The sequence below is a fragment of the Paramormyrops kingsleyae genome, chromosome 16 (genome assembly GCF_048594095.1).
Source record: "Paramormyrops kingsleyae isolate MSU_618 chromosome 16, PKINGS_0.4, whole genome shotgun sequence".
NCBI classification, from domain to species: Eukaryota; Metazoa; Chordata; class Actinopteri; order Osteoglossiformes; family Mormyridae; genus Paramormyrops; species Paramormyrops kingsleyae.
Genome location: NC_132812.1, coordinates 16,099,416 through 16,312,586, shown reverse-complemented (window position 1 = coordinate 16,312,586; position 213,171 = coordinate 16,099,416). Strand labels below are relative to the sequence as shown.

The 213,171-nt window shown below is 42.7% G+C and overlaps 7 protein-coding genes and 2 long non-coding RNA genes across 32 annotated transcripts in view; 8 read left to right on the top strand and 1 right to left on the bottom strand.

Annotated features, from left to right (window-relative positions):
* The window catches only part of olig2 (oligodendrocyte lineage transcription factor 2), a 2,226-nt gene extending 1,336 nt beyond the window's left edge, over nucleotides 1-890 (top strand). Inside the window, exon 2 of the mRNA XM_023828865.2 lies at nucleotides 1-890. This exon is cut by the window's left edge and continues 915 nt beyond it. The gene's annotated coding sequence lies outside the window, so the exon portion shown is untranslated.
* Nucleotides 891-15,634: 14,744 nt separating this feature from the next.
* Nucleotides 15,635-17,882, top strand: olig1 (oligodendrocyte transcription factor 1). Of its 2 annotated transcripts, XM_023828922.2 has the most exons (3): nucleotides 15,635-15,915; nucleotides 16,332-16,434; nucleotides 16,511-17,882. In XM_023828922.2, the coding sequence occupies exon 3, from the start codon at nucleotides 16,566-16,568 to the stop codon at nucleotides 17,301-17,303; it is 738 nt and encodes a 245-aa protein (XP_023684690.1). In that variant the 5' UTR covers nucleotides 15,635-15,915; nucleotides 16,332-16,434; nucleotides 16,511-16,565; the 3' UTR covers nucleotides 17,304-17,882. The 2 variants fall into 2 exon arrangements, with proteins under 2 accessions (XP_023684690.1, XP_023684689.1); XM_023828921.2 differs by having other exon boundaries at nucleotides 16,332-17,882.
* A 20,774-nt stretch (nucleotides 17,883-38,656) lies between these two features.
* Nucleotides 38,657-50,628, top strand: LOC111852716 (granzyme B-like). Of its 3 annotated transcripts, XM_072700589.1 has the most exons (6): nucleotides 38,657-38,815; nucleotides 38,981-39,131; nucleotides 40,275-40,416; nucleotides 40,596-40,850; nucleotides 40,948-41,049; nucleotides 50,538-50,628. In XM_072700589.1, exons 1-6 carry the CDS (start codon nucleotides 38,755-38,757, stop codon nucleotides 50,583-50,585), a joined length of 759 nt encoding a protein of 252 aa, XP_072556690.1. In that variant the 5' UTR covers nucleotides 38,657-38,754; the 3' UTR covers nucleotides 50,586-50,628. The 3 variants fall into 3 exon arrangements, with proteins under 3 accessions (XP_072556690.1, XP_072556688.1, XP_072556689.1); XM_072700587.1 differs by lacking the exon at nucleotides 50,538-50,628 and having other exon boundaries at nucleotides 40,948-41,516; XM_072700588.1 differs by lacking the exons at nucleotides 38,657-38,815; nucleotides 38,981-39,131; nucleotides 40,275-40,416; nucleotides 40,596-40,850; nucleotides 40,948-41,049 and adding exons at nucleotides 47,995-49,133; nucleotides 49,299-49,449; nucleotides 49,763-49,904; nucleotides 50,084-50,338 and having other exon boundaries at nucleotides 50,436-50,628.
* A 6,335-nt stretch (nucleotides 50,629-56,963) lies between these two features.
* LOC111852681 (mast cell protease 1A-like) lies at nucleotides 56,964-59,818 on the top strand. The gene is made up of 5 exons (XM_023828851.2): nucleotides 56,964-57,068; nucleotides 57,233-57,383; nucleotides 57,627-57,774; nucleotides 58,206-58,463; nucleotides 58,625-59,818. Exons 1-5 carry the CDS (start codon nucleotides 57,011-57,013, stop codon nucleotides 58,772-58,774), a joined length of 765 nt encoding a protein of 254 aa, XP_023684619.1. The 5' UTR covers nucleotides 56,964-57,010; the 3' UTR covers nucleotides 58,775-59,818.
* Nucleotides 59,819-67,642: 7,824 nt separating this feature from the next.
* Nucleotides 67,643-69,594, top strand: LOC111852685 (uncharacterized). Its single transcript, XR_002840292.2, has 2 exons — nucleotides 67,643-68,006; nucleotides 69,283-69,594. It is a non-coding gene; the product is annotated as an uncharacterized lncRNA (long non-coding RNA).
* A 15,412-nt stretch (nucleotides 69,595-85,006) lies between these two features.
* On the top strand, nucleotides 85,007-200,858 carry LOC111852700 (syntaxin-binding protein 5-like). Of its 17 annotated transcripts, XM_023828899.2 has the most exons (32): nucleotides 85,007-86,142; nucleotides 98,732-98,829; nucleotides 140,816-140,897; nucleotides 148,670-148,770; nucleotides 153,457-153,591; nucleotides 159,184-159,247; nucleotides 160,679-160,762; nucleotides 164,220-164,343; nucleotides 166,096-166,174; nucleotides 166,535-166,689; nucleotides 167,113-167,185; nucleotides 169,742-169,889; nucleotides 170,411-170,478; nucleotides 171,168-171,208; nucleotides 172,306-172,520; nucleotides 172,663-172,829; nucleotides 173,543-173,668; nucleotides 174,363-174,514; nucleotides 175,224-175,295; nucleotides 176,739-176,810; nucleotides 178,092-178,157; nucleotides 178,278-178,310; nucleotides 182,665-182,769; nucleotides 184,662-184,715; nucleotides 187,085-187,237; nucleotides 191,465-191,563; nucleotides 194,201-194,440; nucleotides 194,691-195,054; nucleotides 195,851-196,016; nucleotides 197,102-197,210; nucleotides 197,915-198,135; nucleotides 198,291-200,858. In XM_023828899.2, exons 1-32 carry the CDS (start codon nucleotides 85,975-85,977, stop codon nucleotides 198,330-198,332), a joined length of 3,876 nt encoding a protein of 1,291 aa, XP_023684667.1. In that variant the 5' UTR covers nucleotides 85,007-85,974; the 3' UTR covers nucleotides 198,333-200,858. The 17 variants fall into 17 exon arrangements, with proteins under 17 accessions (XP_023684667.1, XP_072556347.1, XP_023684668.1 ...); XM_072700246.1 differs by lacking the exon at nucleotides 175,224-175,295; XM_023828900.2 differs by lacking the exon at nucleotides 178,278-178,310.
* On the bottom strand, nucleotides 131,568-145,360 carry LOC140578633 (uncharacterized). Its single transcript, XR_011982901.1, has 3 exons — nucleotides 145,258-145,360; nucleotides 141,436-141,488; nucleotides 131,568-131,622 (listed from the first exon to the last, which is right to left on the bottom strand). It is a non-coding gene; the product is annotated as an uncharacterized lncRNA (long non-coding RNA).
* LOC140578863 (uncharacterized) lies at nucleotides 134,113-136,812 on the top strand. Its single transcript, XM_072700912.1, has 2 exons — nucleotides 134,113-135,639; nucleotides 135,739-136,812. The coding sequence occupies exons 1-2, from the start codon at nucleotides 134,867-134,869 to the stop codon at nucleotides 136,202-136,204; spliced, it is 1,239 nt and encodes a 412-aa protein (XP_072557013.1). The 5' UTR covers nucleotides 134,113-134,866; the 3' UTR covers nucleotides 136,205-136,812.
* Nucleotides 200,859-201,290: 432 nt separating the features above from the next.
* Nucleotides 201,291-211,171, top strand: LOC111852682 (interleukin-18 receptor accessory protein-like). Of its 5 annotated transcripts, XM_023828856.2 has the most exons (12): nucleotides 203,066-203,117; nucleotides 203,425-203,455; nucleotides 203,554-203,641; nucleotides 203,749-204,010; nucleotides 204,210-204,378; nucleotides 204,572-204,737; nucleotides 204,998-205,066; nucleotides 205,322-205,445; nucleotides 205,890-206,044; nucleotides 206,240-206,380; nucleotides 209,392-209,562; nucleotides 210,190-211,171. In XM_023828856.2, the coding sequence occupies exons 3-12, from the start codon at nucleotides 203,587-203,589 to the stop codon at nucleotides 210,534-210,536; spliced, it is 1,659 nt and encodes a 552-aa protein (XP_023684624.1). In that variant the 5' UTR covers nucleotides 203,066-203,117; nucleotides 203,425-203,455; nucleotides 203,554-203,586; the 3' UTR covers nucleotides 210,537-211,171. The 5 variants fall into 5 exon arrangements, with proteins under 5 accessions (XP_023684622.1, XP_072556723.1, XP_023684624.1 ...); XM_023828854.2 differs by lacking the exons at nucleotides 203,066-203,117; nucleotides 203,425-203,455 and adding an exon at nucleotides 201,291-201,503; XM_072700623.1 differs by lacking the exon at nucleotides 203,425-203,455 and having other exon boundaries at nucleotides 203,091-203,117.
* The last annotated feature ends 2,000 nt before the right edge of the window (nucleotides 211,172-213,171 follow it).

The following is a 213,171-nucleotide window of genomic DNA, read 5'->3' as shown; positions in this document are numbered from 1 at the left end:
GTGTCTCAGTTTACTTCAATACACTGATTGAATGATCCGTTGTAAAGTGACTATAAGTCAACAAAAATGAATGGTGAGCTAGATCAAATAATGGTTAATTTAGTTTTGTAATAAACCTTCACTGGGCGTTTTTAAGAAAATCAAAGATGTAGAATGCTTAAAATATCCATGCTACTTCTATCGCATCACCGCAAAAATCAGACATTGGGTGGATTTAAAGAAAACAAAAAAAATGATTAGACAATACGAACTATTGGTAAAACACTATTGTAGATTACAGTTCAAATACCATTTTAACATGGCGTAATTCATGTTTTAAAACGTAAGCTCTAACGTAGCCGTCATCTTATAACTTTCATGTTAGTATCCCTCATGCGCATCTCTTTGATAATTTCATTTCACTCCGAAGCACAGAAAATGTCATTTACATGTAAATATGTAGATCTCTAATTTTGTTTATATAGTACGAAAGATTTTATATTAGACTTTGTCAATGTGTTTGGGGTGACCTCCGGGCTCTGACGTCCTTACTCTGCTTGAAACACGCTATTGTTATCTTAAGCATTACAGTACTGGTGACAACATTTACTCTTATCTGCCTTTTCATCTTCCTGTAACTGGTCCGGTCCCATTTAGTCTCTCACAGAACCCAGGGTCGGGATGAAGTTAATCCAGTATTTTACTCGTTGGTGTTTTCTTTTTCTTTTTCTTTCTTTCTTTTTTTGCCAAACATGTCACTGTCACTGCCAGACATAAAGAATTATCATCTCTTTATTTTTGTATGAAAACTGCTAAATGATATTTATTTACTTATTTTACTGGGATTTGAAATGAACGAGTGATACTATGTTGGCATTTTAAATGTTAATAAAGAGGTTTAATTGAAATAATTTGTTTCCTCCTCGTTTTTTCCCACCCCATGCTTAGCCATGAATAGTAAATACAAAAGTGTCATGTGAATAGCAGAAAACCGTATATTAACACTTAATTAAAACACACGCAAACGAAAACCATAATCAAATAAATACACAGACGTTTTAATAAAAAGCACAATAATCTAAAGGAAAATGATTAGGCTCTATAAATTAGCTCTATATGAATTAACAAGTGATTACATAAACTATATGAAACTTCAGCAATTATGTATAATATGAAATGTTATTTTTACAAATGTTTTTAAATGAAGTTTACTTTCATCAGTGTAACAATAATTTCAACTAATTTGATATTTTATGTGGTTACGTTTGAACTTCTTTCACCAAAAAACAAAGATTGAAAGTTGGATTTGGTAGTTTTTTAAACTATAAAATAATGAGCATATAATAATGTAAGGATAATGTTAATGTCTTTTAAGACATTTAGCTGTATAATTACAACCGCTAGGTGAGAGGTTAATTTAAAGTGGTACTATATCCAACTCATTGCGTTACACACACATACACACAGATATATACATATGGTGGAAAGGTAACGCGGTATTATTTCCCTTATGTGGGTCTAAATGCTTAATCGAATTAGAAAAAAACGTGACCAATTTAATAACAGTAATAATGTTTTAAAAAATATTTTTTTGATTTTCAAGGAAATGATTTTTTCCATTTTTTTAATTTAACGGCGTTATGTATAAGCAGCGTTGAATAAAAAATCCCTTCTTCAAAGTGATGCATTGATTCAAGATACAATTACAACGACAGGAATGAGTTGAAGTTACTTATTGTCAAATAAGCTTTAGCAGTTACTTTTAACGACACGTCGCAATCCTGTTTGCGGGCAGAAATACAGTTAATGTAACGCAAAAGGACAGTGTCTTCCATGGTGTGTTCAAAGTTTAGTTACAACAGCCGTGACGTTTTTATGTTAGTTGTAGGTTTGCAGTGATGGCTATGATAACTATACACCTTGCAGGATGTTATTCTTAAAAAGTAAAGGCAGGAAAAACGTATTATTATTATTATTATTATTATTATTATTATTATTATTATTATTATTTACTTCACACTTACTACAGACTAAACATAAAGTGTAACTGAAAGAATCATTAATAAGTAATTTAATGCTGAACTAAAAAAATACCAACAACAATATTAACAAAACGTGTATCTTTTGGGATTTTTTCTTTAAAAAATAGCTATTCACATTCTCTAGAGTGGTAATTCGTCCATACATTATTATTATTATTATTATTATTATGTTTTTGTTATTTCTGTGATAATAATAAAGTTGTCTGCCGATTTCCCCTAATACGGGATCACCGTGTAATAAAATCTAATTAATACTGAAATGAATAATGCTCTAACATTAACGCCGACATTGTTATTGTGCTTATTGGAACTTATTTCAGGAACACTGATCATAATAATACGAAAGATAAAGCTGTCAAAATTATTTTTTTTGCTTCACGAAAAATGTTTAAAATAAAAAGAAAAATGAAAAATGTGTGTAGTGTATATCGATGTCGGTTTATGCAATATCTTACCCTATACATACACCCATGTAACATATAGACCTATTATTATTATTATTATTATTATTGTTATTATTATTATTATTGTTGTTGTTGTCGGTGGTGGTGGTGATGTTTCAATCGCTGTGTTTAAAAGTTGTCTGACAATACGTTAGTCGGGTCCGTTAGGTGAGCTCTCTGCTCTATAGTTTGCGCATGTTTTTCATTTGCGACAGGCTGTACACCGCCTGTTTCAGAGTAGATAACGAAAATGGTTCACAAAGCGTAAACTGAGATGTGTGCTTATGTGTGTGCCAGAGGAAAAGACCGATGGAGAGAGAGAAAATGAGTGAAATCTTTTGATAATTTCAGCTTGATATAATGCCTTTATAACCTAATATATACTATATATTCCCGATTAAATGATAACACATTTCCCCGCAACCTCATCGTTTGGAAGACGAAGTGGAAGAAACTTTGTTTTTGTTACAAATATATCGCCTCTTAAAATGTAGGCTACTCTGCCATGATCGTTAATTTCCCCACAATTGTAGCCTAATTTATAGTGTTAAAAGTGAAAGAATGTCATGCATAATTAGTTGCTTTCTTGCTGGCAGTTCGATTCGATTTCTTTGCATTTTGAGTTCATTCAGCCTCTTACACTAAAGTAATCATATCTTGGAAGGTACAAAGGAAAACATTTATGGGTTTTACAAAATACTTTGATATCATGGACGTCAATATAACTTAGAAACAACTGACTGCTCGAGTTTGCGCTTACTTTCATGCTTAATAAAACTCAGCAAATACACACTAAGGACACCAAGTAAATCCGTTTTTATTATCGCGGCAACTATATACAGTTTACTAATTTTAAGCACACCGTTTATTCTAGAATTAATTCAAGAATTTTGTTAGTGCTAGGAGACGAGACGAATTTAAACCATTGTACAGACATAAAAAATCTAAGGCAAAGCAACAGTGAAAAATAAATAATTTTAAAATTTGTGTTTTCATCTCATTGCACCTCAGACCATAAAATACAGTTAAAGTGCGTGGAGAAATGCGACCCTTTTATTTCACGTGATCCATATACTGATGTGCATCATTTAACACTATACGCCATTACGATGGATATTATGTATAATTTAATAACCAAGTCGACCACCTCCCTTTCTGCCTTGCTGTTACCGTCGTTGATACAGACACAGTATGCAATTAACTGTTGCCTTCAGCACACTCACACAAATCCCCTTTAAAGCGAAGAACCTGCAAAGAGTTTGAATTACAAACATTTAAAATCTCAATATAGAGGTATTAGCTGTTAGGCAACAGTTGTCGAAGTATTAATTTCAGCGACGTCTGAGAAATTCTGCATGACCCATACTAGTTTAATAATTTACTTGACGCAATGAACGGCTCCATTGCGCAATTATACTTAAGCACTACGTAGCAAGAAAACAAACTTTCTCGCGCAATGCTGTATCTGGTAGATTGGTTAGTGTCCCTTCTGTTGCTAACGCAAGGTTTTTTTTATATATGGTTTTATATACAGGAATGTATAACAACAACAACAACAACAATAATAATAATAATAATAATAATAATAATAATAATAATGATAATAATGATAATAATGTTCTTAGTGTGTGACTGTATGTGTGAGCTTGGGCATATATGTGTCATTTAATCGGCATCCAGGACGTCTAATGCTTTGTGCCCTACAGGTCTCAGTTCAATACTGCCACCCCAAGCTCAATATGTGTTTGAAAGTTAAATGGATGGATGGATGGATGGAAGTTTTTTAAACTGATGTGAAGTGATGTATAGACTGTAGAGTCAATCGTACTCTGACTTCGGTTCGTGCACCGTTTGTAAATGGAATACCTTGGAAGAGTCAGGAGAGCACTGGTGACAAACAGGATATGATGCAATTCATACTAAAGAAGTCAAGTAGAGTGACAGAAGTCAGATGGGGCCGCTTCTCTCGGCCGACTTCTTCTTTGCCTTCTTTGCTTTAGAGGTATTACTCACTGACATCCCTTATCTGTCAGAAAAGGTGGGCAGTGTCTGGAGGCATGCTCCTGGCTGGGGAGACGCAGCAAATGGGCACGGGGAGGGGTCTATGCTACACATTTTCCCAGGTTACTATCTTGCAACATCAAGTCTGTAACCTGTCCACCCCTGCCCCCAGAAGCCAACCCCCACCACTAAAATTGCCCTTTGCTTCTTTGTTCCCATATTTGCTCCCCCTGGGAGAGGAATTCAGTCACAGTAACAGGTGGGAGAGAAGAAAGGGGCGGGGCTCAGAGGTGGGAAGAGAATGCTGTAATCCCATTGTGCTGGAGAGTGATTGGAAAGCAGTGGTAAAAACCTCAGTCTATCTATCTATCTATCTATCTATCTATCTATCTATCTATCTATCTATCTATCTATCTATCTAGCTATCTATCTATCTATCTATCTATCTATCTATCTATCAGTAGTTCAGTTTGTCTTTAAATGATTTGCTGAACCTCATCTAAAATAAGTTTCCACCAACCACCACATACACCGTATCATATTGTAGAATTAATTACTCCTCTAGTGCTCCAGCAATCTCTTCGCTCACACCTGATTTGCTCAGATCAGTGCTTGAACTGGGAAAAAAGAACACAAAACAAGTGCCAGTATTATTCAGTGCTTGAAGATTATGGGAGGTGCATTGGACTGGACTAAAATAATGCATGAACACCTTATATTGGATGGCCAATTCGATGGTTAAATTGGACCAATGTCAACTGCAAGAGCATGTAAAAATATGTAAATATCTTTAATACACTTGGGCTGTGGTGATTTGTGTCAGAGTATTTATATCATTTACAAACTTTTTTTGTATGACAACCTCCATTTCTTTGCCTTATAATCTTGTTAATATGAGGTTAAGTTTCCTCGTAACAATCACTAACTAGTGACAGCGGATTGCATCATTTTCGCGGAAGAGCAGCTGGCTCAAAAGAAAATCGTTCAAACTGAGCCACCACCAACTCAGGCTCTGTGCAGTTGAATATTCATAGCATGTCACTGTGAGGTGGGGAATCCAGGCTAACACCAACTTACACTGGAATTAAGCATCACGGAGAACGGCGCAGATGTGCAGGCTTTTCAAGGAAATGCATCTTATTTTGTTGGCTGAAGGGATTATGCCCAAAGATTCAAGGAGATGCATCGATGACAGAGGCAAACAGAAACAAGGAAACAGAGGGAGTGGAAAAAAAATAAATAAAACTGTTGGGTTTGTAGCAGACCCAGGAAAATGGGGTATTAACTATAGAGAGCTGAGAAGCCTGATTGTTGTTAAGACCATTGAATATCTTTTATATCGTATACCGGTCCTTGGGGAGCCACAGACAGTCCATGTTTTTGCTCCCTTACAGGGAGCAAAAATGTGAACTGTCTGACAGGGAGCCGGGAGGAAACAAAAACGTGGACCATCTGTGGCTCCCAGAGGACCGGATTGAGAAACACTGTCCTGTAGATTCTTCTCTTAAGGCACTTTGATGATAGCGACCTCCCTATTATGGAAGGATTTACAAAAGGTCTTTCGCTTGTGAAACTGTTACAGAAGATGAAGGCATTTATGATAGTTATTGGGTCACAATCAGCTCTTCCCACTTGTCATCAGCAATGGCTTCATAATGACACACTGTCATTTTTTTTATATGGGCATAAAACAGCGATATGCTCAGTCATATACTTGGTATTAGCTGTAGGTGTTTATGTAACAGTTTCTGCATTTTAATAAACAAACAGGGAAAAAAAAACTTAACGTTACTCACACTTTTAAAAATTTTGAAATGAACGTCATAAAACTGGATTATTTTCTATTATACAATAACCAGGCAGAATAATACCTGCATTTATGCAAATTTTAATGTTACTGTATAGGCTAAGCATTCCTTATTACATTTCAGGTAATATTGCATTTACCAATAACCACTTTGAAAATGCCTTTTTCTCTCTTTCCAGTGTTTCTAGCTTTCAGGAAAAGAAAATACTGCTGGTTCTTCAAAAACATCTCCCAGGAAAATTACTGTCACCCTTTTCCAAAATCAACTTCATTTTAATATTAATTATATATCACTTGTGTGTTTATCTTCATCTCAGACTTTGATATGTATCTGCAGAAGTCTGCACTGTCAAATTAGTAAATTACACCTGACGAATAACATTCTCTATTTTTGTCATTTAGGATAGAAAAATAACACTTGCTCCATAAATAAGCAACACAGGTAATAACAATATTGGTACTTATACAGTGTGTTACAAGGAGATGCTTTTCTAGTTGAAAGTAATTTCTTATGAGTCTTGAAGAAGACCAAATCTTTCATGCACTGTATTCACTGACGGCCAAATGTCCTGCAGTGACAGACCCTTATCACATAGTTCTTTTTCTGAACTTACAATTTGCTCCCACGTGATTTTAAGAGAACTTTACCTGAATTACTGAAAAGCTGGAGCAGGGGGCCAGTTCATCCTGGCACAGTTTGGGGTGTTTTCCTGCTTGCAGCATGCAGTGCATTGTGATATTTTTTTTTCGAGACTCAACAGATTTATTTGCCTTGTGTACACGCATAGACAATACATGTACTTTACAGGTATTTTTGTGCGAAGCTTTTACAGTCAGCAGTAAAGAAGTGAAATAAATAAAAGCCAGGACAGGTGATAAGGGCACAGGAAAAGTAGCAGGAAGACATTGTAGAATACAATAAAATACGCACCTTAAGAAACATCTTAAGTGGAAAAATAGGTAATAGTGAAACACTGCAAAGTGCAGTGAAATACACATTATTAAGGGTCACTCTGTAAAGACACAAAGTTAAAAAAGAAAAAAGTAAAGTGACACAATAGAACACAGACTTTCATTTAAAAGAAATGCAGATAGAGAATATTGCACCATAATGCAATTATTATTTACTAATTATTTTTTACCAAGATGAATAGAAGGTTGAACCTTCACTTCTGGCCCACAGTGGTGTTCCTCCTTATATTCAACCTCTAATGAATAAAAACAATGCAAAGTAATTCTGACATGAATGATGTACTCAATTATCATGTAAAAAACCTGACGTATAACTGCAAAATTTTATGTACATTTTTTGGATAGGTGCTGCTGTGGTGACTATCCATTTAATAGTGCTATTAATTTAAGAATTAATAGTGCATTTCAGCAGTTTTTTGGCACTATATCACGGTGCATATTTTGTTATGAAAGTACAAGTTTTAATTTAAACAGTTTCTGTTGTGTTGTAATTTTTGGACATTAGTATATAATTAAGAAGACAAGACACAAGGGGCTTGGTTTAAAGGGTTAAGGATTTTTACAGTTTACCAGTTATAATGAATTGTTGAGAGTTTCTGTACTATTACAATAATCCCTGCTCACAGACAAGAACACAATACTTTAAACTGATCATGATTCCATTTGTTTGGAAGGCCTCTGTGAGGTTTCATAGTGTATCCCTTCAGAACAGAGCTACCGTCTTTGAGTGAATGAAGAGGGATTTAACAAGGGTGGAATCAGTATCCAACAACAGGCCTGGGGAACAATTCCATGCCATAAGAAGTGACCTAAGAGACAGGGTGCATCAATGTATTTACTGAAGGGATGGAGAGAAAGGGTGTATGGGCGAGGTTTTGTTACAGGAGTCCTCCTGCTGGTCAAAGCAATTTTCAATGGGGGGGGGTGTAATCCTGTAAAGTAAGCGGACCTTTGGATATTCATGGCGTAAGGAGCAGCGAGCGTCTGACAGAATGGGAGGTGAAAATGGGATTTAACTTCAAAGTGAATGCGGGAGTACATCAACTGGACATTAATTGCATGCCTAAGAGAGACAACGGCATGGCTGGAGCATGGAACACGGTTCAGACTTGGTCAAGCCTGTCCCGGATAGGGTGGGGCGGGGGGCAGGTTTGGTTGAAGATCCTGTGTGTCCTGCTTGTTGTGCACCGTCAAAGAAAGGGAGGGCCTGGGTGGGGTTATTGTGAGAGATCCATCTGCTTCTATTAAGGAGAAGTGATCAGATGAGGTCCCCTCCAAGTAAGCCTGAGGTGGTTCTCGAGTGGACGGCCGTGTGAACCGCACGCAAGATAATCTACTGCAATCGAAACAGAAAAGAATATTTTAACTCAGATCGCGACCTCACTGAACCAGAATATCATCCTGAAACGCTAGCTCATTACGGAAATTTTCCTTACCTCTTTATTTTTCCATGTTTTGAGTTGGGATGTATGCATCGATACTGAAATAGGGATTCCTTCAATCTGAATATTTGAATTTTGAGAATCAATTCTAAAATTAAAGGAACGATTTTTACCTGACAATTTAAATGCTTTTATTATAAGGAGCAGGACATGGACCATCAGCAGACAGGGATGCACATAAAGGGAGAAGCTTTATCAGCAGCACCCAGGCAAATTATGTCACCAAATATCTGTAGGGGTATATTGGGGTCAGAGGCATGATGCCGATTCTGTAGTCACATTGTATACAGTTTTTTTTTCGTAACTAATTGCTGTTATAGCTACAATATAAAGGTGAAATTTATCTTTCCGATTCACCGTTATTCATCTTCGCTAATATGGCAGTTTAAGTGTGTTAAGTCCAACAATATGAACACTGAATTTGTGGGAATTATTAAAATTTTGCACAATTTGCGAGACTCCCCCAAGAATGTCAGGTCATTCGTTGTGGATAAATGACCTCAGCTCAGGGTCCACTGTGACGCCCCTGTCACTCTCCTGCCCCCTGTCTCTCTCACAAACACATCCTAACTTTCCGGAAAGAAAGACAACACACATAAAATAGCGACTAGAAGATCTTCTCCTAGAGACCCATAGAAGTAAATACTGGAGATTTACTGAATCTCTTCTTAGTAATAAATGCCAACACTATTTATGAATTGAATGATTCTGAGTTTCTGGTAATTGAGTAACTTACGTTACGGTGTCTTCAAAATAAATGCCGGATGTGGCCTCGTTTTTTTGATGGGCTTCTTACGTCCTAACAGCAAACACAGTGGGATGAGAATTGTGCGTGAATTGATAATAAACCATGTTAACGGAGGGTAGAGGTTCCCTAAGTAAAAACAGTAAGAAAAAAACTTGTATTAATCATGTGTTTTTCATAAACCAAACATTGTATGTAATATTATTGAGGGGAATGATCCCCCCCCCCCGTTTCACCATTGGTCCCCCTGCCCCCCCTAAATCTACACCTATGATGGGAGTTTTAGCTCACATTTCATCAGATCATTTGTGCAGTTACATCTGATTGCTATATTTAATGATTTTCACTGGGGGCCCATGTGCTCTGCGGTCTCCCACTTTTCTGGGTGAAATCTGGCCTGCATGCTAAGCCGACACCCACTTCCACACCCCACAGGTTTGTTGTTCAGCAGATGCTGCTACTTCGAGTCTGTTAGCGGTGTTGAGTTGCACTGGCGTACCTTTCAGTTTATTATTAAATGTGATTATGGCTCTGCTCTCAGTCTTGCGTCTGCCTCCCGCTTGCCCCACTCTGGCCCCGTGTCGCACCCCCCAGATGCCCAGCGGCCGGATGGGGTCCGTTTACTGCCGGCCCTGATTCAATTGTTGTGTAAGGGGGCACACGTTTTGAGCCTATCAGATGTCACAGTGGGATGCTGCACCATATGGTAACTCCCAACAATATTACCCATGTTTGGCATGACTTACACATAAAAAAATTCTAATTTTCTGCAAATGTTGAAGATGACCCACATTCCACTAAAAAAAAAACATGCTGTGTTTAATTTTATTATTGTTACGTGTTAGGTGGGCAGCTTAATTTAAGTTAATAATATTGAATAATAATTCAAAAATTAACACTAAATCATTTATATTTCCTAATCCTAAATTCCTATATTAAATTTTTTTTATTTGGATTTCCAATATATGCATTTTGTTCAAACAAACACATAGAGACACAGACATGATCATACACAGGAGTTTCAGATTGGGTGAATCACAGTGATGGATGGGTGGGTGTGGCCCTAGTGTCTTACTGCCCCTGTCACTGTCCCCGTGTCCTTTCACAGCCTTGTTTAGCTCTGTTCCACAATTTATCTTCATTTGTTTAACGTGTCCTGACACTCTCATGAAAATCAATTCTGCATCAGCTTGGACTTGGACTTGTCAGGTTCCAATGGAACTAGCTTGTTAACACAAGACACCCTACCAGACTCCACACACACACACACACACACACACACACACACACATGCACATGTAGGGTAAACATATCCTTATGGGGACCGCTCATTCATTTCAATGGGAAAAATGCTAACGCTAACTATGACAACCTTAACCCCTACCCTGCCCTAACCATAACCATAAGTAACCTAACAAAATACAAGAGTTTTTGCATTTTTAGTTTTTTCATAGCAGTCAACGATTTTTATAAAATAGAGTTTTCCCTTATGGGGACCAGGAAACCAGTCCCCATAATGGAAAAAAAAACCGGATATTTATCACGTTATGGGGACATTGTGTCCCCATAAGGATAGGTAAACCCGCTCGCACACACATACACACACACACACACACACACACAACAAGTCCAGATTACCATGATACTGACCATAACTAGAGATTGGATGGATGGATGGATGGATTATTATCTTTAGCAATAGATTCACAATAAAATAATTCTAAAGATTTTTACTGCACTGATATTAAGACAAAATTTGTCAAAATATTGTCTCAGACTCCATGACTGTATATTTGTTTCTTAATATTTGTTTAAGCCACTTTGAAGATTAGACCAAAACATTTCCAATTCTGAATTTTTTTTTTTTAATCAGACAGGACACCCATGCTCTGTTCCTCAATAGACCTCTAACATAATGATTGTCGGGGGGGGTTGTGTTCCACATTTCATTGGAGATGTCATATAAGATTAACTTGCTTTTCTCTCTAACTCTCCTTTCCTCTTTCATAGTAAGAATCTGCCGCCCCCGCCCCTCTTTGGGGTGTGTGCGTCCTCATCCATCATATCCCATATGCCTTAACCTTCTATGCCCCCCCCCCCGCCACCCCCTTCACCAGGAAAAAAAGGCAGATTCAGATGCCATAAAGACAACTGTGAGCTGCAGTTTCCAGCTGATTCTGATGGGCGACAGTAGATCCATCACTGTCGGTCGCTGGAAAAAGGGGCTGATGGCATATTTAAGACTGACTGTCATAGCCTGATCCTCTGTTTGTACCTAGAGTAAAGGACAGCCTTGCTTCTGCATATCATGCTTTTTTAAAAACAGAATGGTTAGATCTTCGAAGGACTAAATCAATTAACTGTTCAGTGTAATTGTGTATTAGTTATATATTTATAAGGAAATTCCTTTGCATGACAAACTTACTGTGGACAGAATTAACACACTGTATTTTTTACTTGTACCATTTTATGTCAACTTTGCTTAAACGGATCCTTAAATGATAAAAATACGTAATTTCCTTAATTATACTAACAAAAAAATTCTATTATTTCTGAATTTCATTGTCTTATATTACTATTTAAAAAAATCTAAACAATATTCATTTTTTGCACCTGTTTTGTTGCCTGGATGACTGATTAAACTTTAATGCTTTTATTCTCTTGAGGGATCTAAACAGTTTGAGGCAACTGAGCAGAAAATGTATCTTTTCCACCACGTGCTGATAGATTACAGGTGGACCTTTATGTGACTTTGTGTCAAGCTACTGTATTTGTTGTTTTGGTTTTTGCTTGTTTTGTTGTTTTGACTTCCCAGTCAATTACTGTCTGTAAATTTGTCTGTCTGTCTGTCTGTCTGTCTGTAAGTCACATGCTCTTTCTTTGCTTGTGTGTGTGTCCCAATATACACGTATTGAAATCAGACAATAGATCCGACAATATTATTTTTGGCTGTTTTATTTCTGTTAAAATAACATCATGTTTAAGCCAATTTTAGTACACTGTATTAATTTTTTGCTAAAAATGGGCATATATTGTCCATGCTATACAATGTATATGAAAGCGAGCTTTATGTAAGGCATTCTCATGCTAGACAAACCGGCGGCTCAGTCTCTCAGTGTCAGTAAGCCGGCGTCAAACCGCACGCCACCCCGGCAGCGCGTATGTATACATCTCGTGCGTTAAATAGCCGCGGTGACAGAGAGCGGATCATCAATGGCCTTTGAAGGAGCACCCGCTGGGTCACCCCTCCCCAGCCTGCATGGGACCAAATGCTCTGTCTCTCAGGCAAACGCTCCCAGAGGATGCTGGGAGGCACAATGGCCAGCCTTCAGCGATTGGTTCCACCTTATTAACAGCTTGTAATCTTCTCATCTCCTTGTAGGGGTCTGGCTGCCACACTCTCCATGGCCGAATTAGGAGCTGAAGGGACAAAATACTGCCTGCGTGACTCACTTTTGATGCATTAACCCTTTGCATTTTTGAAAGACGTGCCTGTTATATCAGTATTGTTGTCCGTGCACCTGTTCCCTCAGGAGGGAGGCGAATATAGACGTTTGCATCTGTTAATTTCTCATTAGCTTGTGGGCGCACATTTCAAACGGAAAATGTCTTTCGGTAATATTGCCTCAAGGTGTTGGGCCCAGCGTAAGCAGTTGGTCGTATATTACTCCAATTGCAGATGAGACAAATGTACCGCGTTTGCCCCGTGTATGAATATTAATGATGGTATCACAACCTGGCAGTGTACAGTTTGCATTTGACCTTCTAAGTACACTTTTTTTTTTACATTTACAAACCAAATTCTTAGAAATTTGAATTATTGCTCTGGAATGAGGTCTGTTATTTTCTGCTTTGATTAAAGAGTAAAGATGCAACTTTCACATGCAATGTATGGAACTGATGTTGTAAGAAGAATTTCCCCTCGAATCTTATGCTAATAAGTTGAAACAATCACACAAATAATTAAAAAAAATTGTCACCAGTGCTCGTGTTCCAGTCCATGACAAAAGGCCTGTAAACCTCTTCAATCTGTCTACTACACATCTCCCTCAGTTTTTCTAGGACGCGATAACAGATTTATCGGAATTTGCGAATTGAGCAAAATGAGCAAAGCGGTGATTGAGAAACCATGACCTTATTTGCGGCCAATTGACATTCAGCCCGTGCCGGGGGCATTTGTCTCAATGGCAAGCTGTTCGCGCCGCGAGCCGCGCTGGTATTCATGGAGGCCGGATAGCTCCCACAAGCCTCTCAGGAAATTAGGTGAAATAAAAGGCATTTAGATCACAGGTGCAGCTTTGGGAGACGAGTTCTGTTGGCAGATCAGCAGACCGGGCTGGGAAAGCTGAAGGACAGGACACAAGCAGGCATCTGAGACCGGCACCGGTATCCGAGGCGGACGGGACGCCCCTAGCCCCAGCATCACCACCGCAGACAGATGGTCTCCCCCGGATGGACCCAGCTAAAGCCCCCACAAAGCCACCCCCCCACCCATTTAACACACACACACACGCCCTGTGAGAGGGTAAGGCCTGTTCCTGCTTCAAGACCATGAAAAGGGGTCTGGGAGCTGGGGCGCCTTTTTCCGTGTGAAAAAGGATGCATTAGTGCCTGACATTGAGCTCCGAAATCAATTCCATGTTTTTTGCTGGGGAGGGGGGCAGGGCATGGGCGGGGGGGGTGCAGGGGAGGGAAGTGGGGGGGCTTTTCTTTGACACTTTCATGGCCCTGGCTCCATTTTTAACTTCTGTCTGCGCTCGTTTGTGTGCATCACTGTCCGGGCAGGTGTCCCTTTCGGGTTTGCACGCGCACATTGTGGGGGGGGGGGGGGCGACATTGTAGCCCTTTTCAGAGGAGAAAACTTTCTCCCCTCTCGTTTTTTTCCCCCCTCTTCTTCTTTCCATCTCTCCCATCCGAGCTGGTCCTCCCTAATCCATCAGTGGCAGCTCTATTCAGCGGCCGCCGGGGCAGGAGCTGGAAGCTCAGCCGCTCACACGCATCCTGGCGCTGCTGCTGCCGCTGCCCGCCGCTCTGTGTCCCCGCAGCTGCCCGCCACCCCGGCCCTCGCCTTTCATCCCGGCCCTTTCCTGTTCATCTGCGCCGCTCCCTTTCAGCCGTGGGGGGCAGGGGGGGACGGCACCAGCCGGGCAGCACCGGTGCCTGGCAGGAAAGTACCTCGGCACATGTCTTTGTGTTTCGGACGGAGAAAAGAGGGAAGAAAGGAAGGTCTCTTCTTCACGTCCTTTTGCATCCTCCAGTCATCGGCCCCTGTCTCCCTGCCTTCATTGTTTGTTTATAGAAGAGACGCGGCAGCATAGAGGTTCATTTCAAGGTGTCTTTTTTCCTGTTGTCATTTTTTTTTCTGAAAAAAAAAAAACCCCACAACAGTGGTGTTTCAGTTGCCTCTCCCTCCTGTCTGACCTATTTATGTTCGCCTTCTTAAAATGCGATCTGTAAACGCCTTTGTTGCATTCAGTGTGCTGGTGCCTAATTAGCTTGGATGCTCATTTCTGTAAAAAGCCAGTGGGTAGGATGAGCCATGCTACAGCGTTAAGACGAACAGGACGATGCTGATCACATATGAACCCTGGCTTAGTAACGGTGGTGAGAAGGTTCACTTGAAAAGTGATCATCAGGTTAAAAGCACAGCAAAGTGGGTGTTAGAAAATTATCGATGCATTCTATCACAAAAAATAGTGTGTAGTGTATTTGCACTAATGTATGGTCAAGAATTGACAGATTTCTTATAGACCTGTAAGGTTCTTATACGTAAATTTATATGTTAATGAATGAGTTTTTCCTTTCAGTTTCTAGGTTAAAATTATGCAGAAGGAAATATATTTTTTCAATTGTTATTGAAAGCAAAAATCAAGCAATAAATGACAGAGAAATTCCACATTATGCAAAGTTAAAGTTCAAATGATCAAATATGCTTGTGAGTATATACATCTGATGCTTCCACATAAACAACTAAATGGTTATATAAAAAAAAAAGTACCAGAACGATAATTATAATTCATTAGTACAATTTACTCATGTGTGAAATACTGATATATATATATATAGTAATTTTGCAGTTTGTGATTAAGAAAAAAAATCTCAGCCAATTAGAAAACTCGGCTGCTGACGGGCGACACCTAATTGGCTATCGCTGTATGTGTGTTCGATCTTGAACTCGGGAATGATGCCACTCTCCACTCCCACCCATTCTCACTGCTTCAATCTACTCCCAGAGAAGCCCTCACCCTCTGACTAGATGTTTTCTCACACACTCTCAAGCCCGATTCCGGATCAGAAGCATTTTTCACCCACTGTTCCGAGACGAAGCTCTCAGCCACCAGTGAAAGCTGCCATCATCTTCCTGATCTACAACTGAGAACGTCGGTGTCACTTTACAGAGAGAATCCTGGCTTCTCTGCATGCCTCCTCAATTGCTTGCTCCTCTACGTTTTGGACCGAGGTCTGGATTGTCTGGATGTAACAGGTAGTTTATCTGGGCAGATATCTGGAAGGGAGAGTCTGGATGTTCAGATGAAAGCAGGCATGGACACAGATGGACCACCATAAAGATAAAAACGCTTAGCAAGAAGGCAAAAATATTATGTTTGCATGTTTCACTATGTGGGCACATATGTATTTTTGAACACATATTATTGTTTTGCAGCTGGTAGGTGGGGAAAACATTGTTCTGGGGACGAACTTTGAGTGACAGGAGAAACACGATTTATGTTCTGTATTTTTCAGCTGTCTAAAGCTAAGCTTCTGATCTGTACAAATTGTGTGTTCATATCCAAGAAATTAAGTAATGTTAAGCAGAAAATTGTTGCTAGTGAAAAAACATGGCAATAGAAAAACTGATTTATTTGCCTTAACATTACAATCTTGTACAATCTCTTAAAGCAATTTTCCAGCCCATCAAAGAGAAGGACGACTTACCTGAAGCGTCTTATGGGAGGGCTTGACGACAGAATCAAGAAGCCTTAAGCAGATGTGGAAACTGGAGGTGACTTGTAAACTACTTCTCCCACAATCCTCTGTTTTAACTCTAGGAGGAAAGGACATTGAAATTTCTCTTACAGCCTTGTTGCTCTCGGCCTGGCCAGACCAGCACAGCTAGGGCCTCAGGCACTAGAGATGAACACCAGCACCTCTAACAGCCCAAGCAGCAGGGACTCTGGCTTCATCACTCCTCTGGGTGGCAGAGCTTCTCAACAGGCCCTGCCCAGAGATGTCAGCTCACTGGGGATGGGGCTTCTTCCTGGACCCGCGGTGAACGCCATGGGGGCTGGAAGGGGGCCACAGAGGCCTGCAAAGCTCCCCAGGGAGCTGAACCCCGAGGAGCAGCAGGAGCTGAGGCGAAGGATCAACAGTAGGGAAAGAAAGCGAATGCAGGATCTGAACATGGCCATGGACGCCCTGAGAGAAGTGATGATGCCATACTCATCGCCTGCTGCCCAAGACCACCCCCACCATAGCCGCAGGCTCTCCAAAATCTCCACCCTCATCCTGGCGCGGAACTACATCCTGCTCCTGGGGTCATCCCTGCAGGAGATGAGAAGGCTGTTAGGTGAGGTGAGTGTGGGAATGGGTGTGGGGGTCGGCAGGGGCGTAGGCCTGGGGGGAGTCACCCCACGGCTTCTCCTGGCGGGGAATTGGCCCTTCCTCACCACCCCCGGTCAGCTTCTCTTCACTTCCGACTCTCTGCTGACCTCCACCAAGAGCTCCGTCCCACTCCAGCCAACAGAGGAACCTACTCTCGCCCAAGCCCAGTGGTCTACAGGAGAGGGACCTGGGGGCCAGCTTTGCTCCTGTGGAGCATGTAAGCTTCCGCACGTCATCCATACCAGCCCTGGAACAAGGTACCCCAAATGACTGAGAAATTCCACTTCCCTTCTGTTTCATCACTGCAGCTACCTGTTCTGGCAGATAAACTTTACCCCATCTAACCAGAATGTACCTGTTATTACTACTACTACTTACTTTTTTAGTATGCCAAGAATAACATGTTATGTTATATCATGTTTTCGTCTAGTTTTCAAGAAGAACCGATGCCCACTTTTAAAGGGATTTCAGGAGACACACATGAATAAGCATAGGTTAACATGATGCATGCATTTACACCTAACACACCTTTATTTAAAAGTAGTTTGCTTAGAGTCTAAAACACTGCACTCATTCCTGCACACGTTAGATCGCTGCCTATTGAATGAACTGTTGTAGAAATAGATCCACAGTTATTTTGTTTTTTACTCTTCATTCATTCTTTAGATCTTAATTAATTTTGAGGCTTTTCTTTATAGGTATTAAAATTGTTTCAAGATGGAAAATGTTTATTTAAAATTTTAACACGGTCAAAGTTAACTGGTTTCGTTTCACTGGTGCTATTGGAAAAAGTGATATAAAATGGTAGTAGATGATACATGTGTTGTGTGCTGCAATCCGTTTCACATTGTTCGCATAGAAATAAATGCTATTTTTGAACAGTCTGGTGTTAAGGATGTTGGCAGTGTTTCCAGCTGATGACTCTGCACTGTGCTTTTCACCATCATGCACTGTGCTTTTCACCATCATACAGTGACAATACGCCCCACTGGCTCAACTTTTGCTTTCGGTGTAGCTGTTCTCTTCCAGACAGCTGTGTGTGGCAGTAATTCAACCTGAGGGCTGGTCTATACAGACTGGGGATATAACTCTATTTTAATGAAAGGCCTAGACTCTAGGGGATCCCAAATAGTGAAACAGTGCCTTTTCATTTTGCATATTACCCCTGATCCCTGCTCCAATCATCCACCAACGTGGACAAGATCAAAACCCACTGACACAATTATTTCCTGACCTAAAATAAGGACCTTTTAAAATGATTTTTCTTCTCTTCTCCTCCATCTTTAATGGAATTCTTGATGCTTTCCTCTGTGTTGGAGGGCTTGTCCGGGCGTTTCAGCGACACACCCTACCTGCACTTCACAATATGTTCAAACACCCAGAAAATGTGTTTCCATCAAAGGGTTGGGGGGGGGGGGGGTATGTTTTCACTGCAAAAACTCGAACCTTTTGGAGGAAAAAAAATGCAGGCAGGCTATTTAAACTGCAGATAAGACATGAGAGAGTGAGGCAATCAGCCCCTTGGACAGAATAGACATGAATAATAGCAATAATAATAACAAAATACTCCAAATAATTGCTATCTCGGAATAAGGGGATTACAGCCGCGGATGTGTGAATGGCAAGTGCTGCGTGTAAAGCAGAGAATATGTTGCCCATTGGGGATCACAAAAGGAGAGGTGCGTGCTATTAAGGGAGGGTTCCCTTTAAAAGGCCTAGATTTCCTTACAAGAAACAGGAGGAGGGATGGGAGGGGGGTGTTGGATTCAGACCGCAAGATCAAAGTAGGGGGTACAACAAAAATCCTATTGCTGTCATTTACATATAGCTGTTTTATGTCTCGAAACATCTCAAAGGGATTACCTTTTTAATTTTTATTTATTTTTTCTTCTGTTACCTATCCCCACGCCTCCCCCTCTGACCCCCCTCCCTCCCTCCCTCGCCCGGACTCCCCCGTTCACCCGCCTTTGTATCGGCCATACTTAAACCCCTCTCTCCTCGTCCCCCTCGCTCCAGCGGCCGGTGGCAGCTTTGTTGGCTCCGTGTGGGGGCTCCGCTTGGTCCGGCCGGCAGCCGGCCCTCTCCTCCAACCGCTGGCTCCAGCTCTTGTTTCTTACATCCCGGCCACTCAGTGACTTGGGGGTGACAGCCGTGTCAGATATGATGAAAACACAAATGGCCATAAGAGGAATCAGAGAAGTTATAGCCTGAAAACCCCAACTTCTGGGCACATAATTGACTTAATAACCGATCTTAAAAACCCGTAATATGCACCAATAAAGGGTCGACACCCAGAGTCCTGACAGTCAGGAGCTCAGCTAGAGATTTTGGACCCAATGAAAGCATATGGTATGGAGACCCTGACCCAGATCAATCCAATTATGTTACAAATTTGCTTCAGACTTGTTCTAACTTCCCCCTCTTTACGGTACCCCTGCTGACGGTAATTAAAAATTAACCATTAAATGTGGAAAAGTGTACTTGCTATATACGTCAGTGAGTAATTATATTAATATTTTTTATAATACATATGAAGTTCCCCACCCCACATAAATGAACCATTTAAATGAGCAGTCGCAGTTGCATCCCAGAATGACCATGACCCGGTTTCTTATACCTTTCTGATGACTGAAACTTCCCTGCTTGTGAAACAAACCCCTGTTATCCGCTGGTTCAGCATTGGGGCACCAGCAGGGGGCACCGTCCATGGCAGCCGTTTAGCTCCCTACATTTAGCTTATGCGTTTCCTGAAAGCCACGTACAATCAAGAACACAGGGTCAGCCAGCCCCTCGAGCATTGGGGCGTAAGAGGCTGAAAGAGCCCAACTGTGAAATCAGCCCATCGACCGCTAGATTTGAACCAGCGACCTTCCGATCACTAGCACATCAGCCCAAGCCAGGGGTGCAGTAGGGGCACGGATATTGTTGCAGATTCAGGTGGCCAAACACTTTAAAGGTGTCCTTGAGCATGTTGAATTATATGCAAAATTGAGCAGGGGGGGCCCCAAGGAGACATTTTGACAGGGGTCCAGAATTCTTAGTTCCACCCCTGTCCCATATATCTGAGCCACACACCCCCCCCCCCCCCCCGTTAAGCTCAGCTGGGCAGGTAGAACGAGGTGCCGATTCTCACTCATGAAGATCTCTGTCTCGTGGGATCCTTCCTCCCACTCTGTGGTCACTCGCCGCCGAATACAACGGGTTACAAATTCCCCCCGCGCCCCCCGTTTTTTGTTACATTGTCCCAGAGCATGTGTTATTGCCTGGCCTCATTCACAGCCAGGGGAAGTTAAATTGCCCACCATTAAAGACTGATTGAGGACCATCTATCCTTCCCTATAAGTGAATGGAAAACTGTGAGAAGAGCCTGGCTTGTCTTTTCATTCCTGCGCAAGTCTGGAGATTTATCTTCTCTGCCTTTATGCCCCCCCCCCTCCCCCCCTCCCCAGGGGGAGCCAGCCTCACTGTGAGTTATTTAGGGTGCACGGGCATATGAGTGTGTGCATGTGTGGTTCTGAAGGTGAAAGGTAAAGCTTCTTCCTGCTGCCCCCTTTACGTGCTCTGTACCCTCTCTCATATGGCACAGGCATCTGGGATCTGATGCTTTGCACTGCCACCAAACGTTTTTTTTTCTTTTTTTTGGGTGGGGGGGGAAGTCTTATCCTCAAGGGCCCGGTTCACCTTTGCCTTCCCAGCAACCATGCCCTATTCTCAACGTGGGGAGTCCTGAGAGTAGGAAGTGTTGAGCCATAAATATCCCCCAATGAATGGGGCAGAGGAGCGGTCAAGACCCCCCATTTCAATTAGCTTGCAAACCCCCCCCCCCCCCCCCCCACCCCTTACCCTGGTTATCTTTCTCCTAAAGCGTTAACAGTGGGACCTGTCCCTCTCTGCCATCACCCTTTCATTCTCACACTACTATAAAATTCCCATGAAGGTCTGTGTTTCACATGCTACCAAAGCGGAGAGAATCTTCTACACATCTTGTACATCTGATTTCAAGGATTTCACTGCAAACACTAATGGTGTGGATTTCGTCCCACTGCATCACACAACCAAACTGATCGTTGCTCTATGCACAGGAAACTGCCCACACATTCACATTTACATTCACTCACAGGCAAGTGGCTCGACAGCACAGCACACATTTGTACATTATCTGCTTAATATCTCCATGTGATATTTTAACGGCAGTCCATTATGAGATTTTCTAAAGACAGCCAATACCTCAGCATTCTGCGGCTGTCAGAACATGGTGACCTTGAAGGGGCAGCTCTTTTCCTCCTGCCAGCGTGCCATCGGCTGTCAGGCAGACCGCGGAGCGTGGCAAACTTGTGGGTTAACCTCGCCGGCTTTGCGTGGAGTAGAGAGCTAACAGACCTCAATGTGTGCCGGCGACGGCCCGCTTCATGTGAAGAGCAGAGCAAACACAAACCGCTTTCCGCTGCTATAGCGTCCAGCTGGACTCATCAATTGGGGCAGGGGGGGGGTTGCGGTGGGACTGGGGCGCACCAAGTGGCAATGACCCCCTGGCCTTCTGTTTGCCCTTTGGACAGTTCGGAATGCCAGTTAACACGACATGGCCTTTTCCCTCCCATTCCCCCGTAATTCCGCCTGGCTCATTCCGGCACCGTGAAAGTCCCGCCTGACAGCCTCCAGCCCTCTCTTTCCTTCTGTTTGGGTCTTCCTTTCTTCCCCTTCTTTTTTGGTTAATTGAGTTGTTTGGCAGGCGGGCTTGTCAAACAGGAGCGCCGACGTGGGGAGTCCCCACGGCGGGACAAAGGGACGGGGGTGTCTCTGACACAGAGAGAGAGATGCCCCCATTGTGTCCCCTTGGACGGGTTAGTTTTTCTCTGTTAGTGCTGCCTGACTGGAAGTTGCACCGAGAGAATAATTAGAACTTGCCGGAACAGTGCTGCAGGACCGGCTACCCATAAGCACCCGCATGACTTTTAAGTTTGCATGGTCATCGCATGGTCTTGGGTTTCAGTGTGGAAAGAAATTCTTTTCTTGAAACATAGTGATGAAGACTGCAGATATTTTGTTTAAACACACCGTATATGATTTCATGATTAAAAACTAAAGACAGCAGCTCCCTTCTCGGTGAAAGCTGATCCTCAGAGCCCTGAGCCCAAGGACGAATAGCCATCTGAACAGCCTCTTTCTGCAGGTTATTTCCCTCCTATAAGGATCCACACGCTGCTTCATATCCATTCACCCACTTTACAAGTTTTTACCCTTATAATCCTTTTAAGCTCGTTTGCACCCTACATTTGACTGTCTAACTTTATTTATATTTCTACATTTTTTATTATTTTTATCTCAATTTCTTTTAGTTTTTAATATTTTTTTTGTTTTGATCACGTGTAATTTTATGTTTATTTACGTCATGCCCTGTCTTGATTATGTGTTTAATTGTATGTTAAATTGTTTATGTCATGCCGCCAATACTTTTTTGTACTTGGCAAAAAAAGGTTCAGATTCCAAAGGCAGGGCAACCCCCTACCGACATTAGCAAGCATTCGGGCTGCACAGACGGTCAGCGTTGGTATCACTTTTAATGCCCGGCGTTAGAGTACAGCAGCCCGGCACGGAGACCTGCAGCACTGGCGACCGTGAACTTGTGCCCCCTGCTTCTCCTGATTGAGCTGTTGAGACAGCACTCAGCTCAAAGTGCTCAGCAAATACTATAAAACTCTTTGTGGTTCCCTGCGCTGGACCCTCACCAGGGCTGAGCAAACACTCCCGGTCTGTGCATCCAGCCTGTGACTTTCAGGGCCATGCGGCCATCGTGTCGGTGCACTGATGACATAGAAGCATCGGCCGGGGATTTTGGGGCTGACGAGTGTTATAACTCTGCCAAATGCTAATTAATATGTACATGCTATCTTATAATATCTTATTATATGTAATATATAATATGTATATTATATAGGATTATGATAAATAATAAAGGAAGCTTATTTAAAAATAACATAAAAAACAGATTTAGTCTGAATGGCTACAAGAAAAAAATGTGAATGATGACTGTTAAAAGTTTTCCATTTACAATGACATTGTTGCCTTTACCGAGTGACCAAGCACTCCCTGGATATCTTTTTGTTATTATTATTATTACTACTATTATTATAATTATTTCCATTAGTGACAGCCCTTTATTGAATTCACATTTACACCTTCAGAACATTAGAAATGACTGAGCTTCAATTGTCTTTAAATTATTTGTCACCTATGTTGTCACATTCTAAAAAACACCGGCAAATACATTTGTGTGTATGTGACTCTTTGGCTTCACAGACAGGTATAAATTTGCCTTTTAAATAAAAGATATAAGATTTACATATTTCGACACCCAGAGAACGTTTGCTTTATCTGCATAATACCTTTGTGTGATATTTTACATGCCAGCCCATTATGACACGTTCTAAAAACAGACATTATAAAATTCCAGAACGCTTCACCATTCTGCTCCAGCTGTCCAAAATGACCCCCCAAATGATTCCGCTACACACTCTCAGTGGAGGATGATGACCCCGCGTGCAGCACTCCCTCACCGGTGTACCTGTCAGTCTGGCCTCACGTGTCCCGCACTGAGCAGACAGTGAAGGGTGAAGGGCATACAGAAGAGACCATACAAGGTCTGGACTGGAGCCACCTGACTTCTTCGGCACCCCCCCCCCCCGCCCCCCTCCCCACTCCCCGCACCCCTCCCTGAGCCATCATCCTTCCGCGTCAGCCTGACAGTGGTGCGCCGGACCGCCAGACAGCCGTTTTGCTGACCGCCGCAAGCCCTAGGCGCGTGGGCCCAAGGGCAGATGAGGGCGAGGGGGGCGCGGAGACGTCCCCCTCCTCCAAGCTGCCCGTGTGCCACAACCAGCAGGCAGGTCACCGAGAGAGCGCATCACCGAGAGCCGGAGAGGAGAGGGAGCATCTTGCATTTTTAATACACGTTACCGGAACAAACGACTTCGCCCTTGCCCTCTCTGGCGCAGCGGTAAATAAGTAGATTATTAAAGCTTTGCAGGTGTTATGTACAAAGGTATACGGTTACAAAATAGGAGCTGGATCACTACTAGGCATCACCTGACAGTAATAAGTATTACTGCATTTATTTCTATACCGTTGGGATTGTTTTGCTCTGTGAATCGCTATATTGCCAGAAGGTGTGAAAATGTACCAGGTTGTATTAAACTCTCTCAAAGCAGAGCACACAGCACTGGAAGTGGATGATTAACAAATCTGCCTCACTTGGGTGCAAATTGGTATGAAAGGGTGATGCCTCAAATGGCCAGTGATCTTGTTCTGAATGATCTAAGAGCTGGACAACAAATTCAGGGTAAAGATCAGAATGTGTGTGTGTGTGTGTGTGTGTGTGTGTGTGTGTGTGTGTGCGTGTGCATGCGCGTGCGCGTGTGCTCGTGCGTTGCGAGTTGGCGTGGTCACTGCTCCAGTCTGCAGGTGCCGCCTGGCTGGACTCCTGTTTTGCATACATTTGCATATTGTCAGAGGGACCCGTGCGCTGACAGCTTCCAGAGCAGTGCCCTGGACCCAGCCCAATGCTGTCGGCTTCGGCTTGGGGCCTGTCAGAGATGGTCTTGGGGTCCGGACTTCACCGGGCACAAAAGTCCTCCAAATGTTAAAGAACAAGGAGCAGGAAAAAGAAAAAAGAAAAACACTGTAACGTCATACTGCAATGTGTCCCCGAGTTTACCCCTCTCCCCCTGTCTGTGTGAAGCAAAACCACCGTACTCAGCTCAGTTTTAACTCACCATTTTGTCTTTTTCTCTGTCTGCTTCTAACAGGTGCAATAAGGCTGCAGCTCTGTTTAACCTCTGCAGCCAAAGCTGACCTGAGATCAACCCGGCACTCCCCCACCCCCAACCCCCTACACCAGTGAAGACACTTTCTATTTGTCCTCCCCCACTGGGAATAAAATAAAATATTTACCAAAGTCAGCCTGGAAGTCATCTAGGGTAGCCCCTCTCTCAGCACCCCTGAGATCTTTTGTAGGCTGCAAGGTTCCCGTACTATTACTTGACGAACTGCACGGGTGAAGACTAATTAATACAAGAAAAGGTACTCGTTAATTAAGACACAAGTAAAGGGTACATGAAGAAAATTTTGTTCTCCAGTTTCATCAACATATGCAATTATTAAGTTTTAATGGGAGAAAAAGATGTGAAGTACATTAGAAAGGTGAAAGAGGCAAAATAATATCTAATATAATTAGATGTAGATGAGATTTGCATGTAAAATATAAAGTTTCAGACTGTTTAGACTTTCATTTATTTGAACTAGATTACTTGGCAGAATTTATATGGAATCTAATACATGAGGTTTTATTAAGAAAGGGCATAAACACAGACAAAGTGGGTAAGACATACTGCTATGAATATAAAGTATATTCAAATATCAACAAATGCATAATGGAATGCATGACTACACAGCAGAACAAGTCAAGACAATAGTACTTTTTGAGAATTCTTGCTTAAGTTCTGCATTATATAGTTACCTATAAAGCAGTTTCACCTTAGTTGTCATGGGCAGTAAGAAAACATGCGACTTCACTGTGCAGGAAAGAATCATTTCAGTTTACTTAAAGGAACTGCAACTTAAAGCATTTATGAACATGCTGTCAACCAAAAGAAAAGGAAACTTTAAAATGTAGCTAAAAAGATCAAGGAATCAGTATCAAATTATATTAACCAAATTGAACCATAAGTATCGTTTATTATACCAATTTAGGCAAGGGGCTCTTTATTGTGTCACTGAAAATAAAGTTCTGAAAATAATTTTGCATGTGTTACTATGTGTTATTATGTAGTGAATTTTGCAAAGCAATAAGTGTGTGTTGAATCAGAAACATAAAAAAAACATATCACTGATCATTATTAACCGCGTGCAAAAGAAGAAATGCAGGCCCTGTGTCTTTCCACAAGGCAATGGAGCACAGCAGTTTACATCTACTGCGAAATATTGCGGCAGAGCCAGTCTCTATCCCGCCTCAGAAAGAGCTCCTTTGAGCAGCGGAGACAAAGACGGCATTAAAACAACAATCCTGGCCGTTCTGCCGGGGAACCAGTCTGACTCAACGCACATCCTGCAGCTCTTGTCTTTGTTTTAGCCAACTGATGTTTCGAGGCTTACGTCGACGAGTGGGAGAAATGCCAGCGTGAAATAATGACATGTCCCCGAAAGGAGGAGGGAGGGGGGGGAGAGTGTTGACAGGCATGTGAGAGTGACAGATTCATAGATACTACAGTGTAATGGGCACTGGACAATTCGTTCTCTTTATCCATGGACAAAGCTCACTCTGTTTGTCTGCGGCCTACAAGTGGCCAGGCCATCTGTCTATATCCCCCCACAGTAAAAACATTGTGGTATTACCCCCCACCCCCAAGAAAACAAACCTCATCCCTACACTCCCCCTCCAAAATACCCAACACATCCAAAGCATTACATCGCAGCCGACCAAGCCAGAGGCAAAGCACAATGAAAGCTCCCTTCTCTGGGCAGTGATATCATAGAGACCAGCCGTGTCTCTCAGTCTCTGCACGCTGGCACACGGATGCACCACACCTCCTCTGCTACCTAGGGCCAGGATGCACGTGGGTGTGTGTGTGTGTGTGTGCGTGTGTGTGTGTGCGTGTGCGTGTGTGTGTGTGTGCGCACACGGCTGCGCACGTGTGTGTGTGTGTGAGAGCATCCAGGGTTCGGACAAGGACAATAAGATCTGGTCACCATACAGCACTAGTGACAGAAGACTATTGAAATGCTATTGGACTGATCCAAAGAAAAGGGAGCCTCTGTATCCCCCAGGAACAGAGCGAGCCGGAGGAGTGGCAACAGGAGAGAGTGAGAGAGAGAGAGAGAGAGAGAGAGACCTTCAGAGAGAGAGAGTTCCTTCAGACCTGATTCTCATGGAAACATCTTTCTGTAAGACGTTCTTTCTCTGCCCTTCCTCCAATCTTCCTCGCGGGGAGCTGGAGACAGAGACGGCCTGTATTGTCCGTCGGCTAGGGCTACCCCCAGGCCGTCATACTGTGGTGCTTGTCTTGAGCCTCCGTTGAGGCCTGGGAGGCCTGTGGGAGTCTTTCTCCTGCCAGCGTTGGACGCTGGACGTCGCTGCCACCTGCACCCTGCTCTTGGGACACAGAGAGGTAGTCAGTGAGACGGCCATAGAGACACCTGCAGCCCAGCGCAGTGACAGAACCCCCTTATTTACCATCTGACAGCCATGGCTGTAGACTTTTTTTCTGTCTTTCCTTGCTCTTCGCACACAGTACACACACTGTTTGCAGGACTATCACTGGCCAGTCAGTCGTCTGCTTCTTAATCTCATGCAGGACGCTCCGGCTTGGATTGGAACCACACTTTTCTCCCCTCGAATATCCGAGCCGAGAGGGAAATACACCATAAACCTGATGCTGTGCCATTCTGAGCAGAATGAGCCATTTGTGCGATGGCGGCATTCAGATAATAAACGGCGTGTGTTTGCGTGTCGACTCTTCAATATGTATCTGCTCTTCTAGCTTTCACTTGGAAAGACAACCTCTCTCGTTTAATTCTCTCCAGACACAGGCAGTAGACGACCTACAGTCCATTTCACACATTCCGCCATCTTGCTGAGCAGAGGGACGGTGACCAGACGTCGCGAAAGAGTTTGAGCTGCAGTCCAAGCATGGGCATCGTTATAGCCCCAAATATTATAAGTCTAGCCCTGAGTATTTTACCCCCGATGCCAGTCTTCCTTCAGAAAAAGAAAAATGTCAAGCCCCGGGTAAACTTGACTTAGCCCTTGATTTTTTTGCAATAGCAAAAGACGAGAAGAGATTTACCCTCTAAAAATTCCAGGAAGGATTTTTGAATTTTCACAGTGATGCACCAATGCTGAAAACGCTTGTAGCAACTTGGGAGCAAAATTAACCAGGAACGAGGGAAGGATTATCAGTAGCCTCAGTACTGTGGTTCATGGAGTCAGATGTTCACACACGGCCAGTGACCAGCCCGTCCAAAGAAGACTGCTTCAGTTCCAGTTTACTAAGGGCACAGTGCTGCTCTCCAGGGTCCTGAAGCCTGAATCAAACACTGCTATTCTAAAATAAAGTAACATGTACACCACAGTGGTATTGGGCCTTATTTGCGTACCTGTATCAGCACAGTGTCCTGTCTGTATACAAACTGTTCTCAGTCTTAAGAATGGCATTATTCATCTGTCTGCATCTATCCATCCATCCATTGATCCTCATTCTACTCATTGTGGCGAGGGTTGTTCTGTCTGATCTGTCTGTTCCATGGATTTGTAAAACAATCCAACCAGAAAGTATCTCTGTTAAATAAGAGACTGTATACTCAAACCAGTGATGGCATTTATTTAATGAATATTTATGTACTATCACATCACAGAATTGGACCTGGAACTTACAGAACTTGCTACCAGGATTGGTAGGTTTTTGGAGAAAAAGGGTCAGCTCTAATGTTAGAAACCATAATAACCATCTACATTCCATGCAGCTGTTTGTGTGTGCAAACTTCCTATATTCATGTATATTTACTAAGATATTTCATATGACCTGTGTTACTTCAACAGTCTCAGAAGAGAGAAAGAGGGAAAAAAATGGTGAAATGGCAGGACCTCTGCGGGATGCTCTGTGCCTTCCTAATTTCCCAGTGGAGTTTCCTCTTCTTTAAGCCCATAGCTAACCTTTCATAGCCCCCCCCCCCCCAATACCTCCTAAGCCCCCACCTCCTGAGAAAAGAGGCAACAATGATTCATCTCATAAATAAATGTTGACTACTGTGTTGTCTCCTTAATGTTGAAAATCTCCAATTACACACCCTAATTAACAGCCATGAGTCAGAGCGGAAGGCAGACACTAGAAGACAATCAGAGGTTCACTCGCTGTGACATTTATGGTCAATTAGAGCACAGATAAAGGCTGGTGGGTGATGGGGGGGGGGGGTCACACCTGTGTGGGACGATATGGCGGGGTTTTGGGGGAGGGAGATGGGGGGCACCAGGATTCACAGTGGGGTGCGAGTGGTGGCTGACCGGAAGCCAGGATGTTCAGCAGTGCTCCTGCGGAGTGAGCTGGTAACACAGCCGAACGTTCACGGGTGAGTGGGGAAGCAGGTGTGAAAGCAGCACTGGGGCTCAGGTCAGAGGAAAACATTGTGTATACATTCTTTGGGGGGGGGGGGTGTCAAGCTGGGGTAGATAGATAGATAGATAGATAGATGATAGATAGATAGATAGATAGATAGATAAATAGATAGATAGATAGATAGATAGATGATAGATAGATAAATAGATAGATAGATAGATAGATGATAGATAGATAGATAGATAGATAGATAGATAGATAGATAGACAGACAGACAGACTGTACACTGTAGGTGTAACTGAAGTCCAATCTATCCACTCTTGTGACACTGCAGGTGGAGTAAAGTATTCCAAAAATCAGGAAAACAACAAAAACTTTGCAGATTTGCTTAATGACCATTGTTCTCCTTCAGTTTGCTACAGGCACAACAAGCTAAAAACACACAAAAAAAAGCACGGCTCTCCACGGCACCAGAAGTATATTTAATATTTAAATAAGTAAGATATGAACATCACGGTTACTTTAGTTCCTTCAGTCACTAATGTCCCTCACCGTACGCTGTCTTAATCTGCTGGCCTTTCATCTGCTCCATGTACATGGTTTTTACCAGTAAGTCATAAAGAAGACAGGTGATTCTCTGCCGCTGCTGCCCAGTCACCTATCATCCTTCCGGCATACTCTGGGAAATCAAACTTTGAACGACACAAGTGAAACGATAGCTATACAACGGCGGCAAAAGGAGCCACTTTCGCGAAGAGGCTGAAAAGCTGATCCACTGACTGGTATTTTTAATATGGCAGAAGTCATCACACCGGGATTTTCAGGTAAAACTATTTCATGGCATCTTACATACCGCCCAGTGTTCATTAGCATTCAGCGGCATTTTATGTTTTAGCGGGCTTGTTTTCCTGATGCTTTCATAAGTCACCTTGTTCGCCGTCTCGTCCATCCATCCTTTCCCAGGCACCTTCTTGCCTGCCTTCCTCCCCGCCCTTCCCTCCATGTTGCTCTCCTGAGCTTTGGCCATCCTCATTACCGAGTACTTTCTGCATGTTTCTTAATTGTGTCCCTTTTCCTTGCCACCTGCCTCCTGCCTCCCCTCCCCCCCATTAGCAGGTCTCATCTGTGCTCTCTAACAGCTCCTAATTGTCATCATAAGGCACCCCTCCCTGTCACAACTGGAGAACAGGCCTCCGACCGACAGCGCGCAGCCTGGCCGGGAAGGACTCCCGAGACTGTGGCGGGCCTCGGCGCGCTGCTCCTGGGACACAGAGCAAGGCCTCTGGCAGAGAAACAGGGCCCCACGGTGTACCTGACAAGGGCAAACGGAGCTGGGGCTCTAACAAGACAACGATGTACAGCGGTGTCGCTAACGACACTAAATTGGGCCTGCGCCCTGTAGGCAAACAATGTACAATAGTTTACTGTAACAGAGGCGCAATGGGGCAAAAAATGATTGCGAAGACACTGCAGGATAATTGCAGAATTAATAGCACAGTGTTAAAAACATCTAATGAGATAGTTCTGAAAGTAAACATAGAAGTGGAAGAATAATAACTCGTAAGTAAGCGTAAGTAAGTTACGCTGCTTGCAGATACATGCTTTCTACTTAAGCTTGTAGTTAATTTTTTAAAGGTTTAAAATGAAAATAAGTTTACTTGTTATGAGAAGGATATCATATCGACCAATCAACAACACGATTACACAAATTAATACATGAAAGAAAGAAAAGCTGCTCTGTAAGTTCAGACCTCCTAAAACCTCGTTGTGTAAATATAGACGTCTTAAAAAGTCTCTGCTAGAAGTCCAAGCCTCTTATGAACAGAAGAGTATAATTCCAGACCTCCTAAAACAGAATTGTTTAACTCTAGACTACTTTAAAACATTTCTGGTAGAAATCTAGGCCTAAGAACTGTACTGTGTCATTGCAGACCTCCTGAAACACTGTTGCATAAATTTAGACCTCTTAAAAAGTCTCTGGTGGAAATCCAGACCTCCTAAGAACTATACTATATAAGTCTAGACCTCTTTAGAAAGTCTCTAGTGTCCAGACCTAAAAAGTGTGGTGTAAGCAAGCAGCAGCCTCGTCCTTGGCCCAAAGATGTGGCTGATTGGTACGAACACCTCTGCAGTGGCGGGATTTGGCGATAGGGTGACGGTGAGGGGGCAGCGCGTGCGAGGCGGGGGACCCCGGTTTGGGGCATCTGTCCCCCCAGCGTGGGGCCACGCGGGCCTGCAGCCGGGCAGCTGGAGGCTCAATCTGTTGTGCGGGTTGCTGTGGGGCGGTGGGGCAGGGGGGGGGGCGGAGGAGAGCTCACAGCGGGCCGGCCGTTGGCGCGCTGGCTGGGACGAGCCGCTTGGCAGGCCTCAGCTGGGGGCTGACAGCTCAACACAGCTCGCACACCGGGGGGGGGCAAGCGGGGAGGGGGACAGGGGGGCAGGCGGGGGGGGGGGGGGGGTCGCGGTAACAGAAGCACAGAGACTGACAGTCAGGCAGCCGTCCAATTGCAGGCTTTCAGCCAACGCCGCACCATGGACAGGGACAAGGAGAGCAGGGACACAGCAACGCAGTAAACAACTAAAACGTGACTTAATGCTATTTTGATCTGGCAGCCCATATTCCAAAGGGCATGATGTGCGTTTCAGAGGCACAGAGAGAGAGTGAGAGAAAGACCTCCTTGAGAGGGGAGCATTTATTTTAACTTCCTGGTTCGGATCTTCTTTAATTTTCAAAATCTTCACAGTGTATAAAAATTTTAACATGCCGAACATGTTTTTTCTGTTTACAAAAAAGAAGCACTAATTGTCATTTTTGTTTCAGTGTCGCCAACTGCTGGGTGGCCATGCACCATTGCGACCCTGCCGCTACCTTAAGCGTCACGCTGTGTGTCCTTGTCACATCCTTCCCGGGTGCGTATCCAGAGCTGATAAGTGCTCAGCCTACAGCGATTCCTGCTGCCGCTTTATATAAATACCAGAGATACACTTTACCCAAGAACGATGTAACTTCCTTTTAAATAACGAAAGCGGTTTTCATGATGTCTCAGAGAATCACAAGTTTATTCGTACAGCACACTTTCTTACACAATGGTTACTCAAAGTACTTTATGGAAAAGAGCTAAGAAATAATGCACAAAGTAAAAGTAAGCATAAGTAAAAGAATAAAAGAGAATTGCGCATGAAAATTTAAAATTAAAGGAACACAGTATAAAATGATATAAAACATTTAAAAACAAGATATTACAAGTGGCAAGGTGCCCGTCACATAATCAAGGTAAATGGCATCAATTATGTAAAAGTAGTAAAGAAAAAAACTGCTTTCATGAGACACAAATCCAGGTTAATTTCATATATTAATTAGCAGACAAATGTTGTAGACAGAAGAATGCGCTTGAAGGTTTGATGTGAATTTGGGTGGAGCTCATTTGGTAAGAGTGTGTCCATGAGGATTACCCAGAATCCCGCTGGGCGTGGACCCGCTCTGACAGGCTTGAGTGACAGGCTGAGAGGTCCTGCCAGGGGTTTGGCTTCGGCGCTCGCAGGCGTGCCTTCAGAGCCGAGCTGGCACCATCTGCCTTGGGGCCCGCCGCTTTTTTGGCACCGCCTCGCTGGTGCCCCCCCCCACGGGGTCAAGGGCCCAGCACACAGCCCGCAAGCAGATGTCCCGCAAAACTCCATCCGGATCGTTAATTAAACGGCCAATGGAGCCGCGTTTAGGGGCCGGGGACCGCACCGGGTCCGGGGCTCGTGCAGGCCAGCCACCCTGCTGGAGGGTTTAAATCGATGGTTAGGGGGCACGACCACTTGTGGTGGGGAGGGGGGTTTCTCAGTAATGAGAGGGACAAGGCCACAATAGTATACATGATTAACAGTGTCTGTGACTTTGTGTGTTTGTGCATGTCCGGCCCACTCAAGCGACCCCCTACTCCCCCCCTTGCCCCCGGCCCCCATCCTCCTGTCCATCCACCCCCTCAACACCCCGCCCCCCATCCAAGTCCCCTGCAATTCATACCCAGCATCTGCTGCCGCATGCAGTTATCATCCCTGGTGTCCATGCTGGGGAGGGCCTGTGTGCAATAAGTGGCAGAGCTAACATGTAACTGACAGGCGACAGAAAGAAGACACCCCCCCCCCCCCCAATGGGCGAGGCTATGTGTGCACAACGAGGGGGGGGGTCTGCACAGCCTTTCATCCCGGGGCGGCTGCTGGGTATCCCTGTTAACTTGTTAGCACGTGCGTAAAGTGATCAAAGCACTCCAGCTCAGACTCCGAGCTCACGCCTGGGTTAAGTGAACCGGAGGCGTCACAGGACTGGAGTCTGCCCTCGAGTCACGGCCCGTACGGCGGGAACGCGGGAGAAGGTTCCGGGAAAGCCGACACGCCTCAGATTCAGCAGAATGTAGGAGAGAAAAAAAATCTGCCATGCCAGTCTAATAATATTCAGCATCCCCAAAACGCTCCCATAATATCACCAAGCAGTTTTAATTAAGAATATTTTACACCATGTTTAAAAACCGCTCATTCCTCAAAACATTTCCGGCACACAGGCTTGCATCTTAAACATTGCCTTGTAGGAAATCACAGTTAAACTTTCAAGAAATGTCCACTTAGTCCCAATGCATAGAGATTTTTTATCATCCAAAACATTTTCTTTATCATGCACGAACTTTTAAACATCTGTTGTGCTCTTTTTGATTCCTGCATGCAACAGGGAAATGCCCCATGCTAAAAAAAAAATAAGATGATGGGATAAGATAAGATAAGATAAGATAAGATAGGATAAGATAAGATAAGATACGATAAGATAAGATAAGATAGGATAAGATAAATGTTATGAAGATTTCAGGCACATGCAGAGGAGCAGCTACCTCAGTGGGGTAGGAGACACCCAGGTGACACCTGACTGTGACAGATAGATGGCCATTTCCCGAGGGTGGCACTGGACCGTGTCGCCCCAAGAGGTTGCCAACTGCGATCCCGAGGTATTTCGTCACCTGATGGGTTCCACAGCTATACCAGTGCAAGTCCCCCAACCTGACCTGACCTGGCAAATAAAACCACACAAATAGCAAATCAGCGGGTGCTAACAAAAATGCAAGAGTCTCAAGGCCTGGGTTTTAATCTTAGGCTAAGAAACTAAACTCAGCTGACCTGTGAGAGGAGCTGAATGTCTTACATTAGTTACATCAGCCTAATGTCCATTTCACCACATTTATTCTGACTCGCTCTCAATAACCTACAGTTGAATGTTAGTCAGTCAGAAAACCAAGATTCTCCACCCACCAGCAAGTTAATGTTACTTTTTAGCAGTCAAGTATTTTGCCTGTTACATTTACTGCTGAATATGAAACTTCTTTAAATATCAACATGAAATAAATGTATATCAGTTCAGCTTTTTATTTATTCATTTTTACAATGCATTCAATATTTACGTACTGTATTTGTTTATTTTCATATACTTGTCTTCCCATCTGACAGGCCAGGTACATGGGGGGGCTTGAGGTCATCTTGTGGCTGGCTGTGTGCTTCGTTGTGGTGAATGAAGACACACCGACCGCTCTGCCGATTTAAACAAACAAATACGAAAGAGAAGAAAACATGAATTTTATGTGGATAGTAGCGATCAACCTTAGCTTACATTTACCGATCACATGATCCAATGAACAAAGCGGTTAGAGAGGAAAGGAAAGATTCCTGTACGATATAGCTGTGTGAGAGAGTACCTTACATTCAACTAAGCAAATGCTTTTATTCAAAGTGGCGCATATTTTCAAGAAATCAGGGCCAGACAGCCCCCGGAGCAGTTGGGGTTAAAGGACTGGCTCAAGGGTCCGATGGTGAAACTGATCTACTGGCCGCAGAGTTTAAACCATCGACCTTTCGATCGCTGACACCATTTATAACCCGCAAAGCTACACACTGCCCCTATAGTTTACTGCTATAATAAGAGGGTATGATCATTTATAGAGTAGAAGTAAACAGCACAAAACATAACTAATTAATACCAGCATTTCGGACTCGTAAATTATCTGGATATGACAACAGGCACGGTTTAAAAATCAATATCAATCATTTCATTTAGTTTAGTTACAGTAATAGGCCTAGTGCTTTATAAAAAAAATATATATTTAAAAAACACTAGCAGAAAAGCAAAGCTAATTAATACAAAATTTGATCCCCCGAGGTGGCATGGAAATATATCTCAGCTGTATCAAGGCCAACCGCAAAGTCGACGGAGAAGATAGTAAGATGTTCACCGACTTGGCGATTGCCACCCCCTACGGCGCCCAGTCTGCGGTTTCTGCAATGACACATACACTGATAAGACAGCCCCAGAGCTCCACGCTTCATTATTCCCATGCAAAGGTTACAGTAATCGTGTCATTGGCGAGCTCGCCGCGCAGTAGTTAAGACAGGGAGTCGGGAGAGAGGGGGAGCACCGGCGCACCTGTTACCACCCGGACACCGGGGAATTCTCACGGCTCGGCTCGCTTTGTTTCTCCGTGTGAGCTCTGCGGGAGAAGAGGTGAACTCTGGATATAATACAGCCAGCGAACACTGGTGCGATCGCCGTGTTTTTATTATAATCAATCATAAAACTAGTGAAAATTCATATACATGGCTCCGAGACGCCATCTTCAGGCAGGGAGAAGTGTAACAGCGCACGCTCGATTAACAATATAAAAAGCAAATGCACTTTTTTGATTCTGGAAGTTTCGGATTTGTTACTTATTTATATAGTATAGTAATATAATATGAGTAGTGAACTTAGCGAGAACGGCCTTAGAAGTGAAACTAATCATGAAAAGAAAACCATAGCGCTACAAGGATACAGCATTGTTTTGTTTTGTGCTAAAATGACTATGGTGTGTTGTAATCAATTGTATTTCCAGCCCAACAAGTAACCTGAAGCAGAATCCTTGCAGGATCCAGTCAGTTGGGAAGTCATACTGTACATTCATTCCAGTCACCCATATAAAAAAACAGACTGATTTTTATACAGACATGGAGCTGATTGAGGTTGAAAGCAAGTGTGTGGGTGAGAGAGAGAAAAAATTGTTTGGAGGGGAAAGAGTTTGTGGTTATTGCACTGTGCCTGAAATAGATGTAACAGTGATAGGAGGTTGTGATGTTTTACATTATGCAAACCGCAGCCTAATAGAAAATAAACTACCTGCTCTGAACTCGAGTTTGGTCTTCACACTCCTGCAAACTTCACCTAAAAAGTTCTTATCTCCTTTCCTGAATAGTAAGAGCACACTATCATTCTTCTCCAGGCGCCTGGTGAGACAAAGCTGGCCCATTTTATCAGAAGCTCCAAGGTTCTCAGTTAGCTTTCCCACCCGTCTTGTTATGCGTCACTTACTGCAGGGAATAGGGGTGGGGGTCTGAGGTGTGAAACGGATGTCTTAGCTTTAACTGGAACAGTCCGGCTGTTTATGGCCAACTTAACTCAAGAAGGACAACAAGTCCAGAATGACAAGCAGAGGGAAAACACCACAATGCACGAACAAGGAACAGAACAGAAGCTGGCTCATAAATACAGCTGGACAGTGAAATACAGTGAAAATCATAACTCAATTAACCAATCAAGAGGACTCGGGTCGACAAAGAACAGGTGGGGTGGATTACAGTTAGACAGCACTAGAAACTAGGGAGTGTTAGCAAATACAGAGGACTAACAGCACTGAGAAAAAACGAGGAACATATATAAGCTGGACATAGTTAAACAAGCAGGGAAAACCAAAAACAGGAACAGAAAGCGAAGATATAGAAAACCATACCAAACACTAAAGAAAAATAAAACCAAATATGAATTAACCAAAAAGGTTAGACTGGCCTCAAACACATGACCAAAGGGACTCAGCCTGAGAGTTGCACACTCAACGTCTTATGTAGCAGTTCAGCAAGTAGGGAAGCACACTAGGAACTTAGGGTTACAAGACATTAACAGAAAAGGGCCTTCCCCAAACTGTTGCCACAAAATCGGGTGCATTAAGAGTTCCCTTCACTGGAACTACGTTTCCTAGCCCAACCCCTGAAAACAACCCCATAGCTTTATTCCTCCTCCACCAAGCTTTACAGTTGGCACAAAGCAGTCAGGCAGGTAACGTTCTCCTGCCATTCACCAAACCCAGACTCGTTCCTCAGACTGTCAGGCAGAGAAGCATGATTCGTTACTCTACAGAACGTTTTCACTGCTCCAGCGTCCAGTGGCGGCGTACTTTACACCACTCCATCTGACGCTAGGCATTGCGCTTGGTGATACGAGGCTTGCATGCAGCTGCTCAGCCATGGAAGCTCATTCCATGAAGCTCCTGGCAGAGTTTTTGTGCTGTAGTTAATGCCAGAGAAAGTTTACACCTCTGCAGGTATTGGTCACTTTTATGGACTATGCACCTCAGCACTCGGCAACCCCACTCTGTAAATTTACACGGCCCGCCACTTCGTGGCTGAGTTTCTGTTGTTCCTAATTGCTTTCGTTTTGCAATAATACCACTTACAGTTCACCGTGCAATATTCAGGAGGGAAGAAATTTCACAAACTGACTCATAGCAAAGGTGGCATCCTATGACAGTACCATGCTAGTACCTGATCTATACTTTCATGTTGTTTATCATCTGAATGTCACAACAGAAATCAAAACTCATCTGATCAGGCAACGTTTTTCCAATCTTCCATTGTCTAATTTTGGTGAGCCCTTCCCTGTTGTAGGCTCAGTTTCTTGTTCTTAGTTGATAGGAATGGCACCCGGTGTGGTCTTTTGCTGCTGTAGCCCATGTGCATCGAGGTGTTCTGCATACCTTGGCTGTAACGAGTGGTTATTTGAGTTATTGTCGTCTTTCTATCAGCTTTAACCAGCCTGGCCATTCTTCTCTGACCTCTGCCATCAACAAGTCATCTTCATCCAGCGAACCGTCGCTCACTGGATGTTTTTCCTTATTCACCCCATTCTCTGTAAACCCTAGAGATGGTTGGGCGTCAAAATCCCAGTAGATCAGCAGTTGGTGAAATACTCATACCAGCCCGTCTGGCACTAATAACCCTGCCACTCTCAAAGTCACTTAAATCACCTTTCTCTCCCATTCTGATGTTTGATGTGAACATTACCTGAAACCCCATGGCCTATATCTGCACAATTTTATACATTTTGCTGCTGATATAGATTAGATATTTGCTTCATCGAGCAGTTGAACAGGTGTACCTAATAAAGTGGCCAGTGAGTGTACATCCATACATACAGTACATCTCCCATAATCATTTGATTGTGGTGATGGATTTACTAATGTTTGTAAATCTGCCAACCATTGTTCACCAAAGACCAATCAAATTTGTTCTCATCTGTAACTTTGTTGTTCTCCTGCAGGTTATTTTTTAGAGCTTAACCATTGGATTTTATCTTTATCTTTATTTTATCTTTGGTTTTTGTCCTTATAGTTACCCGTTCAAATCTTTGTAACTCTGGACCACATTTCTTGTTTTTTGCACTTTGTTCTGGTTATTTCTATCTTCCTGTGAAACCCAGCACTGATCTACTTTTAGATAAGTATATCTTCACCCACTTCCGGTTGAGTGATCTGTATAAAAGAGACCCCTGTACTCTGTCTGTCTGTCTCATGATGCTCCTACAGCTGTCCCTGTTGTGTCTCCTTCTCCAGGAGCGTCTCCCTCCTACAGGTAGGGTCACCACTTTGCCTTTCCATTATATGCTGCATGTAGCTGGACATTTTATCTGAGAGCGAGTCCAGAAGTAAAAAGGAAAATCATATCATCACACTGGTTGAAACTGGTTCACACTGCTGTGCTACCCAGTACCTGGATTCTGCTGTTTATGTTACGTAGGAGCGTCTGAGAGCGGCATCCTGGGAGGGAAGACAGCCAAACCTCACTCCCGGCCCTACATGGCCTCACTGCAGGTCCGTGGCGCTCACACATGTGGGGGTTTCCTCATTCGGGAGGACTTCATCCTGACTGCAGCACACTGTATATATGGGTGAGTTCATCTGTTTTTCATTCTCTTTTTCATTTGTTTAATCCTTCATCTCTGTTATTCTCTACTAATATTGTGTGGTGTTACCTACGGTTTGCCTTTTTGTTTTACGAGGACCAGTTAACGTGGTACTAAAATTTCACAGAACGATAAAAATAAAATCAAGGGGAGGGAAATATGTACAAAAAATGGCCCAAGTCACATCCCATGTTGACTCAAAATGGGTCATAGCATTTTATTTTTTAATTCAAGATGATCCTGAAATCTGCGAAACTTCTCGATCAGTGGGAGAAATGTTTAACAGTTTACATTTTTTGAGACATGATCAGAATGTATGAAAGTAAGAGGTTGTAAAAAGCCAGTGGAATACTGGCTGTGGGGTTGGATTTGGGGACCACTGGTCTAACACCAGTCACTGTGCCCTAAGCTGCCTGGAATAAGCTGAAGAGCCTCCTTTGTGACCCTTAGCGGGACAAGCAGCTGGAAGATGGATGGATAGATACAAGACAATCGTTATAATATGTAGCATTTTCATAGTTGTGTTTCTAATTTTTTTGGCTTCACCAGTCCCTGAAGCTTTTCAGATTTGTATTGTACAAGCTCTATTTCAATGGTAATTCGGTAATGCTTTACATTAAGTCCACCGTCATAATACATTCATAATGCATTCATAGAACAGTCATAAGCAGCATGCAAGTACACCTTAACATCCTAACATTCCTTAGCAGATTTAATATACATTAATAACAAACATTACATGATTATACAACTATAGTGTTTGTTATTATTATATAATGTTTGTTATTAATGTATAATGTTTGTTATTAATGTATAATGTTTGTTATTAATGTATAATGTTTGTTATTAATGTATATTACAGCTGTTAAGGGATGTTAGGATGTTAAGGTATACATACATGATGTTCATGAATGTTTTACGAATACTTAATGAATATATTATGAAGGTGCACTGATCATTTATTAATGAATTTTATAAAAGCATTATGAAGGTGCAGTACCATTACCGTTAATTCTATTGAAGGTGTGCAGGTTATCCAATCTGGACTTTGGTTGTTTGGGATACTGTTGTTGTTGTTGATCTCAACACAGTTTTGGACCGACAGTAAAAATGTCCCTTTTTTTACAGATGCAAAGAAATCACAGTGGTTCTTGGAGGTCATGATATCTCCAAAAAGGAAGATTCCCAGCAGAGGATAGCAGCAGAGAAGTGCCATCGATATAGTCTACATACATTAGATATAAATGATTTTGACATTGCACTCATAAAGGTGAACTCATATTAAGTGAACTTGACCAGGTTATCTTCCTTTTGAGTTCTGTTATATTAAAGCGTAATGCAAGAATCTCCTGAAAAAAGTAAATCTCAAATGCAATACTTTTAACATTAATATTCACTGGTGTTACATTCCTCATTTTTTCTAACTCAATCCAATTGTTTGCATAACAGCTCAGGAAGAATGCCAGTTTAGATGAGAGAGTGAAGAACATAAACCTACCATCAGAGGGGGAAAACATCTCAAGTCATACCCAGTGTCTGATTCCTGGGTGGGGAAGAAGAAAACCTGGTGGGGTAGCGGAGAAGATCCTTCGAGAAGTCTCCGTTTCCATCAAGACTGATAAAGAGTGCAAGAAGTGGTGGCAGAAGTACTACCAGCCCAAACGAATGCTGTGCACCTTTGATAGTAAGAAGGGGATCTGTCAGGCAAGTGCACTTTGATTATGAATCATAAGGCGGAGCTGTAGAATGTTTGGTTGTTCGGATCAAACGATGGTGGTCATTCTCCATTCTTTTTTCCCAGGGTGACTCTGGTGGACCCCTTGTTTGCAAGGACACGGCCTATGGAATTGCAGCATTAACAGCCCCCAATTGCAATCTGTCATATCCCAGCATTTACACGAAAGTTTCCTCTTTCATCGCCTGGATAAATGAAATAATGAATGAGAAATATTAAATAAAATGCTCAAAGAAAAAAAAAAAACGGTAACACCTAAGGCCATATTTTTAGCAAGTTATAAACAGGCATAACACATTACAGCCCTGTTTATTATGCTGTATAACTGCCTTATGAAGCTCTCATCTATAGGGCACTATAGATACCCTTAACACTCATACCAACCAGTATACTGCACTATAATGCTATCTGTAGTGCATTATAGATGATAGCTTCATAAAGCATTCATAATGCATAATACATGGCTATAATGTGTTATGCCTATTGTTGAATATTTATAGCCATGTTTATAATGCTCTGTTAATGCATTATTATTATTTGTTACGAATGTGTTTATAAATTATAAAAAACATGGCCTTAAGTTTTACAAAAAAAACCCCATTATATTAACATATAATGTAACATATAACCTATAATCTCCTATTTGAAATGTTTGCATATATCCTTAAAGGTTTTTTTTTTTTGAATGCTTGTATGAAGCGTTTATATTTCATTCACCTTTCTAGCACTGCTTTGTTGATTATCTAAAATGACATATTGTGATACTGTTATAGTGTACCCAGCCACAATAAAAATCCATTTTTAAAATAAATGCATATATAAATGTTTACATTTCTATTATTAACAAGAAAATGGTTTAAGAAAGCACTCTGAGAAAGCATCAAGACAGTAAGTCGCTACAGCCTGCAGAAGCATGTAACACTGAGGCTGAGCTGGGAATTATGAGGTTTCCAGGGGTGGGGAGTGGAAGGTTCATTCTTTGGATTTAATGGGAGGGGTTCAAGAATGGGATCAATACTAAACTAAACACAAAAAGTAAACATCGATTAAAGACGCCAGTTTGGCAGGTGAGAAATGCGCAAGAGCTCAAACTAAGAAACTCAGGTTCTTGCACAGTAATGACAACATTAGTGCATTTGCAGACATAGTTATTAGGTTTGCTGTCAAGCTGGGGGAGGAGATCATGCCTAAAGTTAACATCAAGATCTTTCCTAACAAAAAGCTGTGGTTTTACAATGCAATTTGTGACACGCTGAATACACACACTACGGTGTCTAACGTGGCTGCATGTCCAAATTCAAAACTGCCTCATACAAACTGCTATTTGCGGTGAAGGAAGCAAAAACCAGTTCAAACAATACGACTAGAGTGGAGACTGTGACCTTACAAAAGCTCTCCTGGGTGAATGGCCAAAATTTCCCATAAACACACCCCTAAACCTTGTGGACAGCCGTCCCAGAAGAGTTGAAGCTGTTATAGCTGCAAAGGGTGACCAACTCCATATTAAAGCCCATGTATTAACAATTGAATGTCATTAAAGTTCATGTGTGTGTAAAGGCCACAGAGGTGGCTGACTCGAAAGCTACCGTGCCCTGGAATGGAGAGAGCACAAATGCAGAGATGTAGGCTGCAGTGCACTGGGGTTAGGGTTAGGGTTAGGGTTAGCCAGGCACTAAGCCAAAAACGATCTCAGCATCTATCACTGGAGTGACAAAGCTGGAGGGAAAAGCAACATGCAGCCTGGGAGTTTGCCTGATTTACAACCACCGCTCGAGCTCAGTAGCAGGTGTCACCCCATGGATACAATCACACAGAGAACCCTTCTCATCAGGGACTCAATGCTCAGGGATGTGAGTAAGCAATCTTTTTAATAAATTCTGCTTCCCTGGTGCCATAGTCAGTGACATAATGGAGAAAATGTTTGCTCTGGTTAGATGGATGTGCTGCTGTGCTGGTCCCTGTGTTACTCCATGATTTTGGTTATTTTCTACCTGCGTGTGTTGCTTTCAATGTGTCAGGAATAGTGTTGTTGTTTCGATACATTTAACAGCGACATCTGGTGGATGGAAGACGTTATAGCATGCAGTCTGGCTGAGGGGCACCAACACCACATTGGATTACAATAAGATTTTGCAAACACTATTACAAATGTAAGTTACTAAGACTTTCAACGTTAAACAAAACTAAGCTAACAATGTCATTGTGTCTATGTGCAATGTATGCTTTACAAATTTTCATTTGTGACACTATGTGGGAAGTATTTGAAATAAGTTTGTCTGTGGTGTGTTTTTTTTCTGATTTAGCTTGCACTTTTATCTAGATCAACTTGCTCTAACAAGAGAGCTTATAATTTGGTCAAGCTCTCTGGGATTGGAGCCCTTGAGATTTGCATCATTAGCATAATATTCAACTAGTTGAGCTACTAGCAAGGAGAATGTTTGTGTGGTGATTCTTGGGGAAATAAACATGCTTGTTTGATTTATGATTTTTATTCAGAAACACCATTATGTCCGACACTTAAATACACTGATAAGCGTACCATAATTTAAGGACCCCTCAAATGAAATGTTATACATGTTAAAATGAAAACACTAAGAATGCAGGATAATAAAGCAATGCAAAAAATCTGGGTATGGTGACAAATATTTACTGCACGCTGCACAATACTGAAATGCAACGACTAGTGAAACTCTCTCAACTCAGCAGCGACGCAGGAAGGCACCTGGAAGCTTCACTTCAGATTGTCATCTCAGTTGAATTGGTCGCGTCACACTCCTTGAAACAATAAGCGCATCATTACGGGTGTTTGACGGGCGTCGTCCTCTGCACCCAACACAGACTTCGATACGTCGGTATTGAAAGGACCATCACTTCTTTAGCCCCCTCGTGCTCTCATTTGTTTTGTTTTACTCTCTCGTCTTGTCTGACCTGACTAGTAAAACCCCTCTTCTGGAGAGCTGCTTTGTGTATTGTCTTTCTGCCATCCCATGTTGCTGAAACAGGTGTGTACCACAAATGTCACTTGTAATGTTACCGTTGAGGCTGGAATTTTGGCTCTAAATGCTGTTGCTGCACGGTAAGTCAGGCTTAACCAGTGATGAAGTGGTGATGCGTAAACTGCTGGGGAGTGACATCAGGACTGGTGTACCAGAAATCTATCAGTACGGACCCTCACCTCCCGAGCGTGAACCAGATAAAACGGAGTGAATGCACTGGATGAATGAGTTGATGTGTTGTAGATTAGTGCTAGCTGAGGTAAACGAGGCTGAAATAAAAATGCACGTCACCCAACAATATAACCATCATGTTGGACCAAGGGCAGACAGGTAACATGGAGCAGCCAGAGGATGCTGGCATTGGGGAAGACCAGACCCAAACTTCCTGAACTTCCTGATGGCCAGTCCATGCCTGTGCTGGATGCTTCTTAGCATTTAAAATAAGATTCAAAAACATGCAGCACGCCATTATCGGCTACCTTCATTGAACAGCAAAACCACTGGGTATTTACTTATCAATGGAAATATATTTTTTAATGATATTACTTACCACCAGCCAAAGCTTCCATGCAAATGCAGCATAGATTCACAAGTGTGGAAAAATAAGCTGAGATAAACCTGCGATTGTGTCATGCACAGGCACAGAACCACTTGCATGCATATTTGATAAGTAGCATGTTTCGATAGAGCGCTGGGGGATTAGTTGTTCCATCTCGCAATATCCTGGGCGCCCACATGATTTTTCCCAGGTTCTTGGAACCAGGTATTTTTGGTTTTCACAATCAGGTATTTTTGGTTTTCACAATCAACCTTCTTTCCACCACCCCCCCCCCACCCCCCCAAATAACTATCAAATAACTAACAATAACTAAGAAATTAACTTCTTTATTCTCCATTGTAGAGGCCATGTCATTTCTTTACCTATGAAGTGTGAATTCTAACCTATACATTTTTTGCATCTCCCATGCTTATTTAGCCTCAAGGTCACATTTCCTGTCGTGTGGTGGAAAACTGGTACACGAAAGTGACCAGGAACAATAAAAGTACTGGCTCAGAACCAGGAACCAAGTTCCTGAAGCAGTCTTTAACTTCTAGTGTAGGAAAATAGATAGATAGATAGATAGATAGATAGATAGATAGATAGATAGATAGATAGATAGATTCTCTGGATTATTAATGCACATTACACTCTGGATCATTAGATATGACATTCTGGGTTATTGCACATGATGTTCAGGGTTATTGCACAAGACATTCGGGGTTATTGTCCATGATACCCTGGATTATTGCACATACTGCTCTGGATTATTGGCCATAATAACACTCTGAATATGAATTATTGCACATGATGTACTGGATTGTGAGTCCAGTGTAAAACTGGATTCTGCTTCTTCACTGGTTTTGGTGTTGCCTAATTGTCCTCAGTGCAAGGTATTGTTGTCCCAGTGCACAATCACAAGCGTTCTTCTTGCTCCCTACTTTTCTCTGACTGCCTGATTCTACTTGTTTGTGATTCTGTGCGAGGCTCCAGGACTTTGAGATCATGTATTGGCTACCATGCCCTGGATGAGGTAACTACTAAGTTCAGTTTCCCTCTTCCCCTGATCCCAGCTGCTTTGAAATGGGTTCGTTTAGTTCAGTTTTTTTATGACCTGTTCTATATCCAAGAGGGAGATGGGCTTTAAACTGTGTTCATAACCACCCACGGCCATTATGAGTATTTGGTTATGCCTTTCAGACTCACTAACACTGTCTCTCTGTTCCAATCATTCATGAACAATATCTTTCAGGATCTCATTGACCAGTGTTTCATTGTGTATTATTGACGACCTTTTTGATTTACTCCTTGTCTTTTATTGACCATGTAAATGTCTTTTAGGTACTACAGTGTCTCTGCAAAGTATTGCTGTTTGCGAATCTCATGCCCAGAGCTTAACCATTTTTGGGTCACATCCTCTTTCCAGGGACTGTGCATATGGCTCCGGCCAAGACTGCTGCCGTGTCCAACTAACCAGAACCACAATCAAAAAAGAGGTGCAGCAGTTCCTTGGATTCGCTAATTTTTACGTGTGGTTTATCTGTAATTTTAGCTCCTTTCCCACACGCCTCACCACCGTAACCTGCATACCGCATCAGATAATAAGTTGGAATCTTCGAAGCACAAGTCACCTTGTAATGACTGAAGCAGGCATTCTTCCAGGCACCCATTTTCTGTCAGCTAATCCCCGATTGACTACTTGTTGTGGAGGTAGACACATCCGATATAAGCATCGGAGATGCGCTATCCCATTGCAGTGGCACACCGTCTAAACTGCATCACTGAGCAGTTTAATCTCAAATTTTCTAAAGCTGAGTGTAATTATGATTCAGGTAACCAGGAAAAAGGAGACACTGGCTGGAGGGAGCCAAACATACATCCCAGGCTCTAAAGATCACAAGAATTTGGAGTATGTGAGAAACACTAAAAGGCTGAACCCTCAACTGGCTATTTTTGCACATGATTCAGATTCACGGTGACCAACCGGCCGGGGGGGAGAAGCACCAAAGCGGACGGCCTCTCCAGATGGTTTTACCAGGATCAAGGATCCATACTCATGGATACCATCCTGCCACAGTGCTGGTTCATTGCACTTATAATGTAGGACCTATTTGATTACATCAGTCGTGATTTCTAGGGTGACCCAGCCCCACCGCGACAGATCCAGTAGGCGCATAATACACTGAGCTCAGGACATCCAGCAATTCAAGAGAACAACTAAGCTGGTTGGGGACCCAAATTTACGGCCAGATTTTGGAAGGCACCCTGTCACTGGATGGTGATAAAATTGAGCCGGTCATCAGCCCCAGTCTAATGGTAGTTCAAACACTTCAACCAAGGTATAGTGTGATTCTTGCTTTCTTAATGTTCCCATAGACTGATTAGGCCATGCTGCCAGTCTGCCCTTGGTCCAACATGATAGTTAAATTGTTGGATGACGTGCATATTTTTTTTTAATTTTAGCCTGATTTACCACAGCTAGCATTAATTTACACATGAAGTCATTCATTCACTGGTTCTATTTGACCGGTTCCCGGCTCGGGAGGCGAAGGTAGGGTTTCCTCCTTTGATTGTCAGAAACCAGGACAGACAGACGTTTTTAATTATTTTTTATTTTATTTTTTTTTTTTTTTTGGGGGGGGGGAGGGGGGATTAAACTGTTTTTGCAAATATACCATGCAAATATAATAGCGGAGGTGGAAATTTCAGGCCCAGAAAGTATAAATCCAGTCCAAGATTTTGTTTCAACCAAGCAGCTGAGTACTCTGTGACCGTGACTCTTTATGCTCAAATGGTTGGTTTTAACTAAATCTTGGACTGGATTTTTACGTTCTGGACCTGAAATTTCCACCTCTGGTTAATAGCGGCTCGAGCAATAGCACTGCATTAACTGGAACGGGTAAATACAATTTTCTGACTTGTAATACGCACAAAATGTTTGACTACATAAAGTATATATGTCATACGAATGCAATACGATATCCCGGACATTTCTTGCAATTTTGATATATATCCCAATTTTATATATAATACAATTCCGATTGTATTATATTTTTATAATAATGCTAATTGCTAAATTGCTAAAGTATGCTTTTGTGTCTTTCATTTACCAAACCATTATACTGTATCCTCTTGCCACCTGGAGGATACAGCTAGTTATCAATCTCACTTAAAATAAGCTACCTCCTGCTGACGGAAGACAGGGGGGCTTCTGTCGTTTCAAAAAAAAAAAAAAAAAAAAAGCTAAATTTTTTCTCTGCATCTTGACCTGGATTTAACAAATAAAATTTAGTGTTTTCCTTACGTGCCCCCTCAGCTTCAATGGGCATGGCGCCACTGTTTGTAATCGGCAAAATAAAACGAGAATAAAATTATATACATTAAATGATTCTTACATGCCATCTGCAGGCAGTTGGACAGCATGGCATTGCCGAAGTTAAACACCTGGGTTTTAACTACGGAGGTTCCGGATTTGGTCCTACGAAACTAATTCAATGAAAGTCATAAAGTCATGGGATCAGCTCTAAATGAAAGACGCAATGTGAAAGTGAAACCATTTAAGGAAAAGGGGGCTGTACTTTGTATAGCGGTTACAGGGATGCCGCATTATTTGTACGATTCTTGCTAAAATTGCTGTGTTCGACTGGAATCAGGAGTATTTCTACACTGCATGCAACCAGACAAATAATCAAACAGTTTCCTCCGGGATAATAATAGAATTCTGATTTCTGATTGTCAGTTGGGATGTCATGCATTCAGTTATATTAAATGCATGCAGTCACCCATAAAAAAATACATAAAATTTAAAAACCAGCCAGATTATGTTTTACACAGACATAGGGCTGATTGATGTTCATAGTCCGTGTGTCAATGACAAAGTGAAAGATATTTTGGTAAGAGTGTGTGGATTAGTGCACTGTGTAGATATGTGTTAGTGAAGATAGGTTGTGAGTCTTGCTCTCTGCAAACCACCGCTAAAGGTGTGAAAACAACTGCATCCGTTTCTCAGTTGGGCACATTCATCTCTCATATCTCAGAAATAAAACCACCTGCTCTGAACTCGAGTTTGGTCTTCACACTCCTGCAAATTTTACCTAAAAAGTTCTTATCTCCTTTCCTGAATAGTAAGAGCACACTATCATTCTTCTCCGGGCGTCTCTGGGTTTGGCACCTGGTGAGACAAAGCTGGCCCATTTTATCAGAAGCTCCAAGGTTCTCAGTTAGCTTTCCCACCCGTCTTGTTATGCGTCACTTACTGCAGGGAATAGGGGTGGGGGTCTGAGGTGTGAAACGGATGTCTTACGGTCTCACCTCTCACTTTGTTCATCTCTGCATCAAATTTTTTAGAGCTTAACCGTTGTGTTTTAGGATTAATGTTTTTCTGCTTATTGTTACTTCCTGTCATCATCCCTTTCCTAAATTTGGGGTTTCCTTACACCACTCTTCACTCTCATACGTGATACTGTACGTATAGCACTTTGTATGGACTGTGCATTTCTTTGTAATTCTGGACCACGTTTCTTGTCTTGTTTTTTTTTTTTTTTGTCTTTTTCCTGTGAAACCCAGCACTGATCTACTTTTAGATAAGTATATCTTCACCCACTTCCGGTTGAGTGATCTGTATAAAAGAGACCCCTGTACTCTGTCTGTCTGTCTCATGATGCTCCTACAGCTGTCCCTGTTGTGTCTCCTTCTCCAGGAGCGTCTCCCTCCTACAGGTAGGGTCACCACTTTGCCTTTCCATTATATGCTGCATGTAGCTGGACATTTTATCTGAGAGCGAGTCCAGAAGTAAAAAGGAAAATCATATCATCACACTGGTTGAAACTGGTTCACACTGCTGTGCTACCCAGTACCTGGATTCTGCTGTTTATGTTACGTAGGAGCGTCTGAGAGCGGCATCCTGGGAGGGAAGACAGCCAAACCTCACTCCCGGCCCTACATGGCCTCACTGCAGGTCCGTGGCGCTCACACATGTGGGGGTTTCCTCATTCGGGAGGACTTCATCCTGACTGCAGCACACTGTATATATGGGTGAGTTCATCTGTTTTTCTTTTCTCATTTTTTAACCCTTCATCTGGGAGGATGGATGCAAGACGATTGTGACAGTTTATAACACTGTTCATAACTGTTGATATACCTGTATGATTGCTTGGCCCCAACACTCACACGAGTGTGAAGGCTTGTGCAAGTGAGTTTTTTTGAAATATAAGTTTAACTTACATTTTTTTTTTTAATTTGAAAATGGCTAAATATAATCTTGGACTTTGGTTGTTTGGGATACTGTTGTTGTTGTTGATCTCAACACAGTTGTGGACCGACAGTAAAAATGTCCCTTATTTTACAGATGCAAAGAAATCACAGTGGTTCTTGGAGGTCATGATATCTCCAAAAAGGAAGATTCCCAGCAGAGGATAGCAGCAGAGAAGTGCCATCGATATAGTCTACATACATTAGATAGAAATGATTTTGACATTGCACTCATAAAGGTGAACTCATATTAAGTGAATTTGACCAGGTTATCTTCCTTTTGAGTTCTGTTATATTAAAGCGTAATGCAAGAATCTCCTGAAAAAAGTAAATCTCAAATGCAATACTTTTAACATTAATATTCACTGGTGTTACATTCCTCATTTTTTCTAACTCAATCCAATTGTTTGCATAACAGCTCAGGAAGAATGCCAGTTTGAATGAGAGCGTGAAGACCATAAAGCTACCATCCATCAAGGAAAACATCTCAAGTCATACCCAGTGTCTGATTCCTGGGTGGGGAAGGAGAAAACCTGGTGGGGTAGCGGAGAAGATCCTTCGAGAAGTCTCCGTTTCCATCAAGACTGATAAAGAGTGCAAGAAGCAGTGGCAGAATTACTACCAGCCCAAACGAATGCTGTGCACCTTTGATAGTAAGAAGGGGATCTGTCAGGCAAGTGCACTTTGATTATGAATCATAAGGCGGAGCTGTAGAATGTTTGGTTGTTCGGATCAAACGATGATGGTCTTTCTCCATTCTTTTTTTCCAGGGTGACTCAGGTGGACCCCTTGTTTGCAAGAACAAAGCACACGGAATAGCGTCATTGATACCCGTTCCATGCACTGAACCATATCCCAACATTTACACGAAGGTTTCCTCTTTCATCGCCTGGATAAACGAAATAATGAAGCAGAAATAGTGCTCAAAGAAATGCTCAAGGAAAATAAAATGAGATTAACATATTTGCATATATCCTTAAAGTCTTTTTTTTGGAATGCTTGTGAGAAGTCTTTATATTGTATTTAACTGTCTAGCACTGTTCTTCATTTTATTTTCTTACCTATTATTATTGAGTATTTATAAAGCAGTGTCTTTATATTTTTACACCATAAAAGGTTTTTCTTGATTACTTTGGAGCCTTTCTCAAATGACAATTAACATTTGCAAGTGTAATCCCTACACCATAATGTCACTTCTGCACTCATTATCATTTCTCATTGCATCACACAAATTTACAAATGTTTTAGTACATAAATGCAAATTGTTTATCATTTAGCACAATTTTCATGTGCTTTAGTCTTGTTGGTCAAAATAGATTATGTAGTTTCCCTTTTATAGTAACTTTACACTGAAAACTATATATGTATGTGACCAGTGTATTAGCTACCAAATGCAAAACAGTTAACCAAGCTGCCAAAATGATTTTAAAAAATCCATTGATTACAGTGACGTAGGCTTTGTTGTGTTTCATTCAGAATTGTTGGAGTTCAGGAGCATACTTACACTGATATTTCGACAATATACCTAAGCATTTTGACTCATGGTTTAAACAATGCTCTTTTACTTGTGAGAATGTAAAATATGTTTCGTGAAATGTGCCAAAGCAATTGAGAAACAATGTAACAAGAAAATGCCCCTCCCCCCTTTTTTGGTGCACCTGCTTTGAGAAAGCATCAAGTCAGTACAGCAAGCAGAACCACGTGGTTGAGCAGGGAATTAAAGACTTTTGGGGGTGGGGGTGGGGGGGAGTCACACACTAACTAAAACTAAACATTAAGATTAAAGATGTAAGTTAACCAGGTGAGAAACAACTAAAAGACCCGACTATGAAAGTCATGGCCTTATGGTCCTGAAACAGGTGACAGTGACCTAGCAGTGATACTGGTCAGAAAATTAAGGGTTAAAACAAGATTCAGCACTTTATATATTTTATATATTTATATGAATTAAGGTGTCGGTCTTATAGTTTTTCTCAGCTGCTAAGACACATTTTATCTTTCTCAAACCTCTGATAGCATCTCCCAAGGCTGTAGACAGTTATCTCAACACTATAGCACAAAAGAACCAAACATGCCAAAAAAATTACAACGTAAAAAAGACGCAAAATGAGTCATAAGTTAAATATTGCCCCCATACAGAAAGCACAGCTGACCGATGCATAGATTATTACACAAAGAATTAAATGTACTTGAATCAAAACAAGGCGCACAATTTATTTTCTAGTCACAGGTATAAAATAAAATTCAAAAACAACTTTCAATGACAAAATTAGTTTTTACAACAGAAAAAAAATGTGATTATGAAATACATTACACAGCTAACATTTCAAGCCAGCTCAGCATTCAGCCTGTCTTCTCTGTGAGGCCACAACACTTCATCAACATCACATCTGAGGTCTTGTCTTCCAAGACAGAGGGGGAAGAACCTTCTTGAACGCCACATCCACCCTCGGCATGCTTCCACAGTGATGTCCTCACAGGCAGCATCCAGAACCCCCAGTGGAGACACCTGGTCATAGGGCTGATGGTCATATACATGCCACCTCCTGTGGTAGAAAAATCCATGATTATGCGCATATAATGTAATTACCAGTAATTACCAATGAAATTCATAATGACACTGTTGATTTAACTACAATGATTACAAATGATTCATTTCTGATTTGGAATAGTTATTATACTAAACATGTAATGCAATAATGCAAGCTTGCTTCAGTAATAAGTTTTCACTTTTCAATAAGAAACGTTTTATAAGGAACTTACATGTGACGGTTTATTCTGCAGGAGGACCGGATAAAGGTGCGGACCTGATCCGAGAAGTTAAGCTGCTGCAGAAACCAATATTAGTAATTTCTGTACTGATGTCATAGGTCAAGGATAAGTGGACAATCGCAAAAGGGAATATAGGGGAAATAAGATGAAGAAAGTAACTGAAAACATAGGGTAGTGAAAACATAAGGACAATAAGCAGAAGTCGTTGGTGTCCACAGATATCCGACCCCTCCTTAAACAGTTTGTAAACTGTCACACTTTTTGCTATAAAAGATGTATGCACTAATGAAATTAGGCCTAACTTGCAATTGGTTGCACTACTTGCTGCAAATCTAACTCTCAATCACTCACAAGTTGCTAATAGGGTATAAAACTAGTAAGAATGAGGTGTCATTTTTAACACACAATGGAACACGGCCGGAGAGGATGTGGACGTAGGTGTGGAGGAAATGATGGGCAACGTCAGAGACAACCAAGAACAGTGGTCAGCCATGAAATTAGAGCCACCGTCATTGACCATGTCAGTTATTTCCAATCATTTTCACACTTGTCTCAATAGCATGTCCATTTTTTGATATGCACCTGAGCATATCAGTTAACTAGTGCAAAATGCACTAAAACCACCAAAACACTTCACACTTCACCCAAAAGTGACACATGCTGCCGAACCTATAGCACGCACACTCTCTCACAAGACGACTTTGTCACACAAAGTACAATGGATGAAAAAACAACTTGAAATGCTGCAAAATGCATATATATGATGTGTTGTTGTATCCTATATTTTCACACAATGTTTATTGCAAATTAAAAGAAAAATGTATGATATTTCTTACATTAAACACTGTAATACAAACAAATAATAGAAATAAATTCAGCTGCACAATACACTGGAAAATAAAAATACATTACAACCACCTACTTTAAGTACATTACATTCAATACAAAAAAAAAGCAAGAATCGCCAAATAGCAAAGTTTCACTGTATACAGTCAAGTATACTGTTGACCTGGCCTAATCCATTCGGTCCTTTGCACTTGACCATAATTTTTCATCTAGATCACACCGAATATTTTCTCTTGCAATTCACCGAGGAAAAAATCTCTTTGAGTGCCTTATCCAGCTGTGGATGTCCTTCACGTGGATGTCCATACACGCAGCAGCCATTGCATCTAAAAGCGACATCTGATCATGTGGCCGATGGTCATATACCTTCCATCCCCATGCAGAAAAAAATTCTTCAAAGGGGTTGAGGAATGGAATGGTGGTAAGAATAATGACATCATCCGGGGATGGGCAATAAACCATTCTGTGACTTGGCGAGAATGATGAAAGGGCACATTGTCCCACACAATCTCAAATACTGTTAAATTCTTCCTCTCCCTCCTCTGGGAGGTAAATGCTAAATCCTAGAGCAGTGGGTTATAGTAAAGACAAACATGTACCGATGCATCAGTTATTTTTCCCAGAGACTTTCCTCAAATCACACAACTACAGTAATATACACATCAATCAAATGCCTTCAGTCAGAATGCTCTAAATAGTGTATAGTACCTGTTGCCATCCATCCATCCATTACCTACCGCTTGTCCGGGGTTCGGGTCGCGGGGGTAGCAGCTTCAGGAGAGATACCCAGACCTCCCTCTCCCCAGCTACCTCTACCAGCTCCTCGGGGAGGACGCCGAGGCGTTTCCAGGCCAACCGAGAGATATAATCCCTCCAGCGTGTCCTGGGTCTGCCCGGGGCCTCCAACAGAACACCACTCGGGTTCAGATCAGGGAGGCCGTTCCTCCCAATCACCACCCTCCAGGTCACACTGTCATTGCCCACGTGAGCGTTTAAGTCCCCCAGCAAAACGATGGAAGTCCCTCGTGGTGCACTAACCAGCATACCACTAAGGGAATCCAAGAAGACCGGGTAATCTGAACCGTCATTCGGCGCATAAGCGCAGATGACAGTCAGAGACCTATCCCTATCCCTGACTCCACAATGCACCGAACCCCTGACATTCCCCTTGCGGGTGGTGGTCCCACCTGGGGACAGTCCCGCGTGCCTCTTTCGGGCCAAGGCCCGGCCACCAGGCACTCGCCAACGGGCCCCTCTCCAGGCCTGGCTCCAGGATGGGGCCCCGGTGACCCTAGTCCGGACGAGGGAAATGAGACCTTGCTAGAATACATTATCATAGGGTTCTTTTGGATTGCTCTTTGTCTGGCCCCTCCCCTGTGACCTTATTGCCTTGGGAGACCCTACCAGGGGCTATTGCCCCCGACAACATAGCCCCCAGGGTCACTGAGGCACGTAAACCCCTCCACTACGATAAGGTGGCAATCCAAGGAGGGGTAGTACCTGTTGCTTTGCCTGAAAATCCTGGCAGTTGATGTCACTGTGGATCTAGGCAGGTGGGGCTGAACTCTTAGACCCGCTTCCCTCAGGGACAGACCATGATTTCCAACATGGTCAATTACTGTGGCTCTGATTTCATCAGTAACCATGGATCTTCCTCTTCCTCTCCGTTCATGTCTTCTTGCTCTTCCTCTGCCTCTTGCTGCATCCATTTTTCACTAGCTAAAGAAAAATGGCAATGGAAAATGCCAATCCAAAGGTGGCCCCTTTTGTACATATGGCAAATTAGCACTAACCACACAAATTCCTAGATAGGTGCTTAGCTGAAATTACAGGCAGGTATGTGTCTTCATTCAGATTTCCAGCTTCAAGCATTGTAAAATGCTTGGTGGTGATCTAGGGGGATGGTGGTGTTCTAGTAGTTAGGGATCTGACTGGGCTCCAGAACACCGGAAGATTGTGAGTTCACTCCCAGGGGGTACCACCATTGTGACCCTGAGCAAGGCGCTTGACCCCAACTTACTACAGGAGGACTGTCTCTGTAGATACAGTAGATACAGCACTTCACTGCAAGTCGCTTTGGATAAAAGTGCCTGCTAAATGAATAAATGTAAATGTCTTACTGTAATATATGTGTTGCCATACCCACTGTTTTTGCACAGAATACATTGTGTTGCGATACAAAAAGGAAAGAGACACTCCATGGCCACTCCAAAACTGCAAATCCCCACTGCCAAGCAGTCTTTAAATCCAGGCTGACCCCTGCCTGTGCTCCGTGCTTCTTATGAGATGGTGGTGCAGGAGGTAATGCTACCGTTCGGCAACCGGAGGGTTGCAGGTTCGAGCCCCGGGTTCTCCTGACCCATCGACCCCAAATTGCTCCCGGTGAGCTGGTTGGCACCTTGCATGGCAGCCTCTGCCACCGGCGTGTGAATGTGTGTATGGATGGGTGAATGTGAGGCATACATTGTAAAGCGCTTTGGTGAAAAGCGCTATATAAATGCAGTCCATTTACCATTTATGGTCCAGGTTCAACATGATAAGAGGTTATGGAATCTTTATTAATTAACTGAGGACTCTCAACAGGATAAGCAGCTGGAATACAGACGGAAGGATAAACAGGGAAAAACCCAGGACAGGACACGAAACCATGGAAGGGCTCACTACACCATTCACACCTATGGGCTATTTGATAACTCCAATTCATCTCAGCATGTTTTTAGAATGTGGGTGGAAAAAAACATGGGGAGAACATGCAAAAAAAAAAAAAAGCACCGGAAACTAGTCACAATTAATTATAAAGGTTGTTAATCTACGGATTAATCTTTCCTGATGCCAGAAAGGCCCTGAGGTGTTTTCTGGTCTAAAGTGGAAACAATTGTTCAAAATTACTCTCTCAAAATTATTCTCTCCAGTGATTCATGTTTTCTGTGAAGTTTCTCTGCACGGAGCTGTGAAACCTCAGGGAGGTGCTGCATACCCCCCAGCTCTGCTTTGCAGGGCTCTCTTCGCCTTTTCTGCATGCCAGTCTTTACCGGCACCTCTGGCCACAAGGACCTGTGAAGCGACTGCTTCCGTACTGTGAAGTGATTAAATGTTCAGGTTACACAGAAAGTATGCAGGACAAACCCTACTGCGTCAGTTATGAGCATCCTTTGGGAGAACTTCTTTATTTCTTTATTAAAGCACAGATCATCTGTGATTGTCTAGGACTGCACTTTGACACCCTCCAGTGTTCATAAGAAATATCTCACTTGTAGCACAAGGTTTGCCTATTCATGTTTAGAGGCACCTAAGGTTCTGTATGATGGTTTAATGAATGTCCCATTGTGACCATGCAAATCAGGTTCCGCTGATGTAATATCATAGTCGATGCCTGTTCATTTGAATTATGAGTTTTGATTGATTTACAGCAATGTCACTGATATAAATGAAGAGAAATGTCAAGCTGAGGCATGTAAATATTCAAAAGCGTTAAAAGATAGGTGCATCATCAATGATCATTAAGTTTATCTGCTAGCATCTTCAAATGGACAGCTTGGCTACATTTTTCAATTTGTTTCATTTTTAAACTACTTTGGGGCTGTTTGGATAAAAAAAAACTACGAAACGAAAAATTACAAAATATCTTCCATGTCACTGTTGCCCACTTCCTGTCAAGTGCATATAAAGCAACGCCTGCACTCTGTCTTTCTGTCAGTCGGTCGGTTTTTAACTTTCAGAACTCATCATGCTCCTGCATCTGTCTCTATTCTGTCTCTTTCTCCAGGAGCTTCTCTCTCTAACAGGTAGGGTCACCACCTTCCTTTCACATTATACGATATATCATATGTAGCCAAGAAGGCAGCAGGAGAAATACAACTGGAGGGAAAAATCCTATTATATGATGGTTGAGGCTAATTCACCAAGCTGTGCTACCCAGTACCTGGATTCTGCTGTTTATGTTACGTAGGAGCGTCTGAGAGCGGCATCCTGGGAGGGGAGACAGCCAAACCTCACTCCCGGCCCTACATGGCCTCACTGCAGGTCCGTGGTGCTCACAAATGTGGGGGTTTCCTCATTCGGAAGGACTTCATCCTGACTGCAGCACACTGTACAAAAGAGTGAGTTCATCTGCGTTTCTTTTCTCATTTTGTAACCCTTCATCTGGGAGGATGGATGCAAGACGATTGTGACAGTTTATAACACTGTTCATAACTGTTGATATATGATTGCTTGGCCCCAACACTCACACGAGTGTGAAGCCTTGTGCAAGTGAGTTTTCTTGAAATATAAGTTTAACTTTAAATTTTGTATTTTTTTTTTAAAATGGCTAAATATAATCTGTCCTCGTCTTTATTCTGTAGCTTCAGATCACTCACTGTTGTGCTTGGAAATAACAACATTAAGAAAAAAAAGTGGCTCAGGCAGAAAAGTGGAATAAAAGTAAAATGGTGCTGCAGCCATCCAAATAATTCAAAAAATCAATATGACTTTGATATTGCGCTCTGCAAGGTATGACTTTTAATCAAGGAAAGCACACTTTGGTGACTTTTTCACATTCATTTGGAATCATTCATGTGTTACACCATATGCCTATATATAGATATACCATGTAATATTTGAATATTAAATAATGAAAATTAATTCCTATATATAGATATACCATGTAATATTTGAATATTAAATAATGAAAATTAATAATAATAATTAATAACAAGTATCTATATTAATGTTCATGCAAAAGTTTCTATTACATTTGATTATCCTTATGACCCATTAATGCCTAAACAGCTAGAAGATGGATGGATGGATGGACATTTTATTGTCATTAATATGTGGATGCAATATTAATATGTGTTAGCGCAAGGAGAAAGTTAAGTTGAATCAACATTGACATCTGCCAGTGTTGTAGTCTTAACTCTGTCCATTTTTTTGTGTACCAGCTTGTGAAAAGTGTTACTCTGAATAAAAAAGTGAATGTCATAGAGCTGCCAAAGCAAGGAGAGATTGTCCAAGATCCGACCAGGTGTCTGATTCTTGGATGGGGGAAGACTAAACCTAATGGGGCTGCAGAGGACAACCTTCGAGAAGTCACTGTCCCCATCCAGAGCAATGGAGAATGCAAAAAAACCTGGCGTGAACACTTCAATGAGAAAACAATGCTGTGCACTAAGTTTGACGGTAAAAGGGGTTTTTGTCAGGTAAATATGGTGCTCATCAACTTTTCCTGATGTTTTGGCTTGTGGTTGTGCGTGTTGATAATCATTTTTTAAAAGAGTGCTATTTATATTATTGGTTAATATGTCTCTGGACTATACACAGAGCCAACAGGAAGTAACATGAATACACTGTTGCTTTGCAGGGAGACTCAGGGGGGCCTCTTGTTTGTAACAAAAAGGCATATGGGATAGCGTCATTCACTGCAGACCCCTGTACTACGCCCCATCCCAATGTTTACGTCAAGATTTCCAATTTCATTCCCTGGATAACTAAAACGATGAAGAAAAACTAGAATGTGGGTAGTGACGAGCAAAGGTGGCAGGAAGTCTTTATAGTTTAAGCTTTAATTTCCTTTTAGGATGCTAGTGTAGCGCTTTACACATTTTTAATGTTGCACTCATTTATTCATAGTTCTTTTACATTTTGCTTTTTGTTGTAACATTTGATCTGTGCTTTAGCTGATATTTTATAATATACAAAGATCCATAGTGTGAGCTTGAAATGCATCCAGCCACAATTACATTATTATTAATTAAATATTTCATCTAATCATCCCCTTTAAATACTTGGAAAATGATACTTCTCCCAAGCATTAAGCTGTTAAAATCCATACCGACAGACATCCCTATGTTTACAGATATGAACCAATGGATATAAACAAATTATGTATAATTTATGCAGTTATTGGATGTCTGCACATTGCCACCACATGCTTGTCTGAACCAGTGTGGATCTATGGGTGGGTGGGGCCTGTGTGAGTTTCTTGCTGCTCGTGCAAGATTTAATCCAGACCCATCCATCAATCACTTTCTGTAACCTCCAATGGTCTGGATGTTGCTTCTAAAGGCTCTACTGAATGTGTCTGAGTTGTCATCATCATCATCATCATCATCATCATCGTCATCGTCATCATCCTTTTCTTGGCTGCAATATTTGTAACCTAGACCCAATGGCATAGATTCTAGGCCAGGTTCTTCAGCTCCAGTCTTGGGGGGCCGAAGCCCTACACATTGTTGTGTTCCTCCTGATTTAACACACCTGATTCAACTCCTTGTGCTAAATACCACACAGCTCTTGAGTGGAATCATTTGTGGAGGAACAGGGAGAGAACTAAGCTACACAGGGCTCCGACCCCCCATGTCTGGAGTGAAACCCCTGTTTCCAGGTCTTTTATATTTTCAGAGTAACATTTCTGACTGGTAATTTTTTTATTTTGTTTTTGAAATTTCATTATACGCATGCTTTTTGTTTTGCTGTTGTCTATTGACGCTGGCATGAACACATTAAACAATGCATCGCCAAAAAAATAAAATAAAAATCATTCTTCTGACTGCCATTGTTTGTTTTATTACCTAGCAAAACCAGCTCACCTGGTCAAAGACGAAGGTTCTGATCCTGCAAAACTTGTCAGTGAGGGGTAAAACAAGACTCAAACTTAACTACGGTAGACAGTGCAGGTAAACACCGCAGTTGATTTACAGCAGGCGTGGCGAATCTTATCTGCAAAGGGCCGGTGTGTATGCGGGTTTTTGCAGCAACTCCCTAATTATATTACTAATTAGAGGACTGTTTAGCTGAAGAGTCCTCACACCTGGGTTTGAACAACTGACCTACAGGTTATCCCAAAAACCTGCATGCACACTGGCCATTGCAGATAAGATTGGCGACTCCTGATTTACTGGCTCTGAGTTTATAAAATTTTAATACACTAGGTGGCAGTATAGCACTATAGAACTACTGCAAATGGATTTTTTACTAGCACTGCAAATGGATTCATGGAAAAAAACGAACATCACTGCATAAGACTAACTGTACTTGCAGATTATATGCTCGCATTGAAACTGTTGATCCAATCCCTGAATATACTCACTGGAAGCTATAACTAGATTAAGATATGGAAGCGTAAAAATAAATGTGAATTAAAATAGCACAGAAAGGTAAATAATAATAGCAACTGTAGCAATGCAATCAGTAATTAAGACTCAAAACTTAACTACGGTAGACGGTGCAGATAAACAACGCAGTTGATTTACAGGCTCTGAGTTTATAAAAATTTAATACACTAGGTGGCAGTATAGCACTATAGAACTACTGCAAATGGATTAATGGAAAAAAACCGATCATCTCAGGGCACGTCATGTGTTGAGATTGTACATTTATACTCTTACAGTTTTTCTTGATTGCTTTGGCACATTTCTCTAATGACAATGAACATTTGCAAAACAACAAGTGCAATCCCCACGCCATATAATGTCACTTCTGCACAGCAGAACGTCAATTTTCGTTGCTTCACATACATTTCCAGATGTTTTAGTACATATATGCAAATAGTTTTGTACAATTCTCATAATTTTGCATAAATTTCAGTTGCTTTAGTCTTGTTGTTCAAAATAGATTGTTTGTAGTTCCCCATTGTGAAAATTTTACACCCCAAAACTATATATGTATGTGACCATTGTGTTCGCCAGCACATGCAAAACCATTAACCAGGTTTTTAAAATGATTGAAAACTATATTCCATTAATTGCAGTGATATGGCATTGCTGTGTTTTTGGTTCCCACAGTCAGGGGCACCAGGGGGAGGAAAATTAGGACTCCAGGGGGCCACAAAAAATTTGGATCATAATTGGATTGAGAAATGCTCTTGTAGTCTTGAGAATGTTAAGCATGTTTCATGAAATGTGCCAAAGCAATGAAGAGAAACCGTAATGTGTTTTATTGGTACTTTAGAAAATGTAATAAAATGAAAAATAAATGATAGATAAAATAACTATGTAATAGCTAAGGCAGGCAGCACATTGGCCCAGTGGGTAGTGCTACAGATTCACATCACCAGGTGGTTGTGGGTTTTACTTCTGTGCCCAGTTCTCAGTGTGTGGTATCATTGTTATTACTGTGTTTGTACGGACGCTGAATGAATCGGTGTTCCTAAAGGATCGTTAGCGGATAATCGTATGAGTTCATGTCTCGCAGTGAACAATGGTAGGGGACCCAGGGTAACTGCTTATGGAAGACGGATAGGTGAAGTACCGATGGATAAGTTAAACAACATGATTATAACTATACAAGCCACAAAAAACTTCTTTCTTTATGAAAAGTCCACCTTGCATAGCCATATAGCAACAGTCACCCTTGATGTCGGAGCATTAAAACCACGCGCGTCTAGTGGGCAACAGAGCAGCATCTCTATACATAAAAGATCTTTCTTCAAGGTCATCCAAGGTAACAGCACATTCTCAGCACTCCTCTGCCCGACCATTATCACCAGGCCCTGTTTGACAGCTGGAGCGTCTCCTCAGCTTTGGGACCTGAAGAAACCCACTTGCTCGTCTGCAGAAGACTTGAAACTCAACCTTTTTGGACTGTGCATCGGCTCTGAACTTCTCAGCACATCCTAATCACATTCAAGAAGCCTCTTCTTTGCTTCTGAGGAAATTCACTCTTCAGGTGCGTTTTTACCTTTGATACGCTTATTTTCAGAACCTAAAGGCCTGAAGATTTTGCCCTCATGTGTACCTTTAGATACTGATTTTGGCTGTATCACAAGGTTATTATTTGTGAATCTATCTATATAGCAAGTCCCTGCATCTTAAACAGGCATGCTGTGTTTTTATATTGCATTATACTGTGAGTTTTAAGGCTGATTTTTACTATGACGCACAGGTTATAGCACTGCATAAGACTAACTGTACTTGCAGATTATATGCTTGCATTGAAACTCTTGATCCTATCCCTGAATATACTCACTGGAAGCTATAACTAGATTAAGATATGGAAGCGTAAAAATAAATGTGAATTAAAATAGCACAAAAAGGTGAATCATAATAGCAACTGTACAATCAGTAATTAAGTGGTAGGATAAGCAGCTGGAAGATAAACAGATGGATTGTGATGTTGATGTTAATGATGATGATGATGATGATGATGATGATGAGGATAACGGTGATTCTTATTGATGTTTCAGTCATGTTAACATGGAGATAAATCAGAACAACAGAGTGACAGAGAATGTGGAGAGTCTGTGCTGTACATCCATCATAATGGTTCCCAGAACTGTATGTACAGATCACAGCAATGTCCAGTGAGAGTCTGCAGAAAATTTAAGCAGCATAAACTGCTGCCAGTTTCTACTTCCCCACACACTCACAGGCCTCAACACTCACTCTGTTATCTTCTGTAGCAGATCAGCGATGCTTAACAGGAGACATGGAATGGGAGGGACTCAAAAGACAATGTGCAGTCAAAACAAGCGTATCAACAAGGATCTGAAAGGCTTCTTTTCTTATTTGACTAACATTATATTGCAGTAGATTGCATCCCATTGAATGAGTGCCTTTCTTTTTTGGTCTCACCAGCTATACAGTGACTAAAAGAACTTAGCAGGGCTACAGAAAAGGTGAAAGGTCCATACACTTTTTTGCTGTGTTGAACCATGACCGAACCAAGTATTATATATTTGTGATCCATTGTTGATGTTGAAAGGCACAATAATACAGGATCTGAACAAGCACTGTCAGTGTGTAGCTCAGCAGGTTCACATGCTGTGTTGATGCAGTGATCAGAAGATAGCTGGTCCAGATTCCAAGGTCAAGTAAGACCTCCAATCGTTCCGGGTACTGTCTGACACTGCTTCCTTTAAAAAAAATGTACATCAAGGATCTGCTAAATAAATTATATGTAAACCCACTTGAATGTCACCATGTGACTTTGCAGAGTTTCTATTCTGCAAAGAATGTTGGTCCCTGTGTTTACCCAAATCTTTAGGGTTTCTCCTGCCACCTTTACTCGCACTGTCACATCTCCCCCAAACGTTCTGCTGCAGAGTGACACCATCTACTTTACAGCCAGGCAATGATCCTCTCACACGTTCCACGCAGAATAACCATAGTCGACACAAACAGCAAATTGTCATCCAGGCAATTCCTCTTGCAGCGGACTTGACTGATTTAATTTAGAATAGACCATTCCTGAAAATGCACAGGCCTCTCGTGAATAAATGTCCATTAAGGGCTAGACAGACAGCATTGCACCCTAATTCTCTTGTCCGACATCGTCCCCAAGTGACGGGTTTTCCCCGGGTTTGGGTATACGAAGGCGATGGGTGTGTGGACCCTTTCTCCGGCGAGAGTCCCTGCTGCGGTAAACCCATCAGACTGGTTGCCAGGAGGCGGCCGTCTGCTGAGTGCTGAGTCATGTATAATTCATCTCACCTTCACCTTCTTTCTCTGCTTTTCTCGTTATTATTTACTGAACTCCGAGAACGTGAAGGGCGTAAGTCATCTACTTGACTTCTTGTCATAGTAAAAAATTCAAAGGTCAGACGGCATTTTTACCGGTTTCTGTCCCTTAATTTTAAAATTACCCAGCAGCCTGTTGGTGTTCTTACTGTACGTGTGGCCAGGATCACTGCTATTCCATTTACTGTTTTTCAGTCACAGAGTTATACAACAGAGCAACATAGTAAAATTACAAGTTTGGAGACCCCAGGAAATCTACCAAAGGGGATCTATCGGTAGAGTTGCCGTACCTCACACAACAGGCCTGTCATTCAAAGAAGCTCAGAGATATCACACCAGAATGAGTGGACTGAGGGTCTTCGTCCATCTCCCGTCCCACTTACAGTATCCAGTACGGGGTCATACTGACCCCGGAGCCCATCTCAGGAAGCACAGCGCACCAGGCGGAGGACGCCCTGGATGGATTGCCAGTCCATTGCAGGGTACACTATCCTGCCAGTTCATCTAAATGCATGCTTTTGCTCTGTGGGAGGAAGCCCACACGAACACCAGGGAGGGCATGCAAACTCCACACACGCACAGAGCCGGCGGCAGGGAAAAAAAAAACCCAGCCCCTTAGCCGAGAGGCCACAGTGGTATGCACTGAGTCACCATTCTCCCTGCTGTGTGCCATGTCTACTAATTAAACTAATTAGGGGTTCATTGTCTAAAAGTGTTCACTGCATACAATGTTTCAGCTTACATTTGTATCGTCTTCCTCATTTTCACTGTTCCCCTTTTCACCATTATAGCAGTGCTAGCAGACAGGTCTATGTCCAAAATATCCTTATTATTATGCCTGAGTTATTGGTATTATGACTGAGCTCTTTCCTCAGCGACAGCTCGCATCAGTAATAATAAAATGGAAGGTGAGTCGTGGAATCATTTTCCCAAGCAACATAAATTTCCGACCATTGCAGAACGGCATAATTAATTTTCCCTCTCCGGTGAGCCTATCTCAGCAGGGTGTTTCTGCCTATAGCGTGAAGGATCTCCTCTTAAGCCCCCTGCCTTTTCCTCCTCATGCCGCCATTCCTGCATGGAGCCCTCTGATAGTGTAAAAGAGTGCAATTCCTGTTAAGCCATCTGCTGTGACCAGGTTGTATTAATGATAATGAAATTACCCAAGACCAAAGGAACCGAAGTATGGGGCTAATTCACGTACCCGAGCTTGACCGAGGACTGGGGCGCTGGCAGCGACTATAAGCAAAAACTATGATGAAATTTCCTTTGGATTTTCACTCAAAGTTGAAGGGGGAGGGGTCCCTCTTGTAAATGTGTCAGCACCCAGAATGCCTTGCTGAAATGTGACCTGTCACATGTGGTGAAAGGTGTGTGCTGGTTTGTGTGTGTGTTTGTGTGTGTGTGTGGCGGTTAGATATACATTACATTGTGGAGACATTTGGTGGGGACCATTTTATTTTGATGTCGTGGGGACCTGTTTTTTGTTTTGTTCCCACAAGGGGAAATTCAATTTTATAAAAATCTACGACGGCAATCAAAAAACTAAAAAGACTTGTATTTTTTTTTTGATTACTTATGGTTAAGGTTAGGGCTGGGTAGGGGTTAAGGTTATCATAGTTGGGATTAGGGTTTTACCCATAGAAATGAATGGACAGTCCCCACAAAGATATGAGTACAAGTCTGTGTGTGTGCGAATGGTACGAGGGGTGATAAGGGCCAGTCGTCTTTTCATGCACGGAGGCTTCCATCTTTTCCATCTTATTTGCTGTGATTTGTTGTTTTCCAGATCGGCATGGGCTGAAATCTGCAAAATCTCCATTCATTCTCCGTGTGTAAAAAAGAATGAGCCCCTGATGGTATAATGGTCAGTGCAACAAGGAAAAAAATCTGAAATGTTGAAACTCCAAATCTGAGGTCATACATTTTTTTTTTGTCTCCAGTAAGATTTATGTTATCAAGTCCCACTACAAGTGATACTGATTGAATTCTGCCACATGTTCGTTTTAAAAGGAGAATTTCAGACTCATTTATTAAAAACAATGATAATAATGATGATATGGATGCTAACAAATCTACAGGCTATTTTTATAGTTGTGGGTTCCAGCTTGCTTAGACGGAGTTTCCATATTTTCCCCTGCTTGTCTGGGTTTTCTTCAGGCCCCTGTCCTCGTGGCTTTGCTGATCTTTGATTTATACATGATACCCACAGTGTGATGGCAGATATGCCCTGTGATAGATACACTTCGCAAAGCAATGGAACACCATAAGCATATCTATAGCAGGAATGTATTTAAGAAATATAATAACTGTAAAATTTAAGCTAGCTTGAAGGGTGTCTGGGATCCACTGCGTCTTGAGGCAAGTCATCATCTACACTGATAGATGTAGGCCGACAGCCGACAGCAATGTGACTATTGGCACTACTGACTATTGGCACTACTGACTGTTGGCACTATTGACTATTGGTTCTGCTGTTCTGAAAGCTGATATTGCTTACTTGTTTAGTTCTTGGGATATAATGGGGGATAAGGAAACCTGGGAAAAACTATATCGAGCATCAATTACTGATGCGCATCCAAAGGGGGGTGTAGGGGGAGCGTCTTTCGACAAATCAGTCCGAATGAGGCCCTTTGATTCGCTGCCACACCCTCGGGAATTTCTGAAGGTTTTTCTCACTGATCTTACTACAAGTAATTATGAGCTGTGGTTGGGTTGTACGTAGCTATTAATCCTTTGTTCCATTCCTGGCTTTTTCCTTCAGAAGAATGGTGGTACAATTAAAGTGTTATTCTTCAATCGCCCATTGACAATGAGGTATTAATTCATAAAAGCGATGTTTCCTCTTTATGGCGTCTGGCTGAAATTTAATCATCATTCTCTTTACCGTCTCCTATGTTTTTTCCTTTGTATGTTAGTACGCTAACTAAAGCTTCTCTAAAGAGTGCCGATAATGGGTGGATGTTGAGAGTGTTTGTGGGATTATATTTTAACTCTCCGTGGCTTAGTCAGCGGTGCCTGCTTTTCTGTTCATGTAGAAGCAGCAGGTGTCTGCACAGCCGCTTGCATGCAGGTTCCTACTTTATACCAAGCGCCCGTGTCTAATCACTGTATTAAATCTGCAATGTTTAGAGGTTCTCAGCAGGTGTATCTCTCACACACAAGGCGATGTCTTCTCAGGCTGGACTTACACAGGCCCCCAAAGAGCTCCAAGTGTCCAAGCTATTCCTGTCATCTCGAAAGTCTCACAGGGAAGCGTAAAGCCAGCTGAACCCCCATCGTGGCTCCCAGCTCTCCCAGTCCCCCGGATGCCCGATTTGGCAGCCGTAGGTGCTCTGTGGAGAGCCTGGCACATTTTTGCCAATACCAAACAAACCACGTCCTGGGCTGGATCAGCAGGCCTTGCTCAATTTTTTTTGTTACTGCATTGCAGTGCTCTTAGCTGAATGTTAAATTGGGACGATACCAGCTGATGGTTTCCACCGCAGAGGTAATAAGTGTTGTGAACATGTCAAGACTAGACAAAAGGCTCATTGTAAAATCTTTTTTGGCAGGTCATATGGGCTGTCAAAATTCTTACAGGGGTGACAAGAAATTAATGTTCTTATCTAGCAGTTTTCCATGGCAACTATTTCCCCTTCAGTCTTTTGTCTTTGTTTGATAGAATAAGTGGTGTCTGCTTTGAAAATATTACAGATATCATACAGTGCCTCCCACCAGCCAGCATCGTATTTGTTCTTTTACTTTATGATTTTCTTACTTTCCCTTTAAGGAGGTGAAGTTGATGAATTATCCGTTTAATATCAGGGGAGGAAGCAGCGTCGTCTGGGTCCTGGGAAAGAACTGAGTTGTCCTCGTCTCCTCCTGTGCTTTTTTTTTTTTTTTTAATTAATGGGCTTCATAAGGTACTTTAATGTGCTTGGTCAGAACAGGCTGACAGTCTGGAATCGCTGCGGCCATACAGTATGCCACAAGTTGCCATCTCTTTCTGGTTCGGCTTAGATATTATACAAACGTATTTCTATCGCCATAGATGTCTGCATCGGTCGCTTGCACCCTCTGGGGAGAGGCGGTGTTCCCGGGGACTCTGAGGATGCCCAGCACATACCCCGATCGCTGCGATTAGGAAGCAGCAGGACCCGCTTTCTAACGACAAGGCGCAGCCCCGTCTGCCAGGCGGGCGCCGCGCGTGACGACTGACGTCATGCTGTCTCGCGACTCGGCGGAAAAAGAAGCACGCGCTGACAGTCACCGCCGAAGGGAGGGCGGGGGGATGCGACTCGCGAGGTAATTTAATATCACCGCTCGCGAATATCCAGGATTCCAAATTGGGGTTCAGCCACATTCCTGTCCTGCTTCTATCAGTATTCACTCAACATTTACCCTATCGACCGACATATCCGTACGTATTCCCACACTGCTTTCAAGTGTGTACGAAATCATTATTTATTTCGGTTTTCTTTCAAACTCGTACACGGCCAAATACACTTTGCTTTGTGGCACTTTCCAGACACTGTGGTGTGCATTTTTCTGAGACTGGTAAATGATCCATGCATATTTAAACCTGATATTTTATTCAAAGCCTGAGTGGAACCTAAAGCCTTCTAAACATAACTTACAGTTATGTCAGCAGAAACTAAAGTGAAATTATTGACATGTTCTGATTGTATTACGATTCTGATCCATGAAGTCAATATTTGCAGCCAGAATGCTCCTTGCACCAACTGTGAAGAATCATTAACTGTTCCTTATCAGCATAAGTTAACCAGTTTAAATGAATTTTGCTGGTTTATATTGATTTTTGTGTGTGAATGTGTGTCTAAATTATTCCAATATTGCATCATTCAATTTAGGTAACATAGACTGTTGTCAAGTCTGCCTTTTTAAGTGTTTGCCAATAGTGCTCAAGTCTGGACATTAACATTTACTTATCCTTGAACTACAAGAGTGTACCTTTGTCCATTTAGGTAATTAGCTTTGGATCACTGTCCCACTGTACAGCAAGCTTTTGCCCTTGCATAAAGTTCCACGCCTCCCTCTGCTCCTAAGGGATTGGGTAAAGTTTGCTAGATCAAATGTATATGGGCCTCTGTGAGCTTGTCATTGTCTAAGTAAAATATTCTGCAGTATAACTGCATAAACTTCAATGACTATTTTTATCCTGAAGTCCTAACCTCATACAGTAATAATAAAGGCTAAAAGTGTTTTTTTTTTCTGGAATCATTGCACTTGTGTCTTTTATAGTTGATTTACTGTTGCCAGGTAGATAGCCTGATTCTAACTGTAATATTGCATAAACTTATAGTATGTGAAACAATTGTCTATTTTAACCAGCTTTGCCTATAGGCTGGTAAGAGTCAGGCTGCTGTATTGTAAGTATCGGCGTTTGCATAATTGACCTGGTGCTCTATTTTACTAATTAGCCCAATTTAAGAAGATGACTCCTGCATGTGATGAGACCTTTTGGACCTAACATGGCGGCACGTCACAGCCTGGCAGGGTGCGACCTGTGGGACACGGAGAGGCAGCCTGGCGGTTCACGTCTTTCACTTTCTCTTTCAAGGTCACCGGCACGGGACGCCAGCAGAGGAGCTTCCGGCCCGGCTCAGGGTGAGACTGAAATCCCGAGCCCATATTGGCTGCCTGCTTAAGGAGGGGAGGATGCCTTTGTGAGCATCATCGAACATCCTTGTGTGATCCAGCTTATCTAGAGAGAGTCCATCACACCCTACTGACATAATGATAAGGCTGATTGGATCCTGGGGAGACTTTTTCACCAGAGGGCCGCTGTGACCTTGTTTCCAACATGCTGCCTAATATATTGATTCTTCTCTCACTCGACATCCTTGATATTAATAAAATATAAGTTTGTATACATGTGTCTACCTGATTTGTCTAATTTAATCTTTAATCCATCCATCTTCCAAACGCGTATCCAGTACAGGGCTTTGTACTTTATGTCTGTTGTGGGAATATTTTACTGATCAAATTTAGCATCCAAAGTAACAGCTGATACTTTTCGGTTTCCATTTTCGTTATTACCACGCACATCGCTGTGGAATCGAAATGTGTCACTTTATCTGCCCCCCCCACCCCCCCCTTTTCACTCTCCTCCTTTTGTCGCACACTTCACTGACAATCCACTGGGGCTTTGAGCATTTCAAGGAGTGACCCACCCGGTAACTGGCGGCATTTGCTAAGCTGTTCCTCCCTGCTGGGTTTCTGTCAGATGCCGTTGATACTGAGGCAGGGACCGCACTGTGTTATCAGGGCCTTACAACAACATGGATAATCGCCAGAGCCTCTAGGATTAAACACTGTTCCCAGAGGCCCAATGGCAGACTGTTTCTCCTGAGATGTGACCCAATCATATCCTTATTTCTTTTTGTTGGCTTGTGGTCAGTTGAGGAGCGATTGATCGAGCTCCTTCCAGCTGACAGCGGGATAAAAAAGCACAGCGAGCTCTTGTATGTCTTCTTCTCGGAATCTTAGTTTATAATCTATACCTCTTCCCCATGTCTTCTGTTAATTTTGTTCCTGGGCTCATTAACATCTGCCAGCTGGGCATCCGGGTTCAAAATCTGACACGTAAAGCTCATTCTGTTCCCATTATTGATCCGATTGCCCTTTCAACTCCCCAAATGGCAGGGGGGAGGGGGGAGGGGCCAACGGGATTACGGAGCATTTGTTAAGATCTGCGCGCTCTTCTGGTAGCTTTCCAGTGGGGGCAGCGTGGTTGCCTGATTGTGTCTTGTTTTGTGCGAGTTACAGGTGGAGGGGCTATTTCTGGTGCTGTGCACCTGTTATCATCAATTATGACTTACACACACAACATCTGTCCTCGTTTAAAAGCCATTAACCTTCTTCTGGCGCATGCTCGCTCCCATGATTACTGCAGCAAATCTGTCGTCCATTATCTGACGGGGGGAGTCATCCTAGTACATCTCGCGTGAACTCCGCGCCTTTTTTATCTTCAAATGAGCAGTTTGTAACCATTTTGCAATAATCTGGATTTTTCTTAAAATTGTGATCTGGTGTTCATCTACATTCACAATATCAAATAAAGAGTCTCATTACTGAAGTGGCACACACAAAGGGTTCACAAACTTTTCCCCAGAATTGTACCTTAGGTGTGTATTTTGTTGTAGTCACCCGTAGATTATGTGAGGGTTGGTATGGAGACATCTTTGTGTTTTGATAGCTCCTATTGATGTAATTTTCCACTGCTTCATGTTGTTTGAGTACCTGAATGTATTCTTGTCAGAATATATCAGTTTGGAGACTTTTATTAATGATGTGATCATTTATATAGAACTACATCCACCAGTCTTATATAACCTCTTATGCAATACAGCAGGGTTCTTCAACTCTGGACCTCGATTCCAAATCCAGGCCTTGTTTTCAGTTCTCCCAGGTAGTTGTTTAATAATTACTGATTCTGATTGGTCAGAGGCTTCACACCTGACTGACAGGTAAAGGAAGGCTGGAAAACCAGCAGTACTCAGACCTCGAGGACCGTGAGTTGAATAACCCTGCAATACAGGATCACCTTCAGAAAGCATCACAAGGCTACAGGAGGAACCCAGAGTACACAGGAAACCAGTTTTACAATGTATGCGTGGAATATACATGTGGGGACCACTGGAGTTGTGATGACCATGCTTACTGAATATGGATGGATGGATGGAAAAGTGTGCAAGAAGATCAAAGCCATGAAACATCACGAAGAGCCAAACCTATGAGTACCACTTAGAATAGCGCAGCTACGATGGTCCTCTTCTTTCATCCGAACATGCCCATGGCACGACAGGGTGTTTCAAAATTTCAGGGTAGCATTTCACTAAATCATGCTGCAATGACGAAACAAGCTACCCTCTATTTGCAGGTCACCTGTGAACCCAATACATACTGGCGCTTTGAAGGAGCTCCGATGTGTTATCAGAATTAGCTTGTTGCTACAGTTCTGAAGCCAAACAGATCTTTGCTTTTTTTTTTTACCCTGGGAACATTCATGTGTTGCATTTCTGGGCACGTTCATATTCATGGGAAATGAAAGTATAATTCGGGGGAGAGAGGGGAGGGTGCCGCGGCGTGGGGCTGCCAGACCTGGTTTGGACGGAAGCTTGTTAGCTGGCAGAGGCACCGCGGGCTCCACTTGGCCCTCTCAACAGCGACCTTCATGCCGTCTGCCGGAGAGTCTCGGCATCGAGGGCTTTGTATGTCATCACACTTGTGTGGGTACCTGCCATGGTTCATGAAAAAAGCAGCAGGTATAGCCAGCTCAGCCCAGAATGACAAAAGTTGTCTCACCGAAACAACGTTTGGTACTTCTCTCCTAAACTTTTCTCCCTCGGGCTCTATGTCTCGACGTAATATCTGTCACCTCCAGCACCTTGCCCTGTACTCAGCTGATCGTGTGGCCCATCTACTTTACGAACTCTCCCTTCCTGTCTCTCTCTCCTTCCCTCTCTCATTCCTCCCTCCGTTCGCCTCTGCCAATGGCTGCATCGGCCTCCTGCCTACTCCCTTTTGGCCCGAGAGCTTCTGCGAGCTGCAACACGGTGACGTCACCCCCCGCGCTGCCGCACAGCCTCCAGGCTCTGTGTAGCTTTCAGGGTCTTGCTTTTCCTCGATACAAATCACTGGTCTGAAAATGGAGGAAAAAAAAGGAAATCGCGGTTTAGGCCTTGTTAAGTCATGGTACCGGCTGATGTCTGCAGACTAAAGTTTCTCTCTGCGCAGCTGCTGAGCTCTGCAATTTTTTTTCCAGGTGTCACATGGCTCGACAATTAGATTAGACTGCAATATTTTCAGGTTGATCTATAATTTAACCCAGTGTTTCCCAATCTGGTCCTTGGGGACAGACAGTCCACGTTTTTCTGGGTGCCAAAAGACCAGATAGGGAAATACTGGGTTAATCTGTTCCCACTCTGACTTTCACGCCTACTTTAGCTGCTTGTCCTACTCCTACCCTCCACTCCCACCACCGGCCCTGCCTCGGCTCTCACCCCCCCCCGGAGAGCCTCCTACATCCCCTGCACTGCTCCTTCGTCACGCCTCGGCTGCGGAGAGGCCGGGGCGCGGCTGCTTCAGCAGCTCCCCGTCTTCGAGTGCTGAGGAACAGACTGGAAAACGGGCTCCGACCAACGCCCCGGCCATATGGTCGCACACCGTGTCTCCAAGGAGACATGCTGGTGGCAGAAACAAAGAAGGATTATGGTAGTTACAGTGGTCATTTCCCTTATCAAGAGATCAGGCCCACAATAAGAAGCAGAAACGCTGTGTGCCTGCTGTTCTATTTTTAAAGCCATTTGCATTAAATATTGCGTGGAATGGAGAAATGCATGCATTATGGCCAAAAACCAACAGATACTGGCATTTTCTGAGCTTTAAAGATTCATGTATCTCTTCCCTATTTGCACTTAACGTGAATCGAAAACAACTGAATTAGAAATAACATTATTACAACCACAACTGCATACCGAACTGTCAGGCAGCAAACAAGTAGATGATTCGATTTTAATAATGTTGCATTAGATGTGACCTTTTTATTTATATTGCTACCAGCTGGAAATACATTTATATGTGTCCCCTTCCCTGGATTCCAGGAAACGCTTCCTTGCCGTTTGACACTGAAGCTTTATTTTTCAGCCGTTTCTCAGAATGGATGCTTGGAGGTGTCTCAGCTTGTCCAGACCCCTGTGTGCGAGACTGACTCACCACTGGTGGACGCTCATTAAGGATACCTGGAATATGCTAGTTTGTCAGTCTGGACAAAACCCCTGTGACACCGGACAGTCACATTCTGGTAGTAAAGTCCCATCTAAATTCATCCAACTGGGAACTGGCAATGGTCTTTACTGGCATTGGTCACAATAAGGCTTTTATGACATAACTAAGTTCTATATAATTCTATTTATGAGTTCTTATAACCATTTGATGCTTTTGGGAGATTCCATCCTGTTCAGTTTTGTTTCCATTTTTGTTTATTATGCTATTTAAACTACTGTTGCCCCAAACTGTGGTATGTCAGTAAGCAGCACTGTGGTTTGAGTTTTGGGGTCAAACATTTTAAGAATGGCACTATATGTGAACTGAATTGCATTGAATAGTAGTATATATTGCATTCAAATTTGCTTAACAGCTTTACCTTTGAAAATATTTATATCCTAACCACTAATCAAATAACATGGGTAAGTCCCCCATCCAAGGATATAGTACCTGAAACTTACTATCCCCAGAACATTGAAAATCCTTCATCCAGCCAAATTTCCAGTCCTTAACAGTTAAACTGCTGCCTGGTAATGATTTCTCAGATGCATTTAGATGAGTCAGGTCTTAAAATCAGTTGCATTCATTTAAAATGAAGGGAACCATTATGAATGTAAGAGCTCAATGACAACATTTCCACACTTATCCCATAACCCCAGGAAACTGACCAAAAGCTGTCATTTCATGCTTTTAGGAAAATATGCTTTTTGTTAGCTCCATTTTACTGCCATGTTTCGAATGTAATTTTTGAGTTTTAAACACAAACAATCTTGATAAAAGGTTCGGAGGGTCAGTAATGGCCCTGAAGACAAGCATGGTGTGGCAATCCTAATTGTTCCATAATTACAGGGATGACTTGCTATTTCGCTTTTCCCTTCCACTGCCCCCTGAACCCATTTAGTAATGCTGACATCAGTCAAACATTTGGTAAATGTGTTTCCAGGTCGAAGGTCAACATTATCTAAAGCTTCTTCTCTTTTGTGAATGGATTAATATTTTTATTTAATTCCTGGTTCCACTTTACAATAAGACTACCCCTGCAAAGGGTTTTTGAATGGTTTATAATCAGGTTATTAATTGGGATATAACACTTTGGAAATCATTAATAGATCATTATATACATGTTATAAAATAGTGATTTTTAAGTGGCAAATGGGAGCCCTTATTATAGGGTGGTGGCTAATCCCTAACCTCGCTGCTGTCCTGTACCTGATAAACAGCTATCAAAGATAGATAAACTCAGTTCCATAGCTGCCTGCTTTATTTATAGTGTCTTACAGTTTGACGCTGTCACGGAAGCAGATAAACTGAGAATCTCTCTTACGGTTATGACATAATGTGATGTGAAGCAGGATCGCGTCCCTGAGCAGCAGGGCACCGGCAGACATGGAGGGCGCAGGATGTTACGGTCTCTGTTGACAGACTGGGAAAGGGGGCGATGTGGAGCTCCCTGACAGAGGCTGTTGAACACCTTACATGGAGTGATGAGCGTATTTGTGCATGGGAGACTGCATGGGAAATCAAGGGAGCACAGCAACCTGGGGTAATCTCCTACCAGGCAAGCAATGGGGACCCAACCATTGAGCAGCATATTCGTTCTACAAGATGATCAGTCCTACTTTTGGCTATCTTTGACATCTCTGTTTAAGAGAGAAGGAAAACGAAAGTGAGGCATTTATATAGCTGATGTGCAGAGCATTTCTCTAAGTTCAGGCACGTTGTTGTGGACTCACGGTCTCTGATGCAGATATTTGGTTCTGATTTGGTTAACACTTCATACATTGTACTGGGAGCTAAGCAAGGATATAAAATATATCTGTTACATCCTGCCCATCATGTCCACCTGACCCTCCTCTCTTCGCCCTCATGAGCCATACCTATTGCTTATTACCCCTTGTTAGTCTTTGTATTTAAGTACCTGTTTGTCTCGTCAGCCCCAGTCTGGTCAATGATGTCACTCCTCCTGTCTACCTGTGACCTTCCCCCTATTAGCCTTCACGTTTTGACCGCTTGTGGTCTTGTTTGTGTCCCTGCCCCCATTTAGTTAAATACAATCGCTTTTTCTTTGCCAACTGGCTGCCTGTGAGTCCATCATCCCGCATGTCATGACAGAATGACTGGACTCTACCAATCGCCTAGTGGGTATTCCCAGGAGCCTCTTGCACTCCGCATCTCCGTCTGCTTGCTTTCCCGGCGCCTGACCTCCTCCTGGTGTCCGAGCCTCTCATATTGATGCTTTGTGGACAATCCCCTCATCGACCTGCTGAGTGAGAGTGACCTAGAGGGGTCAGAGGAGGAGGAGAAGCCCATGTAGGCTCCCAGTGTATGGCTCACCCACCTGTATGGATGCTATACTGTGCTCATTGCCACGATGAAGATGACTTCTCCACAGTGTGAAGCTGCTCAGCTCACTGCCTCTCTGTAGCATGAAGCCATTTGGCCCACCGGCCCCCCACAGCTCGCCACAGCTTCGCCCACCAGCTCCCCGAAGTTTGTTGCAGCTCCACCCATCATCTTTAACTGCAGGAGGAGGAAAAGGAGGAAGAGGGCTGTGCCTATGGCTGCCGCCTCACCTGACCCAGTTGCTTCCACAGCCCATCCTCATCTCTGCTGCGCCTCCAGAGCCCATCCTCGACTTCGCTACACCCCCAGAGGCCATCCTCACTTGCACTGTGCCCCCAGCGCCTGGCTTCAGGTGCCTGGCCCCCAGAAGGCCACTATGCCTGAGTCCCCGGCTCCCAGCCCAAGAGGGGCCACATCACATGATTTTGCAGCTGTGCCATCCTGCCAGGAACGCCAGTGCTCACACCAGTTGTCCCGGCTTTGTCCTGCTCACCTCCAGGTGCCCAGTTGGCTCCGTCTTTACCTCCTGCTGTCCCATCAGCTCCTGCCTCATCTCCTGCCATCCCGTTGGCACCTGCTTCATCTCCTGCCATCCCATCGGTTTCCCCCTCGTCTCCTGGTGTCCCATCGACAAGTGCCTCGTCTTCTGGTGTCCTGTTGGCGCCCGTCTGGTCTCCTGTCATCGCCTTGAAGGCCTTCTCGCAACCTCCTGGCTCCCCGCCTGCCGTCTTCTCATCCCCTACAAGTCGCACCTACAGGACGCCTGAATCCACCCTCTCTGCCAGGCCAGGTTTGGTCGCCTGGCAGATGTCCCGCCAGAGGAACAGGAGTGGAACCCTCTGGGCCTGGCCAAAAGTCCTGCTCCTTGAGCCCCTGTCTCGGGCTGACGGCCACACGCACCTAATCCTAAGTCCTGATTCAGTAAGCGGTGTCAGCGGGTGCCATGAAGAGGGGTTGGCCGTGTCTCCATCTCTCGGAGGGAGAGACAGGGGCACACTATTTGTGATGATCCCCCCCATTCTCCTTTGCCTGATGTTGTCCGCCTGGACAAGTCGTCTGCTGAGGCCAGGAGGAGAGGACCCACAACGCCCTCCTGCTCCGGCCCCATGATCCCGAAGCGCCCTCCTGCTCCTGCCCTGTGGTTCCCGAAACCCTCCTGCTCCGGCCCTGAGATCCAGAAGCGCCCTCCTGCTCCGACAATGTGATCCCAAAGCGCCCTCCAGCTTCGGCCCTGTGGTTCCCGAAGCGCCCTCCTGCTCCTGGCCTTTGGTTCCCGAAACGCCCTCCTGCTCCTGCCCTGTGGTTCCCAAAGCGCCCTCCTGCTCCGACCCTGTGATCCCGAAACGCCCTCCTGCTCCTGCCCTGTGGTTCCTAAAGCGCCCTCCTGCTCCTGGCCTGTGGTTCCCGAAACGCCCTCCTGCTCCAACCCTGTGATCCCAAAGCGCCCTCCTGCTCCGGTCCTGCGGTTCCCTCTGCGCCCTCCTACTCATGCTCTGCGACTTCCTCTGCGCCTTCCTTCTCTGGCCCTGCTGACCCCTCAGTGCCCTCCGGTCCCACTGATCCCTTTACATGCTGGTCCTGTCCTGGTGTATATCTTGTTGGGTGTCCTCTCTGCTGTCCCTAGATTTCTCTTGCATCTATGCCTGGGTTTTGTCCATCTGGTGTTCGCAGGTGTGGTGTGTTCAGTCTGTCTCGGTCTCCGTCTCTCCTGTTCCCTGGTTCCCGTGGATGTCTGGCATTTGTTCCTCTGGTCCATTTCTCCTGGTGCCTGGTTTCATCCCATGGATCATCTGTTACGTCTGTGTGACCCTGTTCAGTGCTGGTCTTTCCTGTTGTCCTTTTGGTGCCTGGTCTGGCCCCTGCCTGTTCCATGTGCCCTGTCCAGTCCTCACTGGTGGCTCAGCCCCTCTGGTTTTGTGTGGTGTCTATCCTGTGTACCCTGTTCCTGGCCCTGTGTCTCCATCCCACTTTATCCTATGTCCTTTGGGGGGGGGGGGGGGGGGGGGTTACTGTCATATCCTGCTCGTCATGCCTGCCTGACCATCCTGTCTCCCCCCTAATGTGGTCCTGTTGAGTCACACCTGTTGCTTGTTACCCCTCGTTAGTCTTTGTATTTACGTACCTGTTTGTCTCATCAACCCCTTCCCAGTCATTGATGTTCCTTCTCCTGTCTGCTCATCTCCTTCCTCATACTCACCTTCTTCTTTTGACCCCTCGCGGTCTTTTTTCCCTTGTTTCCCTGCCCCCGTTTAGGAAAGTAACACCCCTTTTTGTTTGCCAGCTGACCGCCTCCGAGTTCTTCATCTCACACACAATATCCTGTAAAAAAAAAGAATGATTGTAGGTGGGTTTTACATTTTTATGTTATATTTCTAGTACTAAACAACGATCGGTTAACTTTCTCAGATTTTTCTCAAAGAAGAAATATCCTTGAAATTTTAAGGGCAAAAAAGATCTTGGCAAGATTTTGGAAAAGTTCTGCTTTAGATTCTATCACAGTATCTTAGGACATCTTGAAACTAGCTTAGTAGAAAATCTCAAATGTTTCTTCTCCTGTCCTCCATTGATCAAATATATTCTGGCAGAATTAGTTTTTCTTGCTCTTTATACTATTTTAAAAGCCATTTCACAGACATCCTTTCTTTCATTTCTAATAATGATGACCCAAAAGTCTTTGTGAAAATGTTTGCATGGAGAGATCAGACTGTGATAAATCGGTAGCATTTATTAATGACCTCTTTATTATAGATATAATCCTTTGCATCAGTGCACATAACTGTGCAGTTCAGTTTGAGGTATTCCCTGGGCTTGGAGGTCGTATGCAGCTCAGGGGGATAGTACTGTATGCAGGTTACTGGTCCAAATCCCATGGCAGACACTGCATTTTCTCCGTTGGGCCCTTGAGCAAGGCCCCTAACCCACAATTGCTCCTAGGACTGGCTGAACCTACTATTACCATTGTGCTGTGCTTTGGATAAAATAGTTTAATAAATAGATAATAAATAAACCTTTTTTGGCTGGCTAAATCTCATCATTACATGTGACTTAAATTTCTCAATCTTTCCCGGCTAAGAGATTTTCTCCTACCCATAGAGACACACAGAGGGACAGGATGGGTCCATTTCAACTTCACACAGGGGTCACCAGAACGGCACATCTTCCTCAGGAAGGTCACTGCTGTCAACAAACCCCCCCCCCCCCCTCCCCAGTAGAGTGCAGTGTCTCTGCATTCCCTAATCACTGCTGAGCCTTCTATTGTGCTTAGATCTATTCTGCCAGGAAATGGACACTGTCCATCAGGCTTATCCCACTACACACCTTATGCAGACAATGGCAGCCTGTTTGCACTGCGGATCTGCAAAAGTGGGATTAGGGTGTAAAATGAGGCCCTGCAAGGAGAAAGGAGAGGGAGACAGGGACCCAGCGGAACTCTGTATTGTGCTAATGCACTTAGCGATTGTCACCATCTTGCTTTCGGATGTATTTAGACTGATAAAGGTACACTGACCACAGGTCCTCCACGAGATCCATCACCACACTCCTCGGCCCTCTCCAGCGAATGGGTTGACCACCACCAACACCCCACCCTCATGTGTGTGAATGTCCTCTGATCACTGATGTGTTCCAGAGTGCATGGATAAAGCGAAGGCTGAGCCAGAATGGGAGCAGCTCCTTGAAAAAGCATCCGCACAATGCCCAATACTCAAGCAGCTGGCCGAATGAATGCTGGGAGAATGAATGCACATGGCTTCTCAATCTCCTGCTCTTTGTGTAAGTGAAGAAGGGGGAAAAAACATTTTCTATGCTATTAAATGCAAGAAAACACCACTGGGAGATGGTTACTAAATATCACTCACTTTCTTTGCCCTCTGAGGAGATTTGGCAGGTACCTCTGCACGCATCCAATAATAATCGCTTCCATCAATGACAAACCCTAGGAAAGCAGTTATGCAGCACAACGTGTCTGTGTTGCTTGAGAACTCAATAGCAGCAGGGGAAAAAATCATAGAGCTGTTTATGATCAATTATCTGTCCTTTCAAGATAATTGCACAAATTGTGATAATCCTGTGCATGAATAAGTCTTGCCTCTTTAATGTTCTACACTAATAAAAAGAAATATGTTGTTAAAATGTTTTTGGGATTGCAGCTACACCAACTTCTGAGTTTAAATTCTTACTGTAGCATGATGTCTTCACAATTATTGCGTCATTAGTATCTTGTCAAATCAATGGGATCAATCAGCTAATATAAACATCTGGATTTATCCATGCTGTGGTCAAGCGCCTATGATCGGATCCAAGCTGTGTCACCATGCTGATTGGGGCAAGACGTATTAATGATGCTATTTCTGTTACCTCGCAGCTCCGCTGTGCCTCTGAAGGGTTTTATTTTTTAATGTCTGCTTTATACACTCCTGACACTCCACCCTATCCTCCCAATACAAAAATGGAATCGGTGGCTCTTTGTTTCCTTCACTGCGTAACGGTGTGAGCGTTCACTGCCCATAATGGCCTGGCTTTCCATCTAGGCACCTTAGCCCTGGACCCTTGGCCTTCCCTTATTCTCACTGCTAATTCTCACTGGATTAGCAGTTAGTACTATCCATCAATCCTTTTACTAGCCAATACGGGGGTGGGGAGACCATGGTGACAACCCGCCCCCCCCCCGCCCCCCGCAGGTGGCAGAAAACATAGCGCAGGGGGGCAATCAAAATACCTCGGAACAGTGGCAGAATGTCCTGATATCCTGGAACGTGGCCAAAACCCACATGAAGACAGGAGGAACGCCACGCTCACCAAGAGGGCCAGTCCACAACTTTTTGGAACACTGAGCAAAATCTGATTAACCTAGTTATCATCGGTCGTATTCTGTCCCAGCCTGACAAGCTGATCAGATGCGGGGGCCCCTGGTGGCCACTGGGCCCCAAGCAGCCGGTTAGTTTACTTATGCCTTGGACTGGCCCTCCTCACAAAGCTTTACACAGGAACCAAACCCACCTCCCTGGAGCAGTGACATCGCAGCACCACCCACTGAGCCACTCTAGGTAGAAATATGTCTGTTTATTTGCTCCTACTGGAATCTGGAATCCGCAACATTTGCCGTGACGGCATTTAGCGGCGCTTCTTCGTGCTGTGTGTCATGTGAGCTCAGTGAGGCTCTGATTGATATGCTCATCTTGCTCTGTCTCGGAAAAACACTTTTCAAGCTTTGCCATTCAACAGCTGATTTGTTAGGGCAATGCAATAACCCAAAGGGAAATGTATTCATTAACAGTCTTTCAGGCCATTTATGTGTAAATCAGACCCAGCATCACTCAGCTGCTGCCCCCAGTAAAGTTACCCTATTAACCAGGATAGAGAGTTCAGTTTTCTAAGGGATATTTAAGAAAATAAGCCCCTTTCCCTCATTTGACTGAGTTGTGACTATTAACGAGCATCTTTACTAGACTTCAGCTCCTCCTGACTTTGAGGTTAAATTTCAAAAATGGAACTTCCTCGTTTATCAGTTTTCCTGTGTGCTTTCTGTTACAAAACATACAGCAACGTGTATTATTTTTAGGCAGAGCACAGACCGCTGATTTCTTCCCTGCGATAAATTGAAGGTCATGTTCCCTATTTGGGGACATGGCTGGACCTGACAACCAAGGCCGCCTGATTCTCAGAGAGGCTTACGGCTGGTAGGATGGGTTCTGTCAGGAAACAAATTGTAATGTGTGCAGTGCCGGTGTGGCGCTGTCCCGGAGGGCTGGACTGTGGCACCTCGGAGCTCAGAACCCTCGTGATAAGACAGGACCAGTTAGCACTGGTGCAACGGGCCACCGCCACGAGGAAGAGCGTGTGACTCTCAAATGCAAAATAGCGCCTAAGACTGTCTTATCAAAGTGAAGCGATAATGAGCTGACGTCTTTCTCAGTCGTAGAGTGAGGAACCTTGAGATGAATCCTACACTTTTAGGTTTAAGCACTTCCAGTCCAAAGGCACCATTCCTTTCATGGCACTTAGTCCTTTGTCATGATAAAAGCTCCATAAAAGGGTTGTTTGTCATCTCTGACATGTTATAGAGCATCTTCACAAAACACTTCTGTCGGGGATCACACCCCCGATGATGAAAACGTGTACAATGGAAACCTGTTAAAGCACTCAATGTACATCTGTGACACCACAGCAAACACAAATGTTACAAAGCGGTAAACACCAATGTTATGTAACTATAGATGCATTTGTTACAGCACGGTGTACAAACTTGTCACTGCGCTGTGCACATATTTCTTACATCGCTGTGTACTAACCTGTCACTGCACTATTCACACATTTGTTATAGTGCTGTGTACAAACCTGCCAGTGCACTATCCTCACTCCTGTTAATTTTGTGTACAAACCTGTCACTGTATTGTGCACATATTTGTTACAGTCCTGTGTACAAACCTGTCACTGAACTATACACACATCTGTTACAACTCTGTACAAACTTGTCACTGCAGTGACTGCACCATATGCACATCTGTTACAGTGCTCTGTACAAACCTGTCACTGTGCTATTCACACATTTGTTACAGGACTGTGTACAAACCTGTCACTGCAATATACACACATCTGTTACAGCACTGTGTACTGTACAAACCTGTCACTGCGCAATATATACATCTGCTACAGCGCTGTGTACAAATCCGCCACTGCACCATTCACACATTTGTTACAGTGCTGTGTACAAACCTGTCACTGTACTTTTCATACATCTGTTACAATGTTATGTAAAAACCTGCTATACACACATCCTATACAGCAGTATAAAGACTCCTGTTAAAACACTATACACAAAATGTGATAGCAATATGTGCACAGCTGTTAGAGCGCTGTAAACACCAGTGTTACACGAAGTCCTTCAGTGTTGTGTAAACATGTAATAATGATTTCTATTCAAAACTGTTACATTATATATGCACCAGTTATCAAACAATGTGCACATGTGTTACAGCACTTTATATGCACCTGTCTCAGAACTATATAGGAACCTGGACGAAAGAGAGCAGAGTATTTGTAACATAAAGGGCAGCCTGATTAAGGGTTTTTCCTTACAGAACTCGTTTGGCTCGCTGTCAGTTAGGCCAGAGTCCATTACCATTAACGCCATTTTCTCTCCCTGTTTTATTGCGCCTGTGCTGTTTTACACACATAAATGTTTGTTTTGTACAAATGAGTCAACATTCAATGTGAACTACATGGGTTGATTTTATGTCTGTGTTCAAAGGTATCCAGTGGAAAACACTTGCCATGCTGCTATGGAAACACTCTACACAGTGAACATACAACAACACATTTACAAAGTTTTTCCTGTGAGCATGCATGTGTTTCCTGCATATGGAATTTCAGTATACAGAATTAATGAGCTATTATACTTTGTGAAGTCATCGTATTCTATTGTTTTAAAATGTACAGTAAATATTTGCATTAGAATAAACATTTTCTTCATTTATGTTGCATACAGTTGTTAATGTAATGGCATAGTGGACATTAAAATGAACATTAATAATCCCCTAATAATAATCTTCCGCTTTAAAGCTTTGTAATATAATACCATGTTTTTGATAAGTCAGAGAAGCTGCTGATCTCTTATAATGAGCGCATCGTGAAATTTGTGTGATCACCGTTGCAGTCACTGCTAACCAAGGCCCAGGGGACCTTTAATCGGCTCTTTATGTGCATATGATTATGTGTCTCCTTGGGCGCCGGGCGCCCAAAGCGTGTCTGCATGCCACAAGGGCGCCTGTGTGCCATCTCATGCCCTTCCCTGGGCGCCCAAAGCGTGTCTGCATGCAACAAGGGCGCTGTGTGCCATCGCATGCCCTTCCCTGGGCGCCCAAAGCGTGTCTGCATGCCACAAGGGCTTGTGTGCCATCGCATGCCCTTCCCTGGGTGGTTGCTGGTATCCCATATGCAAAAAGGGACAGACAGCACCGCATGCCATGGAGTAGATCTGTAGCCCATCTTTCTATGCCGGTGCAGAGGGGATAACAGAGACCCGTGTGGATGTGCATGGACAGGCATCTGGTTAGCTGGTGTGCTGGGTTGTAGGAGCAAGTGTTTAGCCTGTTTGATTCTTTTTTCTACACGTCCATTCAAAAGATGGGTGAGGGGTGCTTGTGACAGCTGGATGGCCATTGGTTCCTGCAGTGACGAGACTAAAATCTCTGCACCCATGCGTGGGGGAGGGGCATCTTTAGATGGGCGCTATGCCACCAGCCCTGTGTTCCCTCATTAGGAAAGATTACAGAGGCCACCTGTCTGTGCCTTGTAAAAGCATCAGAGTCCCAACTTCACTTCTTCTGGCCTTTGCTCTGTTGGTCTGAGCTGAGTTCATTATAACCTTGTGGGATGTGTGGAGGTTGTTTATAAGAGCTAATAAGGACATATCATTGTGTTACATACTTCTCAGGGACCATTAGGCTTTAATTAAAGCCCGCACTTCCTTTAAGGAGAACCTGAAGTACGATGTTTAAGCGTATATAAAGATGAAGCTTCATTCAGTCTGCACAATAAACTGGCATTGCTGAAAATCTGTGTTAGGCAAAGTTTAACGCATTCATTATATGAAATTGTTTGTAAAAATGCGACTTGTAATCTGGACTCCGATTTGTAAATGAGACCGCAAAACTATAAGTAGCAAAACGAACGTGTCGTCCATTCAGACCAGACACAGAAAAAAGAACGTTCACGCTGTCCTATAAAAAAGGCTTGTAATTATTATAATAAAAATACAAATTTACATGAGGTACTTGTCAGTGTTACTATCCTACATGTGCCTTGAAATAACGTTGAAGATTAATATTGTAGTTTGTAAGGTGACGACGAAAGTTACGCAACACTGCGTCTGGGGATATGACTAATTCACATAAAACAATTATTTTTTAAAAATAAAACTACAGATATTGTTGAATAGATGTTTAATCAACATATGCAATATCTAATTCCCGTATTTCCCCCGTAAAACACGAGATCAAACCGCAGACGACTCCTCTGCCGCTGAGACACAGTGATGAGCCCCACTTCCTCTTGCGTCGTTTAGACGGTGATTAATTACACATCTGTCAAGTACAAACAGCTGGGAAAGGGTAGAGTCGACCAATCGGCTCAGCAATCTTACCCCTACACTACAGACGCATCCATAATACGCCATTCGTGGTGTCTGTCAGTCGGGAGAAGGGTGAATACAAATACTTTCAGAGCTTCAAACGCTTCAAACGTGGAGCCGATGCAGCTCTGAAATCAATACAAATGATGATTTCATTCCTTCTTATCACTGGTCCGTAGCTGGTCTTTTCACATTGCGCCCAATCGGAGCTGGGAATGGGAGGAGAGACTTCAGAAGAGGGTTAGATGAGAGGAGGAGGCGTTAGATTTCAGTACCTCGGACAGCGACTGATACCCCACTGCAGGAAGGCTGGGCTGGAAGAGGAATTTAACGCACTGGATCTTAAACACTGCTCGAAGACACAATCAACTTCTCAAACTTCACATTTGTGCGGCTTCTGATTTTTTCCCCTTTGTCTTGAGGGTCGGAATAAGCCTCCTGGGTCTTCAGCAGCAAGCTTATGTGCCATGTTTCCTTCCTCTAATCGTTTTGATGCAAATAGAACATATCTGTCGGCACGTGGTTAATTATTAAATAAGTTACATATTCGGGAGACGTTTTCTTTTAGTTAGGTTCAGATAACCATTGCATGTCGATGTGCAATGCTTTTAGGGAGCTGCATTATCATGCTGGAAAACATGAAATTCCCTAGATTAGGCTTAACCCACCGTACATTTTAACACATCCAGTCAGTGTTTTGTTCGCATTCGGTATTCTTAGTTCACATTTCATTCTTATTTTAATTATAGATTACTTTCGTAATTACGTCACATATAGCCTAAAGTATTTGGTGGACATAAGATTTCTTATCAAGATGAAGTTCCTCTACGACTTTTTGAATTGCACTTAGAATTACAGGGGGAAGAGAGCGAGGAGCCGCAGACACGACAGCGTTCAGTTCCTGGGAGGGTTTTCCTGACTTCGCCTTCGTCTTTTTTTATCAATGCAATTTCACTTGCCCCGGAATCAAGTTTAAGCCATCATTAATATTCCCCCCACATTATCTCCAAAATGAAGAAGTTTCGAAAGGTTCTGGACGGATTGACAACATCATCTCCGGTCAATATCGGCGGCGCCCCGCTGTGTAGTAGCACGGCCGGTACCCCAACTGCGGCGCCGACTCCCAGAGAAATCGAAGTAGTGGAAACGCTTGTTTCCGAAAACTTTCAGATTTGCAAGGTATTGCTTTGATATTTTTGCATTTCACGTTTATTGTTTGTTTACTGTTGTCTTACAAACATCCCCATTCTCTCATAGCGTGATTTCTCTCGAGTTCGGGAGCCTGCGTCAATCCTGCTTATTTCGGAAATCTGAGAGGCGCTTTGGATGCTGTGATGTATACAGCTCAACTGTTAATACCGCAGGGTACACATCAAACCCCGTTGCCCAGTCAATTGAATTGTGATCACCAAAAGTTTGACAGATTATATCATTCGGGACTTGCCGTAGCCAGCGATAGCGTCACGCAATACAATTTAAAGGCTGATTGCAATGAGCCAAATTGTTCCTTTTTTTACTTTTTCCACACCAAAAAAAAAAAGCTTGGTAGCACACAGACCATGATGCACTGATGGCCCAAGCGCCATGAGTTCAGTCTGTTAAAACGCGTCTATCGACGCGCGTCGCAGCCGCAGTTTAACCTCGTCCGCATATGCGCGTTTGATCGTTTCCTCGCTGTTTGCTTTCTGTGTCGCTACAGTATATCGGCGATCACTACTATTTATACGTCTCTTAAAGGGCTTTACGTTTTCTGTTTTCTTGCCGCAGGGGGAAAAAAAAAAATATATATATATAGCAGTGGTGGAAACATTATTACGCATCGATGCGTCTTGAGGTACCATTTTTACTGGGGGAAGCGTGGGACTGAAAAAAGGCGCAGTTCATTTATTTAATACAGCTCCTGGTACCGGGATCTGTGCGGCGTTGACCTCATCCGGTTGGTGATTGTGTGTTTTCACTGATCACCATGCTTTTCACATTGACAGAACAGCTGCAATATTAGGATCCTCGTGTGTGGATATATTTTTTCTTATCAGATTTAGTTTATCCGCTATCTGGGCGGCGATGACGGGACTCCCGATCTGCGGAAACAAATTGCCTTCAATCGATGACATAACTGGCGCCCGTTTCTTATATAAAGCACCACTTAGATCCTGCGGTACTATTTCTCGGTGATGTGATATTAGCGGGTCTATTTTTAGAAGCAACGGCTCTAATTGCTGCCGGCTGAAGTATTTGAAGCTGACTACAGCGATTATTTCTCGGCATTGGAGAATGTTTTTCTTCGTTTTCTTTTATTTATATAAATCTATAGATGTCGGTTGTGGAAGAAGGGGGCGGGGGCGGGCCGGAGTTGAGAGGGAAGACGTTAAATGAAGCCAAAGGCAGCAATTCACTTTCAATGTAACTAGCGTGGCATGGCGATTAAGGTGCAAGGTGCTTGAGGAAATACTAGCCGTGATAGCCTGTGTAGCTGTGTCAGCCACATATTAAAGCTCATGAAACATCTAGACCACATACTAACTAGCTTATTAGGCTGCTTTTATTTTTAATATATCTGAGCATTTTTTTTTTAACCAAACCAGTCAGGTATCCAAACAAGATCAGTAACAGGTCCCTTCCATCACATACATCACCTCTGAGCCCCATTACACAGAGAACATTGCACAAATGACAGAAATGCTGACACAGGTATAAGACATGCGGCTCATATGACCCAGCTTGTTGTCTTGGGGAGATCATCTGACAATCCCACATACATTTCTCAGCACGCTTCTGCTGTTGCGTGGAAGGATCGTGTGTAGTGCTCTCAAAAAAGGCAGGCATACAATTTTGGGTAATGAATGATGCAGCCCCATTTATTTCATGGATTCGCTGTCTTTTGTGGCCTTGTAAACTAGAAAAAAAATCTCAGCTGAAGAATCAGATGATCCGGTGATCTAGAGATCCTTTCCTGGAATCCTGCATGCTCTCAGAATTGCACCCTGGGTTGATTTCAGGGAGCAGTTTTCCTCTGTGAGCGTGATGTGCTCAGTGGGAACGGCTGCACACGATGAATGCATCAAAAAGCAGGCGACTTACGGAACACGTTTACTAATTCTGCGATACGTAAGACTCAGATTCTCTAGCACTTTTTTTGCTAGCTATATTTTAGAGAGGAGACTCCTTTCGGGTGGCTTCCCTAAAACTCCTTTTGTTTGCTTGAAAGTAGCGTCAGCTGAATGTCAGTGATAGAGTTCCTACTACAGCAGCATAACACCGCTATGCCCCCCCTCTTTGTTGGTGCCATTCCTGGTTCACACTGCAGTCCATTCAAGAGGGGGTCATGTCAAGACCTTGCAATGAGGCTGGATGAATGTAATGGAGGACTCCCCCCCCCCATTCTGAGGCCAAAGCGGCAGCCTGTGGTTATTCCGAACCGCCCTCCAGCCCAAGTCACCCTGAAAGCAAGAGGGGGGCGATGGCCCTCCCAAGATATCATGACGTGTCGCAATAAAGGTGCCACCCCATTGATCCCCGAGTACTGCTCTTTGGAGGGCAGGAGAATGAAAGATGAGCAGATGGGTTGGCGCGTCGTCCGTTTGGCAAACACTTTGGGCTCACAGTGCCGAACGAGTCGCTACCCTGGACTAGATACTGGACCTCTGACACCTCAATTAATTTCCTTCCTAATGATAGAGACACAGTGGGCAGACTGTGTTGCCTCACACCTCCGGAGTTGGGGGTTTGAATCCTGCCCTCTTGATTGTCTTTGTGGAGTTTCCACAGTCTCCTGTGTTTGTGCAGCTTTCCTCCTGTAATCCAATGGCCTGTAGGTGAGATGGTGTCTGTGAATTGCCCATCAGGTGTGAGTATCTGGCATAAGACTATTCTGGCATATTCAGGTTCCAGTGTTGGACAAATTGCCATGAAGGAAGCATGGATGGACATCAGAGAATTTCAACAATGGACCCCAACATATTTTTTAAAATTCTAAGTATATATTCAATTGCTTATTAATTGCTAAAGTAACCCTGCCTCAGACGTGTTATAGGGTGAGGTAATCAGTGTCAACACGTGCTATGCTAATTTTAAGGGTGTTTTTCACAGAAGAGGTGTACTCTCACTTGCTAACATGTTTCATTCAGCCTCTGATTTCTTTGTTGGCTAAAGTGATCCATCAAAGTCGGGGGTTAGGGTTAGGTTTAGGAGAGGCGTGGATGCCCTGGCAGATTCAGGGGGCTCAGCGATTGGCAGGGGCCCTTGAATACATAAAAATACATGTAAAATTGAACAGGGGGGCCCAAGGTGACATTTTGTCAGGGGGCTCAGAATTTCTAGATATGCACTTTATAAAAGATTAATACATTTGTATGAAGGTAAGCCTATTTCTGTTATTGCTTAATTAACTGGTTAAACATAAGTAATTAAATGGACATTCCTACCATTTTTAAATATTTATATTTCATCGACTTGTCATTTGTTGTCCGAGCATCATTGCAATATAATAATCTCTCTTTTAACACATTACACAGCAAATATAGTTGGGCATCACCGAAAGTGGTTTCTGCCAGTTGTCTTACTTTTATCCTGTGCTGTTGCTGCCGCTGGTTCTGGTCCACAGCACAGAAGAATAGTTCAATGCCATAGATTGTACATCACTAAGCTGGCAATAGAAGAAAAGGTGGAGGAAATAACATCACCTCATTCGCTAAAGTCGGCCCATATAGAAAACATCTGATTCCATGACAGCATGACTAATGGGCAGATGAGCCAATCAGAATTGTATATAACCGGGCCTGTTTATGTGCTTATGTTATTGTAAGATTGCGAGCAGGTCCGTGCTGCCAAGAGTAAATGGAATACTTCATAAACTGCAAGTCAGGGGATTTATCAAACGAAAAAGAAGTACATCTGAAAATGAAATCAAATAAAATAAAAAAATAAAAACAATAGGAAAGTTTCAACGATAGGAAGTTTCAGCAGCTGCGGCCAGTGGGACACATCTGACCTGCTAATCATATGTGTAGGGAAAGTAATCTCTTAGTGTGCCTGTAGCAGCAACCCCCCACCACCCCACACACACACACACACACACACATACACACACAGGTTTGTAACTATATCTTTGTGGGGACTCTCCATTCACTTCTATGGGGAAAACCCTAATCCCAACATGACAACCTTAACCCCTACCCAGCCCTAACCTTAACCATAAGTAACCAAACACAATACAAAACTTTTGGCACTTTTAGTTTTTTAATCGCATTCACAGATCTTTGTGGGGCCCTGAAAAATGGTGCCCACAGCGTAAAAAAAAAGCACAGGTTTTTATTATATTGTGGGGAACATTTGGTTCCCAAAATGTAGTATAAACCTAATCCACACGGACACACGCACACAGACACACACACACATCTGGCTTTCTTAGACTGTTCTATTTACTTGAAACTTAGATATATTGATCTAATTTTCCCACAGTTCACTTGTTGTCTAGTTAGCAGTCAACTTTCTTTAAAGGAATCAGTGACTCATAAAATGCACTTTTCTGGCATGTGAATATCAGTGTGATAAAATATGTAAAATTGAAACTTTCATGAATATTCCATGAACACAATCATGCATTTGTTTTTGAATCTAATATTCTCAGTGCCAATAGTGGGCAATATTACTGCCTAACAGCATGATTAGTTGCAATTGAAATGTATTTAAATGTATATAAAAATATACAATGTTGGTTTATTAGTAAATAATAACAAAGATGGTCATTGATACACTGCTGCTTTAAAGTGTATGAACCTCTAACATAGTTCTTCAAATATTACTTTTTCATGATGAAATAGTAGTTTAATAAAAGCAGATAGGTTTTTTAAGAAAGATATTACCACGGTAGTTCTTTAATATTACTTATAAGTAAATTGCAATACACTGTATGTGTGCAAGGTTTGTTCAGTCGTGTGTGTAAAAAGTTGGATGTCAAGTTAACCAACCAAAGAGTCAATCTCCAGAACAAAGCTTTGTTGGCCTTCTCCAGTATAAAGGTAAGAAACACCAAATTACGCATTTGAGGGCCTCAGGAATCATTTTTAAAGAACTTATTAGTCATTTTTATTTGACTTGTGCAAATCATCGCAGAATAATTTGGGATTCACCGCACCACAACAGCCAAATTGTCTAAAGGGAACATTTACTGTTGGAGAACTGTGAGCTATTATCGGAGGCTAGATAGAAGGAAACGTTTGTTCTTAAAAAAAGAACATCAGCATCCATTTTAAGATTGCACAATGCCACATGGATGATCCTGTGGAGGTATGAAATGTTCTCTGGATAGCTGAGCCACTACCAAACACAAGCATTCAGAGAAAAGAAAAGACTGCTGGATGCTGTGTACCACAAAAATAACTTTATCCCAACTGGCAAGCAAGCTAGTGGGAATGTGAGGATTAGTACTGTAGTACTTGACTGCTTACAGTCATTGAGAGAATCTATTCATTCATCGTCATGCCAAAATATTCTGCCGATGACGATTCTCGGATGAGATTCCCTGTGAATGAGTTGAAATTGCACCAAAAATGGATGCTTCCAGATGATAATGATCCTAAACCTTCCCGAGAATCTACCTAAGAATAGATTGAGTTTAGACATTTTGAATTTGGAATCTGCCAAGTGAAAATCTTGTGAAGTAGACCGTTTATCAATGGTAGTTCTTTAAGTAATAATAATGGGTCCCTAAATTCTTCAAGGAAGACGTGAGAACTGATGAGTCGTTATCGGAGATGCTTGGTCATACCTGCATCTGCCTTTGATTCTCACAACAATTTTGAGTTTTTCTTACATTGGGGGTGGAGTGGTGGCTCAGAGTGCTGGGAATCGGAAGGTTGCCAGTTCAAATCCCGTGAATGCCAGGAGAGATTCTACTCTGTTGGGCCCTTAAATAAGATCCTTAACCTGCAATTGTTTCATCCTGGGTGTGACGTGAACCTACATCCAGCCCAGCAAGCAGGTCCTCCAACTTTCAGGGAAAATTTGGAGGTTGTTGGCAGGATTGGCACTGCAGCCCCTGAAAGAAACTTCACGCTGTTCCATTCCATTCAAACCAGTGAGGTGCTGAGGTTATCGCCCGCCGCACGGCTGCATTCAGGTTCTCATCCCTGAGGTGGTTTGTCGTGTGCTGGGTGCAGCACTGTACTGTACTCACTCTCACACATTGATATCTCTGGTTTAAGGAATAAAAACTATGCAAATAGAGTGCTTTATGGCCAATATTGTGTATAAAATTTCAGTTTTGTGGCATGAAAGGTTCATACTATCAGTTGGCACTGTCAATACAGGGATTTAACAGGGACACCATAATATAAAAGTATAATTCATGAAGCAAGCCTTCATCTTTAGTGTTTAGTATAGGAACATTACAACTTATAAATATTTCTTTTTTCTGACAGTTGCTTCAGGGCTGCTGTCTACCTGTCTCTAGTGGGATCAGTCAACCATCCTTTTAAAACTGATGTGACTGCTTTCTGAGTGAGCCACATTTGACCCTGTGTTTTACGCCGAGTTCATATCTAGTTTAAGTATCTGGCTATGGAGTTGATGGGGATCAGCCACACGGTCAGTTCACTTCTCATGAAATAGTAATAGCATCAGGGTCTAAGGTGAGTGTAGCGTTTGTCATGGTGCCCATGCTTGCAGCAAATACTGTACTAGTGCGTGGGATAGCTGATTCTGATGAGCGCATAGATTCTTATGGGAGAAGGGTACTCTGGATTCTTTGCAAACTTCTTCTTAGTTCTCTAAGTCAAAAGTGCCAAGCTTACTAAGTTGTTAGCAGGTGAAGCGTTGGTGAACACTGACATAACGCTGAAGGGCTAACTAGAGCGATTTACTTGATGATGAATGGGAAACCTAAATGTTCTCTATAGTGCTAAGATGAGGGAATCGAGGTAAATGGTAATTAAACAGTCCATTTCAAGACAATCCATTAAGGTGGCGGCATACTTATTGACCCAATAAACCAGAAGAAATCGTCTCCTCTCACCTGATTGGTGATCGAGATCACATTGCACCTGTACAATTTGTCCCAGAAGAATCATAATCCAGATCTCAAGTCTCCTCGAGTTTCGTGAGACACCTCAGTCAGCTGCGCCATGTTTTTTGTTCATTTTGTAGATTATTTTCCGGCAGATTTTTAACGCTATCGGAACAGGCTGGACTTCATCCGTTTCGCTCCGCTTGTCTCCCGCTTCGGCACATGGAGACAGTCGGCGCCAGCGCACTTGTAATGGGATATGGAAGGGGGCCGCTGTTTCACAGGAAGCGAATCGCTTTGTGTTTCGGAACCTCGTCTGGATAGAATGGGCCATGGGTGACTCAGCTGAAAATGGATCCTGGTGGCTTCAGGCCGTCCTGGCTGGCTTTTGTCGCAGAATCCATAAACCTGTCAGGGTTTGCGTCTCGCATCCATGTTCTGGCACAACTACTCCACCTTGTATATCAATGATTAGATACCAAGGTTAGGAATATTGGTGTGGTTCCTCTTTAAATGCATGCAAAGTTCACTTTGCAAGCAATCTGCAAGTGTTTTCAAGATGGATGCCTTGTCAAGTCATTCAAAGTGATATAAAGCAGTGTTTCCCAACCCAGGACCCTCGGATAGTCCACATTTTTGCTCCCTCTCGGCTCCCAACCATTGAAGAACACTGAAAACCTGGCACAGGTGTTTTGGGAGCTGGGAGGGAGCAAAAATGTAGACTGTCTGAGGGTCCCTGAAGACTATGTTGGCCAACACTGCTGTAGAGAATGAATGTTCAGTTATGTGGATTCCAATGTGACGCGGATAGATGGCGGTGAGCAGGCACCAAACGGCAGGCTGCCCTTTTAGTGTCTGTAATGGATCCCTGTTCTTCATTTTGATATAGAGCACAAATATGCTGGGAGGCAAATTAGAATCTAATTTTTTAACCAGCTAAAAATACTCCTCAAGTTAAAGGAAGAGAGTGAAATGTTCATACGGTGTGTAATTGAAAAAATGACAGCAATCATATTTGGCTTGAAGGAAAATCAGGGAAGAACAAAACATATAGACATATAAAAAACATACAGAAGGAGGCCTCTGGGTCCCGGGTTCAAGTCTCCGCCCTGTGTCTGAGTGTGTAATTTGCTTGTTTCCTTTAGGTTCTTTGGCTGCGCCCCACAGTTCAAAGACATGCTAAGGCTAATTGGAATTACCAAATTGCCTGTAGATATGACTGGTGTGTGTATATTGGTGCCCCATTCTGGGTTATTCCATGCCGTGTTCCTGTAGCTTCTAGGATAGGCTCCAGACCCCCACGACCCTGCATAGCAACCGCAGGTATAGAAAATTGGTGGATGGATAGATCTTTAGATATCAGCTACAGGGCCTCAGTTTTGGACTGTGCAGTGCTCCTCCAACAGTATGGGGGGGGGGCCTTCGGCGTCAGTGTGAGACGGGCCCCGGTCTGACGTACGAACGTGTGCCTTGAGATGGAGGGAGCACCTGTTCGTTTGATAGCGCTGCCTGAATGGCTGTCTTTTCTCCAGACAGCTCTTTTATCAACTCCACTGTTACATATTCAAAAAGCAGGGGAAAAAAATTCTGCCGAAGATCCACACCATAAGCCATCTTAGATGATGACGAAGGTGATGGTGATGAGATTATTATTATTATTATTATTATTATTATTATTATTATGCATGACTTCTGTGGGGCTTTTCATTAAAAAGCATATTTTTCTATCTCTCTATCATGGCCATTTTTATACAACAGATTCATAAGTTTACTTTCTTCAGTCGGCTGCTTTTTTTTTTTTGGAGTGAGGGTGGGGTCTGTGAAGGCCTCAAGGAGCCCTTTTTTGGCTCAGCTGTGACTTTTATTGGCAGACTGAGGATCTGCACCAAGCCTTAGCTCTGCTGGTTATACATCCCACTCCCTCCGGAGGAGGAGGAGAAGGAGAAGGAGGAGTGGAGCTGCTGGCGAGAGGCCAGTGAACCTGGGCAGGGAGGCTTGAAAGGGGCCTGGGGGAGGGGCAGCTGGAGCCTACTGGAGACTGATAATACAGATCTATTCTCCAGGCAGACAGAGACGCCGTGGTTGGGCCTCCCTAGGCTCTCTTCTAATATGATTACATTTGAAAAATGTAATCCACCTCTTTTTACTGGAAACGTCTACCTATTGTGTCATTTCTGCGTATGATTAGCATTCTGATTCTGTTTTTAAGCTACGTGTTATTTGCTGAAATGGAAATTCCAGTGCAGAGCAAATTTCACTTTATTCAGTGGCAGACAATTTCCTGCTACACCCCCCTCCCCCGGGAAAACAAAAAAACCCTCTGTGGTCATCGAGATGGATTTGTAAATATTTACTGCAGGCTGCGCACTTCAGATATATTGATAAAAACATTTCAGACCTTTGATAACAGCGCGTGCACATTAAGAACATGTGAATTGCCCTTTATGCTTCAGCAATGCTCAGTATGCTGAGTATTAACAGCCACACAAGGAAGGTCTGCAGGCTTCTCTGCACAGTCAGCAGAAAATAGCCCATCATGTATATTCTGCCAGTATAAATACTTATACAGCAAATCTACATTTAATTTCTTTTTTGCTCATTTGCATAATTAATGGCTAGGTTTAATATTATTTCTGAAAGAAAGATGCATATTCATTTGTGAGTTAATTCAAAGTAATCTAATGTATTAACTGAGCATACATTACTCGAATTATTAAGTGATGTATGCAATTATCCTTGCATCCGTCCTCCCATTCATCTTTTTTTACTTATTTTTACATGGGCTGTCTAATTCCATAGAAATAATATTTTAGTCAGCAAATATAGTTGCAAATGAAGTGTCTATAAACCAGTCAAAGGCACCTCTAGTTCAGACATTCTAACAAGGTGTTAATGGTTTAATTCAAGTAATTAGCATATTAGATGTCAAATTTCCATGAATTATTACTAAGGTCATAATGGGTTAGCAGGTACAATTCTCTTATAGACTCACTACATCAAGTATACTCTTATAGAATCTATCATACTGACTACGAAAAGTATATTCTTATACACTCTTATAGACCCTATACCAAGTACACCCCTATAGTCTCGTATAGACTCACTGTATCAAGTATACTCTCATACACTCTAATACTCACTATGATACTCTTATATACACTTACAATACTCTTACAGACTTTAATAAATTCAATTTATGAAGTTTACTCTTATTCACTCTAATCTAGATCTAGAATACTCTTATATACTCTAATAGACTCACTATATCAAGAATACTCTAATACACTCTAATAGACTCACTATATCAAAAATACTATTATATACTATAATAGATTCACTATACTACACATTCTATAGTCACACTAAATACTATTCATACTACATGGGAAGAGGAACTTGGGATGGAAATTTCTGACCAGACCTGGAATAGTGCATCAAGTAGAATCGATAACATCACTACCTGTGCAAGACTTAGTTTGATTCAGTTCAAAGTGCTCCAGCGTATTCACTATATCAAATCTAAGCTAGCCAAAATATATCTTAATGTTGATGAACGGTGTGAGCCAATTCACATATTTTGGACTTGTCCCAGTTTAAAGAAGTACTACTGGTCTGAAATATTCAAGACGTTATCAGAAGCACTTAATCTAGACATGCAACCCAATATTAAAATGGCTGTTTTTGTAGTTAGAACAGATGGGCTTTCAATTAACAAAAAGAAGAAAGATGCTTTTGCCTCTCTGCTGACAAGAAGACAGATTTTGTTAGACTTGGAGTGGGTATATCCGCCCAGGGCCTCAGAATGGCTTAGTGACCCATTACAATGTCTTATATTAGAAAAAATTTAATACTCTCTTAGAGGGTCTATTAATAAATTTATGCAAAATGGAACCCATTGCATTCCATCCGACTAATCTCCAAATGGTCCTATATATACTGTATATATATATATATATATATATATATATATATATTCCCCCTTTGTTAGCAGCAAATTGGGTGGGTAGAGGAATTTCTTTATAAAAAACAGAAAATGTCTTGCATTTTGGATGTTTGCACTGTATGTAGGCATTCTTATTCCTCTCAATAAAAATATTGTCAAAAAAAGAAATACTGTCGTCATACTCAGACTTTCACGGATACGGGAGGGAATAGGACGTTATTCTCATGGATGATCAGCCTGGCACAGCTAAGCAGTGATAAGGAGGGACGGGTTAGCGATTAATACTGACACGATGAACAGGGCAGCTCAACCTTCCTGTCTGTACTGCTTCAGTGAATTTAGGAGACAGGGCAGGGTTCAGCTGTCCTATAAGGAGCGAGCGCATTTGCGTGAATGCCAAGGAGGAGCAGTCTGCAGCCCCTCCCACAGAAGCAGGGCTGGGGAAGGGGGGGGGGGCTGACAGACATCTGGCTGTGTGGAGTGTGAGTGCACAGCAGGGGTGCAAAGGGCACTCGTGCCTGCATTCCCTTCCCTTTGGCCGAGGCGTGGGAGGGGGTCCCAGCCTCGTGTCAGGGACAGCTGGGGACAGGGGTGACTCGTTCGTGTGTGGAGTGCAGCGGGCATATTACCCTGTAGCCCCCCCAGAGGCTGGCCTGAGGAAGCTGTTGAGTAAATAAACAAACAAGCAAATAGTCTTTAGTCAAAATGCTAATTGGCAGGAGGTGGACTTATATCCAGCGGCGTCACTAGAGATTTTGGACCCCGTGAAAGCATATCATATTGGGACCAATCCAATCATGTTCCAAATCTTTAAGACCCCTGTTACTCAGGGGCCCTTAGAATTGTCCTAATCCCACCCCCTATACAGCGCCCTGGCTATATCTGAGGTATAAGCCCCCCCCCCAACCCCCGGTGACATTAATGCATGTCGCACAGCTGATTCCTGAGGGTTCACTCAATTATTTTCCCATCTTTGCTTCATCTTGCCCCTCTCAGAAATCATCCTCATCCACTGATTTTTTTTTCTTTTTCCTGTGCCTATTATTCTGCTGTTATCTGCTCCTCTACCTTTTGATACCCTGGCCCAGCTTTAAAATAAGGGGGGGGGGGAGAGGATGGAAATGCTGATAAAGTGGGCTGCACACAGGAGAGAAAGCCCTCCGTTGGCATGCTGAATGCAAGCGGCCTGGCCTCAGGTCAACAGGGACGGTGGGACGGCATCTTGGGGCCAGACACGGCATCTTGGGGCTCGGGGCGGCAGTCCTCGCGCTCGGGGCGGCATTCCTCGCGCTCGGGGCGGCACTCCTCGCGCTCGGGGCGGCAGTCCTCGCTCTCGGGGCGGCAGTCCTCGCGCTTGGGTTCAGCCGCCAGGCTCACCGCCTCCTCCTGTTTCCCTCCCATAGCGACTGTACTATGATTAATGATCACAAGGAAATTCTCACATGGACGGGCTTATATCACATATTAATAAACAGACTGAAGGATTATAAATATTCTATGATCCCTGGCCATTAAAACAACACTGCATTTCTGTGTTCTCGTAATCGCTCTGGGATCTGTGAAACCGAGCTGTTTTCTAGAAGATTAAAGGGCCAGCTCTAACTTCGACCTACTGAAGGAACTCTCCAGAAAAAAAAAAGTGATTAACGAACAACGCATAGTATGATTCATCTCTGTGACCCTGCATTAGATTATCACTCGCAAGATTGGTATATGATTTTACGTGCTGTGCAGGCTTACACCACTGCAGTGTCCTCCGTTACGATCACTGTGTTTGTGTACATGTGATTTACACGGCTTTTAACGTGTCTTCCTTTCAGACCGTCCGTCACGGATTCCCACATCAGCCAACAGCTCTGGCCTTCGACCCCGTTCAGAAGATCATAGCCATCGGCTCTCGGACGGGAGGAGTGCGAATGTATCCTTTTTTCCGCCGCTTTCGGCCTCATATGCATGAGCGCCGCGGTTTGATTTGCACCTGAGTCTCCGGGGGAATCCGGCGTGTCTGAAGGACTTGCCCAGCCCCAGGTAAGAGTGTCATTCTGATATCCCCAGCTGCTCTCTTCCTCCCCCCGGAGGCTGCCATGACACGTTGTGCTTTTTTATCACACAGAAATAAAAACAAACACGCCGGTGATGCTGACTAACAAAGCTTCCAGCGTAAACCTGAATGGATGCAATGATTGCACATAAGCCATTTCTCAAACAGTGCTCGCACACAGGGACACACTCAGAGTGAGATAAAACCTTTAATATTTGTGAAAATAAATGGGTCAGTTTCTGAATAGATCCGAGCGCAGACGCGGGCAGCACACTGGATAGCAATTCTCATATCCTTAAGTAAAATTTTAATTAATTAATTTAAAAATGAATTTTTAATTCAGTGCTGCTATATATACGCACATTTTGACCTACATAGTCAAAGCCTGATTTTAAAATTTTTATTTATTTCATCATTAGGATATTTATAGCTCTGATGAGTCGAGTATGTGGAGTGCTGACCAGAATTTGGGGCTAATGTCCTTCGTGCTTTTGCTTCGTTTAAAATTCTTTGCAGTCAGCACTGGTAATGAATCCTGAGAAAAATGGATAGGGACTACATAGCTTGGACTCGTTTGAGAACTTTTCATGGCTTTCCTTTCATTAAGTGACTGCGCGCTGTTTGCATATGGAGGTTATTCTCTTCAACACAATCTTCTTATCTTCAGAAGAATACTACTCAAAGGTGGAACCTCCTCTCGTATTTTGTATGAGCCGATTGTCTTTTCTGTGGCCTGCGACTATAGCATATGCTGTGTTGAACACATGCCAGATACTTTTTTCTCATCTCAGGTGTGGCTAATCTTACATATATAGATCTGCCAAGCTGTTGATTAGTTCATATCTGTGAGCTGTATAAAAATGTAGAAGATGCCTGGGCCACTAGGTGGGGCCTTAGTCAAGAACAGAGGGTGCATTCAAAACCGTATACTTGCACAGTACATACTGAATTTTGTTAGATGCCTACTACTCAACTATTAATGAAGTGCATACTATACAGTAAGTATGCTTTAAAACAGTATGCATACCCTCAGACATACTGCAGTTGCTATCTTGCATATTACCTGACTCAAAAGTTTACCAGTGACATAGCTTGACCCCCACGGATGTTTAAAACTGTAAAAAAATTATAAAAGAAATAAAACAAAATCAAAATATGTATTTGAGTCTCCTAATGTAACTGGGCTGCGATGGGTTGGCATTCCATCCCAGGTTGTTCCCTGCCTTGTGCCCTTAGCTTCTGGAATAGGACCCCTGTAACCCTAAGACCACCGGGCACAGAACATGGACGGATCGATGGGTGGATGGATGGGTAATGTAACTGGGCATTATTTTCTCCTTCAACTTCTAGAGACGGCACTTACTCTGCCATCTTGACAAAAAATTCTGTGCAAGCGACATTCATTGCTGCTCTAGTGGCGTTGTGTGATAGTGGAGTGTCCACCGGTTGAACACTTCAGAATTTCGCAGAATATAGTATGTCATCTGGGCACCATTCACTTACTACAGGGTTTCTCAACCCAGTCTTCGCGAACCCCAAGATGGACCACATTTTCGCTCTCTCCCAATTGCCAGGGATTTGGGAGAGAGCAAAAACATGGACTGTCTGGGGTTCGCTGAGGACTGGGTTGAGAAATACTGGCTTAGTATCTCATTCATACTTAGGATTCGACATACTGCTCACCTTGCATACTGCATTTCACCTACTACGTACATAGCAAACAAGTATTTGATTTCAGATGCACACAGAAAGTGTGAAAATCGCTGCCTCGCCTGAGCCAGTGTTCACATGATACATCCATTCTCACAAACAGCTTATTATGTTGCGTTTTTGCTATAAACAGTTTTCATTGTGACAACAGGATGGGAAGAGTTGAACATGAGAATAAGAAGGTTTGGGATGGCAGAGCATGTACAATAAAAGTGCCTGAAATGAATGAAGGTGTAATTAGTTCAGACTAAATTTTTTCCTCTAACATGCAGGGTCCTCAAAGCTATGAGACGAAATGTGGATATAATATGCTTCATGATAAATTTATAAAGAATAAAAAGTGCTCAATTTGGGTGGTAAAGCTGTTCTCCTGACCTACATTGAACCGAATCACGAAAGCCTTTGTTTTCAGGATGATGTTTGCATGTCTATGTGTCATGTTACAAAAACAGTAAAAAATACTATATTAATTTGCTGAAATTTTATTTTGCCGAAGAACTTTTACGAGTTGGGAGGCCAGTCTTAAACTTTGAGTTTCCGTGTGTGGTTTAAACTGCTGTTTAAACCTTGTGTGCGCACCACAATGCTTTATTGGTGAGTTCACTATTTTGGGTCTTAGACGTGCAGATTTAATAAACAGCAAGTGTGTGTAGGTGTGGACACCATCTGTCTTGGAGAAGGGGTGAGTCAGGTGACCATCTGTGTTTCGTGTCACCTGTTCCTTATGACAGTTACCTGTCTTTCCATGGCTGTGTGACGCCCCGTCCCAGTTCACAGGCTCTGCATTGTGTGCTCTTCTCCATTTCCCACGGCATGTTTCCTGTGCCATCTTCCTCGTTGGCATGTTTCCTCTGCCATCTTCCTCATTGTCCCCTTCACCTACTTACAGCTCAGGTCGTTTCCCAGATTCCTCGTATCAGATGGGTCTGTCCTGAGCTGCGCAGGCATTCCCATTTAACCGATACGAACCTTTTTGTGTGCCGATCTTCAAATGAACCTCTCACGGTGCATCCTGAATCCGTAGCCAGGCCTCTCATCAAACAGACTTTTCTTTTCACTTCGTAAGATGCATCCATCAGTCGTATGACCTCATATCCAGCACGCGGTCACTGAGAGCTTACCCTAAAGCGCAGGGAATAACCTGGATGGGACACACATTCAACACAGGAACCAAATCCCTACTTATATTGCGCTGCAGGAGGTAACCTTCCCAGCCCAAGAGATCATGCAGTCATTACACATGTAGAGCGGGGGTTGAATTTGGGCCCCCGGCCCAGGAATCCTGAGCCAACTGTGCTACCCATAAAGCAACTGTGCCGGATCAGTCTGATGTATGAAATGATGTATGGTAATTATATTATATGGCTTTTGGCACATATAAAAACCATGTATCAAGTATTGGTCAATGCAGCTAGTGATAATTAAAATAAGAATATAAGCATAATTGCTTTGTAGAATGTGATTTGTTAATTATGCTGTGTGCTTGTTGGAAGTCTGGGCTCTGCATACACCGTGCAGGTATAGCTAGTTAATAAGGGTAAAGCCATGACACTCTGCGTTTTGAGATGATTTTTATAAATAAAATTCTGTCTGGTGGTGCTGATTGTGGAAAGTTCTGGAAACGGATTAGCTGGTTGGTATGTTGTATGCTGAGAGATCCGGAAATGCACTTGTGACAGTGCTGCAGGGGAGACACTAGGTGTTTTGGGCCCCATGAAAGCAGATCATACAGTATACTGTAGGGCCTCAGACCCAGAACAATCTAATTATATTCACTCTGTATGACTATATGTCACTCAGGGCCCCTTGGTGTCATTTTAATCCCCCCCCTCCTTTATGACGCCCCTGTGGTGCTGTATGTGGAGAGTTTCAGAAATGGATTCCCTGGTTGCAGTGCTATATGCGGAAAGTTCTGGAAATGGATTCCCTGGTTGCAGTGCTGTATGCGGAGAGTTCTGGAAATGGATTCCCTTGTTGTAGTGCTTTGTGCGGAAAGTTCCGGAAATGGATTCCTGGTTGCAGTGCTATATGCGGAGAGTTCCGGAAATGGATTCCCTGGTTGCAGTGCTGTATGCGGAGAGTTCTGGAAATGGATTCCCTGGTTGCAGTGCTTTGTGCGGAAAGTTCCGGGAATTGATTCCCTGGTTGTAGATAGGCCCAAAAAAGGGAGCAGAGGTTCGTGAGAGTTCGTAAGTGGGGCGAGAGAATGGATCACATAAACGGTGTCCTTGAATCCAATTGATCAGGGGATGATGGCGTCTGACAGGGGCGGGGAAAATCTGTGGGGGCTTGGGTTAAACCCATATCATGTGGTAAGGTGAGGGGGGTTAAAATACAAGCTTCACTCCACTTTGTGCCATTATGTGACATTTAGCCTTTTTATTCCGGGTCGCTCTGAGGACCCTCCTTTGATCCTACCCCGCAGTCTGGCCCCACGTGCAGTCAGGGCCCCCCAGCGCCAGGCCGGGCCCCATACCTCTCTCACTCCTGTCAAGCAGCCGCAGCCTGACATTTCGAGCATTTCTGTGCAAGAGATTTACACGACTTATAGAGAGAGCGAAGCGGGGGGTTGGGGGCGGGGGGGGGGGGTTATAATTTTTCACACCGGGAGATGGGGAGGCTGGGCAGGTGAAGACCAAGCGGATGTAATCACTTGACTCGCGCATGAAGCTTTAGGAGGTGGTGAGTCTCCATCCTTCTCTGTCTCAGGCTCTGAATAAAAGGCAAAAATGGCCAGACTACCTCTCATTGATCACCCCCCCCCCCTCTGCATAAACACATTCCCCTCCCCAAATGCTTTCTCACCATCTCCCTCAAACTTCCCGCCTCTGACTGCCCCCGCCACCCCACATCTTGTCGCATTGCTCATGCATACTGGTCCCACCTATCGTGCCCCCCCCCGTTCCGGTCTCTCGCTTCTTCCCTTTCTCCCACTGCCCCCCCTCACTCCTGCCAAGCCCCGCTCCTGGCTATTAGCACGCGTGTCACGTGCGGGCTGTACTGCGGCTCTTCCCCCCCTCCCCAGCTCGCATCCCGCATCACGGTGCTGCTTCCGCACCTCTATTCTCTCGGCGGCTGGCTGCCGGCTCTCCGTGTCACAATTCCCTGTCCCTCTATTGTGTGACCCTGTTATAGCACCCTGCACAGAAAGTGGAATGGACATATATACTCCTGTTTTCAGTTTTTATTTCTAAATATTATCTAAATATAGCCTGTGCGTGGTGTCTGTGTGAATGAGGGGGTTTATTTATATCCTACTTTAGTGGGGGCCTTGCAGACCCCCACCAGCCCCAATCTCTCTCTCTCTCTGCGTTATGTCTCCTGCATTCTCCGTTCTGCTTTCTGACATGTGTAGCCTGTTTAGGTTTTAGATCATGCAGCAAAGCGTCAATGTCGTTTTCGCGCTCGAGGCGGGCACTCGTCGCCGGGGAGGGGGGGGGACCGCGTAGATCTTTTAGGCTGTGCATGTCCGCGCCCTGGTGCCGCCGTGCACCAGCCCCTGTGCTTGGTTCCGCTCGATAAAGACCCCCATTTTCCCCGGTCAGAGAGCCGCTCCCCACCCCCAAAGGCTGATAATTACGTCGGTGGGTTTTTAAACTGCTGTCTTCCTCGACACGCTCTCGTTTTTACAAGTCTGTCTGGACATCCGGAGCCCCCTATTAAAACAGACATTAAATTCCCGGGGTGAATCGCTACTGCCCCAGTCGCGTGACGACTAACTCTCAACTCGGAGACATATCATTAAAGTTTCCACCATGTTTCACGAGTACAATAAACTGTTTTGTTTCATCTGCGGTATAGAGGAACAATGGCATCTGATATCATCTGGGAACATGAACATTAGAAAATGTACGTGCATAATCAGAAATACATACTGAAGCTGAAAGACTTTCTCAGTGCAGGATGAAGAACACTACCCCCCCCCCCCCCCCCCACCCGTAACCCCCCATGGAACCCCACTAGGGGTGCAGTATATTTTGATCCGACTGCATGGCTTTAATTTGATTTAGTCTGATTTATCGCTGCCATTACAGATTTGATTAATGAATAGTTGATTAATAGCCACATGAGGCTTTCATGGTTCTTCACGCAACAATTGAACTGAACTCACTTCGGCATGGAGATCCAGTGCTCATAATCATTGCCTGTTTTCCAGATTAATTAGTCAAAGCTAGATGTATTGACAAATAGAATATGTTACTGTCACCCATGATAAATGTTTGGTTATGAAAGGTATTCATTCATCCATCCATCCATTCATCCATCCATCCATCCATCCATCCATCCAGTAAAGGGTTACACTGAATCAGCACAGGGCATGGAAGGTTAGTATATTTCAAGACATGAATGTGCTTGTTTTTGCATCTGATTTCCTGAAAGATTCCAAATTTCTAGGGTATGTAGAGCAATTGCAGTCCCGCTGGTTATGATTTTGTTTCACCTGCAAAAATAGTGATTGAGATCCTCAGCGATTTTGTGTTCCGTGCTGGTCTAGGCACAGGTCCAGCCTGGCACACTTCCACAGCCCTGCTGGGGGGTAGGGGGCGGGGGGAGAGGGGGGGTGATCACAGTGGTTTATGGCCTGTGTGGCATAGCAGAGCTCCCTGTGGGTGTGATATTTCCCTCCATTCATGTGTGCCCAGAATATTCCTGCCGTCTCTTTCTGAGGTCGGGCTCCCCGGTCTGGCGGAACCCAGCCTGTTTTTCGGATGGACTGCCATTGAGGTGGCCCCCTCCCTATTCAGCTACACCCAGCCTTAAGTGCCGAAAGGCTCTGCGATTTAGTGAGACGGTTTAACTCCATTGTGCTGGGATGTTTCAGTCCGTCTGGGCACTCCTCTTTCTAAATGAGCTCAATTCCTTATACGGGAAAGCCTGCGGTGAGGACGGCCTTTTAAAAAATTAAACGAAAAAGGAACATTTTAACAGCAAAGCGGATGACAAATCGGGAAAGCAGGCTAATGGCACTCGAACATTATCCTGCCCGGATGCGACCTCCTGGGACTGTGCTGTGGAGCCCCAGAGACCCCAGTGTTGCTGGGTGTATCCGAAACACTCCTTTTAACTTCAGAGGACCTCCTTGCCTACGAAGCCCCTCTGTCTCTCCTCTGCAGAGAAACCGGCAAGGGTACTCAAAGAAGGATAGCCAGCAAGAATGCAAATCGCTGCTGACCATCGGGCGTTGACTGCTAGTGAGGTTTTACGTGCTTGTCTGACACAAACCCGACAGAATAAAACATTAAATTAAATCTAGTAATTGTAATGTAATGATACCCTACTTTGCGCACTTTATATTAAGACTAGGAAAGTATCTTGATTTGAATCAAGAGCCTCCACAGCAGAAGCTTTGAAAAGAAGTGAACCGAGATGGCGCCAAATCTATATTGCGTTGAATCAAGGCGGCGAATCGAAACAGGTTACTTAAGGAAACCGAGGATATTTCAGCTCAGGGTGATGGTGCGTTCGATAGTATTGATCGCTGCCCAACACTGCCGTCGTCGCCATTGCATGGAGAAATCAACAACATTCCAGAGAAGCAGCTCCGAGGGCTCATTAATTTAAAGTAAGAGCAAGACCAACGTAAATACAGTGAGCAAGACCAACGTAAATACAGTGAGCAAGACCAATGTAAATGCATAAACACCAGCATGTTCTCTTTCTGTGTTGTCTTCAGCAGTAATAGCTATTGAGATGGCAATCCCCTTGAGATACATGGAGTGTTCTTGTGTTCATTAGCTTATTTTGGATCTCAGTTCAGTACACATACCGTTAAGTCTTCATAATGAATCTCGCTTCGAGTCATTCACTTCAGTAGCATGTCTTCGATGCCGTTCCAGGAGTGCGTTTATGCACCCACTCCAGAGAGACCTGCAACGCATCGCTGACGGAGTCGGTCGGTGACGGGGTTCCGGAAAACCAAAGCTTCCCCCTGTCATGTGGCTACATGTGCATGGGTGCCACTGGGACCAAAGTCCACCTGCAGTAAAGATCTGTAGCCTTGGATACACGTTTGTAGCTGTGATGACCATCTGGAGGAACATTGTGGTCATGGCACAGGAGAGAGTTTGATAGCGCGGGGGGACATTTAATTTAAATACAAAGCTCTTGTTTATTGGGGGGGATGACTGAATCCAAATTAAAAATATATTAAATATAGCATTAAAGTTGAGTTTTGAGTTAGGCAAACCTTATAGTCTTCTTTCAAGTGTTCATTTGTATTGGCTAATGCAGTGTTTCCCGACCCAGTCCTTGGGGATCCCCAGATAGTCCACGTTTTTGCTTCCTCCCAGGTCCAAGCACACCTGAACCAAACAATGAAGAACCCTGAATACCTGGTACAGGTGTGTTTCGAGTTGGGAGGGATCAAAGACGTGGACTGTCTGAGGGTCCGCACGGACTGGGTCGGGAAACATTAGCCTAATGTGATGGGTATCGATCAATGCTCACACTTATAATTTCTGTTGATTGAGATTTAGATTGATTGCTGTTAATGTGAAGGAGGAATAAGAGTGACTACTTTGTTAGGATCTATGAGCTCCCAGGCATAAATAATCTGAACTTTCTGAAGCATAAATAATATACATTTAATGTTCCTTTCTAGTTCATTACACGTAATAACAATTACTGTAACGTTAATGGATATAATTATTGTTATTTCATATTTCACTTTTTCTGCATCCACATATGTAATTGCTCTTTTAATTCCTCATTTTCCCCTTCGCTAATTAATGGCTTCCGTGTTTGTTTGCTTAGGTAGCTTAAGTTGTGGATGGTGAATAAAAAAAATAAACATTAACCATATCATTATGCATAATGAATAAGCAAGACTTGCAATTAAACATGCCAGGAAATTGTGTGTAGTGCTTAGTTTTGTCTTCCTATAGATGCATACTGTATACATATTGCTTTACTTTGATGTGTGATTATTTTAGTAGAAATCACAAGCTCTCGCAAGAAATCTTGTAGCATTCTGTAATATGTATAAGGAATTATATTTACAGCGTTTTATAACATATGCCATGAGATCTCTCAAACTGACTTCCTGTCCTAGGTATCTCCTGCCTTCCTGCCCCCACCCCCCCCCCCCCCCCAACCCCGACCCCGCCCCTCACCCCCCACCAGTGACCCTGACCGGGATAGAAAATCGAAAGATCGCTTGTTGGATGGATGTCGGCTATACAATGGTGTGCAGGCTGAATTGTGATGGCTTATGGAAATACATAATCTTTCGCGAAAGTGATACATAATTCACAATGAGAGGATCTTACGTAAGGCGTCATAACCAGATTTGCTAAGGAGAGACAGGGACTAGCGGAACTCTGCTTCAGGTCTCCTCATGCTTAAAAGCAGCACTAGCACAATGGAGATGCTAATTCATCCAAGCGCATGTCGTACGATCGTGGGAGGAAATCTGGGTAGCCAGAAGAAACCTGTGTGACACGGGGAGAACATGCATGCTCCACACGCAGAGAGCGGAGGTGGGACTCGAATCCCTGGCCCTAGAGCTGTGAGCCTCCATGCCACCCACATGATAAAGTCCTTCTTATGTCTCGTTCTATTGCCTTAAATATTTAAATGGTACCTTTCAGAATAAGTCAATAAATGCAATAAATGAACACTAGGTTCTTCAGAAATGTCATGTCCTCCACCAGTCACACCAGTCGTTTCTCATGTGTGGTTCCCCAAAGGTGTAATGAGCTGCCAAACCACGTCCGGTCATCAGACTCCCTCTGCACCATCAAGAAACCCCTAAAGACCCATCTGTTCCAAGAATTCCTCCTCTAGTCTGATGTCTCTCTATGTTCTCTGAATGTTCTTTTTGTTGCACCTCTCATCATTGAATTGTCTTATTAGATTCTTGCTTTGTTAGGAAGATGTTGTGTAGCTCCTGCTCTAATACCACTTACACTTGTAGCTGGGCATTCATCAGAAGCACTTAATCTAGCCTAGTTGACTCCTTGTCAGCCGTTTGTTTGTAACCCGCTATTTGCACGTCGCTTTGGACAGAATTGTCTTATAAGTGAAAATAAATGTAAATAGCTTAATTGAAATAAAGCCAATGTGTTTGTGTGTGTGTGTGTGTTTACATATTATGTCTCTGTGGCTTCTCAGTTATTTACCCAATTGGTCCAACTATTCTTTGACTCCAACAGCTACCCTACTATGCTGATGGGGTGGGCCTGGCCCGTTTCAGCCGCGAGAGCCTGGTTGTGGTGTTAAAACACAGCTGTCCTAGTTTTTGTAAGACTCTGTATGAGCAACCGTAACCCCCTTCCACAGCCGAGTGGGACGCATGAACAATTCCCTCTTAACTTCAGGGCCCTGTGTGCTATTAAAGAGAGAGTCGCTGCAATTTCAATTATAGACCCAATGGGGCATCTCTAAGGTCAAGTTTCAGTCAGAGAGGAGTGAGGGAAGAGGAGGTAACTGACAAGAGAGGGGATTAGAGAGATGCCAGGAAACCAGGTGTGATTGGAAAGACAATGTGGTAATTACCAGTAATATACTGTGCAGCAACTGGTTATTTATTTAAAAAATGGTGTTTTATTGCAATTGCTTCTTATATCTTGATCTTAAGGTACATTGAGAAAATATGCAGAGCTTCCTTGTATGAAGGAAGGTGAGATGCAGGCAGGAATCTGCAGCTGGTACATATGCTGTTTGGCTCTCTATGCTGTTCCATGGCGACCTGCTGGATCACATGCTGTAATTCCACCATTTCAAAGCTGTGGTTCCAATGACCCACTGATAAAATAAAAGGGTACAGGTAGCTTTGATCCCTTAAAGATTTCTCTATAATGCCTCCACCGTTCGGTAGTAGATGTACCCTCCTGGCACGTCTCGCGTAGTGTGGCAACCGCTGATGCTGCTGCACTGGCGCAAATTTCACCTCACAAAATGCCACATTCCAAACATGTAGGTGAAAATAAAATGCAACTTGTCATGCAATTTAACGGCAGCCAAAAAGCGTTCTCCTCAAAATATGAACAATAAGAGCAATACAGAGATTAGTATTTTTTCATTCTGGGTTGTTTATTTTTTTTGAGAAGTTGTTTTGTGATGGATAGATATTGTGAAAGAGGAAGTGAATGGATTGCTTGGCTGCATTTTGCATTTTATAGTACTTCTAGTTTGTGTTTCTCTTTATAATATGAGTAACAGTATCTTCAATTGTGTCGCTTTGTATAACGTTTGAGGGGGATAATTTTCTGTTGGCTAATTTGCTCAAGTCAAAATAAAGCCTTTCATAGAGCTTTCAGAAAGTGCAATTGCTTGATTTTTGTATCACAGTGGAGAGAATTTTTTTTTTACAGCGTGTCCCTCTCCATTTTGGAAGTATGCATACTGACTTCACAAGCTTGTGAGCATTTGACACACGGATCTGAATTGTCTTCGTGGTGTTTGTCCCTGAAGGATACAGTCATTTTGAGTTAAATGTCAACATTTCCTGCTTGAGTCTGAACCAAAAGTTACAGAATGTAAATGTATAGTTTCTGCTGTCCTAGACTCTCCTTTTGATCCTCTTCTCACATGAAATGTTCAGAAATTACAAGCATTATGATGATTGTGTTTCTTGTGACCTGGCTGCCGCTTTGCCGGCTCTTCTGCTGTTGACTTTGGAATTTTGGGAAGTCGGCCAGGATGGGATGCAGGGCAGGGGCTCAGCAGTCAGTGACGGACTGTGGATGTCAAGTCTCGGCCCAAACTCTGAGTGTGCGGAGCTGCCTGTTCCCCCCTATGTTTGTGCAGGTTCCCTGCAGATACTCTGGTTTCTCTGACTGGAGTGCGTGTCCCGCAGCCTCGCTGCCAGTGCAGTTCCAGACTCGTCTCGGCCCCTGTACTGGGTAAACGACTTGCCATTGGATGGAGACGCATTCCTCCCTGCAGTTGTTTTGCCTGCCTTGTGAGCTCATTTCATGCCACGTCGCACGCGAGCAACCAAAATAACACGCGCCTCACAATCGTGTCCTGACACCTCCCCGCCGAGCAAGATCTGCTCCCCTTCTTCCCCGTCCGGCATCAGTTAGCTGGTGAGTAGTGATAAGTTAGTTCCATGGCATCTGCTCCCCCCCCCCCCCCCACCATGCCAGCCTGCGTGAATGGAAGGCCGGTTATGGCAGGCAAAGGCCTCCGTTTCCGAATGGGCTTTGAGAAAGCAATCATCAGTGCAAACAATGCAGCAGCTGTCCCTGTTTATATTAGCTACGGTAATGATGGGTGCTGGCAGGCACAGTACGTAACCCCCCCCCCCCCCCCGCCCCCCACCGCCCTTATCTGATCGTATCGAGACAGAGAGGTTCAGAGCTCAGAGCAGCAGCCCAGAGGGATAAATGAGGGCTGTGGGAAGCGGGTCCCCTGGGTTTCGGAACGCGAGAGAGGAGCGGCCGCAGCCCACTGCCATATTTAGCATGCAAGGCGCGGGCATCCAGTTCTGTGTCTGTCCTAAAATGCTAATTTTGAGTGACAGGATGAAAGTTCTAGCGAGAGATTGCGCTTCGCGCTGCTCATTTATTTTTGTTTCACTCTAACAGATGTGAAAAAGCGCCACGTTTTTGTTTTTTTTGTTTTTCCCTGAATGTGCGGAATGCGGCGCGGTTTCCATGGTGACCACGATCAACGCGGCAGCAGCGCGCCGCGAAAACGCCGCCAGCCGAGGCTGTCGTGCCGGGACCGCGTGACACGCTGACAAGTGGGAAGGAACAGCCGATCACTCGACGGGATGCTGCGAGCAGCCAGACTTTTTCTTTTTTTTTTAACTCTGTCCCCTCCCTGGTGTTTGCTCTTGCGACGGCCGTCGCGATGGCAGAGCCCCTTCTCTCCCCCAGCTCATGTCCTGGTCCTGTTGCTTGAGAGGGTTCTCTGATGGCCTCAACATCTGAGCCATGTGACTCTCCTGACCTGTAAAATGCCAGTAGCTTATATAAAAACAGGAATAAAAGTTTAATATACAATTACAACCCTACTTAATAAAGAACAGTGATCGGAAAGGGTAAAATAACATAAAATGAAGGCTGAGCGGAGTAATCTTTATATGCAAGTTATGTAGAAGGGTCACTTGGCTGAAGTCCATTAGTGCCGATACCCTCCCTCCTCATCACATGACCAGCGGGAGGGAGCACCATTCATGGTGTGATTCCACCCACCCTGGGGCCAAAGAGTGTCCCAGTGAACTGGGGGGGCGGGGAGGGGTGGACATTAGGCTTCTTTGTTTATGATGCCTTGCCGCGCTGTGGCATTTCAATGCCGAACAGGTCTTCTGCTGTCATAGTGACCCCAATGTTTTAATTTCCCCTCCTGTTTGCTTGATTTCCCATGCTCGTCTTTTTTTTCTTTCCTACTGTTGCCGTGGCCCATTAGGGACGATTGATTTTGCGATGGGAGTACGCCCCCACCTCAACTTCCTGTCGTGAGGACAGCTCAGCTTGTTTAAGCCGGGATGTGATCGATGAGCCTCCCTTTGCAACATGGTCGTGCTGGTGTTACGAGAACCGCTAGCAACCTGAGTCACATCTGGCGTGACGGACGTCAACGAGATTTCGTTCCTGTCAGCAGACTTACGTAAGGCGTGAGTTTCGCTCACCTTGCGGGAGACCACTGGGGGTTAACCCACGCGTGTGGGTTTATGCAAATGTTGGTTAGCGCTTTAGGGAACCCAAAAAAAAATAATACATTAAACAGGCTATACTTAGTACTAAACTGCTTGTGACTCTGAGGCTTGCTCTGACGATAGTGTGTGCATGTTTATGAAAGTCCACGCTTGAGCGTTTCGAGTCGTGCATCCCCTTGCACTGAAGACCACGTCTTGCTGTGCACTTATGTCCCAGCATCTGCCCGGCTAACTCGTGACCGGATCTCACCAAAAGCTTTGACATATATCTTGGTGTAATGCTTTCAAACGATTAGGGGGAACGTCATGCGGTCAGGTTTCCCAATTTCCTTTTTCGAGGACGGATGAAGTGACATTTTCGTGCGCGCGAGCGTCATGTGTGTATGCACGCTATATATAGAACTGTCGTAAAATGTAATCACCTCTCACGCGGGGTTCCATTGCATTCAAGTTTATCGCCAGAAGGCTGACAGTTTCGGGACTGTCTGAGGAATAAATCCGATTTCCATGAAAAATATTAGACAAAAGCAAAAAGTAACTGCATTTTAGCTAAAATATAACGGCAGTAGCTCTGTCTCTCTCTTACGGCTTAAAACAACTCCTCCTTTCTCATGTTGTGCTTCCCATCTGATTCTGTCTTTCTTTTGGTTCACCTCTCTCTCTCTCTTTCTGTCTCTCCTTCTCCCCACATCCCTTCACCCATCCCTCCGCGCACACCTCACACATCTGTCAGGGAGCTGCCCCGGAGAGATGGAAACGTGTCCTAACAATCAGCAGGCCTCAGCCATAAAAAGGTAGCATGTGAGAATTGATTTTCCCTTACGGTGGGCCGAATCATGCCTGTTGGACTTTGGGGGGGGGGGGGTTGGTGAGAGGCCGCTGTCATCGCTGTGTGTGCAGTAACACAGGATTTTATTATCTGCACTTAAATCTATAGAGCAGAAAATTTAACATGGTAACATAACCATTTTGGTTAGCTGGCGGTGGAGGGTGGGAGCTGCACTGCTGGGCTCTCTGTTCAAAGACACCCGGCTCTGTTTTTATTCTCTTTACATGGTTTCCTTATGCCTGCCAGTTTTAGGGTCTTTGCAGCATCCTGTGTCCATCACTTCTCCCCTATTTTCTCCTCTCCGGGATGATATAGCATCGCGCATCTATTTAGGCATTGTAACGATGGAAGCCGGACGCGTGTGTCGGCGTCTAACGGCGGCTAATGGCTGTTGTGAGCGTATATTCATCATTTGTTGATACGTTTTCTGGGATAATTGGACAGTTTGTGAAAGCCGTCAGTGTCAGTCCCTGGAGAGGAGACATATGTAGCTCTGGGTACAGAGGAAAGGCAGCATTTGTGTGTGGTGGATCCTCTCTGCTCCCTGTGGTCCCCTGAATGGCACAAAAGGTGCAGGCCAGGGGTATACAGTATACAGGGGCGGGGCCACAGGGTCACTGGGTCCAGCCGAAAGCTGATTGGCCCCTGGAATTCCCCTTTCCCTGTCAATTACCGATTCAGAACATTGGCCAATTATAAGGTTGGCCCATCTGTGTGAATTTTCGCTCCCCTTATGCCCCACCACCTTAAAAAATCCAATAATTGCCCCTGCTGCAAGCCCAGGGCCTAAAGCCCTGAGTCCTTGTCCTGCAGGGGACCCCCTGTCCCCTTTATATGCCTATGATGCACACTGGCCTCCTGTGGTGAAGCAGAGCAGCAAGACACAGTAACTGAGCAAACTATTCCAGGGCTCATGGGAGTTTTACACAAAAAACGTTCTGAGGGCAGAATGACAAATGATTGGTTCAGAGAGATAATCAATCAGATTGTAGAAGAGGTGAATCCAAGCAACTAGAGTAGGCAAGACCAACCAATCCGATGTCTTGGTCTTGCCTCTTCTAGTTGCTTAGGCCCACCTCCTCTACAACCTGATTGGTTCAGAGAAATAGTAAATCATTTTTCATTCTGTCCTCAGAATATTTTTGTGCAAGTACTCCTACTAGCTATTTCCAGGAAGACCATGCCAGGAACCACCCTGGACAGGATGCTAGTCCATTACCTGGTACACGCTTCTACCCACTGAGCCTTTTATTTCATTGCTATTAGCATTACTACTGTTATGTCTTATAATAAATAGTATTATCTCTTAAAACAGTCAAAGGAGCACATTTTGGATATCCTTTAGAGTAGGGGCTCCCAAACATTTGATGCCTGCAAACCAGCATACATTGTGCAGAAACCTTGGCAGCGCTGGCAGTAAAGCTTTTCGACCGGCGTGGGGGGGTAGGGGTTGCTGGGCGATAAAACTTGTGGATCGATCAGCAAGCCAGATTTAGTAAGTTTGTCCGTTTCCAATTTTTTTTCAGATGCAATTAGAATGTGCGAACATCAGGGGTTATAAAATAAAGGCATGGCTTGAAAATATATAGCTTATTTATGGGAATAAACCAACCCCTCCCCCAAGCCACGGTGCTCCAGTGTGTGGGTACTGCTTGGTGCAGTGACTCTCATATCATTCCATAGGACAGGGTTTCCCAGCCCGGGCTTTGGAGACCCGCATTCAGTCCATATTTTTGCTCCCTCCCAGCTCTCTGCCATACAGTCCATATTTTTGCTCCCTCGCAGCTCCCTGCCATACAGTCCATATTTTTGCTCCCTCCCAGCTCCCAGCAAAATCGTGGATTGTCTGAAGATCCCCGAGGACCTGCTTGGGAAACTCTGCTTTAGGGTGGGAATGGTGATCTTTGGAGATCAATGAGTGCACCGTGCAATACCCACTAGACTGAAACATGATGACTGATTTATGCTGGCTGTTCATTTTTCTGCTTCTGACTGAGTGTGTTTGAATTTCAGATTCTATCTTGGCTGAATTCAGAATTTCAGTTGGCTGGTTATTCACAGTAAATGGTTTTACAAAGGGAATGTGCTCAGTACAAAAACATAATTCTGTCACGGCAATGCCAATAAAATAATGGAGAATCAAACTGAGGTCTTAGTTTAACTTTATAAAATGAAATAAAATAAATTCAGATGGTGATGTTTTTTCTGTGATCATGTCAACAAAGCAACAAAAATCACTTTTATTGGTTCCTCTTTGATTCATGCACTTTGAGTGGAGGCAGGCTGTTTGATAACAGTAAGCTTGCATCAGGATTTGGGGAGTTTGTATACCTGACAGTTTGGAGCTTACACTGAGTCTGTATACATGACAGTGTGGAGTTTACACTGAGTCTGTATACCTGACAGTGTGGAGTTTACACTGAGTCTGTATACATGACAGTGTGGAGTTTACACTGAGTCTGTATACCTGACAGTGTGGAGCTTACACTGAGTCTGTATACCTGACAGTGTGGAGCTTACACTGAGTCTGTATACATGACAGTGTGGAGTTTACACTGAGTCTGTATACATGACAGTGTGGAGTTTACACTGAGTCTGTATACATGACAGTGTGGAGTTTATACTGAGTCTGTATACCTGACAGTGTGGAGCTTACACTAAGTCTGTATACATGACAGTGTGGAGTTTACACTGAGTCTGTATAAATGACAGTGTGGAGATTACACTGAGTTTGTATAAATGACAGTGTGGAGTTTACACTGAGTCTGTATAAATGACAGTGTGGAGATTACACTGAGTCTGTGTGCTCAGCAGCGTGGAGATTACACTGCACTGGTGTGCATGACAGTGTGGAGATTACACTGAGTCTGCATGACAGTATGCAGAGTACTCTGAGTCTGTGGATCGGAGAGTGTGGAGATTACTCTGAGTCTGTACATGTCAGCCTGAAGGTCTCCATGCATAATTGTGTAGAGATTACATCGACTCTTCATGGCAATTTGGAGATTACACTGAGTCTGCACAACAGTGTAGAGATTAGTTGGGTGTAAATTGCAGAGGGATAGGGGTTGTGCATATCATGTGTGCTTGACAGTGTAGGAATTACACTGAGTCTGAGTGCTTCACAGTGTAGAGATTACACTGAGTCTGAGTGTTTGACAGTGTAGAGATTACACAGTGCTCTACAGTGTAGAGTCTATGCACATCCTAAAGTTTGCTGTGTCTATTGACTTGTCTCTACGGGTATTTGCGCTCATCTATGAATATTTATCTATCGGTTTGTCTGTTTGATTATTTCATTACTTGCTTATTAGGACCTTACTGATATGCAAAGTATCATATCAGTTTTACCTATTTGTTGTTTGCATTCAGCTGTGGGGGATATACACCTCCTGTTTGCTTTACTCTTTAAGGAACAGGAAATCAATGCTCTTCCTTTACAGAGAAAGTTAGCCTACCTGTGAAACTGAGCCATTTATTTATTTGATTGCAGCTGCTCACACAGTGAGTGTAGGGGTCTTGTACAATGTGCAGTAGGTGGACATATGCTCAGAGCACAGCAATATTTGTATGATGAATAGTAAAAAATAAGGTCAAAACAATATCACGTTAATTAAATGCGTGGTGGTTCTTTAAATTAGACTTACTTAAATGGCTCTTTATTCTTTATTTTCGCTAAAAAGTTACAACCCCGAATCCAAACATGTTGTGATGCTGTGTAAAATGTAAATAAAAACAGAATGATCAGACAAACGCATATTTAATTGAAAATAGAACGAAAACAACACATAACACGTCGAATTTTTATTATACGTTGAAACTGAGAATTTTTATTATGCTCAGTTTGAATTTGACATTTTGAAGAGGTCGGGATAGGGGCAACAGAAGACTGGAAAAGTTGTGTAATGATAAACAAAACACCTGATTCAGTATCTCACAAATAAGTAGGTTAATTGGCAACGGGTCAGTAAGATGACTGGGTATAAAAAGAGACTCCCAGAGAGGCAGAGTCTCTGTGCAGTGAAGATGGGGAGAGGTTCACCACTCTGTGCAGTGAAGATGGGGAGAGGTTCACCACTCTGTGCAGTGAAGATGGGGAGAGGTTCACCACTCTGTGCAGTGAAGATGGGGAGAGGTTCACCACTCTGTGCAGTGAAGATGGGGAGAGGTTCACCACTCTGTGCAGTGAAGATGGGGGGAGGTTCACCACTCTGTGCAGTGAAGATGGGGAGAGGTTCACCACTCTGTGCAGTGAAGATGGGGAGAGGTTCACCACTCTGTGCAGTGAAGATGGGGAGAGGTTCACCACTCTGTGCAGTGAAGATGGGGAGAGGTTCACCACTCTGTGCAGTGAAGATGGGGAGAGGTTCACCACTCTGTGCAGTGAAGATGGGGAGAGGTTCACCACTCTGAACGACTGAGTGGGCAAATAGTGCAACAAATTAACAATAATGTTCTGTAACATTGCAAAGAATTTGGGAATTTCATCATCTACGGTACTTAATATCATTATAAGAGTCAGAGAATCCAGAGAATATTGTTATCTTTGTTCCATTTGCAATTACATATTGGTTTATAAACATTATATGAGTTGCATATCATTGCACTCTGTTTTTATTTACGTTTTACACAGCGCCCCAACTATTTTGGAAATGGGATTGTATGTTAAGTCTGATTAGTTAGCTCCCACAGTGCAGAGACATACAATGAGACTAACTGGCATCTCTAAATCGCTCATAGTCTATGTGTGTGTGTGTGTGTGTGTGTGTGGTCTAGGTATACCAAATATCCCTACAACAGTAAACCTGTTACTTTGACATTGTGGGAACCATTTTTTCAGTCCCCGCAAGGGGAAATTCAAATTTTTGAAAACTGTGACTGCAATCAAAAAACGAAAAATGCCAAAAGACTTGCATTCTGTGTGGTTACTTACTGTATGGTTAAGGTTAGGGCTGGGTAGCAGTTAAGATCATCATGTTAGGATAAGGTTTTTGTCCATGGAAATGAATGGAGAGTCCCCACAAAAGCATGAGTACAGCTCTCTCTCTCTCTCTCTCTCTCTCTCTCGTGAGTGTGTGTGTGTGTGATATGGAATGGCATCCTGTCCAGGGTGTACCCCAGCCTTGTCTCCTGAGACCCTGACGAGGTAAGTGGTTAGGAGATGGAAGGATGGATTAAGTTTGATTAATTGATTCAACAAGAGTAAAAGCACTCACCTTGAACACAAGATGCTTCTCAGGCCACGGTTTAAGTGTGCAGTGATTCGATGGCGGTTGCCATGTTGGAGTGGACCATTGTGTGCATCCTTGCGGGAGGCGGCCCACAAATGGCCGGTCAATTGCCAGACTGCACAAGCTGGCCGACAATGGATCTCCTGCACAGCCCGAGCAGGACACTGGCTGGGGAGAGTGTGACCTGCACAGCAGAGAAACTCTGTTCATCCCGGGCGTGCAAATGAAAAGACAAACTGAGATGGGGTGGGGAAAAAACAGGATGTTCGCTTGAATGCTAAATTTGATACAGGCATGTGGTATAGCACATCAAATCTATTCCACATGGAGGTTTATGTGGCTGTTTGTTTTTGCTCGGGGGCGGGGCTGGCGGGCGGGGGGGGGGGGGGTTTGTCTACCCTCTCCTTATCTACCTCCCCAGACTGAGCGATGATGGCGGGCTCCTGACCTCTGACCTGAAACGTGTTTGAAGGCCGTGGGCTTTACTGAGCCAAGCTTAAGCACAATTATCATTAGCTATTAGCTCATTCTGTCTGCGCTTCCCCCACCCCCCCAGCCCAAAGTATAGAAATCACACAGATGAATAATGGCACACGGAGAATCCTTCATGCCTTAGATGATAATAAATTGACACACCCAGTACATCTGCAGTTCTTCATTCCCCCTACCTTCGTTTGATTAACATTAGACAACAGCTGTTGCTTTAATTTGTTTTTAGCACAATTGAGAAATTTCCTTTCCTTTATCATATTTTAAAAAAATTTGGTTACATTTGCTTATCTCCTTCCTGTCTTTTTAGGAAGGTCATTATATTAGCGTATTAGTCTGGCCCCAAGCCAAACCTATCACTCATGCCAGCTATAACTGACACAGTCCCGTAACAGAACAGAGGAAGCAGAGGACTTAATTATGTTCACAAGTGAATTTGCCGCCCCGGTAGGGCGTATGGACAAGTACAGCCCTACAAGCTCCTCGGCCATTTGTCAAGGAAGACGTTAAATTATACAGCATCGTATTACTCACCTCTTCATTTCCCAGCGAAGCAGATCCGTCGTCCCGCTCTATTCCATCACGGTTTTTTTTCCTGTCTTGAACTCTGACCTGTATCTCACGTACAGTTGCCCGGGATTGGGCTCAGCAGGAGTTTGAAGGCTGCAAAGCGTGTTTCCTGCACTCAGCGAGACACCGTTCAGTTGTCGGCCCCTGACCCGTCCCTGTGACGGCTGAGCTCACAGCAATGTGAGCTGATGCTTGAATTCGGAGGGGTTGACATCAGAGCGACGAGCGGCCTTGCTTGTTTTTGATCAGAAAAGAGATGAATGAATGTGCATTGCAGCTGGAATGAACATCCTCTGCCTTCTTTTGAATTCCATTGCTCTGTATGTGGTAGAAAAGTAGCTTATCGTGGCTGTACATTCTGACTTTATGATTATAGTATAGAGCAGTGTTTCTCATAGCAGTCCTCGGGAACCCCCCAAACAGTCCACGTATGTGGTCTCTCCCAGATAATTGATAACACAGAATTCCTGGTTCAGGTGTGTTTGGAGTTGGAAGGGACCAAAAACGTGGACTGTCTGGGGGGCCCCAAGGAGCAGGTTAAGAAACACTGGTATAGAGTACTTTGATTTCCAATTGAAACAGTTTTGCAGACCAGTTTAGCTATAAATTCTGGGGCCCCTGACAAGCTGTGACCTTGGGCCCAGCACCACCTGCCCATTTTGTCATTTTACATATTCATGGGCTCCTATAAAGAATGGGCCCTCTCAATCGGCCAGGCTATTCATTCTGTGCGCCTGTTGAGGACCGAAGGTGTCATGTTTAAATTCCAAGTAGGGTGTTGCAATTATTTGCTAGAACAGGATTATGTTGTAAAGTTTGTTTGTCTACCTTTAGTCTTTCTTTACCTTCTGATGACCTGACCTCTAGTGAGTTTGTCCAGCACGTTGTGCCTGGTGAATATCCGTTCACCTCTTCCTGTTGTCCTTCATTCCCCTCGCCCTTGTCATTTATTTTCTTCAGCCTCTTATCGTTTATCAGGACTCTGTTTGATCTGGTTCCAATTAATGGAAGTGTGGCGTGCTGATACGGTTATGCCCTGGCCTATTACCCACAACCTATCCTTTCTCAGAATTTTTAATCAGGTTCCTTTTTTTTTTTGCACTGCACAGACTTAATACGGGATGCATTTATTTCCAGCTTAACAATGAAGCATTAATTGTTTAATCAGTAATAAGGAAGAGAAAAGAACTGGTTCTAAATGACATGGCTCGGAAGCAGCACGTGCATCTCAAACGCTTGTCTCTTGTCCTGCATAAATTACCGAAATCAAAAGGCACAATGGAAAAAAATAAAGGGATTTATGCCAGTCTCCTACCTCCTTTATGCAGATACTGCCCTTTGCTGTAATTGTTTTCCTTTCATGTGCAATACAAATTCAGGCGTGAAAGACAGGAGGAAAGCGCGCATGCAGGCGGCCACACTTTGGTGTGATTAGTTATATTACAACAACACTCCTGATTCAAGGCCTGACTGCCATTAACATTAGGGTCAGAAATGCAGATTATGGTCAGATTTTGTCATTTACAACAATCCATCAATATGATCTGTTGCTTTACGTTTACATTTCCTTTTAATCAGTAGATGTTTTTGTCCAAAGTCACGTGTCAACTGCACCATTTACGTCATGTCTGTGCTCCGTACACGGGCACGGTTAGCAATCACACTAGATGTGCACCATGCCTGAGTCTGACTAATCATGCTCTGGCACACCTCAGCGCGGTTAAGCGTACGGCGGCCGGGCACAGTAGGGAACGGTCACACTAGAATACGAACTAGACTTTGGGGGTCAAACAGACTCAGGCATGGTATGGGTCAGCTAGTGTGAGTACACCCTAAGTGAGGCAGATGGCAGAATGCAAATATACAACTGTCATGGAGCAGGCTAGGAGTAAGTGCAGCTAGGCTGAGCTTCCAGTTAAAGCCCGGTTATGAGCGCAAGCAGTATTCTGGGTTACCATCTCTCATGTATCTGGCGTGACACTCACACTGTCAGACTCACACTCATACAAGAAATCTTACGGCGAATCAATATTCCATTATAAACCTAAAATTAGCCACATCAAAAGCGTTGGGGCAAACCCTATAGACTATTTGCTAGGCAATAAAACACACATGTTAATGCATGTGCAAAATTGTATGTATCAAACTGAAAATCCAGCTTTAGCCAGCAGGCTGAGTAAAGTTGGAAACTCTGAGTATTGGAGCAGGAATTACGCAGCGTCTTCCGAACAGAGCAAGAATCTAATAAGACAAATAGCCAGAAAGTGCAGCACTAAGAAATCCAGGGTACTGCCAGGCTAGTGGTGTCATGTTGTTGTTGATAACAGGCATATGTTTGGTCCCAGGTCAGGCTCGTTCACCCTGCATCATCTGGAAGGTGTCTTCAGGTGGCCAGGTGTAGAGATGGTTTACTTATAAGTCATATCTCCTAATTCAAACATGTACATCATCCTATCAGATAAGATACCTGATAGTGATCATACCGAAGACTGTATCAACTGCCCAAGCCCCAAATCTGAAATATTTTTGCAGATTAAGATAATAACACGTTAAAAAAATACGCTGAAATATTAGTTAGGGAAGTTTGCGATAAAGAGAACTGCATGCATAAATAATAAATGCCCTTGAGCTGATGTATTCCTTGTGAAGAGTGGACTTACGCCTGTTTGTAGTATTTACTAAGCGCTTCTCTGGCGTCAGACAGCTTGGATGTGGATTGTAATGAGACCTAGCCTAATCTCGAGAGGCCGTCCTTTATCTGCCAACAATGGTGAATTATAAGTCATTGTTTGCTTTGAACTTCCCGGTTAAAATGCGGCTAAGGGGCACGCTTTGTGTTTTTGCTAAGCTAGTTGTGGCATATTTATCTCCTCGTGAAATATTAATGTACTTGTTTCAGCTGTACCTCAAAGAGATGTACTGTTTTTTTTGTAGGCTCAAAAGCACAAATGGCATTTTCAATATTAATGATAACTTTACTCTTTATAGAGAAGAGATATTTAAAAAAAAATTTGAGGAAAAACAACTGAGTACTTGGTATGACTATGTTGTGGTTGCATTAGTCCCTGGGTACAGAAATGCATCCTAATGATATTTTTACCTTAAGACTACGTTACAGGGATGACATGTCGGCAGAGCGATGAGTGCTGTTGCTTCACGTTGCTGGGTTGAGTCTCTACCTGTGGCTCCGTGTGTGGAGTTTGCATGTTCTCCCCGTGTCGTTGTGGGATTTCCTCTGGGTACTCTGGTTTCCCCCTGTGGTGTGAAAACATGCTAAAGTGAATTGGAGTTAGCAAACTGTCCGTGTGTGTGTGTGATGTGTGAGAGTATACCCCTACCCTGAATAGGACAAGTGGTTAAAGAAAATGGATGGATGGACAGATAGATGGATGGGCTATGTTATGTTATTGTGATGTGACTTTATGTTATATTACTGGGATTTTATTCACTTAAGGGCTAAATGTACAGTACATAGTTCTTTAGACTACTGAAAAAGCACGGGGGTATTTTTAGAGCTGGGTGGCTCAGTGGGTTATAATGTTGCGCAACAGTGCCGAGTTTGTGGGTTTGATTCTGACCTTGGTTCTCTGTGTTTGTGAAGTTTGCATGTTTGTTTGGGCTTCCTCTGTATACTCCAAGGTCCTCCGGTCCAGAGACGCGCGGCTTAGATATCTCTAAAATGTCTTTTGTGTGTGTGCCCTGTGATGTATCCATATGCTTGCTGGAGATAGGCTCCAGGCGGGACACAGACCTCCTTGTGGTGAGTGATTACAGAAGATGGCAGTATGGCCTTTCAGACATGCTTGCCTTATTCTGTCTCCCGACTTCATGCCTCTGGTAAAACACTCTGCCATGCCTCTTAACACAGTCCTTGGATGTTGGGTCCTCATCTGGACATAAAAAAACTATGCCTTCATTCCAAAGGGGCTCAGTTAGGGACCAGCTCCCCCTGAAGCGTGTGACATACAGTATCAGGACAGCAGCAGAGCAACGTCCCAGAAGATGCATGTGAAATACAGCTGAGGTTTGCGGAGAGCGCCGGCTGTTGTTCTCCTTCTCAGTCTGACCATGCCTGCTCGTGTGACGTGGCCCCATGTGGACGGCATTCATCTCCATTTAAATAAGAGCAGGAATGTCATCATTCACCTGCCAGGTCAGATCAACTGGAAGGTTACTCGCGCCAGATTAGGCCATTAATTCAGCCAAAGGCCAACCAGGCGGCAAATGGGTTTTGAATCAATTTGGTAGCAAAGACACACCTCTGATATCACATCTTTTGGGGTTATTGTTTAGCATGGGATGCCACATGAAGTCTGACCAGGCAAATTTCTACAGTGTAAGTACAGGATGATCAAAGCCAAACCTTTATTATCATGATGATACAGGTGTGTGTATTATAGATAGGCATAATCTGGAAATAAATCACAGCCAACCACTCAGGTAAACTACAAACCTATCATGAAATTACACCGAATACAGCATTTAAATAAGGACAAATCTGTGTGTGTATTGGTAATGGCCAGAATGACAAATGTTCAAAAGCTACTTTGCAGATGATATTGCTGCCATCAGTAAGTCAGCTGGGGGCATGAGATTCACTAAAGTTGTGGAGGGAGTCAGTTTGGATGGTTCCGGGCTGTTAATACGGACTCAGATTCCATTTTGGAAGAGGTGCTGCATACAGACACGCTGGTATCTTTTGGCACCTTTTTAGAAGGGGGCCCCACGCTTATCCGCAGGGCCTGGACAAGGCGCAACATCAGCTGCGGTTTGCCAGCCGCGCATGCAGCTTCCTCTGTCTTAGATAGATTCCTGTGAATTTCCCCAATTCATCGTTTCTGTGCCAGTTAGTATGTGCAATAAGGACGGGTGGGGAGAGAAGATACGCGTCACGCAGAGCAGGGCTAAATTAATTCAGAGAAACTCTCCGTGAGCCTGACGCAGCTCCTCACAGCTGATTTAACGCTGCTGAGTTTCAGTGAGCTGCACCTCATGCTACCGTCTATTTCCGAGTAAAATGAAAAGAAAGAAAGATGTTTTTAAAGCATTAGAATGTCGCTAAAGTCACTAAAATAATTTTTTTTACGTATTGTCTCCACGGATAAGGGAAATTATGACAAAACAACATTCAAGAAATAGGAAAAGTTCTGCTTTTTTCGGGATTTATTGGACAACTGAATACAGAGGTGCCTATCAGAAAGTATTTGGTGTTCACACTGAAGGCCTTCTCACTGCTGCCGGGTTAGTTTGATCTGCCATGTTCCATTGAGAAAATATGACACAAACAAAATTGGAAGCAGGCACAAAACCTGCCTTGTTAGTGGGGAAACATTCTTAAGAGCAACTGATGCTCTGTGTTTGCAGCCAGATGTAGCCTCTTAGACAAACACCGTCTGAATGATCTCTCAGCAGCACAGGAGGGGATCAACGGCCCATCTGAAGAAACACATTTCCAGGCTTTTTGTCCCATTCCTCACCACAATGAAGACCAAGTTCTTGCAGTCTTTAAAAGCAAACCATTCCCTCCAGTTTCCTGTGGATGCGTACTGTATGTCCAGGGCTGCTCATGTGGGCAAACGACTGCTATACCCTCTATTTCAAGAAAGAAGGAAATATTTTGCTTTTAAAAATGTGTCATGAAAAGAGTTGGCGTGTATATGTGGTTTGTTCTGCTGAATGTAAAATCATTGGGCCTCTACAAGTACAAGAATGTGCTTATTAGTGATGACAAGCAAATCAATATTGTAGACAGAGAATGATCAATGCATGTATGTTGCGGGGATTGTGTTTTACGTACAGTATGCATGTAACATGAGAGGCACTGCCAGAAATGCAAACTGTAGATTCACTGGTTTGTCAGCTCAGTGAGGATGAGCAGAACTTTCAGAAGATGCTCAGCTCTACTGTTTGATGATTCGTTTTATAATTCGTCATGCCTTGATCGCCCAATAGCCATGTGACGTGTAACCTCAATGGACTGAAAAAAAAACATTAAAGTCTACTTGATGTCAACTACAGAAAATTCAGTCTTGAATGAGAGGGTGACTCAAAACGGATATGGTCACCTGACTCTTCCTCACAAATGGCCACACCTCTCTCTGATCTTACAATAGACTTACATTTAGTGGTTAGTATCAAATTAACCCTGTGTCCCTGAACAGGAGAGGAGGTTAGAGGATGGATGGAGTGAGAATGGCACAAGCTATGCTTAAAGATATATTTAGACAATAAAATCTAAAAACGGTGATTTTAATTTGCCTGTGAAACAGGCTGGGATTTTAATGCGAGTCAGCAGTGATTCGCTTTATCTCTGCATTAGACCTCTGCTTTCCCGGATATATGCTTCTGCAAACCAGGACCATCTGCCTGACACACACACACACACACACACCATTTGGCTTTGCTTTGTGCTCTCTGAGGATCTCCCTTGTCCTCAAGTTGAAGGTTGCTGCTCTCCCAGGAGGTGCCCTGCTGTACCAAGACACTTTACCTTAACAGCTGCAGTAAAATTTATACCTGAATGAGTCAGTGAAATAGCCCTGAAAGATCAATGGAAAAGAATGAGAGAAGAAGGGAACAAGAAAGTGTTTTGTGCACTTCTTACATTCTCTCCATTTCGTCTTCTTTTTCTGCCTCTTCATCTTCATCTCTTTCTGTATCCCTTGGTGCAACTCTGTGGTCTTTCTACTCACTCAGCCAGCTCCCCACATCCATCGATCTCTCATTTATTTTATTTACGTGGTAATTAAATAATTAGTTTCAAAATTACATAGATTAAGTTGACAGTGCCTCTATCAGGGTAATCTGCTGGCCATAAATAATTCAGTACTACCTACTGTATAGTAAGACTATGCATTCTCTCTCTCTGTCTCTCTCTCTTTCTCTCTCTGTCTCTCTCTCTCTCTCTCTCTCTCTCACACACACACACACACACACAGCTACATAATCAACATATAATTTAAATGATATAAAGAACATACAAAGAACTCCTGGAATATATTGCTGTGAGGATATGAATTGTACCACAGAAAAATTTGACATACATGTTTGTATTTATTTCTCTGTAGGTACCGTCCATTCATTTCTGTGGGAAAAGCCCTAATCCCAGCTATAACACACTTAACCGCTTAATCATAAGCAACCAATCAAAATAAAAGATGTTTGGCTTTTTTTGTGTTTTTTTTTTCATTGCAGTCACACTTTTTTTTTATTAAATTTCCCTTTTCCCTGAAAAAATGGTCCACACGACATCAAAGTAGCAGGTTTTTATCGCATTTTGGGGACTTTTGGTCCCCACTATGTAATATACTGTATACATATTCTGACAAACTGAATAGTATTTATTCTTTTTCAGCATTGCATTTGCGGTTTATTTTAGTTTATTTCCCCGTATTTTTCTATTTTTTTTTTTCTCATGTCATGCACTTCTATCACAATCCCCAATGGAATATGTAACTCAGAAAAGTGATCTATCGATTTAGGTTTCAATTAAGGTAAATATGTAAACGTGTGTGAATGCCCCAGTTTGTCCAAAATGGGGTTTGAATCTCCTTTTTTGTACTCTCTTTTTCCCTCTCCGGCTTTCTATTCCATCTCGGGAGCTGCTCCCAAAGGCTCCAAGCTGCCGTTTACTGCAGGTGAAAAGCTTGTCAGTGAGCACATACTTCACAAGGTCTACGGAGACGAGCGTTTATGCATGTCCCTTTCCCAAGTCATCTCTTATTCTTATCGCATCAGCAGGCAGGAAAAGCAGGAGGACAGGTTTGTAATCACTGCCGTGAGATTGGAGAGCATTGCTATGGTCTCCTAGGTTTCCTGCAGGGAAAAAAAATATAAACTAGGGCAGTAAAATATAGTTCATTGGGATCAAAATTTCATACAAGTATGGTGAGTTGGCTGAGATGGGGTAAATTCCCTCTCCATTTGTACCACAGTCATTTTATTTAATTTGTGTGCCTTTATTACTGAGCTACAAGCCTGCGGTCAGTGGGAAAAAAAATCTTTTTTAATGGGATTTTCAATAATTGCCCCTTTTCCAGTATAGATGGCACTGTGCCCTATTTAGATAACTTGAGACTCACACTGAAGACACTTACAGATAATATAATGTGATATATGAGTCATTCTTATTCCGAACAGCTCAATTACAGCGACTGGATCTGGATAGTTAGTTCATTGAATGGATTCAGTAAAGATTTCAAGAATTAAACTTGAAAGCATTAAAAACAGCTAACAATGTCAGAGTGCAATAACAACAGACTTAATTGGTCATTTTTTTCAAAGAGGCCAAAAATTTGTTTATCACACTTCAGATATTTTCCTGCCCTCTTTGACTGGACATGCCCGCGCTTGTGAATTAACGAGAATTAACATCCAGCATTGCACCTCATGTGATGTCTCAAGTGCTGCGTGTGAGTGAGCACTAATCCATAATGCCACCACCCAGTGCTTAATTTGTATACTCTGAGATCATAAAGTCTACAACGATATCATACACACAAATCAGTGTTTAAGAACGGGAATTACTTAAAAATGTAACGATGCAGTATTATCCAGGGGCATTTTTAGGCCTATTTTAAGGAGGCTTTAGCCCTTATAACATGTTTTTAGACCCCGGAAATAAATGTGTATTTACTGGCGTAAGTCTTGAATAGCTTTTTATATTGTAAATAAGTTTACCTTTGCCCACCCCAGTAATGACTCAGCCCCCCTATCTGCTCATCTCTAACTCTTCCCCTGGTATTATCTATCGACACCTGTTACTTAAATCAAACTTTTCATCAGCTTGCACTTTTCTTGCACCTTTTTGCAGTCCTTCTCATTAACATTAGCATCCACAAATGCTGCTCCTCTCCTTGTGCTCTGCTTGTTCTCATTAGCATTAGCATCCACAAATGCTGCTCCTCTCCTTGCGCTCTGTTTGTTCTCATTAGCATTAGCATCCAAAAATGCTGCTCCTCTCCTTGCTATCTCTGCTTGTTCTCATTAGCATTAGCATCCACAAATGCTGCTCCTCTCCTTGCTATCTCTGCTTGTTCTCATTAACATTAGCATCCACAAATGCTGCTCCTCTCCTTGTGCTCTGCTTGTTCTCATTAGCATTAGCATCCACAAATGCTGCTCCTCTCCTTGCGCTCTGTTTGTTCTCATTAGCATTAGCATCCAAAAATGCTGCTCCTCTCCTTGCTATCTCTGCTTGTTCTCATTAGCATTAGCATCCACAAATGCTGCTCCTCTCCTTGCTATCTCTGCTTGTTCTCATTAGCATTAGCATCCACAAATGCTGCTCCTCTCCTTGCGCTCTGCTTGTTCTCATTAGCATTAGCATCCACAAATGCTGCTCCTTTCCTTGCTATCTCTGCTTGTTCTCATTAGCATTAGCATCCACAAATGCTGCTGCTCTCTTTGCTATCTCTGCTTGTTCTCTTTAGCATTAGCATCCACAAATGCTGCTCCTCTCCTTGCGCTCTGCTTGTTCTCATTAGCATTAGCATCCACAAATGCTGCTGCTCTCCTTTCTATCTCTGCTTGTTCTCATTAGTATTAGCATCCACAAATGCTGCTCCTCTCCTTGCTGTCTCTGCTTGTTCTTACGTCACTTTTCTATTTCATATATGGTCTGCTGGGGTTCCGATGGCTCTTTTGCTTTGCCAAAATAATTCAAAATATTACTCTGTCTTTTAGACATTTCCTTTTAATTATTTTTGCTATATTTCCCTGCAATGCGTTGGTGCCTCATTCTGGGTTGTTCCCTGCCTAGTGCCCGTAGCCTCGAGGAAAAGCTCAGGACCCCCCACGATCCTGAATAGGAAATGCGGTAACAGAGAATGGATGGATGGATATTTTGCTGTAACAACCTGGCATGTAACCTCATCTATTTCAGTGGTGAAAAAGTGGATTTTTCTACTCGTGCATATGGGAGCTTTTCCCTTTCAAATCAAAAGTCAGACAAGCGAAACATATTAATTTAGGGACGATGGCAGATGTCAAAAGTCTTACAACAAAACATTTAATAAATATATTTCTTTAGTTCAATTTGCATTTATTCCGAAGTTTTACTCAAATTAATTTTAAGTTGAAGTATACTGGGTGTAGCGTATGAGGTGGCGGAGCACCTGAGGGAGCGCAGACTGCTCTGTGCCAGAGGCTCCGGAGCTGAGCTCCGGCACGAATTCAGCTCTGCCGCTGCCCCCGAGGAATCGGAGGGTATCTTGAAGGTAGCTGGCAAGATTCATGGTGAAATAATGAAGATGCGAGGAGAGGCAGTGTACCATTAAAATATCTGTTTTGCTCATCCTCCTAAGGGGAGAATCCAAAGTTATGCTACTTAGCAAGATAATTAAACCAAGGACAATCGACAGCCGAAAAAGCATCATGGACAATTAAACTTTCATTCCGAGTGTAAGTCGATGGATGCCCCAAACTCCTCTTGTCCCAAGGCTTGCCTCAGAGGGTCAAAAGCTTTCTGATAACATCGCTTGAGCATGCCTGATTTGTGGCACCATTAACATCCTCCGTTCTCCACAGAATAGACAGCAGATGATATGAGAGTTTTAAATCATGTCAAATAAAAGGCACAATTGTTGCCGAAGAAAAAGTAGAGCAATTGAAGTCTGGTGTCTGGAAATCTGGTTTGGCTGCTAATGTGGATTCTGTGGATGAGCCATCGTCCCCGGGCCTGGCAGGGTGGGTCGATCGCAGTTCCCAGCCTTCCTTGGCACTCGTCAGCAGACACCATCCCCTCCCCATGGCGAGGGTACAATGGGGCTCTCTCTGACATCCTGGAGTACTTATTTAAGTGGCTCTAACCTCCCCAGCTGTCACTGTTCTTCAAATCAGGACCTCCTGAGTTCACTTTTTGTTCCCACTCTGTACCCAGAGGAGGTCATGACAACTGGAATGGAAAAAAAAGACATGCAGGTGTAAGTGTTTGTAGGGTGGCATGGGGCTCAGTGGGCAATGCTGTGATATCACGTCTCTGAGGGTTGTGGGTATGATTCCCACTGTGGTTCACTGTGAGAAGTCTACATGTTCTGCCTGTGCTTTTTTAAAGTTACTCTCCTCTGCTTTATACTCTTAGTTACTTCCCCATACTTTATACTCTTCGTAACTTCCCCATACTTTATACTCTTGGTTACTCCTCTATATTTTATACTTCAGGTTACTCCCCTATACTTTATACTTCTGGTTACTCTCCTATACTTTATGTTCTTGGTTACTCCCCAATACTTTATACTCCTGGTTACTCTGCTATAATTTCACAGTGCAAGATACATAGTACAGGTGGATTGTGTCTCAGTTCTGTGTGTGAATGAGCCATGCTGTGATGGACTAGCATCCCATCCAGGGTGTCCCCTGCCTCCTGTCCTGTAGGAAAGGTCTCAACAACTCAGGAGATGGATAGCAGTCTTCTGCCTCCACATGTTTCATTAAGATTTCCTTGGCGGTATACATTGCAATTTAATAAGAAATCAGGCTAGCGCATCTTCCTGCTGAGCGGGGATGTGGATTTAAAAACATCTCGCCTTCATAGATCTGGTTTTCATTAGGCTGTTCTGACCTGACCTAATTTGTGTTTCTTCCATTGATTCCATGCCACTCAAGTGTGTCATTAAAAGAAAAGCAAGGAAATATTGTATGTAGTCATCTCTATTTTTAACTTTTTATTGTTTTTTTGCATCATTGCCTCTTTTAATCGTTCATATAAATAAGTCTCCCAGCAAGGTATATTCCAAGTATCTGACAGGAAGGATTAACTAGAAAAGGTATCACCCTGAACTGGACTGTGGCTCCCCAATGTCCCCAAGTCTGTTAAAAGACACTGGGAAACAGGCAAGTGAGAGGCTTCAGGGCTGCTGACTGAACATATGTTCAAGGGATTACTCAGGAGAGGACTGGGGAAAGCAGGAGAGGCAGGAACCTGGAATCCAACCAGAAGATGGAAATCAGGAAGCAAGATCCTGGAAACAGGAAGCTGCAGAAGACAGAGGGAGTTCCAACAGACTCAGGAACTAGTAGGTGGGATAAACAAAAATCGAGGAACTGGAGCCAGAAATCCAACTGATTATCTACAGTAAAGACATGTTTGCAAGTTATTCAGGTCAGCATGTGCTATCCTGTCCAAACACCACAATCAGCACAGAGTAAAAGCCGGCTGCTCTCATTTTATAGCTCTCACCTGGTACTTTGGGGTGGGTGGTGAGGACTGTCTTCATTGTCCCCAGACTGGGATTCTATAGCATAAAATTAAAAAAAGAAAATTAAAAAAATGACCCAAAAAAAAGAATGCTAAAGAACTATAAAAGGTAAACTATGATGCTAAAATGTGGGTTCTACAATTTGCATATTTTGCTGCAATAAAGATTGCAACTGTAAACGCAGTTAAAAGTGGAAATTAATATTTGATTATGTCGTATTCATTCTTTTCTATTCTAGTATTCGTTATGATAGATTCATAGTAGTTAATATAAAAGGACATACTTAATATAAAGGCAAGGGGTTTTACAAAATTGTTTAATATTCCAGAAATCGTTATCTGCGGGTGTGGTACCATCAGATTGGAAGCATGCTAATATAACACCCATATTCAAAAAAGGGGATAGAAGTAATCCAGCAAACTATAGGCCAATCAGTTTAACTAGCATTACTGGAAAAATAATGGAAGCTATAATTCAAGTGAAAATGGTAGATTACCTAGATGCAAATAACATTATAAAGGATAGCCAACATGGATTTAGGAGAGGTAGATCCTGCTTAACGAATCTGCTTGAGTTCTTTGAGGAAGCTACAAGTGAAATTGATCACAAAAAGGCCTATGATGTGATTTACTTAGATTTCCAGAAAGCCTTTGATGTTGTCCCCCACAAACGGCTCTTGTTAAAGCTTAAAGCTGCAGGAATTTTAGGAACTGTGGCAGCTTGGATCAAAAACTGGCTAACTGATAGGAAGCAGCGAGTAGTTATTAGAGGCACTATGTCACAGTGGGCCTCCGTTTATAGTGGGGTACCGCAGGGTTCAATTTTAGGACCACTATTGTTCCTAATTTACATTAATGATATTGACACGAATACATACAGTAAACTGGTTAAATTTGCAGACGACACTAAGGTGGGCGGGGTAGCAGATACTAATCTAGCAGCAGAGAGGCTTCAACGGGATCTGGATTTAATTAGCGAATGGGCTGATACTTGGCAGATGAAATTTAACACAGATAAATGTAAGGTAATCCATGCAGGGAGCAGAAATATACAGATCCAGCCGCTTAAAATTTCCCCACTTTCCATGACAGGTCCTTGACAGGACCTTGACTGGCTCTTGGCTGGTCCTTGACTGTAATGAGATCCCCCACGATGATGTAATGAAAAAGGGGGCCGGCATGATCCACCCCTCAACTCTCTGTGTGTAAAGTACTTGCAATGATCTATCCATCCACCAGGGAGAGCAGTAATCTGAAGTGACTTACCTGAAATCAGGTAAGATACCTGAATCAGGTATTGTAACTACACTGCAAAAAATGAAAATCTAAGCAAGTACAATTTTCCTATATTTAAACAAAATTCCAATTTCATTAATAAACTTACTACACTGCAATAAATGGCCTGTGAAATTTAGAAATAGTTTCTGTTGTGAGGCAAAGATGGCCTAAAACTGTCAAAATGTGTTTTTAGTCAGTTTATTGATGAAATTAGAATTTTATTTTACTTCCCTCTTTGGAGATGAGGCGGTCCCAAGATATGTCCAATACAATAATTACAGGTCTAAACAAAGTATTAAGACTGATATTGTCAAGCAATGAGAGGTATATGAAAATTAATCAGATTTGAAGCCCATTAAGCTTGTTTGGCACAAGATGAAAGATTTCATCCGCAAGGAGGCCAAGCCAGGTACAAAGCAGCAGCATGTCCAAGAGTTATTTTGGGAGAAGAGAGTGACCCAAGATGTTTGTGACAGACTAATTACAGGTCTAAACAAAGTAATAAGGTTTACTGTGGAGAATAAAGGTGTGTTCTTTCTTTCTGTCTGGCTAACAGCCGGATAGGCTGCTGGTGGCTGCGCATCCACGGGGGGGGGGGGGGGGGTGATGTGTGAATGTGTCATTAACTTCTCTGCTTGGCCACAATGAAACAATGAGACAGATGAGACAGATGTTTGAAGCGGTCAAGGTGAGGTTATTTTTTTAACATAAGAAACACTGCTTTCAGATCATAAGAACATAAGAACTATACAAACGAGAGGAGGCCATTCGGCCCATCAAGCTCGCTTAGGGAGAACTTAACTAATAGCTCAGAGTTGTTAAAATCTTATCTAGCTCTGATTTAAAGGAACTCAAGGATTCAGCTTGCACTATGTTATCAGGAAGACTATTCCATATTCTGACTATCAAGCCAGTCGGTTAAATAAACACTACTAAACAGTCATTACATACTACCAGTCAAAACTGTTGTTGGCATGTAAATTAGAAACCAGAAGACTATAGTGGAAAAAAAGTATGATCGTCTACCAAAAACATTTATACACTGTATAGTCATGACTGACATGCTGAGGCTGGGTTTGAACCAGTGATCCGGGGAACACAAGCACACAGGCTTAGCCCACTGAGCCACACAGGGACCCTGGAAGTACATGAAAGTTCACCATAGCAAATACCCTGAGCAAGGAACTGCCCACAAGCACAAGAAAAGTGCTGGGGCTGGGGGCTGGGGGCTGGGGGCTGGGGGGTCAACTGAATGTGTGAAAGTCATTAACATCTCTTTTGACTGGTAGTATGTGTGTGTTTGTGTGTGGGTTTGCATAGATCACATTTGAGGACCAAATTGCCCCCAAAGTGTAGTAAAACCTGAAATTTTCCTACTTTTGGGGACATTTTTTGAGGTCCCTATTTGGATAAACACTTTTAAAGCCTCTGGTCACAAATTTTTCTGAACACATACAAATCGAATTTCAATGAAAAAGTTGGCCAAAATTTCACATCTGTTCACGACTATACGCTCGGGTGGTGAACAAAAGCACTGGCAAAGTCTTGCATTTCTGAAAAGTTTCAATACGCAGAAAAAGGCTAGTCACATTAGAAACGCTATTTCGTGAAGTCTGGTCCACCATCTAAACGGCTAAACACACCAGAAGCCCCTGAAATAGAAGAAATCACAAGACAGAAAACACTTTAACATCCCTCCATCATAGAGCCGGACTCGCCATCAAAACTGTAAGCTCCTCTAAACCCAGCTTATTGTACCTTGATACCTTGTACGTTGCTTTGGATAAGTCTGCTAAATGCTTTAAATGTAAATATAAATATTGTATAGTGTAAAGCCATGTAGCAGAAATGACTTGGGGTCAGTAATCCAGGAGACATGGAGGTGTACAGTAAATATCCATTGTCTTCCCAACATCAGTCACTGAATGGTATTAAAAAAGCACTGGAGAGTTCAAAGCATACAATTCTCACAGTCTATCAGCACCACCAACATTCAGATGTAAATGAGCTTCAGATGTAAATGCACGCTGGCCGACCAGATCACCCCCCCTGGAAAGAAAATATCCCTATTCCCTTTTATTGTCCTTGGTGATTTTAACAGAGTGAATCTACACCAGGAACTTCCTAAACACAGACAGCATATCGACTGCCCCACCAGGGACAACATCACACTGGACCACTGTTACACCATTTTAAAAGATGCCTATCGCTCTGTCCCCCGGGCAGCTTTAGGACATTCTGATCACTGTATGGTCCATCTTATTCCAATTTACAGGCAACAGCTTAAACGTGCCAAGCCTGTAGTCAAAACTGTGAAGAAGTGGACCAATGCAGCAAAGCAGGAACTGCAAGACTGTTTTGACTGCACTAATTGGACTGTCTTTGAAGCTGCATCTGATAATCTGGATGAGCTGACAGACACTGTGACATCATACATCAGTTTTTGTGAAGATGTGTGTGTCCCGACCAAGACCTTCTGCACATACAACAACAATAAACCATGGTTCACTCCCAAACTGCAACATCTTCACCAGGCCAAGGAGGATGCCTACAGAAGTGGTGACAGGGCCCTGTACAGGCAGGCCAGGAACACGCTGACCAGGGAGATCAAAGTGGCAAAAAGAAGCTACTCTGAGAAGCTGAAAGAACGGTTCTCAGCCAATGACCCTGCATCAGTGTGGAGAGGCCTGCGAGATATCACCAGCAACAGACGACCCCTACCCCCCGCTGAAGCAAACAAAGACCTGGCAGACGAGCTGAACAACTTCTACTGCAGGTTTGAGATAAACAGATTCACACCCCCCATCCACCCCACTCCAGAGACAATAACCCTCATCACACCTCTCACCCCCCTATCCTCCCCCCTGGAACTCAGAATACACGAAGCGGAAGTGAGCCGGCTGTTCCAGAAACAGAAAACCAAGAAGGCCCCGGGACCAAACGGTGTATCCCCCTCCTGCCTCAAAACCTGTGCTGATCAGCTGGCTCCCATCTTCACCCGCATCTTCAATAGATTTCTGGAGTTGTGTGTAGTTCCCTCCTGCTTCAAACGCTCCACCATTATCACGGTCCCCAAAAAACCCACCATTACAGGACTGAATGACTACAGACCTGTCGCCTTGACGTCTGTGGTCATGAAATCCTTTGAACGCCTGGTTTTAGCCCATCTAAAGGACATTACAGGACACCAGCTGTACCCCCTGCAGTTTGCCTATCGGGCAAACAGGTCGGTGGATGATGCAGTGAATATGGGGCTGCATTATATCCTGCAACATCTGGACCGTCCAGGAACTTATGCCAGGATCCTGTTTGTGGACTTTAGTTCGGCTAAACGAGCATAGATTTTAACGAGCAGTTAAAATCATTTCAGATCCATCACATCCTGGACACAATCTTCTCCAGCTACCCCCCTCTGGCAGACGCTACAGATCTGTTTACAAAAACTGTTTACACTATACCTCGCACCTTAAAATTGCACAGTGTTACTCACCTGTGTATATTTATAATATTTATAATTTTTCACATTTGTATTGTATGTGTGTTGTATTGTACTGTATTTGTACAGTATTTCTTGTATAGGGTATTTTGTTTTTATAGTGTCACTTATTGTAGAGCTGGGTGATATGGCCTAAAAATAAAATCTCAGATTTTTTCACAAAAAATCTGATTTCCGATTTCAATCGATTCTCCCCTCCCCTACACAAAATCAAACTACTTTATTTAGCTTTTTTTACTTTAGACCACACCTTTAGGGGCAGTGTGTGGCTCAGTGGGCTAAGCTGTGTGCTTGTAATCAGAAGGTCACTGGTTCAAGCCTATCCTCAGCATGTCTGCAGCTCCTTGAGCAAGGCCCCAACAGGTGGCCTTCACAGACAACTTATTCTTCAAAGATCAAGTTGAGGGAGGCATAAACACAATTTCCCCACGGGGATCAATAAAGTGTCAGTTATTATTGTGAACACTTTTAGAAAGGTTTCTCTATAGCTTATTTTAAAACTGGCAACAACACAATACACCCTCAAACTTATAAATAAAAGTAATAAGTAATATTGTAATAATAATAGAAAAAAAACATAATTTTATCATGTCAGCTTAGTATTAAGTAAATACTTTATGCCATTGGGTTTGACATATTATATTACAATTCCATATTACAGAAGTAGCAACACCTTTCTTTGGGCACGTGCCATCTTTTCCCCTGTCATTGCCATGTTGTTAGTGAATCTGCTACAGTGTTAATTTACCCATGAGGAATGGTGCATCGCATTAGTTCCGCATTTGGCGCTTGTGTGTAAAAAAAGTAATAAAATCGATTTCATGAAAACACATCGTCCTGAACTGTAAATTCGAATTAATCAATTAAATTGATTTATCGCCCAGCTCTAACTTATTGTTTGTGTATGAGAGAGTATCAAACTGTGGGAAACTAATTCCTTGTGTGCCCCAGCACACTTGGCGAATAAAAGCTGATTCTGATTCTGATTCTGATTGCTGCAGCAGGTGAGGATCATGAACTCCCAATCACCTACAAATTCTTTAATCAATCAACAGTTACAGTATCAACAATCAATGGCTGGACAGTTGATACAGGGACAATGATCACAACACACATCAGAACAGCCTTCCCAAAGCCAACAAACTGAACCCTATTGAAAATTTGTGGACTATGCTTAAAATAAAGCACTTTAAAACAAATCAATATACTGTAGGACCAAAGTGCTGTACAAAGGATAAATAAGAATAGACAATAAACAAACCAATAAAGCATATTAAAATAAAATAAAATAAGTAAATAAAATAAATTAAAAAGAAAAATTAGCTTTTTTAAGTCATAGCAAAGACCATTCAATCATTTAACCCTGTAAAAAGAAAAGTAAAGTTTTTGTAAAGACAGCGCCATCTAATGGTATCACCCTGCAAGTGAATGAATGGGCGGGTTTATAGTCAAATATAGGCCCACCCCTAGAAGAAGGGGGGCTCTACCTTTCGGATGGTAATTGGAAGGAACTTGGCTGGGATTTGGCTGCCAGCCAGACTGGAGGGGAAATTTTAAGTGGCTGGATCTGTACAGTACAGATATTTTATGGGTTCCACTGAAATAAAGGTAGCTGATTACGAGAAAGATCTCGGTATGTATGTTGATGCTTCCATGTCCCACTCTCGCCAATGTGGGGAAGCAATAAAAAAGGCGAACAGAATGTTGGGTTATATCTCTAGATGTGTGGAGTTTAAGTCAAGGGAGGTGATGTTACACTTATATAATTCCTTGGTAAGACCCCACCTAGAATACTGTGTGCAGGTTTGGTCACCATACCTCAAGAAGGACATTGCTGCCTTAGAAAAGGTGCAACGAAGAGTTACGAGAATGATTCCTGGTCTTAGAGGAATGTCTTACGAGGAGAGGTTAGCGGAACTGAATCTGTTCAGCCTTGAGCAAAGGAGACTAAGGGGGGATATGATTCAGGTCTATAAGATTCTAACGGGTCTGGATGCTGTTCAGCCAAATGACTATTTCAATATTAGTCTAAATACTAGAACTCGTGGCTATAAGTGGAAATTAGCGGGAGAACATTTTAAAACAAATTTGAGGAAGCACTTCTTTACACAGCGTGTAGTCAGAGTATGGAATAGTCTTCCTGCTATTGTAGTGGAAGCTAAAACCATGGGTTCCTTTAAATCAGAGCTAGATAAGATTTTAACAACTCTGAGATATTAGCTAAGTTCTCCCCAAACGAGCTTGATGGGCCGAATGGCCTCCTCTCGTTTGTAAATTTCTTATGTTCTTATGTTCTTATGTTCTTATGACCAGAAAAGTACTTAAAACCTTTGCTCTGATGATCCTAAATTAATTTACGGTTCAGAACTTAATGAGCCACAGAATTATACGAAAGACCTCTGTCTACATGCTGTAAAGGTGTTCTCATTTAATTCTCATCTCATTTCCAAACATCCATCCCTGTCAAATGAAATGTCCTGGGTCAGGTTGTGAATTTAATGCAGAGCTTTAAAACTAAGTCAGAAAAAAATAAAATATCGAGGTGGAAGGGTACACAGAAAACGGAAGTCACTAAGTGTCCCCAAAAGCACGGTCTGCTCAGTCTTCATGATGACATTGTATCCCTTTGGTTTACGTTCTGGACACTATTATATTTGATGGATATCCATCATAGATTATCTTCAAATTGACCCTGTCAGAAATATCATAGCATGATTGCCAAATGGATGAGAGTTCTTAGGGTTGCGCTGACATCATTGCTATGCTTTCTGTCAAAACACTCTTCCGCCAAAAAATCAAGTTCACTGATCCAAATATTTATACAATAAACAAGGTTTTTTTTTCACTTCAGTCTTGCTAAAATGTACAATAATATACATAAGCCCGCTCCCTCGCCTGATTTTCTGGTTATGTAACTGGATATATATTGCAGGCTTATTTTTTCTTACTTTGCTTCATACTGTAATACTGCTGGATATTGAGAGAAATCGCATAATGTACCTGCTGATGATATGAATGTTCCTTCCATGGAGTCTTGTGATTTAAGCGTTTTGCTTAGCAGTGAGGAGTGTGCGGAATACGGGTATAATCAGAAATCGACGTCTCAGAGCTGATGGCGCTCACTCTGTTTAGGTATTACATGTCCTATTACAGCCGGTTTTAGTACTAAGGAACACCCGAGTCTTAACGCGCAAGTCCTTTTATAAGTCACTTATGTTATTCTGTGTGTTGAGTGAGTTGTAAAGATTAGCCGTTTTTTAAAAATGACTGTCTAAGATGGGGCCCTTATGTAATCCCTCTGAATGAAATTGGGCAAACACTGCATATTACTTATCAGCAGCGCCGTGAGATGGGATGCAATAATCGTTGTATTTTAATGGCTAATCCTGAGCCTGGTACAGCGTGGACGTGCCCTACACTGTGACTGATATCCCAGAGGCAGATATGCGATGGATTCTCCTAAGACGATTTTCAGTGATATTGTTAATTAATATGTTTATATCTGTGAATTTAATCAACGAAAACAACATTGAGACTGAGCGATGTGATCCCACTTTAGAAAATGTATATTTGCTTGCAAGCGAAAGATTGTGGAAATGAAGTTTTTTTGTGTGAATGCAGGTACGCCGTGTCATGGCTGGATGGCGACGCCGCGTGCTTTTCATATGACTGACCATTTCTGTGCCTGATAAGTTGGCCTGTTTCTTTTTTTAATGGTTTGCTAACTTGGGAGGACAGACAAGTGGCCATTCTCCTTATCTGTGTGAATCCCCAAGGAAGCTGGGACATAGAATTGTCTTTTTACTGAAAAAGTTGATCTTAAGCCGTCTGACAGTTGGGGGATTTTTCTTTTTTTTGCGTCTCACACTCCTAGTGACTCATGCCAGCTTTAAATAGACCTTATGGGCCTCTAAAGCTGTGACCCACGAGCCCTTACTTCTGCTCTGTGGCATTCAGGGGATTGAATTCCAAACATCTTCTGCCTTTTTCTGCACTGCTTTTTTTTCTCAAACTGGGTTGCTCTGTGAATGGACCAGTATTTAGAAGTATGAGAAAGCTTTTTCATGCTAGAGTTGATTATAAAAGGGGTCTGGATTAATCGAATGGCTGTTTAATGTGATTCCTGCAAGCTCTGGGAACCGTTTGATTTCCAAGTCAAAGCATGTCAGTTTACCTATTTAATGGTACATTAACCATTTTACCTTAAAATTAACAGAAGCTGTCAGTGGTGGTAATTAAATGACATTGGTTTGGGCCCATTTGATTTGACTTTTGCATGTTAATTTTAAAAATATATAACCAAAATGCATAGGCGGATTATTTCATATAATATATAATGTTTTTTTTTTTGAGTATTGAGGTTTTATTCTGTGGTGTGTTATTAAGCTTATTATTGCCCCAACGTGGTGCTGTTTGAGACTTTTGTCTGACCTCCTTGACTTGATGACATCATCAGATTGGGACGACCAGGCGTGGACTGCTACTGCCAGCATGACAGCGGAGCTGCTGTCCTTCAGCTACAGTTCCTCATCAATGAGGTAGGGGGCGCCTCGTGTTATTTGCCGTCACGGGCTAGTGGGAGAGTCGTGTTACGAGAGTGTCATTTTGCACGTCACACTGCCTCATCTGGCCTAGCTGACAGATGAGCGTTTAAGGTCAGATGTGTTGCACATGGTGAAGCTTCTACATGGAGGCTCATTTGTAGTCGTCGATGTAAGTTTGCACTGGTGCCAGCTGTTACCTGGCAGATTAATGCCTCGCAGCCTTCTTGTATCACTGACTAATGACCGGACTATGTGTGTAGCTGTCCTGCGCTATTTTACTGCAGCATGCGATATCTCAGGTCATAAAACACGCACATGGCTTCCCTGCGAGCCACATCTGCTAGGCCTCGCAGTCATCGTCATGCAGATGTGCGGCTGTGCAGCAACAAATCAGCGCCGCAAAACACCTGTCAGGGCCAGGGTGCAATGTGCCCATCTCGCGCTCCCTATGCCTCTCATGGAAATGAGCTGGAGCTGCCTGACTGGCGGTCCTTGCTCGGGGTCAGCAGGCGCAGGGTAAGTCTGCACTCACCTAGTGGAAAGGGAGAAGGTCCAGTGGAACAGCAGCAGCCACAACAACGACAACTGCAGTAACAGCAAAAATGAGCAACTATTATATGCTAGCAGTAATTGAATCGCACAATAATAATAATGATTTCAATCGTAACAACAATAATTTCTCTAAATTTCTCTTATAACACATTTTTCATTGAAATATTGAAAATAGATTGATGATGGTACAGGATTGATGGCTAATATATAGTTATTCTGGTTATTTTCAGTTTTCCAGTTAAACCTGGAATGGCTTTAGCTTGAAAATTCAGATTTGCTGTCTTTCGGCACTTGTGAGAGCTGATGTTCCAGCAGCCGTTGCATTTCACCCCATATTAATGTGACTTTAACATGAGATAAATACGCCTAGCAGAGGCAGAAATGGACTGATGCACCGCCCGCGACCATCTCCCAGAATGCACTGCGCTCCTCATTTTCCAGATTGCTGAAGGTCAAAAGCCATAACATTCCGTACCACCCCCACGGTACGAACATGTTTATTTCTTCTCAGTCCTTTTCTTTATGGATATAATATGCATGTGTGAATTTATTTATTTATGCTTTTATTTTCCATGTAGGCCGGCATATGACAGCACCCCATGCTTAAGTGCTCGTTTCATGGCAGTGCCCTGCAGTAATCACTGATGCATCCGTCTGTCCTCCACGTCCCATCCCCTCGCCAGCATCCTTTTATCTACAGCAGGATATGTCAGGCCGGCCTGGGGCAGGCCGCGCTGGCCAGGCTTAGAGATAATGCACCCGGTGATATACGCTGTGTCAGCTGGGGCCCGCCGGTGACCCCGCAGCATCACTTATTACCGCTTCGATTCCCCTGTCGCCGTATCTGATGGACGCCATCAGAATGCTTAAGGAAATAAGCAGCCTTTGCAGAACGTGAAGGTTCCTCCGCAAATGACAGAGCAGATTATGGTCATTGTATGGGTAGAGAGTGCGATGAAGCTTCTGGCTGTCCATATCCCAGCTCCCTGGGAGACACACACACACACACACACATGGACAGAGTGGAGAGCAGAGCTTGGGGTCAGAGCATGGGGTCAACCAATTATTCTGCACCCCTGTAGCAGTGGGGCTTAAGGGCCAGTGCCCATGTGACACCTTAGGCAAGCTTCAGTAGACAAGCATGTCACTTTGTCACAGCCAGCGCTCTACATGCTCCACACTTGGGGGTGGGGGGGGGGGGTGACTGGAGGTGAAACTTTGCAGGCAAGTGACACTGGAGGTTTGAGAAGTTGTAGGCCCCTCAGAAGACGACACCTGTGCTGCTTCATGGATTGGACGGCACCCTTAGCTCATGGAATTTTTATTTACACATAAATTTTCTAAGGGCAGAAGGAGCAATTATTGGTTCAGAGATAGCCAATCAAATTGTACAGGAGGTGGGTTCAAGCAACTGGAGGAGGAGGGACCAACCAGTCAGATATCTTGGTCCCACCTCTTCTAGTTGCTTGGACCCACCTCCTCTACAATCTGATAGGTTATCTCTCTGAATAAATAATTGTTCCTTCTGCCCTCAGAACATTTTTGTGTAAGTAAAATTCCCACGAATGGATTCTTATGGGTCTTACTGTAAAGTCAAACCGTAATATGATTATTCTGAACCAGTAACTTTCTACGCATGAATCCCTGACCTGGGGAACCACACACTGCCTATTATCAGCTCAGAAATAAAATATTTAGTATCAGTCCGGCAGGCTGTTTTTTAATGATTGTGGGGTTATTAGGTCAACACAGGACCCCAGGGTCTCTCGTAAACAGGGAAGATGGAGGCTAGCTAGCACAGTAGTATGCCGAGAGGAACAGCAGAGGCGCCTCTCTCACACTGTGCTCTTTGTCACTAGCTGCCGTTCGTCTGTCCTGGTGACCCGGTTTTTATTAATGAAGAAAAGCGCGAGGCTCACGCACCATTCAGGCTCAGTGTGCATGGCGGCCTACATTTAGCATCGAAAGCTCAATGGATTCACGTTATAATTAACTTCATTAATCAACAGAGCGTCACAGAATGAGTTGGGAAATAGCTAAGGAGCAATTAAGCACCACATTTATACATGTGTGCACATATGCATGCATAAATACGACAATGCATACAAAAGGCCTACTCTGCAAACATCTTAGGCAGTCAATGAAAATGATGTTTAAATGATCTTCATGTCGGTGTAAACCCAAAGTGTGTTGGTATAAAACCTCTCCTAAAGTGACCCCAGTTTTTCAGCAGCCGCCCATTACGCACATGCATTTTTTGACTTGATTACTAACACAGCTCATATGGCTAATCAATACCTCATTGACTTTTTTAAATAACTGAATTAATTAATTAAGTGAGCTGGTGATGAAATTTATCGAGTACCTGTAATGGCTGGTCTGCTTCTGAGGAGTGGTTTGGGAACTGAAGCGGTGTTTATCTAGCTTTCCAACGAGATATCAGTATCGAAAATGACAAGAAACTTTTTAGTTTTCCTTGTTGCTCTTTATTTGCATATGTTTTTATGTTAAATGGTGTTTTTATTGAGCAAATAATGACTCAGTACCCACATAAATAGTGTCGCACATTTCCTTTCGCCCAAAACTGTACATACATATGTTTCTTTTCTAAAATGTTATAGCATGTTTCTATGCAGTGGTGCTCAAAGCCCTTGGCAAGTTTCAACCCCCCCCCAGAAACTTCACCGCCCAATTTCACCTTTGTTGACCCAAAGGGGGTGGGGGTGACTGGGTTTGCTAAGTTGGCACCCCCTCAGAATATGCTACCTTGGGCAATTTCTCACCCTGTCCTTGCCAGGATCCGTCCTTGTTTCTGTGTATCTATTTACATGATTTAATGGCTGACTAACTAAAAACAAGGTAAAATCTCAATGTTTGTTTTGGAACTAGAAATCTGTTAATTGGTGTTTTCATTTTTTTAATGATTGCAATTATTTTGGAAAAAGTGTAAAATAACACGTATGTTATTTTTGGCTGCAGAGTAAGACAACAACCTTTCCGGCTCTACTTAAATTGTCATATTGCATTTCTCTGTCTGATTTTACATCTTGTTTAAGAGGCTTTTAAAACCAACTGGTAGTTGGAAGATATGAGGCTTTGAACCCCAGTGGTGGTTAAGATTACTGTATGATGTCAGACACCATCTGCCATCTCATTGGCTAATTTAGTGTTTGTTGATTTACTGTTGGTGCCTATCGGGTTAAAGCCGGCAGTGACTGACAGCTCACAGCACCTGTCAATGGTGGGTTCTGACAGCTCACTTCTCCCATCACTGGCTATGCTTTATGCAATGTGTCAACCCACTTGTACTAGCCTTTAATGGCTTTGGTGTGTTTCTGATGCCGTAAAAGTAATAAATGGTTGAATAGCTCACATTGTAAACGGCATGGAGAGTGGCTATTGACAAAGTATGAGGAGCAGTTTATGGGAAGGCAACAAATGGCCTTTAAAGGAAGAAAAGCATGACAGGAGCCAAGCCGCCAAACGAAGTCCGTATCTGCAAGTGGGAAGCCCCAAGCATTTCAGGGCAAAGGAGCTCCATTTGAGATTTCCCCTTTAAAGGGCATACAGAAGCAGGGGACTGAGGCAGTCGTAGATCATGTGAATATTAAAAGTGCTGCTTCGGTGGGGAAAGGAAAAGAGAGACGCCGCATGCTCAGGCACCCTGAAGCATGAATGTTTGGGTCCTTGCATAAAGCAAGGCTGTGATCTGGGGTTACTATGGCAACAGAATCATAACAGACATATATAGTGACATCATAATGGGGAACAGGTAGACACAAATAACAAAAGATTCACCCACCTGGGATGGACAGCGCCCCATACTGTCTCCTCCATGGCTTTTCATTCCTCCATATTTCCAGGAAGGCATGACTGTGCTGTGGCATGGGGTGCCATGCCCCCCCCCCCCCGCCTGCGCTGGCCTGCAGGATGCCAGAATAAACAATGTCTTAATAATCCTGACAGGAAGGAAAGGGGCTAATTACGGAATGGCGGCGTGAGCTAATTGGAGCCAAGCCGTAATTGCAGCCTTGCTAGCGTGATTCCTGCCAGTGAAAACGGTTCATCCGTGCTGCCTGGGGGGGACCGCTTTATACTCGGTTTGCCCAGCGTTCCACTAGACTACACTATGGGGTACAAGCTACCGAAATGGGGAGTGTGAGGGAGGGGGCAGATACAGAAAGGGTGTATTTCTGGTTTGACGAAGTGCTATAAATACAATCTTATTCATGTGTGTAGATGTCACTGAAAATTGATGGCCTCGCACGATAGTGTGGAAATACAACAGTCGAATAGGACTGCATTTCTTATAAATCACATTTTTTTTATTAGTCTGTCTTTCTGAGAAAAGAGGTATGTGAATATGTGAAAGAGGCAGGCGAAAAGATCAGAACATTTATTTGCCCGTCAGCTGGTTTGGTTGTTTGTATTTGGATTGGGTGAGATGCCAAGGGGAGGCCCCGCCCACCTGAGTGACAGGTTTCAAAGCCCCTCCCCTTTGCTGCAGCCACCCCGGCTGCTTCCCTGCGCACGCAGAACCAATCCATTGCACCCCAGAACACCCCCGGGTCATGTGCCATTTATTTATCTGAGACGGATTCCTCCCCCCCCCACATACACACACACACATATACACACTGCAAAATGCTGAGTCAGCGTGCTGTTGGCAGATGTGGACCTGCAGTACTTTATAAGGCAGTCTGGGAGCCATAGGAGGTGGGGGCACTCTTGCAGGGTAATGGAGATGTGCCGGCTGCACGGCTGAGTAAAATGCTGCAGTGTGTTCACTACAAAACCATATTTGTTTGCACAGATATGCACATGCGATGGGGAACAGTTTGTTCTAGAAACTTTCTAAAATTGTCGAACCTGGCTATTAAAGTAGCTTTATTTAATAATGCATAATCGCTTTTAGCCTTTGGCAAATTAACAAAAAAAAATGTGCCTAAAGGTATGATTTCAGAAATATGTCAACATATGATTGTATAATATAACGTGGTCCTGAACTTCGTAATGCGAATAACTGGATGATGGCCACCTGGGACCTCAGCTAGACTCATCTCTGTCTTGAAACCTTGTTTTCACCAGCGTGACCCCTGAGATTCAGAGGAGTTACAGGCCTTCCACTCAGTATCAACAACAGAGATGAAACATCTCATCTTATGGTGTCCTGATTCAGAGTGAAAATGTTATGAAAATGCTATATCACATATCGCTAGATTGCAAGACATTGTGAGCTGTGCCAGTGTATGAGAATCAGACGCTTGTGGGTATTCATCTCTCCAGTAGCATCCTCTTTCCCTCATTACATTAAACCTAGACTATATCCATTAACTACAACCCAGCCATAACATTATCTAGCTGGATTATCTCACTTCAATCAGTTTTGTATCTAATGGAAAACATCTACCATAACCGTAGAGTAGGATGCCCGTTGATTTTTAAGCATCAGATATCTGATATCTCTCTTTCCAGACCTGTGTGCCATAAACTACATTTTCAAAAACAAAACAAAAAATCCTCTACCTACTTCCCACACTGATTCTTGGGGGCTTATTTGCAATTATCATGGTACTGATTGGTTTTTGGGAAATGGATGCCAGATTTTAACCAGGTTTTTCTTCTTTTTGAGTTTGTTCTTGGTGTCATTAAACACCTCATTCCTCACCCTAAATTCCTCCCGCATCCTTACTTCTCTTACCTCCATGAAGCTGGACAATGTCCTTCTACCAGTTCCATATAGCTGACTCCATAGTGGGAAACCTCTGAGAACGTGTCTGAGACTCATTGGACTAGTTGGAGCAGTGATTGGTGGAGACAGTGATTAAGACAGGGGAGGATTTTTTTCAGCAAATGATATTAAACCTAATAATTAAATCAGATTTCAGGTTGTTTACGATAACAACAGCATACGTAATCTAGGCTGACGTAAACATATTGATCGTATCTAAATTAATCATATCCGAGAGTACAAAACTAACATGCTTAAATCAAATTATAAGTGCAAAAAACTGTTCCGCTGTAAATTTCTGTTTATGCTATGGGTTGGAACCCTGTCTTGTATTATTTCCTGCTTTGCATCCGTAGCTTTCACCCCTGTAACCATGCATTGGGCAAGTTGGTACAGAAAACTGATGGATGGATGGATGGATGGATAAAATAACAGGATGCATAAACAACAGGATTGTGATGTCATTGAATCTGATTATGGTTAAACACCCTTAAGATTGCAGATGACAGAAGGTTTCGTGGAGATAATCGTTAAATAAATTTTAGGATTTCCGGAAAGTGACATTCCAAATCCCACACCAGTACACAAACACACTTAAACACGTTCACGAATTCCCATCCCTGTTCTCACAGCTTTGTGTGTTTACACAAATATCTGTGCAGGCAGGTCTTGAAGAGCATGAGGAGACTTGCCTGTTAATTTACTGGGCTTCTGGAGGATAATATGCTCACTAATCTGACACTGACTTCTCCTCTCTGCCTAACCCTTCGTGAGGATTCCTCCATGCTGTGCTCGGATTCATTTTAGGCTTCTTCCTCCATAAATCCCTCCGTTCTGCTGTACTTATGGAAAGGCAGCATTTGCACTCTACACGATATCAAATAAAAGAGATGTTTTCCAACATAATGCAAATGGTACAGCATGTGAAATCACTTAAACAATAATTATACTTAAAACAATCAGCAAATTTTTACAAACATAAGATTTCCACAGGCCACTCACAGAATTTCTGATTAAAAATAGAAATTTGAATAACCTCATACCCTTTGTGGGACTGTATTGTTTACTTGTTCTTGGTCTTGGGCCTGTACGTAAAGACCCATAGACTCCATAATCTGCTAAAACACACAGAATCTTTGGGTAAATGTTGGCTCAGCTGGACCCTGTTTGCTTGCCTGAACTTGACACAGCCAAAGCAAGTCCCCCCTCCAGCCAAGAATGTATACTTGCAGGCTATAACCTCCAAAGATCTGCAATCATACACTTTATTTCATTACCGAAATCATACACAGAAGTGCTATATGCTAACTAGCAAGATAAGAGGCTTGTTGATTAGCAGCTGTTTGAAGACACTAATTACAGACTCCCTAGAAAGCGACCGCATCGTCGCTTTCCAAATGTTTGGAATGGAATTTTTATATGAATGATTTTGTGCCAGCTCATTGACACGCCATCCTGTGCGTACCCCTCCTTCTTTCCCTAGGGGGCGCTGGTCACAGCTTGTGCAGATGACACCCTGCACCTCTGGAACCTACGGCAGAAGCGTCCAGCTATCCTGCACTCGCTCAAGTTCAACAGAGAGTGGTGAGTAGCACGCATACACGTGCACATGCTCACACACTGCAAATGCTTTTTCTCTTTCTGCCATTTTTACATTCATATCTGTTGCTTTACCAATTTCCTTTTTATACAGGGCGTATTACAGTTATAAAAAGGACAGTATGCCCATTTTGGCTAGAGAAATGTTAATTCCACTCAGTAAATTTGATATAAAAGAGAATAAGAATTACAAAATTTCACTCTTGAAAAATTAAATATGAAAATGTATGTTTTTATGCAATTTGGAAACTCTGTAAAATAGCTTATTCTGCTGTTAAAAAAATGTGTTTATGTTATAGGGAGTTTTCCACATATAGATATTACAGTGTTGTACAATTAATGTATACATTGTACTGTTATATGTTGCAATTTGAAAACTGTTTCTTTGTTCAAAGGCACTGCATAAGCGCTATGATTATTTTAAATGTCTGTTTATATGTATGGGGTGGAGTGCTGGCTCTGAGGCTAGGGATCAGTGCCCCCAACTGGAAGGTTGCTGGTTCAAATCCCGTGAATGCCTGGAGTGGTTCTCCTCCATTGGGCCCTTGAGCAAGGCCCTTGACCTGCAATTGCTTTGTCCTGGGTATGATGTTAATCTACATCAAGCCCTATAAGGAGATCCTCCAACTTACAGGGAAAAAAATTGGGGGTTGGTGACAGGATTGACACTCCAGTCACTGGAAAAAACTCACACTGGTCCATTCAGACTAGTGTGGTGCTGAAGTATCACCTGTCACATGTCTGCACTCAGGTTCTCATCCCTGAGGTGGTGGGTGTGACAGTGTGTTGTAATCAGTGCATGCTCCTTACCTCTCTCTTTTCATATGTATATTAACAGGCTATACTGTCTTTACTAAAAGGCTTGCTATTTTACAATGATTTCCCAGGATGCTTCTGGGCTTGTGCATTCTTTACATGAACGCAACTTCATGTTGTGTTCCTCTGACCAGTAGCACGAACATTCAAACTCCCCTTCTCTCTCGACATCATTACTCTTCACTGGATCTGCCGTTCAAACCAAAGGCAGGGTTTGACATGCTTCACATGTCTGTGCTGTGAGCTCTTTAACACTATGTCATATTAGAGGCTCATGTGGCAAGTCGAGCACATAGATTGACCAGCCATTCAAAAAGGGTGACCATCAACTGTATATATATATATGACCAAAGACAGAGCAATGTATTGATCCTTTAAGCTCCTGCATAAAAATATGTCAAACATTACTACACTGATCTCGGAGTTGAATTGAAATCAAAGCAATATTTTAAGAATGTTCTGAATATTCTTATTTAATGGCATTGCTACAAATTACTGAATGAAAAATTTGTCAGTGCATTGTTTACACTTGTACATAGTTAAAATTATTTTCACTAAAACAGTTTATTATTATTGAATTAAAATGTTGAATTGGTAATGCTTTGAAATTGTGGCCGATAATAATGTAGTTATTGAATCAGTAATGCCTTTATTTTGGATATTAATGTGATGGGTGAGAGAACCTTAATAAAATTTGACTTTCAGAAGGACACATTCCGAATACATTCCAAGGTCTGAAGCAGATATATTGTTCACTGCTTATTTGAGTCTTGTTATTACTGCGTTTTTCACCGAAAATTCCCCCACGGACTAAAACATCCATGTAAAGTCATTTCTGAATCTTTGTTGAAGGACCAACCTTCATGGTCAATTATCAAGCAGCGATCTTGGCTGACCTTCCATTGTCCAATGTGAAATCTCTTTTCATGTCTCCCAAGCCATGGAACACCTCTTAAAAACGATGCTGGCCTTCTCCATGTGAAGCAACAATAGAGCTTATGTTTGAAGGAGAACAGATGCAGACGTCACATCAACACAATGTTTTCGTTTCATGGTCTAAGTGGTCGATTTGTTTGAAGGGGAAAAAAGCAGATCTTTCAAAAAGGATTCAGATTCACCACACTGACAATTTAATCGCAAATGCAGGCGGGATGAATGACCTATAAAACATTTGGCAGCAATGAAAGTGTCACTGTGATTGTTTTATATCCTTTAAATACACTTTGGTGAAATAGAGAGCATGGTGTCTTTAAGTTTCCTTGCACCCCTAGAGGTTTTTATTGCTACTAGCCTAACCTAAGGGCTTTTTGATCATTCACTCTGCTGTATTCTAACTTTTTCTACTTGCACAGTATGCTATGTATATTTAAATATGTATATCTAAAGCTCTCTGGAACAGCATGTTGAGAAGGGCACCTTCTAAAATAAATTGAATTAAACTGAATATAACAGAACTGAATAATGAATATGGAACGTTTTGATTTTCCAATATTTCTCACCCAGCCCTAAAATCCATTTCAAAAATATTCTACTTTATCTTGATATGTAGAAAAAAAGAACAAATAAAAAAAGTAGCATTCATTTTGTGGAACCAAAATTCTCAATTATCGTTTCAGTTAAACGATATGAAAAGAGCAAACCTTGGTATGACAATCATAATAAAATACTCATTTTAATTAGTTCCCTTAAGGTGCCCCATATCTTGTGCTGAGTTGGCCTTTCTCACGATAATTTCAAGGTCTTCCTCTCAGAAACATGAGGATGTTTTAAAGGTGTTTCTCGGAACCCTGAGAGGAACATTATCTAGTTCCCATGGCCTACATCACGGTCCTACCTAAACAGCTAAGAAACTGTATCAGGAGTTCACTGATCTAATGTGGCAGTTCTCCTCTTTTGGCAGGAGGATGAATAGGCAGAACCCCCGAATACATTATACCGAGTGTGTGAGTGGGGTTTATTTTCATTACATTATAGGTGTTAATAATTACGATGCACTGGTGCTTTGGGACCTCCCCTGATATTCATGGTGTAAAGGACTGTATATTAGCCAGAGTGTCAGCATCATGGTGAGTCTGAAGCTTTATATACAGTGCATACCCACTACTCCCCCCTGCTTCTGGGACGCCATGTTGACTGACCCTGTGCTGTGACCCTCAAGCTGTAGAGAGCAAGATGGGGTAGCCGAAGAGAAGAACTGCTGTGTATTTGTGCAAATGGCGAATGAAGGATTTATGACTTATCATCTCAGGAAGCACAGGGTAAGGCAGGGGAACAGCCTGGATGTAATGGCAGTCCGTCACACGGTACATGCTTACATACGTACTACATACATCAGATCTCTTAGTAATGTTTCCTTGCATACACACACACACATACATACAGATTAGGTATCGATATCTCTGTGGGGACTGTCCATTCATTTCTTTGGGCAAAAAACCTAATCACAACTATGAAAACCTTAACCCCTACCTGGCCCTAACCTTAACCATAAGTAACCAAACCAAATAAAAGACCTTTGCCATTTTTAGTTTTTTTTAGTCACAGATTTTTAGTAAGGTGACCGAAAAAAATCCCCACAAGGTCAAAATGACAGGACTTTATTACATTGTGGTGACATCTGGTCTCACAATGTAACATATACACACACATGCAAACTCCACACACAGAGAGCCAGGAGTACGAATGACACTCCCTCCACACAAGTCACAGCACGTTGTCAGTTTCAGTTACCTGTATATGACCATACCATATACTTATCTACGTATATTTATGTATCTGAACAGAAAAAAAATATTCAGGATATATATTTGTATCTATCTATCTGTGTGTGTGTGTGCAGCATTTGGCTAGAAACTAACAGGTATTTGTATAATAAGTATGACAATATCTCTATGGTGAATATAAATCATTACTAAAGAAAAAACCTCTTTTGTGTTTCAATGTGTAATGCTTGGTCATTACATATTCACTTGTCTTTAATATCACTTTGCTTCTCACTTGTGTTAACCCTCTCAAGGCAGGCGTTGCTGATTTGCAACAGTTAAAAACTAACTACCTTATTACCCCAGATACATATTTTATGCGTTTTTTTTACTCAAAAGTACCACTGCAGGTCTTGGTTGTCCTTTAGCAACAAAAACTCAATTTGAGCCTGAAAGGGTTAAAACAATGTATTGTTTACAATGTATAAGATTATAAGTATGAAACTTATTTCAGAGTTAAGATGACAATGATGTAAGCTTATCAACTAGCTGCAGTGTCATCCCAGAGTGAATTATGAATGATTATTGTGATTATTATCCTTCCAGGTAAAATGTTAATTACTGATATAAAGATTATATATATATATATATATATATATATATATATATATATATATATATATATATATATATATATATTGCCTGAGCTTCATTGTAACTTATGTGCTAATTACAAGTTTAACGAGATTTTTATTAGCTTGACTGGGTTATAACAGGATTATTGCGTCATCTAGAGATAAAGCTCAATTACATATGTATCAAGTGAACATGAATCTTGATGATGAAGTCTATTTTGATACATGCCTTTGGGTTATATAAGAAACATGCCTTTTTTTATTTGGATCTTGAAATTTAGAAAGGTTGAACGCTTACGTTTGTTCAGTGTGGTCCTCTGTCTTACTGAAGGTTGACCATTCGTAGAATTTTCGCCCTTAACTCATGCATGTTTAGTTCTTCAAACCATCAGAGTCCACCCTGACTGGAAGCGGGGTCCCTCATCCTCTCAGGCACCGACGCCCGGTCTGCTCTGGACGCCTTATAGGCTGACATGCCGCCTCCTCATTCGCTGTATCTTTAACTCTGTTACTTCCAGCATCACGTTCTGCCACCTGCCGTTCCAGAGTAAATGGCTGTATGTGGGCACCGAACGCGGGAACACTCACATCGTCAACATCGAGTCCTTCGTCCTGTCTGGATACGTCATAATGTGGAACAAGGCCATAGAACTGTAAGTGTTCTCCTTTAATGAGGAGTTTGCCTCCCACTGCCTACACGCTAGACCAGTAAACCTCCATTTCCTGCCTATGTAAAAACCATACCATTACCAGATCCATACCATAAAGTGAGGTGTTACGGTCTACTCGGGTGACCAATGAAGTATGGGGGAATTCTGTGAAACAACGTTAACGATGCAGAACTGTCTGATTCGTTTAGTGTTTGACAGTGAGCCCCTCTCCTTGACTGCCTCCAGTCGAGTTCCTGTGGGTGGTCTGCGATTCCGCCAATCATCCGAGATCTGAATTGTGTTCATCATTTGCGGTTGGCTTGAGAGTCCGTGTGTGGGCTGGATTTTTAAAATGAAGTGAACATATCTTAGAGATACCTGGCAGGCAGTATTAACTCCTGGAATTTAAATTTCAACTCTCCTACTGTGTCTATTCATGATATTATTATAATTATTATTATCATTAATAATAATAATAATAATAATAATAATAAAAAACCCCCAGCATGATAAAAGCCTGGTGTTGCGTGTTGCCATCTGTCTCGAATGGCAGTTTCTGAAGAAAGAATGGAATGTGGATTATTTTATTTTGACAGTGTCTTCTGCAAGCAGGGCCAGGATCTGTGAACGGTGGCAAAATGAGTCACTGTGGTGTGAAAGCACCAAGATGGAGCCAGCTTATTCCAGCCTTCCCCCCAGCACCTACCCTGCCTCCACATTCTTATTTCGAAGTCTCTGCACTCAGGCTTATCTGTATATACATATAAACTCTAAACCAACTGTATCAGTAAAGAGAGAATGTATGAAATTTATTTTCAGTGCAAACGTAATGTATACAATTATATTTATATACTATATATATGCATATCAATAACGGTGCTAACAGAAATGCAGCATGTATAGAATCTTTGCTTGACTGTGTACAGAATATAACTGAACCAATATCCCCAAGCACATTAGTGGTTACTGGGTGAATAACCTATGATGACCTGAGACTGAGACTGAACTTCTTTCCCAGTCTAAGTCTTCTCCCAAGGGATTATGCTCATAAGGCACCTTATGGACCGAGAGGAAAGCAAGAACCATGGGAGGAAGATTCGATGATGCATTTCCTGCAAACTGCATCACATCACGGATGCTGTAGCATTCGAGTTTGAGGTCTCGCCCCTTTCGCATCACCCTTTATTTTGAGATGTTCTGAGACTTTCTAGGTGCAGAAGTGAGAAGTATGAGCGTCTGTCCAGCACACATGCTGTTCTGCGGAGTGGGTCATTCTGACCCATTAAATTGCATGTTCTTATTTCCCATTTCCAGGGTGTGATAACAAACGTGAGATTATCTGACAGGCATTTCAGAGCACAAGGGCTGCTTGTGTGTTTTGGTGTTTAGCTGCGGGATGATCTGTGACACACTGGCCATAATAGCCGTGATGGACCTTCCAGTGGGGCCTCTGCTCACCCTGCCTCAGCTAAGCTGTCTCTAGGAAATATGGCGCCCCTTTAAGTCTTTAATCCACTTGCTTCTTTGAACTGGTCTCACAGATCCTGTCCCATGGCCAGCTGTAAGAGGGGGAGGGAACCAAAGGGGGCACTTCCTCTAAGATTTTCTCTGTGCCAATAAGAAAAACCTTTTTTTTCCACTTTTATTTCAAATCTGATTGGCCAGTTTGGCTGCATAATATTCTATAATACAAAAACCACAGAACACATATAGATTTGTAATATATCTTTTCCTTTGAATGAGAAAGTCTCTGATAAAAATATGTGGATGGTCAAACAAAAACCCCAGATTGCCCGCAAAATCTAGCCAGTCAGTCTAATATTTGACCTAATCTGTACTGTGATTAAATGTGTCAAATTTAATACTGAAGCTAACAATTAGTTATCCAACTTGAAACCTACTTTTACAAGACTTTCACCCTAATTCTCTGGTTTTTAAATATGTTTTGGATTTATTTAAAAACAGACAAACAACGACGCAGCGGTAATGTGGAATCAGCTTGCGTGTGTGTCCCTGGTAACTGGAACAGCCAGCTACGCTCCTCTTTTACTCCAAGTTAAATTAAATTTGTTCCTAATAAGGAATGCAGATTAAGACAAATCTGCATATTTATGATGTTTCGTCGTTGATTTTCCCATGACTCAACTTTTAGAGCCCTTCTAATATATGCAAATAACAAAAATAAGGCAATACTCAAATATATAACCAGAGAAATAAGACAATTATCCTAAAGGAAAAATAAGATAAAAGTAAGGTTTCAAAAAAATCAAGCAAGTTTCAGGTGAGGTGGAACCCAGTTTTCCTGTTCAGGTAATTATATCATATCATGGCAGTAACATTATCTGTATAAGTAGGACAGTTTGAAAACAGCCCTCTTTGTATTAAGCTCTACATAGCACTCACATCAAGTGTCTTAAACTCCCACATGTTGTATATGTCTTACATAAAATGCTTTCTGGGGATTAATTATTTTCACATTTCAGAAAAAAATACAGCAGAAATTATTGCAACATATTCTAATCTTTTAAAAAAATATTTCCAGGTTTTATGAGTTGTAAAGAAATACTAGATATTCCAGAAACATAAGACTATCTGCTGAAATATACTGAAAGAAACACATGAAACTACTGTTTCTCTTCATATGTACCAAAGTCGTGAATATATCCTAGCTAGTATTGGATAATAGCTAAATAGGAAAGTGTAACATTAACTTATGAGGTATCAATATTGGGATAATTTTTTGAGCAGGGTGAGACATAACTATATTAATTTTGGAGGAATTAAGTGGCCTTTTTCAACAAAAGTAAACAAAATAATCCTTTATGGTTTTTTTCTTCTGTATATCCATTCATCTGTCTTCAAGGGATGGGGTACTGGTTTATTTGCCGGGTTTTTTTTTGGCTTCTATCACAATAAATTCAGAAAAATTTTGAACTTAAGTTAAACTTGAATTTTTTGATATAGCTTGAGAAACATCTGAGGCCTTGGGACAGCTGAATTTTACACTTGCTTGAAAGTCATTTGAAGGTTTAGGGAACAAAGAGACATTTCGGGAGCACGTCAAACGAATTCCAAATTGAATTTTACATAATATTCATAAATATTCATTGTAACAGAACATGAAATTAGTTTTTGACATTTAAGTCTGTATTTTAAATACTTGTTAATGCTAATCATCTTATAAGTATGTCATCGTGACTGGTCTGTGTATTATTCACCAAAACGGTAAAAATTGTGTTTTCAACCTAAAATTATTTATACTTTCCAGAATTAAATGTGGAATATCTATAGCAGGAGGAAAATGTTAAAATAGCAGACTTCTAATAAAATGTGTTCTGGCTTAGTGTGCGATTCTGCTGCTCCATAACATGAATATTTACGAAATTTCACATTACAGTATAATGCTTTCAAACAGTTATGCTTTCTGTACAAGTGTTTTGATGACTTAAATTTTTGTTTTATGACCTCAATTTTCGCTGTGGTGTGTACACAACTGTGAAAAAGCTGACTTTATGTTATATAATATTTTGGCTTTCTTTGTGATAGATTTCTTTTCAGTGAAACCTCAGGTTCTTTTAGAGTCGAATTCTGAGGCTGGTTCCTTAAGCTTAAGCAGTTTATTCAGACAGAATGAAGATGTTACAGAAAGATGTTTCACACGGCCGGTTCAGTGTCTGTCTGTGTCTGTCTCTGCCCCCCCCCCCTGAGGGAAACAGCCCCTTTATCTATGGTCTTCATACAGACTCCCGGAGCCGGGGGGGTCAGACGGCCTTGGTGAGAGTAAGTTGTATGACAGGCAAAGAACACGATGAGCGAGTAGCAAGGACAGAAAGAAATATAAAATTATGAAATACAAAAGCTACAAATGAGTGAACTAAATGGAAATAAATAAATAACTGCAAATTAACTAGGGAAATCCCTCATTTGGAAAGCACAGTTAATAACCTAAACAAATATGTGATAGGGAAAAGGAGTTGACAAGAAATTTCTAGGATACAACAATACATCAACTAGATGAGAAAACATTAGTATTATTAGTGTTTTTTTTTGCTTCACGGTGGTTAATATGTTAATTCTGCTTGAATACAAACAAAATTAAGACTTCAGCAGGAATTATGATCTTATTAGGAATGCTTTCGAGTGGTGCAGATCTCCCTTGGGCCTGTTTTCCGTCCAGATTGATGTCCAGCATAAACCCTACACTATAAATGAATATTCACTCATAATTACCTTCTGCTGTGCGTGACTCTGTTACCCTTCAGCAGGGCAGAGGTACTCCGTACTCTCTGCATTAATCTCTTCACTGTCAGCTTGTGCTCATTAGCTAGTCTCTTCTGTCATTATCTTTGTTAACATTCACGCTCAGGTTAATGTTTTCCTGCACTTGCAATCAAGCATTGCTTTTAAAAGCCTTGCTTTCCCTTTTCTACATCCTTGGTCTTTTTATACTGACAATAACATATGTTCAATGTATCTTAGTCTTATGCTGAAATGCAAGGCCACAGTGATAATAAATGGAAAGAAAATTAGTCACTAAGTAACAAGCTGCCATTAAAATAAACTGTAGATTTGTGCAAAACAAACTTTGAATGCCCTTGTAAGGAGCGAGCAGAGCCCGTGTTCTGCAGCCCCATCTGTTAGCTCCGTCTCTGTGTCTGCCGCTCCCTCTTTCATTCATCATTGACAGGGGGGGGGGAGGCATTTCTGAGAACCATGTAAACCCCACAAAACCTCTGCTTTGCTCTGAAATGAGACGCCTGCAGGTACAGTAGCCGTGTCTGGGAACTGTTCCGATGTCTTCCTGAAACGCTTTTCCCTTTCCGTTGCGTGTGACATGGCGTACAGCTAGATTCTTCTGTGGGTTGCTGAGAGTAAGCATGCCTAAAGAGAAGAGTCAAAACTAATAATAATAATAATAATAATAATAATAATAATAATAATAATAATAATAATAATAATAATAATAATAATAATAATAATAATAATAATAATAATAATAGAACAGATGGATGGATGGTGGTGCAGTGGTTAGCACTGTTACCTCATCCCTCTGGGACCAGGGTTCGAGTCTGGGTTAGCCACCTCCATGTGTGTGGAGTTTGCATGTTCTCCCAGTGTCATCATGGGGTTTCCTCCAGCTACTCTGATTTCCCATCCCCCACACTCCAAAAACATGCTTAATTGAAGTTACCAAATTGCCCATAGGTGTACATGCATGAGTGAACAGTGTGTGAGTGTGCCCGGCGATGGGTTGGTGCCCCATCCTGGGTGAGTGTGCCCGGCGATGGGTTGGTGCCCCATCCTGGGTGAGTGTGCCCGGCGATGGGTTGGTGCCCCATCCTGGGTGAGTGTGCCCGGCGATGGGTTGGTGCCTTGTACCTGTAACCTCTGAGATAGGTTCCAGACCCCCTGTGACCGCTAATAGGACAAGTGGTTACAGAAGATGGATGAATGGATAAAAACAATATATGTAATATAATGTTGTCAGAAATGTGTTCTCCCAGGGCTATTGAGAAATCAAGAAGAACTCTCCAGTATTTATAGACTACCCATAAACTTAAAAATTGCTTTTTTTTCTTTTTATCTTATTTAAAGATCAACCAAAACGCATCCTGGACCAGTGGTTCACCTGAGTGACAGCCCACGTGATGAGGGCAAGGTGAGTGTGCGGAGGGGGCAAAATCCTCCCCCCACTTTGTTTCTGTAACTGTCACCTGTTATTCTCAGAGCGGTCGTGAACAAATCCAAGCGCTTTAGCTCTCAGGGATATTTCAACAACACGGTTGACAATCACCGATCGTTTTCTGCTTTTTTATTTTTTAGCTGGATCCCTTATCTTTACAGCGAGGAAGTCAGACTGCTTCGGTTCAGGCATCGGTCATGAGCGCGAACATTAAAGAATTGATTTTCCAGGGTGTCTACGGCACCTCGCCTGGTGTGAGGAAAAAAATATATAGATATCAAAATGATGCCAGAGGAGAAATGTTTGTAAAACATTTTGGATTGTACAGTGATTGCTCAGTGAGAATCTTCTCCATGTGTCTGTGTTGTGAGTTGCAGTGTGGGCGTACGTCAGCACACTGAGGGACATATAGGGCGATGCTATGTTTATCTAGCTACATACAAAATGGATTAGCAATCCCTCTCTCTCTCTTTTTAAGATATAAGTATGGGGATGGTTTGTGTGAACGAAGGTGTTAATATGTTTGTAATTGGGCGTCTTATTCATTGGTTTCGCACGTCCCATGAAGTGCGCAGTATCGTTAGCCACTTTAACGACGCAGCTGCACTCGTGTGATGCATTACAGCTGGACATCTCCTCGTCTCCCATAATGTTTTGCCATCCTGTTGTACCTGTTTTGCCCCAAGCTGAGTCTGTCTTTTGCTAATTATTATTTTATTGCCGGCTGACACATTTATTTAAAGTGACTTACAGTATTGCTGGTTTGCACAGCTGCTTATATTTAATTACATTTTTGTGGCCGATTTGCTGGTGAGATTCAGGTTAAGCGTCCTACTCAAGGGAACAATTTAGGTCATTTTCTGTCTATGACTACTGGATGGATTGGTAGTTGCCTTTATAGTGGAAGTGTCAGTCCTGAATGAGACGCCGGGCGTAATTATGTTACCCTCTGGCTAATATGTCATAAAATGTGCATCCAATTTCTCCTGACCCATTAATAAAGTTTGAGTTCATTCAAAGTTGACAAAAAAAAGAGAAAAACTTTTTGATCTCATATTCCAAATCCACTAAAACACCTCTCTCAGATACTGGCCAATACCCATTTGAATGCTGATGGAAGATCATGACCCTTGAAGGCTAAAAGCGATCTGATTTTAATTTTAATTCAATTTTTAATTATCTATCAGAGGCAATTACTTGTTTGATTATATGATGTCCTTGTGCCCATGTGCTATAACCCACCCTCTTGTTATAGGGCCAATCGCTTCATCCGTGTGGGAATCACTATCCATATACTTGTATTCTGAAATGCATTGCATAACCTGATTTCGTTTATAGCCCTCTTATCAGATTCTGGTCACCCATTTCATCCTTTTCTTCCTGCTGCTTCTCCACCATCTCTCATAGCTACTCATCGGCTTCGAGAGCGGCACAGTGGTACAATGGGATCTCCGGGCCAAGAAAGCAGACTTCAGGATCTATTACGACGAGGTAGGTCTTGCATCTCCAATTCAAGAAAATGCATTAATATAAATTAAAATAATATAAATCAGTGTTTCACAACCCGGTCCTCGGGGTCCCCTCAGACAGTCCACAATTTTGTTCCCTCTTAGGGAGCTGGGAGGGAGCAAAAACATGGACTGTCTGGCAGGGAGCTGGGAGGGAGCAAAAACATGGACTGTCTGGCAGGGAGCTGGGAGCGAGCAAAAACATGGACTGTCTGGCAGGGAGCTGGGAAGAAGCAAAAACATGGACTGTCTGGCAGGGAGCTGGGAGGAAGCAAAAACATGGACTGTCTGGCAGGGAGCTGGGAGGGAGCAAAAACATGGACTGTCTGGCAGGGAGCTGGGAGGGAGCAAAAACATGGACTGTCTGGCAGGGAGCTGGGAGGGAGCAAAAACATGGACTGTCTGGCTGGGAGCTGGGAGGGAGCAAAAACATGGACTGTCTGGCAGGGAGCTGGGAGGGAGCAAAAACATGGACTGTCTGGGGGTCCCCAAGGACTGGATTGGGAAACACTGACAGAAATATATTAGCTAATTTAACGTGACATAGAAAGTTAGCTAATATTCCTGCAATACAGGTACACTGGTTACATACCTTTGGTGTTGCTTTTGAAGATCTAGTGATATCACCTTGGACTGCTTTGAGGATCTTCATGTTGTTACTGATTTGAGTAGTAGGTCATATTAGCTTCCTGCTATTTTGAAAGGTGTTGTGTAGCTCTTGCTCCAGTACTGCTTACACTTGTAGTTGGGGATTTGTTGAAAGCTGTTATTCATTGAGTGTTAAGCTTAGCTGCACATGCCTAATTGACTCATTGACAGCCATATATTTGTAATGTGCTATTAGGCTCAACCAATATGTCATTCTGGACAAAAGTGTCTGTCCAATGAAAACTGTATATTTCCACTTTTTGACAATTGTGTATTTTTACTATTAATGGAATACTATAGATGGAGTATTTATGTTTGTACTAGTTAACATTTGTATTCATGATGGCTGTTTGTATGGATTACTTTATATTGCTCATTTTAACAGCTTAACATTGAGAGCTAGATAGCTCTGACTAACATCATTGTTAATTGTGAATATAAAGCGAATTAGTTGGTATCTTGTTGATACTGACATATATGGCTCTCTGACAACAATCCACATCAGTCCATTTCAAACATGAAACCCTTCATTGATACAGTAGCTGCAAAAAGACAGGTTTCTGTTATGGTTTATTTTGTAAAGCAGTTTCTGAGAAAATGCGTTTTTTTCCCCACATTCTTGAAAAAAAGGATTTTTGGAGATATTGTGTTTTTCATTAGACTGTGATGGTATGTTTTTATTTTACATATTTAGCAGGTGACCTACTATTGCGAAAGCAGGTTCAGCCAGTTTTTGGAGCATTTGGAGTTAAGGGCTTTGCTCAGGAACCCAACGATTAAGTCACTCTGCCAACCACAGGACTTGAACCACTCGCTTTCCAGCCATGGGGCACTACGTCTTAATCTGCTGAGCCACATCGCCCCCTAATGTAAATAGATGTAAATAACGTATGAAATATCCCCACACCATACATCCGGTCTACTGGCATACCCCATCCCCTAACTTAGCGGAAGCATACATATGACTGTTCTCATAGCTGTCGCACTGTAATCTGTATTTCCTGCATTCATCTGGGTTTGCCCAGGAAGGTCAGTAGCACTGCAGTCTCAGATCTCCATGGTTGGGGTTTACATTGCTGTTCTCGCATCAATGTGTGTGTCTTTGCATGTTAACCCCTAGTTACTTAGATTTTTGTTCTTGTTTTGCATTTTAAAAACATGTATTGAGGTGCATTAGTGTCCTTCAGTTCCCCTTACTGTGCTGTATATATGAATATTTACCCTGCATTGGATTGGCATTCCTTTCTGGGTCTCCATGGCCGTCTTGGAAGATGGATGGATGGATGGATAGATAGATGGATGGATGGATGGATGGATGGATGGATGGATAGATAAACGGATGTTTTTTTTTGTCTTACATGAGTATAAAACAATATGGGTTGCTTCTTTTCTTTGTTGCTTATGAAATGACACAAAAACTGCAATACAGCTAAAACAAAGGACTCCAATCAAGGGTTATCAACTATCTTGACGTATAGAGGAGTTAGAAAAAAAGGACCCAAATGCGATCGCAGCGGAAGTGCTCAGGAATAAATGTATGAAGATAAATAGATCACTTTGGCTCACGCTGGCCAGCGGGATATCCGGCATGGGGAAGAGCTCTGATTCCCTGCATGGGATCTCCTTTATGCAGGAAAGCAATCATATTTCAGAGATAAGATGTGCCGACACCTTTCTCTATATTCATATAGGCTTTGTAGGCTCTGATTATTCCCCAGCGCATTCTGATTCATCTGACTGAGCGGGAAAACATGAAAGGACTTCGTCTGAATTAATCACACAAATTATAATTAAACAATCCTTGTTGTTCTGAAGAATAAACACATTGAACGCAAATTCAAAATATAAGTACACTGTGTATCAAGCTACTGGTCAGGTTCCACTTCACTAATCACTACTCTTTTGCTATTTTGTGATGCAAAGTTTTGAGTCATATTGTGTCATTTCATAATTTATTTTAGCTATTGTCTGTGTTGCATATGTTCCCTGTGTCTTAATTGTCTAATTTTCTGCTATTTTTATTTGTATAGTCAGCTGACAGTCTGCAGGGGGCAGATGACTGAGCAACTTATGAAGTACATACAACAATAAACCAGAAACTTCTTAAATAATGCGCAATATCACCTTCCAGTTCCTGTATATATTGCCCCATTACCCAGAGTATTAATTTACCATCCATAATTTTACATTTTCCATATTAGAATCTCCCATAGTAGAAACCCATCTCCTTACATTTCTTCTTGATTTTACAATCAAGAATCAACATGGTTTTCCTGATTTATTTCATTGTACAATTATATTATTCCCATATATCATGTACCATAATGTTTGCTTTTTCTTTGGATTTTTTTTTAACGCCAGCATCTCCTCTGAAACCCGAGGCCCTTATTTTTAAAGTGAATTCCTCCATATGCTCCCCGTAATGGATTTTGGCACAACGGAGTATAAACAATGTCAAAGATATCTAATGTGGTCACAGACGTTATGCACGGGGGAATTTTATTAAGGAACCTCAGCTAAAGATCAAATAGATTACAAGGCCTCTGTTGCTATAAAAGCAGTCGGGGGCATTTTACAGTATCCGTACCTGAGTCATGCCTAAAGATGCTAGTTCCAGGAACACCCTAATGATGACTTATATACATCTAGGCATGCTGGCGAGGGCATGGTTTGCCATTAAGCCGACTGTTGCATTCCGACTGTCTTGTTGGCTTCGTGGGTGGTGTGGCTGGGTCTTCAGATGCAGATCCATGACTCCAGTTGCTCTTCTTTCTGCCCCATCTCTTCCTCAGGCCATCCACTCTGTCAGCTGGCACCACGAAGGCAAGCAGTTCATGTGCAGCCACTCCGACGGCAGCCTGACCACGTGGAGCCTGAGGAACACTGCCAAGCCCTTCCAGCTCACCTTTCCCCACGGTAGGACCTCCTTCCTCTTCCGGCCCATCTGCCAGGTTCTAGTCCCCCAAACTGGCTCACCCTCTCCAGTTTCCGGCCCTCCACGAAGCACTCCCTCCCCGGGAGAGGAGGGGGAGGCGTGTGATCAGTCGGTGTGTGATGACGAACGTCGAGTTAATGGCAAGACCCCACGACTCTTCAAAAAGCAGGGGTAGAGCGACCAAACGTGTCTCCTGCTTTTTCGGCAACTTGAAAAGAGGCCCGGGATTTTGTCGATGCCAGGCGTCGGCAGACGCGAGGCGTTCATTGTCTTTCACGCCCACAGCACCACGATGTGACTCACGAATCAAGGATAATGAAAGGACAGAGTCTAGGGAAACAAAAAGAAAAAGAGGAGCATCAAAAGACACTACAGGCAGCCCTCAGATTGAGAACACCCAACTTACGGACAACTCGTACTTACAAACGGACTGCCATAAAGGCTAGTATAGTAAAAGTCAGGTTAAATACAGTGGTTTATAATAAAGAACACACGCATAACATTTTGAAAATTGCACGGCATGGCTTACGTGTTTCGTCAGCTGGAGGTACAGTACAGTACTGTATGTAACTGCTTTTATTATTACTGTATAATAATAGTTATTATTACGTACTGTATTATTACTTAGCTACAGATTTAACTTAAAGACAGACTTAAGGAATGGATCTCACTTGTAACCTGGGGACTGACTGCATATTGTTGAACATGTCTGCTCTTAATAGCATGTGACCTGAAGTTTAAGCTTGTTTTTACCACCTAGCTCGACCTTTTTTCATGACCCCGTACCTTGTTCTGAGGTAAAACAGAGTCTAAATAGAGTGAAGTAGGGCACACTGGGAGAGCAGAGCCTGGTGGAGTTTGGTAACTGGTCTCCGATCCGTGGGTCACTGTTCGGGGGGCAGGGTGGGGCTCTCCAGACGCTCTCCCTGCTGCGAGGGTACCGCCAGGAGGGGCGTTTTGGCACGGCAGGCGGTCCTGGGACGTGCCGTCTGGCGGTCGCCTTTTCGGAGGAAGCCAAGGGCATCACGGGCGAGACGCGCTGGCTCTCAGACTCATTTACGGCACTCGGACGTGTGGCTCCTTCATCGGCTCCCTCTGTAAATGCTAGATGATGAAAGTCACACTGTGAAGGTCATAAAGGATCTCTGGCCAATTTAATTAGTCTCTTTATTTTGGTCTTTTAGAATAGTAAAATACTGTTAAAACAGTACATTGCTATCGATATCCATCCATCCATCTACCTGTCTCAGGGATAATAAAAGTATACTAATTATGATCTATCTATCTATCTATCTATCTATCTATCTATCTATAACATGATTGTTGGACATTCATGGACATAAGGCCTTTATGCATTAATTATATATATTTTTTAAGTTTCAAATTTCTTGTAGTATTTTGTGTAATAAAATTTTAGATATAACCTGACAGCTGCATAAATATTTCTTCAGTATTTTGTGTATTGTGACTGCAAGCAAACAGTGTGTGTCCAGTTTGTGTTGCTGAGCAAAGCTGTTTTTGGTTCATGCTCGTCAGCTTCAGTAACTCCAGAATTTTCCGCCCTAAAGCTGAGTTACATATCATATCACCGCACAAGAGACATTGAAATGCAGGAATGTAAAGTCACGCAATCTCAAACCCAGCACGCGTACACGCACACACATACGCAGGGCACGTGCTATGAAGTTGGACTCCCTTTTGCATGCTGCCTTTTAATGTTTCTGTCTCTGCAGGGAGGACCCAGCGGGACGGGAGGAAGCCAGAATCCTGCAAACCGATACTGAAGGTGGAGTACAAAACCACGAGGAACAGGTGAGCGTTACAGACACAACGTGCGACTCGCTTGAATTCTCTTTGCTCCGGGTCCAGATTTATTTTGGGATTTCTTTTATTTTAAAGGACACGTTATATAAAAATATTGACATTGTGCAGAACAAGGCAGAGGCTGAAAGAGGCTAAATGAGAAACATTTTTTACTTTTTCCACCGACAAAGAGAAACTTTTCGTTTTTCGGTTCATTCTGTAGCTTAAAGTCCATGTACTGTATAGAAGTGCTATTTCCTCTGCTTACATGAAATAATCGAAATGCCACATTCTGCATAACTAAAGAAGCAGGCGGCCGAATGAGATGGAGAGTGAAGGGAGGTAACGGCTTGGTCTTTACCTCTGCAGCGAGCCCTTCATCATATTTTCCGGGGGGCTGTCCTACGACAAGGCCAACAGGAGGCCGACTCTCACCATCATGCACGGCAAGTCTATCACGGCGCTGGAGATGGACCACCCCATCGTCGAGTTCCTGGTTCTGTGCGAGACCCCTTACTCCAACGGTGCGTATCTAACGGCATGTTGTTATCAGTATTCCCGAGTACAAGGTGCAGTTTGTACTACAGCGTGACTCAGATTGTGATACCTTTTTTTCACAGATGGTGTACTTAGTGGTCTTCAGTGGCAGTGAATATACACCTGTGAATGTTTGTAAAAAGCTAGTAATGTTAAAGGACACCTGAAATACAACGATAACATTTTATTATTTTGACAAGTGTTATAATTTATCAACTCCTACTAAGCGCCACTCATCTTGCAGTAACTTTAGTCTGTGAATATGAAGTAATTCATATGGGAGTTTCTGTCTCCTGAGAAATACTTTAATGCCTCTGTCATGTCATTTAATGTCTTTAAGCCATAAATCGTCTTAGCAGTTGTCGGCATGCTAAACTGGGTGTTTTTGCGTTTTCAATGACTGGCTGCAGAAGTCCAAGAACCCTACGCAGTGGCGGTATTACTGGAAAAGGATTTCATTGTGGTGGATCTGACACAGAGCAAGTAAGTGCAGAGGATAAAGGGACGGGGGAAATAGCCTGTGACCGGCAGCATTGTATGGGGCCTTTGTTGACTCAGGAAGACACGCATCCTTTCCTTGTCAAAGGAGCATTTGACGAGCGAGGAGCTCCGAAGGGTACAGGCCGCATGGTTCGGTGATGCGGATGGTCATGACTACGGTATCCCATAAAACATTCAATGTGTGATAAGCAGGTGGCAAGGGACACGGCGCGCTGGGAAAATGCCGAGCGAAATTCAGCCAGTGATGAGCCCCAAAGTTGGCTGAAAGTTAAATTGCTATAAATGTCCCAATTTCTTTTTCTACAGCCACTTATCCAGTCCAGGGTCACAGTCAGGGTAGAGGCTATTCCCAGAAGCGCGGAGCATGTCCGTCACAGGCCACACACTACAGACAACATAGAGGCAGCAAAACAAATGAATTTGGTGCACGGGAGGAATCTGGAATACACTAAAGGAAGCACCTGGAGATTGTGTAGAGAACTTGCGAACTCTGCACAAACCTGCAGAGCGTGAGACTACCAGGCAACCCACTGAACCATATGTCACCCAGTGTCCCAGACAGCTCTGAGAAATAATTTATCTTAAGTCGCTCTGGGCGAAAGTTCTCCAAAATGAGAGCAACATTGCCAGGACACACTTGAGACTTCTTTGCGTAACATTTAGACGTTCTCATAGGGCGGTAAAAAGAAATGTGTTCCTTCTACATTGCTACCTTCAGCTGAGTAGCAGTAAGATGGCTTGATACAACATGAAGACTGATGAATCCTGCAGGAACCAGGTTCATTCATAATGCAGATCCTGTACACCAGGGGTGCCCACACTTTTTCAGCTTGCGAGCTACTTATAAATGACCAAGTCATATGCTCCTATAAAAATGCACAACATATATTTATGTATAAAAATACGGAGTATTCTTTAATATTATTATTTATTATTATTACTATTAATTTTTATTCATTTCCCATTGGGATAAATAAAGTATTTTTGAATTGAACTGGGATTTTAGTTCCTTCACCTTTCTCTTTCTCAGCTCTCTTTTCGGAGGGAAGTTAATGTCGTAGTTTCTATGAAAAGTCCGAAAATGCCGCTCCACATTTCCCTTCTTCGGAATAGCAGTGGTAGGCTGACAAATGAGGCAAATACACTTCGAATATGACACTGTGAAAAAAAAACTCCTCCTTCCATTCCGTATGGAAGTGGTAGGTTTTTGGCTTCTTACTTGGTCCAGCTCCCCCATTCATTTTTATACCCTTTCTTAAGTTTAGTAGAAATAAATTGTAGGCTAACTAGGCCACTCGGTCGCTTGCTGGAGTTTTGCAGCAGCTGGCGCAGTTGAACGCGTCATTCATCCTGCCATACGATCTACCCACACTACCTTTGCGATCTACCAGTAGATCACGATAGACGTATTGGGCACCCCTGCTGTAGATATATTGATTCTTGCTTTTTCATATTTCATACTTTCAGATCACTGGGAAAGGAAGGCTAATTTCCTTAATTAGTGTCAATACCAGAGGCAAAAATGGAAAAAGTATGTAAAATATGCTCCTTAAATGCAACATTCATATCCTCCAGATGCATACATGCAAGCACACACACACACACACACACACACAAATCCTTTCACCTTTTACAGACATGCAACAAATACGATCACAGATGTAATGCAACAAAATAATTGTGTGAGTCAAATTATTTCCTTCTTAATCAATACAAATAGCAACTAACAGTGGCACAGTTGAGAAATGCATTTCTGATTACAATACGATCCTTATTGGCGGCATACATTATAGGTAATGTATAAAATATCCAACTACAGGCAATCCCCAGGTTAAGAACTTCCAACTTACAGTATGGAAAACTCATTCTTTTGAATGGATTGCCATAAAGCCTATCATGCTAAAAATTCAGGTTAAATACAATGGATTATAATAAGGAACACAATCTTCGGCTCAAGGTGTAGTACAGTACAATGTGTACTTTTATTATCGCTGTATTACCGTCATTATTATGTACTGTATTATTATTTTTCTGACTTACCTACAAATTAAACTTAAAGGCAAACTTAGGGAATGGGTCTCATTCGTAACGTGGAGACTGCCTATATATAAATGGTTAAAAGAATGAACTAAGCAATTAAATGTAACAGTCTTCCTTTAGCTTCAGCACTGAATGCTAATGGGTCTCATTTGTATATTGCAATATATCACAATCAGAATGGTTTATTTATCAACATGTACTTTTATATATGAGGAATTTATTTTGGGGTGTCATGCAAAGCAATGGAAGGCAATCAAAAACTCAACATAATAAATTATACAGCTAAATAAATTATATGGTTACTTGTTACTTTATAGGTTTCTACTTCAGGTATAAGGAGGGACTTGGGAAAGGTACTTAGGCATAATTACTCTGAACTACCCTGCTGTGCAAATGGCTGAAACAATAAGGCAGCTTTAGTGGTTTCATCGACCGGCTGTGTTTACCCTTTCTGACAGTGTGCTCACGCATCTGCATTTTCCTTCGTCTGTTCTGCAGCTACCCCATTTTCGAGAACCCCTACCCCATGGACATCCACGAGTCTCCTGTCACCTGCACGGCCTACTTCGCAGACTGCCCGCCTGAAATTATACCCGTCCTCTATTCCATAGGAGCCAAACACAAAAAGCAGGGCTACAGCCATAAGGTATGATGGGTCTGCCAAGGTGCACCTGAGAATTAACTAAGTTTGGGCTTAGTTTGAGAATTAACTTTCAGGGCACATTAGTTTGAATATATTAATAAGTTAAGCGATTTTTGCAAAGATCCAAAGGCAGGATTCGGCAGCACTGTTTCAGTTTTTTTTTAACAACCCGTGAATCCATGGACTGTCCTTTTGTCCTACTCAACAACGCCTGTCAACCCCGATGTTCATAAACTCACATCTTATTTGATCACTTCTCAGCTGTGGCTTAGGTGTGACCAGTGTTAATGTAGATGCTGCTTTAGCACATGTCACTTGTCACACGCATGTCAAATGTGATGGACCTAACGGTCTCTCACACCCCAAAGACAGTGGTCTAGCAAAGCCATTTCTGATTCACCACTTAACGGCTAAAGTAGACAAGAGAAACAGGTACTGCATTTGGTGGGTTGACCCAAACAAGGTAAACATTCAATTGAAAGTTAAACCTACAGAAATGAGGGTAATTTTTTTCTTATTTTCAGGAGTGGCCAGTGAGTGGGGGCACGTGGACCCTGGGTGGTCAGACCTACCCAGAGATCATCATCACAGGGTGAGTACTTCCTCACACCCCCAAATGCCACGCCGGCTTGTAAAGGGTCCCTAAGAGCAGTGTGCGAAATACGGGAGGTCCGGGGGGGGGGGGGGTCTGACACCCCCGATTAACCCATAAGACTCCCTGAGAGCCTCAAAAGCAAAATTTTAAGGGGGTCTCAAGATCGGTATTGCACAACAATAGGGAGATGGGGACCCCCCCGAATATTGACGGGTATTTCGCACACTGCCTAAGAGCCATGTGCAGTGCAGCTCCTACCCACTACCTCTGTAGCAATCCAGCTAAATCAAAATCCAGACCAGGATTTTGTTTCTACCAACCAGTTGCACATAAAGAGTCACTGTCACAGAGTACTCAACTGGTTGGTAGAAACAAAATCCTGGTCTGGATTTGTAGCATCTGGATCTAAAATGCCAAATGCTGATGAAAACAGACGAGACTGAAAGTAATCAGCCTGTCTGAAATGTTTTATACACATTTGGGTTCTTAATGTGAGGTGCTGTATATATTTAAATCATTCTACTGGGAATTGTTAAAATTAGTGTTAAATAAATAACAAAGCTTATTATATTGAGTAATTAATGTCTCGGGTTTCCTGTCCTTTTTTTTCCGTAGACATGTTCTGTGGTTTTTCATTTTCACTCAGAAAAAAAATTAAGAGCAGTACCTGTGTCTTTCTGCTACAGGCACGCAGATGGATCAATAAAATTTTGGGACGCATCTGCCAGTAAGTGCTTGATGTTTGGCTCTCATCAGCTCAGTGTGACGCTATGAGCTTTGCACCAATTCTCTGTCATTCTGTGTGGCTTTAAAATCTTTTTTTTTTTCCCCGGGTGTGACCAATGACACATGACCTTCTGTAGTGAGCGACTGCTTTGTAGGGGAGGCAAAATCACTCTGGCATTTTCCACCACAATCAAAACTGTCACAAAGTCACAAAGCACAGAGCTGTGAACTCCAAAGCCGGCTCGCGGTATTTGGGTATGCAGTACAAAGCTTGTATAAATTTCCCGTCTCATCATTATATTATCGGTCTGTTCGCGTATTTAGTTTCCTTTCTTGCAGTAAATGAACCAAATATATTTGAACAAATATAGTAGAGACAACACGTAAAATTACACAACATTTGTCTTCAATAGCTAGCTGTCTCTTGTTTGCAATGTTTTGTTGTTTGGAACTGAAATGACTAAATATACAAAATAAATATTAACATTAATATAAAGAATAACATGCAAATGAATATCTTTGACGTCATTAGAAGGCATTATATTCAGACAACCACATTAAAGGTAAACAAAAAAAATGAACAGCGACTGATGACAGTAATAAGGCAAAACCCGTCCTTCTGTCCCTTAACCATGTTTCTAGGTATTCTATATTCTAGGTCTAGGTTGATCTGTGGTATTACCTATCCTCTTGGGCATGGTTTTGTGTTAGCGTTCGTGCTGCAGCTTGACGGCTTTTGAGTCCCGTTGTCTCTGCTGCTGTTCATGCTGATGTTCCCGTAAAATCTGAAGCCTCAGGTACACAGATGGGGTTCAGAGTTCTGCCGAACATGCATATTTACTGCAGATCGCGGAACAGAGGGTGTTTAATTGGACCATTTGGATGCACTTTCAATACAATTAATTGGGATACAGGAGATACAGTGAGCCATATCAGCCCCTAGATGTCGTACCATTGTGAATGGGTGGCTTAAGACCGATACTTGCCACTGGGGAAATTACAGAAATTTGTCATGTGGTTCTAATTATAAACCACGATAGAATGTTCTAGCATTAGTGTGTCCCCGCTTCCCGCTCCAATCCTCCCCACTGCTGCCAGTCACCCTGCAGATGCTCTACAAGCTGAAGACGTCGAAGGTGTTCGAGAAGCCCAAGATGGGGGACGGGCGGGTGGCGGAGCTGGTGGAGGAGGACCCCTTTGCCGTGCAGATGGTCAGTTGGTGCCCCCAGAGCCGGCTATTCTGCGTGGTGGGCATCTCCGCCCACGTCATCCTCTACCGCTTCAGCAGACACGACGCCACCACTGAAATTACCGTGAGTGACCACGGGGCGCCCATCCCCCTCTGGGGGTGGCTCTGGGGGTGGCTCTGGGGGTGGCTCTGGGGGCGGCTCTGGGGGCGGCTCTGGGGGCGGCTCTGGGGCCGACACTGTCAAAAGCCGCTGCTCTCTCCCCCAGGCTCTGGAGGTGCGCCTGCAGTGTGACGTAGAGGAGCCCATCTCCCCGTCGGAGACGGAGGCCAACACGGGCCTCCTGGACGCCAGTCTACACTCCCCCCAGCACCCCCCTGGCAGTCCGGGTTCTGCTACCCCTGACAGCGTCAGAGACAGCATCCCCTGCCTCAGGTTAGTCAATCTGCAGCAGCTGGAAATGCAGCTGTTAGGGAGACAGGCGGTTGGCAGGGAGGCCCACGGTCTCCCACAGAGCACACCCAACGCTTCTGGCTAGGGGAGGCTGACCTGTCTCCGTTGCTGATTACATCTCTCCCCTCCAGTTCCTCCGGTGGGTGACAAAGTCAGGACCGATACTGAATTATTGCTACATTTTGGTCCCTTTGAGTGCTATGATCCATGTAACCTGTGGAGATTGCATCTGTAGAGATTGCTCTTAGATGTTCCAGAACTCTCTCATGTTATGTTGGTGTCGGGGAGACTTTGCTAAGGTCAGGTAGGAAATGGTAGCTGATAAACCGGAGCCCAAAATGAAAGAGGGTATAATTTAATAAGGCAACTTTATAATTGTTCTACCATGGAAAGGATCCAGTTTCCTGTAGTTGTTTGTTAACAGTTCCTTCTGACCCAGTCGGGCAGGGGGGGGGGACTGGAGCCATTCACAGGCAGCACCAGACACAAGGCAAGGAAGCACCCCAGGATGCCAGTAAATTGCAGGACGAGCGTGCACAACATTGCATGCTATGAGTACTTTGGAAACACTTGGTCACCTAACCACGCGACTGAGAGCAGAACCCAGAGGAAGCCCACAGCAAGTGGGAAAATCCCCATACACGCGCTTTCTCACTCACGCTCTCTCATGTTGCCGACTCCACCTCCCCCCCCAGGGTGAAGAACCGACCGATTCGCATGCCCCCAGGTTATCAGGCCGACTTGGTGGTGCAGCTCCTCTGGGTGGATGGGGAACCCCCACAGCAGATCACCAGCCTCCACTTAAACTCCGCCTACAGCCTGTAAGCAGCAATCCCTTCACCTTCTTCTCCTGCTGCCTGATGGTTTCCGTTTCCTTCTCGCTCTCATTATCCCTCTATACTGTTGCCTGTGTATTATGTAATGTGTTTTCACCTGCCCCCCACCCCATAATCTTCCCTCATTGACATTCTTTTCTTTACTGGGCATGTGACTTTTTATTTATTCTCGTACTCTAAAAGGTCACTGGGCTCCTTGTCGCCACCTCTGTTCCACTTCCTCTACACCAGAGCTATGAATCCATCCACACGTTAACCAATGACCTCACCTTATTCATTTATGCATTTATACACCTCCTGCCTATTTTATTCTCCTTCTTCGCTATTTTTTTTAATGTTCTGGTTAATAATACTCTAGCCCTGCTGTCAATCAAATATCTTGTAAGCACAGTGTAGTTTGAGTACAAGCATAACAGCTCATCAAATATACCTTTGATGAGCTGTAACAGAGTACAGGCTCGGCCCAATACTGCAGGTGGGTGGGGCCATTCAGGGGAATTAGAAGGAAATGAAAGAAGATCTTAAATTATGTACAAGCAGCAAGGGTAAAATCAATCTAATGAGTCTCCATTGGGCAGATGCACCTCGTCCTTCATCGCCATCCATCGCCATCGCCGGGAGCTCTCAGTGTAACTGGTGGGTTAATTCGAGGCTCACTTCCGCTTTCGACTGTAACCAGGCTGGCTCTGGGGAACTGCAATGGCCTGGTCGTGGTGGACTACCTCCAGAAGAACGTCCTGCTGTGCATGAGCACCCTGGAGCTGTACGGCTCAAACGACCCGTACCAGCGCCTGGCCCGCTCCCCGCGCAAGAGCAGGCAGTTCGCCGCAGGTACGCGGCTCGTGCCTCTGCCTGCATGTGTCCCGCATTTCCGGCTCTGCCTTTCCTGTCACGCACCAGTGCATGCCCACGCAAGAAACATGCGCTCAGATTAACATGCAGTTCTTAAACACTGACAAACAAAGTTGGGATGTATACAGGAGTTCACACAGGCAGATTCACGTGTAAACAGATGGACATGATGCCAGATTTATTTATGCACACAATTGCAGACAGATATAGTCGCAAACATGCATACATTTATGTTTTGTGTTCGATTTGTTTAGTAGATGCTGTATTAAAAATAAAAAAATGCAGTGTCAGCCCCTGGAGCAATTTGGGGTTAAGGGCCGTGCTAAGGTCCCAAAAGTGAGATCACTATTCTGGTGACCTTGGGTTTGAATCAGCACCCGATGAACCACATACTGCCCTCAAATAGGACAGCATGCAATCTCTACACATAAAAAGTGGGGCGGCAGAGGAGGCTGTGATTCGAACCGCTAACCCTTGATATATGGCACACTGAGGTGCTACCACAACTCTCTACCCTAACTAGGCATAGTTTGATGCTTGCAGGCACACATGCACACTCACCCAGACTGCATGCTCCCCACTTTCCTTGCATGGTCCTTTTCTCCTTGCCCCGCTTGGTTACATCTCTCTCTAACGTCAACCTCACTGTAGATAACTGCATCCCCATTATTAATCTGCACTGTTCCAGGTTCTGGTTCTGGTGCTGGTGCTGGTGTTGGCTACTGTCCCACTTCTACTCCTCTCTCCACTCACTGTACAGGTGCTAATAGCATATTTGTTTGTGTATCACGTACCTTTGTTATCCAGCAAGATTGGCCATCTTGAGCTTCTCGGGCCAGACTTTCAAAAGTCAACTGCTCCTGTTAAAGGCAAGAGCATTCTAGTCTTAGGTCAGATTAGAATGTAAAGGTGCGTGTAATCTAGCCCAATATAAAGGAGCCAGTTTTCTTTCTTAAAGGTCCACGTTACCGCAGCTCTAGTTGGGCTATATCACAGTTTTGTTTGAGTTCCTTGTGTTGACTGTGGAGCTTTTTTCCCTGTTGAGTGTCCAGTACTCGCCATATGTTATGTCGATATGTTGCTTGTGTGTGTATTAGTTATGCCATCCTGTGTAGGTGTTTCACGTATTTCTATACATGTCCATAATCACTCACGTTACCAATAATATCAGCCATTGTGATGTCTTACGTTGAAAGACTCACTGTGTTTTTTGTTGGATTAAATTCTTCTGGCTTTTACTCTTGTGATATTCATGCCTCTTTGAGAGGCTTTGTAATATATTACTATGCATTGTATTACAGCAAATTCTGTTACATATCTATAAATCTGTAAGTTAGCTCATATAAATGTATTAAAATATTTGAAATTTACAGATTGAATCTTTAATCATGTTGCAAAATACTATAAAATTTCACAACATGATTTCTTGGTTTTATGTACAACTGCTTCATAAGCCATTTGAAAAAAAAAAATACATATAAAGACCAGTTTCCAGCATTTTCGTGACGCTCTTCTGATTCCTGTGTTTATTAAGTGCGTTTTGTCACACGGAATCTGCTTTCATCCAAGCGTTGCTTTTTCCGTATATGATTTAGCTAACAGCAAAGCGTGAGATGTATCTGACCACCAGTCCCCTCACACTTCATTATTTCTGCCAACCAAAACCTCAGTTATACATCTATACATTTTCATGTAGAGGGTGTTTTAATGCAGCCAAACCTTCACAAATGGATCCCTGCAAGGATGAATTCAGGGGCACTGGCTCCAGGTGAAAGCTGATTGGTCCCTGGAATGTCTGCTCCCCTGTCACTCAGCAAATCAAAACATACCATTAGCTAATGATATGGTTGGCCCCTCTGTGTGAATTATGGCCCCTCTTTGCCCCCACTTTATAAAGTCCTAGAATTGCCCCTGGGAGTCTGGTAGCTCATAATCTTAAAGTGAGCTTTTTGGCTATCAGACTGAAATGCTAATATTGGTTTGCTTTCATTATAGGATAACATCCCGCCCTTGCCTCTGTATGTCCCCCCGACATAACTGGATCTTGGTTGGCTTTCCGTCCCCCTGTTTATCCTGAGACTGATTGAGTTTGGGGTCCCCTTCCTCTGGACCCAGTGACTGTTGTCTCCTCCTCACCACACTTCTCTTCTTTCCCCATATACGTCCACTGTGACTGCCGGTGTGATGGCATGCTGTCTGGCAGACAACATTTGCATGCGCGGCCTGTCTAACTTTTATTCAGATTCAAAGAAAAGGATTCGTACGTCTTACCAGAGTAAGTGCGGCCTCGCTGAAGGCGGAGGGGTGCGGGGGGGTGGGGGGGGGGAATGGATGGATTCCCGTTGAGGAGCACACCAGAAGGACAAATCAGGGCTGAGAAGGACAGTTTGTTCTATACCTGAACAAAAGACAAAAAAAAAACATAGCAGTATTCTTTTAAAGGGTAAACTGCAATTGAGAACATTTTGTTAAAAGTAAGCCCCTTTTCTAAATTATGCTATTCTTCCAGTGACTGATTTGGCCAGGTGACCCACTGACCATGTCCCAAAGCCAAGGTTGGACTTACGCATGGGCTAATCTAGGTTGTCACCCAGGGTCTTGAGATGTAGGCGGGTGGGGGGGTCCCCAAATTATTATTTTTTTTCTCGGTTTGTTGCAGCAGCATTTTATGCTGTAGGTAGGGCCCTAACAATGACTTTAGCCCAGGAGCCCCCAGTTGGGCCCTGGTTAAAATGCTTTTTCAGCATGTCCTTCTCGGTTGCTGTTTACCACCCGAATTGATCGTATTTAGTCACCTTTTTGAAATTCTGGGGTTATCTGTAATGGTGAAAATGATAAAAGGGTTTTCTTCATGCGCAGCAGTGCCTGGTCCGGCACAGGGTGTACTGCAGTACTGGAAGAACCCCCAGAACTCTTTTCTCCTGTTTTATTCTGTAAGATGAGAAAAAAGAGTTGATCAGAGAATAGGCGGCATTTTCTTTATGTCAGTTCAGAAGTCTGCATTATTAAATAATTCTGATATTTCCCAATGTAAAAATTCCTTTTAAAGACCACAGTTTCAGTGAGTTTAGTGAATTAGAAGTGAGCAGTTAAAAATAAGGAAATGGATAAACATGTACAGCATGAGAACAACTGTCAGATCATGCAAATATAATGATGAATACAGTATGAATGCACAGTTTGAACGCACCATGTCATATGCTGTACAGTCTATTCAAGAATTTCCATTTTCAGTAATGAAGTGAAATACAACCTCTATGTATTGACTGTGTTATTGGGTTCAATCAATTGGAGAATATTTAAATATTCAAAAAAAGAAAGGTATAATTTAGATGTTATTTATCACAGGACTGGGTATCCTCAGACAAATGAAATCGCTGGACAATTTTCGTGAAACGTGGCTAAGAATGAGAATGATACGTTTCTGATTTTGACAATGGAATGTTGGCTATAAAGTGACCGGTATGAGTAAGATGATAGTGATTTTGGTTCCCTCTCCCTCTTTGCACATCGGCTGCACCGGGATATACAACTCACCACCGGCTTGGTACACCAGGCCTTACAGAACTGACAGACAACCAGGTGTCTTTGGAGCTTGACCGGAGCAGGTCGCCCACCTCAGGTAACCACTCCCTAGCCTGATGACCTGCATCTACACAAAGACACGGTTACTCTGCCCGTCGGCACATTGATGTCCTTGGTGACCTTCATTGTTCAGTCTTACTTTTAGTTCCTTCACCAGGGCATCGGCAAAAAGGTGACCAAATGTCCACGGGTGAGTATCAGCGGAGTGTCCCGGTGTTTTGGCATTTTCCATGTCCTTAACCCGTGGAAGATGTATCCAGCGGTGGTGTGGACTTTCCAGGCTTATCGGCGGCTTTAACGATACGGGCTTTGATGCATGCGATGACGTAAATAGGTAACTGCCAAAATAAATGGAACACCAACATACAGTATGGGCCAAACACATAGTTATGCTAATTGGCATCTCTGAGTCTACCATAGTGTATGATTGTGTATGTCAGTGTGTGCATGTATGTGACCTGTGATTGACTGGCATCCCATTCAGCTTTGTGCTATATGTGGCATAGGATAGGGCTCCAGATTCCCCATAAGAATAACCATAATAAGTGGTTAGAAGGGTGGATGGATGGATGGATGGATAGGATGACCAACATGCAGTGTCTGATTAGGGCGGTTGGCCATCATGAGCCAACAAAACAGCTTCATTGTGCCTTGCCACCAATTAAACAAGTGTCTGGAACTGTGCGAGAGGCACGGGGCACCAATGGCCCGTGAGACATTCTACTGTTGGTGTTCTGCAGATGGTGACAGAAAATACTGGCTCATAATCCAAAATCTCCCTTAAGGGTACAGTTGGCTTGTGACCATTTCAGCTATTGCACATGGTTTTGATCATTTTGATAATCATCAGACCACTCAGAGGCCCTGTGGATGAGGTCAGTATCATTCTGAAAACTCATTAGTCTATAAGTTCTTCACCACAGAATGAACACGGTCACTCATAATTGTTTTTGTTATTAAAAATATGTTGAATGGACCTAAACCCAACTATAAAAATTGTACTCCGCACCAGACATACCAACCACATACTGTACCGAGAGAGCTTAACAAACTCATTATCAGGAGTAACAAGTACCTGTGCACTTGTTGAGAACACGGTGAAACATGACTCATCAGACCATGTGACTCCTCCCCAGTGTCTGTGAAAGGTTGAATTATTAGATGCAGGTTCATTCACTGTGTCTCCCTCATTATGAACTAGACCTGTTGAAACTGCCTACTCAGATGTTGGAGTGGAATTAGTCAGTTAATTCAGAGCTGCTTATCTGCTGTGCCTGTCGTCACGAACACGGACATCACACTCGAGGAGTATGCACATCCACATTCCCTCCATCGTTCCTGCACATCACCATGCCAGCATCACACTGGCTACCATTTCTTAGGAAATACCAAAAGTTAAATTCCTCCACATGGAATCCCATGCTGTGTGTACTCCGATAATTACCCATTTTTCACATTCACTGTTCCTTGTCTAGCCAAAATAATGGATAACTAAGCTTGCCTATCATGTTGCTGATAGGATGATAATGGCTTCATTAGCTCAGGAATCAGATGTGTGCGCAAGAGCCTGATTTGAATATACTATATAGTCCTTTGTTTCCTTTATTTTGGTAGTTACCTACACATGTCATGTCTGTAACCTGGATAACTCTAATGATGCCTAGTATCATTTGCTAGCCTGCTCAGTTTTAATGTTACAGCTGCATTAAAACATTTGAAATGGCCTGCGCTCGAGGCTATGACAACTGCAAGAGCTTGAAAAGGTTATGTGTTTGCACCTAGCCTGCTGAAAAAGTTCACCTCAGGAACCTTCATTAAAGAAACGCTGCCACACGATGCTTCCAGAAGTATTTTTTTCCCCTCTGTAGGATGTGTGAGTTTGATGTGAGATTTAAACTCAAACTAGTCACTAATGGCTGTAATAGTGTTTGAGGCAGAAATCAATGCTAAGGCAGAAAACTGCGTACATGTTACTGGAATTAAAATTCTCCCCACAAAAATATGAAAGTTAGACAAATCATTGACGCCGTTAGAATAGGGATGTCCTGTTCTACATAACAATTATATCCATAGCCTTTCATATCCCTAACCTCTTTCATATAATAGGGTATGGGCAGTGTCACCCATGGCTATCAGGAGGCTAACGTGGGCTCAATGGTGAATTTAGATACACAATTTTCACGAGTATGATGTATTAGCTTTTGTGAGGAGTATTGTCAGGTGGCATTCTTACCGTATTTGTTTGTATGTTTTTTTGAATTTTTGAACCACCCCCCCCCCCCATACACTGAATTAAACACATTATTATAAAGTTTATTTAGCAAAGTAGCACATATTGTTTGCTATTAATATGGTAATATGTAATATGTTTATGTAATATGAAAATCAGTGACAAAATTATGGAATATAGATGAGGCATCCCCACATGCTTTCTGACTTTTATGTATCCGTTAGTAATTTACTTAAAATGTAATTTCAAAGTAATTTCTTGTGTGCCAGAGGCAAAGAAAATGAGGTGAAATATGATGTGCTTTATTCAACTTGGTTAAATCCCCCTTAGTATTGCTTCTTCTCTGTCTCTGTGACTCAACTCCTTCTAAAAGACAACAAAAGCAAAGGGAAAACTTCTTTGTGGGAAAGAAGAATCCGCTTAAGCTGTTGATTGTGACAGAGAATGACGGCTCTCAGATGATTGATGTTTTTTTTTTTTTGCAAAATGAAAAGACAAAACTGATCCAGAAGGTTGAATACCTTACATGTTCGGCACCCACGTATGATGTATGTGCGCTTGTGTGTCATTCTGTAATAACGCAGCTCCAAATTCCACGAACAGAGCTGGCGGGTTTAATGATTCACAATGAGGGCGGAGTGGAAAACACAAGACAAGTTCAAAAACAATCTATAGCAAAACAAATCCAAGTCCAAGTCACATTCAGAAACCAGGAAGCACCAAAACAGAACCCGAGTACGTCCACAGTTTAGCAAAAGGTCGGTTCTATCCCTCACAAAGGTTTTAACAGTTCCATATTTAACCCGTGGGAGGGGTCTGGCTGGACATTACCGCAGGGAGTTTTGACTGATGGCCGATTTTACAAATTCCTTATTATTTTGTTAAATGCACTGGCTATGGGCTGATCCTCTGATCTAAATGCAGTCATTTTTCTTTTGACAGTAAAAAGTCAATGTTTTTGTTGCTTTTTTGTAAAATTGCACACAAATCACAAAATGAGACAGTTCTATTTGAACATTTCATGACGTGATATTTTTCTTGCCTTCATGTCAGGGTCTGAGAAGTACATATGCACCCTTAGAAAGGAAAACCTTAAATAATGAATGTACACAGTCTCTGGGACTGTAACTACTGTAGGTTGTTCCACTGTATTTACTCATTTCTCCAGATTTGGAGGTCCTATCTGTGACCTTCTTCCCAGAATTTTAGCCCTCTTTCCCACCCTTTTTCCCATGCACCCAGTGTCATGTTATAAATTAGAAAGAGAGATTGCCCATTAGAAGTAATCCTGGAAGCCAGAACCCTGAAGAAGAAGTCGTCCCATTCCTCTGTCATCATGCTGACTTATCACAAGTCTTTTCCTTTAGTACTCCTGTACAAAATTGAATAGTGATTCAAATGTGCATTCAAAGTCAAGATCTTTGAAATCTCAATTTAATTTTGTTTGGGCAGTAAGCTTGAGAGCGGAAGCTGCAGCTTTTTTTTGGTCCTTCTCAGTACCTCAGGGGGTCACCAGCTGCTTCAGACTCTTATGTTATGGTTTAGCTCTTTGTAGAAATCAGAGATCTCCCTGTGGCCGGTGGAGAAGCACCATCGTCCCTCCTGGGAATGTTCAGCCCCCCATTTGCATCCATCATTCCTATACAGCTATTGCTCTTTTCTCTGGTTAGTCACTTTAATATTTTCGCTTTTACTTCAATATTTTTCCTTAACCTTTGGCAGGTGATAAACTCAGCTGTAGTAGTAAGGCTGCAACATTCAACAAAATGCGCAAAATGCCCAGAGCAGTTGCCTAAAACATCCATGTTATGATATTTCAGAACAACATTATACTGTATGTTTATTTGACTTTTAAGAAATTGTAATGCAGACATAGCAGTTTGGAATAGCTTCAGGCTACAGATCCTTCATAAATAATTAAGAGTCTTCATGGTATAATTGTCTGAACTAAAACTAAAACAGGGTTCCTCAATTTATGAACTTCAAGAAAAAAAAAAGAATTAATAACCCAAAGGCTTATGGAAAATATATTTGTTTGGCTTTCTTAACACTTAAACGCAATTCCATAACAAAACACCACATGTAAAATTACGACTGGTAATGCTTATAATTCAGTTAATAAAAATGTATAATTGTAATTCACAGTATAAAAAAAACACGCACACACAAGAAGATTCAAGTTACTTAGAGTGTTATACCCATATCCCAACATTGATCTCCACCTTCCTCTAAAGACTTCCTTGTGGAATCGTCCCTGTCAAACACAAACCTTCATTTGTCTTTTGCTTTTCCTTATTTTGGGTTTTTGTTTCAGTCCCTTACCCATCTCCCCCTCACAATGACCACTGCAGCCTGCCCAAACCCACGGCCAATCTGAAGGCAAACCACTGCAGTCCTATCTTCTACTTGCTGGACAATGGTGAGGAGACTGAGGGCTCACACATGCTAAGTGGCTACGCCTTCATAACTATGAAGGCGGGGCTGTCCGTCTGATTGGCCAGCGCTTCTGCATCGCCATAGGATGCTACGTTTATAAGATGGCCGGCTGAGCCTGTGCATCCCATTCCAGCTGTGATGCTGTCTTGGTCATTACTGTGTTGAGATTTTTTTTGCCATTGTGCCGATGCTTCACGTCCGCTAGAGCCACCGCTGTGCTCCTCCGCAGTCCGGGCTGGAGGGGGCGGGGGCGGGGGCCCTCTTGAATGCTTTGAATTCTTTCTTTGCTCAAGGCCATCCTCCACCCCTGCCATCCATGTTTTCTTTAAAATTGCCTCCTTTAACAGTTCCCCTATATTGTATTTTGAGTCAATTACAGTCAGTTTGATAGGAAAAATGATTGAAATGTTTGCCCTTAGGGGTAAGTTTATTATACTGCCGTGGAAAAAATTAAGAGACCACAGCACAATTTGTTTCACTCATTTCTCAATTTATGGGTGTGCGTCTGTGAATATTATTTTTTTTTGTCCAAACTCCAGCCTGGTTCTTCTCTGTTTCTCATCAATGAAGGGCATCTTCCTTGCTTTATGGGACTTCAGTCCTGCTTCAGGATACAAACTGTCCTAGCAGTTCACTTCACACCTGTAGCGTAATGTTTCCTGTTCCTTTTGAAGGTCACTTGATGTCACCCTACGATTCATGAGAAAAGTTAACAGTCATCTCTGGCATTAGACTGTCGCTTCCGCCCTTTACCTGGCTGGTTTCTGGTCGTTCCCAGTGTCTCCTGCTTCAACCTATTCTTTTGTGCTGCTGTCTTGGAAATCTTGAGCCTGGAACCGCCCTGCTGCTTAGTGTAGCCTTCTGCCAGCAAAAGCATGAACAAAAACAGGATTTAAAAATGTTTTAAAATATGTTAGTCTAAAAATATGGAATGGTCTCTTAATTTTTTCAGTGGCTGTGTATTGCCTTCATATATCATATGTAGAGCTCCTCCATAGTAGAGGTTTTTGCATTATTCTGCCTCACGCTTGTACCCAACAACAGCGTGAAGACTCTGAATGAAGGTACCTCTCCTAACAGATGTGCCTTGTTGATATTGAATGCAAGTACCCCTCACTGTCAGTACAATTCCCTGGTACCATTACAACAAACCTATCTAATTTTCAATTTTAACTTCCAGTAAGTTTGGTGCCACAGAATAGATCCTACCTCTATTACGTTTCACTGATGACATTTCAGCCATCATGATTAGATCAACAAAGGTTATCTTGACTCATGACATTGCTTATAAATTTGTTCAGCGTAACTGCTGAAAAATCTGAACACCATTTGTGGAATGCATTTAGAGTTTTACAAAATATCGCAGATGGCAAACATGATGGTATTACTTTGAATATATAGGCTATAGTATGGATTATTAATCCTTGTAGCTGTATGGGTATGTGTGTGTTTGAGTGTGCAAATGTGTGCATAGTTCTCGGAGTTTAATCAACTGCAGATAATCATCAGGCTGAATTATAAAACAGAGATGCACTTTTTAAAAACGCGCAAACAGTTGATGATGTTTGTGTCAAAGTCCTGGAGCAAAACACAGTGAAGTGGAGGTCTGCAAATGAATTTCTATGTGGCTGTGAAGAAGGGCGTCCTGGCAGACTCTGCTGAGCATGCGATCGCAATGACCTTTGCCTGCGAGAATGTTTGTGCGCACTTTCTGCACGTTATCGTCATGGTTATTCCTCTTTTTGTTTGGTAATTTTGTTTGGCTATTAAAAAAATGTTTTGTTTTTTTTGCATTGTTTGCTTTTTTTCTTTCTTTTTTTTTTTTTTACTTAATTTTAGTCTACAATTAACTGCTGCTTTTTTTCTTTGTTTCAGTTAAGGGACCTGGCAGAAAGTTAAGTCTGCCGACAGATCTTAAGACTGGTCTTGGTACGGTAGGCTAAAGCCAGCTGTTTTCATTGTCGGTTTTATATTTTTTATTTTACCTTTATTTGAGTTATGGTTCATCATTGGATGACAACTGTTTTTCTTTTTCAAGTTTGCCAGCTAAAATAGCTTGGTTCTTTTGGGTTCATCTATTTTCCACTCATATGACAGTCTTGGTGACATTTTTCTATGGCTGTTTTTAAGTTTGAAGATCTGTCTCTGCTAGATTTTTCAAAGGTCACCCGTATCTCATGCTCATTAGCTCTGCACATAAATATCTCCAGGCAATCTCCCTGCACCTTGACTGGGCCACTAACAGTCATTTTTGCAGGTTTGCAAAGTCACAACAAACCGAAATCTCCCGCTGAATCGCTGCTCTTAGCTACATTGCCCCACCAAGCACTCTCCTATTCATCAGTTCATCAATCTAAGCATCATATCAGTTCATCTATTTTTAAAGCATCGCGTGTCTGAAGCAGTGTTGGTAGTGGTTTTGCTGGATGGAGATGCAGTTATGTGGAGAGCATGTACTGGTGGTCATACAGTAGGTCCCTTATTATGCATGAAAAATCTAGATAAATAACCTGCCCAATAAACAGACAGGACCACTGTACGGAGAGAGTGAGACAGAACTCAACTTTGTGTTTGTGTGTGACAGACGACAGCGAAAAAGACGTTTCAGGTTGTGGGGGTGGGGGGTGGGCATAAGTGCTTTTATACAGTATGTTTTGTTCAGACATTTCTATTACTGAGTAATACAGTTACCCAGTCGAGTCAGGAGCCAGGTGACTTAAAACCTTGAGCTTCCTTTTAAAATATTGTATAAGCCAACTGTGTCTTTTAAATAAAATGATACATAGTTTTGACTAGCTTGGTCGGGGAGTCTTGGGTATTCACTTTTGAGAAGCCATTATGTTTGCATTTATTTATTAATTGATTTGGCTCCTATTGAATAGTGTCTCTTTCAATTACCTTTTCTTTTTCTTTTTTTGCATAATTGGCATATCTGTGCCTTTTGGGGGTTGTATGAGGCATACTTATGCTTCTGTTTATCTTATTAAAGCTGCTTTTGTCTGAAATATGAATTATTCTGGTATATCTAATTCAATCTCTTGGTCTGCAGAAACTATGAGTTTCTTCCATGATCTGCCCAGTGACTCTTAATGTGAACAGAATAACATGCTTGTGTGCTGTTTTTGTACTCGAGTATGCACTTTATTTGCTTATTTAGAAATATTGCTTTGGTTCTGTACCTATGTGTGATTTTCTTTTTGGTTTGTCATTGCTGAAATGCTACTACTATTCATAACCATTTAATCATTGATGATTTTTCATGGCACTGTCAGCTCCACAAAGCCAGAAAGGCATTTCTGACTCTCTTGCAGTGACTATTATGACTTAATGCATTGATTCATTGGCCTTCAGACTCTTTACAGCTTTGTTTAAATTACCTTGAGAGACGGTAGTTTTTGTGGCTGTGTTTGTAGTCTGGCAGGAGAGCTGTAACGTTTTAACTGATGAAGGGCCAGGGAAGTAGCCCCGAGTTCCCGTTATCGGACTGAAATCCGTCGTTCTTTCCTAATTGGGAAGACTTTGAGGTTCCATCAGATGACGAGGTGCTCACAGTGCACCTCCGGTCTGCACTAACTTGTCAACAGAAGAATCATGTAGGAGATTTCATTTACCTGTCATCTTTATGGCCTAAATATTCCCCTCTACTGACAAATCAAAGGGAGGGTGTCATCCTGCCTGTGACATCTAGGGTAGCTGCATTGTTACTGTCTTGGGAGAAAAAAGAGGTTTTAAAAGAAACGCTAAGGTATCCATGACATCCAAGGCCTAATGAGCTTTGTGCAGAAAAGGGAAAACGCACGCATGCACACACACACACACACTGTTTGTCCGGCCATACACACAGATGCCATAAACGGTGAATTAGCCGTGATATCCTGTTGAAGGAAGGCGGGGCTGGGAGCCAGAATGGGGACATCGGCCCTTTATCTGGCAGTTTGAATTTGCATGCAGTCTACAGTTCAGTCTACAGCCAAAAGACACTTACTAAGCACCTGCTGACATTACTTGCTGGTTACAAAGAAACACACAGAAATACTAATGCAGCTTATTTATATTTTCTACTGCTTTTACTGCTCTATTTCTATATATTTTTTCCTTATTAATATTTCTTTTGGCACGATCTGAAAGAAGCTTTTTGAATGCCCCCCCCCCCCACGGCACCCCCATCCCCTACCCTCTGCCTTTATCCGCCTCTTTTATTCCAACAAGATGGCTGCAGATACATTTAGGCCCCGGATCCGTTAGTTCTGCCCTGGATCCGTTTGTTCTCCGCTAACGCTTTGCAGTTGTTGTTGCAGATCATGTCAATGGACATTGCACTAGCCCCACCTCTCAGCCCTACGGCGCCGGCAGGCCCAAGCTGAACCGGCGCGGGCCCAGCCGACCGCCCTTCCGAAAGGTCCAGTCAGCCGCATGCATGGAGGTCTCGTTGCCTGCTCCCCACACGGAAGGTGTGTGCCTGTCTTCATTCCCCCCCCCACCCCCCCTTACATCTGTCATCATCTCTATTGCATGCCTAGCCAAGAGGATCTGTCCCACTCAAAGGGATCTCAGCATTCACCTGGGTTTCTGCACCATGTGGTCAAACCTGTTTTCCATTTGTCGTCTAATGCTGCTTGCACGATATATATTTATATATATATATATATTTTTTTTTTCCAAGAAGAGACAGGAATTGACCTTTCCGCAAATGAAATTACCCTCTGCTTTCCTTGTGCTTTAACGGGAGCTTGCTGTTATTGTTTTCGTTATGGTCAATTAAGAGGAAACAAAATGATGCTGAATTATTATTCAGAACTCAGAAACTGTATTGTTGTGTCATCATACAAATTTGCAAAATGAGGGCAAAGGCTGAGGTCGACGGAAGTCCAGTTAAAGCAACAAAGATATTTGAAAATGAGTAACGCTTCATTACACATCTCACGCTGAGTATTTCGTCTGCTGCTCATGTACCGGACACTAAGCTGCACTGGTCATCGGTCACTGCGTTCCATCCAAGCACCATGAGATGATTTGTCTACATAATGCAGTGCTTTGACCTGGGCTGTCTGCCAGCTACTATTGTTTTGTTTCTCAGTTCATTTTTTTTGTATATAAATAGATGTTTAGCATTTCTCCCAAAAACTGAGAAAAACTCCTACCCGTTGAGGTTTGAGCAATGTCAGTGCCGTTCTTGTTCAATAGGACGTCTGTCAGAAACACGCATTGCTTCCTCTCTCTTATTGTGTTGACCAGGTGACACTGCCACCCATTCTGTGACCCCGTTCTGTCCCTGTCTCCGTACACGAGTCTTTGATTGTGCCGGGTCTTCGCTTGTCCTGAACCTCATGTCATGTCATATCGTGTCTTTTTTGGACTTTAGCTGTAGTGCTGTTTTTTGTTTCAGGGTGGAGAACAAATACATATAGCTAGTACAGGTCAAAGGAGACTCCGTGGAACATTCCTTTGAATAGCATCAAAGCTTGTAAACATTCAAAATATTTCTCGTCTCCTAGTAACACCCTGCTATAATCATAAGGAGTATTGAGGAGTATGCATTTTTTTGAAACTGTACTCTGGAAGATTTTGGGTTCCAATAGATTTTTTAAAAGAATTTAAATAGAAGTTTCAGGCACATGTAAAGCCAGCCTTATTTGGTCACAAGGTCCTATGGGTCCTATTATAACTCTATTTATGAAGTTATTTTACATAACAGAATATGAGAGATTTTAATAAGGATTGGGAGTCACAAGCTTGGTTTAGCATCTCCTGTGAGGTTTAATTTACAAAAGTCTGAATGGCATTAAACTTTCCATGGTGAGTAGGACATACCTGGGTTTCAATACTTTGCGTAATAATGGCTACACTCTAGGGGGTGGATGACAAAATGAAACTCCCTGACAGAGCCACTGTTGGACCTCAATACTCAACAGGATGCTAATGTACTTCTAACGTGGACTGAAGGAGTGATGAGCCCCAAATACTGTAAGGCTAAGAATATCGAGTCATTTACTGAGCTCCACATTACTTGCTAAACAAAGGTCATTGATTCTCTTCCTTACTTAAAATACTCAGCATTTTGACCTTAGTGTCAGAAGCTGTTTCTACATTCTCTGGATTGACCTTGTCTTCCATATGACAGTCTAGAGATTTCTGTGGATGGAATTTAGATGTATCAACTGAAAGAATTGTCGTTAATCTTCAATTAATATGTTAATGAAGCACAACTTGAACAATTGAGTACTGAACATTAGCTTATATTGCATGATTACCATTAACATGTATACAATTTTAATATAGGCAATGTCATACAATCGGGCTGACTTTGTTTGGTGTAATACGCCCTGCTTTTACATCAAAAGAAGTCTCATTTTCGCAACCAAGACACTGGAGGAACTGAATTGCTATGTGGGCAATAACTCATCTGTTTTGATGTTGTCTTTATCCTCGGGTTACTCAAGATACCTGATAATGAGGAGGCTGAAGTGGCAAATATTTATTCTTACCAGGAAGGGCCACACAAAGCCACGAGGGACGAATCCGGACTGGCCGATTTGCCTTTCTGCAGATTGACGTGTTGTGTAGTCCGGTTGCGAGATTGTTAGTACAAACAGCCAAGACAGAAGCTTAGTGTTTGTGAATCAGTCACAGTCCAAGGCCTGGCTGCTTAATCAGGCATCCCTGAAAAGGCTATAGAGTATTACCTTCCAGGCTCCATTAAAAAAAGACTCGAACAGAAATGCATTCAAAGAGAATTCAATTCACGAGAAAAGTTACTGTATTTCTGTGAAAGATGTCAGATTGAATACAAGAAGATTAAGACTCCTTCAGGCTGTTCTGCTGCACTAGTGCTATGAACCTTTAATCTGTCATTATAAAAGATACCGATTCTAATGCAGTGTACACCTAAGAAGGTGACACATCAATACTGATGTATGTAATAAGGCAGCATCCCTTAGGGTAAACCAATAGCTTCAATGTGTTTTTCATTAATAGGAAAATATTAAAGGTCATCCAATCCAATTGTTTATAAATGCAAATTCAAATTAAATTTTGTGAAATGCTACGATGTCTCATAGATTTTTCTATTATTGTATATTCGGAAATCCCCACAGAGTTGGACAGGAAACAAAAGATCAGCTTCCATCGTCTTCTTTATACTTTGAAATTTTCCCCTCAATTTACATTGTCTTGTAAGTCCAGCCTCGAAATAGAGAGAATTTATTTATAAAGTAAAATCACATGCTTTGAAATGTCACATTATCTCACAAATCTGCTTAAACATGCAGTATTTGAGTGTCTGACCAGAAAAGTATTGTTGTGAGAATCACCTGAAATGTTTCATCATGAAGCGTGCTGCTCCCTGCTAATCTGCCCCAGTAATCTGTCACCGCGGAGAATCTGCTATGTATCGGTGGAGATGGAGCCGAGATGGTGGAGATGGAGATAAGCTGGTGGTTCCTCTGATGTCTTGTCTTCCATCAAGGTTTTGTTTGTGACTTGAGATGTTTCCCTCTAGTTCTTTGCTGTTACTTTGTCTGAATTATTAAAGCAGCCCTACCACAACAGGGAAACTAAAATAATTAATGGCCAATTAGGCGAAAAGGGTACCGAGTTCTAATTAGGTCTGCAACAGGGCATGACAGTGAGGGAAAAAGGGCAAGTGACATTATTGATGTAAACAAAAGCAGTCATGCCTGATTTGCACGCAATCTTTTACTATGATGAGACTTTATTTATAAAATACATCCCCATTCATTTTGTGGCTCTTATATTGATACTGAATCAGAGAAGCTGGTAAAAGGTGAATAATCCCAAATTCTTAATGCATTTTGGCTTGGCAATAGGAAATGCTGTCCCGACTTTGCTGGGGATGGAGAAAGCATGTGTCTCTCTGTGGTATTCACCGTGTCATCCGTGCATCTTCATCTTTACAGTCCTTTATGTGAGCACTGCTGAGGCCTTGCCCCCAGCTTTACCTCCATCCATCCCTACCCTTCAACCACTTCCTGTCCCAAATCCCTTGCAAGTTCCTCTATGTTTTGTCGGAATTCTAGTCCGTGTAGCTCTCAGCTCTCAAGGGCAAACATCTCAGGCATGGTCATGTACCAACACACCAGGAGGCTCCAAATTGCCTGTCAGATTTGTTGCTTCTGCTCAAGCCGGTGAACAAAAGAGCCATTATGTTCCTCAGTTGCTAACACATTGTAACAGAGATAAATAAGCAAATATGCAATTAGTCAGCCATGGGGTATTACTGCAACATTGATCAAGAGAACAATAGTTGCCTGTTTTTATGCGTGAAATAACAATGACGACCATGATTTCCACCCTTCAGCAAGGGCTTCAGCTTCCAGTGAAAAGGCAACATTATGCATTCATACTGTATGTATCTGAGGCCACCTTGGATCCTTCTCATTTGCGAAAGCACTGGAAGACATTTCCATCAACCCATGGCATGTTAATCAAGTAGCTGTAGAAATTGGTCTGTTTGCAGTGGCACTGTGTTTGTTTAGCCCATACCTGAAGCATTTAAGGCAAACAGTATGCAAAAACAGCCACGCGGTCTTGTAAATAGGGCAAAGGTCACTCTCTAACCATAACTGCTCACACACTCAATTTGATTTTCTTTCTCCCTCTCTGTGATCGTTGGGTACTGCCTGTCTGTCTGTCTCTTGGTGCGGGACGGGGGGGAGTAGGTTGTGCTTCCAGGCGGGCAATGCTTCAGCAATTGCACGGATACAGTGTATACTCGCATGACGAGCAACACTCCACAGCGTACTCCTGGAATGAGAGAGGTAAGAGGGCGGGGCCAGAACCTGATAGGGTAGACTTGGCAATTTGCCTCTCCAGTGATCGAGACCAGCATTCATCTCAGTCTGCGGTCTCAGGACATATTAAGCCTGCAGTATGTTTACAGTAACATTAGCTTGCTTGTATGCATTTATGACATGGATTCATTGACAATGCATTAGTTTGGTTAGCTACAGAATTAAATGGTCACTTATTATTCTTTAATAAGATAATGTATATTTACTCTGGGCAGAGGGTTACTGATGAAATGTTTGCAGTTACGAGTGTGATACCAACGAACTGGCGATTTGATTCCTATAGGATAGTGTATATTGTGTTATAGCCTCAGTGCAGCTCCCTAGTGATTCTGAGCTCTGTGGATCAGCCTCCCACTGCCCCATGGTTCTTCAGGTTGACTGTTAGCATGAGCATTCATGGCTGTCATACAGCCTTCTCCTCAGTGTCTGAAATCGCAGGAACATAGCTACAGTACCTATCAAAAGTCTGGAACCACCTACTGAAAATCACTTGTTTTTCAACAAGATAATAACCCTCAAGGTTATGTAGTAAGTATTATCTTGTGAACAAAGACAAAGGTGGCGTACTGTGACAGATGACCAAGCCCCCACAAATCCCCGACCTAAATCCTATAGAGCTGGTCTGAGATGGGTTTGATCGAAGAGTAAGAGCAAGGTAGCCAACATGTGCCCGGAACTTGTGGAAACACCTTTGGGACTGTTGGAGAAGCATTCCAGGTGGCTACATCTGGAAGCTGATTGAAGGAATGCCAAGAGTCTGCAATGCTGTCTTTGATTGTGTATCAAATTTGAGAAAATTGGTTGTTGCAATATTTGATATGTATGAAATAGAGAGAATTTATTTTTGAAGTTCACATGCTTTGAAATGTCACGTTATGATATTACATATCAAATAGTTAAAATAGAGATAAATGCATTAAAGGCAGGTGTCCAGACTTTTGACTGGTATCAAATAAATAAATGTAATTATCGATGTTTCGAATTAATCGTAGTGACTCTTAATTGAGAAAATGGCCATAAATTTTATTGGAAACATTTTCATTTTTATTGTAATTTACGACTCATTAGCTTCCAGCGGTTTGTGCTGATGTGAAATCTTGCACGAGTCTTCAAGCTTTGGACTGTGCAGCATCAGTTCTGTACAACACAGATGCCCAACACAAGCACTTGAATGCATTGGGGCTTTTCGAATTGCTTACATGACAAATAGAACCTGCACATTTACAGCGACAGGGCCACCTCAAGGCAAAAGCAGACTGATTGGCTGCTTCTAGGCTAGCTGCCACCAGGGGGCGCCCCATCTGATCAGCCCGTAAGAATGGGAAGGAAGATGACCAATGACCAACTAGGTCAATCGAATTTTACTTAGAGCCACAAAAGGAGTTGGGCTGGCCCTGTGTGTGGATGATGTGAGGATTTCAGGCCATTGCTCCAGAGCATATGTTGACATTTATGTTCAGCACAGTTAGTGAGGGAAACAGATAACATACATGGTTAAGCATTGATTTGCTGTCTCTTTGATATATTTTGAATTCTTGTTTTTTCTTTATATGAAGAGTTTATTGGTCAATTTATTTCTTCTAGGTTTATTTACATGAGATGACTGACTGGTTGATGATGTACAAACCGCATTAAAAAGCCTTTAAATCGTGTGTGTTCTCGCCTCTCTCTCACCCCTTACTTTCTCTATTTTTACATGACATTCCCTTTTTCTATGTGGCATTTTTCTCTTGCTCATTTACCCTGTGTTTCTGTCCCCTCTGCTCTGCGTGTCCTTCCTCTCCAACATTTCCGATTTACACATCATTTCTCGTCAACTCCTCTATTTCTACGTGGCATTTTTTCTTTCTGCACTTAATGTCTTCCTTTCTTCTCGTCTGCTCTGTTCCGTGTGGTTCTCTGTCTGTTTCCCATGGCACATCTCTCTGAATTCTCCAATTAATATGACACTCTTCCGTCGCTCTGTTTTGCGTGACTTTTCCCCTCTGATTTTCGTGGCTTTTGTCTCTCACTTTTTTCTCGGCACTTCTCCGCTCTCTGCTCCGCGTTGACGTTTCTCCCCGTTTCACGTGACACTCCTTTCTCAATTCCACGATTAATGTGACGCTCCTCTGTCTGTTTCACTCACGCGACGTCTCTCCTCGGGGCTGCGTGGGGTTTTTCTGTCTATTTCTTCTTGGCACGTCTCTGCTTTCTGTTCCACGTTGACGTTTCTGTCCAAACTCCACGTGACACTCCTTTCTCAATTCCACGATTAATGTGACGCTCCTCTGTCACGCTGATTCATGTGACGTCTCTCTCTGGGGCTGCGTGGGGTTACTCCGTCTCTTTCACATGGTCTCTCTGTCTTCTGTTCTACGCTAATTTCTCTCTCTCTGAATGTTTGTGAGTTACATGGCTCTTTCCCTCTGTTCTGTGTGACTTTGTGCTTCTTCTTTCCATGGCTTCTGTATCTTCTCCGTTTTACCTGGCCTCATTCTTCTCCCTTTTTGTCTTTTTACATGGCATCTCTCCTTCCTCTCTTTTACATGGAATACCTCTACTCCCTTTCTTTATATTATTTTCTGCCCCTCCCCCTCCACCCCCACGGCTGGGCCCTCGCAGAAAGCCGGGAGAACTCCTTCAGCCGCTCACGCAGCTCCAGTGTCTCCAGCATCGACCGCGAGACAAAGGAGGCAGTGACCGTGTTGCGATTTATGGAGTCCTACGCCCGCAAGGTGGATGCTGTGCCCTCAGCCTGCCTGTGGGTGGGCACCAGCCTGGGGGTCGTGCTTGTCATCGCGCTCTCCATCCCCACTGATGAAGAGGAACGCCTGGAGGAACCTGTGACAGTGATGCCCAGCAGTGAGTTGCTGTTGGATGCCTCCCGAACTGCTGCGATTTCACAAGTGCATGTCATCAAAGACCTGCCCCCTAGTGGTATACCTGTAGATTATATATATATATATATATATATATATATATATATATATATATTTTTTTTTGCACTTCCTGTTGAACAAGTTCAATTGATCTGCCCTCCCTCCTGTAGACAGGAACACAGTTGTAGTTACATAATGTACCACCATCTTTTCTGTTATTTCTACATCTCCAGGTACTGTGCTGACGATAAAGGGATCAGTGCTGACATTTGGGTCTTTGGACTGCAACGGCTCCCTAGTCTCAAACCCCTATGAGGTGTGGAGGGACCCTCACGCCCCCGAGGACCCTGATTGCCCCCGCAGGCGCAAGCTCGTCAATTTCTCGCCCTCGACGTCCCAGGAGATGTCCGGGGAAGGACACCTGGCTGTGGTGTGCTCCGAGAAGCAGGCCAAGGTCTTCCTCATGCCGGCACAGACCTGCCTCTACGTGCACCACATCACGGAGTCCTCCTTCGTGTTGCGCGCCGACGTCGTCTCCGTCTACAACAGCGTCTGCCTGGCCTGTTTCTGTGCCAATGGGCACGTCATGATGCTCAGGTACCCAGGCCTTCATCACCAGGCGCCACCCTCCATCCTGAGCAGTCAAAGTAAACTCAACCTCAAAGTATCTTTAATGTCTCCTGAGCTCTATGATGCTTGAGTCATACATTGAGATGTAATTTCATTTCTCTTGGGTCATAGTTCAAATAATTAAATGTAAGTATGTTAGACATACAAAATATAAAACATATTAAGACCTCTCACATGTAACCCCCATGCACCACACCACTGCATACCATTTATTGCATTTGTACCTATTGTTTACAGACCTATTGTTTACAGACCTATTGCTTACACTCTACATGTCTTGTTTTGTGTTTTGTTAGCACTGCTTAGGGAGTTGTTAAATCAGTCCCATTGTGCTTATAACAGTGAAGAACTGAATTCAATTGAATAGATAAGATGCAAAGTACTGTCAAAAACACTTGATTAGAAGAGCTACAACTGGACAATGGAATCGAATGAACAGATGGAAAAAACGTGTAATAAATAGATAAAATAGACTTCAGTTTCCTCGGAGTCCAGAGTCTGAGATGTCGTCAGGCGCATAGCGACGTAGTAAAGTAACAGATTTAATTTCAACACCCCCCACCCCCCCATCAGAAATATCTACCGAGAAGAAGCTTGCGGTAGGGTTGCCAGACCGCACATAAAATGTATTTCTAGCCCAAGGCCTGGATGTTATGAGTCCTGTACAGAGAGGGGAGCAATCCGGCTGCCGTTCACCGTGACTTACTGCCCCCTGCCTTCTGCTGTGACGCCCGCTGACGTCCTGCCGCCGGTTTGGTTGCAGTCTTCCCAGCCTCAGGCCCCTGCTGGACGTGAATTTCCTGCCCCTGACGGACATGCGCATCGCTCGCACCTTCTGCTTCACTGAAGGCGGCCAGGCGCTCTACCTGAGCTCACCCACCGAGATCCAGCGCATGGCATACAGCCAGGACATGTGCGACAGCCTGCAGGTCAGGAATCCCCACCCCCGTCACAGAAAACCCATCCCTGCAATTCTCATGGAAAACGAGTCACATACTGAACATGTATGTCACCGACATGTCATAAATACACATAACATCACAGCTCCACTCTATTCATAAAAAATATTGCCAGCATTTAATTTTGCTTAGGCCACCTCACACTTTGGGGTACTTTATTTACCTTGCAGGAAATATCCAGATTAAAAAATCCTATAATTAAATATTCCGCTGCTTGATCTCAGTCACTGCAATCTAATATACTGAGCATCCACTAGGTGGCAACACAGTTTTTCATATATCTCATTACTGCCACCTGTTGATAGATATGTGCACCAACATTCAAATGTCTGGACCCACCTACTGAGAATAATTTGTTTTTCAATAAGATAACCGTTTAAGTTATGTAGTAAGTATTATCTTGTGAACAAGGAAGGAGATGACAGATGACCAGGCCCCCACAATCCCCCCCCCCCACCTCCACCTAAACCCTAACGAGCTGGTCTGGGATGAGTTAGACCAAAGAGTAAGTGCAAGGTAGCTAACATATGCACATGACTAGTGGAAACACTTTCAGGACTATTGGAGAAATATTCCAGTTGGCTACATCTGGACATTGGTTGAAAGAATGCCAGGAGTCTGCAATGCTGTCGAAGAAACAAAGGGAGGGCGTTTTCAAGAGTAAAAGATTTGACAGAATGTGCAGATACTGAACATTTCTTTTGGTCATTACAATATTTACATCTATTCCTTCATTGCCTGGTGGCCAGTCACTATGAAGTGAATAATCTAGGTAAAATACAGACAAATACATTAAAAAGACTTTTGAGTGGTACTGCACACTTCCCCTTTTCCCAATGTGATGACACATCCCTCTCTCTCTCTCTCCCTCCATATATATATATATATATATGTGTGTGTGTGTGTGTATGTGTGTGTGTGTTACTTTTTTCTTTGTTTGAACCCATATTATTCACATATTATTCATACATTCCAAGGAGAGATATGAGATCTCGTGAATATTTGCACATGGTGATTGATTTATGGGACTGACTGTTAGTTTTGACTGTTGCCAGGAAATGCTGGGGGAGCTGTTCACCCCGGTGGAGACCCCTGAGGCCCAGAAGGGCTTCCTGAAAGGATTCTTCGGAGGAAACGCACAGACCTTTGACAGGGAGGAGCTCTGTAAGTGTTACAGTGGCTCCTCATTTCACTGTGGTCAGAGCCGAACAGGACATTTTAATACAGACACTCCTCATTTAATGACTGAGTTCCATTCCTATGATTAAATCATTAAGGGAATAGGTCGTTAAGCGAGGAGGCGCCCATAACTGATATTTCAAGCATACTGTACTGGTAGTGGGTTTGTCTAAAAAAATCCATCTTTAGATAGTGTTTTAATGTCACCTTTGCACCATATATAACAATTTTAATATATTTATAAACAGGGATGCACATAACTAGTAAGCAGGAATGTATTCACCTTTAAAAGCGATACATGCGGCAATTGATTGTTGTAACAGCAGAAATGCGTATGTATTTTATGTGGGTATGTATTTTATGTGTTTTATGCCAGTTATGTGCATCCCTGTTGATAAATGTTTCTACAGTAGTGTACTGTGTGCTGTAATTAACAGAATAGAGGAAATCGGCTCTAATATACATTACTTAGGTTTGCATATTGTACAGCATACAGTACCGACTGGTCGGAGAGCTGGTCGTAAGTCCACGCGGTAATTAAACAGGTAGGTTGTTAAGTGAGGAGCGTCTGTATAGGAAATACAAGTTAGTTCATGCAGAGGATCTGCAGTTGCCTCTCTAGCTCTCTAGGCTTATTGCTTTACCGCTTGCCATTATTTTAGTCACTCCTTCTCTCACCTTCTTTGTAGTTGGAGAGGCCGCTGCGGGGAAAGCCTCCAGAAGCCTGGCCCAGCACATCCCGGGCCAAGGTGGTCTGGAGGGAATGAAGGCCGCAGCTGGAGGAGTGGTTGGGGACCTGGCCAGGGCCCGCATGGCAGCTGAGGAGAGAGGCCAGAGGCTGGGAGAGCTGGAGGAGAGGACAGCGCTGATGATGTCCAGCGCGGATATGTTCTCCAGACATGCTCATGAGGTAAGAGGGGTGGTAGGGAGAGCTAGGAGAAGAGGAGGAATGGAGGCAACTTGCTTCCCAGGGGAGGAGGGGCGATCAAGGTGTGAGTATGAGGAATGGCCTTCTGTATAAAGGGGGGGGGGAAAGTTCATGCTGCACCTTGATGTCTTTCACAGCTGATGCTGAAGTACAAGGACAAGAAGTGGTACCAGTTTTAAAGCCCAGCAGGGCCAAGAGTTCTGTCACCACAGACAGGGGTGCAGGAAGAACATGGAGCTGCCGTGAGAGCGAGAGAGCAAGGGAGTCGGAAAAAAGACTTCATTTTATATTTGTGCGCTTCCTGGCTGCAATATTCCTCACCAGAAACCCGCATTAGGAGCAGCTGATGGTGGGATGCTGTAGGTTGTGGTGGGATGGATACCGAGTGGTCAGGGACAGAGAGAAATGCCCCCTCCCTTGCCCCCCTCCCCTCGTATTTCTTTCCCATGCTGGACTTCTGGCAACCTTCGTTTGGGGACCCCCTTCCCCAGACAAGACGCAAAACCACGCTGTGAGGATACATCCTAAAACTACAATAATACACACCGATTGCATGAAACAAAAACGGTTGAATAATACAACATAAAACTGCCATAAGAAAAGCAGCATGTGACTTTAAAGAAAAAAGGTTTTATTTAATATTATAGGCCAATTAAGGAAAATAACAAAAACTTTATATTTTTGAGATAGTAAAAAGAAAAAAAAATCACTTAAAAAAATGTGTACCTGCATTGCTAAAAAGGCCAAAATATTCTGTTTTTTTCTTATTTAATGTATTGGTTTATATTTTAGAATACCTTCACATACACTTCTCGCCGTATTTCTATCTACACAGCCCTTTATTCCCCGCGGTTGAGCTATGCTTTAAAAAAAAATAAAAATAAATATGGTTTCTTATAAGAGCAGACCTGGGTTGGACAGAGATGGTCATTTGTAAACAGTCTAATAAAACAGAGCTCTGCGTTTTCCAGGTAACATGTGAAGGGAGACATTCTTCGGGGCTTCAGCACCATGCTACGTACCACACTCCTCATTTGCGAGACACTGGCTGCTGCTAGATTTTCCGAAAATAACGAAAAAGAACTTCCCAGCCAAAATGAAAGCAGAGATGCCCAAAAGTGTCAAAACGCAAGCATGTACCTGCGCCTCACAGACACACGCACACACAGTAAAAGCAAATATACAGAACATATATCTTTAGGGGTATATGATATAATGAGACAATTATTCTTCACAACTAACCAAATAATGATTTATTTCTTTTTCAGCAGCTGTATGTCACAGCTCATTAGCTTTTTTATCGTTTCCTTGTGTTTTTTTTTTTATTCTCTTGGCTCATCAAACTGTTATGCATCCACATTCATTTGGTGACTCGCGGATTTGCCTCCCAGCCGATGTATAGATGCCAAAGCCACCTACCTTGAACTCTCAATGCCATCCATACAGCTTTATTGTTGCTGTGGACCTGTTGCTCTAATATGTCAAAGAGGGCAGCTTTTCTTTCTGCACACGGTGACTCATCGTCATGCACAGTCTGGTTATGTATCAATATGTAACGCTGCCATATGAGTCGAACACAGGTTGCCATGTAAGACAAATGACTAAACCTGAAACTGGTGTGACACAACAGTGTTAATCAGAAAAAAGAGCAAATTTCTGTGTCTATGTTTTGTTTTATCGTCATCTTTTGAGACACCTTCTGTGGTTAATGACAGTCAACATCCAGTCATAGACACTCATAATGGGAAAAAGAAAACCTTTAAATGTATATGTGTGTACATAGAATCTTCTATATTATATGTCATGTATATGTGGACCAGATCAATATTGGGTCTCAAATCCTAAGTGCGTCATCCCAGCCCAGGAGTAAAATGGACAGGAGTTCATCATAGAGTCACTTACAAAACAGTCATCAACAGATAAATATGGGTACGATCTGTCTTAAATCCTATGGATGAATGTGCATTTTTGTTCCTTTTTTTTTAATAAGATGGTTGAGGGTGTTTTCAGAAACATTTCTGATGGCATGTTCAGGATCGGAGTCGGTGAGGATTTCCACCCCACGGTGCACTTTCCAAAGGAGGTATTTCCTGAAAAACATCAACAGGGCCAGCCAGCATGATCCCTCCGTTCATTTTCCCAGACTCAATGCAATAATTTGTGATCGAATTTCCAGTGGGATATATGCTTTATTTATTTGTTTTTTGTTTTTTTTGTTTTTTTGAAAAATAAAAAAAATTCTGATTATTTACAATCTGCTGTTGTCGATAAGAACAGATATCAAATGTGAAATCAATGAGATTTGTGAAAACCGTGCGAGTAGCTTTATATGGCGAAAAAAAAACAAAAGAATAATAGGTACCTGTTTAGATGATGTATTTCCGGTTTTGATATAACAATGAACATCTTGGCAAAAAGCTGAAAAGGATTCTCTGTAACTGTTGTACCTGTCAATCAATTCTTTACTTATATTTTGGCTTTCCTGAGATCATTTATCTGTGAATTTCACATTGTACTTTCTTTATGAAATAATTACCTGATTTGACCAAGAGTGGAAGCAAGGAGTGTCTTGTTTAATTGGATTCTATCACCGTCTGTTCTTATAGATATTATAGTAGTATAATAGAGATTATTGGGGAAAATGTTAAACTAAAATATGCTGATGCAAATCAAAGCAAAATAAACATTGATTGATGTACACACGAGCAACTTGATGACTGGATCATTTTTGCTAGGGGTCTGCATTAAAAATGCACCTGTGACAAGAATTGAAGACAAAAATTCAGAAGGAAATGGGGGCTTTCTTGTGTTATCTTGACTGCGTTTGCACAGCAGGACCATTGCGGAGTATCCATTTCAAATATAAATTTCTGTTCCTCGGTTTTTTTAATAGGCAATAGTATAAATCAATGTCACTCAGCCTGTGGGTCACTTTGGATGAATGCATACCATAGTGAGAAGCATGGGAACATGCAACATGCATGCAAGAAGCATGTCACACAGGAGCGATGCGTGGAGAGAGTGTGAAGAAAAGCGAGAACCCCATCAGTGGAATTGATAAGAGCTTCCTGTAATGTACGCCACTAACTTGTGAAATGATGTCAAATGATGGCCAAATCAAAATACCGCGGTGCGTGAGCGGCACACATCAAACAGAGCCTCGACGTTCAGCTGCCTGTCCACTGAGAAGTTAGTCAGAAGACTAGAGCAGAAGATCCATACAAAGATTAACTGAGCCAGATCATATATTGTTCACACTGTGAAGTCCACTGATTGGCATAGAACAAAAAGGAGCACCAGTAGAAAACAAAGATTTCCAGCTGTTAAGGGACTGCAAGGCTTCCTCTAGCGTAAGTAACAATATTGTAAACACTACTGTGTCTTTCCTGATACAAACTGATACAAATTGATACAATCTGACACAAACTGATACAATCTGATACAAAACCCCAAGCCACTTAGGCCTATAACCAGGAAACCTACTGTAGAACCCAAACAGGATTGATCTTTAAAAAGTAAACAAATTCCTAAAATAATTGCAGGTGTGAATGGTTAACTGTGAACCCATTGGGTGTTGGGGTGAATGTACAGCAGATGTGTAGTGATGGGTATACTCAGGTATACGGCAAGTACCCACCTGAAAATTGTCAGAAATGTGCATCAGTCAGATGAGAAGTGCATATACTGTATGCAGTTATACGGTATAACTATATTCTCACCTACCAAAGCACCACTATACCACTGAGGTAGAGGGTGACTATGGTCACAGGCCAGTAACCTGTGGATTGGGATTTGGACTGGATGGTGATAGATACATGTTCTAGTAGAATTAGTATTTTGATGGTCATTAGATTATATACATTATACATAAGGTCCCTATATGCCTTCTTTTTTGGATAGAGGATCTATCATTGATAGGGATTTTTGTCACTTTAAAGGCAGTTTTTAGTAGTGAGTGTGTTAATTATAAATATTCATAAAAATATAATAAATATTAATACTGTAAGTGTCCTTTAGAAGCTGAATGTCACCACCCTTGCACCATTCAAGTTGCTGTGATATATAAATGTTTTACTCTGAAGTAAACTCTAAACAGAAAATAAAATCAGGAAAGCAATTGGTTAGATACTTCAGGTTCCTATTACAGTTTTTTTCGATTGCTTTGGCACATTTTATGAAACATACTTAACATTATATGGTATCGCTGCAAAAGCCTGTAACTCCACCAATGAATTAGCCACCAAAATGAAAAGTACGATCTACATCGTTTTAACCATGAGTCAAAATGCTTAGATAAATGTCAGCGTAAGTCTGCTCTTTCACAATTCTCAATGATACTCATTTCCGATTTTCTCATTGTCACTGACCGATCATTTTTCTTTAGCAAATTGACACTTATCGATGTCAAAGACAGCCGTTTCAACTTTTTTAAGCTCCATATATTACAGTATGTAAAGTTCACTGTCGCTAGAAGTCACTCGCGTGTAATTCTCAGACCTCAAGACACAGTACAATAGCAAACAAGTCACACAGCACAGTGAAACACAAAAACATCAAAACGACTATACAGGAACAACAAAATGTGGGATCTAAAAATACAGCTGCCGCATCACCGCGTTGAACAATTGAACTGTTTTGCACGTGGTGCACGGCTAACACGACGATCACACGAATACATAGATTTGGGTGTAAAACTATTAAAATGGGAAACTACGTAATCTATTTTCACCGACAAAACTAAGGCATCTGAGAATTATGCCAAATGCTGACAATTTTACAAAACATTTGCATATACGTACTAAAACATTTAGAAATTAGTGAGAAACAATGAGAAATGACGTTCTGCTGTACAGAAGTGACATCATGGTTTGGGGATTGCACTAGCTGTTTGGCATATGTTAATTGTCATTTGAGAAATGTGCCAAGGCAATCGAGAATAATTGTAATCGAGGTGGTTGTAACGCGTGAGTTGGTTTCCGCTAAGCGCTTTTCTTTTCCTTTAAACCGCTTCAATGCACATACTTATTGTCAGCTTCTGGGGGGGGGGGGGAGCTTTACCCTCTTCTTTTAATGTAATTCTTTAGAAACTGGGGGTCAGAAAACGATTAGCAAAACGAAAGCATAAAAAGAGAAGCAGAGAGGGTAACACAGGAAGCCTGATCGCGTAGCCGTAGTGGCTCTCCGACGTAAAATCGGAAAAAAATGAACTGACAGTTAATGTCGTTTGTTCTTTTTTTGCTGGCGTGATTCTTCCATCTGTGGGTTTGCCAGCGAGGCCCAGAGTGACTAACGCGAATAAGAGGTGCATCAAAGATCACAACACCTGCTTTATCACGCTTATCTATGGGTCTCCCGCCACTTCAAAATTATTCTTAAGTGGATACTTTTGTTGTCACGCAGGGACTGCGGCATTGCAACTATGTCGTGCTCAGCATGTGCTGCGGACTGACTTTGGCTGTTGTGATTTTTGGATTGTTGCGGACCCAAGGTATAGTCATCAACCTCATCATCGTAATCATCACCGTCGGTCTTGTTTTGATTTGTCACCTGCACTGCCATCTCTGCCGTTAATTTGTGTCCTAAATGCCGGTTCAGGTGTTTCTTCTGGCTCCGCGCCGTACGGGTATAAGGCTTTGGCTGGAGAGGGATTCCTACTGCAGTGCGCTTCTCCGTATCAGCCTGTATACCTATTCGATCAGTCTAAGAGGATTGAGAATAGTGTCATATGGTTAAAACACAAAGGACACACAAATGAGACCATTCCTGGGCAAGATGGCACCATTGCCAAACAAGGAAATTACCTGAACTTTACTGTAATCGAAGAAAGACATGCTGGGAATTATTCTTGTTACAACGGGTGAGTCTGTTTTTTGACGTTTGATCACGTATTACGTCGAGAAAACCGAGCAACTATTTGTAAACATTGTTTGTAAAACGTATTGTAAGTTTTGCGTCAGTTTTATTAGTCGGTAAAACATTGATAATAGGAATCATTCTAGTAAGCGCGGCCTGTTGATTCACCGTTGCCTTCTCCTGTAACCGGTGTTGGGCAACAGGAGCAAGATGCTGTCTTTTATCCTGGATGTGATGCCAAGGAATGGGACAGATTGCAGGGTACATGGGGACAGTGAGGTCACACTTATAGTGGGACGTGGTGGCCGGATCCAGTGTCCAGGTGTGCATTGTTACACCAAGGCTTCCAAGGTGAACATAAGGTGGTACAAGGTAATCTAGGGCGCCAATAATGATTCTTGTCTGACATGTCTCCTTTAAAATGTAACCTTTAAATGTTCTATGATTTTCACTGATACATTTGCATGTTATGTTCTATATATGGACCTTTGAAGGCTGTATGGTCTCTGCAATCTTATTTTCACTCAATATGAGACAGAATTTGTTGTTTTTATTTTTACATTAGGAAAACGAATATTTAACACGAGCAGAACGAGGCCTTGATATAGAAGGTACTGAACTCAAACTGTACACGGTGTATGTTGGAGACCATGCTATGTTTACCTGCGATGTCAGTCACATGGATGGAATGATGTGGACAGTTAGAAGATCAGTCCGGGTGACAGTGATCCGTAAGTTGTACCAGAAGTAAGATATTGTTCAGTCAGCAGACCTATCATGTAAAATCTATTTAATATGTTTAGATTTTACAAAACAAATGTCCTTTTTGACATGTATAGGCAGCCTAATAATGGCAATTAATTAATCTTAATTCTTATATGCTCCTATATAATTATGTTACTATGAGAAGTCACCTGATGTGTACCTTTGAGGTCAGTTTGATCCCAGGGTAGGTGTGAGAGTTAAACTTGGTGCATTTCTACCACAACAGAAGACGAAAGGGACATTCTGCCCAGAATCCTTTACCCTTACGAGGACTGTACTGAAGAAACAGAGCTTGGTAATGTATTTCTCATGGTCTATCATGCGGCATATTGCCAACATCATTCTCTGAACGTCTGCAGTCAAATAATATGTACAACAACTGACAGATGCTAATAAAGTATTTCTTCTCAGGACAGTAGACAGTGTAGAAAAGATCAGTTTGATATTGACATTATAAGATACCGGATATCTATGATAGTCTAAAATCAATGACCTCCATTTTATAAGCAAAGTGTTCAAGTCTGGTATTATGTGATTTGTTGCCATACAGGGAAGGCCAAAAATCTGACTTGTAAGGTGCAGTTTCCATTTGAGAGAACATTCCAGCCAGTGATCAAGTGGTTTGTCAGTTATGGCGGTTATGGCAGCGAAGAACTGCTGAATTCAGAAATCATGTGAGTATTGGTTTGTGTTCCCCAGCAGTAAAATGACTTGAGTCTGCATTTGGGTGTGGCTTCATACGGAGGCTGCAAAGAAATACAGTTTGGATACGTACTGCGGATGCACTCACGTGATATTGTGATGTTTGATGTGCATAGTTATGTGGAACATATTTCAAAATAAGAAATCAGGATTGATAGATGAAACCTACGGTGATACGAGGATATTATATGTTAAATGTTGTATTTTTCACATTTTTCACATTTTTACCTAACTACATTATACTGTAGGTAAAGGAGTGGCAGGTTGCGGAGTTTTCCAGAATAAGGGGACTGTAACCAGAATGTTGTTTATTCAAGTCCCTGTTCATTGAGGAAGATGCTCACCTTGAACTTACATTTAGGTTGAAAGCTGAGCTGTATCATGGATAAATGTGATGTTTCTGAAAATATTTCTAGGGGGGTGCAGCCGAGCTTTGGGGAGCACACTACCACACAGGTGGCACTCCTCCACAAGGTGACTGAGAGGGACCTAGATGCTACCTTCACATGCTTTGCTCAGAACTCCATAGGCAACGTGTCCACAACAATGAGGCTGAGGAGAAAGTTGCAAGGTATTCTATTCCAGTGTAAACAAATTATTATTGTGACGTTATAATCCAAGTAATGAGCTACAGATACCCAAGAAAATTGGCGGAATGTTATTTTAAAAATCTTTTCTCAATAACAGAATGGTACAAATGAGTTACACAAGTCATAAGTTATAACTGGAGCAATGTTATGATAGTTCTGTGCTGGATCTCTTTCAGTGGGAGAACTGGTGCTGGTTATCATTGGACCAGTTGTGGCCCTGGTATTTGTGACTGGGGTCAGTGTCCTGGTTCGTGCTTATTGGTTGGAGATTCTCCTTCTATACCGAATGTATCTTCCATTTCCAGACGCTATTGCAGGTCAGTTACTCGTTTGGGCTGCCTTTTTGAATTACTGTCATGGGATAAAATTATATTGAGGTTTTTCTCAGACCCTTTCTTACATTTCTCAAATCTTAACATTTGCAAAACAGTAAGTGCACTTCTCAAAAAAAATTGTACAAACAGCACCACACAATGGATTACCAGCAAAAGCCTGTAAGTTGTTTGAAATCCTTACTTTATCTCTCAAAAGTAAATATTTATGTCAATGAACATGTCAGTGCCATCGGAATAAGTTTTTTGTCATTGTGTCCAAACAAGATAAATGCTAAATGATAAATGGTAAAATGCTTGGTCTTGTTTCAGTATAACAGTGTACTCTAAGTATTTTAAGATGTAAACTATTACTAAGGTTTTGATGACTCTGACTGAAAATGCACATGGCTTTACTTTTTCTGTATGCCATATATTAATTTCAACAGTACAAAGTTACACATACTGTACATTTACTGTAGCTCACCAACACATATGTATACATATATGCACTGTATATATATACACACTGTAAATATGCATATCTCTGTGGTCTACAGTATATGTAGAGTATGTACTGTAACTGTATAACATATATTTATTGTATACTCTAAAATGTAAGTATTACAGTAAGTATTCAATATTTCAGTACAGTGCACACTGTTTGGATTACATGCCTGTTGTCTCTATGAAATGTCTGAATGATTGAGGACATTGTTGATAATTGTGGCCCTTATTTCATCAGGAACATGCCTCTGTTCTTGGCCTCTTCTACCTCTTCCTCTGTTTTGCCTCCCTATCCCTCCACCATGCAGCCTCACCACTCTTTTTCTCACCTTGTTCACTCCTTGTTGTTCTTCCACTGCCAGATTGTAAGACTATGTTGTGCTCTGTCAATATGTACTTGCCAACTGAAGGTTTACGAGATGCACCTCTGAGATATTTTAGAGACCCAGTTGATCACTGGTCGATCTAATGCAAGGGTGTCAAACTCCAGTCCTGGGGGGCCAGAGTCCTGTGTAGCTTAGTTGTTTCCCTCTTCCAACACAAATGATTCAGCTCAACAGCTGTGTGGTAATTAGCACAATGACTTGAATCAGGTTGGTTAAATGAGGGGAAACCCAAAAATGTGCAGGGCTCCGGCCCCCAGGACTGGAGTTTGAGACCCCTGATCTAACTGTAATAGAGATGTATAGAGAACATGCTTGACAGATTATAACAACTGGTTCAACCATTTTGCATGTAATAACGTATACAATGAACTAATGCATAGATGATTTGGGGTGGGTAAGACTATTCAGCAGAGTACCAGCATAATCATTTTTGATCAACATGACATAAGCAACTAATAATGGAAGAAACAGCAAACAATCGTAATATAACATAATCATTTGTATGACTGTGCCAAAGCATTTGCAGTTTTCCAAAAAGATTGAGAAATTGCTTTTATGACGTGCACAAGTGACTTGGACAAGTGGTTTTTGAGAATTTCTATTCTTATCTGAAAAATCCACCAGAATGGTCAAGAAAAACTGCACACAGTACCTACAGTACTATTTCAAGTACTCAACATAATGTATGTATTTCCATAATTTGAAGTTGAGGGTTTCAGTTTTGTGTTTGCTGATCTGGCAGCACTTTGACCCTTGTCAGCCACCTTAAGTATGAACTGTTGTCTAAATTAATTTTGGATGAAAAACATCCTTTTGTGAAGATGAGGGGCGACACAACGGTGCTCTAGTTAGCAGTGTTGCTTTACCCCTCTGGGCCAGACTCCATGTGTGCAGTTTGCATGTACTCACGAGTTTCCCCCCACAGTCCAAAAACATGCAGAGGGAGTTGAACTGGAGATGCCAAATTGTGTGTGTGTGTATATGCATAGGTTATGCGTCTTTTACACTGAGGACCAAATCTCCCCACTATATGATAAATACCTGTTATTTTGTCATTGGTGGGACCACCTTTTCGGTCCCCACAATGGGAGACACAATTTTAGAAAAATCTGTGACTGCGATCAAAAAATGAAAAATGCCGAAAGTCTTGTATTTCGTTTGGTTACCTGTGGTTAAGGTTAGGGCTGGGTAGGGGTTAAGGTTTTCATTGCTCGGATTAGGGTTTTTCCCGTAAAAATGAATGGAGAGTCCCCGCAAAGATATGAATAAAACCTTGTGTGTGTGTGCGTGTGTGAGTTTCCACGTGTGCCCTTTCATATCTTTAATAAGAGTTGGTATCATTGTAAAATACAAAATATACAAAAAAGAGTAGAACACTTCAGATAAGGACAGATAATTATTTAAGCAAATTTCCACAAAAGATTGACACAATTTATGCAGCTAGTACTGTTTAAGTTGCATAAATTGCCTGAAATTTATCCTGAAGATACAGCTGAAGCCTTAGTCATACAGCCCTCAGACCACAGTGAGGCAGGGGAAAGAGTGTTATCAGATGAGGTCAACTTGACTTGTTAATTTGATATAAAAGAACATGTGCCATGTCAGAATATGCATCATATTCAGTGGTGTTGTATTTGGTGCACCTGGTTTAATTTCTCATCAGCAGTTCAGTATTACAGCATTTACTGTACCCCCCCCCCCCCCCTCGCTCCTGTCTGTAAAGCAGTGTTGCAAGGTGTGAATTATGGCACTATGTTCTTTTCACGGCGTTGCTGCTCCATCTTAAAATATTGCTTCGGTAATAGTACTTCCATAGAAAAGTGTCTGTTTGAGGTCATGCCTCTGCTTTTTCATGTGCATAAAAAAATACAAGCTCACTAGAAAAGGAAGCTATGCAATACCTTTTTAGAGTGTGTCAGAGGGTGGGTGGGAAAATAAAATACCACAAATATTTTTTTTTCCCCTTTACCACAAAACGCCCCACCTCTCACTTCCAGATAACTGTCAACAGGATGTGACTTACTTAAAAACCCACAATGACCAGTTGTACTTATTTGTCTGTTCATTGATACATAAAGTGACATTATTAAAGGAGAAATGAACCTCTTCTTGTAATTTCTGCAGTTGGAAAGGAATATGATGCCTTTGTGTCCTACGTCAGTGGCTCTTCCTCAGAGAACGAGGAAGCCGACCTCACAGGAGAACTCCTAGGTCTTCACCACTTTCCCCAGGTTTTGGAGCAACAGTGGGGTTACAGACTTTTTCTGCTGGAGAGAGACTTGATTCCTGGGGGAGGTGAGAGCTGCAGTGAAACATCAGTTTCGCACTTAGTTTCATTTACTGTTTTTCCTCATTAGCGTCACTTTCGATCCAAAGCAGCATGCACTTTCGAGAAAGCAGGAACAGCCACTCCCTGGAGCAATTGTGGATTAAGGGCCTTGCGTAGGAGACCACCAATGAAATCACTTTGCCGATCGTGGGATTTGAACCTGTGACCTTCCAACTGTAGGCGCAGTATTAAAACCCACAGAGACACACAGTCTCTTCCATCATCTGCCTGATTGTATTAGGAGTCTGGATGTGATCACATACCGTGTTACTGATTATTACGTAGACCAGGGGTCTCAAACTCCAGTCCTGAGGGGCCGGAGCCCTGTGTAGCTTAGGTCTTTCCCACTTCCACCACAAATGATTCAGGTGTGTTAAATGAAGGTGAACCAAAAACTGTGTAGGGCTCCGGGCCCCCAGGACTGGAGTTTGAGACCCCTGATGTAGACCTTCACCAGTGAGAAGCTGTTATCTCACCATCTTGTTAGCTGATGTTAATGCGGTTTGGTGAAGCTTCAGCTGAATTTTCCTTCAACGTCTTCTCACCATACTTACCGTTGTTCCTCCTCCCCCATCCCCCCTACCCCACTGTAGCTTACACTGAGGAGGTGGTGAAGTCCATCCAGAGGAGCAGGATGATCATCTGCCTGCTCAGCTCGCTCTATCTCCGCAGCCCCTGTCTCTTTGAGCTGGAGACTGGCCTGAAGATCCTGAAGGATGACCCCCACTTCAGGATCGTTCTGGTGTGGAGCGGCAGGCCTCCCCGTAAGCTTCCTGCCCTGCTCCTGCCACACGTCGTCAGAAGGGCACTCCGCGTCCTCCCTGCCATCTGCCACCCCACCAGAGACTTGAGCCAGTCCGATTCCAAGTTCTGGAAAACCCTCAGGATGAAGATGCCACAGACCAGAATGTGTGTTTCCTCTTGCGGGGAGGATGTTTAAAATTTCAGTCAAGTCGTCTTTCATTTCATGCTTAACACAGTTATTTATAATTACTTTTGAGCCAATGTTGCCAATTGTATCTTATTGTTTTTATTCTAAATAACTTTTATATTTATTAATGTTTATTCATTCATTCACCCACTATCTCCATGTAAGTTACATTATTTATACTAGGGCAGAGTTCTTTAGTAAGTAGTTCTTTAATGCGTTGTGAACGTTTTTTTATAGTTATGCTCTTTCACGCTTAGCGGCTAATGAAGCTGCACGTCCCAGTTGCCTTCCAGATAGACTATTTCTACTTCTCTGTACATTCATCCTATAAACTGTTTTGTAAGTTTGGAGTGTTCAGAGATTCCTTATTACAGAATTAGTTTCTGTTGCATGGTCATTGTGAGGAAAGAACTCCATGCTATGTAGCTACATGCATGAGAGTGGAGGTTCTAGTTTTTGATGCATTTAGATCTTGTGTAATGACTATTTTTCACAAGTTGTGAAAAGTGTAAAGTCATTGTTGCTTGAATGAAGCAATGTTGTACTCAAGAGGTTCACGATTCCCGAATTTACAATATGCTTCTAAACCTATTTTGAACAATGTATGGTAAAATTTGTTAGTTGATAAAGATTAATATTTTTTCCCTTGGTGTTCCGAGTCTGTGTTTTACGGAGCCTGGGAGGGGACATGGGAGAAAAAAAAAAAGATAAACATTGCGAGATTCTGCAAAAAACACGATTGCAAAATCTTGCAAAACATTTGTGAGATCTCGCAATACATTAATAACTGTGCTGTGTCCGTTGGAAATACAAAAGATGGAATTTTGGCCTATTTTTCGACTAATAAGTATAAACCTAAGTGATACAGACATGTCCTGTTAAGTGTGCTTTATGCATTAAATTATGAGGGACAATGCATACTACCATGTGTTCATATTATGTGTTTTTATACTCATTTATTTATTCTCATTCACCGCCAGTGACTTTAAGCAAGAAAGATGGGCTGTTGAACATTAAGTGCGCAGACAAACGTTGAAATATATATTTTAAAAAACACATTGAAAGATATTACAGCCGGAAAAATGCATATAAAATTAACTCTACCGCAGTGTTGAAATTCCATTTCCATACATGTATATATCATCAATCAAAACTAGCAGGGAGGTGTACCGGAAAGGGGGTTCGGGTTAGAACCTTAACACTGGCACCGCGGTAAAATTAACTTTATTCAGTTTTCCATATATTTCAACAAAAGCAAGCAACACCCATTTTTCAGATTTATTTACGGTTGGATTGTTAATGAATATTTCAATGGTTGTGTGTGCACCTCATGATCAATAGCCCAGCTGTATTTCTTACAGTTACTGGCTGTAAATGGACAACACTTAGTGAAACAGCAACTGCACCTTGTCTCTGTCTGTGTGCTGCATGTGAATTTTGCTATTTGCATTAACAAGGTACATTTACATTTACAGCATTTAGCAGACGCTCTTATCCAGAGCGGCTTCCATTTTTCTAAATTCAGGGACGGTCCCCCTGGAGCCAGTTGGGGTTAAGGGTCTTGGTCAGAGACCCAGTGATGGCATTCTTTCTGTGGTGATTAAAGCGCCATAAAAATACATTTGAAAAATCTAACAGTAATGTCTCTATCCAAAAACCATGATCTGGTTACTCATGATAATCCAGACTTTGTAGTGAGCAGTTTGATGTAGGAACTATTTTCTTCTACCGAACTCCACACACTAGTCGTATCACTGCGCAGATGCTATGAGAATGAACACGCTGGTGTTACCAGTAAAATTGCAACGAGCCAATCCTTCACCATAGTGAAGGCTGTGGACTGAGGTATTCAGTAGCATTGAAATAAATGTTTTGGTGTTTAAGATCCACTCAATGCCACGTTCATGCTGATGAAAAAGTATAATGTTTCAATTCATTTTCATGCGTTTGTATATATTCCGTGCCCATAGTATTGGGCTCTGTGTTTATTCGGCTCAGTAAATTGGCTTCTCTAAATTACCCATATTGTGTGTGTGTAGTGCAGACTGCCTCCCCCCCCCCGAAATGACAACTTGGTCCAAAAGGGCCCAAGAAAAAAAATTAAAATATAAACATCCATCCATACAAACACCAGTGGTCTTCCAACAACCTGCCAGTTAAACAGAAAGTTCACAGGCGGCAAAGGTAACCAATGACAACCCAGCAGTTTAAATGCAATGTACAAGTGTTTTGTCACAGATCACGCCAATGACGGCGAATAAATGGTTTTAACCTGTAAGCACTGAATCCAAGTCATGACAGCTATAATATATTCAACGGTGGTAGGAGGACTGCTTGGTGTGGGGGGGGGGGGCAGACCACAGGGACAAAAAGGAGATGTACACCCCCTTGTATGACTCACCCCAGACAGCACTGTCTCCTGAGTCAGAAATATTTAGCATGCAATATGACAAAAAATGAAGTGTGGGGGGGATCGAAAGCACCACTACCCCAGCTACACGTGTGTGTGTGTGTGTGTGTGTGTGTGTGTGTGTGTGTGTGTGTGAGCGGGTATACCTTACCTTATGGGGACACAATGTCCCCACAATGTGATGAATACCCATTCTCAATTTAATAAAAATCTGTTACTGCAATGAAAAAAAAA

Bases quoted from the DNA above. Each gene is read 5' to 3' on its own strand.
- LOC111852716 (XM_072700587.1), top strand. From the start codon at position 38,755: ATGATGCTCCTACAGCTGTCCCTGTTGTGTCTCCTTCTCCAGGAGCGT. The intron at 38,816-38,980 runs GTAGGGTCACCA...TATGTTACGTAG, and splicing joins GGAGCGTCTCCCTCCTACAG to GAGCGTCTGAGAGCGGCATC. The intron at 39,132-40,274 runs GTGAGTTCATCT...CTTTTTTTACAG, and splicing joins GCAGCACACTGTATATATGG to ATGCAAAGAAATCACAGTGG.
- LOC111852682 (XM_072700622.1), top strand. From the start codon at position 202,988: ATGACGTTCTGCTGTACAGAAGTGACATCATGGTTTGGGGATTGCACT. The intron at 203,118-203,553 runs GTGAGTTGGTTT...GTTGTCACGCAG, and splicing joins AATCGAGGTGGTTGTAACGC to GGACTGCGGCATTGCAACTA. The intron at 204,738-204,997 runs GTAAGTTGTACC...CTACCACAACAG, and splicing joins AGTCCGGGTGACAGTGATCC to AAGACGAAAGGGACATTCTG.
- LOC111852681 (XM_023828851.2), top strand. From the start codon at position 57,011: ATGCTCCTGCATCTGTCTCTATTCTGTCTCTTTCTCCAGGAGCTTCTC. The intron at 57,069-57,232 runs GTAGGGTCACCA...TATGTTACGTAG, and splicing joins GGAGCTTCTCTCTCTAACAG to GAGCGTCTGAGAGCGGCATC. The intron at 57,775-58,205 runs GTATGACTTTTA...TTTGTGTACCAG, and splicing joins TTGATATTGCGCTCTGCAAG to CTTGTGAAAAGTGTTACTCT.
- olig1 (XM_023828922.2), top strand. From the start codon at position 16,566: ATGAACACCAGCACCTCTAACAGCCCAAGCAGCAGGGACTCTGGCTTC.
- LOC140578863 (XM_072700912.1), top strand. From the start codon at position 134,867: ATGAGCTTCAGATGTAAATGCACGCTGGCCGACCAGATCACCCCCCCT. The intron at 135,640-135,738 runs GTTTGAGATAAA...CCTGGAACTCAG, and splicing joins CTGAACAACTTCTACTGCAG to AATACACGAAGCGGAAGTGA.
- LOC111852700 (XM_023828899.2), top strand. From the start codon at position 85,975: ATGAAGAAGTTTCGAAAGGTTCTGGACGGATTGACAACATCATCTCCG. The intron at 86,143-98,731 runs GTATTGCTTTGA...TCTTCCTTTCAG, and splicing joins AAAACTTTCAGATTTGCAAG to ACCGTCCGTCACGGATTCCC. The intron at 148,771-153,456 runs GTGAGTAGCACG...TGTTACTTCCAG, and splicing joins CTCAAGTTCAACAGAGAGTG to CATCACGTTCTGCCACCTGC.